The sequence below is a fragment of the Puma concolor genome, chromosome B1 (assembly GCF_028749965.1).
Source record: "Puma concolor isolate L17-30 chromosome B1, mPumCon1.1.hap2, whole genome shotgun sequence".
Lineage (NCBI taxonomy): Eukaryota > Metazoa > Chordata > Mammalia > Carnivora > Felidae > Puma > Puma concolor.
The window spans coordinates 21,744,247-22,032,604 of NC_141670.1; the positions used below are offsets into that span (position 1 = coordinate 21,744,247).

The following is a 288,358-nucleotide window of genomic DNA, read 5'->3' on the forward strand; positions in this document are numbered from 1 at the left end:
ACATTTAAAAAAGAGGAGATAATGTGACATAATGTCAAGCATTGTTTTGTGTATGACTAATCCCACTCTATTATGCCGACTTCTTTAGTTCTGATCCCCAATGTTTCAACGATATCTTCTAGTGTTTGTTTTAAGCTTTGAAATTCCATGGATGTCCTTATGAAGTTATTATGAATACTTTATAGATAGTATCCATATAGTCATTTACTTATTTAACAAATAAATAAGCACATGCAGGATTCTAGGTGCTGAGTATACAATTAATGAACAAGACTTCATTCCCATTCTCAAGTAGCATACAATCTTGTGAGGCAAGTATATATGTAAACAATGTAGTACAGTTTATGAGGCATGGTATATGCATCTACACAGGGTGTCCTGGGGGCAGAGTAGCCGGGCATCCAACTCTTCAGTGGGCAAGGGAGAAAGTGTTGTCATTGGAAGTTTTTCAGACAGGTTGACAGTTGACCTGAAAACAGAAGCAGGGCACCTGGGTGACTCAGTCAGTTAAGCATCTGACTTCAGCTCAAGTCATGATCCTATAGTTCATGAGTTCAAGTTCCATATCGGGTGAGTACGAGCCCCACTTCTCTCTCTGCCCCTTGTGGGATTCTTTCTCTCTCTCTCTCTCTTTGCTCTTTGCTCACTTGTGCCCTTTTTCTCTCTCTCCTCTCCAAAAAAAAAAAAAAAAAAAAAAAAAAAAAAGAAAGAAAAAAGAGAGAGAGGAAAGGAAATATTTTTTTTAAATAAGAGAAGCATGAAAATGGCAACTTAGTATTTGGAAAAAATATGTGCAGAAGAATAGAGACCCAAGGGAGCCTGGTATAACTGGTAAGTGGAAGGTAATTTGCTTATGACTGGTATACAGTTAGTTTTGACTTTATCATTGATGATGTAGAAGTTGTGGTATGGAAGCAAAATGACCAGATTTGAGCGTTAGGCACATCACTTCGGTGGCAATCACTGTGGAAGATGATTGAGAGAAAGTGGCACTTATGTATATGTAGGTGCATAGATGTGTGTGCGTGTGTATATGTGTGTATAAATGGAAATGTCTAGGAAAAAGCTATACCCAGAAGGGAATGTGAGTAAGACTGGCTAGCTGAGAAGAGGGAGTAAATCTGTAAATGGACAGCTATACGTGAGTACTAATTTTGAATTAGGTAAAAGGCTCTTGTGCTTATACAAATTCACATGGCATATGCATTTCCTCACTTAGGGCTCGGTTTGCAAGCTTAAAGCCTCTAGCATTTCTAATATGTGTACACAGATGCCACCTGCATAGAATGTTTGTTGGTTCACACACAAAAATACAGTGCTGATCTCAGAGCCATCTGTCATATGCTTGGCTAGATGGTGTTACAAAATTTGCAGATCTTTGAGGCAGCTCACAAGTGAGATGCTGAAATAATATAGAATCATATTTCAAGATTGGGGAGGACTTAGAACTATTTGATTCTTCCAGTTAATGGAATTATTTATTTTTAAACCTTACTTGTTGTTGAGTCCATGATCAAAGACACAGTATAAGAAAAGTAGGGAACTAGTCCTTCTGGCTTCCTTTCCTGCTTCCCTCTATCTTTTTGTTGTATGTTTCTATCTACCAGGCTCTGTGCTACATGATGATCCCATCAGGAAGCCCATCAGGAAGCCCATCAGGAAGGCTAAGACCTGGATCCCAACCTCATGGAACTCAATTTCTCTGAGAGAAAGTAGATAGGACAAGAAGTAAATATAATGCAATTTAATAATATGATAACAGCATGACAAAAAGTAAGTAGAATGGAATATAATAAGTACTATGATAATAGTATGAGCCAAGATTTGGGAGAACAGAGAAATGAACATTTAATTATTGTTGCCCAGCAGGATTGTGGGAGTCTTTATAGAGGATATGACACCTGACCAGGTTGTTGAAGGAGGAACAAGATTTTGCTTTGTTAGATCAGCAGGGAATTGCAAACCTGAGACAGACCACATTCCCTTGCCTTTCAATAAGAGCCTACTGCGTCTGTGTTCAATGTCTCAAGAACTTGAGGACATAGGTTAATGCTGAAATAGCAGACTAATTAAATTCTAAAATTGGATTAAAAACTTGTACTCAAGTCTGGGTATGATGATGATATGGGGAAGGAAAAGAGAAATAGTATTTGTTGATTGCTACTATTCTAAGTGCTTAATATTGCTGATCTCAATCTAACAATCAGTGAAGTAGGTATTAATACTTATTCATTTTTAAAGATAAGAAAAATTATCAAGGCTACTCAGCAGTAATAGCCAATATTTGGACTTGGATCGTTCTGACTGAAAAAGCCAACATAATTCTGTCTGCACCCTGTTCCCTCTATGCACCTTCCTTGAATATGTGCATACATATATACACAAATACGTAACATTATAAACAAACAAAAATACATACATACGTAAGTCCACATCCATGTATATATTCTTTATGTTCTTTACCATAGTATGAATCTATGTTGCTGGAATACTTTTTTCCACTAACTCAAATGATTCGGAAATAAAATATAAATACTTTATTAGGGAATAGCTTAGGGGTTGTATGTGAATGGACATTACCAAGCCTAATTCTGGTTTGAACCATGCTCTTTTGTCTGATTTTGGTACAAAATATTAGTAGGACAGTCTGTACTTGTGGCAAGACTCAGCCTATCACCAACTCCTTTTATTGAGAGGCTTTCAACACATAGCTGCCTTACTGTTTACTAACACTTACAAGTGTTAAAATCTTTCATGTCAACAGTTTGGGGATCTGGCTGTTGAGTCAATGGGGGCATTTTGTTGACTTCATAGGGTTTTTACAAAGGAGATCAAAGGGATGCATTATGTTTCAATACATAACTTTATAGGACAGATGGAATCCACCTTGAAAGACCTATGACACTTAAAGCCAGATTACCGAAAGTTTCAGACACTAAAACCTATTAGCTTCCTCGAAACTTATCCTCACAGTCGGCACATTTCAGCTTCATTTATAGGTAGTGGACAATCCAGCTTGAGTTTTAAGTACCGCCAAAGTTCAAGCACGGGTTAGGAGGATGGCCACGGAGGGGTGGTTTGTTCTGGAGACGTTCTGGTCTCGTATGTGCACTTGCTCTCTTGAATGGTAATTATACGTAAATGACTAAGTCACTTCATTTGAATAGAAACATTACCCAGTCACAACTTTTGGGAAGAATTCCAGAGCTTGATATTTGGCTAGGTGGTAGCTTCACAAATCTGTTCTCTCTCTCTTAAGAAAAGAGCATGAAAGAAAGTTGTTTTTCATCTTCCAGAAACTCCAAAGAGATTCTGCTCCTGTCCGCATCTGTCATCAGAAATGCACACAAACTTTTAGCTTCCCCCCTCTAGCCTTGAAACAAATTGCAGTGTTAGAAATGACGGTGGTGTACCTGAATATCCCTATTTTTTTAATCGATGAAAAAAAAAAGAATTCTGTGCATCCAAATCATTATTAAAGCTCCTCAAAAATCTTGTTTTGTGAAATCCTTTTAGATACATAGGGTAATTTGAAATAATTATTTTATAAATTAAAATGCTTTAAAGACGTCTTATTGTTTGGTGACATAGACATTTAACCCAGTGTTTGAAAAACATTTTTAGATGTAATTAAGTCCCAATTGCTTTAACATATACAAAGTCCTAATACTTTATTATCTTTTACACATACTGCTATTTTAAGTGGTATTGCAAGTGAAATCTTTCAGATTTTCTATAATGTGATACTTTGAGTTACACAATTATTAGAATTTTTATTTTTCTCTTACTGTAAGCAGCTTGGTTAAACATTTCCCAAACAGGTTCTGTACCTGTTCATTTCTTAGTGACTCATCCATTTATCACCTCAAGGTTTCAAAAGAGTAGATTAAAGCAATTGTATACTATTTTTAAAATGATACGAATACATACGACATTAAATTAAGTATGCAAATAAGTGTTTAAAGACTATAAACTACATACGTGTCTGGTATTCATAAGATAACTGTTTTTCAAAATTCTTTTTCCAGAAATATACAGAGGCTGTATTTATGCTTGATACATTTTCTAGTAATAACATAAAAATTAGCTACCATACCTGCTACCGAATGTCATACATTTAGAATCCTTTAAATAATAATTTATCTTCCTTTGGTGTTTTTAGAAATTTGCCTTCCCCTCCCCCCATTTTTGTTTAGGAGCAAACTAAACTTTTTTTTTTTTTTTTCTATTAGTGTATAGTTTCCTTCCAAGCATGTTGCCAGATAAACCCTATGACTCAGCACATAAACCTCCGAATATGCAGAAGTTTTGTTCGCCTGTTCTTCTGCGCATCACCCTTTGAAGAGTGTGTTTTTCCACTGCTGTCCTGCGGGGACCCATCAGGAGCAGAAGAGGTGAAAGGCATCCGCCCATCCGACAGGTGTGTAGGCCAAAGTCTCCGTCTCCCTTTGTTGGCGGCTCTGAAATGCAGGTGTTGAACACCAGTATCATCATTCCGTTTGATAGTTCGGCTTTTGTGTGTGTCAGGTGGGGACATTTACACTAAATCTGAAGGGGAAAACCTCTCATGACTTTGTTGTCTAGTCTGAGAAGCATAAAACAGATTTTTTTTTTGACTGGTTTTAAAGCTGAAAAGATTGGTGTGGCTTTACCTGTCAAGCTTCTAGGTAGAAGTCTTGTTTTAACTTGACCATAAAACAGATCCAATTTATTCCTTATAAAAAAAAAATAAACATTAAACGGTTCTAAGTGGAACACTAGATATTTCCAGGATTTAACCAAGAGATCTCGGGTGAAGTGAATGCTTTGCCTGATTGGAAAATACACCACCTTTTAAGACACTTGTATTTGTCTAGATCCTTTGGGTTTAAATTATAATTGTACTTTGTTTTTTATCACACTATCTGTCACCTTAAATTAAGATGTATGTAGCACCAGGTCAGAGGCACTCAAGAAAGTCTCCCTTTAAAATGCCAAAATTATCTCTAGTATCTCTTGGGCTCCCTGGATCCTATCCAGCTGTCACTTCTGCTCCATGATTCATTCTTATAACGTTAACCAGCTGTTGATTTAAAAATCTATTGTTGCTGGAGTTCACGGCAGGAGTGTTGGTTCTTTCTGAAATAGGCTGAACAATATAATAATGATTTTACACTCTTTCTACAAAAATATGTTTTTGTCATTCTGATTCTTCAATCCTGGTGGAAAAGGACGTCTATTATGCTTTGAATTATTTTCATGTCTGAGCATGTCTAAGATGGAAAAATGATTCCTGTGTTTGCATCTCATGGAAGAGTACCAGGGCTCCAGAGTATCAACATGTGACAACATGCATTTCCCTAAATATCTTAGTATCACATGTTCCTTTTTTATCTGTTAACATTTCTCTTTCACCCAAGAGGCCACATCACTCAACAAACGTCAATAATTTGGTAAACTAGACAGCTTTTGTTCTTCCAATTAACTAAATTCATTTATCTTTTAAATCACGGAAATTGGTAGTAAAGTGAAGCCATTTTATTCAAGGACTTAAAAATATCCTTTAAATATTATTAATGTTAAGCCTCACTTATGATACAAATTAAATATTGAGTACTGTAATAAAAAATTTAATGTAAAGATTGAATAACTACGTAGATTATAATATTGATAAGAGCTACGATTTATTTTGGGTCCTACTCTGTGTCAAGTGACCCCTTTAATCTTTCTACCAAGAATTATTCCAAGTAAGAAAGAGCTGAGAATAGGAAAATTTAAGTAACTTTCAGTCACTCAGCTAATTCAAACCCAGCCCCATCTGATTCTCAGCTTCTCTTATCAGGTGGTAGGCACTTGCTTCTCGGTGAAGTAGGAAAATAACACTGTGAAAAAGAAGGAATTAGGGACACCTGGGTGGCTCAGTCGGTTCAGCGTCCAATTCTTGATTTCATCTCAGGTCATGATCTCACGGTTCATGAAACGTGACAGAATGGAGTCTGCTTGGGATTCTCTCTCTCCCTCTGCCCCTCCCCCACTCATTCTGTCTCTCTCTTACTCTCTCGGCTCCCTTCCCACTCACTTCTGTCTGTCTCTCAAAATAAATAAACATTAAAAAATAAATAAAAAGAGAGAATTATGTAATAGGGTGTTAGAACGAATTGCATTTGCAGGTTAGAGTACATTCATTAACAAAATCTGCATTAGATTGCCTTACCAAAAGATTTCTAATACACACACGTGCACACACACACACACACACACTTGCTTTAAGAGTTTATATAGGAAAACTGAATTGGTGATAGTGTAGTGCCCACTTCCAATGTGCTTGACATGGATGGTTTCTTCCGAATGTGATAACAACCCTAGGAGGTAAATTATGATTCCCATTTTATACAGATGAATACAATGAAGGCTCCTAATTTAACAAGCAAGTGGGAAAGCCGGGATTTGAACTTAAGCCTCTTTTAACTCTACGAGCTAGAGCTAGGCTGCACTGCAAGCTAGTCTCACTCTGTAGATCAGCGTTTACTACACAAATGTGAATGTGAAAGATTCACAGCGTTCGAGGTTAAATTAGAAAAAAAAAATAATATTTATTTATTTTTGAGAGAGAGAGTGCGAGTGGGGAAAGGGCAGAGAGAGAGGGAGACAGAATCTGAAGCAGGCTTCAGACTCCAGGCTGTCAGCACAGGGCCTGACATGGGGCTCAAACCCAAGAACTGCGAGATCACGACCTGAGCCGAAGTTGGACGCTTAACCGACTGAGCCACCCAGGCACCCCTGAGGTTAAATTTATACTGAGTCCAAGGTATATTTACAAACGTTTTATGCATTTGTTTAATTAAATCTAGTATGAATGTGTGTGCATATGGATGTGTGATTTGACACTGTCCCCCCAAATTAGTAGGGGAAAAAAATCCCAGCAGTTAATGAGGGATTCTAGTCCAGTTTTTGAAGTTTTACTGTATCTTGAACTTACCACTGAAAGAAGAGAATACTGGGAAAAGAAGAGCCAGGAAGCTGGGCCCTTCCTTCTTAGACGCCCCTGCTGCCTGATCGTGCCCCTCAGCTTTGGTGAGAGCGCTTGCACAGATCTGCTCACAATTTGGACGACAAACTGTTGTTCTTCATGTTCTCTGTGGTAATGTTGCTGCGTGCGGTGCTTACGAATTTTGTGGTTATTTTGTTTTTACTGTTCTTCTAAGCATTTTTCCTCGGCCTTTGTAGTGTATCAGAAGAATGCAGAGAAATGAAACCTATTTTGTGTGTTCAAATGAGTGAACAATCACAAACTGATGAGCCCCTCTGTGCTTACACACCGGAGGCTCAGCAGGTGTGTGGTTGCTGCTTTTAATTCAATATTGCACTTCCTCCTCATCAGAACTTACTTTATATCCTGAATGATTTTTCCATTTGGTTTTTGTATTCTTCCCAGTATGATTAGCAGCTCTGTAATTAACATAAACGATACAAGGACTAGATTCACTCCAGGCAAGACGAAGTGTAACTTCTAAATCCAGGTCTGTTAAGCACTTGTTTCTAACCTTAAAAATTTTCTTTTGCAGACCCAGCTTATTATATGTAGCTAGGTTTCAATCTTCCTTATTATAGAGTTCATATTCAACCTCATATTAATGAATTTAATATGATTAAAATATAGTAGTAAGGCTCCAGTACATGCTGCTAGAATAATGGCTTAATTAAGCCTAATGTGCTTGCGTTTATAAACCCATAAACATGTTGCCCCACCTGAATCTGTAATATTTTTATATAATTAAAAACATATAATTTGTAGGCACCTGGGAGGCTTAGTTAGTTAAGTGGTTGGCTTTTTTTTAATGCTCATTTATTTTTGAGAGAGAGAGAGAGAGAGATAGGCAGAGAGAGAGAGAGACATAAAATCCAAAGCCGGCTCCGGGCTCTGTGCTGACAGAGCCCAATGTGGGGCTCGAACTCACAGACCGCAAGATCGTGACCTGAGCCAAAATTGGATGCTCCACCGACTGAACTACCCAGGCAAAGTGGTTGACTTCTGGGTTTGGCTCAGGTCATGATTTCCTGGCTGGTGAGTTCGAGCCCTGCATCCAGCTCTGCACTCACAGCATGGAGCCTGCTTGGGATTCTGTCTCTTCTTCTCTCTCTGTCCCTCCCGTACTGGTGCTGTCTCTCTTTTTCTCAAAATAAGTAAAAATAAACTTAAAAAAATATGATTTGTTTTTTTCACATGCGAGTAAACCTTAAGAAAATTATATACTGATAAGTTTCTGGAAATTAGTTCAATTTTTAAGATAATTTTCTTTTCTCTTGGAAATACCATCGTTGGTTGTTTTCTCAGTTGTTCCAGGATACTTTGAAGTAAAGGCAACCTGTCAAACCAAAGTATGGTGTTTTATATTAAATAAGTTATTGTATAAGATTATATATAAAACAGAAATGCCTTTGGGTACTGTGTAACTGTTGTGAAAGAGTCGGGTAGATGTACCCAACAGATCATATTTTTAATATTTATAATTGCTTTATGTGACTCAAGATCCAGAAAGTTTATAATTTTTTTAATGTTTATTTATTTTTGAGAGAGTCAGAGAGAACGAGCAGGGGAGGGGCAGAGAGAGAGAGAGAGAGAGAGAGAGAGAGAATATCCCAAGCAGGCCCCATGCTGTTCACACAGAACCTGACGTGGGGCTCAAACTCATTAACTGTGAGATCATGACCTGAGCCAAAATCCAGAGTTGGATGTGTAACTGACTGAGCCACTCACAAGCCCCAAGATCCAAGTAAGTTTAATACATTGTGATTAATAAAAGCTCTTGAGGATCTCCTAATCTCAGATTCCTCTTCCATTCTTTGCAATTTATTTTCTCTAGTTTTATTGAGATATTATTGACATAATACATTCCGTAAGATGCACAGTATGTTGATTTGATACACTTACATGTTGCAGAATGATTGCTCTCGTAGCTTTGGCTGACGCTTCCATCACCACACATTATTATCATGTCTCTTTTGTGGTGAGAACATTTGAGAGCTCTCGTAGCAACGACTAACTATTATCACCATGGTGTGTACATTACACCCCCAGAATTCACTGATCCTGTAACTGGAAGTTAGTGCTTTTTGGCCAATGTCTCCCCATTTCCAGGTCATATCAACTATCATATTTTACTAGGTAGCCATCTTCTTTACTTCCACTGAGAAGTGAGGTCTAATTTTTCTTGAAATAAGCTGTTTTCATCCATCTGTTATCTTTTCACTTTTGAAAGGGAAATTTGGATATGAGATATTTTATGTTTTGTTCTCCTTAATCTGTGACATAAAGCAAATAGCACAAGTCCCATGACGAAAGTCAGCTGACTTAATTTCATGGTAAGGAACGCCGAGGAACATGTGACTTCCTACTAGAGTATGACCTTGGCCATGCAGCTTCAGCTGATGGTTGCTATCCAGGCATATCCCCAACTCTTTTAATAAAAGCCAGAAATTCACATTTTTAATGTGAAAACCTCTAATTTTAGAAGATTGACAGTGAGTGAAAAAACACCATGTTTGCTAGAATGACTCAAACAAAGCTCACTGCCAACAGGCCTCCAGTTTGTGGGAACTAGTTTTCTCTGCATACAGTTCGCTCAGAGAAATGGTAGATTGCCAATCAACCCAAGATACGGTATTTCTTCCTCTCCAAATGTTCCCCTTTCTTAGCTTTACTAATGACATTTTTGTTGTTCTTTTAATATAAATATTAGTACCCAAGCATTCAGGGTAGCTATCGTGGAGGTCTGTGGTGGGCCAAAAACTTTAGAACTGATGTAGCCCACTTCCCTCATTTCACAAGTGAGAAAATGGGACAGGAGGGTTTTGTCTTTTTATCTCCTTTATTTTATGATTTGGCCAGTAACATTCTTTGCGGGGGATTTTCCCCACAAAGTCAATTTCGGTTTAGTTCACTGGACTTACACTGTGGTATTCTCAGAATATAGTTTCTGAAAAAAAATTAAATCTAGTTTACTTTCTAAGAGTTCCTGTTGCATTGTCCACTTTGTCCTTTAGTATCCCATGTGTGAGAAACCTCAGTAGAGAAACTTCGACTGAATCTCAGTGTAAGGATAAACATTGCTTCTTGGAGGCAATCAAGATGTCCAGTCTTATGATCGGTTTGGATACTGGAGTCTGTGTTTCCTCTGTATTTTGACCTCTGTTGACCCTTAGGGAAGTCAGGGCCGAATTAGCAACTGACGTTTAGCAACTGATTTTAGGACTTTAAGGCCTGCTTTTATGTGCTTACAATTTTTCACGGTCTTTTTACTGGGAGAGTCTCTTTCTCTCTGATTATATATATTTTATTATTTTGTATTATATATATTTTTATAAGTCATATAAAATATTTTGTAGAAATACTTGGAATATAAATAAATATGTAAACTTACATTTATATATGCAGGTGTATGCATATACACATTTGTACGAAGTCACATATTCGGAGCAGGTGGTATGCTATTATGTTCTTTATGGACAGTCATCCACTAGCTTTAGTAATTATCGCTTTTCAAAATTAATAACCCACAATAAACACCCAATCTATTTTTTAATGAATTGATTTCTCTAACATGTGTATCATGCAAAGGGTGAATGATCAACCAAACAATTTCTCATTATTAAGGGCAGGATGCTATTTTTCAGGATGCCATATGAAAGTGCCTCTAGAATGGCTATCCTCTTTGTACTTAGGTTTTTTAAATTCATCAGCTATGCCAACCTTGGATTACAGGGTTTCTAGGGTAGGGACAATGTTGCTTTAGTATACATGATACATTGTGTAACACTGTTTCTTACAGATGCTTTCTAAAAGCCTTCAGTGATGGGAGCAGCTGGATAATTTCCTTTTTTATTCACATTTATTTATTTTTGAAAGACAGCGAGACAGAGTGCAAGTGGGGGAGGGGCAGAGAGGAGGGACACAGAATCCGAAGCAGGCTCCAGGCTCTGAGATGTCGGCACACAGCCCGACGCGGGGCTCAAACTCATGGACCGTGAGGTCATGACCTGAGCTGAAGTCTGACGCTTAACCGACTGAGCCACCCAGGCACCCCACGATAATTTTCATTTTTATGGGAGAGTGTTGTAGCTCTTATTTTCAAAAGGAATGGAAATAACTCAAAACGTGATTCAAAATCTGCCTTGTTCCAGGTACTTGGTGTATTTTCTCACTGCATTTATCAATATTCTCACAAAATAGGTTATTACCCTCCTTCTGATTGGCTAGAAAACTAAATCTCTGACCTGCCTTAGGTCACGTAATAAGCAGCGACTCCCCAGCTGGCCATCAAATTCCATCCATCCACCTTTGTATGGCACTGGTTTTTGGGAAGAGTAATTTAGGGGATTTCTCTGACTCAGTTTTATGCTCAGCTCTCACCTGCCCACCTGTGCAATGTGTCTTTAATGTTCAGATAAAGAAAAGATTTGGTAGGGATGGAAGTCAATGTTCACATAGGTCCAACGACAGTGTGATTAGAGGTACTTACACATCTGTCTCAGCCGAACCCGTGTAACAAAAATATTTAATTTAGAATAAGCATGATTCAGAATAATTCTATCTTCCTTATAAGTGTTTAATTCAACTCCCAAGTGCCCCCGGTTTGATTAATAATCTTGAGTATGAAACATTTAAATTTCTAATTAGTTAAATATAAAAGTTAGAGGAGTTATCTTTGCCTTAATCATGCCGCAAGCTAGGCTCCCACCCTTTCTCCTAGGACTTGTGACTTACTAATAGTAAAAAGTCTTTGCTATCTATTCTATATTTTGATCTCTTTATATTACTTATGGCAGATAATTCTATTGGAATGATTAGGACTTAGCTTGGAGCTAAACAGTCATTCTTATCTAATTAGTTTAATATCTTAAATAATGTTAATGTAATTTTAGGCCAATTGGATTGATTTTCTACTAGATTCCTGAGTGACAAATGGCTGACCCAGAGACATGGGCACATAGTTTTGCATTATAAATTCCTGAAAGATGGGGACTTTGCTGGCTATCCATTTTTTTTCTATTGTGATTAATGCCATGATAAATAATTTCAGTTTCAACTAAATAATTTCATTAGCTAAAACAATATCAGAGGAAAAAATAATTTCGGTTCCCTTTTATTTCTTCTTCCTTTTTTCTTTTTTCTTTTTTCTTTTTTCAGATTGTGAAAATTTTCAATAGGCATGTGTTACTTAATCTATCAAGAAAAAACCGTGGAACTGTTATCATTTTAAATAAGTAAAAAGGAAGCAGTGATACTGTAGGCTATGTGTTTGTGGATCAAGCAGCAGATTGAACTAATGCCTCAGGGAAAAAAAGCATTTTGTTGTTGTTGTTGTTGTTGTTGTTGTTGTTGTTTTTGTATAGATTAGAATGCATTTACAAAAAAGCAGCCTGAATAAACAACATTTGGCACACTAAGAGTTGAGCTTGTACTAAGATTCGAGTTTTCATATTTTGCCTTTAGAGGAGAACTATAGACTCAAATTCTAGTGACACTATTATTTATATTGTGTGGGGTGAAAAGATTTTGTGAGTTTTGGTTATCACCATTCGAAATTCTCTAAGTTAGTTGAGACAGAAAGTGCAACAATAACTTCGGCTGTGGAATAAAAGCTGAACTCAATCCTAACAGGGGTGTTTTTGGTGTTTTCAACCTCAGGACTCAATACAAAGTGATTATATGATACGAATTTGAAATGAAGAAAATTTGGGCTTGTAACCTTTGGGCTTTATCTAAAAGACAAGCTAATAAAAAGCCCAACCCTGTCCCTTACCATCAGTAGTTTTCAAAAACATATTTTGATATTTATTAGTTCACCTTCAAAATAGATACAGATGAATCTGGAGAAGAGAAACCCCATTCAAACAAGTAAGGACACACAGGGATTTAAGGTGATATCTCTAATGAAATACAGAGCTTCAGTACTGTGAGAAAATTAAGACTTGGGCCAAGAATCAAAGAGGAGCTGAAGAGTGTTCAGAAGGCGTTTTTATAGTCTGGGATCAAGGGGGTTTCATCTGCTGAAGTGTCGACGACCAGTAATGGTCTGTTAATCCATGAGGAGCTTTTATATTGTTTTCTTTGCAGTTGCTGAGACTGTTAAAGCTTAAGAGTAAGAGGTTGCAGGCTGGAAGTCAGATGAGCTCCAGAGGGAAGATGTCCCACCTTAATTCAGTGCCATTCGATGCAGGAGGGCACGGAATGCTTTTAGGGTTCCCTTCGAGGTTAAAGAGGTCAACTACTCTCAGTTGCTTCATTGACATTTGAGGGACAAAAAAAATTAGAGAAAGAAAGAAAGAAAAAGATACAGAAGCATAGTGAGCTATTCAGGTTTCTGAATCAAGAGTAATGGTTGCACTTAATTTTTTTTTTTTTTTTTTGGATACATGGCATTTGATTCTTCCATGCTGAAGTGACCTAGTGGCCAGTATAAATTTGGTATACATTTGCATATCATTTAATTTGAATGTTTATGAAGAAACCTTAGGGTCTTCATAGTAAATATTGACGTTTTAATACTGGAATTTAGTCTTAATTAAAAAAAGAAGGTGATTAAAAGCTGCTTGTTTTTATTTTGAATACAGCAGTACCACATCTTACCAGGGGGCTAACTTCTCAAGTTAGAGCATGCAAAAATCACATGGAATCAAAATTATGCTTGAAAAATTCTTACCTCTTCCACAAAGTACAGCATATCTGGTTTTCTGTAAACAGCCTGTACAATAATTATGTACATACTAAAATATAACATATAACAAAGAGCATATAAAGTATAATTTCACATTATATAACATTTCTCCATTGCATCTTTATTGTTGTTATTATTTTTGCCAAACGCATTGTTTCTGCAAGCTAAGTATGCATCTGAAGAAACACCAATTACATATCTGGTTAAGTGAAAGGAAGAAGCTCTTTGGTTTTCAAATGTCAGTGTAGTAAGAATAACCAAAAGATAAATGTTGCCTTGGCATATTTAATCAATAGCGAGATTCTGTTTATCTATTAAATCATCACCATTGGTCTCAGTATGGGAGAAGGGAAATGCTGAGTTCTCTAAAACCCCATCCCAAATGGCTTTGAAAGATGATTTCAGCAATTAGATCTATGAAGTAATTTAATGAAACATCCTCAATTTTATCCTCTCCTTTTTGTTAAAAATTTAGAAAACACCAAGTAAATCTCCCAATAAATGAACTACTGAGAATATTTAAAATTCTAGTTAAAGGCAAAGATACAAAATCTCTCTACTTTTCCTACTTTTTTCCATCATTGACTTATCTACAAACCTCTCCTACTTTAAAATGATCACCACTACCATAGGGGACATGATTTTTACTAGCTTAAAAAAAAAGTTCCCCCCGCTTGTTATCTTTAGAATACCTCATGGTAGGAAGACAGGCTAAATTAAACAGAAGTACTTAATAATTTAAGAAAAATATTTTCATATTTTAGCTATTCCATAGTGAGTGTTATATGCTACCATGGCAACATCTTCCCCTCCATGGCTATTGTTTAGAAATCTAAATGATCGTGGCTGTTAGTTAAGAAAGTGGTGCTCAGATTTGACCAAGGTGAAAGGTGAAATTAGGCCAAGGTGAAGGCAGTGGTGGCCTTGGGTCTGAGTCTGGCCTCCACACACAACGTACAATGTGCATCTCTGGAACGTGGTTATAAGGGTTAAAAGAAAGTAATCTTTGGAAGTTCTTTATACACCTTAAAGCACTTGAAATTCTATGATTTGAAGGCAGTATTGTATAGTGTAGAATAAGAGTGTTATTGCTGCAAAGCAGACCTTAAAACCCCAGCTCTTTAACAAATGGTGTTAGCTCTCCTGGCTTAGCTAATTTCATTAAACCCTAGATTGATAATCAGTAACAAGAACATAGTAACAGTATCTACCGGGTAAAGATGTGAAGATTAAATAAAATAATGCATGTAAAACTTATGGCTCAGTGCTTACCACATGTTAGGTATGTAGTCAATGCCTGTTTTTAAAATTATAATTTGTTACAATTCTCAGGTTCTAAGGAAGTTTCATAGCACATATAAACAAAAAACATATTTTCTTAGTCTACAGAGTATCATAGTCTTTGAATAGTTTTACAAATAAAATGTAACATAATTTGAAAAACAATAACCGGGGCACCTGGGTGGCTCAGTTGGTTAAGCATCCAATTTTGGTTCAGGTCACGATTTCACGGTTTGTGAGGTCAAGCCGCACATTGGGCTCTATTCTGACAGTGTGGAGCTGGCTTAGGATTCTCTCTCTCCCTGTTTCTCTGCCCCTACCAGGCTCATGTGTGCACGCTCTCTCTCTCAAAATAAATAAATAAGATAAACTTAAAAAAAAAAAACAATAATCAAATGACATATTCTTCATTAATTGTACTCTGTCCTCTTGAATTTTCTACCACCATCAGGTTCATCAGTTTCCAAAGACTCAGCAGCTGGCTGAAGGGATCTTTTAGAATTATCTGCTTTCTTCAGCCTAAATCCTTTTCTACGAGGGGATCCTTTCTGAGAGGAATGGGGCAGGGGTTGACTTCTTTACTTTGTTAACGTGTGTGTGTGTGTGTGTGTGTGTGTGTGTGTGTGTAGTAGACAGACATTGAAGATAACCCACCTTAATGTGAGATGAGTTGTAATAGCTCATATCTTAGTGAAGCCATCTGCCAGAAAGTAATGGTAGCAGACTTTGGTACATGAAGCAGTCTCCTACAATTAATCAGCAAATTCACTAATTGCCTCTCATTTGCATATCTTGAAAAATAATAATTTCAAAATCTGAGTTCCTAGTAAGATATGAAATCAGTATGAAATCTAAACATATTAATGCAATTTAAATATAGTGTCATTTGTTAATTAGCCCAATCGTTGAACATGGATTAAGCAGTGCAGATCAAATAAACCAATACTTAGATCTCTCTCTTCACACCTTTATTTTCCATCTCTCTAATCTCCTCATGAATTTTACCAGTTAATCTTTGCTTAATATGTACATACTATACATTTCAGAATTCAAGGAAGTTTTGTTAGATACTGTAATAAATTTACCTATAAACATATATGACTTCCAAGGCTTCTCCATGCTACTCAGTTTTTATCTGGGTTTGTCCTCGGGTTTCTAGAATATATGTACTTGGCATTACCTAAGATTATGTAAGATTACAGACCTGTTTATTGCATCATAGGACCTAAAGGGAAACTTTCTCATGAAAAAGACTGAAGTGGATTATATTGACTTCTCAAGTATGTGGTCAGTTTTACTGTGATTATTATTGTTTCTTAAATGGTAGCTGGAAGAAAATAGGGGTGAGCCTATTGAGTTTCAACCCTTTGAGTTCTTTATTTTGTGTTTTTTTTCACTTTTACAATTGGATCAAGGAGTGAAATTGATATATTTAATAATTAGTATTGATATAAATTAATATGTAGATCACAATTTTAAAATACATGCCCTTTTTCTCCAAATACTAATATAAAATGTAATACTGCTTACCAAGTGATTGAAGGTGAAGTGCAACACATCAAATTATTCAATAATTTTCAAAACACTTGAATCCAATTACTTGAAATGGCTGACTCATCTTGGAAACTGTTGATGAAATCTCTTCGTGTTATTTGACTGTTCCTAGCTAAATGATGCCCCTGAATCATGATCTGTCATGGAAACTGTCATGCAACAAGACAAAATGGCTACGTGGCCACACACTACCTCGCCTCAAGACTGGACTGTCTCCCAACAAGCTAGTTCCTTTCCTGGGAGGAGGGTCTACAAGTTAACTATTATTTGTCAGTAATCACATCCATCTTCCAATTCTTCCCAGTTAAATTGGTATTCAGTTGACTTCCAGCTTCTGTAAGCAGAGAATTTCTTTAACATCAGTGATATGTTAATGATGCCAATTTTTTTCTCAGCTTCTGCTGAATTTAGGGGAATTGTTAAAATTATTTTTTTTGTTTTGTTTGTTTCAAGGTTTTAAAAGTTTATTCATTTATTTTTGGGAGAGAGAGAGAGCGAACGCACACACAAGTGGGAGAGGGACAGAGTGAGAGGGAGAGAGAATCCTAAGCAGGCTCTGTCAGCGTGGAGCCTAACTCGGGGCACGAACCCATGAGCTGTGAGATCATTAACTGAACCGAATCCAAGAGTCAGAGGCTTAACTGAATGAGCCATCTGGGTGCCCCTTGTTTTAAGCTTTTATTTAAATTCTAGTTAGTTAATTTACAGTATAATAATTTCAGGAGTAGAACAAGTGATTCATCACTTACATATAACACCCAGTGCTCATCACAAGTGCCCTCCTTAGTACCCATCACCTGTTTAACCCATCCTCCCCTCCAGCAACCCTCAGTTTGTTCTCTATAGTTAAGAGTCTATTTCTTGGTTTGTCTCTTTCTCTTTTTTTCCTTTTGCTCATTTTTTTTGTTTCTTAAATTCCACATATGAGTGATATCATGTGGTGTTTGTTTCTCTCCGACTTATTTTGCTTAGCATAATGCACTCTAGCTCTATCCACATCGTTTCAAATGGCAAGATTTCATTTTTTATGGCTGAATAATATTCCATTGTGTATATGTGTGATTATATATATGTATATATATATATAATCACATATATATGTATATATATATATATATATATAAAATCACATATATATATATATATTTATATCTCACAGCTTCTTTATTCATTCACCAGTCAATAGACAGTTGAGAATTTGGGCTCTTTCCATTAAAATGATTTCCAATCATTTTAATTCTTTCTACAACAGACAAATATTAACTATCTCTATCATATACTAACTAACATAAATTATATATTAGAAGTCATATTTGCTTAAGTCAAACAATCCTTCAGCTTAGAAGAGAGGTATTGTAAATGGTATCATTGAACATGGTCATTTGCAGGCTTCCTGAGATTTTTTACCACAAAACCTCTGCCTCTATTTCCTCACCTGTAAAATACAAATGATGATATTAATCACAATCATCAAATGGGTTAATATATATTTAGAATGGTATTTTATAAAGATAATTTTATTTTTACTAATCAAATCAAAGCTGTTATGCACACAAGGGATGGGCATTTAGTGAGTTTTTTTTGTTTTGTTTGTGTGTGTGTGGGTGGGTGGGTTTTTTTTTTTTTTTTGCTGGTGAAATGTTTAACTTTTATTCTGGTTGCAGTGGGAAGTAATCGGAGGTTTTTTTTTTTTTTTTTAACTGATTGTACTTTTCAGAGCAGTTTTAGTTTAATAGCAAAATTGAGCAGAAGGTGCAGAAATTTCTTCTATACCCCCTGTCCCATAAATATATAGCCTCCCTGTTATCAACATCCTCCACCAGAATCACATATTTGTTACAATTAATCAACTGAGAGTGGTACATCGTTATCACCCAGAGTGAGTTTATGTTAGGGTTCACTTTGGGTGTTCATTCTGTGGATTTGGAGAAATATGTAATGACGTATACTCACTATTATACTATTGTACCGAGTAATTTCACTAAAAATCCTCTTCCTTGTCCCACCTATTCAACCCCCTTTTCCACCAGTCTTGGCAGCCAGTGATCTTTTAGTGTTTCCATAGTTCTGCCTTTCCCGGAATGTCATATAGTTGGAATCACACAGCATGAAGCCATCTCAGATTACCTTCTTGCAACTTTGTAACATGCATGCACTTTGTAATATGCATTTAAGATTCCTCTGTGTCTTTGTATGGGTTGGTAGCTCATTTCTTTGTATCACTGTATAATATTCCATCGTATGGATGCATCACAATTTATTGTCATCCAAGAACATCTTGGTTGCCTCCAGATTTTGGCAATTATGACTAAAACTGCTACAAACATCTATGTGCAGGTTTTTGTGTGGACATGTCTTCACTTCCTTTCAGTAAATATGAAGGAGTGTGATTGCTGGATCATATGGTAAGAGTATGTTTAGTTTGATACGAAATGTCCACTTGTCTTCCAAAGTAGCACTATCATCGTGTACCTGCCAGCAACGAGTGAGGTTTCCTGTTGTTGCACCCTTATCAGTATATGATGTCATTAGTATTGTGGATTTTGGCCATTCTACTAGGTGTGCAGTCGTATCTCGTTTTAATTTCCATTTTCCTGACGATATATGATATTGAACATTTTTTAAAATGTTTATTTGCCACCCCTAACTCTTTGGTGAGGTGTCTGTTAAGGTGTCTTTTGTCCATTTTAAAATCAGGTTGTTTGTTTTCTTGTCTTTGGGTTTTAAGAATTCTTTGTATAATTTGGATAACAGTGCTTAGCTGTCTCTTTTGCAAATATTTTCTCCCGGTCTGTGACTTGCCTTTCCATTCTCGTAACTGTGTCTTTCACAGAGCAGAATTTTTGAATTTTAATGAAGTCCAGTTTACCAACTATTTCTTGCATGGATTGTGCCTTTGGTGTTGTATCTAAAAGTAATCGACATACCCAAGGTCATCTGGGTTTTCATCTATGTGGTCTTCAGTGTGTTTTATAGTTTCGTGTTCTACATTTAAGTCTGTGATAAACTTTGAGTTAATTTTTGCGAAGAGTGTGGGGTCTTTGTTTAGATTTACTATTTTTGTACATGGATGTCCTGCTGTTCCTGCATCGTTTATTAAAGTGACTATCTTTGCTCTATTGCATTGCATATGCTCCTTTGTCAAAGATCAGTTGATTAATATTCATGTACTTCCCTCTTTCTGAGTTTTACTCTGTTTCTCAACGTTCTAATATATGAACACAAGTAGCAACCTCACTTCTACTGCCTCGGTTTGTGTTATCTGGTACCTGGCCTACTGCAATAACCTTTTCTTTTCCCAGATGATAGTAGAGTTTCCTTGTAGTTCTTCTACACCAGTGGCTTGCAAACTTTAAAAAAATGCAGCCAAATCTTCTAAAATCAAGCTAACTCTCAGGTGCATCCAAAAAAACCCCATTATACCACGCAGATAGAAGGAGAAGCCTCTGATGTCTTTGCAATCAGAGGATTGGGCCTGGCCTCTCTTGTCTCCCTTGTCCATTTTCCTTACCTGCAACTGAGGGCCACTTGACACTTGGTAGAACTCCGTGAAAAGTAGCACTATTTGGTAGGGCTTCTTAGAGACCTGAAAACTACTTTGGTTTAAGTTCCATTTCTGAAGCCCAAATGTGATCATCCCATTTCTCTGCTTAAAAGTCTTTGTATATCCCAATAATTTCATATCTAAATATCTTAAACTATGTTCAACACCCTCTAAGATCTGCCCCCCACCGTCTCACTCTAGACTGTACCCAGGTCTTGATGGTTTCATTTCTACCTTTCCATGCCAACTTCATAACTGCTGAAACTAAACCTTATAACTTCCCTGTCTCAGAAAGTACCAGTGATACTTTGCTACCTGAGCGTTTGCATATGGTGATATCTTTGGAATCCTCTTTCCCCTCTTGCCTATAACGAAATCCCAGTAATACCTCTTTCAAAGCTTAGGTCAAGCACTATCTCTCCATAGAGACTTCTATGCTGCTGAACAGAGAGAGGGTCTCTTCTCCCTTAGTTAAGTACCTGTTTTCCCTAGTGGTCTGTGAACTCCTCAAGGACTAGGAACATGTCTGCACACCGTATCTTCCCTTCTTTTCTATCAACCACAAACGTTATGCTGTCTGACACAAAGAAGGAGTCCGTTACATATTTGCTGGATGAAGAAATGAATCAAATATTCTCATATAACAGAAAAGACATGAAATAGATAAATAGACTTGCTTGGCTAAAAAGAGTTTGGAGCCAGATCTCCAGGTTCCTTAAAATGGTAAAAAAAGAAAAAAATAAAAGAATTTTAAGAAAAATCCTTGAGTACCTGTGAGCCTATTCTTCCTGACAAGATTAGACCCTTTAGAATAATACTCCTTAAAGTTAAAATTTTTGTATAATGTTACTTACCATCAGAAATTTTCCTTTTTACCAAAGTAATGCACTTTTCTATTCCTGAGCATACACCTAAGGTAGGAGAATGATCTTAGCCCAGCAAAGGATGAGCTTATTGAAAGATGTTGCTGCACATTCGCGTCAAAAAGAAATAGTACTTCTTTAAGAGCGCTCCAATTCTGAATTTCTTTCCAGTCCTTAAAACTCAAGGAAAATTCTCCCTTGATCTTAGATTTTAGTACTATTTTTGAGTTTTAAATTCCGCTGCAATCTCTTGTCTGGAGTAATAATGTCTACCACTTGAAGGCACACTTAGCGTTATTATTATTTGACTCAAGAGGTTAATCCCTAACTGTAGGTTTGTGGTTGAGGGCCATCTTAGAAAAGCTGAATTTTGGCAGGAACTTTAACCACAAATATTTAGGGGGTTTCTTTTCAGTTCAATTTTTATGTTACTAAAAGCTGGTGCCGCCTAAAATGCCTTTCATTTCCTCTTTGAGCCTGTACGTATAAAGAACATGCTGACCAACTATTAATACTACACTTATTCTTTAAACACAATAAACAACTATGGACTACAGGAGCTTAATAAGTCTTTGGTGATTGAGGGACTCGCTCTAATGGTGGTGAACAGTTGTTGCCACTTGTGTGATATGTGAATAAATATCATCTCTTTTTTTTTTTTTTATTTTTTTTTTTCAACGTTTATTTATTTTTGGGACAGAGAGAGACAGAGCATGAACGGGGGAGGGGCAGAGAGAGAGGGAGACACAGAATCGGAAACAGGCTCCAGGCTCTGAGCCATCAGCCCAGAGCCCGACGCGGGGCTCGAACTCACGGACCGGGAGATCGTGACCTGGCTGAAGTCGGACGCTTAACCGACTGCGCCACCCAGGCGCCCCTATCATCTCTTAATTTACATCTTCCTCTTCTGGTATTTCTCTTGACTTTAGACACATGTACATTTTCATAGGTCATAGAAAAACACAATGGCAGAAAAGAAAGAAGATAGGATTAGATCTTGCATTATAGCTCTGGAAGGGATTCTATAAAATGAGTCTAACATGTGAAATTTATAGATGAAAATAGTGATAGTCTAAGACACCACGGGATATGCTCCAGGTCACAGTTAGCTAATTGCAAAAATATTACTGGAAAACCTAGTCCATTTACCAGGCTTCCAGGTTCTCTTTTTATTGTTCTAACCTTTTGAATATTTTTAAGTTGGGTCAAGTCATGACCCATTGACATTCTCATTTCAGCATTGGCTATAGCAAAGTTTTACAGGATCTAGCTTAGCTTCTTCAGGGTGGCTGCCTTAAGTTATGTAGGCAATCCTTGCATGAAGTGTTAGATGACCTGAATCACTTTCAGTCTCAGTGTCTTTGACATAATCTTAATTTAGGCCAGCTCACAGCCTATGGGACCTCTGTGTAGGGCATTTATCTCAGACCCTCTTAGTTTTTTTTTTTTTTTTTTTTTTTTTTTTTACAACTTTAGTGAGATATCATAGAAATACAAATATTTAAAGTGTGCATTTTTGATAAATCTTAACACACCTTTACGCCTACAAAACTGCCACCATAATCAAGATAATGAGCATATCCATCACAGCCAAAAGTTTCTGCATGCCTCTTTGTAATCTCTCCCTCCCCTTAGCCTCTCTCCCACCCCTTTCCCAGGCAACCACTATTCTTACCTTTTTTTCCATTGATTAGTTTTATTTTATAGAACTTTAAATAAATAGAATCATACAATATGTACTCATTTTTATGTGGCTTATTTTACTTAGCAAAATTATTTTGAAGTTTGCCCATGTTGTATTGAGTGTTGATGGTTTATTCCCTTTTATTTGTAAGTACTATTCCATTGTCAAATACACTATACTTTATTTATTCATCTGTTGATGGTCATTGGGTTATTTCCAGTTTTGGACTATTACTAATAAAGCCGCTGTGAACACTCATGTACAAATGTTTTTATAGACATAAGCTTTCATTTCCTTTGGGTAGATACCTAGGAGTGAAATGAATGGATCACAGGGTAGGTGTAAGTTTACCTTTTTATGATTTGCCAAACTATTTTTTTCATAGTTCTTATCTCCTATTCCCACCAGCGGCACATGGGTATTCCACTTGTTCCGCATCCTTGTCTACACTTGCTATGCTCAGCCTTTTACATTTTAACCATTCTAATAGGTGTGTATCACATTGAGGGCTTAATTTGCATTTACCTAATGACTAATGATGTTGAACACGCTTAAGTTTATTTGCCACCAGTTGAACAGATGAAGTTATCTTTTCAAAACGTTTTGTCCTTTGAAACATTGTATTATTCATTTTCTCACTATTGTGCTTTGAGGGTGGTTTTTGTATTTTGGATACAAGTCCTTTATCAGATACATGACTCCAAAATAGTTTCTTTTAGTGTAGCTTGTGTTTTAATTTTTTTAACGGTGTCTTTTGAAGAACAACGGCTTTTATTCTGAAGAAGCTCAGTTTGTAATTTTTTAAAAAATTGATTTAGTTAAAGGGGTCTAAGTAATCTTTGCCCAACTAGGGTCACAAAGATTTTTTTCTTACATATTCTTTTGAAAAGTTTTACAGTTTTAGGTTTTACATTGACATCCATAATCTATTTGGAGTGGATTTTTTATACTTTTGTGTTTTTTTTCATATGGTTATCCAGTTGTTGAACATTATTTATTTTAAAGATTATTATTTTACCACTGATTTGCTTTTGCAGCTTTATTGATGATCAGTTCTTCATATATGCGTGGGTCTATTTCTGGACTTTCTATTTTGTTTCCCTGATGTATTTGTCTATCTTTATGTCAATACCACACTCTCTTGATTGTTGTAGCTTTATAATAAGCCTTGGGACCAGGTAATGTTAGCACTCTAATTTTGTCCTTCTTTTTGAATGAGGTTTTTGGGTTTTGTTTGTTTGTTTGTTTGTTTTGGCTATACTAGGTCCTGTGCATTTCCATACAAATGTTAGAATTGGTTTGATAATTTTTACATAAAAATCTGCTGGGGCTTTATTGGAATTATGTTTAATCTTGAGTTTTAGTTTGAGGAAAAGTAACACCATAACAATATTGAGCTTTTCAGCCATAAATGTGGCATATCTTTCCATTTATTTACTTTAAAAAACGTCTCAGAAATGTTTTATAATGCCCAACATGAAGGTTTTCGGTATCTTTTGTCATATTTTCCCCTATTTTATATTTTGATGCTGTTGTAATTTAAAAAATCAGCTTCTGATTATTTAAAGTTTTAAAATTTCAGTTAGTTAACTACAGTGTAGTATTAGTTTCAGATGTACAATATAGTGATTCAGCACTTCCACACAATACCCGGCTACTCATCACAACAGATGCCCTCCTTCATCCCTATCACTGATTTAACCTTCGTCCCCACCTACCTCCCCTTTGGTAACCATCAGATTGTTCTTTATAGTTAAGAGTCTGTTTCTGGGTTTGCCAATCTCTTTTTTTCCCCCTTTGCTCACTTGTTTTCTTTATTAAATTCTCCATATGAGTGAAATCATATCGTACTTGTCTTTCTCTGACTGACTTGTTTACTGCTAGTACATAGAAGCATCTTTAACTTTTGTTTGTTGGTTTTGTATACTGTGATTTGTTACATTCATTTATTCTAGAAGAATTTTTTGTAGATTTTATTGGGTTTTCTACATAAGCAATGTCTGTGAAAAAATTGTACTTCTTTCTCAAACTGGATGTATTTCATTTATTATTATTATTAGCCTTATTGCACTGGGTAGAACCTCCAATACAACGTTAAACAGAGGTAGTAAGACTGAACTTGCTTGCCTAATTCCTGATCTTAGGGGAAAACATTTATCTTCCACTCTTAGGTATGTTTGGTTAACAATTTTTTCTGTAACTATTGAGATGATAATATTATTTTCTTTTAACTTGGTGATCATGGTGAATTATATAGATTTTCAATGTTAAACTTTGTATTCCTTGGATAACCCCTTCCTTTGTCATGATGTGTTATTCTTTTTATGTAATTCTGGATTCTATCTGCTAAAATTTGTTAGGAGTTTTTCCTTTGTGAGGCACACGGGTGGCTCTCTTGGTTAAGCATCTGAATCTTCATTTTGGCTCAGGTCACGATCCCATGGTGGTGGGATTGAGCCCTGTGTTGGGGTCCATGCTGAGTGTGGAGCCTGCTTAAGATTCTCTCTCTCCCTCTTCCTCTACCCCTTCCCTGCTTGCACACGGGATCTCTCTCTATTAAAAAAAAAAGGCGTTTTGCCTTCTAAGTTCGTGAGGAAGATTGATCTATAGTTTTCTTGTAATGCCTTGTCTGATTTTGGCCTAAAGGTAATATCGTCTTTATCAAATAAGTTGAAAAGTGTTTCCTCCACTACAGTTTTTGGGAAGATTTTGTGTAGTATGTATATATTTGTAGCATATTACCATTATTACTATATTTATAGGTATATATGTTATAAATATATGTAAATCCATAAATATGTATGTTTTATTATTATATATATTTTATGTAACCATATTACAGTTATTTCTTCCTTAAGTGCTTTGTAGGATTCACCATTGAATCTATCTGGGAATGAAAATTGTCTGTGTGAAAAAATTTTAATTTGTTGTAATAGCCATAGATTTATTCTGGTTGTCTATATCTTTTGGAGTGACCTTTGATGGTTTGTCGTTCAGAAATTTTTTCCCCATTTTATCTAAGTTGTTTAATGTATTGGAATAGAGTTGTCTATAGTACTGTTTCATCATCCTGTCCTTTAAATATCTACAAATTCTATTCACTTTCACAGGTACTTTACCACACGCCCCATAAGTAATGCATTTTTTCTAGTTTGGCTTGAGAACAGGCAGCATGGTCAACCCTATGGGATTGCCTCATGGTCTTTCCTCTAATCCTTTCTGGGTATTGATTCCTCGCCTTGGTAGTTTCCGTGAATGCATATTTTTATAACTACCTAGGACACATATCCAATGTTCTCTCCCTGTGCTGCGCTTTTCTTTCCAGAGCAATGTCTTTAAACACCAGCTGCTTTGGTTACCTGGAACTCTCTGTTGGATCTTCTCAGCTCAGGTGGTCCCTTGGGTTCTGCCTGGCTCCCCTTCCTTTCATGTGGCCTGGAAACTCTTCGATGCAGTAAGTTGGGGTAGATGCAGGGCTCAGTCCCTTTTCCTGTCTCTCAGCAACCATCATTATTTGTTGTCTCATGTTCAGTCCCTTGAAGATCGTTATTTTATATATTTTCTCTGGTTTTTGGTTAAGTTGGGCAGGTAAATCTAAATCTCTGTTACTGCATTTTGACTGAATGGAAGTCCCTTTTTCAATTTTAAGTTACTGGAAGGAAGTTTTTGATTGATCTGAACTCCAGAACTTATTGAATGAAGGTGGGAAGACTTTTAGCAATTCAGATAAATTCAAAATTACTTTGAGGTATAGATTAGATGAGATATCACAGTAACAGGTGAGGAAACTATAACCGATGATCTACAGGACAGCAAGAGAGCACATAGAAAGGTGTGAACGAGGGGGTCCAAGGACACTTTTCCATAAGAAGTGCCATAAATCTGGGACCTGCTTGGTATTAACTAAGTTAAAGTAGAAGAGGGAGAGTGTTCTGTATATAGAGAGTGGCTTTCATTCATTTATTCATACCCTGAGAATACATTTGAAAGCCATTTTTAGGCATCTCTATGTGTCAGGCTGCATTGTAATGAACAAGATAGGCATAGATCCTACCCACATGGAACTTACACTGAAGGAAGGAGACAGAGTAAAAATAAGGAAGAAAGATCTACAAAATAATTATGCATTGTTATAATGATTAGGAGGTAATCTATCGACAGGATAACTGGGATCATGTAGAATCTTCTAAGGATGGGTCATAAGGACATGCTTCTTTGAGAAGATGACACTTTAAGATAAATCTTAAAGACTGAAAAGGGCCTCGCCCTGTAACTTTAGGAGGAAAAGAGTGTATCAGGAGGATGGAACCACGTATTGGTGAATGCAAGTTTCGTACAGTAGAGAAGAGAAAGGTGTGCAGAACGCCTAGAGCAGAGAGTGTACAATGGATAGTGGCTCAATGAATCGTTGAATAGGGGGCATCAGAACTATACTGTAGAGGGCCTTATAAGGAAATCTGAAAACCCAGGCTGCTTTAGGATCTGAGAAGTTGCCATGGACATGTAGAGATCCTGTGAAAAGAAGGTAATATCAAGGTGAGTTAAAGCTGACGACGTCAGCTGGCCATCCTTAAGAGAGAAATGTCCTTTGAGGCATTCGATCAACTTTTTGAGGAAATTGTTCTAAATTCTTTGTAGGAGGGAAATGTACCTCTTAGAGTATAAGCTCTCTGAATGTGTCTGTGTTGCTTACAGCCTTATCCCTAGTGCTTAGCATAGTGTCTGGCAAACTGGAGATATATGAACAAATACTTGCTGATAGATGGGGGCCAAAAGAGATGAAATTTCAAAAGATCTTTCACCAACTTAGCAAGGGCTTCTAAGAATGACAGCAGAGAGGTAACAAGGTAGTGTTTGATGGAGGATAGTTCCAACAGGGACAAAAACACGAACTTGAGCCATGAGAAGGGAGATAGACTTGGAAGAAGTGTTGGAATTATGATTTTTTAAAGATTTTACTTTTAAGTGATCTCTATATCCAACGTTGGCCTTGAACTTACAAACTTGAGATCGAGAGTCTCATGCTCTACTGACTGAGCCAGCCAGGTACCCCGAAAGTATTGCCATTTAAATAACTCTCCCACCAATGGCAACAAAGGTAAAATTGTTGCCTGCGAAGAAAACACATTGCCAGGAAATGTGGGAATTGGCAGTCACTTGAAGAGGGTTGAGATCTTAGCAGGCACTTTGTGGAGTTCGGAGTCTTGCCCAGACAATTACAACAGGGTCCTGTCTGATTTCCTGCTTCCACCCTTGTTCCCCACCAACAGACTTTCCTTATAGCAACAAAGTAATCTTAATATGTCAATTGGACACATTCCTCTCATGCTTTAAAGTTCTTCCAAAGCTTCCTCTGTCCTTAGAATAAAATCCAAGCTCCCTTTTGGTCTGTAACGCTCTGCAAGAGGAGCCCCATTTCTCCAGCATTCCCCACTGCTTCCTACTTTCCAGGTGTGCTCGGCTTTGCCTTCCTTGCCTCAAGGACCTTACTCCTGGGGTTTCCTTGTCCTGGATTACCTTCACTCTTAACCTGCTAGCGCCTTCTTATGTTTTAGGTCATAGCTGAAATGGCCATAGGGAAGTCTTCCTTAGCGACCCTAATAAATTGGTTTTTAATTTTTTAATTTTAGCCCATTGTTATTTTGTAATACTATTTATCATAGTTTGCTATTATCTTTTTGTCTTTATCTTTGTCTGCCTTCCCATAAAAATGTAAGCATCATGTATACAGGATCCATGTTTTTATTCATCAATATTGATCCCTAGGACCTCGCACAGGACCTGGCACATGGTACTGCCTCATAAATTGTGGTTGAATGAATGAAGAAATAAGGAAGGAAAGGAAGAAAGAGAGAGGGAGAGGGAGAAAGAGAGAGAGGAAGGAAGGAAGGAAGGAAGGAAGGAAGGAAGGAAGGAAGGAAGGAAGGATGGAAGGATGGAAAGATGGAAGGAGAGATGGAAGAAAGGAAGAAAGAAAGAAAGAAAAAGAAATTCTTCTGTTTTCCCTGATATGACCTAAGGGAGGTGATCACAAATTATATTTTTTCTTCATTATGGAAAATTTGGAAAACAAAAAAAAATGAGAAGAAAAAGTATGGTTATAGTCCTACCTAAAGATACCCATTAATATTTCTGCCTAGATCCTTATAGTCTTTTTCTTTTGCATTTTAAAATACGATTGCCATCATATAGCATATATACAATTTTAGTTATGGATTTTTAAAATTAGCTAATTTTTATGGTATAATCATAGTGTAGAAAAAATTAACTATATAAAAAGGATTAATAAAATGGCACAGTGTCTTGACATATAGAAAGTTACTGTTATTAATATTTGGATGTATTCTAGTATTTCTCAACCTTATTTTCATTCTCTCTCCCTTAAGAATCCTTCTTAGACATTTTCCAGTTGCCTTCCCCATCATTCCATAAAATTGTAATACCACAGATATACTGTATATCTATTTATCTGTTTATGTTTACCTGTGCTTTGTACATATAAACTCCAAGGTTTTTTTTTTACCCTCTGTAATAACCAATTGTGTACTTTTGGGAGTGGTATTGCCTCAGTTGGGAATCACAGTCTATTGTATTTTTTTAAAAAATTTTTACGTGACCTTTTAAAAAATGCTTATTTATTTTTGAGAGCGAGCGAGCATGCATGGGAGCTCGCGTGTGTACACACACACACACACACACACACACACACATGCACACACACGTGGGGGAAGGGCAGAGAGCGAGGGAGACGCAGAATCCAAAGTCAGGCTCCAGGCTCTGACCTGTCAGCACAGAGCCCCATGTGCGGCTTGGACCACAAACTGTGAGATCATGACCTGAGCCCAAGTTGGATACTTAGACAACTGACCCACCCAGGCACCTGCATGGTAAATTGTATTAAGCACTTTTTTTCCCCTCCTATGAACCTGTATTTTATGTTGTTGACCAATAAGTGCATGTATAGATTTTATAGCACTCTTAGTGCAGAGCCATCCCTAAATCCGAAGTAGAATATGATATGAAGAAGAACGTTGTCACAGATGGTAATAAGCCACTGTATAGTTTATTAGTCTTCTTTTAAATTAATAAAAACTGGCTCACTATGGATATGCATTTTCCAAAATTAAGCAAAATGTTTCATAGTGCTGAAACACACATAACATAAAATTTCCCATTTTAACCTTTTTTAAGTGCATAGTTCAGTAGGGGTAAGTATACTCACGTTACTGAGCATATAATCTCCAGAGCTTTTTCACCTTGCAAAACTGAGATTGCATTCTTATTAAACAATAATTTCCCATTCCCCACCCTCCCCAGGCCCTGGCAACTTCCATTGTGTTTCTGTGAGGTTGATTACTCTTGATAGCCCCCTGTTTGTCTTTTTGTGGGCTGGCTGTTTTCATTCAGCATAGCTGCTCACTTCCATCCATACTGTAGCATGTGTTCGTGTTTTTTGTTTGTTTGTACTTAAGGCTGAATACCATTCCATTGTATGTATAGATCACATTTGGTTTCTCCATCCATCAGTGTTGCTGTACCCTTTGGCTATGGTGAATAATGGTGCTGTGAACATGGATATACAGATGTCTCTTTGAGATCTTGCTTTCAAATTTTTGGATGTATAAGGATATGAATTGTAAAGATGCAATAACCACACACATTTCCCAAGACAAGAGTAATAGGAGAAAAATAATTACCAACTAAGTCAAACATTTAAAGTCAAATTTCTTTCCTACTCTGTGGAATTCTCCTGATACAACATAATCTATCTCGGAGTTTGAGGTTCAAGCCGGTTAAGAACACGTTATAGTCTTTATGACATTTCTTCCAATTTTGTAGTTACCATTTGGTATTTGCCTGTGCTTAGTTGGAATGTATGTTCAAATAACTTAAATTTTTTTTTCAACGTTTATTTGTTTTTGGGATAGAGAGAGACAGAGCATGAACGGGGAGGGGCAGAGAGAGAGGAAGACACAGAATCGGAAACAGGCTCCAGGCTCTGAGCCATCAGCCCAGAGCCCGACGCGGGGCTCGAACTCACGGACTGCGAGATCGTGACCTCGCTGAAGTCGGACGCTTAACCGACTGCGCCACCCAGGCGCCCCTCTTAAATTTTTTTTTTAACATTTATTCATTTTTGAGAGACAGAGAGAGATGGAGTGTGAGTGGGGGAGGGGTAGAGAGAGAGGGAGACACAGAATCTAAAGCAGGCTCCAGGCTCTGAGCTGCCAGCATAGAGCCCCACACGGGGCTCAAAATCACCAACTGTGATATCATGACCTGAGCTTTAGTTGGACACTTAACCGACTCAGCCCCCCCAGGTGCCCCTCAAAATAACTTTAAAAGTATAAAAGGACTAATACATTTTCTGAGCTTCTGTGGAATAAGCACAGCTTTCTATTTCCTTCACACATGTAGATTATGTTACAGGATAGAAAATTCTTTTATTTTATTTTATTTTATTTTATTTTATTTTATTTTATTTTATTTTACATTCAAATTAGTTAGCATGTAGTACAACAATGATTTCAGGAGTAGATTCCTTAGTGCCCCTTACCCATTTAGTCCCTCCCCCCTCTCACAACCCCTCCAGTAACCCTCTGTTTGTTCTCCATATTTACGAGTCTCTTATGTTTTGTCCCCCTCCCTGTTTTTATATTATTTTTGTTTCCCTTCTCTTATGATTATCTGTTTTGTCTCATAAAGTCCTCATATGAGTGAAGTCACATGATATTTTTCTTTCTCTGACTAATTTCGCTTAGCATAATACCTTCCAGTTCCATGCATGTAGTTGCAAATGGCAAGATTGCATTCTTTTTGACTGCCAAGTAATACTCCATTGTATATATATATACCACTTCTTCTTTCTCCATTCATCCATTGATGGACATTTGGGCTCTTTCCATACTTTGGCTATTGTTGATAGTGCTGCTATAAACATTGGGGTGCATATGTCCCTTTGAAATAGCACACCTGTATCCCTTGGATAAATACCTAGGAGTGCAATTGCTGGGTCATAGGCTAGTTCTATTATTAATTTTTTGAGGAACCCCCATGCTGTTTTCCAGAGTGGCTGCACCAGCTTGCATTCCCACCAGCAATGCAAAAGAGATTCTCTTTTTCCACATCCTCACCAACATCTGTTGTTTCCTGAGTTGTTAATATTAAGCATTCTGACAGGTGTAAGGTGGTATCTCATTGTGGTTTTGATGTGTATTTCCCTGATGATGAGTGATGTGGAGCATTTTTTCATGTATCGGTTGGCCATCTGGATGTCTTCCTTGGAGAAGTGTCTATTCATGTTTTTTGCCCATTTCTTCCATGGATTATTTGTTTTTTGGGTGTTGAGTTTGACAAATTCTTTATAGACTTTGGATACTAACCCTTTATCTGATATGTTGTTTGCAAATATCTTCTCCCATTCCGTCGATTGCCTTTTAGTTTCACTGAGTGTTTGCTTCACTGTGCAGAAGCTTTTTGTTTTGATGAGGTCCCAGTAGTTCATTTTTGCTTTTGTTTCCCTTGCCTCTGGAGACGTGTTGAGTAAGAAGCTGCTGTGGGCAAGATCAAAGAGGTTTTTGTCTTGTTTTTCCTCTAGGATTTTGATGGCTTCCTGTCTTACATTTAGGTCTTTCATCTATTTTGAGTTTCTTTTTGTGTATGGTGTAAGAAAGTGGTCCAGGTCGATTCTTCTGCATATTGCTGTCCAGTTTTCCTGGCACCACTTGCTGAAGAGACTGTCTTTACCCTATTGGATATTCTTTCCTGCTTTGTCAAAGATTAGTTGGCCATACGTTTGTGGGTCCATTTCTGGGTTCTCTATTATGTTCCATTGATCTGAGTATCTGTTTTTGTGCCAGTACCATACTGTCTTGATGATTGTAGCTTTGTAGTATAGCTTGAAGTCCAGAACTGTGATGCCTCCTGCTTTGGTTTTCTTTTTCAAGGTTGCCTTGGCTACTTGGGGTCTTTTCTGGTTCCATACAAATTTTAGGATTATTTGTTCCAGCTCTGTGAAGAATGCTGGTGTTATTTTGATAGGGATTGCATTGACTATGTAGATTGCTTTGGGTAGTATTGACATTTTAACAATATTTGTTCTTCCTACCCAGGAGCATGGAATCTTTTTCCACTTTTTTGTGTGTCTTCTTCAGTTTCTTTCATAAGCTTTCTATCGTTTTAAGTGTATAGATTTTTCACCTATTTGGTTGGATTTATTCCTAGGTATTTTATGGTTTTTGGTGCAATTGTAAATGGGATCGATTCCTTAATTTCTCTTTCTGTTGCTTCATTGTTGGTAAATAGGAATGCAACTGATTTCTGTGCATTGATTTTATATCCTGCCACTTTGCTGAATTCATGAATCAGTTCTAGCAGTTTTTTGGTGGAATCTTTAAGGTTTTCCATATAGAGTATTGTGTCATCTGCGAAGAGTGAAAGTTTGACCTCCTCCTGGCCGATTTGGATGCCTTTTATTTCTTTGTGTTGTCTGATTGCAAAGGCTAAGACTTCCAAAACCCTGTTGAATAACAGTGGCAAGGGTGGACGTCCCTGTCTTGTTCCTGACCTTAGGGGGAAAGCTCTCAGTTTTTCCCCATTAAGGATGACATTAGCGTTGGGTCGTTCATTTATGGCTTTTATGATCTCAAGGTATGATCCTCTATCCCTACTTTCTTAAGGGTTTTTACCAAGAAAGGATGCTGTATTTTGTCAAATGTTTTCTCTGCATCTATTGAGAGGATCGTATGGTTCTTGTCCTTTCTTTTATTGATGTGATGAATCACGTTAATTGTTTTGTGAATATTGAACCAGCCCTGAATCCCAGGTATAAATCCAACTTGGTCGTGGTGAATAATTTTTTTTTTTATGTATTATTGGATCCGGTTGGCTAGTATCTTGTTGAGGATGTTTGTATTCATGTTCATCAGGGAAATTTGTCTATAGTTCTCCTTTTTAGTGGGGTCTCTGTCTGGTTTTGGAATCAAGGTAACGCTGGCCTCATAGAAACAGTTTGGAAGTTTTCTTTCCGTTTCTATTTTTTGGAACAGCTTCAAGAGAATAAGTGTTAACTCTGCCTTAAATGTTTGGTAGAATTCCCCTGGAAAGCCAACTGGCCCTGGAGATGGTTTGGGAAATTTTTGATTACTAATTCGATTTCTTTACTGGTTATGGGTCTGTTCAAATTTTCTATTTATTCCTGTTTCAGTTTTGATAGTGTATATGTTTCTAGGTATTTGTCCATTTCTTCCAGATTGCCCATTTTATTGGCATATAATTGCTCATAATATTCTCTTATTGTTGTTTTTATTTCTGCTGTGTTGGTTGTGATCGCTCTTTCATTCTTGATTTGATTTATTTGGGTCCTTTTTCCTTTTGATCAAACTGGCTAGTGGTTTGTTGAATTTGTTAATTCTTCGAAAGAACCAGCTTCTAGTTTCATTGATCTTTTCTACTGTTTTTTGGATTTTCATAGCATTAACTTCTGCTCTAATCTTTATTATTTCCTGTCTTCTGCTGGTTTGGTGTTTTATTTGCTGCTCTTTTTCCAGCTCTTTAAAGTGTAAGGTTAGGTTGTGTATCTGAGATCTTTCTTCCTTCTTTAGGAAGGCCTGGATTGCTATATACTTTACTCTTATGACTGCCTTTGCTGCATCCCAGAGGTTTTGGGTTGTGGTGTTATCATTTTCATTGGCTTCCATATACGTTTACATTTCCTCTTTAACTTCTTGATTGGCCCATTCATTCATTAGTAGGATGTTCTTTAGTCTCCAAGTATTTTTTACCTTTCCAAATTTATTCTTGTGGTTGATTTCAAGTTTCATAGCATTGTGGTTTGAAAATATGCACAATATGATTTCGATGTTTTTGTATTTGCTGAGGGCAGATTTGTGTCCCAGTATGTGGTCTATTCTGGAGAAAGTTCCATGTGCACTGGAGAAGAATGTATCTTCCACTGCTTTAGGATGAAATGTTCTGAATATATCTGTTAAGTCCATATGGTCCAGTGTGTCATTCAAAGCCATTGTTTCCTTGTTGATTTTTTGATTAGATGATCTGTTCATTGCTGTGAGTGGGGTATTGAAGTCTCCTACTATTATGGTATTACTCTTGATGAGTTTCTTTATCTTTGTGATTCATTGATTTATATATTTGGGTGCTACCACATTTGGCACATAAATGTTTACAATTGTTAGGTCTTATTGGTAGATATACCCCTTGATTATGATATAATGCCCTTCTTCATCTCTTGATACAGTCTTTATTTTAAAGTCTGGATTGTCTGATATAGGTATGGCTACTCTGGCTTTCTTTTGTTGACCACTAGCATGATAGATGGTTCTCCATCCCCTTATTTTCAATCTGAAGGTGTCTTTAGGTCTAAAGTGGGTCACTTGTAAACAGCATATAGATGGATTTTGTTTTCTTATCCATTCTGTTACCCTATGTCTTTTGATTGGAGCATTGAGTCCGTTGATGTTTAGAGTGAGTACTGAAAGATATGAATTTATTGCCATTATGTTGCTTGTAGAGTTGGAGTTTCTGGTGGTATTCTCTGGTCCTTTCTTTTTTTTTTCAATATATGAAATTTATTGTCAAATTGGTTTCCATACAACACCCAGTGCTCATCCCAAAAGGTGCCCTCCTCAATACCCATCACCCACCCTCCCCTGCCTCCCACCCCCCATCAACCCTCAGTTTGTTCTCAGTTTTTAAGAGTCTCTTATGATTTGGCTCTCTCCCACTCTAACCTCCTTTTTTTTCCTTCCCCTCCCCCATGGGTTTCTGTTAAGTTTCTCAGGATCCACATAAGAGTGAAAACATATGGTATCTGTCTTTCTCTGTATGGCTTATTTCACTTAGCATCACACTCTCCAGTTCTGTCCATGTTGCTACAAAGGGCCATATTTCATTCTTTCTCATTGCCACGTAGTACTCCATTGTGTATATAAACCACAATTTCTTTATCCATTCATCAGTTGATGGACATGTAGACCCTTTCCATAATTTGGCTATTGTCGAGAGTGCTGCTATAAACATTGGGGTACAAGTGCCCCTATGCATCAGTAGTCCTGTATCCCTTGGATAAATTCCTAGCAGTGCTATTGCTGGGTCATAGGGTAGGTCTATTTTTAATTTTCTGAGGAACCTCCACACTGTTTTCCAGAGTGGCTGCACAAATTTGCATTCCCACCAACAGTGCAGGAGGGTTCCCATTTCTCCACATCCTCTCCCGCATCTATAGTCTCCTGATTTGTTCATTTTGGCCACTCTGACTGGCGTGAGGTGATATCTGAGTGTGGTTTTCATTTGTATTTCTTCTCTGGTCCTTTCTAATCTTTGTTGCTTTTGGTCTTTATCTATCTATCATCTATCTATCTATCTATCTATCTATCTATCTATCTATCTATCCAAACATCCATCCATCCATCCATCCATCCATCTATCTTTTCTCTCCTCAGAGAGTCCCCCTTAAATTTCTTGCATGGATGGTTTAGTGGTCAAAAACTCCTTTAATTTTTGTTTGTCTGGGAAACTTTTTATCTCTCCTTTTATTTTGAATGACAGCCTTGCTGGATAAAGAATTCTTGGCTGCATATTTTTCCGATTCAGCACACTGAATATATCCTCCCACTCCTTTCTGGCCTGTCAAGTTTCTGTGGATAGGTCTGCTGCAAACCTTATCTGTTTTCCCTTGTAGGTTAAGGACTTTTTTCCCTTGCTGCTTTCACGATTCTCTCCTTGCCTGAGTATTTTGTGAATTTGACTATGATATGCCTTGTTGATGATCAGTTTTTGTTGAATCAAATGGGAGTTCTCTGTGCTTCCTGGATTTTGGTGTCTGTGTCTTTCCCCAGGTTAGGAAATTTTTCCTCTATCATTTGCTCACTGAACCCTTCTACCCATATTTCTCTCTCTTCCTCTTCTGGGACCCCTATGATTCTGATGTTGTTCCTTTTTAATGAGTCACTGGTTTCTCTAATTCTTAAATCATACTCTTTGCCTCTTTTTTTCTGCTTCATTATTCTCCCTCTTTTTTTCTGCTTCATTATTCTCCATAAGTTTGTCCTCCATATCGCTGATTCCCTGTTCTGCCTCATCCATCCTTATCGCTATGGCATCCATTTAGGATTGCAGCTCAGTTATAGCATTTTTTATTTCATCCTGACTAGCTTTTACCTCTTTTATCTCTGCAAAGGGATTCTAATCTATATTCGACTCCAGCTAGTATTATTATTATCGTGATTGTATTCTGGTTCAGACATCTTGCTTGTATCTGTGTTTGTTAAGTCTCTGGCTGTTGTTTCTTCTTGCCCTTTTTTTGGGGGTGAATTCTTTCCTTTGGCATTGTGAAGGGAGAAAAGGAATTAATGAGGTAGAAAAAATTAAAATTAAAAAAATAAAATTAAAAACATATTAAAATTAAAAATTAAAAACAAACACACACACACAAAATCAAATAAATGATGCTAGATCCTAGGTATGTTTTTGTCTGCGGGTTGAAAGTGGCTTGATAGATTATAGAAAAAAAGGGGAAAAAAAGAAAAAAAAAAGGATATCATTTGAAAATTTGAAAAAATGAATGCACTGAAGTAGACTAAAATGAAATGTTGGAAGAAAATAGAAGTTGAAAAAAATTACACAAAAGTAAAAAAAAATAGTAGAAAAAAATGAAAGAAAACTATTTTTAGTAAAAATTGACAATAAAAATGAATATTTTCTCTTTCTGTTTCAAGAAAAAGAAAAGAAATGAAAAAGGGAAAATAATGAAAGAAAGAAAGACAGAAAGATAGAAAGAAAGAAAAAGAAAGAAAGAAGGAAAGAAAGATAGATAGATAGATAGATAGATAGATAGATTTTGAATAGTTGGACTGGCTAACATAAATAAAATACGACTGAAATTACTTCATTTTCCGCTAGAAGTAAAACTATGAAGCGCTTTATAGTCCATAAACTAAGCAGGCGGTGAGACTTGTATTCTTGAAGAGCGAGGTTGGCCCAGTTGGGCGGGGCTTAGTGTTAACAGCTCGGTTCTCCATTAGATGGCGCTGCTAGCCTACTGGGGTGGTTTGTTGTGGCGTTTGTAGATGTGTATGCGTGTGTGCGGGAGTGGTGAAAATGGTGTCATCCAGCTACCCCTCTTTAGTATTGGAACTCTATTCTCCCTGATCAGCAATCACACACCTGTCCTTCATCTTTAGTTTCTGTCCACTCACCACTTCCACACTGTCTGTGACCAAGCCCCAGGTAAAACCTCCCTCCCAAGTTTTGTCTCAGATGTGGCTGCCTGCACTAGCCCCCTTCTTCTGAGGGACTGCAGCTTTGACCCACTCTGCCCCTCTGCAGATTGTCTCACCATGCAATGGCTGGGTGCCAGCTGCACCCAGGAACATTTGCGGGACTTTGCTGCTGCTGGTGCCCCAAAACTGCGACCAGGTGCCAGCCCGCCCCAGAAAAAGTTTACGAGACAGTGTAGCAGTGGTGTCATAGGGATTATGGAAAATCACAACACACACTTCACCCCCAATGACCTTGGTCCAGCACCAGCGAATGTGGCCATTTTCTGGGGTCTGCTGAGACCAGGTGGCCTCAAGAGTCTCTACCAAATGTCCTTTCAGCAGTGGAACCGCTTTTCCCTGTGTGGCCTGAGAACCTCCCAGACCCCACTGTGTCCTGGGGATTCGCCCTTCCCACCAGAGCACTGCCAGGTATCGAGCTGCAGAGTTGCAGACTCTGTGCTCCCCCTGTTCACAGTTTTAATGGAATTTAAACCCTCTCCTTTCTCCCTTTTTAGTTAAGTCTCTGTGGCTGTTTCCAATTTTCCACTTTCTCTCCAGTTGCTTTTGGAGAGGGGTGCTTTTCCCATATTCCCCCCCACCTTGCCCTGTCTCCATCCTCTCTCTGCACGCAAAAGTGGCTCCCTGCCCTCCGCGACTTCTCTTTCCCCAAGTTCACCTCTCCATGCCACATACCTGCTGAATTCTGTGGTTCAGGTTGTGCAGATTGTTGTGTTAATCATCAGATCAATTTTCTAGGTGTGCAGGATGGTTTAGTGTTGCTGTATTTCTTGGGCACGAGACACAAAAAACTTCCATGCTGTTCTGCCATCTTGGCTGCTCTTCCCAGGATAGAAAATTCTTGAATAATAATCTTCTCTCCTGCAGTGACTGTAAACCTTGTACATTGTTTTCAAATATTTAAGGTAGAAAAATAGAAATTTGTGGCTGACCTGGTTTTTATTTTTGTATGTCCAGCTGAATACTTGTGGAGTTCTTATTTTATTCTGGTAATTGAAATATTTTTCTAGGGTACACCTGTATGTAGAGCACACTTCTTAAAGGCAGTCACTTTTGACTAACTAGAAACATTACTGTTTTTACTTTTAAGCAGGAAAAATTTCAGTTGTGAGTCTGGTTATTGTTTTCATCTTAATTTGTTTGGTTTTCTCACTTGTATTCTGATTGGGTCTCCATTCCTTATTCTTCACTTCTGTTACTATTTTCCTCGTTATTTCCAGTTAGTCAGTCTGCCCCTCTTCCTTTCTATCTTTCTATTTCCATTCCTCCTTTCCTTCCCCCTTCCTCCCTGCTTCCTCCCTCCCTCTCTCCCTCCCTCCCTCCCTCCTTCCTTCCTTCCTTCTTTTCTCCCTCCCTCCCTCCTTCCCTCTCTCTCTCCTTCCCTCCCTCCCCTCCCTTCCCATTCCCCTTCCCTCCCACCTTCCTCCCTCCTTTTTCTTCCTTCCTTCCTTCCCTCTTTCTTTACATTGTTATTATTATTTTTTTGCATTCTAAGAGTTTTTCAAGATTGTCTTATACTTCATTGGTTTGGTTTCTCATGTCACCAAGTTCTTCCATTCACTGCTTCCTCTGTACATGTTAATTCTCCTACTGTATTTTATACTTTCTAAAAATCCTCCCTTATTTCACCTTTGTCTTTTAAAATTTCATCACGATTTATTTTCACCCTGTTCTTACTTGGCTTCAAAAAGTTATGTTTTCCAAAATCCTCCTAAGAAAAATCTGTTTTTTCTTTTTTCCGTTTTAAGCTATTTTTAGAGACTGTTTCTCTGAATCTTGAGTATGACACTTTTTCTTAGGAATATTTGTCCTCACAGTCTCAATGCTAATGTTTCTGCATCAATTTATTTTAAAACTTTTGCCGAAAGATAGGGTAAGTGAATTTCCCTTCAAGTCTCCTTATGCCTTCTTTACAACTACAGCTTTATGATATGTTCCCATGAATGATTCCCAACCTAATCCTCCAGTGTTGACTGGTTTCTATTTTGTTCAGTTTTGTTGGATTGAGAAGGAATCTTCTCTTTCTCACACCTTCAACATTGTGTTTGAAAAACTGCTGTTGTAAGTATGCACTTGACCATGACCAAGCTTTTTCTAGCCTTTTCCTCCTCCTGGAGATTTAATTGTGGATCTATTCCTGTGAGGATGCGTGGTGCCTTCCCCACCCAACACCCTTGCTCTGACTTAGCTACCCAGCAGCCTTGTTGATACAGAGATTTGGTATTGTTTGATTTTCTGGGTATTTGGTTGTGGTGGGAGACTATTGGCTCTTTCCCAATTCCTGAGTTTCTGTCTTTCTCATGGTATAATGTGTACAGCTTTTGGTTGGAACTTTTGTCCAGTTTCATCAGTCTGAAATTAGTGGAAATCTTCTAGCTTCTTGTAATAACTTGACTTTCATTTCTTGTTTTCATTGCTGTTCCCAAGTTGTGTTTTCTCTGTTTCTTCAGGGGTGCTTTATTAAGAAGTAGGAAAGGCTGTATGACAGGCTGCTACTCTAAAACTATTTTCAAAAAGAAGCGTTTATAATTTATGATTTTATAATCAGAAAACTTTATTTAAATTACTTGTTATTTAATAGTATATTTATGTCAAACATAATCTATAAGCATTGTCTATGAAGCATGGACACAGAAAGTATGCGTGAACAGAAAAGTCTCATAAAGTACTCACTATGTTGGTTTAAAAACAGTGTAACCTATGGGGAGACTGGGTTGCTCAGTTGGTGAAGTGTCCAACTTTGGCTCAGGTCATGATCTCACCATTCATGAGTTCAAGCCCTGCATCAGGCTCTGTGCTGACAGCTCAGAGTTGGAGCCTGCTTCGGATTCTGTGTCTCCCTCTTTCTCTGCCCCTCCCCTGCTCGTGCTCATGCTCTGTCTCTCAAAAATAAAAATAAACATTGAATAAAAACAATGTAAACTAATATATGATGAACTGTATAGAATGATAAAATGAATAAAATGAGAAATATACCAGAGCTGGCAGAATTTCAGACACAAATGCTCCAAATAGGAATTAAAATATGTGAGATACTCGTATTCCTTTTTTTTATGATTAAGAGTTGGAAATAGATTACCGCAAAATGTGAAAAATCAGACAGCACACTGTGCCTGATGCATAGGAGTAATCTGTAAATGTTTTCTTGTCCTGGTTTTCCCTCTTCCCATTGTCTTCTCTCCCTTTCTTCATCCCTGCTTTCTATTTCATTTTGGGCTGAGATTGAAGACACAGGCATAGAACCGAGCAGTGTATAACATATAATGGTGTCTTTATTAATGGGAGACAGCCATGGTATCAGTCCACTTAAATGTTGAGTATCACAGATGAATTGTGTTTAATTTGTGTATATACATATATATGTACACATACACACAAACCTACATATATATACACACATATATACACATACCTACATATATACATACAGATATAGACAAGTACATATATCATATATATATGTTGGACACAATGTCAGTGATTACAAAAGAGGAGAAGAATATAAATTGTATACCATGCTTCATTATTAATACAAGAGTGATAGACTAGAGAAGTATTTTGCTGCTCCTTTTCCATGTTTGTAATTTTTCTCTGTACCTTAACTTTAAAATAAATTCATTAAATCTAGTTTCGATATTTGAAAAAAATACTTAGAAAGTAGATACTTAAAGCTCTATAGTTTGACTGCTGCTCTTTATACACCCTGGGTGGCAAACTTTAAACACCTCAGGTGACTTGAAGAATGATCAGTGGACCATTAAGCAGCTATATCATGCCATAAAGGTATATTCCTGGCAGCAGGCGACCCATGTCATCAAGTTCTTCCTTGCCCGTCTTCTAAAATAACAGTCCGACAGCTTTATGTCCCCATGTGTAGACTGGTAATGCGATCCCAGGCAGGGTGCAGGGTGCAGGGATCATGTTCAGCTCAGATATGTTGACCTGTAGTCAAACAATGGATAATATGTCAGTCGCAAGACTCTCTTCCAATACAAGAACTTTGTTCTAAACTGTAACACACTCTGGAATATGTCACTTTTGTATAAGTGCTCAGCTGAAATCAGAATTTTGAGGAAAAGATATGGGTAGATGTATTTTTGAGCACTTTCTGTTTTTCTTTTCTTAATGTGTGTACCCCAATCAACTGCCAGTCAAATTCATGGAATTCACCTCATGCGTATCTTTGTGAATGCTTTATGATCATGAGAGTCCATTGAAAAAGGTGGCAAACAAAGCAAAGGAGATGACAACCAATGACAGTGTGGTAGGTGAATGCAGGGGTACACAATTCGTTGCTTTGAAAGATGGGTAGGATACAAAGAGGTCAAATGGAAATGTTAGGTTATGCTGGGCAGAAGAGCTTAGGCTTGGTGTGGAAGGCAAGATTCTTGAGAAGAGTAGAAGCCTGACAAAAAGCAGTACCTTAGGTTAATAGCAGTGGGCCACTGGAGAGTCGAAAGCAGGAGATGTTTAGAGACGAGAGAACATAACAGTATTTTTTTAATACTTCTTAAAATATTTATTTATTTATTTTTGAGAGAGACAGCGTGAACAGGGAGGGGACAGAGAGAGGGAGACACAGAATCCGAAGCAGGCTCCAGGCTCTGAGCTGTCAGCACAGAGCCTGATGTGGGCCTCGAACCCACAAACCATGAGATCACAACCTGAGCCGAAGTAGGCCCCTTAACCGACTGAGTCACCGAAGTAACCCCGTGACAGTATTTATGTACAGGTAATAACATGAGAGCCATAGAGGGCAAAAGGAAGGTGTTGCCTAGAAAGACAGAAAGAGGCAAATTTGAGAAGAATTGTGTCAAGAATCATTAGAATATGGATTTGGCATGTAATTGCTCAGTGCATAGATGGTAGGAGAAATCAACAGATTAGATGTACCAGAATGCACATCCCTAAATATTTCTCCTTAAATCATACTTTGATATAATAGGAAATATTCTCAACTCAGATATTTTCAAATCTAAGGCACTCACATCTAGAAAGTTACTGAAAATAGGTTAACAATTGAGTGAAAGAAGAGGCCAATGAGATTGGACATGTTGAAAAGAGACACTGACTGAAGAGCGGAGGTAGATCTCCCCTCCGTCAAATAGCCTTGAGATATGTAAATAAAGTGCCAAGGACACCGAGGCTTTGACAACCTATGCTTGCATCCGTGGGTGTGAGGAGAACACCACCTGCAGTTTCCACTCGGTTCTTACCTGGCTTTGAGTTTTCATGGCTCCAGAAACGCCACATTGAGGCTTTACTATCATTGCACAGACTTCTTGTTTCCTGTCCCCGGCACCTTTCTAAGACTTTTGTATGTTTTCATTTGGTCACCACAATACTTCTGTCAGCACAGTATTCTTTTTTCCCCCCATTTTGCAGGTGAGGAAACTTGAGACCCAGTGAAGTTCAGTAATATGATTTGTGTCATGAGATGAATCTTACTAACCTGATGAATGTTAGACTAGAATTAAAATTGTGGCAACCTGACTTCCAGGTCTCTAGACTGTTAACCACTGTGTTAAACTGCCTGTCTAAAGTGCATGGAGATGTCTTTAATTATTAAAGTTGAACAAGAAGAGCTTTGTCTACAACTTGTATCAAAGAAATACCGAATTGTTGTCTCCCCTCCATTAAAATCAGAATATGAGAGTGAAATACAATTGTTTGAATTGACACTTGTGTTGGATAATATTGGCATTTGCCCTTATGTTTGTTCCTCCAGTCTGTTTAACTTACTTCCTCTGGCTCACCTGCTTCTATCTGCAGGCCGTGGGCTCTCCATACCCTGGGACTGACTGCTGTGTTGGAAAGAAGCAGATGTACAAATCATCCTGGTTGAGGCAGAAGGCATCGTTAGCATGTTGTGACTAGAGTTCTTGCAGCCTCTAGACCCCCTTCCTGACTTTCTCATATTCCTGCTTCTGTGTAGACTAAATTCCTGATACTCTAAGTGTGGTATATGGACTATCCACATTGGCATTCTCTGGGAACTTGCTAGAAATGCAGAATTTCAGATTCTGCCCCCAGTATTATTGAATCGGAATCTGTGTTTTAATAAGATTCCCAGATAATATGTATGCACATTCAAATTTGAGAAGCACTGATCGAAATGGTTTTTACCTCTCATTGCTGACGTCTCTGTGTGGTACCTAATTTCAAACATAATTTCTGATCTATTGTGTAAATTTTGTTTCTGGCACTTGGAATCCATTGGTTAATAATTATCTACCTAGTCTCTCAAATACATCCCTGTCCAGACTTCTACAGTCTATGTGTTTCTCAAATTTTCTATTCCTGGTTTCTTATTGCCTCTTCCATAATCTATCCCTATTCGTACCCTTAGAACTAAAGTAATAATAATAGTTATACTACCTGGGGTGCCTGGGTGACTCAATCAGTTAAGCGTCCTGCTCTTGACTTCGGCTTAGGTCATGATCTCATGATTCATGAGTTCAAGCCCCACATGAAGCCTGGACAGATGACATCATGGAGCCTGCCTGATTCTGTCTCCTGCTCTTTCTCTGCCTCTCCCCTGCTCATGCTCTCTCTCAAAATAAATAAATAAACTTAAAAAAATGATATTACTTAGCTATTTCCCTATCAAAAAAAGAGCAAAATGAAAATACGTATATAACTAAAGGAGTAATTAACCCATGTACAATTTAATATCAATGATTTGGATCTGATACTTAGCTGTTTTATATTTATTATGGTGACAGAGGAGGTCAACAGAACCCTCCGCTCCTGTTCTTGCCCAATCTGCAGTGTGTGGTGTTATACATGAAAAGGAACTTGATAGCAGTTCTTATTTTCCCATTATGTTAAGGAAAAGACAAATTACCATTCATCACTGTTCTGTGAGTAATGATTAATGAATGTCTTTGTTGCCTTTCTACACAGAGGTGTAGAAGAGGTCAATTGGCTGTTTGCCTCTGTTGTTACTTCTAGGATTCCTATGTTGTGTGAGCTATTTACTCAATTTAAGTATTAGTCATCCATGGGGATTTCCTGTGTAATAACTTTTGAAAGTATAATGTCAAAGAAGAGCATAGAAGAATATTTACAGATAGCCACCCACACCCTTTTCCCTGCAGAGTGTGCTTTGCAAACACTGCCGTGAGCTCTCTTTGAAGATCCAGCAACAGGTAGGGACCAAAAAGAAAACTTTTTTTCTGGGTAGAGTTACAACAACGTTTTACCCACTCTTACCTGCGGCAAACTGAGCAAGGTCAGGTATAGAGAAACGTGCATGGTAATTTTAAAATCATACATTAACAATTGGAAAGCTAAATGATAGAATCGTGACGGATAAGGAATCTTTCATTTATGCCTTCATTATGACCTTTGTGTAGTTGTTGCTGTGTTCCCTTCGTTATTTTTCCCAGGCATACGCTGGCCAAAGGACATCCTCTTGTGTCATTATTCTTACCCATGCTGCAAAGCTGAGGCATTTGGAGAGACTCTGCTCTCCCAGTGAGAGTCGGCAGCTGGGGAACAGTTGCACACAAAATAAAACTTCCAGGAATCTTTCAGGACACTTTGAAACATTTTGGAGGTGGCCTTTGTCCAAAGGCAAGTAATTACACCAGAGACACAGGCTCACTTTTCTAAGTGATTAAATTCAAGCTCTCTCTCTCTCTCTCTCTTTTTAAGTGATATTCTTGAACTGTAAGACTGTGTCATCATAAAGGAACAAAGAGCTCTAGGATGTATATTCACGATTTCCTGACAGTTGTCTTCACATCTCTCATGATTCATAGAGCAAAGTTACTGTGTGGCAATAACATATGGAATTTTGCAAACTGATTGGCTCTTCACTGAGACAGACACATAGCTAGATTGTGCTCTGTGGATCTGCCGCGGAGGCAAAAATCAATTTTAAGCCTTTTCTGGGGGATCACGTGAGGCTAGAGTAATTTTAAAAAGTGTAGTTAAAGAGATTTCATACTTTACAACCTCAGAATATTGATATAGTCCGGGGAAAGGGTTGTTTCGAACAGTGAATAATTTTAAAAATCTCATAAAAAGCATGTTTAGAAAGAAAGCACTGTCAAGGTGTTTCATTGGGTAGTAACATGTATGGAGCAGGTATGGCATGATATGCTGCTTTCCTTGGCATAATTCCTTTCTCTTCCGGTTCAGGTCTTGCTTGATATATGCTGAGATCATTTAAACACATAATGTTTGTATTGTTCTATACCGACCTATGTAAATTCAACTCCTTTTTCGAGGAATAACCCTGTGTATTGTATTTCTCTGTGCTTATGCCCTTTTATAAGGGCAATCCTGTCTGAGTCGGTCCCTGAGTAAGCCTGAGATCGTCCATTTTTTGAGCTGGAAGTCACCACAAGGCCAACCTAATTCGAAGCACTCATTTTAGAGTTGGAAGAGCAGAAGCCCCAACATAATACATAATCCATGGCGCAGCTGGCACCAAGGTTTTTGTCTGCATCACTGTTAATGCTCTTTATACCTTTTAATGCTATGTTACTTAGTCTTCGGATAAATACTACTTTGCATTTGTTAATTTTAAGATCTGCTTTTATCTTCTTTTCCGAACTAGAAGTTTCTTAAAGGTGTGAGTATGATCTCCCTTGATTGTATGCACAAATATTGGGACACTGGTTACCATATAGTACAGTTAATAATATCTTCAATAAGAGAAGTCTGGTATATTAGTTAACAATTGCTACAGTAATGCTGTGTAACAAACTCTTCCCAAACTCAGTGGCTTATAACGACAGTCATACGTGGGCTACCTATATTTGGGTTGGATGCAAATGGGCTGGTTTAGATTTTGCTCGGCTGATTCTGCTGCAAGCTGTGGGTCAAGTTGGGCGTGGTGTCTCCCTGTGGGTATGGTTCAGGTCTACTCCAGGTGTATTAATTGTATGGTCCAAGCTGAATAGGAACTACCCAAGCTCATCTTGTGTGATGGCTGAGATGCAAGGGGGCAAGTTCAATGGCCCTTATACCTTTCCAACCTCATTTTGCATCCCTTTTGCTAAGGTCCCACTGGACAAAGCAAGCCATATCTCTGTGGCCAAAGTAAAAAGGGTGAGAAGTTCTTTTGATCCACCATGAGGCTAAAATGAGCCCCATGAATCAAGGGAAAAAAGGAATAACTGAATAATAGTCTACCACGATAATGATCCTGTATTCTGAAGCCATTTTTGCCCTTGCTAAGACTCTCTACACTCTTCATAGATTCTTAAGAAAGAAAAGCAAGGGTTGACACATGACAGTATTGCTGGTTGTTAACATTTTTCCTTGGGTGAGTATAAAGCACACCTTTTGCCTAGACTTTGCTGCCCCCAATATCTGGACCATTCTTCTTTCCTTGTTCACATCGGCTTTCTGAAGCCTTAAAGTCAAAAGTCTTTTGGTCACAAGTAATGAAAATCAAACCAGAACTAACATAGCAACAAAAAGGGATGTATTAGTAGAGCGGCTGTATTAGTTTGCTAAGGCTGCCGTTAGAAAGTATCAACGACATAAATTTGTTGTCTACAAGTCCAAGGTGTTGTCAAGGTTAGTTCCTTTTGAGGGATATGAGGAAGAAATTGTTCTACGTCTCTCTTCTTGTTTTATAGATGGGATCTTACTGTTGACATGGTGCTCTCCCTGTATGCCTGGCTGTCTCCAAATTTCACCTATTTATAAGAACACTGGTCATATTGGTTTAGGGGCTAATGACCTCCCCTTAACTTTATGATCCCTGTGAAGACCGTATCTCCAAATAAGGTCACATTCTGAGATACTGGGTTGGGATTTTAACATATGAGTTTCTTGGGGGGTGGGGTGAGGCAGGACACGGTTCAACCTATTACAGTGTTTGTATGTAGAATTGCTTGGGACGGTCCCATTTGATGCTGGTTTCACTGAAGTAATTACTAATTACAAATCCCTCTTTCAGTGTCAATAATGTACCAGTTTGAGTAATAAATTTTATGACTCTTTAGTTAAGAGAATACAGGGGTAACTCATTAATTGTAGAGGGAGATTTTGACTGAAATTTGGAAACAATCTGGTAATATAATATTTATTCTCTGCTCTATAGTCATATTAATTATTATTATAACATTGCTGTTTTTAACCAGACTGCACACTTTTGTGAGAATCTGTGATTTTTATCCAAAGCAATAGGTTCTTAAATTTAAAAAAATGTGTATGTCATATCTATATAATACACATGCATAATATGTAGGGTGCATGTTACATGTTATATATAATGTGTATGCTATATATATATATATATATATATATATAATATATATTATATATAAACACATTCACACGCATATATCTATGAGTTTACATATGTTTCCCTTTCGGGACTTAAGCTATTTTGTGTTCATCAATTCCTGTAACATTTCTCTAAGCAGTCACAGAAGGGAAACTCGAAAGCACTATTATACTTTTATAGAAGATGGAGAACGAGACAACATGGCAGCATTCTTCCCATGATAGAGGCAGAACATGCAAATGCCTTCTGTTTTAACCAAATGTTCTTAGTTTTACAGCTTTCTGGGCACAGCTAAGTCAGCTCTTTGAGCAAACCGAGATCTTCTTTGTCTTCCTCTTGTCCAAAGGAAATTATGGGAGTTTCAACAAACAAAGAAATAAAAGCAGATAAGGGGATTTTGGTTAATTTAAAAAACAAATGAAGAAGAGATAAGAGGCTTTTAGGACTGTCCCTGTCAGGTGAGGGGAGTGAAAGGGAGGAAACCTGGTCTTAATGCACAGAGGAAATGCCTCCCTGAAAACAAGTTGTGGTGAAGTGAAAATGTAGACGATCTCAGGAAGGAGTTGGCCAAGAAAGGCTTTAAGGTCAGGCTCTTTGCCGGCTCCTGTTCTGAGAGGCCAGAAATAAGGAGTTTGCATGAGCAGGAGAGTGAGGGGATCCGAGGCAGAATCCAAGACTCCCTGCTCCTGTCTCAGCCCTGGGCATCATATCAGGACTCCATCATAAAGACACATTTTTCACATTTCAACGTAATGACTTCTTTTCTAACAAATTGGTAAGTACTTTTGAAAGCCTAGGATTTGCATTGAAGTGTGTGACTGTAACACCTCAAGTTAAATCCAGTTGTAATGAAGACCACTACCATAAAAATATATTGGTCTGAAAGAATTCTCCAGAACTCGGCCAGATCCTATTCCCCCTCCCCCAGCTCTCCCAGTGTCTACCCACATCTCTTTAGCTATGAAATATCTGTATTTATCGTCTATCTATCTGTCTATCTAATCTATCTCTGTGTCTGTATCTGTAGACCTACAGGTGCCAAACCTACCTCTTAAACACGGATCCTTGTTTCGAGTCTCATGTTTTCGTTTCCAAATGTCTCTGGGTCAGTTTCATACGTTGCTCTCACTTCACATGCAGTTTGGTTAGGAATGATCATCATTCTTTTCCTCATACCGGCCTCTTGTTTGAAATTCCAAATTCTCTCAATATTACTACCGTTTTCCTGTATCTCAGCAGCATCCTTCCTACTTATCTTTTAATCGTCCCACTTGTGCTTGCTGATCAAATCTGTTGCTTTGTTTTGCTTTGTGACCCTGCTCAAGATCCTATCTCCCTTTCCTTCACTCTACTTCCAGCTTTGTTCAAACATGCGGTCACTGCTCCCCTGCACTAGGGTGAGCACCGCCTTACTGGGCTCCCTGTCTACGGATATTTTCCCTGGTCCAGTCTATTTCACGTCAGATTAATCTTTTAAAAACCTTTTTAAAATAAAAATCTTTCAAAAATATAAAATCTTTGCCACGTTTCCTCTGTGCAAACACCTTCAATATCTCTCTATTGCTAACAGAATAAAATCTAAGTTCTTGAACCGGCAACCAGAAACTTCCGTGGTTTTGGTTTCTTCTTTATCTCCTGTTCTTCTCCTTCACATTTTTCAGATACAAGATATGAGTTGGTAATTATCTTTCCTTTAGCCCTTTACAAAAATGAGATATTTAATAATGATTTGCTGAATAATGATTTGCATCTTATGAAAGCATTTTGCTGAAATAAAATTTCATGAACATAATTTGTATTTCTTGATTTTTAATTTTAAAATAATAAATCTATGCCAGAGATTAAATTTTCAGCAATATTTTCCACTTATTAAATGTGAAAATTTACAGACTTCACTGGCTTACCATTCTTGTATAATTTTAAGTAGAAGAAATGATATTATGTGTTCTTTACTGCCTGGTCAAACACTGGCCTGCAAGATGACCCAGACCACATCCTCAGATGTCCCCTCTGAAGATGTGATAATGTAAGCCCTTCTCTAATAATTCTTTTTTAATTTTTTTTTTTTTTCAACGTTTATTTATTTTTGGGACAGAGAGAGACAGAGCATGAACGGGGGAGGGGCAGAGAGAGAGGGAGACACAGAATCGGAAACAGGCTCCAGGCTCCGAGCCATCAGCCCAGAGCCCGACGCGGGGCTCGAACTCACGGACCGCGAGATCGTGACCTGGCTGAAGTCGGACGCCTAACCGACTGCGCCACCCAGGCGCCCCTCTCTAATAATTCTTAATTGAAATGAAAGCTTTCTGGAATAGATGTGTCCTGAGCCACACCTCTGTCAGAGTTTTATTTCATTTCATTTCATTTCATTTCATTTCATTTCATTTCATTTCATTTCATTTCATTTCATGTTATTTTATTTTTAAATGTTTATTTTTGAGAGGGAGCAGGTGGGGTAGAGGCAGAGAGAAAGGGAGACAGAGGATCTGAAGCAGGCTCTGCGCTGACAGCAGAGAGAGCCGGATGCGGGGCTCGAACCCAGGAACCGTGAGATCATGACCTGAGCCGAAGTCTGACACTTAACCGACAGAGCCACCAAGGTGCCCCAGAGGTGTACCTTCATTTACAAGGTACATCTACTGTACTCCACAGATTGTGTAATTTTATCTCTATTATTCTGTAACCCACATTCTCTCTGTTGCAGGAGAGAATCACCATCCTCACTTGCGCAAGGAAGTAAGGAAAGTAAGGCCTTGCTGAGATTGATGAGCATGGAAATAAAAAAGGCGAGTCAGATATGAGAATTAATTTATAAGAAAAATTGACAAAATTTATTACAGACTGACTATAGAGGATGAAATACCATGTTGTTTATGAGAATTATAGTACCGCTGACCCGGAAATAGGAAGTTAGGTGTTAGAGCTTGACTTCAAAAGAAAGATGATGAACTTAGATTTATTTAGATTTACATTTAGTTGAAATGTGTGATCACAGAATGCCCAAGCAGGGGGAGAGAATTGAAGGTTTGAGTGGTGAGGACTGTAACTGTCAATTAAAGGCGATAAGATTAGAGGCAATAGTTAAAATCATGAGAGTATATAAGATCATTTAAGAAGAGACCATAAAGTAAAGAAAACAGAGGGCTGAGAACCAGTCAAAACAATTCTTTGTCCTCAATCTAGGTTCAGTATCTGTTCAAATATATTCCCTTATTATATCTTCATCTCTTTCTCGTTGCTATTTTAACTACCTGTCTTGCCCTCCTTCTTCAGTTCTTGCTAAAAATCCCAAGTGAAGAGAATCATGGCTCTTATTCTGACTGCCAGATTCTGCATCTCCTTGATTTCCAGTAGCTTTCCTGGATTCTGACCACGCCATTGACTTGACCCTTGGCATTTCATTTCCTCCCCTGGTCTTAGTTTCTCATCTGCTGTTCGTGTTTGGTACGGTGACAGTCCTGAGGCAGGGGTAAGAAGAGAAGAAGAAACCACTGAAAGATGGGGAGGAGTGGTTCTAAAAATATGAGTACCAGAATTATGAGGCATAATGGAAGTCAAGAGGGAAAGACAACAATTCAAAACCTTTTGAGGGCTTGTATTATCAAATACAATATCTTTGCCGTAAGAATGCCAGCAAATAATAGGACTACCATAGAGACTGCTGTGGACTGAACTGTGTCCCTCCAAAATTCATATGTTGAAGCTTTAACCTTAATGTGATGGTATTTGGAGACGGGGCCTCTGGGAGATAATTAAATTTAGGTAAGGGCATGAAGATGAGGTCCTCGTGATAGAATTACTGCCCTCATAAGGAAAGACGCCAGACAGCTTGATTCCTTTCTCTCTCCCTGTCACACACACAGCAACACGGCAAGAAGACAGCCATCTGTAGGCTGGGGAGAGCCCCACCAGTGAACCCAATTGGCCAGATCCTCGATCTAGGACTTCCCAGCCTCTAGAATCATGAGACATGTTATTTTAGTCACCCATTCTGTGGTAGTTGGATATGGCAGCACAGGCTGACTCATATAGGGACTTTAATTATTTCACTTAGACTTCCCAAACCCATATCAAAAATCACACTCCAGCGTTGACATTTTCAATGATCAGTAAAAACTCACCCTTAAAGAAAGTAAAGCTCTCACGGCATTGTCATTTATCAAGCTGAGAACATTTTAATTTGATGAAATGTAAGATTATATTTTATGGGATTACAATTCTGATGGCATCTTTAGGGTCGCTTTTGGCTTCTAAGGTCAGAACTAGCGAAAGTCAATATTAGCTAGAAGAGCTCTCATTAATTTCTGTTATAGATGCTTTTCAACAACTTGCTGTGTCACATCCACGGTTTCATGGTCAACAAAAAAGATCTATTACATATGACTTGGAAAAATTACGAACGATGTTTTAAAAGAAGCCTGGCTCATGGAAAATGAAAAAATCTAGTGTGCCTCCATGGTCAATATTCTATCGATTAAGGATTTAGTTATTTCTGGATAGTTCAAGGCAATGTGACTATAGATTTTGTGTCTGTTTTGTTTCTTTTTAAAACTATTGTGGACTGCTGATGGGGTGTGTTTCAGCACTATTATTTTAAGCTCATCCTCAGATGCCTTTTTCTTTTGCTACTCTGTTTTGTGTGCTTCAAAACATAGTAAACTGCATTCCCTTTTGAGCTGTTCAAGTAATACCTATAATTTCAATTTGGCAGAGGTGACTTAATACCAGTAAAATCAGACCATCCTGTAATCCTGTGGCTTAATACTCACCTGTGACCTAGCTGGAACTGTCACCTGCTGATTGCGGTACTGACAGCTACCTTCTGTCTGATTGCACAGATCTTGTATATTACTAACACATTTCTCATACTCGTGAGTTGTGGGTCATTCATTTCTGATAAGAACGTATTTTGTAATGCACAATTTTGCTTGAGCCTTGTGCTCCCTTTTTGGATTTGGTTTTGATAATATGATTGTTAAAGAAATTTCCACACCGTACAGGAACCCCGGGGCTTAATGAGGAAATGAGTTGTATTATTACTTCATCCTATCTGTGGTTTCCTGATCATTTTCTTTTGTACCGTCATGACTGGTGGAGCAGTGGAGACCTATGGATTTCAGGCATGAAGGAATTTTTACCTAGGAGATCAACACTAACCTTTAGCTCACTTTCATTATGTATGGCATAGGGATTAAAAGTGTCTTCTGACCCAAGGCCTATGGTCTCCTTTTAATCCCCAGTGGTTTTTTACATTTGTAAAAAGAGCTTCTGAATTTTATCAAGTAGTATAGAAACAACTATAGAGTGATTCATAATTTTGTGTATGAATGAAAGCTTTTAATTTTTTTTTTCTTCAACGTTTTTATTTATTTTTGGGACAGAGAGAGACAGAGCATGAACGGGGGAGGGGCAGAGAGAGAGGGAGACACAGAATCGGAAACAGGCTCCAGGCTCCGAGCCATCAGCCCAGAGCCTGACGCGGGGCTCGAACTCATGGACCGTGAGATCGTGACCTGGCTGAAGTCGATCGCTTAACCGACTGCGCCACCCAGGCGCCCCGAACGAAAGCTTTTAAACATACACACCAAGGTGAAATCAATGCCCCTCTCCTCAATAATAAGCAAAACAACACAAAAAAACACCATCTGAATCACTGCAAAAATGACTTAGAAAAATAAATCGGTACTGGTACCAAGCCTTGTTTTAACATGCAGTGAGATGAGATGACTATAATTTTTCAAAGACAAAGGTAAGGCAACCTAATAACTTTGGGAGGACCTTGTCACAACTATTAGAAATGGCTGTCCCCAGGAGTGCCTGGGTGGCTCAGTCAGTTAAGCATCTGACTCTTGGTTTCGGTTCAGGTCATGATCTCATGGTTGGTGAGATCGAGCCCTGCGTGCAGGCTCTGCGCTGGCAGCATTAAGCATGCTTGGGTTCTCCTCCTCTCTCTCTACCCCGACCCGAGTCACATTGTCTCTGTCTCTGTCAAAAATAAACTTAAAAAGAAAGAAAGAAAGAAAGAAAGAAAGAAAGAAAGAAAGAAAGAAATAGAAATGGCTGTCCTCATTTGGAGAGTGAAGTTAATTCACTGAGGATCACAGGTGAACTGCACAAAGTAAATCTCAGCAATTATGCTGTTGAGATTAATAGCCAAATCTACCAACTTTTCTTTTTTTTATCTTTTTTTTTTATTGTCATATTGGTTTCCATACAACACCCAGTGCTCATCCCAAAAGGTGCCCTCCTCAATACCCATCACCCACCCTCCCCTCCCTCCCACCCCCCATCAACCCTCAGTTTGTTCTCAGTTTTTAACAGTCTCTTATGCTTTGGTTCTCTCCCACTCTAGCCTCTTTTTTTTTTTTTTTCCCTTCCCCTCCCCCATGGGTTTCTGTTAAGTTTCTCAGGATCCACATAAGAGTGAAAACATATGGTAACGTGGATGGAACTGGAGAGTGTGATGCTAAGTGAAATAAGCCATACAGAGAAAGACACATGCCAACTTTTCTTAAAGGCCTCTTCTTACTTTCTGTCCTGCTTTCCTTCCTTTAAGATTCCCACCCTCCCCCTTATAGGTCATTAGGTCTCTGTTCCCATGTTTCTTCTTTCTTTCTAGCCCTCTTGAAATAAGTGTTTTATGGTTGTTGGGCTTAGAGTCTTATACTCTTTTACAGTTTAAAAAGTGAATGAAGCCTTAAATATTTCTTTAAAAAAAAAAAAGCCTTGACATTGAATTTAATTTTTTTTTTCAGTAGAAGGAACAAACAGAAGGAAAAACAATGTACAAAATATAAAGAGACAGGACAAAGTAGTAAAAAATAAAAACAGCACAGAGGAAAATGAAGGAGGATGGGTGGAAGGAGAGAAACGAAATGAGTGTGAAATGGAACAGGCAGAAGATGGAAGAGAAAGTTTAGTTGGTGTTGGGATGATACGCAAAATCGATTAAGAAGATTGGAGGAGGCTCAGGTTCAACTTTGGCATATTTGGTTTAACAACATAGATCCAACTCTTAATTCTTTCTCATTTACCACTTTTTACATTGTCTCTAATTACTTAAAATGCAGTGTTGGATAGAAAGAAGCACCTTTAGGTGAGGCTGTAAATTATTCACACTGTCGATTGTTTAAACTGTTAATTCTGCAAAGTGTTAGGACAGAAAGTAAAATCTTTCTCCTGGTATAATTCATGCATGCTTAAGTCAGTGTGCAGATGATAGAACTCTTGAAGTCTGATAACCAAACAAAGCCTCTATGATACAAGTCTCATTTTTATTGTCTTTTGATAACCTCTACTTTTGATAAGAAGTAGCAACATTTTCTTTTCAACAGTATGCCTACTTTTTGCAAAATCTCTATTTTCAAACAACTTTAGTGAAGTGTAATTGACATGTAAAAACACACATATTTGAGGCGCACCATATAACATATTTGGATATGAAAATGCCCATACGTTTCTCACTCATATTCATTAATTAACATATCTGTCATTGCCAAAAGTTTCCTTCAGGTGTTTGGTAATTCCCCACAATTTTCCTTCTCTTCCATGCCTCTACTATCTCGGAGCAACGCTGGTCACTGTACATTAATTTGCCTTTCTTAGAATTTTGCATATACAGACAATATGTACTCCTTTTGGTCAAATTTCTTTCCCCATTGTTCCGGGAGACATCCATGTTGTACTGTGTGTCAATAGTTCATCCTTTTTATGGCTGAGCACTATTTCATTGTCTGAACATATTATACTTTGCTGATTTGCCTGTTGATGGACATTTGGGTGGTTTCTACTTTGGGCTATCGGAAATAGAACTTCTATGGACATTTGTGTCCAAGTTTTTGTGAGAACATAGGTGTTTATTTTTCTTGGGTAAATATCTAGGAATAGAATGACTAGATCACGTGGAAGATTTCTTTTTAAAGAAAGTCCCAACAGTTTTGCAAAGTAGTCAATCATCTAAATTTTCCCCAGCAGTGAATTAGAAGTTTGTCATTTGCTTTGATATTTTGATCTTCTGTTTCAAGGCATAACTAATTCTAGGACCTTTTTAAAATTTTTTTTGATGTGTATTCTTATTTTTGAGAGAGAGAGAGAGAGAGAGAGAGAGAGAACGCACAGCAGGACAGGGAAAGAGAGAGGGGGAGACACAGAATCCGAAGCAGGCTCCAGGCTCTGAGCTGTCAGCACAGAGCCTGACGTGGTGCTCAAACTCAGGAACCGTGGGTTCTTGACCTGGGCTGAAGTTGGACACTTAACCGACTGAGCCACCCAGGTGCCCATATTCTAGGACCTTTTAATCCAGCAAAGCTTGAACCACTTTGCAACATTCAGTCAGGTTTGTTGACCTTTTCTCGTTTTCTCAAGTCTTTATAATTTGAGAACCCTGGAAAAACTGATGCCAAATTTGAATGCTATAACAATTTCGGGAAGTAAATTATACACTTACACTAAAAATTTAAGGAATATTTGTTGAAAGAAAGACCAGAGAAATACTCATCAATATCTGATGAATAGGAAAGATGATGACTATTTAAGTTTGACACATACATTTTATCAGGTACTTCTAGGAAAGCACGGACTGTGCTGTTTTGGGAACCAAGATTAGCATCCTCCTAATCACTTAAATTTTGTGTCATTTGGTCTAAATTTATCAAGTTTTGTTTGGTCAGATAGCAATAATTAGGACTGGCTACTTTCAAAGGAATCTTTCTTTTCCTTTGATTCTCACCATGTAAAATTATCCTAATTAAAGATACCATATTTCCCTAGTTCACCCAGGAGGTGCATATGAATCTGATAGGCTTGGTGATAACCTCAAATATATTTGGGAGAAGGCATTTATGATTCTGATTTAGATAAGATTAGGTTAGAAGTGGGTGTATAAAGGATATACCCGACATTATTAGCAGTAGGATCAGCAGTGGTTAATCACAAAACACCATTCATATTTGAGGATTTCCACATCAGATTTTAAGTATTTTGGTTTCCCTCTCTTTTCTCCTCTCCCATTCAGTTATCTGTATTAAGTCAAGGACCGCATCAATTTCATCCCAAACCTATATTAATACTGTTTTACTGATGATTTTTAGACATTTCTTGAGTTTTTTTCTTCCTCAATAGTTGGGTTTTGAGGGACAATTCAGTTGGTTGAGCGTCCCACTCTTGATCTCTGCTCAGGTCATGATCTCGGGGTTACTGGGGTTGAGCCCCATGTTGGGCTCTGCACTGACAGTGCCAGGCCTGCTTGGGATTCTCTCTCTCTCTCTCCCTGTCTCTGACCCTGCCCTGCTTGCACATGTGAGCTCTCTATCTAAATAATTAAGTAAAAACTTAAAAAAGTTAGATATTTAGGCAGAAAGTGCTTTTGAAGAAAAAAGACTTTCTAAGGGAAAGTCTCCTGGACCTTCTTATGTGAGACATTGAAGTGACTGACATGATAAAACAGTGTGTGTTTACAGCAATTGTCAAAGAACAGTCTTATTTAGATAATGAACCATTTCGTAGATACAGTTATTCTTAAGAAAAGAAGTTTCCTGGGATGCCTGGGTGGCTCAGTTGGTTAAACATCTGACTTTGGCCCAGGTCATGATCTCACGGTCTGTGGGTTCGAGCCCCGCGTCGGGCTCTGTGGTGACAGCTCAGAGCGTGGGGCCTGCTTTGGATTCTGTGTCTCCCTCTCTCTCTGCTCCTCCCCTGCTCATGCCCTGTCTCTGTCTCTCTCTCAAAAATAAATTTAAAAAAGAAAGTTTAAAGAAAAGGAGTTTCCTAATTCCACCTCGGTAGTTTTTCCTGGAGTATAGAAATACCTAAACTAAATAGGATAGAGCTTATGGAAGTATGAAGACTTGGTATTTATTAAATTAAAGATTAAAATTGTTCCTTAGTTTAATTTATTGCTTTTGAATCAGAGAAGGGAACAGGCCCTCAGGCAAGCTTTAGGGCTTGTAAATAGTACTTGTAGTAGACGTTCCCTTATCCATTTAAAACTTTGGCACCTGTATCACAGGCTTTTTTTTTTTTTTTTTTTTTTAATATCAGTCTCTGCCATCATCCTGTCTGGCTTTAGTATACTCATGGAAGGAACGGCTAAGAGCGTGGCCTCTCACTGTGGGGCATTTCTCATCATCAGTTACCATCTCTTCTTCTGTACCTGAGCCACAAGCTCCCATGAACATACCACTGACCCCGGGAGCATAAACAGCCTCACCTACAAGCTCATTACCTCAAATATGTATACTACGCTAGCATCGTAATCTCTTTTCTCCCCAGGGAACTTAGCACTCTGATCGCTCTTTGACTTCATCTGCATCTTCGGCCCGTGGATTGTCTATTTTCTTCCAATTCACCAGACCTTGCCTTTCCTCTCTGTCTGCCACATTACATACATTAAATTCTCCTCCACATCTAACATTTGGTTTCACCTATCTGGAAGAACCCAATTGAAGGTGAACCTGGTACCCATGTTTTCTGCATTTACCTCTGAACAGTAGAGCACTCGGAGAATGTCACACGATTGGAATTTTGGTTTTGCAGTCCATTTTTGACAATGACTTCAAATGCACTCTCAACACTGCGTGCCATTTTCTCAGGTCAACATGCTCTTAACCTGAGAAGGGGGGAAGGATTCATCTTAAGTAGAAAGAGTAATAGTTTCTTTGTTATAACAGGAGGCAGTGTGCTAGGATGGGTGAGCCTATAGATATGTTTGTAAGATAATGAAGATAAAATCAATATGGCTATTTATTTTTTTAGAAGGACACCCATCCCATAAATAAAGGATAAACATTATCTAAACTCTAGATTAGTTTAAAATATTTTTAAAAATTTTTCTTTATTTATTTTGAGAGAGAGAGAGAGAGGGAGAGGGAAAGTGGGGGACAGGCAGAGAAAGAGGGAGAGAGAGAATCCCAAGCAGGATCCACACTGTCAGCACAGAGTCTAACATGGGACTTGAACTCACAAACCATGAGATTATGACCTGAGCCGAAATCAAGAGTTGGACACTTAACTGACTGGGCTGTCCAGTGCCCCTATCATGGATTATTTTATATATCAGATTAGTCTTTCCTGCAAAGAAAGATTGTGACATTGTTTTCTGTCTGTTATAAATTGTTCTCCTTAATGGGGTGAGTTGACAAATTTTTGCTCAAGTTTCTAGCATAAATATTTGTTGAAGCACATAGCTTCCAGTCTTCAAGCAGGATTTTGACAAATGAGGAACAGCAACTGCAGATAGTCTTCTGGAAAGTTGAAGTTTTGAGCTTTGGGCATTTTCCTTCCAATTCATCTTCCAACTGATAGTCTTAAAACATTTTGATCATATCACTTCCCTTCTATAAACATACCATGGGCCCACTGCCTGCTATATATCATGTTTCAAAACAACGAAACATGGTTCTTGAAGCCATCCATACTTGATTGCATTCAATGTATTCAACATTACAGTTTTTCATATGTAACCATATTCTGAATGCTTTGTTCCAGTCCATTACCCTTCTCCTAATTCTCTGCCACTGTGTCTCTCTCTATGAATCTATACTGGCCAGCTTGACCTGGGGGATGAGCAGACAACCAACTGGTAGTAATAGGTAGAGAGGGAGTTTTCCCATTCAAAACCAGTTAATCCACAATGATGAGGTAGAATGAGCCCATGACCTTAAACATAACATCTGGGAAGATGAATGTGGATGAGGTAAAGAAGAGACCATGGTTATACTAAGGAGCTTCCAGAGCTGAATTCCACGGAGGTCATCAAGATCGGACGCATCAATAATTTAAACTATTAATCACCACATATTTTGCTCTGTGATCATTCCGTTTGGGCTGGAGGGAATGATTCTCAGGTCAGGCTGACTGAAAAAGAAACCAAATTCTCAACCTCTAAATTGAAAATGCCACGATCTGTTTCTCAGTTATAATGGAGAAACAGTGAGCTGCTAGTACTTCCACAGCTCCTTACCCATTCTTCCGTCCCTTCACTGCTGCCCACAGACTTAGAAAACAAAAGACAACCAAACGAGACAACCAAAGCAAAAACAAACAAACACAAACAAACAAACGGAAACAACTTTCAAGCTAAAGTGGAAAATAGGTTGGCAATGAGACAAGAAGGGTTAGAAGTGAACCTGGGGGTCATCACCCTTTATTCCACTCCCCTGGGAGGGCTCTTTGTAAGGAGTGACATGATGAAATTTTGGTGTGCAGATCCCATTCTTGTCTGCCACTAGCAGTCTGACAGAATTGATGGGAAGAGGTCCCCTGACCACACCAGCTCTCCCAAGGACACCAGAAAGGTGTGGCAGAACCATTGAATTTCTCTATTGCCTTCAAGAAGAACATGGAAGGACTGATATCCTTGTTTGCAGATGTTGGTTTGCAAGAAGATATTGCAGATATTGGTTCTTCAAGAAGAACATGGAAGGACTGATATCCGGGCTGATGAACCCCAAGAGGTCCAGAATTGAGGGAGAGAAGACTGTGAAAGACCTGATTTTACTTGATGACTAGACACTGTGGTTAAAGTGTAGACATCTCTAAAGAGGCATGTCAGGGATGGGGACTGAGACGGTAGAGATTGGCTGATGACAAGGCAAATTATATTTAGAGTGGGGTGTCAGCATGGGACTGGGACTGAGCAACCATGAGAAGGATAAGGACGCTTCCCACGGCACTACGGCAGTTGTACAAATCCCTAGAGGACTAGCATGAACTCTAGCAAAGTGAGGGTAAGAAGAATATCAGTTATATCTTTGAAACCAACAAGTATCACCCTTCACTGACTGAAAAATCCTGAATGTGGACTGAATGTACCTGAAATTAACCACATTTAGTTTCTGACTTTGCAGTGGAAAGTGAGGATAAGGATACTTTTCAGTCACAAGATAGTTGAGACATTTTGCATTTTGGTACCTATCAGTTTTATAGGCTGTCATGTGTATGAAATGCATTCCAGGCTTCTGAACCAGAAGCCTCAACTTTCTTGCGACGTTAGGGAAAAATGGTGTGGGCTTAGCTGTAAAAATCCATAGCATCACAAATTTTGTTGAAATGCCTCTTCTTCAACTGGCTCTGGTTTTCTGACGCAGATCATACGTGCCATCGCTTTCACCCAAAAGGCAACACTGGGCCCTGTTTTGAAGCTCCCTCTCCTTAATTTTAATAAATCTGACTCTTAGTATGTCTTTCCTTTGTCTTGTCCTTATGCCATACGTCTTCCTTTGTCTTTTTCTCAACATGTCCTTAATGAGTTCGCTTTCTCTACACCTACTTCATTTTTAGTCTTCATGCACCTTCTCTAAATGTATTAATAAATAGCAGTACGGAGTAGGAGCAGGGGAATGCAAAGATGATACAGCACGTTTAGATCCAGCCTCTCAAGGAAGGTCAATGAGTGGATATGAGCACCTTTAATGAAATGTAAGAAGTGATCTGTTAGCATTATTGTCCACATGTGTAGACATACAGATCACATATATAACTTCTGTATGGTTAAGTCATAGAAGGCTTTCGCAGGAGGTTGTAGATGAAGGAGTAGCATTTCCTGGTGAATGAGAATGGAGAGGACATTTCAAACACTAATGAAAGTTGCAAAAGTTATTTGAAAAAGTATAAAAGTCAGTAAGGCTATTACTAAATTTTAATGGTGCGGAAGGAATATGAGCTATGATTTTGAAACCTAAACCGACAAAACCACAAAATCACAAATAAAATAACCGACTACGGAAAAATATTTAGGGGCACAGTTGGAGTATTAGAGGTAGGATGACTGAATGGATGTCGACTAGAGTTACTTAGATAGAAAGAAGTGTCGGCTCACCTGTGGCAGCAGCAACAGGAATGGCAGAGATACTTGTAATTTCATTTCAGCAATTGACAAAAATTAAATTCAGCGTACTTTAAAATAAATCCAGGATATACAGCATCTTTTCTTAATTGTGTCCTATGTGGAAGTCCTATTCCCCCCACAATGGTAGGCACCTAGAAACAGGGACAACATGTTATTTCTCTTATAGTGTTACATTGGTCAGCGGAGTATCTCTTGAGCAGGCGCTTATTTATAATTTTTACTTGTCCGGCAACCAGAAATGTGTGAACTCATTTTGAACAATGGCTTCCAACCCCTGCTGAGATGAAAATGACAAAATCACAGTGATTGGACTGACCACTCATACATAAAGATTGCAGGTGTCACTTCTGTCATCACTATGAACATCAAAACTGCTCACCGGCGATTTAATGGACTTCTCCGAGACACTATCCTGAACGTGCATATATCAAAGAATTCCGAGCATTTTATATTCCAAGGTAAATATACCTTGCTTTTATTTTTAAAATTAGATTTTAAAAATTCAAGGTTTTATTTTTTTAATTTTTTAAGTTTATTTATTTATTTTGAGAGAGAGAGAGAGAGAGAGAGAGAGGAGGGAAGGGGCAGAGGGAGAGGGAGAGCGAGAACTCCAAGCAGGCTTTGCGCAGTCAGAGCACAAAGCCTGACGTGGGGCCTGATCTCACAAACTGTGAGATTACGACCTGAGCCGAAATCAACAGTCACTTAGTCAACCGAGTCACCCAGGTGCCCCCAAAATTCAAGCTTTTAAAAACTGTGCTTCGGGGCGCCTGGGTGGCGCAGTCGGTTAAGCGTCCGACTTCAGCCAGGTCACGATCTCGCGGTCCGTGAGTTCGAGCCCCGCGTCGGGCTCTGGGCTGGTGGCTCGGAGCCTGGAGCCTGTTTCCGATTCTGTGTCTCCCTCTCTCTCTGCCCCTCCCCCGTTCATGCTCTGTCTCTCTCTGTCCCAAAAATAAATAAAAACGTTGAGAAGAAAAAAAGAAAAAAAAAATTAAAAAAAAAAAAAAACAACTGTGCTTCATGGTTGATAACATTATTTGAACTTAATCATAATATATAATAGCAACATTATTATTCTATTCTTTTCTATTACAGAGATGAAAGATATATTCTTAGTTTGTAAAACTGGTGTACCTATTTTTCGTCTCTGTTAGTCTGACATATACAAAACTTATTTACATCTTCGTCATCCTGTTTTAAATGAAATCCCAAAGCGTAACACTTATTAAACTCCTGCTTTGCCTCTCATTTTCAAAGTTATCAATTTTTCTTTCTATTGCTATACTTTTATTTTTTTCCTACTTTGCTAACAGCCATTTCCCATTGGTTAAATTGGTGTCACTAACTCAGAGTAGCAGTAAAACACACACACATTGACAACCATAACAATCATAACTGGATTACATTATTAAGATCAAGATGTGGGTCTCCTTATCTGGAAAAAAAATTAAGAATTGTGTCTCAGTTAGAACTTGAAATAATAAGAAACTGATCTTATAAAATCTTTCTCAACTTCTTTTGGTTCCTTGGCAGGTGAGATAAGATTAAAAAGAAATAGCCAAAAGAAAAAAAAAGGAAAGAAATAAGAGAAAAGCAAAGAAATAGCCAATTTGTTGCATTACCACTGCAATACCATTGTTTACTCTGGTGACTTTTTTTCCTTCTTAGACTGTATCTATTATTTTACCTACTACAAGGAAGGGAAGCCACAGAAGAAATGTAGAAAGAAACAGAATTTGAGCTTCTAAGGGCAAGGTCCTGACAATGATGATAAGACTAAAAGAATATTGTAATAGTCTGGATGTCAAACCCTGAGCTAAGCAGGATGAGGCAAAGAAGTCATAGAGGGAAAAGAGCTGAACCCTTGGTGTGTGGGGGGAGTGATATTACCCAGCTAGGCTGGGGAGTTCTAGGGTAAAGGAGACCTGGGTCTTGCTTCCCAAGCAGAAACCATGAAGTTGATAAGGTCCCAGTTATTTCCTACCCTGTTGCAGTGCAGTGACAATACAGTAGAAATGATAGACAGACTCGTTTGGATAGGTGGGGCTGACTAGGCAGCAAATTTCCTGTAGTCCCAGAGTAACATGGTGACTTTTCCCATGCTTTTGCAAAAGATGTGGGCATTAGATGGTAGAGAGAGTTGAGGAATTGAAAGGGGCTTATTATTTAAGATTATGGTAACAGAGGACTATGGCTTGAGGTAGAAGGGCTGAAGGACTGATACCACATGGGGAATGGGGGGGGCATCTCCATGGAGGTCAGTAGGGAAGAGTGAAAACTATCAGCAAGATACCAGCTGACTGATGGCCAAAAATCTCCCCTAAGTTGGTGTTGAGTCCTTAACTAGTGACCATAAAGATATATCCCATACTAAGGGGAAGGATTAGGTGGGAGAAATCCTGAACTAACTCTGTTCCCCTAGAGACAACTGACTTTAGCCAGAACTGGTTAAGTCTTGGTTTTCTACTGTGTGGAAAAAATGAGAACTTGAAAGAAAAATTGTTAGAATAAAAAACAAACAAAAAAACCCCCCAAATAACCCTACTTTTGTATAGACGAACATGTGGCTTCAAAAGGTGAATGCAATATATATTGCCAAAAACGGGTAAAGATCAATGTAAAAATCACTGACCTTTGGGAATAGATCTAGGAGCATAATATTCATTGAACTCAGTCAAACCTAGGGTTTGATTCATGAAAACCACAGAGTTATTCAGAAGAGATCAAGGCATATCTACTGTGAAAGGCTGGTTAAGTGATAAAAATTCTTATAAAGCTTGAATAGCCCATTAGACCTTGAACAGATAGAGGAGACTTCTGTTGAATTTCAGTCTTCCTCCCACTGGTTGTAGGGCAGGAGTTGGACATGAGATGGTTATGACAGAACCAAAAGAAACCTCAGCTAGGGCTACCTGGCTGGCTCAGTCAGGAAAGCATACAACTCTTGGGCTTGGGCTCATGAGTTTGAGCCCTACACTGAGTGTAGAGATTACTTAGATGAAAGAAAAAAAGAAAGAAGGAAAGAAAGAAAGAAAGAAAGAAAGAAAGAAAGAAAGAAAGAAGAAAGAAAGAAAGAAAGAAAGAAAGAAAGAAAGAAAGAAAGAAAGAAAAGAAAAGGAAGGGAGAAGAGGAAGGAAGGAAGGAACGAAGGAAGAAACGAAGGAAGGAAGGAAGCAAGAAATTTTAACTGCAGGTAAAAGGAAATCAGGGGGTTTGGGGTCAACTTCAGGTGCAGGATTCAAGTACCAGTCCCAGTTTCACCAGTAGCTCATAGATGCAGGAAAGTCTCTGTTTTCTCACCTATAAAAGTAAAAGAGTGTTTAGGAATTATAGGTAGGAGGCAATGTATATAGCAGCAGACATAGAAGTATAAGCTTTACTTTTTAATAATTAACAATTGTGAAAGGGACTGCTTTATTTTAATTCTCCCTTTGGGGCTCTAAATAAACAAAAATAGAAAAATTCAGACATTTGGCATGCCTATATCCATGACCTCTGGTCCAAGGAACACCTAAAATATAGAATAATTAGAAAAAACCCTCAAATTGGAAACAACCCTTACTTTATTTCAGTGCCTACTCAATGTGATTTCTCCGAGATGATCAAACAGTTGGAGCATAGCGGTGATTTTTGGTTTTCTAGTTTTAGGCAATCTGGAAGAAAGGAGGGTAGCACACAGTGTTCATTAAATGTGTAATTCCTTCCTTATGCTGAACAACTTTCCTCTCTTATCTGGATCCTCACTACTGTCTGCAGCTTTCTAGCTTCCTCACTTAAGTGACACACTAATGGGCTTAGCTCTACACGGAATTTCTTTGACAATGTAGATGGTAAACTATACAGAGAGTAAACTCAGGGCCTATTGACTTTGATAACAAAGTTCGAAAAAGGAGACCCTTCTTGGTACTTTGCAGGCAACTATCTGTGTAAATACACACATTCAGGTGAATAGCACACCCATCAGACGCCAGATGGACTAAATACCCTCTTAATGGTGGAAAACAGGAACAGATGAACTCAGAGGTGAACACAATCTTGGAAATGAAAGAATGAGAGCAACCGGGGTGATGTTATATAAAACAGTACTGCGGGGAGAATGTCACTTCTGTAGGTATAATGTTTTCTACTAACGTGTTTTGATTACCAGTGCAACCAGCGGGGGTTGAAGAACATACTGGAATTCATCCTCCTATTGTCATTTACAACATCGTTCATTGTTGTGATATATTATTAAAAAAAGAGATTATGTAGTGCCAAATATTGCAAGAGAATCTACTCTCTAAGAATACTGAATATGCTTTTCCTTCCCCTCCCAATTTCTCCCCGCCACCCCCCCAGTTTAGGTGATCATACGTATTTATAATAAGCAAATGCCACTGCTTAAAACTTCTGCAAATAACTCAACTGAGATTTAAACTGAATTATTTTAAAGGTCAATAGATAAAAATGGTTTACAGAACGATAAATCCTTGAGATAGGACATTTGGGGCCATTTTCTTCTAAGAAATAGGAATAGTTTAAAATCAAGTGGAAACATAAGGTATCTGTCTTTCTCTGTGTGACTTATTTCACTTAGCATCACACTCTCAAGTTCCTTCCACGTTGCTACAAAAGGCCATATTTCATTCTTTCTCATTGCCACGTAGTATTCCATTGTGTATATAAACCACAATTTCTTTATCCATTCATCAGTTGATGGACATTTAGGCTCTTTCCATAATTTGGCTATTGTTGAGAGTGCTGCTATAAACATTGGGGTACAAGTGCCCCTACGCATCAGTACTCCTGTATCCCTTGGGTAAATTCCTAGCAGTGCTATTGCTGGGTCATAGGGTAGATCTCTTTTTAATTTTGGGGGGAACCTCCACACTGTTTTCCAGAGCGGCTGCAGCAATTTGCATTCCCACCAGCAGTGCAAGAGGGTTCCCATTTCTCCACATCCTCTCCAGTATCTATAGTCTCCTGATTTTTTTCATTTTAGCCACTCTGACTGACGTGAGGTGGTATCTCAGTGTGGTTTTGATTTGTATTTCCCTGATGAGGAGTGACTGTTATGTGGATCCTGAGAAGCTTAACGGAAGACCATGGGGGAGGGGAAGGAAAAAAAAAAAAAGAGAGGGAGAGAGCCAAACCATAAGAGACTCTTAAAAACTGAGAATAAAGTGAGGGTTGATGGGGGGTGGGAGGGAGGGGAAAGTGGGTGATGCACATTGAGGAGGGCACCTGTTGGGATGAGCACTGGGTGTTGTATGGAAACCAATTTGACGATAAATTTCATATTTTAAAAAAAGATAAAAAAAGAAAATCAAGTGGAAGTAAGGAAAATCACAGGCTCTTGGCAAAGGTCAAAGGATGAGGTTCTCAAACCCTGTTCTCATGCATCAAGAAGCAGTGCACTGGAACTTTACATTGGTGCTGAGAAAGTCTCAGCTGGTTTGGAGAAGATTCACCGATGCAGACCTTTCAACTCTTCCCACACGAGGTCCCTCTGCTCACTCACAAGGGATTTGCTTTGCAGGATTTGTTTAGAGAGAATCTTCCCTTTGGAATTCTTGCCAAGTGCTTAGAAGCTCTTTACTTGAATGGCATGGTCTATCCCGGGAGAGGCTGTGTATCCAGGTTGCTCTCGTTCACCTCCACTCTGATCCAGATACCGTCTCGTTTGCTTTTCACGGTGCTTCCCAGGGAACATTCACACCAGTTCCCCTACAGTGGCTCACGGTGATCTTGTTAGTTGCTCAGAAAAGCTGCTAGCGGTTTTGTGGCTTTTCTTGATGTGTCCTTGTTGAACAGCCTGGCTCACCTTTTTCTGAGGTTAGAAGCATGATGAAATGCCATGCTTGCGTCATTGTTTCATGGTTCCATCTCCTACGTGCCGGTGTCAGTAAAAAAAAAAAAGAGAATAGGCTCTTTCCATCTGGCATTGGAATGGAGATCAGCTACATCAATTTTTAGGCTTCATTTCCCTCCCCAAGTGTGAAAATTTCATATTGCAGCTCCGATGTAGGGTATGTTAGACATATTTTATGCGCTGACTGACAAGACAGTGGCCCACATTTTTGCTGTTGCTGCGGCAACCGGCACTATGCAGTGGTCACCCGAGGCCACCTTGTTTTAGCTGCTCTGCTTCTCTTTTGCTTTCTGCTTTCTGTTTGCTGCCTCATTCCAGCCCCGCAAACTTTGACCAATGGGGATGGAAGGTATAGGCAGCAAATTCTCTTTTGTCTCACATCTTTGGGCAGATAATCGGAGGCACGGCATACACAGTTCCTCAGAGAGTTCCCAGTTCCGGGAACTCCTGATAAAACACGGGATTCCAGTTAAATTTGCATGTCAAAGAAACAACAGATACTGTTTTTAAGAGTAGACATATATCCCAAATATTGCATGAGACACACGGCTGCTAAAGAAAAAAAAAAAATTGTTGTTTATCTGACATTCAATTTCATCTGAGTGCTTTTAATTTTACAAGCAACCTTATTTCCAGTGGAATGGAGACCTCCTGGGCTGCAGTAGTACTCAGTACAGCACCACACCCTTGGGTTGGATTGGATTTCCTTTTTCCCTGACTTCCTTCTTCCCCAATGCCCCCCCACCCCCCCATCCTCAAAGAAATTACCCACAGGCAAGCTTTTGTCTCAGGCTCTGTTGTTTCCAGAAGGCAAGCTAAAATATAAGGCTAAATATGAAAACCGTAGATTATAGCTCATTGGGTTGTAAATATGTAGACGACAGTCCATTGAGAATTACTGGGTTTATAATTACTTGGTATTTTCTGAGTAATCCACACGTCATTTAGAGTTCTTATCTTTTGAAATATAGATAAGCTTGATTAGAACTGTCAGTGCTCTGTAAAAGTACAAAGCTGCCCACAGATATATGTACTCTCTGAGATGCTTATATCCTGTTGTAAACTCCTGATTCTGTAAATTAGTTTGGTTTGTGGATCACCTCGCCAACCTGGACATCCTGAGTTTGGTCTCCCCAGTGCCCCTCTCTACCCTCCCTCCCCAGGTCTTCTGGAAATGAATCCCCAGCCCTTAGCACGATGCCAGGCAAATGGTGAATGCTTGGCAGGTATTTGTTGACTCAACAAATGAATACAGTGCTTTTTTTTATGCATCCCATTTCAAACCATAAACTTGTGTGGTGTTTCTTCTTTCCAAAACACAATCCTGTTTTTTTTTTTTTAAGTTTTCATTTTTGCTAACTGCCCTGCCCTCCTCAAATACATAATTAAGAATCACTGTAGGGTGAGAAGTTGGTAAAAAACAGAAGAAATCCACCACGGATCAACTGAATGTTTCTGACAGCGTGTGACATTCACTCAGTTCATTATCGCATTCAAAGACACTCATTAGAATAAGTTCTGTGGGTTGAGGTTAAGTGAGGTTTAGTAGAAAGCTAGTTATCGAAGAAAACAGCAATGATTAGGTCTAAGTGCTGATAACTGGAAAAGCAAGAATCAAGAGATACATTTTACACTGGTTGATTATTCAGGAAACTATTTATGAGATTCTATCATTTGAGAACCGTTTGTAAGGCACAACTACGTGGTCCATAGGAGTATTTCTTTAAGGAGAGAATTCTCTAAAAGTATATTATGTCATCCCTTCTAGTTTTTCTCTGCACCTGATATTTTTAAACTTGATTTCATTTAACTTATTCTTTTTTCTTGGCCTTAATTCCTTTGTGCCTGACTCTAAATTGACAGGCACATAATTTTTTCCAGCTTTATTGAGGCATAATTAACAAATAGAAATTCTATATATTTAAGGCATACGAACATGATAGTTTGATATATGTGTACATTTTGAGATGATTACCGTAATTACGTTAATCAGCATATCCATCAACTCACATGGTTACCATTTGGGGGGTTGTGGTGAGCAGTTCTCAGCAAATTCTGAGAATACATACAGTATTCTTATTAAGTATAGGCCCTGTGGTGTCCATTAGACCCCAGAATTTACCATGAGGCTTGCATAAAACATCTTACTGAATACTTCTTAATGGTAAACCTATGTCAGTGATTTGGTTAGGCACACTGGAGGCAAAAGTATTGGAAACCACAGGCAATCTGATACAAGGGTAAATTATCTCTAAAATCATGCCAACAGAAACTTATTTATTGCATCAAGGTAAACAACAAAGTCAATAATAATATCGTGGAACAATATTAAATGTTGCCATGTATGTCAGGCATCCCGCTAAATGATTTTTACCTGCCTCCTGTCTCAACATTCTTGTGCAGAAGGTCCGGCCATTGCTTAAGTTTCATACATAAGGGAAGTATTTGATCTATGACTGTACGAGCAGTAAACAGAAGTCAGATCTAGGCATTGTTGAGTTCAGCGTCCTAATGCCACATCATTTTGGGAAATTGAGACATGACGGAATTAAATGGGAAGGGAGGGGAATGGGAATGGTCAGGATTAGATCTCCTGGTAATAGAACAAGGAATTGTAATTAGTTAGAAGTCATTATAAAATTTATTTCAGTTGCTCTTTTTTTCTCTTGCCTACATATTGGTGAAATTCTTGTTTATAAATTTGGAGAATGTGGTCATAAATCTTGCTTTGTCATCAATCATGTTCTGTCACTGCCACACACACATAAAGGAAAACTTGAATCTTCTAACACAATTGATGTCCTGACTCCAGTTTGAAGCTTAATTTCCTATTTCTCTTCACCCCTTGGGAATATCTGTGGTTCGTTTGGTGACTAAGCTGATGAACCACAGTTGCTGCTTTGATAACGATTCAATCTCAGTTTAGTAACATCAAAAAAAAAAAAAAAAAAAGAAGAAAAAAAAATCCCCCTCCAAAACAAACCCTGCAGAACAAAGGCGAGTTAGGAGAAACGTTATACGTTAGAAAAAGTCTTTGCATGTTATTGCTGAGATAAAGATAAAATAGCTCTTTGGCATTGTTCTAATATAGGAGTCATTTTCTTTAGGGTCTTTGAACTCCAACTTCTTAAATATCTTTAATGTTTGTAGGCAGGAGATAATGCTCGTAGGTAAGAGACACATGGCAACGTTCTATGTCTGACTTCCAGTATTGGTTTCTTTAAGCCCAAGAGAAAAACGTGCAGCCCTGTTCTAGAAGGACTCTGATACCGGTTCATGCCCTGTGGGGGTGACCAACTGGGTAGCCAACATATAACTAAATATTTTTCATTCTGCCACCATCTCTTGGGGGTGATTATTGTCTCATGCAAAGGACACCTCCTAGGCCCTTATTTCATTAGCATTAAACTTTTCGTTTGCGTGAATTCAGTTTTTCGTAGTTTTGAAGAGACACGTCACCGTGGACGGTGCGTCCATTTATTCTGAACCGTACCGTCTCAGCTTCCAATTACAAGTGTGTTTTGAGCAGAGCATCTGGCACAGTTCCTGTCGTTCCGTCTGGCCCTGGACGCAGGGATGCGTGGCTTGTTCTTTGTTCAGAGCACTTTCCAAGAGATTGGGCCGAACAGTTGCAACCAAGAATCACTTATACCACCAGGAGCTGAGAAGCTTTGCGGCTGTCATGAATGAAGTTTGGAGTGACACAAATCTTGTTTGGAGAGCTCACTGTGTGGTGCTGGAGAATTAATCTTTGACTGTAAACCTTCTTCTCTTTCCTTAATCAGATAAACTGTCTGGCCTGAAACACAGGTCTTTTCTTTTCACAGACAGCTCTGTTTTCGCCCCCAAAGAGATTTTGTCCAACATAAGGACACAGTGCAGTCTAAGTGGAAAGCGTCTCAGATTTATATAATTTTATTCCTTTTCTAACAGTTGTGTGAAGCAGGGAGAATTGCTATAAAACGGGTTGTTTTTAAAATTCATTTTAGGAAAATTTGAGGTGAGAAAATAATTTGCATCTTCCTACTTTGGTTAAGAATAACTAGCCTTATTTATTTATTTATTTATTTATTTATTTATTTATTTATTTATTTTTAAACTTTTAAAACATGTTTATTTTTGCGAGAGGGAGAACAGGAGTGTGAGTAGGGGTGGGGCAGAGAGAGAGGGGGACGGAGGATCCGAAGTAGGATCTGGGCTAACAGCAGAGAGCTTGATGCAGTCCTTGAACTCACAAACTATGAAATCATGACCTGAGCCGAAGTCGGATGCTAAACCGACTGAGCCATTCAGGTGCCCCTAATTTATTTTTTAAAAATGTATTTGTTTCACTAGTTTTTCAACAGGGAATACAAGCATAACCTAAAATAAAACAAAATATCCCTTCACCATATCTCTGATATATGAGTAAAGTTTAATTGTAATGGTACAGCATAGCTCTTATAACATGATAGTATATTTGTATTTAATGTTTTTTACTTGGCATTTAAAAATTTTTGGACATTTTCATATCTATGTAGCTGTATATTTTCATTTAAAAACATATTTTAAATGTTTTTATTTAAAAAGTTATTTTTGATGTTTATTCATTTTTGAGAGGCAGAGACAGAGTATGAATGGGGGAGGGACAGAGAGAGAGGGAGACAAAGAATCCAAAGCAGGCTCCAGGCTCCAAGCTGTCAGCGCAGAGCCGGACAGGGGGCTTGAACCCATGAACTGTGAGATCTGACCTGAGCTGAGGTCAGATCCTTAACCGACTGAGACAATCAGGTGCCCCTTAGAGAGATATTTTAATGTAATGACATAATTTTTACTTTTTTTCAGCACATTTTTCGCCAAGTGTTCAACAATTAAATCACTTTTTTTTCTCCCCCCTTCCCTGTCTCCCTCCTTTTCTTTCCTCTTTCGTGTTTTCTCTCTCTCTCTTTTTTTTTTTTTTTATTTTTGGAGAGAGAAAGCATGAGTGGGGGAGGGGCAGAGAGAGAGGGAGAGAGAGAATCCCAAGCAGGCTCCACACTGTCAGCGCAGTGCCCGATGTAGGGGTCGATCTCACAAACAGAGAGATTGTGACCTGAACTGAAATCAAGAGCCCCATCACCCACCCGACGAGCCACCCAGGTGCCTCCTCTTTAGTGCTTTTAAACCACGTTGGATACTAACCATATGTAAATATTTTTGTTACCACATCATAGGACACAGTTTTATGACTTTCCTTATATCTTTCCTAATTGCTTTCTTAAAAGATTAGTCAATTTATTACACTTAGTTTTAAATAATTTTTTGTATGCGAAATAGTTGTTTGTAATAATATTTATAAAAATGGAGATATATAAAGAAAGAACATTAGGTATCCACTGATGTGGTAGATGGCTTCTGACATGAACTTCAATGATTCCTAGCTCTTGGTGGTCCTAGTTTTGTAAACTCCCTCCCCCTGAGTAACTTGCTTCTAACTGATAGAATGTAGTAGCCTTGAAAGGATGTAACTTTTGTGTTTAAGTAACAAAAGATTGGGACCTCTGTCTTGCTTAGCAGACACTCTCTGTTGCTGGTTTTAACGAAGTGAGCAGCCACAATGGAGAGGCCCACATAGCAAGGAACTGAGGGTGGCCTCTGACAGCAGCCAGCAAGGGACCCTCAGTCCGACACCCCTCAGAGAAATGAGTCCTGACAACAACAAACATGTAAGTGAGCTTGAATCTTCCCCAGCCAAAGCTCCAGAGGGGCCTCAAGGCTTGATTGATAATGAAGTTATTATCACCTTGTGACAGATTGAAGCAGAGATCCCAGCTAAGCTGTGCCTGGATTCCTGATTCATGGAAATGGAAAGATAATGCATGTATGTTTTTTCAGCTGCTATGTGTTGGGGTGATTTGTGACTCAGCGATAGATAACGGATGGAATTGATAACATTTCACTGTTTTCTTTTTTTCAAGAAGGAAATATATATGCATATTAAAATTAGGATAATGTAAACTGAGTTTTGCTCCCTAGTTTTTCCCATACATTTCCATGATACTAAATAAACCAACAGAACCACATTTTTAATGGTGCTATATACAATATGAGTGTATAAATGCAACGTAATTAATGAAATACTCCATGGTTAGACTTTTAGCTTATTATTGATTTTATGATGCTAAATAATTCTTTGAAAAAAATTCTTGTACATAAATATATTGCTTCTCTATTATTTTTATTTAGCATGTGAATCTAAAAGTGAATAACTTGGATAAAAAACATTTTAAATGCTCATGAGCAATATTACTAAATTCCATTATTCCAGGAAGATTGACTCAGTTTTTTATCCCCACCAGAAACGTGTGACAGAGTCATCCCCTCGTTACATATCAGCCAACACTGGGATTATAGTCATTTTGCTTGCTTATATTACTTATTTGATAAATTTTACTTATTTTAATTTGCATTTGTATTTCTAAAAAATTTGGTCAAATTTTCACAGTTTAGCCATTCAGGTATTTTGTTTTTACTAAAATTGTGGCTCATATTTTGGTGATTTTTATATTGTGGTATTTATCTCTTTGTTTACTGATTTTAAGAGTTGTTCCATATTAATGATGTTAGTGTATTAGGTAGTATGCAAATAGCTTTTTCTCATTAATGCATTGTACTTTTAAAATCATTGTGTTTTAAAATAACATTTATTTTGGGGGGCTCTGGTGGCTCATTCGGTTGAGCATCCGACTTCGGCTCAGGTCACGATCTCATGGTTCATGGGTTCGAGCCCTGCATCGGGCTCTGTGCTGACAGCTCGGAGCCCGGAGCCTGCTTTGGATTCTGTGTGTCCCTCCCTCTCTGCCCCTAACCCACTCGCATTCTGTCTCTGTCTCTCTCAAAAATAAATAAGCATTAAAAAAAAATTAAAATAACATTTATTTTGACCTTGATTCTAGAGCACAAGGGTCCAAATATATTCACTTTTCTAGCGGCATTTGTCCCTCTCTCACCCACACGCATTCCACCTAATAAAAATACTGTCAACCAGTCTGTATCAAACCTGTGTCATATTTATTTATTTAAGCACTGGTTTTTCACAGCAATCCTGTCTAGGTGGGCATAGAAGGTCTTATTATCTTAATTTTCATATGGTTTAAAATTTTTTTAAATGTTTACTTATTTTTGACAGAGAGAAACAGAGCATGAGTAGGGGAGGGGCAGAGAGAGAGGGAGACCCAGAATCCGAAGCAGGCTCCAGGCTCCGAGCCGTCAGCACAGAGCCCGACCCGGGGCTCGAACTCACTGACCGTGAGATCATGACCTGAGCCGAAGTCGGACCCTCAACCGACCGAGCCACCCAGGCGCACTTATAATAGTTTAAACGTAGCTCAGAAAAGTGTCTTAACTGACCCGAAGTTGCAGAGTTTAGTAACTGGTAGAGTTGGACACGAACTGCTTTCTGACTTACATCCAGTACTCTTCCCTCTTCCCATGATTGTTCTTCATGCCCAGGGGTATTCTAGGCTGTATCCTGTATTCTAGGCTGTATCCTGTATTCTAGGCTATATCCATGGCTGAAGGCAGAAGGGTAGGGAATTAATGTTTACAATGTGCTTGATATTTTTATGTACATTAGCTCATTAAATACTTACCATAATACCATAAGTAATAATTTTCATATTTTTTATAAAGGAGGAATAGAAGTCTCAAAGATTTGCTTGCCCAACATTAGAAAAGTAGTGGAGGATATTATCCAGCCCTTAGGCGGATATTTAAGGCCTTTGCTCTGCCTTCCATAATTTGGAAATAATTAGTGTATGGACCAACTGGGATTTATTATGGAGCTTTATTCTTTTAGTATTTCTCTTTTCCCACAGTCTTTGTGAGTTCCTTCTTAGAACTCTTATGTATGAATGAGGTTTCACTGGGACTGAGTTTTTACCTGGTCAACATCTAGTCTTTGGCTAAGGCTTATATCAGGTGTTGCCACCTCCAGGAAGCCTGTTGAGCCTGAATTTCTTTTGTCCTTACTCAGACCCTGTGTGTATCTCCGTCATGGTACTCATCTCATTGTAATCTATGTGTCTATTTGGGCATCTGCCTCACCATTTAAAAATGGGAATTTCTAAAGTTCTTGGAGGACTGCTTAGGATTCGTTTAGAATTCTCCTTGCCTAGCACAGTGCCTGGCTCATAGCGGGTGCTGAAATGTGAAATGAATGAGGAAAAGGATGGAATGGCTGGGATGCTCAGGACGGCAGGGGTGCAGCTGGCTCATTGATACTTCCGTAAAGACAGGAATCGTAGGTGCTTACAATATACACAGTTTCAACATCTGCTTGTGTGGGAGTTCCATCAGGAAAGGCCAGAAAAACGTTTTGTTTTAGCCTCTCTTCCCTTCCATGGCAGGTATCTATTTGAAGCTTTTAAAATAAAGTCAAGGGGCACCTGGTGGTTCAGTTGGTTAAGCATCTGGCTCTTGATTTTAGCTCAGTTCATGATCTCATGGTTCATGAATTCAAGCCCAGCAAGGGTCTCTGCACTGACAGGGCGGAGCCTGTTTGGGATTCTCTCTCCCTCTGTGCCCCTCCCCTGTTCGCATGGTATGTGTGCTTGCTCTCCCCCACCCCCCAAAAAAAGTCTCGAAGATTAAGATAAAACAGCAACTTAAATGTGACATACTAGCTTAAGTGCCACTTCTTGGAATTCCAGAGTTCCAAACAAATTGGTGGAGGGGTGCCTGCATGGCTCGGTGGGTTAAGCATCCCACTCTTGACTTTGGCTCAGGTCATGATTTCATGGTTTTCTGAGTTCAAACCCCACATCGGGCTCTGTGCTGACCACAGAAGTCTGTCTCCCTCTCTCTCTGACTTTCCCTAACTTGCTCTCTCTCAAAATACATGAAAATAAACTTAAAAAAAAAAGATGGAAAATCTGCCCTACAAATGATACACATCTCAATTTTACTGTTTTTCTTAAAGTTGAAGTAGTCATGTACACTGTGCATGAGCACGAATATGTAGATACGTACGCATGATATTTACCATACAGCTTAATTATGGGGTATAGTTGTTCAGATACTGAATAAAAAAAGCAATTCTATCATTTTTGTCCAGTTTCTGAAAGTAGAAATTGGAGCATTAGTACGGATGAGATGAAATGAGAATAGAACAGAGTAATCTTCTCTTTAGTGGGCTTGCTGATGAAAGTGGCTTATCTTGGCACTTCAAAATACCTGAAAAGACGTAAACAATTAAATTAGTAACTAAAGCTGAATAGTGACACATTGCAAAAGTTAGCTATGAAGTTGTTAGGACCTGGCTACCTGTGTGAAATGTAAAGGAGCTGAACTATGTATTTGCATTTGCCCCACTTGAAATCGAATAATTTGGAAAAAGGGAAACATTTCTTGACAAGTCAGCTGGACCCCTGCCAGTTTTGATCAAAGAGAAGCTTCTGGCAGAATGGTGTAAATCCTAATGATACTTGGGATTTTTTTAAAGCAGTTGTCTCTGCTAAAGAATTTTGCAAATACACAGAACACGCTGATACTCTTGGTTAATGAGCAAGGTTTAAAAAAGAAAGAAAAGATTTCAGAATGATGACACCGCTGAATATGAATATCGATGGTCCCACATTAAAGGTCAAAGAATGTATGTAATGAATATTCATGGACACCTTTTTTTCCAGGAGGCAAAATATCACTCTCGGAAGAGTCAGATTTTAAATAATTCTAATTATGATGTTCTGTTGAATTCCCAGCAGAGTCCTGTACCCTAAAAAATATGAAACATCTGTTTGACAAGTGATTTCCATGCAGTTACTATGCTTTGACAAATAGCCACATGCATGCTATAGCACCCTCTAGCTAGATTCCAAGGTAATTGATTACAACTCAGTTCTGCTTCCAGTCCATAATTATTCCAACTTCCCTTTTCCTCTTTGAATTACACTGTATTACTTAGATGTTTTTGTTTCCTCTTCTCTTTAAAACATAGCCCCCAGGGATTTTTTTTTTTTTTTTAAATTTTGTTTTCAAGGTTTATTTATTTTTTGGGACAGAGAGAGACAGAGCATGAATGGGGGAGGGGCAGAGAGAGAGGGAGACACAGAATCAGAAACAGGCTCCAGGCTCTGAGCCATCAGCCCAGAGCCTGACGCGGGGCTCGAACTCACGGACCGCGAGATCGTGACCTGGCTGAAGTCGGACGCTTAACCGACTGCGCCACCCAGGCGCCCCACCCAGGGATTTTTTTTAATCCCAATTTAAACAGTCTGACATGATAAATGGAGTCCCATTCCCAGGAGGGGGTACTCATTGGTGATAAATTCCTGACACCTTACAAAAGCATTTGTTTCTGTCATAAACATGAGGCTCTGATTAGGTTTGTGTCTCGGGAAGGTTGTTTCATGAAGTTACTGAAATTCCAAGGTTAGCTGCCTCTACTCACCCTTGAATGATTGTTTTGATAGTCAAGACGAGGTGAAGTAAGACTCTGGCTTCAGGTAGTCCACCTTTCTCCAACAGGTCAACCTTGGCAGGCCTTGAATGCCAGGGTGAGGAGGTAGGGAGAGAATGGGGGGGGGGAAGTGTGGGGTACTGGTGACAAAGGCAGGACTGGAGAAGCAGAGGGTGGCTTTAAAGAGGAGAGTCGTAAACAAAACCAAGAAACTTGAAAAGGAGAGAGTAGAAAGGGGAGATAGGAGACATGAAATAGAGAAATCAAACCGAGGGACAGACAGGGGTCAGCCTGGGGTAAAGAAAGTGTAAGAATAAAGGAAGTCCAACAAAGAATAAAAAAAATAAAAGAAGAATAAAAGAAGAAAGTCGAGAATAGGGATTTGTTTTCACCGTCACAGTTAACATTCTTCTGATACTACCTATCTGGAAACTGGGGTCTGCAAACTGGAACCAAATCGACGTTGTTGATAGTTAACTAATCCTCTAACATTCACTTTCTTGATCTTGCGTTGATAGGTAGAAATTTACACGAGTTGACAATACATTTGGAAATGAGAAGCTATTGTTTCCTCCCATCTTCAGAGCCAGTTTACATTGACAAAAGAAAAAATTAAAGAAAATTGAGATTTCCTTTAATAAATACATATTACCAACTCTTTCTCATAGTCAGAGATGCTGAGATGTTCATGGGTGCCCGAAAGATGTTGAGGAACATTCAGAGCCTCCTCCATGAGAATAGATTGCTATTACCCTATAAAATCATATTTCAAATGACTTTTCTTACAGTTGCCAATGACTCAACTCATGATGATAGATGCATATGCAAGGATTTTTGACAAATCCTCAATGTAAAAGAATATGAGCAGGGCAGGATCTTTACAGGTATACTTAAAAAGGAAATGTTATATTAGAAACGGTAAGCAAAGTTCTTAGTGTTTTTAGATTTGCATGATCATGTTTTTAAAAATTGAAGTATAATTAGCCTACAGTGTTCTGTTAGTTTCAGGTGTGCAATACAATGAGTCAACAATTCCATACATTTCTCAGTGCTCAGCAAGATAAATGTACTCTTCATCCTTTTACCTCTTTCACTGATCGGCTCCCACCTCCCCTCTAGCAAATACCAGTTCTCTGTATTTAAGACTCTGTCTTTTGTTTGTACTAATAATGGTTTTGCGAAGATTTCTTTACCAATTTTCATTTAATGACTGTGTCACATGATTCTGCAGGACTTTTGCTTTAATTCTTAGCAGCCTCTCTTTTGCAGATTGACAGCACTTTAATCACCCTCTGCAGAATGTAGAGAAGACAGTTTGTCAGTGATACTTTGCTATTTCTCAGTACTGCTTTGTGCCTTTACAATTCCCAATTTCCCATTCGGCTTACCAACTCTTCAGCTTCTGTTCAGGAAAGACTCTATCACGAATGTCATTTGTACTTCCAGGTGGCTTGTTACTAATCTCTGCTTGGTTATGAATTGATAATTAAGACACGAGCAAGTATTGGGTTAAGACTTAACCTCCTCGTAAACATTTTTCAGAAAGAGATTACCTATCTGTCTGTCTGTAATCTATCTATCATCTATCTATCTACCTATCTATCTATCTGTCTATGCAACGAATCATCTATGTTAAACAATAATATGTTTGTTTGTTTTTCCATTCTACAAGAGACCCAGCAGTGGGTCAGGCTCTAGAGTAGGTAATACAGTGGCTCAAAGATGTCATCAAGGGCTCAAGCTCTTTATTTTTCTTTGATGTCTTCAAAGTCATTTTCACCCTTCAGTTGATTTTTGTCACGGTCAGCAGCCATCCAAGAAACTTCTTCTAATGCCTTGATAAAGATCAGGTCTCATGTTTATTGCTAATCATGGAAAGAGGGGATTACAATGATAAGCTTACAGTGTTTCTCAATCTTGGCTGAAATTGAAAATGAAACTGAAATTGAAATTTGGAAAAACTACTGATACCTAGATCCCACCCCGCAGAGATCCTGAGATGCAGCCTGGAGAATTGAACGTTTATTTTTTTTTCTTTTATTTTTTAAATTTACATCCAAGTTAGCATATAGTGCAACAGTGATTTCAGGGGTAGATTCCTTAATGCCCCTTAACCATTTGGCCCATCCCCCTCTCATGACCCCTCCAGTAACCCTCTGTTTGTTCTCTATATTTAAGAGTCTCTTATGTTTTGTCCCCCTCCCTGTTTTTATATTATTTTTGTTTCCCTTCCCTTATATTCAGTTGTTCTGTGTCTTAAAGTCCTCATATGAGTGAAGTCATATGATATTTGTCTTTCTTGGACTAATTTCACTTAGCATAATACCCTCCAGTTCCATCCACATAGTTGCAAATGGCAAGATTTCATTCTTTTTGATTGCCAACTAATACTCCTATATATAGGTGTGTGTGTGTGTGTGTGTGTGTGTGTGTGTACCAAATCTTCTTTATCCATTCATCCCTTGATGGACATTTGGGCTCTTTCCATACTTTGGCTATTGTTGATATTGTCGCTCTAAACATTGGGGTGCATGTGCCCCTTCAAAACAGCACACCTGTATCCCTTGGATAAATACATAGTAGTGCAATTGCTGGGACATAGGGTAGTTTTATCTTTAGTTTTTAAAGCAATTCTGGAGCGTTGAAAGTTTTAATGGAAAGATATTTTGAAAGGGATCCTTTAAAACAAAATTTTAAGTTTATTTATTTTAAGAGAGACCGAGAGAGAGAGAGACAGCAGGCGAGGGGCAGAGAGAGAGGAGAGAGAATCCCAAGCAGGCTCCCCACTGTGAGCACCGAGCCAGATGTGGGCTCAAACTCAAGAACCGTGAGATCATGCCCTGAGCCAAAACTAAGCGTCAGACACTCACTCAATAGCCTGAGCCACCCAAGCGCCCCTGAAAGGGATTCTTAAAGGAAAGAAACCTTCAAGAATTAGGAATAAAAAATGTACAATTGGTGGTAGAATACATATTTTTAGATGAAACTCCCCTAGTCACCACAGGGGTCTACTGTTAAGACAGTCCCTACTCAAATCGTTTGCAGAGTCTCAAGAAATTTTAGCTTCACCGCCTTCCAGCCTTTACAGAGATTTGTCATTAAGGCTTGTGTCATGTGGCTGGAGAATTGCACGAACATAAAATTATGGCCCCTTCAGTGCTCTGGCCTGGTATTCACTCCTAGGTACCATCTGACTGCATCTGTGAAGCCACACAACGTCCTGAGAGTTTTTGTGCGGGCTGGACCGGTGAGTGCAGTCTGAGATCCAGCTTCTCTCTGCTGCTGGGTTCTATACTCGGCCACCAGGCTGCATCCACCTGCCTGCCAGGTGACTCGTGGGACGGTGAGGCCCTCCTGGAGGGTGACAAATACAAACCTTTGAATCGCTTCTACCCTCTACCTACAATGATGAATTTGTGATTATTTATAACAACTGAAAGACAAAATCAAGGTCAAATTTAAAGTACGTTACAATCTGTATAGTCCTGTTTTATTTAGATTCTCTTCTTAGGATAGCAGTATATGTGATGTTTGATGTGCTGTCCAAAACGTGGAAAATTCTCTAATTTTTTTTTTTTTTATTCCAAAGACTCACAGTAATGTAATAGAGAATATTTCAGTGTTTTCACATTATAAAAATACTAGCTCGGGGAGCGGTTCGACGGGACTCTTTCCAAAATCCTCAGCTGTCTAGTTGCGTGTTTTCACGATTCATTTACTGAAGCCTTAGTAATGAGCCCTTGCTTTTAAAAACTGTGAGGTTCTGACTTGCTTTAACTGGACTTCTAAGGACAGATAGCCTCCTTAGACAAGCAGATATATAAGACCAGATGGCAGTTTGTTATAACTAATCCAGAGCTTCCTCACAGCCAATTATTTTTTAAACTTCAGGAAGGACAACCACTATAATTTTTTCTACTTCATTGGAACAATTAGCACTATAAAGGGTGATGGAAAGATAAATGTGTAAACTCCTGGCCTGCTATAATATTGGTTCACTGAATATTTGATTTGTTTTTTGTTGAATATTGTTAAAGACTCAACTTTAACAATACATCTTGGGTCTCTGAAGGGATATAACTGTTGCCAGCTAATAATAATAGCAACAACAATAATGACAGTGAGTAGAGTTAATTGTGCGCTTATTATGAGCAAGGTGTTCTGCTAAGCACCTTACATAAAAACAGTGATAACAATAAAGAGAAAGATAGTACTAGCATTATGACTGCTAAGTAAAAGCAAATAGTAATTAAAATGCTATGTCCCAGCTACTTTTCCAAGTACTTGACGTGGATTATCTCAAGCCTTCTGACAGCCATATGAAGTAGGTTCCATTGTTTCCTCTATTTTTTTAGATGAGGAAATGGAGGTGCATAGAGGTCAAGTATGACTCCTCTCAGGATCATCCAGTTGGGAGGTAGCATAGCTGAAATTGGAACCCGGGCCATTTGATTCTAAAGTCATGTATTTTACGACCAGATGTGATGCAATCATTTAAATAAAATAATGTTTCTTTAAAATCAGCTATGATCTGGGGGCTCCTGGGCGTCTCAGTCGGTTGAATGTCTGACTTTGGCTTAGGTCATGATCTCACAGATTCATGAGTTTGAGCCCCGCATCAGGCTCTCTGTTGTCAGCATAGAGCCTGCTTCAGATCCTCTGTCCCCACCCCCTCCGCCCCTAACCTGCACGCACATAGTCTTTCTCTTTTGCTCTCAAAAATAAATAAACATTAAAAACATAATAAAGCCAGCTATGATCTCTTCCCCTCAACTGCATTTAAGAGTAGGCGTTCTTGTGGTAATTAGACTCTAGGTCAATATTATATAACATACGTGTATCAGGTTCAAGAGCCAAACTGCCTAAATTAGATTCTCTTAAAAGTCTCTTCTAAATGGAATATATTATTTTCAATATTCTATGTCCTATGGACAGGTTTACATCAAGTAATTTGATAGATTCTGCCTTTTGGCTTTCAGCAAATCCATTTACAGTTTTAATGAAATTTTGGAGTTTTGACAATAAACTTTTTAGAACAGACCAGAGAACCAGTCTTTCTTCAGAATAAATTAAAATCTGGGACAATACATTTTATTATAATGTGAGACTGTAATCATAAAATTTTAAAATTTGAGTATTTCATTCAGGGGGTTTTAGCCTTTATGGACTTAGTGATTTGCAGTGTTTCTAGAGTGTGTGTTCCATGTTTTTCTCACAATTTGCTACCGCTGATGAAAATGTCTAAGACTGCAGTAGGTTTTATACCTACTAGTCTCCCACAGATGCACAGGATGGGCCCAAAGGCAGCCTCTCTGGTTTTAGGAAAAGGCGACTCAGGTGGTTCTATTTGTTGGCAATGATAGAAGCTAACTGTTCAACGTGGAACTGCTGTGTTCATTGTGTTAGGCTCTATTGGTGATGGAAAGGTGGGGCTTAGCTCCTACTCCTGAGTGGTTCAATCAATCTAGTGGCCCAGTGAAACCTTTGTAAGCCACTCCAACATCAGGCAGGTAGTTATGTATGCTGTCAACGGTCAAGCAAACCCAAGTGCTATGAGAATATATGGCCGAGAGATCTCACTTCCAATTGAGAGGGATTCTGGGAGATGTTTTAAGAGATGGAACTGGATCTGGATTTAATGGATAGGCGAGACCTTAAGATCGGTGTATGGGAAGGAAGATCGTTAGCAGGAGTACAAGCTTTAGGGCCATACAGGCCAGGCTGAGAATGGCTGGCCAAACTCTTTTCTCTGTTATTATTGGGTGTTTCACCTCACCTTTCCCTACCTCAGTTTTCTCACTTGCAAAAAGAGGATGATGACATTACCTCATAGAATTTTTGTGAGGATTATATGAGAACCTAAAACAAATGCCTAGCATATTACCTGGAATGTTATAGGTACTTGATACACTGTGCATGAACACACAAAACACACACACACACACACACACACACACACACACTCAAGAAATAATGTTCCTGTGTGACATTTTCAGTATTTTATTGGAGAATTGCTAATTGATGGTCAAAATTAAGTGAGTTTTGTTCAGTTATTAGCTACTTCTCCTTGCCAACGGTAGCTCATTATGTGGTTTGCTAATCTTCCTTTGCTATTCCTAAGAGAAATCTTAGATGTTCCTGGGAATTAAAGTATCCCAGGAAATGAGGCAGTTCTGAGGTGAATATGACAGAAAGTTTAACATTACGCACAGTGCATTTTACAAATGTGGCGGCCTATTTACTACGTAATAAAAAGCAGGAAGCAGGGGCGCCTGGGTGGCTCAGTTGGTTAAGCGTCCTACTCTTGATTTTGGCTCAGGTCATGATCTTACGGTTGGTGAGTTTGAGGCCTGCATCAGGATCTACACTGACAGTGTGGAGCCTGCTTCGATTCTCTCACTCCTTCTCTCTCTGCCCCTCCCCTGCTCGCCCCCTCTCTCCCAAATAAATACATAATTTAAAAAAAAGCAGAAAGCAAAATCTATTTCTTTTAAGAATGACTGACTCTTTTATGTGGGAGACAAATGTTGTTCTTCCTAAGAGAACGTAACAACCATTGACCTACGAATGATGGTGGTTACCTAATAGCACTCAGAGTGGGAGACGAGTCTACTGGATGGCGGCCCAGGGTAGAATGCATGATGAAATGGAATGAGAATGCTTTCTTCTCGGAGTCCTCATCCGCAGATGGAAGAAGCCTTGCCTTTTACATTAAATGAGGACATCACAGATGATGTCTGCCGGGAGATGAAGAGGTTTTGTTCTCTGAGTGGATCTAGTCGGAAGATGGCCAGAGAGCACTACCTCATCTATTTGAATGACTAGAAATGTGGCATGGTGCCCAGAAATTAGGTCAGAACCTTTTGGATGCGGAGGAGAGGTTTTTCAAGACTTTTTTTTCTGGTGTGGTAGCCTGACTCATGGAAAACAAATTGATCCCATAGGAATGTGCCCCGGAACCTAGGTTTTTTAGTTGAGGAAGCAATTCAGAGAAAAAAGTTACATGTTTATTTTATCTTAATGAACAATTTACTGTGACTAATAGTGGATGACATGGAGATTACTCGTATTTCATTTAATTATCTCTGTTTAAAAACACTACTAACTTGTTAGTCTGCGTGAATCTTTAAAAAGCATGTAACTTGAGGACCTCTTCCAAAGGATTCTTTTGGACAAAATGGAAATTGGGAATAATTATATTAAACATAATATATCTTTTTTTTTTTTTTCAACGTTTATTTATTTTTGGGACAGAGAGAGAGACAGAACATGAACGGGGGAGGGGCAGAGAGAGAGGGAGACACAGAATCGGAAACAGGCTCCAGGCTCTGAGCCATCAGCCCAGAGCCCGACGCGGGGCTCGAACTCACGGACCGCGAGATCGTGACCTGGCTGAAGTCGGACGCTTAACCGACTGCGCCACCCAGGCGCCCCTAAACATAATATATCTTGAAAATGTTCCATTAAAATTCCTCGATAAACATAATTATATTAATTATTAGTACTCAAATAAACATTATAAACGAATAGTAGTAATAGTTAATATTATTAATTAACTCTGATTTAATCATAATTATATTAATGATCCCTCTCATGGGAGAGTGATTATTTTCAGTGGCATATACTTACAGTATTTCACTTGTTGGAAATGTTCAGATACCAACTATAATGTTTAATGGAGAAGATTTCAAATATGCCATTTGTAAATCAGGAAGGATCTATTGTTTTAAAAGTAGTTAACTGAATGTGGAGTTTTCTTCAATAGTTGACATTGTGGGATTTTAAGTTTGTTATCACTGAGGACTTTACCTGAATGAAAAAAAGGATTTTTAAAATGTTAACCTGGAAAAAGAGGGACTAGTGGAAATTCTTACCAACAGTTTGCTTTTAGTTATGAATCTTGATTTTAGGACATTATTGTGCCTCATTTTATCTAAAAAAAAAATAAAAGATAATATGGAATCTAAAAAGTGTTCTCCAAAAAGATTTTAAAATTTATTTAAAATGAAAAATAAGGCATCTGTCATAAAATACTGTGATTCCACAGTCAGTGAAGACATTTTTAGTGGTTACAGAATGACAGTTTAGTTTTTTTTTTTTTTTTTTTTTTTAAATTTTTTTTTTTTTCAACGTTTATTTTTATTTTTGCGACAGAGAGAGACAGAGCATGAACGGGGGAGGGTCAGAGAGAGAGGGAGACACAGAATCGGAAACAGGCTCCGGGCTCTGAGCCATCAGCCCAGAGCCTGACGCGGGGCTCGAACTCGCGGACCGCGAGATCGTGACCTGGCTGAAGTCGGACGCTTAACCGACTGCGCCACCCAGGCGCCCCGACAGTTTAGTTTTTTAAATGATACTCTGAATGTTTATATATTGTCTTTTAGATGGATCTGTTGTTAAAATGGTTGCCAATCTCTCCAAGAAGTAAAGGCTATTGTTTATTTTCTCCTAATTCAAACACGGAAATTTTAGTGAGCTCTGATAGACAAGTATTTAAAATATAAAATTGAACAATTCCTGGGACATGAATGAACATGCCAAATATACATGTCTTTTTAGAACGACAAAAAAATGCTGCCTCCACATAGATATAGCTGGGAAAAAAATGAACTGTTTTGCCAATGTTATACAGAAGGTGTGTTGAATGATTCCACAAACATTCCATAATTTCATGTGAACATTTAAAAAAAAATTTTATTGGGGTGCCTGGGTGACTCAGTCGGTTGAGTGTCTGACTTTGGCTCAGGTCATGATCGTGTAGTCTGGGAGTTCAAGCCCCGCGTTGGGCTCTGTGCTGTTGGCTTGGAGCCTGGAGCCTGCTTCGGATTCTGTGTCTCCCTCTCTCTCTGCCCCTCCCCCGCTCATGCTCTGTCTCTCTCTCTCTCTCTGTCAAAAATAAATAAACATTAAAAAAATTAAAAATTTTTAATTTTATCTTTTATTCCATTTTGAGAGACAGAGAGAGACAGTGTGAGAGCTGGGTTGGAGCAGAGAAGAGGGGGAGACCCAGGATCCGAACCAGGCTCCAGGCTCCGAGCTGTCAGCACAGAGCTCAACACGGGGCTGGAACTCACCAACAGTGAGATCACAACCTGAGCTGAAGTTGGATGCCTAACCAACGGAGCCACCCAGGCGCCCGTCATGTGAACATTTTTTTTTTTTTTTTTTTTTAGCTGTGGGGTATATATTCTATAACTACATTCTGGAATATAGTCTATAGAACATAATAACTTAGTTGATTTGTACTTTTAAAAAATGTTCGTTTATTTATTTTGAGAGAGAGAATCCCAAGGCCTCACACTATCAGAGTGGAGCCTGATGTGGGGCTCGATGTCAGGAACAGTCAGATCATGATCTGAGTCGAAATCAAGAGTCAGGCACTTAACTGACTGAGCCACCCAGGTACCCCAGTAACTTTAGCTTATTTTTTAATGACCTTAAGAAAAAAAATTTTTATAGAGACAATCAGAGGGAAAACTAAATTTCAAAATGGTATTTGATCCAATTTATAGATCCCTTATAGGGGCGCCTGGGTGGCGCAGTCGGTTGAGCGTCCGACTTCAGCCAGGTCACGATCTCGCGGTCCGGGAGTTCGAGCCCCGCATCAGGCTCTGGGCTGATGGCTCAGAGCCTGGAGCCTGTTTCCGATTCTGTGTCTCCCTCTCTCTCTGCCCCTCCCCCGTTCATGCTCTGTCTCTCTCTGTCCCAAAAATAAATAAACGTTGAAAAAAAAAATTTATAGATCCCTTATAATATTGAGAGGGCTATACTTAAGTATTTCTATTTAAACATTTCTATTTCTATTTATGTCTTTTATAAATATACCAGGAAATTTTTAAAAATTTCGTCAATTCAAAACATATTGGAGGCCTTTGGAATCTATACTGTGAAGACAAGAGATTTTAAACATAATTGCTGCTCTTGTGGAACTTACATTTAAGTTAGGGGAAATGGATAATAAACAACATAGCAGACATTTAAAATATGCAGTTGGGGGATAGGTGCTAAGATATGTCATAGCAGGGAAAACGAGGCGGAGTACAGTGATTGGGGGTAAGACATTCCAGGAAAACAATTAAAACCTTTTTTTTTTTTTTTTCCTTCAGTTGATTGCTTGTTTGATAAAATCAGTAAGATACAACGACTCAAAATCTAGCAGTGGAAATGATGCTGGTGTGTACAGCAAAACGTGATCTATGATGCAAAAGAGAATCTTAATGTTCTTTTTATGATTCTGTTATTTCAATCTATTTATGAACATTAAAGCATTCCTTTGCTGGATACTCTCCATATTCTAGGCCCTATAAATGAACACGGTACATGGTTGTAGCCTCCTTCCAAAACTGGATATCATATATCATATTATTCCTTATGCCTGCTGTGCACATTTTAGAGGTAGATATGTGATAAATTTTATATACACATAAAGACTTAGATCTAGCTATTCATTGCATCAGTGTTTGCAAAAGTGGAAACTGGAAACAGACCAAACATCCATCAATGGAAGAATGGGTAGGCAATTTACGGCCATATTGGAAATTATGGAGTGGTTAAAATATTGAGCTAAGATTATATACATTATCATGGAAAACTCTTTAAGATACACTGTTAAGTTTTTTTTAATTTTTTTTTTTTTTTGAGAGAGAGTGGGAGGTGGGCAGAGAGAGAGAGGGAGACACAGACAGACCCTGAGGCGAGGCTCAAACCCACAAACCCTGAGATCATGACCCGAGCTGAAGTTGGACACTTAACGGAATGAGCCACTCAGGTGCCCCAAAATACACTGTTAAGTTTTGAAGAAAACACATTTCAAGACCATATATTTAGTAAGATGATGATTACAAACAAATTCAAACAAATCGAAACTATGTATCTTGGTATGTAAGGTAGATCACTTTACTTTCCCCAACTCTTTCCTTCACCTCTGTAATAGAATTATACATTAACATCCTTTTTTTTTTTTTACATTTATTTTTCATAGACAGAGAGAGACAGAACACAAGTGGGGGAGGGTCAGAGAGAGAGGGAGATGCAGAATCCGAAGCAGGCTCTAGGCTCCGAGCTGTCAGCACAGAGCCCAACGTGGGGCTCGAACTCACAAACTGGGAGATCATGACCTGAGCCGAAGTCGGACGCTTAACTGACTGAGCCACCCAGGTGCCCCAACATCCTTTTTATATGAAATGCTGATAGTGTCACATACTAAATTGCTATAGTTATTTGTGTTTGTATACCCCTGCCCATTGCCTTCCTGGCCATATAATGTGGCTTGGTTAATGGAATGCTAGAGGGCAGGATGCGAACAGAAGCTTTAAATGTACTTGTCTGTTTTTGCCTGTTCTCTTACATGTCTGCTATCTGCCATGAGGACCTGAACGTATCTATAGCCTGAACCAGAGTGGTGCTAGCTGCCCATAATCCCTTGGCCAATAAAAATAAATGTTCTAAACCACTGATTTTTGAAGTTGGTTGTTATGCCGCGTTATTGCAGCAATAGCTGACTGACACAGTGTTTGTGTGAGTGCTTAGAAAAAATCAGGAACAATAGCCACTAAACTATATCTCTAAGAATTAATATCGGATGTAAAGAGGGAATTACAATTATTATTTTATACTGTTGAATTTATTTTAATTTAATTTTTAAGTAGGTGATATAATTTTTCGGTTTCTCACATCAAAATCAAAATCAAATACGCTAAGAAGATCAGCTCTCACTCTTTTCTCCATCCAATCCATTTCTGCAACCTATAGATAATACATTAGCATCTTATTAATCTTAATGACAATGAAACAAAAAACAAATGTGTTCTTATTTTCCCCCTTTATTAACTATGTTTTGTTCTTGACATTGCTTTTTTCCCTTGCATTTGTATATAATAGAGATCTTGTCATTTTGGTACATATATACTTTACCCCTTCTCTTTCCTCCTCCTCCTCCTCCTCCTCCTCCTCCTCCTTTTTACAACTGAATAATGTTCCACAGTATGGAATTAACTTAGTTTATTCAACTTGTCCAGTATTTGCTAAGCTCTTGGATTATTTCTAGACCTTTTCTACTACAAACAATGCCCACAATGGATAATCTTATACGTACCATTCTATGTGTAGAATCATCTGCAAACATAATTTTACCTTTTCCTTTCCAGCTTTTATGCATCAAATGTTTTATCCTGTATAAATATGTAGCTGAATACATTTAAGACAAGGTTAAATAGCTGTGTTAATAAAGGCCACCCTTTTCTTGTTCTTCCAATATTTGCTCATTAGAAAATCTGCTGGTGTTTGGTCTGGGATGACCTATAGTCATGCATTAGCTGGGATCTTTGCAATAAACAATGAAAGGAAGATTGTTTCTCTACTCATAACATTTCTGCCACCAAATGTATGGGGGTTTTCACTGTAAGCAATTCCCCAATTCTCTGCAGACACCAGCTGAGTGTCCTACAATTTCATTCAATTCTGGCACTAACTACCTGGAGTTAAGGCGGACCCCTCAGGTTAAGGTCTCAGTCCCATACGACTGCCTCTAACTGCAAGTAATGAGTTCCTAGGTTACCTACACTTCTGCCCAACTTGACTGCAAATTAAGGGTTCCCATGATTTCCTCTTCAGTTTAATAATTTGCTATAACAGCTTACAGAACTCAGAGAAATACTTATTTTTACTGATTTATTATAAAGGACACAAATGAACAAATGGAGAGGTACACAAGGTGAGCCCTGAAAAATTAAAATGTATGAGCTTTTGTCCCTGTGGAATTTGGGGTGGGTCACCTTCTTGGCATGTAGAAGTGTTCACCAACTTGGGACCTCTAGGAACGCTCTTATTCAGGATTTTTATGAAACCCTATTGGATTTCATAAAGTGGATTGCTTGAATCCATTGGCCATTGGTGATTAATTCAATCCTCAGCACCCCCTCTCCTCCCTGGATGTTGGGGAATGGGGCTGAAACTTTCGACCTTCTAATCCCATGATCGGTTCCTCTGGTAATCAGCCCCCGTCTTCGAAGCATCATCTCATTTGCTTTAATTGAAGTATGACTTTGAAAGGGGCTTATTCTTTCAGATAACAGAATAGCAAATACCAGAATAACAGAAGATGTTCCTTTAGCCCCTACCACTTAGGAAATCACAAGGGCTTTAGAAGCTCTTGTGCCAGGAACTGGGGATAAAGAATAAACAGATATGTCTTATTATATCTCAATCACAACAGTGCAAGAAACCTAAGTAATTAATGAGAGTTTAATGAAGAGAAGCCTTTTATAAGATGGTGGGCCATATTAAGCATACCAAAAGGGGTTGGTGAAATTTATGGAACTAACAATAGGGAGACAGCATTTCTCTCCTTAGGACTGAAAAAGACGTAGGAAATAGAGGTTCTAGGAACAGAGAGATTTGCAGGCAAGAGCCTCCTGATAAAAACTGCAGCCCTCAGGAAAAAATCACTTTAACCCTGCAGTCTTCTCGAATTGGCTTAACTCAAACAGAAACCACATTGTATGGTTACTGCAGACCACACAAGAGCCGGATGGAGAAGAGGCAAAGTGGATCTAAAGGGGCCAAGCAGGGATGACCCAGCATACATATTAAGGAAGTGTCTCCTCCTTTTTTATTGAATGCTTTTATTTTATTTTATTTTATTTTATTTTTTTTAATTTTTTTTAACGTTTATTTATTTTTGAGACAGAGAGAGACAGAGCATGAATGGGAGAGGGACAGAGAGCGAGGGAGACACAGAATCGGAAGCAGGCTCCAGGCTCTGAGCCATCAGCCCAGAGCCTGACGCGGGGCTCGAACTCACAGATTGCGAGATCGTGACCTGAGCTGAAGTCGGACGCTTAACCGACTGAGCCACCCAGGCACCCCTATTGAATGCTTTTAAATATAAGAGTGGAATTGAATTTATTAAGTTATTGTCACTATCCGTGGAGATGATCATAGGATTTCCTGTATAGATCATCAATGTTCTATTAAGATATATTAAGAACCCTTAATAGTGTATTAAGATATACACTTCTTAATATTGAGCCATCCTTTCATACCTAAATTCAACTTTATGCCTAATATTTTATCTCTTTTTAAACTTCATAAACGTGGAATAATAAAATGTGTACACTAATGTGTCAGCTTCTCATTCTTAACATGTTGAGATTCATCCAGGGGTGCCTGGGTGGCTCAGTCAGTTGAACATCTGACTTCATGGGTTCCAGTCCCGTGTCGGGCTCGGTGCTGACAGCTCAGAGCCTGGAGCCTGTTTCAGATTCTGTGTCTCCCTCTCTCTGTCCTTCCCCTGCTCGTACTCTGTCTCTCTCTCAAAAGTAAATAAACATAAAAAAATATGTTGAGATTCATCCTTTTGTGTATAGATATGTTTAGATACATATTTCATTTTGTGAATATTCTATCCACTCTGCTGTTGAATATTTGGGTTAGTCTAGTTTGGGCTATTAAAAATACTGCTGCTGCACATGCTTATAAATGTACCTGTATAAACATTTCTATTTACCTAGGAATAAAATTGCTGGGTCGTTAGGAATGCTTATTTTGAGCTTTGCTAGATACTGCTAAGCGGTTTTCCAAAATAATTGTACCACCTTTACACTCCCATCAGTAATGTAGGAGATTCCCCGTTGCTCCCTATTCCTGCTAACTCCTTAAATTTGGCCATTCTAGTGCATGTCGAATGATATCTCGGTGTGGTTTTGTTTTAATTTCCCTTCTGTCTAATGAGGACAGATATCTTCTCATATTTTTATTGGACATTTGGATATCCTCTTTTGTGAAGTGACTATTCAAGTTCGCTAATTTTTCTATTGGATTTTTCTTCTAATTTATTTTGATAAGTTCTTTATATATTCTGGGTGTGAGTCCTTTGTCATGTTTTTTTTTTGATTATGTTCTCTTGTAACAGAGCTCGTCTCTTTGCATTATTAAGGATTTCTTTTGGCAAATAAGAAGTCTTAGTTTTTATGTGGGCTGGTTAGTCAATGTTTTTACACATGGCTACTGCCTTTTCTCCTATTTATAGATTTTGCTCAACCAAAGTTGCTGAAGATAAGAATTAATCCATGTTTTCTTTTGAAACTTCCCTGTCCAATACTACAGTGACTATATACATATAGCTATTTAAATTTAAACATGTTACTTAAAGTTAGATTACATTAAATAAAAAATTAGTCTCTCCACTGCTTTAATCACATTTCAAGCGCTCAGTGGCCACAGGTGGCCTGTTGGATACAGCAAATATAGAATATTTCCATTATCACAGGCATTTCTACTGGACTGTGCCATGTAGAAAAGTGGGAAGGTGAAGAATATAGCTGGGCCATGTTCCTAGAGGAACTAGAACTCCTTATTTGTGATTTTTTAACAATGAGAATTAATCATGTCATTTTTATAATTAAAATAAGGAAAGGAGAAAAAAACTGCTTTATTTTACAAGCTTTGTTTTATTTATTTATTTTCTTTTTTTTCTTAAAAAAAATTTTTTTTTAACGCTTAGTTATTTTTGAGACAGAGAGAGACAGAGCATGAACAGGGGAGGGGCAGAGAGAGAGGGAGACACAGAATCCGAAACAGGCTCTAGGCTCTGAGCTGTCAGCACAGAGCCCGACGCGGGGCTCGAACTCACGGACCGTGAGATCATGACCTGAGCTGAAGTTGGACGCTCAACCGACCAAGCCACCCAGGCGCCCCTACAAGCTTTGTTTTAAAAGAAGCAGGCATAGTTATGGGTATATCATGATCTGGCACCTAGCCAAATCTCTAAAAGAGTATTTGTACTGTAAATTGACTGGAACACAGGTTTCGTATTTGACTGACCATAATACAGACTGTCCCCGAAACAGACTCCTTTTACATATAGGGGTGTTTAACAAACTTCCTCCAACCATTCCGATTAGTTTGGAGACCATTCTAAATTGTTCTACTTACTAAATCTCCTTAACTTAAAAATTGCTTTACTTCCCTCTTTAATCTATGTTTTTTTTTTTTTTTTTATCACATTAGAGATTGTTGTTTGTGTGTTTTTCTAAAATGTAACTGATACTTTTTCTTTCCTAGTAAAGTTCATGGTTGTCTGAAGGATTATGATATGGTTTGGAGGCAGACGTTTACAAATATTTCCCTTGGGTTCAATTTTAAGTTGATACAATTTATAAGCTGGGTTTTAAGTAATTTAGGTGATTTTTTAGTGTGGAACCCAGATAGAAATCCAATGATTAATCACTGCCTCCTACTTGATGAACTCCTTCAGAGATCAAAGGATAACTTATTAGCCACTTAGAAAATACAACAGGTTGGTTAAAGCCCATGGAGTCCTGCCTGAACTGTTCCGATTTCCAAAGTTACCTGTCAGACTTTGAACTAGAGAAAAGTGACAAGTTGAAAGGACTAAACAAAAGTTACCTTCCTGAAGGGGCTGCTGACAATGATAAAACAGTCATTCACAGGTAGCCTGTGTGGGGGTGTTTTACCCCAAAGATAACAATGCAGCTTTCGTGATGGTGTTGAAGCGTATTTCTATTTTGGTACTTAATTTTTCTGAACACAAAGCAGTCTGCATGCTGTCAAATAAAAACACGAATGTTGAAATCTGACAAGTTCTTTATGGTACATACTTCCAGAGCATGTTGCATATTCTTCCAGCACTTTTCACAGTTTCAGTGATTTAATTATTTTGGAATTGTCGATTATCTGGCTTCTCAGCTATACCATCAGCTACAGAGGAAAGGGCTGTGTCTGTTTCGTCTAAAACTGTCTCCACCTGTTAGGACGGAATCCAGCCCTCGGTGTATACTTATTGACTAACAAACATCAAGCCGGATCAAAGTGTGGTGAGATCTTTCCAGCACTTGTGGGTTAGGCTCGTAATGGGAACTTTAGAGCTTAAACTGCAAACAAGCACTCCAGTGTTGGTGGCTTTACTTGGACTCCTGTTCTAAGGCTGCTCTTTCAAAAACTCGTTCAATAGGATTTCTACTCATTGGTATAATCAGTGGTACCTATATAAAATTACTTTCCCCCATAGTGCTCTGCTCTCTGTTACCCTTTTCTCTTCCACTCTTTCACTGACGTTACTTTGTCACTTCTAGGCTTTAGGGCCAGGACTGGGTATTTCCAGTAGGGACCCCATTTTTGTCGATTGATTGACTGCTTGGTTGAATATGTAAAAAATTACCAATTCATCATTAACATAAATGTCCTCATTGAGTGAGCTGCTACCAAGAAAATAATTCTTAAGCAAAAGTCACATTTTGGCTTAAATATATTTACCCCAGTCCTCTTGGTGGGGAGAAAGAAATTATGAAATATCTAATATAAAAATGTGAGTTATCTGTAAATAAAACTAGCCAGAACTCAATATTGGAACAGATGCTATCCCCATGGAAGCACTGTCATTAAAAATAAACTGTTCTTAAATATTTACAATTTTTTTACAAGTTTACAAAGCCTACTTTCATGTTGCATCTCATGTAATCCTTAAAACCAGGAGTTTTTTGGCATGTACTTTACAGAAAAGGAAACTGAAATATAGAGACATTCAATAGTTACTTAGGACCTACCAGTTTGTCAGTTTTCAGATTTTACAGTCCAGTGTCTTGAGGAAAGACTCAAGACTTCTCTTGGATCTGCTTTTCATGTTTGCATGGGTTGCCTTTCCCATCTGAACCACGTGGGTTTGGATGGTTTGGTTTCCTACATATTTGGACATAAAAACTAAGCACCATAGAGCAATGTCTCTGTGATTCCAAGATGATGGAAGCAAATGCAGTTAGAACGAAGAAACACAAGGTGATTCAAGCTGGTGACAAAATTCTCAAAGATACTTGAAAACTTAACTTCTTTATTTAGTAGTGTGAAGTTTTTTAGCCTCTGAGTTATGGATTTTTTAAAATGAGGCATATCATTGCAGGAGTGAAAAATAAACAATGCTTTTTGTAAAAGTTGATTGAACTCTCTGTTCTTTCCCTTAGTCTCTCCTCATACACATGCATGTATCTTATTAAAACGTACAAGATCACTATTAAATTCTGCATTTGCTTTCTATTCTACCCTAAGATTTTCTGTTCTATTCCTAAGATTGAATGGAGAGCTAGCTGGGATGTTCGGAATGGAGAATTTTTATTTCAAAAGATGAACTTCAAATAAAATCTTTGATATCGATTTTGGATTTTACTCTTGTTCCAGCAGGATTTAACTTGCATTCGGCTTTCTTTTACCACGTACGTGACTTAAGAAAAAGATGTGAAAGAAATGGTTCGTCCAGGGTCACTTAAGAGCTTCCAAATGACCATAGTGGGCAGCTTTTGGCCTTTGGATTACCCAAAGAAATAAACTTGTCTAAGAAAATCCCAACTTGTTGTTATCTGAATTTAAGACATTGACAAGCATTTGACCTTGATGGTCCTAGTAAAATGAGACAGGAAACATATGAACTACTACTTTTCTTTTTTCCTTTCTTACTCTGTTGCCCAAACTTAAAGCAACACTGAGTAAGTTTGAGACTTTTTTGATTTTGACATTCTCAATGCTGTCAAAAATGAATAAGGTCTGTATTCATTTCATAGGTTGATATACTAATATATTCATTATTTACAATCTTCAGAAGAAATAGAAGTGGTGAACATTTTAGAATTCTAATTTCTTTAATTCTCTGGCTCTCTAGAGGGATGGATTCTAGAAGACAAATATAATACCAGTTGTGATGTGCCTAATTTACTGTAAAACTTGCAATCAAATGCAAAAGAAATGAGCAATATTTAATTTACCTTGGGAAAAATTTAGAATACAGTAATAAATAGAGTCAATACAAAAATATTCAGGATTTCACTAAGCAGAAGGTATGGAAGTTTCTTTGTAACTTCAAGATTTGTATTTACCATCTCATTGCCAATTCATTATTTAATTAATGAAGCAAACTGTGCCCCACGATTACCAGTCCTTGTTCCAGGCTCTTGATATTTGTAGGCTAACAAAATAGACAAACAAAACAGATAACATAATCCTGCCTAACAATTACCTACATATACAGTGTACATTTTATGCACATTTATGCTGTGTTTAAAATGCATGTGCACTCTTAATTAATTTTGTAACACAGTAAACAATGTAAATGGTGCACCTAAAGGCTAAAGAACCATTCGAATGCATCATATTAAGTCACATGTTAGAGACCCATTATTTATTATCCAAAAAATACTTTGCATACAAAGCATGGAAATGCTATGTGAAAAACTTTGTTGATCTTAGTGATTGCATAATCATGGAGTTGTCAATCCAAAAATGCAATAACTTGATATGGAAGGTGGATGAGAAAAGCTCAGATACTGACATCTAAACAGCGTTAACCCATGCGATTGTTTCCATAACCCTCAGTGATGCAGTGCAGTTTTTTTCTTGATGAAGTATACTTGTCAAGCCATAGATGATCAGTGTGGCTTATAGCTGCACATTCCATTTGGGTCACGCAAAATACGCTTGTTGGGACTTTTTCATCTATTTACAGGAGACTGGAAAAGGAGGTGATTCCCTCTCCCACTACTCCCCAATACGTTTCACACTGTGGCTGGAGAATATCTCTGGAAAAATACCAATGTTTTCTTGAAGATATAATTTCATTAAATTATATATCTTTCACTGATTTTTTTAAGTTTATTTACTTATCTGAGAGAGACAGGGAAAGAGTGCATGCGTGCGTGCAAACGGGGGAGGGGCAGAGAAAGAGGGAGAGAGAGAATCCAAAGCAGGCTCTGCCCTGACAGGGCAGAGCCCAATGCGGGGATCACTCTCCCCCACTGTGAGATCATGACCTGAGCTGAAATCAAGAGCTGGACGCTTAACTGACTGAGCCACCCACGTGCCCCGGTCCTACACTGATTTTTAAATTATTTTTGGAGATTTTTATTTATTATAAATTATTTATGTATTTTATCCATATTTATTAAATGACTTATTTACGGGGCGCCTGGGTGGCGCAGTCGGTTAAGCGTCCGACTTCGGCCAGGTCACGATCTCGCGGTCCGTGAGTTCGAGCCCCGCGTCAGGCTCTGGGCTGATGGCTCAGAGCCTGGAGCCTGTTTCCGATTCTGTGTCTCCCTCTCTCTCTGCCCCTTCCCCGTTCATGCTCTGTCTCTCTCTGTCCCAAAAATAAATAAACGTTGAAAAAAAAAAAATTTAAAAAAAAAAATAAAAAAAAATAAAAAAAAAAATGACTTATTTACATTATACTTTTTTATACTTAGAAATACGTTGAGGGGCGCCTGGGTGGCGCAGTCGGTTAAGCGTCCGACTTCAGCCAGGTCACGATCTCGCGCTCCGTGAGTTCGAGCCCCGCGTCCGGCTCTGGGCTGATGGCTCAGAGCCTGGAGCCTGTTTCCGATTCTGTGTCCCCCTCTCTCTCTGCCCCTCCCCCGTTCATGCTCTGTCTCTCTCTGTCCCCAAAATAAATAAACGTTGAAAAAAAAAAATTAAAAAAAAAAAAAAAAGAAATACGTTGAATAAAAGTAAAATGTTTTAGGTAAGTTTAAGAACCTATAGAAGAGATTTAATAATCTTTCTACACCGAGAACTAAATAAAATCAATGATTATTTAAATGGCTGGTTGTTTTTAGACACATTGGGGCAATTTATCTGAGATAGAGTCATTCCAGCAAGCCCCTTCCAAAACCCAGCAATTCACCCAACTTAAGCATTTTAATAAAAAAGACCTTCTGTTCCCGTTGCTTTTGTCCCAGAAGCGGGGGGGAGTGGGGGGCTGTGGGGGAGGAGCAAACTATAGAGTAAGCTTTTAAAAACAGACAAAATGATATTTTCCTTTAGAATGGGCAAGGCAAGTTTCACTGAAAGAAACACATCTCAGGTAAAGCTAGTTTTACTTTTATTCTTCATCTTCTTAAAACTGACTGGAGAGAGGCCCATTGTGTGCCCTACACTTTTTGTTCTGGGCACCTGAGCAGCGCACAATGTATCACTTATCAGTGGAACAAAAGACTCCTTCATCAGGCAAGGGCTGGGGAGCATGACAGCTGCAGACTCAGAGCCTCTCTAGGCTGCTCCTTTGCTGAGACGGAACAGGAAATAGACTATTCATGTGGACTTTCATGTCTGACCCTATTTAATTTGACTCAAGTAAGATTAGCCTCTTTCAAAACATATCCATCCATGTTGAATGGTAATCCTAGATCTTTGCTTCTTATGAGAGACTTGGTTCAGAAAATGTAGAAAATAATTTGTATTAGGTGGATTTTACAGTAAAAACAATAACGATTTTTATGTAACCAAAGAGTACTGCTGTATATTTTGAACAGCTTACATTTTGGAATATTTTTTTATTAAAAAATGCAATATAAAAATAATAGGTTTTTTTTTTTCCCTGACTGCAAGACCAAAGAAAACCAGGAAGGTTTTGTGCTGTTGAGGATGTAAATAAATACTAAAACAATTCTCATTTCATTACATTGTAGTTTAATTCTAAATATTGATCTTGTTACTGAGCGTATTCCTTTCCCTTTATGTAAACATATTTTTCTTGTAGCCTTCTAAGATTATGCTTCTATTCCCATTGAACTAAGAAAAAAATTCTGTTTGGAAGGTTACTTAAATGTAGAACTCTAAATTCTTGAGCAATTATTGAAAGAAAAAACTTTTTTTAATAGCTCAAAGAGTTCTTGGCTGCTATGTAGGTCACCCCATGTTAGAATAATTTAATGCAGAATATTTCACGCATAAGAAGTCCACACTGATCACATTTTTTTCATTCCATTTTTTGTGTCTCTGACATAAATGTTTGAATAATCATAAATTCGAATAGAAATAATGATATTTATGGTACCGTATACTCTATGTCAAGACTGAAAACAGGATAATGTTGTATGTTTGCAAAATGATTAATTGTAAAACCTTACTGAGAACTCTGGAGGAAGGAAAGTCTATATAAAAAACTTAATAAAGTAAAAACATTTTACAAAACACCTAAATTTATAGCTTGAATCTTAGTGACTTAGTAAAGACATGTCATAGAGAGGTTCTTGTTTCAATAAATAGTTAAGAATTGCATCTATCAGTTTTTGCCAGTAGATGCTTCTATAAACTTGAAGATAATTTTCTTCTTTCCCACAATTACCTCTGATCTCCTATAATATTTATGTCACTGGTTTAGATACTGAGAATAGCTATAAAACAAAATGACTTATTTTAAATAGTTTGATCATAAACACTGTTAGTCACTTAAATCACTGAGTGATTACAATTATTTTTATCACAGTATAATTACAAACAACGTTTTGCACAGATCTAAGCTTTTATTCAGTATTTTCTCATCTGTGTCAGGTCAGAACATTGGTCCAACATTCAATAACTAGTATCTGAAATGTGTATCTGTATGTTGCTTTTGTTATAATTTGGCACCTGAATATATGTGCATCTCTCTCTCTCTCTCTCTCTCTCTCTCTCTCTGTCTCTATCTTTCTAATCTATTGATCTAGGTACATAGAGTATATATATCTATATAACTACATAAAGATATATACATACCTATATCTTTAGATATAGGTATATATATATGTATACCTGGGTCCATATAAAATGGGCTTGATAAAAATGATCTTGTAGAACATCAGGAAGAAGAAAAACATACTTGTCTCTTTAAAAATATTCCCTTTTTCTTTACTTTTCATAAGATTTTTGTTAAATTGAAATAAAAATGTTGAAATAATCAAAAAGGAATTTGAATTGAAAATTGATTTCTGAAGATCTTTTTGAAAAAAAATTTTTTTTTAGTTGAGAACTTAATTATTTACTGCTGTTTTTGATAATGTTATTTGGGCATTGTTACATTATATTTCCTCCAACCTTGTTGTGTTTTCCAAAACCTGGCTTTTGTCTTCATCACCTTCTGTTTTAAAATCAGCCAACTCATCTGTGTTCCAGAGCTATTGTTTCCCTCAACTTACACAGTGGGCTGTAGAATTTACCAGGCATAATTTTTCAGAATAGCCCAAATTTTCTTATTCTCCTCCATTCTCAGAATGTCCAACCATATGTGCCCTGATCATGGTACAGTTAGAACCAATGTGTCTTTTTTCAGTTTACTTTTAAAAATTCATTGACCAACATCTGAGAAATTTTGGGCTTCAGTAGCGTTTCTTATTCTCTTCGCAAACCTCTTCATTTCATTGCCACTGCTGTAGCTGTTAGCAAAGCAGTTCATTCTTTATGATGAAATACAAATGACTCATCTTAACAGTAAGAGCATGTATTTGTCCCTGGTATGTTTGAATCATTCCGTATGTCCGTACAGATGTAAATGTTTGCTGAAATAGTCCTCAGAGGATGCCCCTGATCACTAGACAAATATTCCTTCCTTCCTTCCTTCCTTCTTTCCTTCCTTCCTTCCTTCCTTCCTTCCTTCCTTCCTTCCTTCCTTCCTTCCTTCCTTCCTTTCTCTCTTTCTTTTCTTTTCTTTTCTTTTCTTTTCTTTTCTTTTCTTTTCTTCTTTTCTTTTCTTTTCCTTCTCCTCCTCCTCCTCCTCCTCCTCCTCCTCCTCCTCCTCCTCCTCCTCCTTCTTCTTCTTCTTCTTCTTCTTCTTCTTCTTCTTCTTCTTCTTTTAGTTACCAGAGGCTCACTTCTTTTCAATATTGTTCTTCCAGGGAAAACAATTTTTGTAGATTGTATAGCTGCTGGAAAAATGGAAACTATTAGTGTCCTAATAAAACTAAGCTAAAGAGAAAATTCGCCTCCTTTATCGCTTTCTTTTCCTCTGCTGGAGTCGTTGTTCTTCTATACGATTCTGCCTTGATATTCCTTGTTTTCTTATTTTTATTGCAGGAATTTACCTCTTTTAACCTGTGCACTCTGCAATGCGGCGACATGATGTCTGTACATCTCCTCAGCCCAGACCTTGGGAAACTTGCCTGTTTTGGTGTGCATCAGGTATGTGAGTATGCTTGGACAAATATATTACTGATGAAAATCATGGCCTCTCTCCCCTCCCTACTATTCAGGCTGGTTGAAAGTCATGGTTTACATACTGTAAACTGTACAGTTTTATGTGCTCCCATGACTTCACTCTCTTTATACCAAAGGACCCCCAATCTATTACTTATACAGAGGTATTTATCTTTCATCTCTGATTTACATCGTATGTGCATATGCCTGTGTACATCCACATGACCAGGCTTCTGAGACGAACCTTAGTGTCTTCTGTGTTCTCTTCTTCATGCCCCTTACCCATTCAGTGCTTTGATTCCACTAAGCATAGTTCTACCATCATCATGCTCTCCTTGGTTCCTCTCTACTTTCTTGTCTGGATGATTCTATTTGCTCCCCAACTCTTCCAATGGGCATTTCTATCACTTCTCAGTTACCCTACTTCCTCATGATGCTATTAGAATTATTTTTTGATGATTGAACTTCTGTTTTTAAAAAGTTGGTAAGTTGTCAGCATCTCAACAGACCAACCAACAAACCTTAACATGGCAGATAGAATCTCATACAAAGTGGCCCAGATCCTCCCCTCTCTTTGCCGTACCTTGTTACCACAGAAAAAGTTCTGCACAGAGCCTGGCACGTAGTAGGCACTCCGTGAATGATTGTTGGTGAACAAGAAGGCACTGTGTAGGCACCAATAGCAATATAAAAATAAACTAAAAACAGACAAATAGAAATGTGTGAATTCTGTAGCGATGCAAGCAATGGTCTCATTCACTGGCTCTTAGACTCTAGCATCAGAATTACCCACTGGGCTTGTTAAAACCAAGATTGCTGGGGTTACACTCAAGTTTCAGATTCAGTAGGTCTGCGATGGGGCCCAAGACAAGGTCCCGTGATGGTGCCACACTTTAAGATCTACTGGTCTAGTTAATACCATGTAAATTGTTAACAGGGATGAAAGTCATTAGTTTTTTTGTTGTTCACTGGTGCATCTAACCAAAGGGCCTACTCTTCTTCATGGCACTTATGTGCCATCTACATAATTTCTGTTGTATCTTGAAGTCTTCCAAATCTCCTGTGATGGTTAATTTTATATACCAACTTAGCTAGGCAATGGTACCCAGCTATTTGGTCAAACACCAGCCTGGATGTCCCTGTGAAGCTCTTTTAAAGATGATATTAACATTTAAGTCAGTAAACTTTGAGTAAAGAAGGACTACCCTCCCTAATGTGGGTGGGCCTCATCCAATCAGTTGAAGACCCTAAAAGAAAAGACCCTGGTCCCTTGAGGAAGAGGAAATTTTGCCAGCAGTTGGCCTTTGGACTCCAGATGCAATGTCACCTCTTCCCAGAGTCTTCAGCTTGACCAACTATCCTGCAAATTTCAGACTTGCCAGTTCCCATAATAGAATGACTCGATTCCTTAAAATAAATCTCTTTCTACCTCCCATTCCTCCCTCCCATCTCTCTTTCTTTTCTCTCTCTCCATATATATTTCCTAATGCTTCTGTTTCTCTGGAGAGCCCTGACTAACACACCCAGTGTGTCCAGGATTAAGAATCACTTGTCATCTGTACTCAGTCTTTTCCCTGGACTGTATAAAGTGGATTGATGCCTTAAAAACTATAATTCTTTTAGCATTTTGGATAGATATGATATAATCACTAAGATAAAAAAAAGTACTATTCAAGTGTAATGTGAATTATATTATACATGTGGGCCTTAAAATTTCTAATCTTTGCTTATACTAACAAAGTCCTTCTGATTTTTTTAATGACTTAGCTACTTAGAGAAATATTAAACTAAGAAATAGAATATAGAAGAAACAGTATGCCTTTTCTTTTTATTTCCATTCAAGAGCTAACAGTTTTTATTGGCAGGCCAGTTCAAATAGGAAAAGAGAAAAAATTAATGGTCATTACAATGGTTTATAAAATAGAGACAGCAATGCTGAATTTAGGATTATCACTCTAGTTTCTAATTTCTTTAAAGGAATGCAGTGGTGCCTTTGTTTAGTTGTGTAAATGTACACTATTTTAAGGAGAAATAAAGTGCTAGAGAAATAAAGTGGAAAAGTAATGAAAAAATGTCCCTATTTCAAGCTTCTTGGTTCATTGTAAGAAAAGTATTTTTCATTTTCTCTTAGTTGTAGGTCCTTCAGTGGCTTGATTACATTTCAGCAGAAAGAAGCATTGGGGACAGCATTTTGTCCACTTTCACACTAAGGAACATGATCATCATATATACATTTTTCTCTTCTCTAACTTATACCAATAGGAATGTAAGGATTACACTAAATAATTGCATAAACGGTTACTTCCTGCCAATATAAAATGTCTTTGAGCACAATGGTAGGGTCTTTCTCCAAATCACTACTGACTTTTTGGTCTGACCTACGAAGGGTAAATCACATAAGCTACTTAAAGTTGGAATAATAGTCTTTGCAGATTAAAATGATGAAAGCTCTAAGGCTGGCGTGATGCCAAATTTTGATTTCCTGTTGTACCTTTGGGGCATCGTGTGGCGAATTTTGCAAAGTTGTTCTTCTGTTTGGTGTTCAGGTACTTTTCTGCAATTCACTCCAATTAAGCTACTGTTCTACTTTAATAGCTGGCAAATTTTTGCTCAGGTAATAAGTTCTAAGAAACATGACACTCTGATATCATTTTCACATTTATTAGTAATAAGGCTGTGTGGACTAGAGGGGAGGGCACAGATTTGGGGCAGAAAGAAGAATGGGTCCAAATTCCAGATTTGCCTTCTATTAGTTCAGTGATCTCGGGCAAGTTAATTAACATCTGGGTAAAAATTATGAATAAAAGTGTTGTGAGAATCATCTCAAATAGAATGATGCATATAAGATGCCTAGTATGATACTGGTCACTGTTTTATCATTTGGGAGAGAAATGCATTTCCATTTCAGTGTCTTCTAGGAATCTCCAATTTAACAGCCCAATATTGGACTCCCGATCTGCAGTCCCTGCAAATGTACTCATCTCAGTTGATGGCAAATCCATTGTCCAATTACTCAGCCTCACCTTTTCTCATTCCCCACATAAATCTTTGAGGAAAGCTTTTAGATTTCATTTTTTACTTACCGCCATTTTGTGGCAAGCTATCATCATCTTCCCATTGGGTGACTGCAGTGGCCTCCTAACTTATCTCCCTGCGTTCAGCCTTGACCCATTAGAGTTGATTTTCAATAAAGCCAACATAGTGGTCTTTCAAAAATGTATGACAGAACAGGTCACACCTACTCATGAACCTCCAGTGGTTCTGCATTTCCCCCAGAGTAAATGGCTCACATGGCTCTGTGTTTGGTCCGAAGCTGTATCTATTGCATCAGCACTCTGTGACCTTATATCTGCCTTCTCTCCCCTAACACATTTCTCCAGGGGCCTTCCCTATTTCCCTTAACCTGTGCTCACGAGTCACCTTCTCAGGAAGGCCTGCCTTGACCATGGCACTCCAAAATCCTTTGACCTTGCTATACTTCTCCATACGATTTACTACCTTCTACTGCATCTGATAATGTATGATTTACCATGTTTGCTATTTATTTTGCTTCTCATGTTACTGTCTCTCTCTCTCTCTCTCTCTCTCTCTCTCTCTGCTAAAATATAAAGCCCACAATGGAAGGGATTTTTGTTTTTTTCATGGACATATATACCCAGTACCTAGAACAACGTCTGACACATAGTAAGCTGATGCGTTATTTTTATATACATATATAATCAATATCATGTTGGTTCACCACTAATTTAAAGATACACAGAACATTTTCATTTATATTATTTTCTTTGAATTATCACTTGTCTTCTCCCAAAGTACAGTGAGTATATTATGTAGTCAGGATTCAAATTCATGTTTTCTCATGCTGTTCCTATTTTTCTTCCTCTGTTTATTACACTTCCCTTGGAAAGGTAATAGGAAAGCATATCTAAATGTGGATCAAAGAGTAATATGATTTAATCTGTGCCTTAGGATCAATCATCCAGGGGAAGTATGTAATGATATTGAAAGGAAAAGAGGCTTTACAAATATCAAGGAGGACTGCATTAAGCTTCTGACATTGTTGATGGAAACAGATCGTGTGAAGGTATTTTTAGGGTAGAGTCATAAAACTTTCAAACTGGGCTTGAAGGGCTAGAAACAGAATTTAAAGATGACTAAAATTTGACCTTGAATAATTAGACAATAGGGCTATCAAAAAAGTTATTTATTTTCAAGAGGCTCAAGGAAGACAGTTTAGTCAATAGGACTAAATTATTTCATTGCAGTTATTAGTTACTGAGATACAAGAACCTCTCTGTTCAGTCTACACTATATTAACCCATTTTCAAGTTTCCTAACATCGTAGCAGAATTCATGATTGAAACGCTCCTGTTGATTGAGATATACTGCAAAGTACTTGGGAAAAAGGAGATGATAATCCTTTTGGATAAGAAAATACTGTATTTGATATAGAAATGAAAATTGTGGTAGCTAAATACACTTTTTATTTTCTGATAAGTGATGTCATGTTGGATATCACTTTATCCAAATTTTTTCCATGTTGATTTACACTGAACCTTTTTTGTTTGGTTTTTATTTTGCCTTATACCTGATAGCTCAAGCTATGAAATTTGGTTAATTAATATGGTATAATTTGCCTTTAACAATTTCTTATTATGGAAACTGAAGAAATAGTACAATGAACCCCACATACTCACAACTCGGCTTCAACAGTGATCAACTCTTGACCAGTCTTATTTTATGTATTCTTCCTCTGCATCTTGTCTCTCCTCAACTGGGCAATTTTGAATTATATTCCCTCTATCATATATTTTGTCTATAAATATTCAACATATATTTATTAAAGATAAAATCTTGACTTTTTAAAGAATCCCAATGCCTTTCAATGTACTAATAGTGAATAATTTCCTTTATAATTTATTCTTAAAAATTTTTTTTAATGTTTATTTTTGAGAGAGAGAGACAGAATGTGAGTGGGGGTGGGGAACAGAGAGAGAGAGGGAGACATAGAACTGAGGCAGGCTCCAGGCTCTAGGCAGTCAGCGCAAAGCCTGACATGGGACTCAAACTCACAAACGTGAGATCATGACATGAGCCAAGGTCAGACGCTTAATTGACTGAGCCACCCAGGTGCCCTGTGAATAATTTCTTAATATCAGTTAATATCCAGTTATGTCATTATCCTAATATTATATATTCAAATATAATTGAGTGTCTCATTTAAGGATAACTTTTGTCCTCTTATCCCATGTTTTACTTTGGCAATATCTATAAGGTGATTTTCAAAATGAGTTGTTTTGCAACTAACCAATATGCTCCTCAAGTAATAAACGGTAAATGAAACGCAATAAAAGAAGGGATTCTTGTATAATTTGTTCACCAGTAATCACCAGCTTTTGGGACATTACTGGTATATAACAATTATTGACTGACTGAATGAATATTCTACCCATTATTTGTATATTTTGTCTTTTAAGCTCATAGTAATTTTTGTATATACTAGGTTTTTCTACTGGGCCATACTGTTCTTCCATTGCTCTGATTTTTTTGACTTTATTGTTTTAGTTACAATTAGTTAAATATGTTTTTAATGCTCTAACTTTGATTAACTTCCCTTTCTCTTCTCATAAAACACTTCAAAATTTTTCCAATATCTAAATTTACCGATATCTATAAATTACATGTATATAAATCTGTCTTAAAAAATTTTTTTTAATGTTTATTCATTTTTGAGAGACAGAAAGAGAGCATGAGTCGGGGAGGGGCAGAGAGTGAGGGAGATACAGAATCCAAACAGGCTCCAGGCTCTGAGCTGTCAGCACAGAGCCCGACGTGGGGCTTGAATCCATGAACTGTGAGGTCATGACCTGAGCCGAAGTTGGACGCTTAGCCGACTGAGTCACCCAGGTGCCGCATAAATTTCCTTCCTTAAGGAAGAAAAGACAACTTTCTTTTTGGCAGGTGTTTGCTGGGTAACCAATAATATGTGTATATGTATATATTTTATTTATTTACTTATCAATGTATTTGTTGTAATCTTTTCACTTATTCGTTAAAATCATTTTCCTTCTCAATTATACTTTTCCTTTATTTAGTATAATTATATTCTTCTTTAGATAAGATTAACCTTACAGGAAAATTTGCATCATACACAACCTGTTTTAGCAAAAGAGATCCTCTGAATTAATTGTCCATAGATATTTTATTAATTATGTGTCAGAATGCATTCAGGTCCGGGTGCCTGGGTGGCTCGGTTGGTTAAGCGGCTGACTCTTGATTTTGGCTCAGATCATCATCTCGTGGTCCGTGAATTCTAGTCGTGCATCGGGCCCTGCACTGACAGTGTGAAGCCTGCTTGGGATTCTCTCCCTCTCTCTGCCCATCTCCCACTCTCTCTTTGTCTAAAAATAAATAAATAACCATTAAAAAAAGAATGCATTCGGTTGCTTGTAATGTAATACTCAAATCAGGTGAGTTAACGCAATGATGGAATTAATTGGCTCACAAAATAGGAAGTTCAGAATTAGGACAGCCTTTGCAGTTGGTTGATGCTTAAGTCATCAAAGACTCAGGTTTTTCCTGGTTACTTGAATTTCCTTCAGTGGTTTCTACTTCATACTAATGCTGGTCCCCCTTTAAACTGCAGGATTACCAAAAGTAGCCAAGTAGGAGAGAGTGCATATCTTTCTGTGGCTTTCTTAAAAGAAAGGGGAGTTTTCATAATTCCCCAGCAAAACTCTCTTTACATCATTCGTCTTCATTGGGTCATTTACTCATTCCTGAACCTGTCTCTGCTTTCAGAGAGATGTGCTGACGATTTAAGGTCAATATTCCTAAACCAACCTACAAGACAAATAAATCCAATGATTGGTTTCAGTGACTACAAGCCTTGCTCTGAAACTGCAATGTTGATACGTAAAATGTCCTGGGGAAAAGGTGTAAGAGAGGTGTAGGGAGATTGAATTACAATAGGCAATACAACACCTTTAACACGTTTTAAAAATATTAATATGCATATATTTATCGTACACATATTTATTATATTTTTATAATATACAAATATGCATTATACATAAAAGCATATATATTCATATTCTGGCAGGCAATATGAAGACTCTGGATGAGAAAACAGATCATTTATTAGTTTATTTATTATCTTAGCACTGGTTTCCAGAGCACCCACCTCTGTGGGGCATCATGGTGAACGCCTGACGTTACCCTGTACTAAAGTAGGATTATATCCCAGGAGAGGAACTCTGAAATTCTGAGACTCCGAGCTCATGCAGAGAGACTGTCATCCCAACCCATCCTGGCCTCTGCAAGAAGGGAGAAGGAAATCTTTACTCTGCAGTGTATACAACTCTTCTCCAGGGAGGTGGAGGAAAAGGTCTCCAGACTCCCTGCAATATAAGCAAATGGCTCCAGGGGAGATAGCTCTAAATCTCTCTGCAGCAATATATTATCTCTAGTTTCTGGCATTTTTGTTCTCAATCACCCTTTAACCAACGCCCTTTGCTCAGAAAGCTCAGATTGTCCAGAAATGTGAAAATACTCATGAAAAATTGTTTGCCAACATTTAATAGCTGACCCAGACTCTTAAATGGAGATTGGAGAATTTCATGAAAATTTTGGTCTGGTATGTTAAAAATGCTACTTCTTCGATTTTAATTTATAGTCAAAATTGAGACTTTGTGGTTCGGAGAGTATTTTCGGATCAGCAGTTGATTGAAAACAGAGAGCAGCAACCACCCAACATCTGAATTCTATCCCTCCATCGCCCACTCTATGCAATGTACCCATCCCAATCTGCCGCCACAGGATGGCCTCCATCTTGTACACCTTCCTTGAATTGCCAGGAGTAAGTTTGTGCCATCCTGCTACTCTCCATTAATAAACTTGCGACTGTAGTCCATTGCCATGCATATTTGTTTCATTTACCAGAATCTACTCTACATCTCTAGTTTGGGTTCTCACATGCATTTTGGGAAAGGTTGTAAGACGAATTTGTGGCTCTCTTGTTCCTTGTCACCAGTGACCCCTCTGCACGATCCTGTAACTGTGATGTTTGTATGTTGACATCCTTGTCTCCGTTGTGATCTTGAAGGGGTGGTGTGGTATTTTACTCACTTTTGTATCCCTGATGCTAAATCCCAAGTCTAGGGATTGATCCCTCGGCGAGTATTCTTAACAGTTATTTTAAATTAAGATATTCATTACCTACAATAATGATCACTCATTGTACATGTACGGTTTAATGAATGTTAGTAATTATATATAGTCGTGTAAGCAGACCACAACCTAGACCTAATCCAGTTCCCTTTCCCCCAAATCTTTCCTTCTGCCCCTTTGCTCTTGTCCACCTCTGAAACCTGGCTAATATAGCCATTAATCTACTCTAGAAAAGAGCGGTTTTGTCTATTGTAAAATTTTGTGTAAAAAGAAAAAAAAACCCACCTGGGATTCAGGCTTTTGTCTTATGTTGGACTGTCTGATATTATCTATCAGGTTCCTGGAGTACATTTTCTCTCTTTTTTAATTTTTTCACTCTATTCCTCATCTTGGGTGATTATCTGGTAGTGTTGTGGTCCTTCACACTTGGAACTTGAAGTCCTCTACAAGCATTAATAAATAAAATCTGAATTGAATTAGAAGTTAGAAGAAGGACATCCTTTGGGTAGGAAGAAACCAAGTTTTGTATTAGAATTTAAGGACATACAGTCAGAAGGACGTGACCGATGGAATGTGAGAGTTAGATAAGAGCAGAGAGGTTAAATGGAATTCTGAACTGTTTGACTTCAGCAGTGGTATAAAAGTCATGGAATTAAGTGAGCTATTACGCAAGAGCAAATCGAAGCAGGCTTTTAAAATGATGCAGTTTTAACCTATTTAACGAGCCTTTCTGAATTCTTGATCAAAAGTACTGTGATAAGAATTTCATGTTAAGAATATCTTACAGTCATAAGATAGTTCTGGAAGAGGCTTGGATTATTTCCAATTCCATTTCTGTATTTCATCAATACAGTAGTTAATATCAGAATAAGATCTTCTGAATCTAGCATTGATCACGTGTTGTCATTGCCGTTTCACCAGATGAACTTCCTCTTCATGGTTTCATTCTGTACTTGCTGGATTAACCACTTCCCCTTCTTCCTTGAAAAGGTTTTCCTCCCTCTGCTCCCCTTAGAAATTTTGTCCATTTTTCTCCATCAGACCATGTCTACTTCTCGAAGCCTTCCCAGACAGCTGGCATGGTGTGTTCATTCTACAGGCCTATCATTTCCATTATATGAATACCCCATTCCAGAGCGCCACGTAAGTGTCTCTGTGTGGTCTTGTGCTTCTGCTGTTCATGCCTTATTAGAAAAAATTTAACAAGCTAAAATTTATCAAGTACCAGGGACAAAGCTTTTCACTTTTCTGGGGGGAGGCTAATTCTTTCTTTTACTTCTCACAATGGCATTAGAGGGCAGCACTCTAATTTTGCAATTGAAAACAGAGGCAGGAGGAGATTAGATTCTTGAACACTGATCACCCAATTGACACCCGGCAGCATTTGCGTTTATCTAATAAGAAAATGCACCTGGAATTCTCGCTACGAGCTGTACATTTCCGTGCCTGCTGCTAGGGTTAGAAATATTTGTTCTTCCGTCTCGTCTGTTAGATATGAAATTACTTTAGGGTGGGGCTAATATCTTTTTTCGCCTTGCAATCTCCCGGTGTTCCCAGGGTTATCCCTACTTAGTTTTGAGTGACCAGATGGTTATCTCTGCCTGTAAAAGCAATTGTTCCACGGGTCCACGCAGAGCAGTAGCGACCTGACATTTGCTAGCAAAGGCCAGCAGCGGTGCAAGCCAAACCATATTGCTTATGGAGGTCCAGCAGAGCCCTGGTCACTGAGGCAGCGGCTGTTCTTTCAGCCAATCCCTTGCCACTCGCTGCCTCCGCCGGTAACTGTGGCCAGCTAGTCCCTGCTGTTCTGCAGACTGCTCCTTAATATAGATCGTTTACCAGAAGCAAACCTATCTTACAACGGTCATCTTTCCAATGACTTTGAGAAAGACTCAGGGCAGCAATTATTCAACTTTATTGCCTCACCGACTAAAGAATTTTGCGCTTTGATGGGCTGCCAAGCTATATAGAGAGAAAGCGCTTGTGGCTTGCCCAGAAAGAGGAGTTAGAAAAGCTAACTCCTCTCCCTGGGGCTTGAGCTAAATAGCTGGCTTTTAGATTTCTGTGTTTCAAGGAACTCTTCTAATATTGGCAGCTGTGATTAGGTATTTGACCCCCTTTGTCACCTGTTCATGTTAACACAGAGAAGTTCACAGTGTTGTTTCTTGTCAAAAGAACTAGGCTAAGATAGGCGAGCCTAATTGCGTATTTTGTCATGTCGATATTAACGACCCGGAGGGAGGCAGACCACCAAAACATCTTGAGTAGAGAGAATATTTTACAAAGGTGCGAACCCATGGCACACAGTGCCCTGGAAAGATGCGATTTGGGCACACCCAGCCAGATCTCAAATTGGTCTGTTACCTCATGCTTATGCTGTCTGTGGGGAACAGGTGCCTGAGGTATCATTTGAATGGGGACAATCACTATTTTTTATTTTTTTTTTTATAATCCGGGGTTGCTCTTATCAACAGATACAAGTGTATTAAGTGCATCTTAAAAGGACACACCAAGTAGGTAAGATAATAGAAATTTGATCCTTAATGAAGACTTTTATCTTACTTTCTATTACTTTGACAGTGTATTATATTCCATTAGGCCGATTTGACTTACAATATTGTGGAATACAACAGCATTTAAAATCGTTCCAGGAAATTTGGTCTGCCTTACGTGACTTCGTACTTAGCCATGGAGGGTATAGTGTGAGATTTAAGGCAGTTGAAAACAAAGTACCCAGCAGGTGATTTCAAGGCTATGGGTTCTATTTCGGTTGAGGATGAAATGAAAGAAATATGTTCCTGTGAGATACCTGTGGGAGGTTTGGTGATAAGCATAACCTCAACACAAGAGGTGAGGAACTAGAATTAAGGAAGAGTTTTCTTTCACAACTGTTAGCAAGGGTGTGAAATGGCTTGCCAAAGTAGTGATGCTCCAAAGGCTGATGTGGCTGAACCAACTTACCACCACCAGCAAAAGAGTATTATTTACTGTATAAAAATTTTACTGTATAAAGATGTTGAAAGCAGTGAGATTTCATACCAGGAAATCTTTTTTAAAAGTCTGTATATTCTTTCCTTTCCTTGGATAATCTTAAAATGAAGTAATTATATGCATATATACATGCGTAGTATAATGTAACATAATAATGATAATTACCCTCCCCCCCAGAATTATTGTAGGGAGTTAACCTATGAATGTTATAATTTATTTCCTTATATCTTTTAAAACAACACACTTTTTTAAGGTTTATAACATCATGTTTGACTAAGAAGTGAACTACTATTTGACTAAAAATAAACCAATACTTTAGAATATGATTTTTGTAGAAGACATCCCTTGTATGATGGCTTCTGCAGTCCAATTTAAAGGTGTGGGCAAGAAATTCCCCCCTTCCCTCCTGCTGAGGGGAGGTCTAAAAGGAGTAAAAATAACGAGAAATGATAAGTAGAAATGTTTGTAAACATTCTCCATTGAAAAACTTGTGAAGCTGTGCGTAGGTTGGTTGGGGGAAGAGTCCAGTGATCAATTAGGGTTGCCTTTCATGGGCCATGGAATAAGGGAGGGGGGATATTTGTCTTTTTTTCGCTGAGGTTGTAGGTGAAATAGTGTTTTGATTCTAATCCAAAATGTAGAGAAGGCAATTCGTCAGGCTGCCCTGGGTTGATGGAAATATTCTATAAGTGGCTGCACCATTTTGTATTCTTAGTGGTATAGAATGGCTAATGATGTTGAGCATCTCTTCATGTGCATATTGGCTATTCCTATATCTTCTTGGATGAAATACCTATTCAAATATTTTGGCTACTTTATTGGGTTGTGTATCTTCTCAATTATGAAGTTGTAAGAGTTCTTTCTGTATTCTAGATAGAATTCTCTATGGGATATGTGATGCCAAACGTGTTTTTAGTGTGTGGCTTGTCTTTGTACTTTCTTGCTGGTGTATTGTGAAGCACAAAAGTTGTGAATTTTGATGAAGTCCAAATTGTTAATGCTTCTTTTCCTCATGTATTTAATGTATTCAAAAACATCATTACAGAGTCCTATGTGACCGACATTGAGTTCTACATTTTCTTCTAAGGTTTTAAAGTTTTAGTACTTACATTTATGTTTATGATAGTTACTTTTTGTGTGTGGAGTGAGGTAAGGGTTCAGATCCATCCTTCTGCATGAGGATATCCAAGTGTCTTAGCACCATTTGTTGAAAAGACTTTCTTCCTCCATTAAATTGTCTTCGCGCCTTTGCTCAGTCATAAATTTTTGTTGCGTGCAATTCTCGTTGAAAGTTAATGTGCATATATTTGGTTTCTGTATACTGTAGTCAATATCCTCACCATGCTTACAAAGCAACTTACAGGTAAATGCTAAACTTATAAATTAATAATATACAAGGCTTTGTATGTTTAGCCTTTGCTACTCTAGAGGCATATCTAAATGCAAGAAAGTGGCTATAGCAAGACATTAGTCACATAATGACATAATGTACATATAGTTATGAACTGTGGAAGTACTAACACGATTTTTTATTATTAAAAACAATAGTTCAGTAATAAAGCTACCATCAATTGCACTTTTCTTCTAGAAATGAAAATTTAATTTTTATATGGATTTTATCATTTTACATCTGGAAAATATTATCTTGCTCATATTACCAACTTTTGTTGTGTGGATTGTAAAAAGAAGCTATGTAACAAAAGTCATTTGCTGTCGTCTGAATATTTATGGCTTCCCCAAATTCATACGTTGAAGCACATGCCATGTGAGGGCACAAAAGAAATCTGAGACCCAGAAGAGGTCCTTACCCCACTGTACTGGCACCCTAATCTCAGATTTCCAGCCTCCGGTACTGTGAGAAATAGATTTCTATTGTTTATAAGCTACTCAGCCTGTGGTATTTTGTCATAGCAGCTCACATGAACTAAGACATCCCCTAATAGTCGGGGAAGATGAATTTTTTCACCAGATTTTATCACGCACTGAACTAAGCATTGAGCACCTCTTATATTCCTTTGTAAACGTTTGCATTTCATTTTCCTTTGAAAGTTAAAGCCAACACTTCATTCTTAGGACTCTGGGCGAGTCCCTTAACTTTGTTTTGTCCTGGGTTTCTTTTCTCTTAAGAGGGGAGACTAATTATATCAATCTCAGCAGGATGTTGGTTGTTGTAAGGATTAAATGAGTTTATATATATATATATATATATATATATATATATATATATATATAATACTAAAAATAGCACTTCACTCACAGTAAGCGTGAACTATTACTCACTTAAATGTAAGCTTTTTTGAGGACAAAGATTTTTGTTACTTTAATTCACTGATACATTCTAATTTCCTGGACACATATTTGGGGTTTAAAAATTCGTAAGATGGAGATTGAAAGGCTGGCTTTCGGTAGGGAGAATTGTAAGAATTTGTCAGACTGATGGCTTGTGCCATTGAAAGCCTTTCCCATGACCTTCACCTGTTACAATTTCCAAGAGCCTATGATATGTCAAGAGGATACATCGTCATAGAATTACCTTCGTAAACCGCAGATTTGGAATAATGTCACGTATTGGACATTATGGAAGTTTTACAGGGATGTGTGGACTAAACTGAGGTAAGTGTAGAGCAAGCCACACACAAATTGGAAAAACAAAAACAAAAACAAAAACAAAAAAACCAAAACTATTCTCCCAGACTACCCGCTTAAAGAATTTAAAAGATTTTAGGGGAAAACCTTGTCAGAACTACTAGAGGGTACCAGCTGTTGTGAAGAGAGCGTAGGAGAGTCAGAACGGTAGGTCTCCTCAGTTTCTGCAAGGCTCCCCATAAAATTACTGAGTTTCCAGTAACATTTAGGATGGTTTGAGAGAAGAGTCAGTTTCTAGAAATAAATTTAAATGTGAATACCACAGCCAAGGACCCCTTGGAAACTCTCATTGCTTGCCACTCTGAGCTAAATATCCAGTCAAGTATAGATTCTATCAAATGAAGATTCTTACTTTAAAAGGAAAGAGAAATTTGATCACTGCTGGGAGTAGGTAAAGTCAATTGCTGAGGTGAATAGGAAAAGGACACAGTTTCAAAAAGAAAGTGAGAATATCGAAGTTGGCTCTTTCGATATGCTTCTTGGTGTGCCATCTCTGAGCCTCTGTTCTCCAGGTAGTTAAGGAAGTGAGTCTCTGACAAAGAGGGCTCTCATGTGCCTCCCTGTGTAGAAGGCGGCTTCTCTAATTGCATTCGGTTCCTTTGAAAAGCCGTAGTTCTTATGGTTTGAGCTTTTGTGGTTTTCAGGAAAAAAGTTTGAGGAAGGCTAACAGATTTATTTCCAGAATCCAGAGAGACAGATGTCATTGAAATATGTCCAGTGTATCTTGTATTAAAACTGAAATATAATGCTAACTGTCTCTGGAGCAAGTAGTTTACTAACCAGAGGTGTTTCATTGCAATCTAGGTGAGTATTAGTTTATCGTAATCTTCCCCATTATCTCAGTGGGCTTGTTTCAATTTACATTTGTATATGTTGATTTAAGCCTTGGTTTGTTTTGGAAGAAGAGCTATTCTCTTTTGGATCAGTTCTGCTATATGTCTGATATTGCTGAGATTTTCCTTAGGAGTCCACTATTTGCCATGGTGGGTTCTGAATGAGAGGAGATGAGAACGCCCGATCTAGTTATCATAGAGCAAAACAAAACACAACAAAAAACAAAGAAGTAAGAGAAAACCGAAAAGTTGCCAAGCAAACGGAAGTTGGAATCGCTCTTTCAGCTGGAGGAAAAACAGTTTGTAGATTCCACATAGTAACGATAGAGATACTGTTATAGGTGCAAGAGTACTTTAAATTGTGTATTTTCACACATACACTGGATCTATACATTGGATTCTTGCGGCACTGTTGTGACAGATCACAGGCCAGGGTGGGCTTTTGTAAATGGTGAAGCTGGGTGTATTCGTTGCCTAAGGCTGCCATCACAAATGGCCATAAACTCAGTGGGTTTACGATGACAAATGTATTCTCTCACAGTTCTGGAAACTTGAAGGCTGAAATCAAGTAGTCAGCAGGGCTGTGTCCTTTCTGGAGGCTCGAGGGGAGAATCCATTTCTTGTCTCTTCCAGCTTCTGTTGGCTGTCAGCATTCATTGGCTTGTGGCCACAGCCCTCCCACCTCTGCCTCTGTGGCCAGCTTGCCCTCTCCTCTTTTTTTCTGTGTCTCAAACCTCCCTCTATCTTTCTCCTGTAAATGTGGACTTGCGGCCCACCGAGATAATCCAGGATATCTCTTTATCTCAAGATTCTTAACTAACTTTGATCTGCAAAGACCTACTATACCCCAGTGCTTCCAAAGTAAGCTCCTTTGAAACTGTTTGGTTTCTGTGTGTGGTAAAGAAGAATGAAATGGTGTCATCAGAGATGGAACCAAAGGCTCAAGTGGTCTTGGAAATTTGAGACTCATAAAGTTAACCCGAAACTTCTTAATTGCAGACCTTTCAAAGCTTTTAGCATTTCAGTTTCAGTGCCTTTTGAGTTTTCAAGGCAAATGCCGCGGTTTCCGGGATGATTCGATGAAGGGAATTCTTTTTTTCTGAGCTTTAGGGAATAGTGGGCCTCAGAACATAGTCTGGGAAACAGTGCCTTTGCCACGTGGCTAAGAGAAATTTAGCTCAATTCCTATAAATAACCTGGGGGAATAGTAATAGGAATGCATATTATCTGTTGAGGGTTTACTATGAGTTAGGTACCATGTTAAGCGCTTTAGATGAGTTAACTCATGTGAGCTTTCCAATGCACGTGTAAGAATGTTCTGTTCAGGGTCACTCAGGCCGGCTTTCTGAGCAAGGCAGTCTACCTGATCAAGCCTGCTGTGTGAATCCTCATGCCATTGTAATATTAAAATGTTCTAACATCGGTTCCAGTGCACCCAGGTAATTAAATATATATATGCAAATCAGGTCTCAAGAGTCTGGAAAGCAGCAGCTGGGTGACTGTGGTCTGTATCTGCATCAGGGGAGTGAGGCTTGCTGTCCAATCAGTCCGTCATCGTTTCCGTCATTTGGGGCTCTGAGATGAAACGAAGCTAGTGTTCTCAAGGAGGGCAAGAAATATGTTGCTCTGTTCTTAAGACTTATGTCAAAAATGTTTCAGTCCTCAGGTAATTTGCTAGGGCTGCTTCTATTCCTATTTACTTCAAAGCTTCAGTAAAAATGAAAGGGATGCAACATGGTATTTGGTTTTGCAGAGAGACATCTGGATTCTTCTCCTGGATCTGGCCTTGCTGACAGGAAATGTCCTCTGACGATCACATGGCCCTGCCGAGGTGGAAGGTATTTATTTTCTTTTCTCTTAAATAAAATTCCACATGGTTTTTTTTTTGAATATTCTCCAGCAAATTTTCTATGGTGCATTTAAAGCTTTCCCCCACAGTTAACCACTACTGCCCTTGCTCCCCCATTTAGTTTAGGAGTGAACGTTGAAATATTTTACAGTGAAGAAAAGGTTTTAGGTAGAATAAGACCATAGGCCATATTTCAAGGGGTGGCATCGAGCTTATAGGATCAAGTCAGGAATGGTTTGGAAAGTGCTTTGAACAAATGCCTGCCACAAATAACTGCTTGTCAACTAGCGAAATGAAAATACAACTCAGGGAGAGCTTGTCTTCTGTGGGGTTTCTGAGAAAATATGAGAGGAGTCAGCGACCGAAGTTAAAGCAAGTGTTTGTAGGTGAGCTGAGAGCTCAATGCGTAATATGTAATGATTTCCAACTTTCTAAGCCTTGCCAGTTTGGCACACTGACATGCTCCCCCAACGGTGACTGGCTTCTATTTAGATGGAAAAGGGGCTCTAAGGAGCCTCAGGAAATATATAGAGAGAGATCATTGTTTTTCACACAAGGAAGTTGAGCCTCAAAGAGACCAGGTCAGGCTGAGTGTGGAGTTAAAACCACCGCTCTTGGGCCCATATCATCCATCCTGTATCGAGGAGCTTCCATAGCGCTAGTCAAGGCAAATAGGCATGGTCCTAAATATTCTCAGTAGAGCAAATATTTGTTTATCTTAGTGTTTTGATCTCATCAAATTTGGCTCCAAGAAAGAGAGCGAGAGAGAGATCGCTGTGGCAAAATTTAAATGGACAGGTTTCCTTTGCTCAAACAAATGCTTTCCAGGATAGGCTCAGAGAGGTGGCAACATGCTGATTATGTTGATTACAGGGGAAGTTACGTGCTTTGGGAGCATGGGAATTTATATCTTCTTAAAAATAACTGATGGGGGCAGGGGAAGTGATTTAAAAGTTTAGTTGTACGTGATCTGGAGTCATTCATTTAGCAAACATTTTTTGAAAAGAAACTTTTCTACAAGTGGCTGTCCTGAGCTTGCAGAATAGAAAGATGAGGAAGACATAAGTGCGTCTTGTAATGAGCTTACGACCCAACATACATGCCGTCTTGTCAAGCGAGTTGCAGTTTTCGGACATACTAAATATTGCAAAAGAAAGCAGAAACCATTTATTTTTCAACCACTAAGCTAATGTGTTCAAGCAACAATTAATCTTCTGCGGCCAAAAGTTGTATGTATCCATATAAATAGATATAAATAAATGTTTGCATATGTATCTGTATTTTCAATCACTCTGTCTCTTACATTATGTCAAAGTCTGGCCATGAGGAGGAAGAAGAGATAAGGATAATTTATATTACGTGTGAAATAAAAACGCTAATAAAAAGATTGCCAAAATGAATCCCATCAAACCAAATTGTACTTATACTATGATAATGATAACTAGAGACCATTTCTTTAATAATTCTCTGGATCAGATGCTATGCTTTTTCACACAACGTTTCATTTGCTTACTTATTGTAGGTATTTTCCACTTAGTACCAACCCAATTATATCTTTTACTTTAAAACGATGGGGGCGCCTGGGTGGCTTTGTCAGTTAAGGGTCCAACTTCGGCACAGGTCACGATCTCACAGTTTGTGGGTTCGAGCCCCGCGTTGAGTTCTGTGCTGACAGCTCGGAGCCTGGATCCTGCTTCAGATTCTGTGTCTCCTTCTCTTTCTCTCTCTGCCCCTCTCTCACTTGTGCTCTGTCTCTCTCTCTGTCTCTCAAAAATAAGTAACACTAAAAAAATTTCAAAATAAATAAAACTATGACTAGCTAATACAATAATAGAAGTACCAGCTTCCATTAACTATTAGTTTTCACTAAACAGTATTCATGAAATACTCCGCCCACAGGAGTATGTCCCTCTATGCTCTCTCTCCATCCCTTGGCAATACATATTGGACATTTGCCATGAACTACGGCATGTGTCTCCTAAAATTTTCTCAAGACTTAAATTTCAGGGGGCCAGAAATAAAACATTGTGAAAGGCCCACATCCTGCCTCTTGTCTAAACACCTCCAAATCTGCACAGCATGGTATACACCTTCCAATTTCACAGTTGATATGACTAAGTGTTATGGAATTAATTTTTAAATTGTACATATTATGAGAGGAATATTCCTAGAGACCTTAAACCTAAGTGTGACTTAGAATAACCTAGTAAATAACAAAATTATGGTAATGGGGTTCACAGAATTATTACCTCATTTTTATCTTTCTGTGAGTGTTCTTTATTTTCCCCACAATTTTCTACAACAGATTCCCCCCCCTCCACAGTTCAGTTCTTTGAATCTGTTTTTGCTTTAGCATAATGGATAACTTTTAGTTTTAGCAACCAGCAGAGACTACATCTTATTCTTCCAGGTAAGTGGGTAAGCGATGAGTGCCTTCAGGCTGCTTTTCTAGAAAAAAACCTTCAGTATGAATTTGTACAACATACTGCGTCTTTCGTGTCTGTTATTTTTCACTGAGGGCAAATGGATCGACTTCACCCTCAGACCCCCATCAGGCAAGTTTGCCTTCCCTTTTCCCATCCCCAAGACAAATTAAGAATGCTGAAACCTTTCACTCATAACAAAACAGTGATAAAGCAGGTAACAAGACCTCACATTAATCAGGTCTTTCAAAGAAAAGGCCCCAACCTGTACCCTTTGTCTAGCCTGCTGGTAGGTGGGTTTTTTTCAAGCTCTTTTTAGGGTCCTAGCATTCTTTAGTGCCGCAGCACATTCTCCTTGGAAATGTTTCTCTTTTCAGACAGCCTCTGTGTTGATCAAAAAACCCAGAGAGCACTACAGAAATCTGAACTTCTAATGATCTTCTTTTATATTTTCTTACAATGGACAATGGCTCTCTCAATACTACTGGCATCAGCACACAAGGAGGCAACAATGCAAAGAGATGGAAGGCGGAGAAAGAGTAGCCACTATCACAAGATGTTCTGTATCATCTTGGTGGAAAAAAATATCCTGTTTTCCGTCGCCAAATTGTTGCTATCTCTTCTTGAAAATATTCAAGGTCCCTGCAAACCAACGCCGAGATGAGACAAGATAAGAGTAGATGAACAATTTTCTTCTCAGGAAGAAACATTACCGTCGGTTAAGTGTAATACGGAATCTTCTAGTGCTTTTCTATTCCCTTTCACCACCAACACAACAATAGAAAACCAACTCACTAATTCTGTTAAATTTCCTCCACGCAGTGCTTGACCTTTTCTGGGCGAAATGAAGCACGCAGCCATTGTGTGCATATAATTATGTTGAATCAAGCGCTCCCTCTACTGGTCAATCGAAATATTACCAAATTGGTACAGGATATACCAGGTTACTGAAAGGAGAAAGGAAAGATGTTTGGGGGCAGTTTTATTTCTAAGTATGTTTTTTGAAACATCATTATATTAGAAAACTGTGAAAATTTTTGTATCAGATTTAATAGAAACAGAATTAAGTATAAATCACTTTTTATGATTTAACTCATTCATAATTTACAAATTGACAAGAGTTTTTTGGAAAAATTAACATAACTTTATCTTTGCTCTCAAGAATTAACATTTTTAATAGCACATGGAAATGGGTTATTGTTATAAAGCAGGGGTTAGCAGGCTTTTTTTGGATGAGTCAGGTGATAATATTTTAGGTTTTGCTGGGCAAAATGTCTCTTTTTCAACTACTCAGCTCTGCCAGGCAAAAGTATTCAGTCAATAGCGAATGAATGGGAATCGCTGAGTTCCAATGAAACTTTGTTTACAAAAACAAGCCTCAGGCCAGATTTGATCTATAAAGCAGTAAACCTGCAGGTCTATTGAGCCATGAAGGAATGCAAACACCTCCAAAGTGTGGCATTATTTGAAAAAAAAAAAAAAAAAGTTACAGCAAGGCAGTGCCTGTAATTTTTGCTTGACGATTCTATCACTTTCAAACATTTGGGCACTTTCCTTTTTGATTCGTTTCCAGACTGAACTGACAAGTAAAATAATGAAAAATTATTAATGAAAAAAAGACCAATTATGCACTAAAAATAATGAAAAATTAGAACTGGCAGGATCTTCAGAGGTCATTTAATACAAGTCTGTCATTTACAGAGGAGACTACAACCCAGAGGAATTCTTGAATGCTACTTACTCTAACTGACTGTTGTTCACTGAGTCAGCTTTAGATACTTTGGGGCTATTTTGGTAAGATAATGTGTGGAATATGCTTTGAAATTAGAAAGAATTAAACAAATGTTATTAATAGGTCAAGAAAAGAAAGTAAAAGACGTTTTCATTTTCTCTCCTTTTGAAGACCAAATCTATGTAAATGATGAAACTACCACAATTAGTAACCCCAAGATGGTTCCTTCATTGGAACCACCACCAACTTTAAAGGTATGAACACACATGGGTATTTTATATAAATATCACAGTTTCATAGATCTAAGAATTTTTATTGGCAATCAAGTGTAGAGGTGACCTTGGTATTTGAACAAAATTTTGACTTAGATGTGGTGCTCATGATAACAAAAGAAAGATGTGTTTTCACTACTGGATTATTCTTAGCAAAGGATGTCATTATGTGAAGACACAATTTTTGTGGCAACGCATATAACTAAATTTCCCTGAACTTGATTCATTGCTGCCTTTTCTGACAAAACAGGGAATTTCAGATGTCTTTAAAACTAAAGGTAACAATGAAGTCTTGAAAAAAAAATTCAACACTTATCCATTTATTCAACATTCATTCAAAATAGTGACAGGCACTACGTTAAGTGGTAGTGATACATTTCTGATAAAAAAAAATGTATCTGGTTGTTGCTCTCAGTGCTCTTTCCGACTATAGAGAAATTATTGTTGACATGGCCTTGCGTTCTGACTTTGAGAGCATAAAAATAAACTTGACACCAAGTTCATGCTCAAGGATTTTATAAAGAGATAGGGACAGAATATATGAGGAATATTGAGGTGAGGATACAAATATAACTATAAAGTGGGAATAATAATTAGCTGGCACTAAAATGTCATATAGAGAGGTTATTTCCTTACGGGACAACTTTGTAGTAGAGTGACTATTTGATCCCGGCCTTGAAGCTTGAATAGGATTGAACAAGTAGAGATGAAGCAAGAGAGGAAAGAGTGAACAGGTTTTCCTAACAAAAGAAGCAGTGTCATTAACGGTATAAAATAATGAACAACTGGGGTTCAGCCATGTATGCTTTTGTGAGGAGACAGTTATGACAGAGAGACTGTTTGGACCTACATCATGGGGAATATTTTTTTTTTAATTTTTTTTTTTTTAAACGTTTATTGTTTTTGGGACAGAGAGAGACAGAGCATGAACGGGGGAGGGGCAGAGAGAGAGGGAGACACAGAATCGGAAACAGGCTCCAGGCTCTGAGCCATCAGCCCAGAGCCCGACGCGGGGCTCGAACCCACGGAGTGCGAGATCGTGACCTGGCTGAAGTCGGACGCTTAACCGACTGCGCCACCCAGGCGCCCCCATCATGGGGAATATTAAAGATAATGAAAAGAGGCTGAGTAGGTAGTGGAGGGCCATTGAATGATCAGAACTGTGTTTTTGGACAGTAAACTTAAATGGACCAAGTTCAAGGAAATTTTATTTATAATCATGAGACTGGTTGTTGCGATAATGGGAGGAAAGTGCCAAAGGCCTGAACTTCCCAGTGGTATATGTGAATGGATGGAAACTCAATCTGATTCAAATGGTGGAGAGAAGTCTACAGAACCAGATGACTGAATAACTGAGGAGCTTGTTGATAAAGGAAGAAAGGGAGATGGCTTTCAGAATTGGTCCCATTGGTCTAATAGGTTGGTAATGGCATTAACAGATGAGGAAGCAGGGAAACGTACCTATTCAATGGGGGAGAATGTGAAGTTTTCTTTTGGCCCTATGAGTTTGAAGTAAGAATAGAATAACTACATAAATTGTAGGAATTCGCCAAAGTTTCTGATTCCTAAAAGAGATTTAAATTTAGAAGTCATCTGTACAAAGTGGTAATTGAAGCACTGGAAAGTGATGTTTTCTCCTTATGGCTTTAAAGTTTTAATTTTAATAGGACAAAACTTCACTTTCAAATTGCAGCTATAAAATCTTTGGAAACCGTGATATAAATTTGTATGCACTGCATATTTGATAAGAATCTCTCTAGTGCTTAAATTGGAAGAAATTCATTTAGAATGGTAGCACTTTGGACTCAGCAGCTTATTTTTTCTCCTAAATGGGTAAGAAGAAAGAAAAATTATTAATTTGGAAGGAATGCTTAAGATCTTGGTATACTGAATATGTTGCCTACTTGTCAGTGGGATGGAATAGAAAGAAAGAAAGAAAAAAGAGCTCCTTGAAGTTTCTCTGCAGTCATTATTATTAAGGAATGGCAGCATTAAAATCATTTTTAGGAAGTTGAGTTCAACTTATGAGCATATAGAGTTGAGAAGGGGAATATAGCCATCTCCGGTTTTCCAGCTTGTATTTCATTCTGAGATCATTTCTAACCAGATTTACTAATTTAATCCCTCATAATGTTTTATTATGGCATTTGCAGAGCAGGAACAGATTAAAGGATAGGTTGAAAGCCTCTCATTTGCACTTAGGAACTTAGCATTCCGCTAAAAAGGGAGAAAAAAACCTACCCAGAGTGGATAATACTTTGTGAAATGAAGGCGCAGAAGCTCACTCTAAATGAAGGGAATAGGTCAACCTGTGACTGGACAAAAGAAAATACAGACCAGGATTTTATGAAATGGATAAGAACATGGAGAAGGGACCGACATCACCAATCCATACTGCCCATGGCTGCCTTTCCTTCCTCTCATCACCTCCTGTTTACAGGTAAATGAAGAGCAGGGTGAATCCAGCCCAGTCTTTACAATGGTGCCATGAAAGACTCAGATAAGATAGGAAGGGATTTGAGGAGAGTTCACACATGGGAAAAAAAGAAGACCTACCCAAACTAATATGGTGGAAATGAGAAAAGATAGGATAACAACTATGAGAAATTCTTATGGGTATTTTAAAAATAAGATAAATAAACTTCCCATGCAGAGCACTCTAAATGATTACATACCCTAGTATTAAAGGAGAAATATTCACAACTAATGATTTGCATTTTCAAAGAAATTAAAGAGAATATAGTATACATGAAACCATAAGCCAGAGATGAAAAGAATATTAAAGAAGATAATTTGAGAGAGTTAGATAAATAAATTGAATATAAAAAGACATAATTTTGGAACTAATTGAAAATAATGTCATAGTGTTGAATAGTGTTGAAAATTGAACCAGTGGTAAAGAGGCTAGGAAAATAATTCAGATAATATGAAGAAGAAAAATGAGACTAAAAGAAATTAGAGAAATATAATATATATGAAAGTTAATGAATACCATTGTAGAGTTAAAAAAAACTGAAAATATTCCAAAATATAATTTTAAAAAGTTCTTGAAATGAAATTAATGTTATAACATCTGAAAATTGAAATGTACATGGGGCGCCTGGGTGGCTCAGTCGGTTGAGCGTCGACTTCAGCTCAGGTCACGATCTCGCGGTCCGTGAGTTCGACCCCGTGTCGGGCTCTGGGCTGATGGCTCAGAGCCTGGAGCCTGCTTCCATTCTGTGTCTCCCGCTCTCTCTGCCCCTACCCCGTTCACGCTCTGTCTCTCTCTGTCTCAAAAATAAATACAACGTTAAAAAAAATTAAAAAAAAAAAGAAATGTACAGCATGTTCCAGAACAGTCAATGCTAATCTATATCAAGGTGAAGTTACTGATCCTCAAGGAAAATTAAATGATTACTCAGGATTCCAGGAAAAAACTCACCTCAAATATCAGGACAATTTTTTCACAATAGCCAGAAGACAGTGGAAGAATATTTGAAATGTTGTGGGAGGCAGAGGGTAAATTTTTGAAGAAAAATATACCTGAGACATTTCAGTTAAGGTGTAAATGTTACAGATGAATCGACTCAAAACTGCAAGGGCTCAGGGAGTATAGCATCCATGAGTTCTTGGATGAAGTATATAATAAAGAAATCCAACCAACCAAGAGATTAATCAGCATATAGAACTCAGGGTTGGATTTGGAATTGAATTTAAGCACGATTGATGTTTTGTTAGCTGAATAGAATGAAGGCAAAGAAGATCTAGGACTGGAAGGTGTAGGAGTTAGTGATTATTATGATTGCTCATAGAATGTAAGCTGGCTAAGTAAGGAAGTGAGGGCATGAGATGTGTGATACGGCATAAAAAAGTGGTCCGGTCAGCGGATTGGAAGTTGCAGTGAGTTCTTGGAACGAGGATTGTTGGAGTGATGGTTCTAGAGGGTGCGCTCTAAAGATAGGATGTAATGATCAAGGAATGGGTTGACTGCAACAGATACTGGAGATGATGTAGTTATTAGTAGAAGAGGTAAAATGAAAGACAAAATTATTGAAAGCAGAGAGGTCAAGAAAATGGGGTGGTCAAAGTGTCGAATCTATATAGGCATAGTGTCAGTCTAATTGTTGATGGGGCTAGTGGTTGAAAGGAAAACACTATCTAGGTGGTAAAGTTCTCTGCGAATGAACGGTATCATGTTTCCATGGCGCGTACTTGAAACTTTCAAGTTTTAGGAAGTAAGGATAAGTTGTCTGGGTGCAGCAGGGAGGAGCAAGTCTTACACCTAATCGACCTCTAGTTTTCGTGGTACGTATGGAGTGGGAGAAAAATCTCCTGAGAGAGCTGCAGGAAATTGGAGTCCTCAGGAAACAGCCTGTAATCATGAGCAAAAAGGGGAGATACACGTTTAAAAAAAGAGGCTGAAGATAGAATAGAATATGTTGATGAGTGAACGTGACTTTTGGAGGAGGAATATAGAAAGTTGGGGAGAATTGAAGTATTGGGTTTACATGTAGATGTACAAAGCCATATGAGATGGAAAGTCTGGATAGGGAGGGATGCCCAAGAAGACTGGACTTCTTGAGGTGAAACGGAATGAGGGCATAATGTTGATCTCTCAGGAAAAGGAGGTGGGGGGTGGGTGGAAAACGTATTCCAATAACATACTGCTTCTTGGCACTGGCCTGTTAGTTACTTTATTGTAGCGAATGGTAATTCTGTAAAGGTAAGATTGGGTAGGAAAGAGCGTCACCAGGAGAATACAGGTTTTTCCCTGGGCCTCCTTTAACTTTTATCTAGGGTAATAACATCAGAAGAAGCATAGTTGTACTTGGGCCGTGAAGGAAAATTTTTTGGACAAAGCCAATATAACACCACTATCAAAACCCTGACAAAGTTCACACACATACGTGAGCACACGCACACACACATACACATGCACACACACGCATACGTGCCTACATTAAGACAAATCATATTTATGGATATTAATTCAGGTCTTAAATGAGACACTAGCCAGTAGATATGGCATTGGAAGTTTTGACGGAGGCCCAAATCTGATTCATGTTTGGGTGCACGTTTGTGCGTTCTTTGGATGTCCCATTTTGCAGTTTTATGAGTGGATGATGCACTCTCTAGCTAACCTTCTCTGACTCACCTTCCGAGCCTTTTCTTGCTGGTGTGAGCCGTAGCCTCTCACTGCTGTGGTATGCTCACCCTGGCTGGGTCTCCTTTTTGGATACATCTGTTGAGAGGATTCAGCCTGCTTCACTCTCATGCATCAAGGGAAGAAAAGTTGCTTCCTTACCTTCTCTCTTTCTTTGTCCTGACGTTGCAGGCAGCTCACAGCATTGACTTTTGCATTTGCTCTCCTCAGGTGAGCGTCAAATGCCTCTTACACAATTGGGAGCAAACTTCTGGCTCTACCTATGGTCTTCTCAAACCTCCTCCTCTCAACTTACAACGAGGGCTGGTGGGTGAAAAAATGACACAGTTCTCCGACTTTCCTTGTTCCAGGCTCTTCAATTGCCAACTGTTTCTTGCTGTTGGCTGATTGTAAGCTAAGTCTGCAAAAGAGTTTATGACCATCCCTTCTGCAAATTTTGTACCTTTTATTTTGTTTCTGGGCCTTTTATAACCTCAGCAAAATTTGGGGCCAAAAAAAATTCCCATTTTAACAACCCATCACACAGTTATTCCTCCAAAGACTAGATATTTCCTAAGTAAAAGACTTCCACTGTCTCTACCATGTTCTCAGTCTTCATGTATGGGACTTAAAAGGAATTAGAAAATATGTGCTATTTACATTTGAAATGAAATTATTTCATTTTACTTGGCTGTAACAGAAATCAGTATAGTGAAGTAGCTATGAGTTGGGCTTTGGTATCAGACAGCCAAGGTTCTAGTTCTGGCTCCATGACTGTGACTCTTATAAATTGTGACCCTTGAGCAAATAGATTAACCATCCTATAAAATGGTAATAATAATGTCCTACCTCATGTTGTTTTCAAAGAGGTTAAGATTTAAAATGTTAATGTATGTTAATCATATTCAGGAAATAATACCCATTTTATAAACCTCATCCAGAAAATTCTTCCCAATTTATCTAAATACGATGCTGATGCCAAAACTGGACAAAAATATTACAAGGAAACTACGGACCAATGGCCTTCATGAAGATAAATGCAAACATTCTCTAAAATCTTCAGTAACTCAAATCCAAAAATATTTATAAATAATACTATGTCATGATCAAATGATGTTTATGCAGGAGTCCACCTCGGTTTAACACTTGAAATTCAGCCTACGAAGGTTTGCCACCGGAACACAGGTGTCGTAGAAAACACTGCTAAACTTAAACCAAAATGGAAAAGGCAAAGCCTCATATCAGCATCGTCGTCATTGGACACGCAGGTTCGGGCAAGTCTACCACTGCTGGTCATCTGATCTACAAATGTGGTGGCATCAACAAGAGAACTATTGAAAAATTTGGGAAGAAGGCTGCTGAGGTGAGAAAGGGCTCTCTCAAGTATCCCTGGGTCTTTGATAAACTGAAAGCTGAACATAAACATGGTGGCACCATTGACATCTCCCTGTGGAAATTTGCGACCAGCAATTATTATGTGACCATCATCGATACCCCAGGACACAGAGATTTTATCAAAAATACGATTATAGGGGCGCCTGGGTGGCGCAGTCGGTTAAGCGTCCGACTTCAGCCAGGTCACGATCTCGCGGTCTGTGAGTTCGAGCCCCGCGTCAGGCTCTGGGCTGATGGCTCAGAGCCTGGAGCCTGTTTCCGATTCTGTGTCTCCCTCTCTCTCTGCCCCTCCCCCGTTCATGCTCTGTCTCTCTCTGTCCCAAAAATAAATAAACGTTGAAAAAAAAATTTTTTTAAAAAAATACGATTATAGACACATCTCAGGCTGACTGTGCTGTCCTGATTGTCGCTGCTGGTGTTGGTGAATTTGAAGCAAGTCTCTCCAAGAATGGGCAGACCCCTGAGGCATGCCTTCTGGCTTACACACTGGGTGTAAGACCACTCATTGTTAGTGTTAACAAAATGGATTCTGCTGAGCCGCCCTACAGCCTGAAGAGATATGAGGAAATCGTTAAGGCAGTCAGCGCCTACATTAAGAAAATTGGCTACAACCCCGACACAGTAGCATTTGTGCCAATTTCTGGTTGGAATGGTGACAACATGCTGGAGCAAAGCGCTAACATGCCTTCGTTCAAGGGATGGAAAGTCACCCGTAAAGATGGCAATGCCAGTGGAACCACGATGCTTGAAGCTCTAGATTGCATTCTGCCAACAACTCATCCAACTGACAAGTCTACCCCTCCAGGATGTCTACACAATTGGTGGTATCGGTACTGTTCCTGTGGGCCGCATGGAGATTGGTGTTCTTAAACCAGGCGTGGTAGTCACTTTTGCTCCAGTCAGTGTTATAACTGAAGTGAAGTCTATTGAAATGCACCACGGGGGTGCCTGGGTGGCTCAGTCGGTTAAGCGCTGGACTTCAGCTCAGGTCGTGATCTTGAGGTTTGTGGGTTCGAGCCCTGCATCAGGCTCTGTGCTGACGGCTCAGAGCCCATAGCCTGCTTCGGATTCTGTGTCTCCTTTTGTCTCTGCCCCTCCCCACTCTCGCACACTGTATCTCTCAAAAATAAATAAACATTAAAAAAAAATCCACCATGAAGTGTTGAGTGAAGCTCTTCCTGGGGACAATGTGGGCTTCAATGTCAAGAATGTATCTGTCAAAGATGTTTGTCATGGCATTGTGGCTGGTGATAGCAAAAGTGACCCATCAATGGAAGCAGCTGGCTTCCTAGTTCAGGTGCTTATCCTGAACCATCCAGGCCATGTCAGTGCTGGCTATGCACTTGTGCTGCATCGTCACACAGCTCACAGTGCTTGCAAGTTCGCTGAGCTGAAGGAGAAGATTGATCGTCGTTCAGGACAAAAAGCTATAAGATGGTCCTGAGTTCTTGCAATCTGTTGATGCTGCCATCATTGATATGGTTCCTGACAAGCCCATGTGTGTTGAAAGCTTCTCCATCCTCCTCTGGACTGTTTTGCTGTTTTGACGTGAGACAGATGGTGGCTGTGCGTGTCATCAAAGCAGTGGACAAGAAGGCAGCTGGAGCTGGCACGGTCACCAAGTCTGCCCAGAAGACTCTGAAGGCTAAACGAATATTATCCCCAATACCTGTCACCCCGTCTTCATCAGTGGTGGAAGGAAGGTCTCAGAACTGTTTGTGTCAATTGGCCATTTAAGTTGAATGGTAAAAGACTGGTTAATGATAGCAATGCCTCGTAAAACCTTCAGAAGGAAAGGAGAATGTTTTGTGGACCATTTGTTATTTGTGTGTATGTATGTATGTATGTATGTATGTGGCAGTTTTAAGTTATTAGTTTTTAAAATCAGTACTTCTTAATAGAAACAACGATCTAAAATCTGTCACAGAATTTTGAGACCTATTAAAACAAAAGTTTAGTGAGAAAAAAAATGTGATCTGCCTAATCCACCACGTTAACAGATTACAAAAGAAAAACCATATGATTATCTCTTTAGATGTGAAAAAAAGCTTTGACAAAACCCAGCATCCATTTCCAATAAAAATTCTCAGTAGAGAAGGGAGTTTTCCTAACCTAATAAGGGCATCTATGAAAAAACTGTTGTTAACATGTAACTTAATGATGAAAGACTGAATGCTTTCTCTCAAAAAAATAGAAACAAATCAAGATGTTTGCTTTCACCATTTCTACTCAATCTTGTACTATAGGGTACTAGTCCATGCAATAGGAAATAACGACAAATAAATGGCATATAAATAAGAAAGGAAGTAGTAAAACTAGTTTTATTTACAGATGACATTAAACAAAATTCAATTGTATTTCTACATTTGGGCAATAAGCAATCAGAAATAAAAATTTAGTAAGTACTTTAAAAATAACATTGAAATAATTAGGAATGCATTTAACAAAAGATGTATAAATCCTATACCTGGAACACTATCAGGTGCTAAGATGATTTAAAGAAGGCTCAAATAATTGGAGAAATATATTGTGTTTAGATTAGAAGATACAATATTATCATTTCTTTTTAAATTGCTTGATATGTTCAACACAATCATACTTAAAAATCACAGAAAGTTTGTTTCTGGAAACTTAAAACATTGTTCTAAAGTTTACATAGAGATGTAGAAGATCTAGATATTACCAAAAAAAAAAAAAAAAAAAAAAAAAAAGAAAGAAAAACAAATTTAAAAAGAAGAAATTTTGAGGTCTTCACTACCTGCTTTTAAGACTTACCTATAAACCTGCAGTAATCAAGAAAGTGTGATATTGTAACAAATCTGAAAGGAATAATAGACATTACAATAATAGTAGTGAACTTCAATACCCAGATTTTCAACAATGGGTAGGTTATCTAGCCAGAAAATCATAAAGGAAACATTGGGTTTGAACGATACTTTAGACCCAAATGACCTAAAGACATATACAGAACATTCTATGCGACAGTAGTAGAATTCACAGTCTTCTCAAACACATATAGAAAATTCTGCAGGATAGATCATTTGTTAGATCACAAAACAAGTATCATCAATTTTTAAAAGCTTGTATTCATACCGAGTATCTTTTTTGGACCATAGTAGAATGAAACTGAAATCAGTAACAGGAGGAAAACAGGGACACTTGCAACATATGAAAATTAAACAACACACTCCTGAATAACCAATGGCTCAAAGATGAAATCAAAGGGGAAATAAAAACCTATCTTGAAATAAATGAAACTGGAAACACAACACACCAAACTTAATTGGCTGCAGCAAAGTGGTACTAAGAGGGAATTTTATAGTGATAAATGCCTATATTAATTAAAAAAAAAGTCTTGGGGCGCCTGGGTGGTTCAGTCGGTTAAGCGGCCGACTTCGGCTCAGGTCATGATCTCACGGTCCGTGAGTTCAAGCCCCGCGTCAGGCTCTGTGCTGACAGCTCAGAGCCTGGAGCCTCTTTCGGATTCTGTGTCTCCCTCTCTCTGACCCTCTCCTGTTCATGCTCTGTCTCTCCCTGTCTCAAAAATAAATAAAACGTTAACAAAAAATTTAAAAAAAAAGTCTTACATAGACAAACTAACTATACACATGAAGGAACTAGAAAAACAAGAATAAACTGAGTCCAAAGTTAGGATAAGAAAGGAAATAACAAGATCAGAGTAGAAATAAATGAAATAGGGACTAAAAAGACAGTAGAAAAGATCAAAGAAACTAAGGGTTGATTTTTTGAAAAGATAAACAAATTTGACAAACCTTTAGCTAGACTTGCCAAGAAAAGAAAAGGTATTCAAATAATAAAGTTATAAATGAAAGAGAAGAATTACAAATAATACCATAGAAATACAAAGAATCATGAGAGACTATTACGAACAATTTTATGTCAACAAATTGAACAACCTAGAAAAAATGGAGAATTTCCTAGAAACATAAAACCTACCATTTGAATCAAGAAGAAATACAAAATCTGAAAAGGCGAATAATAAGCAAGAAGAAAAATCAGTAAATAATCCAATTAAAAAACAGGCAGAGGTCTTGAATAGATGTTTTTGCAAAGAAGACATAAAGGTGGCCAAGTACATGAAAAGGAGCTAATATCACTTATCATCAGGGACATGCAAATCGAAACCATAATTATTAATGAGTAAGTTCCAGGAGTCTAATATATAGCACACAGCCTCTAGTAACCAATACTGTATTGCATACTTGGAAGTTGCTATGAGAGTAGAGCTTTAATTATGTAATATAATGACAATAACAACAAAATGATAATTATGTGAGGTGAAAGATGTGCTAACTAACTTTACTGGGGTATACATTTCATAATGTGTATATGTATCAAATCATCACATGGTCCACCTTAAACTTCATATTATATGCTAATTATATCTCAGTAAAACTGGGGGCAAAGGTGTGGTATTGGTGTAAAGATAGACAAACAGATAAATGGAATTTAGTGACGATATAAATTCAGTGGTGAAAGGACAATCCTTTCAACAAATGGTACAGAACAATTGCACAGCCACAGGCAAAAAACTGAAGCTCAACTCTTACCTTACAATGTAAGCAAAAATTCCCTTGAAATTGTTCAAAACCTTAAATATTAAGAGCTTACACCCTAGCACTTGTAGAGGATCACAGAGGAGACAGCTTAAGTGATGTTGGCCTTGGGAAAGACTTCTCAAATACAGCACCAAAACACAATTCATAAGAGAAAAATAATCAATATGGTAGATGTTATCAAAACTAAAATCTTGTGCTCGGTTAAGTAAATAAAACTGGGAGAAGATATTGCAAGAGGTGCATCTGTTAAAGGACCTGTATTTTGAGTATAAAAAGTGTCTTACAACTTAATAAAACGAAAACAGTTTAGTAGAAAATAGAAATAGACATTTGAACAGATATTTTTTTCAGAGAAATTATACAGATGGTAAATAAACACATAAAAAGAATCTCAAGGTCATTAGCCATCATGGAAAATATAAATTAAACTAATCGCCCACTTGAATGACTAAAGTTTATAATGTCTGGCTACATTTTAGTGTTGGTAAAGATGTGAACTTTCATATGCTCCCGGTGGGAATGATAAAACCACTTTGGACAAAAGGTTAGCATTTTCTTAAAAGGTGTATGTACATCCACCATATGATCCAACCATTCCATTCCTAGGTATTTACCCAGGAGAAACAGAGTACATGTACCTAAAAAGGCTTGTACGTGAATATTCAGAGTGGCTCTATTTGTGATAGCTAAAAACTGGAAATGACCAAAATTTTCGTTAATGGTTGAATGGATATAAAATAGAATATCTATACAATGAGAGGGAATGAATTATTGACATGTGCAACATTATGGATGAATCTCAAAATGATTAGATGAAGTGGATGAAGCTAAACCAAAAGAGTACATAGTATATAATTCCATTTATATAAAATTACAAAACTGTAGACTAATCTATCATGATAGAAAGCAGTTCAGTTGCCTGGGGATGGGAAGACGGGAGAGGAGGAGAGAGGGATTCTACCACAAGTGCTCAACAAATTTTGCTATTATGATAATAGTAATTACGGTTATTATTATGAGTCTGTCAACACTCCCCATGTCCCTAAATGGAGAAGGGATAAAAGAGGGGGAAATACTGAGCTTAAATAAAAAATGGTTGAGAAAACCCTGGTATTTGATTTTAATGATTAGATCAAATTTCTTTTATTATGTGGAGTAGGGTATTGAAATTAAGGTTAAGTTATAGAAAAATAGGAAAGGCATCCATCTACTTTTTGGCCAGCCCAGACTATCTTTGAACTATCCTACCTTTTACATGTACAAGCATTTTTGCCACCCCCTTCCCCAACCCACGCACACCATGCCTGTAAATCTTGTTTTGCATTTTCCTGTGTCTGATGAATTACCACTGCATGTTAAGGACCAAAAATCATAGTTCCATATTTCAAAAGCTAACTTCTAAATCTGTAAAAAGCCAGGAGTGAGACTAAAAAGATCACAACAGGAACCACTCACAATTTGTGTGCTGCACTCTGCTTTGGATCCTGTCTTCCATACTAGGGAAAGTGAACCCTCCCCCCGCCCCCCCCCCCCCACCTCCGCCTGACCGGCCCCCCTGGGCAATCATATATGTCTGTTGACTGGTTGATTCAAAGCACATATGGTTTGTGGTTTCTCCTCTCTGGTGATATCTCTTTATATTTTGTAAACTTAGAGGAAACTGAGGGGCGAAGATTCCAGGGCCTGAAGCAATTTTATCATGCTTTTTACCAAGAGGCTGTGCTGTTTCAGGTAGAGGTGAGCTTGGGAATGTGCAGAGCTGTATTGGCATTTTAAAGGTGGGGGCCAAAGCTGTTAACTCTCTTGCACTCATGAGATAATCCTGCGAAACCAAGGTTTGTTGCCCTAAAGGCATTACCATGGGGGAACACTGATTTCTAGTCAATGTTGTTGAGGAAAGAAAATGGAGACTCCAAGGATGTTGTACCAAATGATCCTAATGCTCTCTCAAGTGTATTCCTCTAACAAATGGAAGTTTGGGCTCCTGTTTTATATTGTTATGATTGCCTTGCAGTGGGAATGGGAACCTATTTATCCATGTTAGAGATGACCCTACTGTGTCCCATTGGCTTCAATACAACACCAGATGGCTTCTATACTAGGAACACTAGAAAAAGAGGCAAGTCATTTCATCACAAAGCTTAAAGCAATTGTCTAAGGTTAAAAGGGGAGTGAAGTCAAAGACAAAGTTAGAGCCCGGGACTTCAGAGGATTACTTCAGTTCTTGTTCTAACATTGAATTGGGATGTTAATGATGTCTTGAAAATTATCAAATAAATGTTATAAGAAAAAGATGTACATATATCCTTGACCACATTGAGAAATATGCATTTACTTTATATTTTACTAACTTTATTCCTCTTTTCATTCAGAGATTGGGAGCGTGGCTGGGGTTTGACTTGCTGGCTCAAATTCCAGTCTGCCACTTGATGCTGTGTGTTTTGAAGTTCCTTCACCTATATAAAGGGAGAGCTTCAGATTGTTTTGGGGATTATATAAATAATTTATATCAAGTCTTTACCAGTGCCTAGAACAAGGTGAATCCTCAAAAATTAGCATAATTTTTGTTTAATCTCTACACTAGTGCGGAGGTTTTAAAAAATACATTATATAGCAGAGTTATAAACCTGAAATCTGTTATTGTCTAGAATTTTAATACGCTCAATAAAAGTCATACAATTTGGAAACTATTGTATAGGGTTAGGGAATCCTATAATTGCCTCTGATAATGACATAATTTAGAAGCACAGTTACTTTTTGTCTCCTGACCCCACAAAATCTTGGCCTGTGCACAGGACTGGTGAGGGAAATAACCCAGACACTGGTGGCCTGTGTTCTGTGACAATTCATGTGGTGTTGAGGATTTACAAGGGAAAGTCACTGTTGCTTTCAGTCATGCACATTTTTAATCATTTAGCTAAATGTTCTCCATCCTTCTGAAGCTTGCCTTCTTTCTCTACCTTCTATCGCCTACATTTACTTTTAAACATGTTATTGGTGACTGTGCCCTTTCCCTGTTTCCCTGAAAGATTGTGGGATTCTTTCCAGGTTTTTCTAGGCTTCAAATGTAAATAGGAATTAATTATTGACATTTCTGTTTTGTCTCTCTATAGATCTATTATGCCATTTTACTGTGTAAACCCCAATGTAAACTGTAAAAAACCAAATTCTTGAATTATCCACTAGGTGGGGGCCTTGTTCTTCCATTAAATATAGATTTTTCTTTTTTTCTTTCTTTTTTTTCTAAGTGAAATTTCTATTTTTCCCCTTGTGAAAAGTTGAATGCATCAGTCCTGGTATTACGAACTCTGCTTAAGAAGTCATGGTTATATCTCAGCTCCTTTGAGGGTGACAATGGAGAATTCACTTAAGGAGGGGAGGTGTGTTGATCTGTGAACAGTGTTTAGTTTCCTTTTTTCCCTTTATCCTTCATGGGCTACTTACAATCTCGCATGAAACATTGTTTTCCACAGAAATGTCACACTCCTCTAAAGACTCAATCTGAGGACTCCCTTTTGTCTCTTGACATAGATGATTTACCGAAGGATCGCCCCAATGCCCATACTTCTCATTAGTCTTCATTGCTTTACCATTTTGATGTAACTCACAGCAAACCTAATAGTGATATGAATGTTTCTGACATTTTTCAAGCAGATTTATGAAAAAAGGATGGTAGCTTTTAATGGTCCATTTGTATTTGAATTTTCTAATGGCTCCGAGGAAACAGAATTTAATTTTATCAAATCCTCATTGTGGCAATATATAGGGTCATTGAAAATTATGGAATGATGGAGGTGCGGTAATTAGTAAGCACTGGCAGAAGTTTAGAGTCCACTCGGGTTGGGAACTCTGGACTTGTTCAAAGCACAGTGACATTTATCTGGTACTCAGGAAACTTCAAGTTAGGTGGCATGATGGTGCAGCCACTTTGTAAAAACAGTTTGACACTTTCTTGAAATAAGAAACATGAATATACCATCCGACCCAGCAATATCACTCATACTTATCTAGCCAAAGAAATGACGTTCTATATCTACCCAAAGACTTGTACGTAAATGTTCATTAGCGGCATTATTTATATTAGCCAGAGAAAGGAAAACAGTGCAAAAGTCCATCAGCTAGTGAATAGACAAAAAATCGTGCATCCCTGTAATGCTGTGGTACAGAACAATCAAAGGGCGTGAAACAGTGATATGAACTATAGCATGGATGAACTTCAAATACACGTTAAGTGGAAGAAGCCAGACACAGAAGATTACCCGTTGTATAACTTCATTTCAAAGAAAAGGTAAATTTATGGTGACAGAAAGTAAATTACTGGTTGCCTGGGAATTGCAGTGGGAATGAGAAATACCCGCACACAGGCACGAAGTTCCTTTCTGTGGTGATGGAAGTGTTTTATAATTGGATTGTGGTGATGGTTGCAGTACTCTGTACATTGACTAGAAATTATTGAATCTGTACGCTTAAATCTTATCGTATGTGGAAATCTTGTAAAAATTAGTAGAATAAATCTGAAGGTGAAAGGTTCTTATAAAATCCAGAGAGAGAAACTCAAACTCATTAGGTATTCCAGCCTCTAGGTCATGCCAGCCTCTTGTCTCAAAGTTTCAGAAAAGATTAAGAATGTGTGACTTTCATTTCTAGTACTCTGAAAAAAAAAAAAAAAAAAAAAAAAAAACAAAAAAAAAAAAAAACAGTCAAATGCTCCTGAATCAAAGCATCAGAATTCAAGTTATGGGGCTTGTGTTTGCCAGTGACCTATGATACTTTCCTCTCTAGCACACACAATCTATCACACACCGAATGCAACCAGACTCCATCAGGTCTGGTCCTTTTCTCTCAAGGACACTATGTTGTTTGCATATCTTGTACAATTTAATGTTATTATTTGGAAGTGAGGTGGATACTAAGAAAAAAATTTTTCTTGGGTTTTTAAAATTATTATTGAAATTTTAGTTAGTTAATATACGGTGCCGTATTGATTTCACAAGTAGAATTCAGTGATTCATCACTTTTGTACAATACCCAGTGCTCATCACAAGTGCCCTCCTTAGTACCCATCACCCATCCAGTTCGTATCCCACCCATGTCCCTCCATTAATCCTCAGTTTGTGTCTATGGTTAAGAGTCTCTTGTGGTTTGTTTCCCTTTCTTCTTTTCTCCCCTCCTCCTATATGTTCATCTGTTTTGTTTCTTAAATTCCACCTTTGAGTGAAATCATGTATTTTTACTTCACTGATTGACTTATTTTGCTTAGCATAGTACATTCTAGCTCTATCCATGTTGTCGCAAATGGCAAGATTTCATTCTTTTTTTATGGCTAAGTAATATTCCATCATAGTTAGATGATATAGATAGATATAGATACAGATATAGATATATCACATCTTCTTTATCCTGGCTAATTTTGGGCAGCCTATAAACCTTGTTTATCTTTCTCAGTATGCCTTTGAGGCCTTCCTTTCCCATTGTCTGACCTGAACAATGTTTTTTTTTTTTTTTTTTTTTCTGACATCAGTGATGATGAATTAATGGCATGAAATGGGTTTAAAAACCCACTCACTTAAGACATAAATCTTAAGGAGAATATATAAAATGGATATTATTCACAAATATATTGGTTAATCTCACTTATAGAAATGAATTTCTTCTTACTGTCCCTCCCAATAGCATTAATAATTGTGACTATTTGGGAATTAGATATCACCCTATAGTAAACTCAATTCCCTGGTCCAAACTTTCTTTCACGCAATAACTGAGGACTTATTTTGTGCCAGGCTCTGTACTAGGCCTGGCTCTGGTGTTACAGCAACTAACTCATTACAGTTTGTCTTCAAAAGCCATCCTTGAAAATGATCTTTGGGGCGCCTGGGTGGCTCAGTCGGTTGAGCGTCTGACTTCGGCTCAGGTCATGATCTCGTGGTCTGTGAGTTCGAGCCCCGCATGGGGCTCTGTGTTGCTAGCTCAGAGCCTGGACCTGCTTCAGAATCTGTGTCTCCCTCTCTCTCTGCCCCTCCCCCACTCATGCTCTGTCTCTCTCTGTCTCAGAAATACACATTAAAAAAAATTAAAAAAAAGAAAATGATCTTCAAAACAGAATAAACAGATAATGATCAACTGAGGTACAGGAAAACTTAGAACCTCTATTTACCTTTTCAGAAAAAAATTCTTTATTTCTGTTTCTTAGAACATACATCATACATTAGCACAATAGAACATATGTATAGTTTATAAATCATAAAATCCACCAATATGAAAAGTGCATGAGGTTTCAATCAAAAATATTTTGAGACCTCTGGTTTAGCACATTAGTGGTACTAACCTCTGGCTTATGAGAAATCTTAGACCCTCTGTCTCCTTGTAGTATTTATTAATCCCCCCACATGCAGTAAACAGTAAATGGTAAATATAAGTGAAAATGGTACGCTTACTATTTAAATTCAGCTTCAAGAGAAGTCGCCCTCCCTCTACCCCCTCAATTACTTTTTTTTTGCTCTTAAGTGCCTTATAGATAGGAAACTTACGGCACTAACATGGTCTCGTGGTCAATAAAACAAGAAACTAAGCAATTACAGCACCACATGGGTAGGGATAAGTATTAGGTGTGTTGGCAGCCCCCTGGGGGCATGTGAGCCAGTTCTCAGGGTTAGGAGACATGTATATAGAAACATGGTAGCAGAGAGTAGGCAAAGCTTCTGGGAAGACTCATGAGCACCCAAGCATCCCAGGATCAAGAGAGAGTAGGTGAATTGGGGGGAATTAAACCTGTGGTAGAAGTGTGGTGCATACAGGTAATAAGGGTGAGATACAAAGCATGAGAGCCAAGCAGGACTAGACCATGAAGAGCCTTGTTAAGAAGTTTGGCTTCCTTCCTGACGGCCCTGGGGAGCCAATGACACCTTGTAGGCAGAGACATGACATGGTGAAGGACGTGTTTTACAAAGACATCTCTCTAACTGCAGTCTGATAGTATGACCACATATGCTAGCTTTCCAGGATGGATCTAATTTCCGTTTATTGTTCTGTAAATATCATTAGTGCCTGTTTTCAAGCATAAAATTTTGTTTTGATGATGTATGGTTTTCCCAAGAATGGACTGAAGGAGGCCGCGTAGCAAGAGGATCTTGGCTGCACGGGGGTGTGGTCTTCTGGAGGAGAGATGATATCTTTTATTGAGTTAGTGATAGGATGCGCAGGGTAGAGGACAGATATGAGTCGTAGTGGTATTTAAGAAGTACATACAGAGCAGGTGATGGTTGATTTGATATGAAGGATGAGAGAGAAAGACAAAGGTTGTAATACCCAGCTTTCTCCTCTGGTAGCTGGGTACATGGTGGGCTGTTTACTGAGATACAGAATACCAGAGGAAGGTTAAGTTTTGGGGATGGGGAATTGATAACTGAATTTTGGGAACTGTGGAATAAAATGTCCGATGAATATCTAAGAGATCTGGTAGACATTTTGCTGTATGGATCTGAACTTCTGAATAGAATTCTGAGCTTAAGATAGAGATTTCAGGGTTGTCTGCATAAATATGGAACCCAAAACAACATGAATGGATGAGATGGCCCAGACTGGGTCCACAGAGAAGAGGCCTGAGGAAATCCAACATTTGGTGGATGAGCCAAAGAGCAGTAGCCCCCAGGAGAAATGGTGTGAACGAGGCAGAGAAATAGGAAACAAGGAGCTGTGATGTCCTGGTGCCAAAGAAAGGGGCTATTCCAAATGGAGGAAGATGTCAACAGTGTTGAAGGCTGTAGAGAGTGAGGACTGAAAATACCCAGTGGATCTGACAATAGGGTGACCTTGCAAGAGAGTCTCAGTAAAAACATGGGACACATATAGGACTTGAAAAAGTCGAGTGGGAAAACACCTCTTTCTAGAAATCCTAATACTTAAGATTAAATTGTAAGTATCTCTGTTAATCACAAAGAGAGAGTAGTGGATGAATTAATTCCTTCATTTTATTAGCTAATGCGTTCCATTTCCTACAAAACAGAACAATCGACCCAGGTAAGATATGTGTGTCCTTATAAAAAAGCCCACTAGGATGTTTAGAATGTTTGGCTCTAAAGAAAACTAGCAAGAAAGGTCTTTACTATCGGTGTGAAAGAAGTTTTAAGGTCTCTGTAAATGTCATTACATAGTCTTTTACAAGGCCTGCTTTTCCTATAGAGAAGGCTGGAACTTTCTGTAATTTTCCTTTTTCTTAGAGCCTGAATGCAATCAATTACCTGCTGGCATTTGCCCTGCACTATTTTTAGAACTGCTTTTTAGAATTATCAGTAATTGTCAAATGCCTGGACAGTTAAATGCTGATGGAAGAAACGCATACTATGGGGGTGCAAACTCAGACAGGCATGGGAGTTCAGGCCCCGGTAGCAGATAGACCTGATTCTGCACCAAACCTCAGTTTCCCCATCTGTATGTGGAAGTTAATAGTTGTTCTCATCATAGTGTTCTAAGGATTAAGCACTTATTTGCCTGGTCCACAGTGGCCACCCGAATAAAAGTTCATCACTAGATCAATTATTGTTTCTTTTTCTCTTTTTTCTTTTTCCGTAAAATGCCATTTCAAAAAGGCTTTGTGTGTATAGGAGAAGCCATTTCAAGGTCAGGATTAAAGTCACTATCAGAGCTGTAAGAAGAAGGTTGATAGTGCATTTATCAGCAATATTCATTTGCCTGCTGTATTGAAACTCAGGGATAATCTTCTTAGTGTCAGTCAACCCTCTTCTGCTTCTACCGTGCATGAGCAAAAACTCGACTGCCCTTTCCTGCCATATGTTGCTAATTGATGATTGTTGTCATCCCCATTTCCTGTAGAGGGATTTTGGCTTTTTGGGGTATCATTGAAATGCTATAAAGTTTACCTGAATCTGCCAAAAAAAAAAATCCCAAGTCACTGGGCACAGGATTTCTTTCTTTCTATCTTTTAAGTTTATTTTATTTATTTTGAGAGAGAGAGGGAGCGAGCACGGGTGGGGCAGAGAGAGAGGGAGAGAGAATCCCAAGCAGGCTCTGCACTGCCTGCATTGAGCCCGACGTGGGGCTCAAACCCACAAACCATGAGGTCATGACCTGAGCTGAAATCAAGAATCAGATGCTTAACTAATGGAGCCACCCAGGCACCCCAAGGGCACAGGATTTATTAATTGTGTGATGATGTTTGCAGCATCTTCAGCCAGAGCTGTCGGAGGCTGGGCATATATCCCCTATATTGAACCATGTTGAAAGGTCAGCTCATGGTGTCTTAAGGATTCTTAGGTGTATTTGTTTTAAGATTATTAGCATTATGAATTCATTAGCCGCCAATATCAAATGAACAATGTCATCAGGGCTCAGGAAGTGAAGAAAATATCCTTTTCTCAGCAGCCAACCAGAGATAACAGTGATAAAAGGTAAAAATGCATGTAGTATAGCCTCACTGTGCAGAAAAATTGCAAATTCTGGGATTGGCTAAAATGTACTCTACACAGGGACTATGGAAGGATTTGATACAAATGGAACTTTCATGTGTTAAGCAGCTACTAGCCTGATTTGAGCGTCTCTCATTAATTTGTAATGACTACAACTTGGGTAAGGAAGAACAATGACACAAGGGATTTGGGACTTTTGACAACGTGCGAAAAACGTGACAGATGGCAGAATATATACAATTAGTATAGAAGGTGAAGACAGGGTGGGTTTGAAAAGATTCCAAGAAAGGGGAAGGAAGGGGCACTGGATCTCGGAAGTAGAAGATGTGGTAGGGTGGGAATTCAATGCCTCTAAGTCAGACCAGTTCTAGATATCACCTCACAAGTTACGAGCCCCTGGTCTTGTCCAACTGTTCCGTTCTGCTCATCCGCAGCAGCTACCATGACTGCAGCTTTTGGAGACACTGGGGACTGGAAGTAAGTTAACTTTATAGCATTTGAAAAATGTAGCAGGATGCTAGCTTACCCTGGGGGGAAATGAGTCACTTTCCCTTTTATAGTGAGGAGATACCAATCTGTCTTCCTACATAAATTTCCACACTCATTTAACTGTTTTATGATGTGCTTTGGGATCATTTGAATTCAGAGAATACTGTACGTGAGTCAGTATTTTGTGATCACATTTCCTAATTTAGATTTTTTTTTACCTTTTTTAAGTGTGGTTTCCAGAATTACCTTAAGAAGAGTGGCTCTAAAAAACCATGTATTAAAAAAATTCATTGCACAGTCAGCTGCATAGTAATTCTTAGAATTTTTCATGACAGGAGTTTGTGAGCTACAGCCCAAAAAATGATCAAAGAACTATTAGAGCTAACGTCACCTATATTAATAGTGATCATAATGGCCCCCAGCCCCATTGGTTCCTCTTGTTCAACGTCAGTCACCCTGAACCCATCACCGAGCTTTCAACGGATGGGCTTAGTCTCTTACTTAAAGTTTCACTGATGAATGTTTTTCCCTATTTGGTACCTGCCTTTGGAAAGATAGCTGCAAGCAAAGAACACTCATTAACTCAGTTATCTGTGGGGGAAGCGTTGAAGAAAGGCAAACTTTTCTTACTGCTGTAAAGCCATTTTTGGAACTATTAAACCTCTAGAGGAGAAAATGATTTTTCAGTGCATAGTCCATGTCTTGGAGAGTGTGCCCCAAACAGAGCCACTGATTTGTAAAGATACGATTAAAAAAAAACAACAAACCCCACAGCTGTAGGCAAAATATTTAAATATTGCCCCAACATGATGCCCAGCAGCTGTTGCTGAATAGCATGTGAGCACATCGTGGAGTGAACACAGTCTTGGGGGGAAGGGGGGTATTCGGAGAGCATGAACTGAGACCTGTTCACTGGCTTTTTTCTCCCTGATGGGAGGCAATAGCAGCAGGAAGGAGAGGGCAGGACAGAAGAGACAAAAGGTAGATGCTTCTGTGTAGGTGAGTGGATGAGATAATGAAGTAAGTTAATTGGGGCTCCACTGACTAATCTATCTGTTCCTGGCACTTTTGTCTGTACAAACACAGGAAGCCGCCTCCTTCATGAGGTTCCTAATGAAACAATTTACTTGAAATGATAAAAAAAAAAAAAAAGAAAAAGAAAAAGAGCTTCACATGCTGTTTGCATTTAAATGAGAGTCCCTTGGGTCTCTGTTATTGATTGGTAACAGTGGGATGAGAATATCCTGACTGTCTCTGGGAAAACTGGATTAATTCGCTTGTGGCCCACCAAATGATGTGGATTGTTTTACTCCTTCACTTAAAATGTGACCATGACAGTCCTTCAGAAGGTTAATATATGTATTGTACTTACAAAAGAGAAAAGCAATTTAAAAAAAAAGACCAAACAGAAAAATGCTTTTAGTCTTATAAAGCTGTGATCAGTGTTCCTTTCAAAAGTTTTATAATTCTAATTTTAAAAGTGATTTATAGGGGCACTGGGATGGCTCAGTCAGTTGAGCATCTGACTCTTGGTTTTGGCTAAGGTCATGATCTCACGGTTCATGAGTGTGAGTCCAGTGTTGGGCTCTGGGATGACAGTGTGGAGCCTGCTTGGGATTCTCTCTCTCTCCCTCTCTCTCTGGTCCTCCTCTGCTCTCTCGCTCTCTCTCTCTCTCTCTCAAAATAAATAAGTAAACTTGAAAAAATAAAAGTGATTTATAACTCACACTTTAAAATGAATATAGATCGACCTCGTGAAATATTTGGATTGTGCCGTTCTGTACAGAATGTGGACCCAGAAAGGGCAAGCGCTTCATTTTGGCAACGTTTGCTTAGTGTCAGGTATTTTGTGAGTACAGAGTGTTTGTTGGTGGTGTTGACTCCAGAAGGACTTGGGCAGGGCTGTATTTTGGAAAACTGAGTGTGTTTTAAAACCATTTGGGATTGAAGCATACATCTGTTTTTGTATTTAAACCTCCAGGAGGATAGTCTTCATTTGTCCCATGACTGGTGCCACCGCCTAAAAATCTCGTGTTAGGAAACTAGTATATTTAAGTATGATTACAGAATCCCAGAACTCCTCTTTAGGAGGTTCTTTGTGTCTGGGTAGCCCCTAGAGAGCCCACTTCAACATTTAAAAACCTAAAATCCTATGGATTCAACATTGCCATTTTCCTTTAGCTTATAATCCAGTCAAGTGATGTCTACAGTTGAGAACTTTTTCACACCGAAACTAAATTCCTCCCTTTCACTTTTAAGTCTGTATATCAGCACCCAGAACTAGGCACTGTCTACCCACTTTGCACAACGCTATCATTCTCCTTTTCTCCCAGAATGCTGGGATTGAAGAAAAAGCTGTTTGGGTTTGTGTCAGGAGCCAATCTTTCCCTTGACCAACTCATGAGTTTACTGTATTTACTGCATAATTCCACGACTGATCTTTGAGTCTTCTGTTTGGAGATTTTGCCACTTTTGACTGTAAGGGGAAGAGAAAGTTATGTGGATCTACTGCTCCAAGAGCATTGAGTACTTGGAGAATAAAAACTGTGGGATAATAATTTCACCCAGCAGGCTCTAGGATACTAGCAGCAGCTTTGTAGGTGATTAAAATTTCAAAGAACCCAGATAACCATTTAAATGTAATGGGATTGACGATGAAAGTGCTCAGGGTGTTTGGTTATTTCCTTAAGATCTAGCCTAGACTTGTTACAACTAATGTCCAATAATGGGACAATGTCCATTATTAGTCTAAGGCTTTTTCTCAATTTCCATTTTCAATGCAAATCTAATTATCACATTATCACAAGCATATTAAACTATTGGGGATGAATAGAACAAACAGGAAGACATAATTGTAGTATATTAACCCTTGCTTTCATTTATATAGTCCGTGCCCTGTTGGAGATCAAAAGCTATATAATAGAGTGTTCTTGCTTTTAAAGAACTAAGGCCCTAGAGGGGACAAGAGGTAAGTACAAAACATGTTTTTCACAATATGAGAAGAGAAGAAACACACAGATGGAAGAAAAGTCATAATTATTGGGGGTGAGACCAGTAAATCCCATCATGAGTATTGACCACAGTGCTGACTGGGATGGGGAAGAAATGTGTAGAACTGAAGAAGGAAAGATATTACCTCTACTAGAGATCCAGCCATTTCAAAAAGCAGCAGGAGTTATTCACAAATAACTCTTTAAGTGACATGAATGAGAAGACATAGCCAGATTTTTATAAAAAATATTCCAAGTCTTTACTTAAATTTATAATGACTATTTTTATTGCTTCGAGATTTAAGACTACTGCCATATTGAAAAAAAAATGAGAACAAAAACTTTTCAGTATTTCCAGAAAATCGCCTGGAAGGAGAAAAGGAAGCAATAAATGAAGATGACAAAAGAGTCGAGGTGATGATAGGATTTTCCCATTATTTTAAAGCTTTACATCTTTTGTATTGCCTGGTTGTCTTAAGAACAAATCATGTAATTTACTTCTCGACTAAAGAAGAAATGATCGTAAGAAATGTATATTTTCAGGGCACCTTGGTGGCTTAGTCAGTTAAACATCTGACTCTTGGTTTTGGCTCAGGTCATGATATCACAATTTGGGAGTTTGAGCCCCATGTTGGGCTCTGTGCTGGAAGTGCAGAACTTACTTGGATTCTCTCTCTTCCTCTCTCTCTCTCTGCCCCTCGCCTGCTTGCTCTCTCTCTCTCTCAAAATAAATAAACTAAAAATAAAAAAAATAAAAAACTGTATATTTTCATAGTAAGCTTCTTTAAAACTTTTCTTTTTCATATTCTCAATGAGACAAGTGATTAAAGCATGGCATAGGAGGGAAGACAATGCCTTCTAGTTGGGAGACCTGTTCGATGTTCGGTCTCATTACCATTCTGAGCCTCAGGATCTCATCTATAGCATTTCAAGCTATTAGAGAAGAGCTAGCTTGAGCCATCCAAATCATGGTTCTTTTTCTTGGATTCTACCATAATCTTGCTAGGTTTTCTGAGGGCTTCTCACCTCCTCATGAAGGACGTAGTTCAAATTACAGTGGAAGAAAGAGAAGGAAAGCAAAGCAGCACACATAGAACACATACAAACTAAAACAGACAAAACAGTTGCCCTACCCAAGTAACGCAGAGAGAGAGAGCAATTGAAAAAAGAGTAATCTAGTCAGTCATTTCAGGTAGATGATTGACTGGTTGATTCATTTGTTCATCCAACTCTTATAGAGTACCTACTATGGGCCAGACACTTCTTGAGGGACTAAGGCAGACAAGGAGCCTTCATTCATGGAATTTACATTTTAGAGGGATGAGAGAAACAATAAACAAGTAAATGCATAGCTGAATGATTTAATTATTTATTATACAAAGAAGTATGAAGAAAGCAAAATCAGACACTCTGATAGTAAATGGAAGGGGGCTAAGTTAAGTCAGCCTGTGTCTTTACAGAGAGCTTCACCATTCAGTCAACATTGATTTGGTATCTGTGAGGCACTGGTATTGACACCCATTGATGACTGTGTCTTTTACCAAAAGTTCTTCCCCTGGTTTCCCGATGGAGTTCCATTTCTATGATAACACCTGAGGTGCTGTCCTTCATTAGTCTCCATCTACAGGCTAAGGCATGTGACTGGTATCTACTCCTCAAGACTGCTGGGTCAGGTGAGATCACATGAGGTCATATACAGGAAATTGTTTTATAAAGTCTATTGGGCAAATATTTATTATACACCTTCTATATGTCAGCCATGCATCAGTGAATCACACACACACACACACACACAGCCCTTATAGGGTTTACATTCTGTTCAAAGATATATTATGATTCTTCAGTTTCTTTTTTTAACAAGAGGCAAACTTAACGCCAGATTTTCTATAATGAAACCTTTTTTGGGGGCTCTATTAATTTGAGATTTCAAAAATTTCCAAAGAAAATACTCATTGTATTTATTCAGAGGTATTTCTACTCAACATTCTGGCACCTTTCACGTTTGCTTTATTCTTAATCAGGTTCAGTCACCAAGGGAAGCGAGGTATCTCTATTTCAACTTGATCAGTTAGCTTTTTATATTCCTTGCCTTCTGGCTTATTTCAAGATTTTATTTACCCAGAATCTGTCTATTTCTGAAGTTATTTATTAGACTATAAGCGGGCATGAAGCTATCTCTTCCACATGCCTTACAGTTCAATCCACTACCTCAAACAGCTAGGTGGGTCTATTTATCTTTCCTATCTTTAATGCATTTCAGCAGACTAAGGCATATTGGTTGAAGATGTAGAAACATACATCTTATGAGAAAATGGGTCGGCTTAACATCTTCCACTTTAAGATGGGCATTCTGCCCAAAACATTCACAGCAATAAAATTATTCCTTAGCTTACAATGGTTAATGAGAAAAAAGTGCCTCTTTACCTCAGCTAAATCCCACAGATGACAGAGCAAATAGAAGAGAAGAAATAAAAGTTGTTCATGGATTTTTCATGACTCAATAGAGGTTAGAAAAACCAGAAACCAATGGGATGTAGAATCTCCTCTTTCTAGTAGGTGAAAGAACTTCATGCCACTACTGACACGGAAACTTCCCGTACATAAATGAACAACACTCACGTTTTCCTAGGTACATGGTATTCAGGGAGGAAACGGAATCCAGTTTTTAAACACTTACTCCGCGATCTGTGCTCATGATTTTCTGCAGTGGAAATGACTTCAGGGAAATAAAATTAACACTATATTGTAGGATTCCCTTGAAAAGTGTTTTTGCTCACTTAATCATAAGAGAACACATAGTTTCAAATGAGAAAAGGGAAACAGATAAGAGCTAAAAAAATATCGGATGCAATAGTTAAAAAAAATTTTTTTAAATGAGAAGACAATTAGTTTATCTTCCATTGATTCAAATCCCCTATATTTTTTCTCCAATTGTAATGAAGGAGGCTATGAAAAATGATGAAATTCTCCCTAATTTATATATATTTTAATGGGTGATACATTCATAGTAATTTGTTACTGGTAAGAGATCCCTTTTGGAGATTACAGTGTGATCAGTCACTTTCAGATTCTGGCTGGGAGGTTGTATAGCCTCTAGGAAAGGCCAAACAGGTGCCTGACAAGAAGAAACAGTGGATAAGGACTGGGGTGGTAGGCACATAGGAAAAGGGTGAAGTGAAAAAAATAATTCAGACAAGGATCTTTTATTTCAGACGACGGTACGTTTTTGTAGTGTATTTTTTTTTTGAAATGTCACTTTCTAATTTTATGTGTCAAGCTAGGCTGCTCTGAGCTTATCTAGAGCTTGTCTAGGTGCACACAAGAAGTTTTTCCCTTTATTTATTTATTTATTTAGCCATCTCACCTATTTTCTATCCAAAGATTGTTTGACTAGACAATGAACCCATGACCAGCAGATACGTGATTACAAAACATTACCTTTTAGCTATCACAGCACTGGTTTTGCTGTTATTTTTACTTCTGTGATAACCACTGTATTGAAAGGCTGCAGATTATGCCCAAGGACAGAGTTGTTGCTGAATGAGTTAGAGATTAATCCATCTGAGGCTCTGTAAAATTCAGTTCAGAAACTTCTGGCTTTAAGTTAGAATATTTTTTCTCTTTCAGAGGGCTTTGAGCAAATTTTTCATACTCAAGTACAATAATGAGACCTTACCTGTCAAAGACAGAAAATTCTGCTTCATTTAGTAGGCTCAAGAGAGGAGGCTCTCTGAACTTGCTTTAGCATCCAGCTGGAGAGAGTCAGGATTCAGTAGAGCAGCATCTGGGCTACTAAGGGGGTTGGGGAGCATTTTGGGGCGGTTCCTCCTAAGGACTAAAATACTGCTTGCTCAAAGAGTTCTATGATAGCAGGGTCAGGGGGAAAGCAGACTGAGAGTAAGGAATCAATTCTCTGCAGCCAGAAACTTCTATCTCCTGCTGACAAATGCCAGGCTTGGGAATTACTGTTAAGCATGGCTTGATCAATGTTTTCTCCATTTCCTCCCATTATAATTAAATATGAAAGGAGTTGTAATACCTGCTTAAGGATATTGGGTTCCAGATTAAGATGCTTATGACATCTGACTATTCAAAAGATGCTTCTGGGCCAAAATGATTTCTGTGAGAATGTAGTAAGAGGCTAAAGCAAAGGGCGATTTCCAATTTTTTCTCTTTGCTTCATTTTGTGGTGTGCTGGTGTAATGAGGCCAGAATATCTTCGTCACGTCAATGCCATTAAATGGAACTTTCTGTGGTAATGGCAATGTTCTGTATCTGCACCGTACGATATGGTAGCCAGTAACCATATGCGTCTATTAAGCCCTTCAAGGTGGAAAATGTGATTGGGAAATCAATTTTATATATATTTTTTAATTTTAGCTAATTTAAATTTAAATAGCTACATGTTGCTAGTGGCTACCCCCTTGACAGGGAGATCTGAGAGACGGAACGAAGCCATGGGTGCCGCATTTATCTTCATTGACTAGAATTCTTAGACGCCAGAATCAGAATTAAAATGTCACATAGTGTTGCCACTGCACAAAAATGACGCTACTTTGCCTTTTACCTTTAAACCAAGGGAGGAGTGTACATTTTCAGATAGGGTAGGCAATTTAGGGACTATGCTTTCACGGATGATTTTCCTTCTCCTATTCTCTGTAGGCAATGGATCTCCGAATCATGTGAAGGGAAGCACTTGCCCTGCAGAAGACATATCGTGACACTCAGTAGTGATTGAACGCAAATTGTCAGAAAATTGCCATGTCTCAGCCTTGTTCTGGATTCAACTTGCTCTCTCCAACAGGCCAGGAGGACTGTCTAGGTGTTAGATGAGAAGAATGCAGGGAAGGCTTCAGGTGTGCTGGGTTCCTTGCGTTGCAGTTGCATTTGTAATTGAATGCCAAATAGCAGATCTTCTCATGTCTTTCCCCCCCCCCCGATCATTTTATTATTCCAGTGGGTTCTGTTACATGACTTTTTGTGTCCGTGTTTTAACTATATTATGGCAAACCAAAGTGTCACTTCAGATCAAGAGCCGACCATGTCGCTCTTTCAGGATGAAAGGGAGAACGTAGCCTCTCTTACTCTCATGAAGATACCAACACTTTTTCATAGCACATCATTTATACTACGGCAAGAAAAAAATGCAAAAATGTGCAAATATAAATATGAGCTATTGAAATGAGTTTCTATTTCTATGAACAGTTTTAGTTATGTACTTTCATAGCTATTCACAGCATTCTGGCATTATCCAGTGACTGAGGCGTGCGTTCCATAAGAGATAAATGTGGCTTTTACAAAAGAATTATGGCGATTTAGAATGGCAAGCACCATGGGAGCTGACGGTTTGGCTTTTTCACCCCTGTCCTTGCTGCCATCCTCAATGTCCCTGTTGCCATGCAGAGACGATCCTGTTACATTGTATCGAAGCGCTGGCGGTAGTTCCCCAGGGCTGACTGTGCATCATTTCCCGACTCCGTGTTCAATGTCATCACGTTGGGAGCTTGAAATTGGCCACATGGCAGGTATTTGTACCAAACAATTGTAAAGCTCTACACATCAAGGTTGTTTTATTTTGAGACAGCGGATTGTTAGACACTGACGAGCATACCCCTAGACATGGAGGTGACCGGCTTGATTTTTCCACCATTAATTATAATACGGAAAGAGAAGTCATGGGAATAAGAGATAACTGTGTCCCCTTTCCAATCCTGTCTCCTCATTTCCACTGACAATTTTCTATATGGCAATGAAGGGGAAATAATGTGCCGGTCAAAATGTGCCACACTCTGTACAGCCTTTATGGTAAGCGTTGGAGAATTATTTCAGAGGCTCTTACGTAAGTAGAGCCCCCAGTGTGAGGTGTTGAAAGAAATTCATAGCTGAAATGAAAGCATCACAAAGCTGCAGATAAGCCTCGTCACTGACCCATCTCATTTAGGATCCTCCAATCATTACTGAAGTTGCAAATCCTACCACGTTCCTGAAGAACATTGAGATGACTAACAAAAATGGGTTTGTACCAGAGCATACAAATTAAACCCTGCAGGATTTTATGGTGGAGTTCAACAACACCGAAAAGCAAATATACCCCCTTCCCAGTAATAAAGTTAGGGTGAAGTTCATTGTATTGTACGCAAGGCTAAGTGTTCCTTCCTGACTGTTACGTATGGCTCACTACTGCCTATAATTTTTGTCTCAATTCTAGTTGCATGTTTTTCTGCCGTTGGATTTTTCTGTGTTGACACAAACTACAATCTTCCTCTGGACTCAGGAAATAAAGCGAAGAGGAAAGTGGGAAAATAAGAGACTTTAGCAAAATTAATAGAATCACAGACCTGTGAAACGTTCACCCCTTCTGTTCCGTGTCCTTCTGGTTGCCTTCCTTCTACAAATGTTTTCCTAAGTAGAAAGTCCGGTCAATTTAGATATACAAAATATGTAAAATATTGTCAGCCTAAAAAATTGCCCTCTAACCCCTTCCTTTTTAGACAGATGGTAGCTACCTGTGAGCTACTATAGTGCCTAGAGCTGTTGAATTACTATGTCGTACACCTGAAGCTAATGTAACATTGGGTGTCGACTATACTTTGAGGAAAACAACAGCATTACTCTGGAGATGTTTTTTTACAAGAAGGAGGTGAAATTACACTCAAGATGTCCGAGTGAGTTATTGCCACACTTCGTACTAAAGAGGACTTGATCATTTCCCCCTCTCCTGTCTTCATTTTGAGCTTTACGTAATTCAGCACACGCTCCCCTCTTGTGTCCCCTAGTTCTCCTTTCAATTAACCAGATCCTAAAACTCATGTTTTCCAGAAAATTTGGAGAGAAAGCATCAGGCCAAGTTACCTACCTTTCCTAAATGTATTTCAGAAAAGCACCTTTCTTCCGCTACTGACCACAGAGAATCTTTCTAATGTTCCTCAGCACTTCCCCGCATGAACTTCTACAACGGAGGACAAGCATATTGGCCAAAAGATTTTTGGGATGAGAGTGTGTTCAGGAAGACGCAGTGCCAAATTGTGAAAGCTGTCTGGGTGGATAGATTAGGAATGCAGGCAGCCCTGAAAGAAAGTCTCTTCGGAAGATTTTTTTCTCTGCAACGAGAATTCTGCTGCAGGTGAGCATCGGCATACGGCAAAATGATAATCCTGTAATGCTGGTTCTCCCGTGTGGGTAAGCAGGGTCACAGATAAACGCGACTCCAAGTTCCCCTTGTCACGCAGACGTCCACACGTTTCAGAAAGCAATCTACTTTCTGGAGAGCCTGGCAATGCAAACAGTCTCACTTCAAGTCAAATCCAAATGGTAATGAGTTATCCTTTAGTGCCTCGTTTCAGAGCACATCTTAAGAGACTAAAGGAAAGGCAGAAGGAAAGAAAAGAGCACAAAACCTCCCTCCAACTCTGACAACTTACACAACCTAAAACAAAACTGGAGTTCTCCATCTAGCAAACACACAGCAGACGCATCCTTACAAAATATTGTAAAGTGTTCAGTTGGATTCTGAACAGGCTGGCTTAGGAAGTGTTAAAGTGAATGCTATTTTTTTTTCCCCCACAAACGACACATCTTCATCTAACATCTAAACTGGCAGAGTCAGAAATTCCTGCGCTTGAACCCCAGCTTCTCTTTGGCCATGTTTTAAATTCTACACGCCTTAGTTGCTTTATCTACCAAATTAGGATAACTGTCAGAGCCATTCCACAGGTTTATTATTGCTATTTGGTTTTCTTTTTACCCCCAGTCATCTTGTGATTGGACATGTCTGCACATCTGTCGTCACTGTCCTGACCTAATTGCCTGGCATCTCTCTCTTGGACACTGCTTTGAGTCCCTCTTGGTCCTTCTTATTCCTGTCTTGATTTTCTCTGTTTGCCATCCTGTCACACAGCAGCCAAAGTGATTGAGAAAACCAAAACAACCGGGTCAGATTGTGTTACCCTCTCACCTAAAAATCATTCTACGTTTTCCTTGTGCTCGTAGAATAAAACCTAAACGCCTTTCCATGACCAGCAGGGACGTCAGAGATTTGTTTCCTCGTCTACTTCATCTGCTTTGGGCTGTTGCACCCATTGCCTCTTCTGCCTGGAAGGTTTTTTTCACACACCCCCCTCCCCCCCCCCCTGCCGGTTCCGGGTACAGGAGGCTCACTGTCATTTCTCCGGTCCACCTTAAATGATCCCTCTACCTATGGGCCTTCCTTACTCCTTTATCTCAGTTGATCTCCCCTAGCTCTTGCCAATTCAATCACCACGTTCATTTTCTTCATCACAATACAAAGTTATCTTTTGCAAAATTACTCTTTTCTAGTTTGTGTGTTTTTTCCCCCATTGGAATGTAAGTTTCTTGAGGTAAAAAAACCTTGGGTATCTTGTTCATCACACTATCTCCAGGGCCAGTAATCATGTGGAGTAGAGTTGTCATGCACAGTAACAGCTACATTTATTGCGAGCTGGGGTAGGCAGGCCCCCTTCAAGTCCTTTACGTGCACATGTTCTTTGTGTGTGTATGCATTCTAAAATGATGTTTATTTATTTTTGAGAGAGAGCCTGAGCGGGTGAAAAGCAGAGAGAGAGAGAGGCACAGAGGATCTGAAGTGGGCTCTGAGCTGACAGCGGAGAGCTTAATGTGGGGCTGGAACTCACGAACCGTGAGATCATGACCCAAGCTGAAGTCCGACCCTCAACCGACTGAGCCACCCGGGCACGCTCATTTCTTAAAATTGAAATATAATTGATGTCCGATGTCTTATTTCAGGTGTACATAATAGTGAGTTGATATTTCTATACATTACGAAATGATCTCCACAGTAACTCTAGGTTACCATCTGTCAACATACAGTTGTTACAATATTATTGACTGTTTTTCCTATGCTGTACATTACATCCCCATGACATATTTATTTTATAACTGCAAGTTTGTACCTCTTAATCCCACTTCATCTATTTTGCCCTTCCTTCTCATCTTGTCCCCCTCTGGTAGCCTACAGTGTTTTTGTATCTAGGAGTGGGTTTCTTTTTTGTTTTGTTGGTTCATTTGTTTTATTTTTCAGATTCCACATATAAGTGAAACCACACAGTATTTGTCTTTCTTTGTCTGACTTATTTCACTTAGTGCAATACCCTCTATCCATGTCGTCACAATTGGCAAGATTTCATTTTTTAAAAATTTTTTTTTTCAACGTTTATTTATTTTTGGGACAGAGAGAGACACAGCATGAACGGGGGAGGGGCAGAGAGAGAGGGAGACACAGATACAGAAACAGGCTCCAGGCTCTGAGCCATCAGCCCAGAGCCTGACGCGGGGCTCGAACTCACGGACCGCGAGATCGTGACCTGGCTGAAGTCGGACGCTTAACCGACTGCGCCACCCAGGCGCCCCAAGATTTCATTTTTTAATGACTGGATAATATTCTATTATTATTGCTGATAATATTCTATTATATGTTATATACATTCTATTATACATTACATATAATTCTATATAATATATATTATATCCTAGATATTCTATTATATACTATATATATATATCTATATATCTATTATACATAAAGAAGATGTGGGATATATACCTATGTGTGCATATACACATTTATATGTGTATCATTCATCTATCACTTGATATGGAGGTTGCTTCCATACCTTAGCTAATATAAATAATGCTGCAATGAATAGAGGGTGCATATATTTCTTCGAATTGGTGTTTCCACTTTCTTCAGATAAATATTCACTAGTAAACTTGCTGAATCATATGGTAGTTCTATTTTTAATTTTTTTGAGGAACCTCTATATAGTTTTCCATAGTGGCTGCACCAGTTTGCATTCCCATCAACAGTGTATGAAGGTTTTCTTTTCTCCAATCCTGGCCAGGATGTTATTTTTGTCTTTTTGGTAATAGCCATATATACACTGTGTATGGTATGAGGTGATACTCCATTGCAGTTTTGATATACATTTCCCTGATTAGTGATGTTTAACACACTTTCATGTACCTTTTGGCCATCTGTATGTCTTCTTTGGAAAAACGTTTGTAAGTTTTCAGCCCATTTTTAAAATCAGGTCGGTTTTTTGAAATTAAATTATGTAAGTTCTTTACATATTTTGGGTAGTAACCAAAATTGAATGTTTGATTTGCAGTGAACTTTTCCCACTCAGTGGGTTGCATTTTCATTTTGGTTATGGCTTACTTCACTTTACAAAAGCTTTTTATTTTCATGTAATCTCATTTATTTTAATTTTTTGGTGTCCTTGCCTGAAAATAGTTGGCCCAAAAAATATTTTACAAACAGATCGATGTCAAAAAGAATACTGCTTATATTTTCTTCCATGATTTTTATGGTTTTAGGTCTTACGTAAAGTCAAGTCTTTAATACATTTTGAATTTGTTTTTTGTATGTGGTGTGAGTAAATGGCCCAGTTTGATGTTTTGCATGTAGCTGTCCAGTTTCCTCAACATCATTCATTGAAGAGGCTGTTTTCCCCCATTTTATCTTCTTGCCTTGTTTGTCATAGACTAGTTGACCATGTATGTGTTGGTTAATTTCTAAGCTCTCTCTTGTGTTCCATTGATCAATATGTTTGTTTTTATGCCAGTACTATAGTTTTGATTACTATAGCTTTGTAATATGGTTTGATATCATGGAGTGTGATACTTCTAGCTTTGTTCTTTCTCAAGATTTCTTTGGCTGTTTGGGGTCTTTTGTGGTCTGTATGAATTTTAGAAATATTTATTCTAGTTTTGTGAAAAATGCCATGGATATTTTGATGGGTATTGAATTGAATCCATAGATTTTTTGGGTAGTATGAACATTTTAACAATATTAAGTCTTAATAGGGTACCTGGGTGGTTCAGTCAGTTGAGCGTCCACGTTTGGCTCAGGTCATGATCTTATAGTTCATGAGTGTGAGCCCCACATCTGGCTTGCTGTTGTCAGTGCCAAAGCTGTCCTCGCAGAGAGCCTGCTTTGGATCTTCTGTCCCCTTCCCTCTTCATCCCTCCCTTGCTTGTGCTCACACTTGCTCTCTCTCTCAAAAATAAATAAACATAAAAAAAAACCCCAATATTAACTCTTCCAATCTATGAACATACTATGTTTGTTCATTTATTTGTGTCATCTTTAATTTCTTTCATAATATATTATAATTTTCAGAGTACTGATATCTCCTTTCCTTGGTAAAATTTATTCCTAGATACTCCATTTTTTGATGCAATTATAAATAGGATTATTTTTTAAATTTCTATTTCTCATAGTTCTTTATTAGTATATGGAAATGTCACAGATTGCTGTATGTTAATTCTGTATCCTGCAACTTTACTAAATTCACCTATTAGTTCTAATAGTTTTTGGTGGCGTTTTTAGGGTTTTCTATATGTAGCATCATGTTGTCTGCAAATGGCAATAGTTTTACTTCATTCTTTCCAATCTGGATGCTTTCATTTCTTTTTCTTGCCCAAATACCAAATACCATTTTGAATAAAAGTGATGAGAGTGGGCTTCCTTGTCTTGTTCCTGATCTCAGAGGAAAAGCTTTCTCAAAAGTTTTTCACCATTGAGTTTGATGTTAGCTGTGGGCCTGTCATATATGGCCTTTATTATTTTGCAGTATATTCTCTCTAAACCCATTGTGTTGACTTTTTATCACAAACGATTGTTAGATTTTGTCAATGCTTTTTCTGCATCTATTGAAATATGATTTTTATTCTTCATTTTGTTAATGTAATGTATCATATTGATTGAGTTATGAATATTGAACCAGTTGCATCCCTGGAATAAATCCCTCTTGATCATTGGTGTATATCCTTCCAACACATTACTGGATTTGGTTTGGTAATGTTTTGTTGAGGGTTTTACATTTATGTTATGTTTAGGGATACTGGCCTGTAATTTTGTTTTTCTCTGGTATCTTTGTGGTTTTGATATCAGGGTAATGCTGGCTTTGTAAAATGAATTTGGAAGCATTTCTTCCTCTTTAATTTCTTGAAATAATTTGTGAAAGATAATTACTATCTTCTTTAAGTTCGGTAGAATTCACCTATGAAGCCATCTGGTCCTAGACTCTGCTTTTTGAAAGTTTTAAAATTACTAATTCAATTTCATCACTTGTAATCAGCTTATTCAGATTTTCTATTTCTTTATGATTTAGCCCTGGGAGGTTATGCTTCATTTTTGGATGGTTGTGTCTTTCCAGGGATTTATTCGTTATGATCCTTTGTATTTCTGTGGTGTCAGTTGTAACTTCTACTCTTTCATTTCTGATTTTATTTATTTGAGTCCTCTCTCACTTTTTCCTGTTAAGTCATGCTAGAGGTTTAGCCATTTTGTTTAGCTATTCCGAGAACCAATTTTTAGTTTCATTGATCTTTTCTGTTGTTAAGTCTCTGTTTCATTTATTTCCACACTGATATTTATTATTTCCTTCCTTCTGCTAACTTTGGGTTTTGTTTGATCTTCTTTTTCTAGTTCCTTTAGGTGTAAATTCAGATTGTTTATTTGTGATTTTTCTTGTTTCTTGAGGTAGGCCTCTATGGCTATGAGCTTCCCTTTTAGAACTGGTTTGATATTCTGTGTTTGTTCCTATGAATTAGGTGGAAAAACTACTTCTGTTCTGGAAAGACTGGCCTTGTGTAGGAGCATCCCCTGTGTAGACTGCATGTGCCTGGCAGTTTGGCAGGTTGAGGCAGGGGTTCCAGGGTGTGCCTGGTCAGGGCATTTTGGTTGGATGGCTAGTGCTGGAGCAAGTGTATGTGGGGGGCATGTTCATGTGGGATCATGGTCTGCATTGGTGGGATGGCTAAGACTGGAGCAAAAGTGGTCTGGGACTGTCCTGGGGTGTGCTGTACCAGGGCTTCCCTGGTGGGACAGCTAGAGATGGAGTGGGCATGGGTGGCGGGTCTGTTCCAGGATGTGCTGCACCAAGGCTGCCTTGGTGGTACAGCTGCATCGGGTACAGGCAAGTTGGTCTCAGAGTGTGCCATGCTGGGGCTACCTTGGCAGGATGGCTGGAGTTGGGGTGGGCACAGCTGGGGAGGCCTGGGGCTCATGGTGCTGGAGCCACCTTGTGGAGATGGCTGGAGCTGGTGTAGGCTAGGCCTGGGATGCACTGAGGCAGCCCTAGCAGGCTGGAAAAGGCATTTGGGCCCTGCTCCCATTTGCACCCAAGATAGAGGAAAATGTAAAAAAATGGCACTCAGCAGTGTCTTGGACTCTAGAAAGAATTCCAACAGTTTCCTCCCAGTTTGGTAGATGCCCTAGGGTTAGTAAATGGTTTTCCTTACTTAGAAGTCTAGTTTCCCTTTAAACAGGTGTCTTTTTTTCCCCACTGTGTCCCAGTGTGGGTGAGTCTGCCCATTGATATCACTGCTCAGTGATATTCCTCTCTACTGCATTCCCCACCGTGGGGGTAGGGTTCCCATCATTACTTGTCCCCAACTCTTCCACCCTGTCTGTGTGGTCCCTCTACCTTTTGTTCTGCAAATGCTGCTCATTCAGCCCTCAGTTCTTCAGAACGACTTGGTCTACATAGGTATAGATTCAGTGTGTCAGTGGGAGGAGGTGAGTTCATTGTCTTTCTACATTGCCGTCTGGGGCCTCCGTCTTGCACACACCCTTGTGTTTCTCACAATCTGTGAGGTAGATACTATCTTTTTTAGCCTGTTTTACACACGAGAATTTAAATGTTGTGGCCAAGATTATTTAGTTAAGAGTGGTAGACCTGAGACCATAGCGAGGGAGATTAGTTGAAGACTCTAACTCTATAATCATTTTTCAATTTCCTGATTAATATTTGTTGAACGTTTTAGTGCATAGTAAATGCCTAGCGTCTAGTAAGTGTTAAAAATAAAAGCCGTTATTAATATTGTTATTATTCAAAGTGAAACAGTTTTATTCTCCAATTGGCTTGCTTCCTTGGAGTATAGTGGCCAGGGTCTGAGGGAAAGCTGTTAGAAAGTTGAATGGACAAGTCTGTGAAACTTCTCCGAAAAAGTCTGTCTTCAATAATTCTGGGGCAGATATGCCTTGAGTCAAATCAGCTGATTTGGCCTAAGGCTATCTCAAACAGCCTTGTAGAATACGAATCCTCATTTTAAATTTGAGGATCTAATGCTGCTGGATGTTTCACAAATCTTACTTACAATCAATGTTACACTTCCATGGAAGCTATAAAATATATTTCAGTGACTGGAAGCCATTCAAAAGATTATCTAGAGATTTACTACTTTTAAATTGGAAGCAGAATAAATGCAGTGGCTGAGCAACAGAGGAGAAACGTCAGGGCTGAATCTTCACCTAATCCTTACCACCATTTTCTGTTGGTCTTTCCTCATTTCCATCAAATTTGACCTTTAATAAAAGATTTATGGTAATAAAAGGGGAATACTCATTTAAATTTAAAATGGTTGTACTGATTTAGAGTAACAGCATGTCCAAAAAGATTAGGTAATATGCCAGGATATATAGAGCATGTTGGACAGAATTCTGTTCACAGAGGAGTGGGTTCCCCACGTTAACTCTAACGGTTAGATAGGGGGTTCTCATGATCCTATCTCACAGGTTAGGCAGATTTGAAAATAATTATACACGTAAAACACTTGTGCAGTGCTGAACACATAGTAGATTGTATTATTTTTCCTACCCCAGTTATTAATATAAAAATACCTCGAGGGCTTTTTTTTTCTTATTGGAGACTTCTAGATACCTAAAGGGATGTGTTGAGGATGACTGAATGAACCTCCTTTTAAAAATGAAAATACTACATAAATTACTGAATTTGTATGTGTTTATAGCACTATATGAAGTTAGGGGGAGAGGGAAGGCATTATTTTCTTGTTAAAAATCTCTGAGGAACTGGGAACGTCCATTAACCTCTCTGGCTAAGGTAAGAGCCTAAGAAAAACAAAACAGAGTGGTTTGGACTGTCTTTTGTTACCATGTAGTCTGGCCTTGACCAAAGAACTGCTTATTACATTAGGTCCTTTATTATTGAAGACACTTGTTTTAATTCTTAGTTTTTAACCTGTCAGTGATATCTGGCTAACTTGATTCCTGCAAATGTGCTCGTTTGTTTTGTTTTTCATTTTATGGACATTGCAAGATGGAAGCGGGTCTTTTCTTGAGACAAAGCTTTTATCTCTCTTCTCAGTGCTCTGACACTTCCTTCTTAAGAATATTAGATACAGTATTGGCACTAGCAATAAATAGAGAGAAGTTTCTGGGGGAAATATTTAAAAAATTTCTTTTCCTTCAGTATCTTTCCACCCCCGTTGAAGTAGTCTACTTGTTATTCATTGACTCACGGTAGAGATGCAGTAGGGAGGGAAACCAGGTAAATAGTCTTTCTGGAATTGGTTTCTGAAGACTGAATTTATTAAGGAGTTTAGACTTGGGTCCATCTGCGGGGAACATCAAAAGCAAGCGTAAGTAAATTCTGAAGACCTAATGTACAACATGCTGAGTATAGTTAATAATAATGTATTGTAGACTTGTAATTTGGTTCCAGGCATCGTTCTCAGCTCTTAAAGGTCACCTACTTTCCTTGGCTAATGGGTCCCTGTGTCTTCAAAGCCAGCAACTATGGCTTGGGTTCTTTTCATGCTTCATTGTTCTGCCTTCCCTTTTGTATTCTCTCTCTCTCTCTTTCTCTGCAGACAGATAAGGTCCTCATCTTTTAAGACTATGTGATTAGCTTGAGTTCACCAGCATAATCTAGGATAATCTCCCTATTTCACTTTAATCACATCTGTCAAGTCCTTTTTGGCCTGTAATGTCATATGCATGTTCTGATGGTTAGGATATAATCACTACTCATGGTGGTGTGGGGAAATCATTCTTCTGCCCACAGAGCTTCTTTATTTTCACACTTGGTTAGCCATTTGGGAATAAGAGATTACAGGGCTTACTTCCATTCTATACTCAACTGCAATGCACAAGTTCTTAAATTCCATCTTTATTTACAGTAATCTATCTAGACCAAGGTTTCTTAACTTCCACATTATTGACATTTTGGACTGGATAGTCTTTGTTGTGTAGATCTGACCTGTGCATGGGAGGATGTTGAACAGCATTCCTGGATTCTACCACTAGATGTCAGTAGTTCCTCTTCCAGTGTAACAACCAGGAAAACCCAGCTCCAGACACTGCTAAATGTCCTTTTGGGGGGACAGTATCACTCCTCCTTGGGAACTACTCATCTAGACTGACCAGGTATATTTGACTAAAAAACTCTTTTGTTTTTTGTTCTAATAAGAGCTCCCCACTTTTCTTCATGTCTGTAAAATTCCACTGGCACATTTACAACAAGATCTGATCAAAATCAACTTTTCCTCTTGTGCGACGCCCCTCCTCCAGGAGGAACAAGTTACTTTCTTTCTCTTTCTTTCTTTTTAAGTAGGCTTCATGTCCAGAGTGTGGAGCCCAATGTAGGGCTTGAATTCACAGCCCTGAGATCAAGACCTGAGAGGGGACTAAAAGTTGGATGTTTAACCAACTGATCCACCCAGGAGCCCCATGTAGTTACTTTCTATGAAGCCATTAACTTCTTCCTTCCTAATTTGATAGTTAACCCCTATACATTATTTCTTTTTTTGAATTTCCTTGTTAGTAACTTAATTAATACTTTGCAAGGCAACCATAATACTTTCAATGTATTACCTATTGATATCTTTTACACATTTTTCTATTCCAATGATTATTTTTTGCTTATTAATTCAATAGTTCTTGCTGTATTTAATATATTAACTTACTCTGCAATATATACTGTGAATGATTTTTTTTTCCAGTTTTAGGAATTATAATGTATTATGATGCCCAAGATATCAGAACAGAAAATGAAGATCCAATCTATAAAGATATTCTGAAAGAAGATACCAAAATAAAAGAATGTAAGGAACAATATAAGATAAAAGGAAACAATTCTAAAATCCCATTAAAGTATTGAGAATTCATTCATTTGGCAGTTACTAATTACAGAGTGCCTTTTCTGTCCCAGGCACTGTTTTAGGCACTTTGGATACACTTTGGATATTTGGAACATGGTAGAGAATGCTTTCTGCCTTTTTGGAGTTTATTACTAGTGGGTGGGGACAGATAAAAGTAAAAATACTGACTAAATTAAATGGCATGGAGGAGGATGAAAAGTACTATGGAAAAATAAGACAGACTAGAGCAAGGTAGGCAATCAGAAATTCTGAGGGCAGAATGGCGAGTTTCAGTTTATAATACCAAATAGCGTCGTCAGGTATCACTGTGAAGGTAAGATCAGACACATGATTTGAGGGCTGCCTGGCTTGTTCAGTTGGTAGAGCATGGGACTCTTGATCTTTGGGTTGTGAGTTCAAGCCCCATATTGGGTGTAGAGATTACTTAAAAATAAAACCTTAAGACAAATAAACAACAACAACAAAAAAGAAACAAGACTTGGAAGAGGTGAAGGAATTAGCCATGTGGGTGTCTTGGGGAAACACATTCCGGGCAGAGGAAACACCAGTGAAAGCCTCTAAGGTGGAAACTTGCCTGGCTTGTTTAAGGGACAGCAGGAGAGAACAGTGTGGAGCAGAGAGGATAATGAGTGATGAGCTCAGCTAGTTATTATGTCCGAGGAAAACTGGAAGCCATTACAGGGTTTTGGGCAGAGAAGCAGCATGATGTAATTTACATTTTTGTCTAATGTTTTATTCTGAATGAACTTCACTCTTACAAAAGTTACAAAAAGTAGTACAGAGAGTCCCTGTATACCCTTTACCCAACTTCCTTCAATGTTAATACATTATGTAGCCACAGTGTAATTATTGAAACAAGGAAATTGATATTGATGCAATACTTACTCTACAGACATTATTTAAATTTTCCCAATATTAGAAATAATGCCCCCTTTCTAGATCCTTTTCTACACTCTCATACTACTGCATTTATTTGTTACCAGTTTTGAAGACTACTAGCTATTTATTTTATAGGATGGGTCTCAAATTTCGTCTGATGTTTTGCCATGATCAAATTGATGTGTAATTTTTGCAAGACTAATGCAGAAGTGATGTGCCCTTCTGGGTGGATCATGCCAGGGTGTACATGATGTTGATAGGCTTCATTACAGTGATGATCACTTGATTAAGGTGGTACCTGCCAGATTTCTGTGATATGAAGTTACAATTGTCAATTTTTAAACCGCCAGTATATTGTGGGGAGATCCTTTGAGAATATGTTTCTTATATTATTTTCACCAACTAGATTGATTTATTTATTTATATAAATACATATATTTATATAACACCCAGTGCTCATCCCAACAAATGCCCCCCCAATGCCCATTACTGATTTTCCCCTCTCCCTCGCCCCCCACCCCCATTAACCTTCAGTTTGTTCTCTGTATTTAAGAGTCTCTTATGGGTTTGCCTCCCTCTCTGTTTGAAACTATTTTTTACCTTTCCCTTCCCCCATGGTCTTCTGTTAAGTCTCTCAAGTTCCTCATATGAGTGAAAACATGATTATGTTTCTCTGACTGACTTATTTCACTCAGCATGATACCCTCCAGTTCCATCTATGTTGTTGCAAATGGCAGGATTTCATTCTTTCTCATTGCCAAGTAGTATTCCATTGTATGTATAAACCACTTCTTTATCCATTCATCAGTTGTTGGACATTTGGGCTCTTTCTATGATTTGGCTATTGTTGAAAGCACTGCTATAAACATTGGGGTACATGTGCCCCTATGAATCAGCACTCCTGTATCCTTTGGATAAATTCCTAGTAGTGCTGTTGCTGGGTCATAGGGTAGCTCTACTTTTCATTTTTTGAGGAACCTCCGCACTGTTTGCCAGAGCGGCTGCACCAATATTTCTCATTTGTCGCAGATTTGTCCCAGCTACTTCAAATTAGTTTTGGTGTCCTTTGACATGCCCCATTATTTTTCAACCATTTTCTTAATGTAATGGCACTGTAAGATAGAATATATGGGTATAGGGATATCGGGTATGAAGATATTTCAGTAAGTTAAGTGAGATGAGGTGGCTTGGTCCATGGAAGTAACAAAAAAAGTAAAGACAAGGGGTTGGATTCTATATATATTTGGATGATGTAACCAAAAGATTTACTGCTGGAAAGGATATGGGGTATGATAAAAAGAGAGGGATTGGAGATGGTTACAATTTGGAAATGACAAAGGAAGACGGTAGAGCAGGTTTTGGGGAAAGTCTTAGGAGTTTAGTTTTGGGTATGCTGTGTTTGAGATGTACTGAAAACATCCAAATGGGGATTGTATTGGTCTGTTCAGGTTGCTGTAACAAAGTGCCACAGACTAGCTGACTTAAGCAAAAGAAATGTATTTCTCATAGTTCTAGAGGCTAAACATCCATGATCGAGATGTTGGCAATTATGGTTTCTGCTGAGGAAAATGGCCTGCAGATGGTTGTCTTGAGCTGTATCCAATTGGCCTTTCCTTCTGTGATTTTGATGAAGAGAGAGCAATCTCTCTGGTGTCTCCTCTTATAAGGACAGTAATCCTGTTGGATCAAGGCCCCACCCTTGTGACTTCATTTAACCTTAATTACTTCTTTAGTGGCCTCATCTCCAACTACAGTCAAGCTGAGGGTTAGGGCTTCAATGCATCAGCTCTGGAGTGGACACAGACATTCAGTCCATTACAGGAATTTTGAGTAGGCAGTGGAAAAATAAGTTTTGGATTTGGAAGAGATGCTTGAATGAAATCTTTTGAAGAACTTCGGTGTGGAAGAAAACAAAGATATGTGGCACTATCCAGAAGAAAGAATGGCATCAATTTTTTTACTTTAAAGATGGAGCATCAGTAGAATATAAGCTGATAGAAATAATCCAGTAGCAAGAGGAAATTGATAATATAGCAAAGGGAGGAAGGAATCACTGGACAGATATCCTTGGATAGGTTAAAGGGAACGGCTTATAGTCTACAGGTCAAATAAGTACTGTTAGAAAAGGGAAAGAATCATTTATCTCAGGGAAAAGTTGGGATGGAAGAGTGAACGAAAATGCTGGTTGGAGGGTCGATATGATTGTGAGAGTCTGAGAGGGTTTTTTTGTGTAGGAAACAAGATCATCTGCTGAGAATGAAGAAAGGGAGCAAGGGCTGGAGGTTTGAGGTGGAGCAGAGAAGGTGGGAGATAGTCATCTAAGTAAGTGGAGTATAAATGGACTGAATAAAGTATAACATGATTCCCAGAAAGCATTATGAGATTGATTGTTTCATGCTCATGAATATAAAACAAGGAAGACGTGCCAATCTGATTGTGGGTTTTTCTTCATCTAAATTTACCCACCTAAGTTCAGGGGGGAGAGTAGGGAGAGAGTTGGATTTACCCTGTATGTGGTTTTGTCATAAGAAAACAGGAAGAAAGAGATCATTGAAGTCATATGCAGAGATGTGATTATAATCATTGATCATGGAATCTCAATGGGGTCAAGAAAGAAGTAGGATGCAGGGGGTGTTTGAAAGTAAAAGTTGGAGGTGATAATGGATTGTCATTTCTGTGAGGACAAAAGATTGTTTGAAATGGGTGCTACAGGAAGTGAGCAAACAAGGTCAAAGGTGGTGGTCAAAGAATGGGAATCTTGAAATGGAGATTATGAAGAAAATGTTATTACTGGTGACAAAGTCTAGTGATGACCATAAGCAGTGATTGCAAATTCATAAGTTTTGTGTCCATATGTGTGTTTTAATATACTCTGTGGAAAGAAAGAATAGTTCTGTATTACCATGTTAGGGAATATTTGAACTATGTAGAACTCCTAGAATTTTCAGAAGGTAAGTAGGAAAAGAAAAAAAACAGTACATGATTTTATCTCATCTCTATTAAAGCCTGGTTTTGATGACTAGTGATGATTTTTTTTTAACGTTTATTTATTTTTGAGACAGAGAGAGACAGAGCATGAATGGGGGAGAGTCAGAGAGAGGGAGACACAGAATCTGAAACAGGCTCCAGGCTCTGAGCTGTCAGCACAGAGCCCGATGCGGGGCTCGAACTCACGAACTGTGAGATCGTGACCTGAGCCGGAGTCGGACGCTTAACCGACTGAGTCACCCAGGCGCCCCAATTTTTAAGAGTTTAATGTCGTAAAGAGATCCATGGCTGATGAAAGCAGTTCTAAATCTATAAAAAGGTAGAGTTTTGAAAATTGTCTTAATTTCAACAAACTTTGACACACACACACACACACACACACAATTTTTTTTTTCTAAGTTCTGAAATGTGTGGTCACTGTGCAGATCACTGACCATCTGGAACCTACTCAATTCATAGACATTTTCAATCTGGTTTCTAGGCAGTTCTCCTAGAAATGAAGCAGTACCTCCATGAATACGAAATGTTTATGAATAAACTGGAACCGTGGCTTTCCTGCTATTCTTCTGACCTTTGCGAGTCAAATGCAAAATCCAATATCACAGACCACAGATTTTTATAGGATCAAGACATGACCTGGAATTATTTTCATTGCACTTAAGTAGCTGCACTCTGATCTAGAAAATCATTGTTTGTTCAGATCAATGGGTTTCCATTATTTCTTGCTTGGTTTAACTGGTTGAAGTTCAAATTTAACTACAACTCATTCATTAGAAAGATGTGGATTTTTAATGTACATTTCAGTAATTTTTTGGTGTCCCTGAAATATGTTTATAGTGATCATAGTCAGACCAGAGAACGAAGCCTAAGATAAAATTTGATTGAATTACTTCCTATCTCGTGTTCATGGCATTTCATTTTTTAAAAACATTATCTACCTACTTACTTACCCACCTATATACTTATTTATTTATATTCCTCTGAATCTATAATAATGCAGAACTTTGAAAACTGTCTTATCTCAACTAACCACACTACAGAAAAGAATTAAGGCAGCCTTTGGCAGTCTGTACTTGTTATACAAACTTATTTGCCCTTTTTTGGACGCAAAATCCACTAACAGTGGTTCTTTTCCACTTAGGTTCCGACAGCCTTCTCTGCGACATAACTGTACTTCTAGATATAATACCTTGCTTCCTGAGGCTTTCACGGGAGGTTCTGGGTCCATGGCTTCAACTCTCTTTCTGGTCCAGATTCAGTACCAGCAGGTTAAGCTTGGCAACAATGCTCCTCAGGTAAAGGTGACATAGCATTTATATTCATTTATGCCTTCAGATGATCTGTGAGACTGAATATAATTATGTACTGGAGTGAGAAATCCAGGTAAGTCAAAGTGATGCAGGAATTTAGTATAAAATTAAGATCTGGCTGGGATGTTTCTTCGCTTTTACTTATTTTGAGCAGGTATTTAATTTTCAGGGTCTTCTCCAATCCTAAGGACCAGAGGATAGAAAGTCTTTCATTATACTTGGAAACTTTGAATGCTTCTCCTTGATCATGGTTGTAATGCCTTTGCCACTTTTGACCAAATTTCTGGTTCTGGTCTCAAAAAGTAGATGGAAATGACAGGGCAGAATATTATATATATATATTATATATAACATTATATATATTATATACATACAATTATTTATATATATTATATATTTATAATATCTATATTTATAATATATAATATATATTATATAACATATGTATATTATATACATATAATACATATTATATACATATGTATGATATACATATAATATATATAGAATATGTATATGAAATAATATATATATTTTTTTAATTTAGTATTTTTTCTTTTGAGAAGGATTAGTGTTTGCTATCTACTTGGTGTGATTTCAGAATTCTCAGATCTCTGAAATACTTTCTCCACTAACTCCTTGTTGTCTGATACGTTTCCATTAACTTTCTTCTTCACTGATTTAAAGCTTTATTCACGGTTAAAAATACAAATGTCTGTATTTCATGTAGGTAATCATCTCAAGCAAGTGTGACAAGCTCTGCGGGTCACTGCCCTCTGCATGGGTTTTAAAGGAGAGCTAACAGAAAAGCTAACAAAATTTATTTTGAGAGAGACTGAGAGAATGTGAGTGGGGGAGGGGCAGAGAAAGAGAGGGAGAGAGAGAATCCCAGCAGGTTCTACACTGTCAGCGCAGAGCCCTATGTGGTGCTCAATCTCACAACCATGAGACCACGACCCAAGTCAGATGCTTAACTGATCAAGCCCCCCAGGCGCCCCTCATGTTCTTCTTATCAAACTTCCTCCTCAACTTACTGGTCATATTCAAGCCTGGTTTCTCCTTCCTTCCTTGTTTCCTCCTGCCTTCCCTCTCTTCTTCCTCCCTTTTTACTTTTGCTTTTCCTGGCTCTTTTCCTGTTGATCTGTTTTTTCATTTATAAATCTCAGAAAAATCTCCAGTATATATCTCAGTTTTGATGATTCTGTTTAATATTTATTTATTTATTTTATTTCTAGACATGGTGGTCTCCTTTAATTAGCAGATCCACTTTTTTCCCCCTCTTACATCTCATGAAAAATTTCTTTAATATAGAAATGTACTGTTTTCCCCTCTTCCATTTATAGGACAGAATACAGGGTTTCCCCAGAATGAAGACCAATTGATTTTTTTTTTTTGCTAGATCATCATTATCTGTCTGAGGTATCTATTAACTCTCTCCTCAGGGATTCACCGTCTATGTGTTTATTCTCTGTGTTCTTTTCGCCTCTGATTGGGTATTTGGACTCACGTGTTCTGTTTTGTGCGATTTCAAATTTATTTATTATTTCTGTAATAGTATTGCTTTGATCCCCAGTTTATCTTTTTAGCTTTGTAATCTCATTTTTCACTTTATTCTGTTGTCTTATCCTTTCATCTTGAATGTCTTGTTTCATTGATTTCATGTTGTTCGTGAGTTCTTCTAAAGTACAAATGACTTATTGTGGAGATTTTTTTCCTCTTGTTCTTTGGGTAGAGTTTAACTCAGTAACTGATTCTTTTTGCTGTTCCTCCTCCGTCTCTCTCTCTCTCTCTCTCCTTTCATTTCACTGAACTTTTCCTCCTTATTTTGTTTGGAATTTTAAATAAGAATTACATGTTTCTTATTATAAGAAAACATTCTAGGGGCGCCTGGGTGGCGCAGTCGGTTAAGCGTCCGACTTCAGCCAGGTCACGATCTCGCGGTCCGTGGGTTCGAGCCCCGTGTCGGGCTCTGGGCTGATGGCTCAGAGCCTGGAGCCTGTTTCCGATTCTGTGTCTCCCTCTCTCTCTGCCCCTCCCCCGTTCATGCTCTGTCTCTCTCTGTCCCAAAAATAAATAAAAAAACGTTGGAAAAAAAAATTAAAAAAAAAAGAAAACATTCCGGAAAGGTATAAAGAAGAATTTTTTCTTTGCTCTGCACTCCCCCACCATGATCTCCTGAGGTTACTGTTGCTAATAGTTATATGTATATATCCATAGTTTTCTTTCTGCTATTAATATAAACATATGAATATGCTTTTTTATTTGTTTCAAAAATCGCATCCTACTCCATACGCTCTTTGAGATTTGCTTTTTAAAAATTTGCTTTTGTTTTAAAGATTTTACTTTTAATAATCTCGACACCCAAGGTAGGGTTTGAACTCAAAACCTTGAGATCAAGAGTCACATGCTCCACTGACTGAGCCAGCCAGTCACTCCAAAAATTTGCTTTTTTTAAGGTTAATAATCTCCAGTAAATCTCTTCCCCAAGCACTGATCTAACTCATTTTTAAACAGAGCTGCCTGATAGTCTGTTATATGGATGTGCTAAATCTTATTCAATTATACCACTATCAGGAGCGTTTTCTTTTTTGTTACTGTAAACAATACTTCAGAAGATACTAAAGTGCTACATTTGTGTATACTAATGCTTTTATATTTGTTGAATTGATTCCAAAAGGGGAATTACTGGGGCAGAAGGTATGTGCATTCAGTTATTGATAGACACTATTGGATTACTTTCCAGAATGCTCCTCAAAGTTCATACTTGCTTTAGCATTGCATGTGAGTGGCTATTATAGATATCAAAAAACCAAAAAAAAAAAAAATCATTCTCATGTGTATGAAGTCTTATTTTCAAATTGCTACATTTATTCTCAAATTACCCTGAGTTAATAATTAAATTACTTTAGTTATTATTTTGCTACCACATAAGTTCTGTGTTTTTTTCTTTTTTTTTTTCTTTTCTGGAATTGATTTTATTTTGGTTGATATTGGGCTTTTTTTCCCTTTCATTTTCAGACATTTTTGAACAATTATTCAAAAAAGTCTTTTGAGCACTTTTTGTGCCCCAGGCACTATTCTAGGCACTCTGTATAGTGTCAGAAACAAAGCTGACAACCGTGCCCCACGGAGCTTTCATCCTGGAGTGTGAAAAATATATGAGTAGACAAAAAATAAATATAATAAGTTGACATAGCACTCAGCTGTGTGATATTCATATGGTAGAGAGTGACTAGGTGGTCAGGGAAAACCCGTCTAAGGAACCTGGGGCTTTATTTTTTTTTTTAATTTTTTTAATTTTTTTTAATTTTTGTTTTCAACGTTTATTTATTTTTGGGACAGAGAGAGACAGAGCATGAACGGGGGAGGGGCAGAGAGAGAGGGAGACACAGAATTGGAAACAAGCTCCAGGCTCTGAGCCATCAGCGCAGAGCCCGACGCGGGGCTCGAACTCCCGGACCGCGAGATCGTGACCTGGCCGAAGTCGGACGCTTAACCGACTGCGCCACCCAGGCGCCCCAGGAACCTGGGGCTTTAGAGAAAAAAACAGTAACTATCCATGGGAAGGTCTGGGAGAAGAGCATTTCAGGGAGAGGGAGAGCAATTATCAGGGTTTTGAGATTGGGGCAGTCTTCAGTAATCTCTAATGAGCCCAGACCTGAGTGTTTACAGCAGAGTGAGAGAAAAGGAGGCATACATGAGATGAAGTAAGGAAAACCGGCAAGGGCAATGGCACCTGTGATCTCCTCGCTGTGGTAAAGGGTTTGAATTTCATTGTGAGTGAATGAAGGAGTCCTTTGGGTGGATTCTGGGAGGGATCTAACTTTTGATTTACGTTCTGAAAAGGTCACTCTGGGTTCTCAGTGGAGAATGCATTGTAGGAAATCACAATACATCTGAATGCTTTGTAGGAAACCCAGGGCAGGGGTGGAGGTAGGATAGCTAAAAGGCTTTTGTGGACATTCCCAGTTAAAAGATGGTATTGGCTAGGACTTCACGGTGTCAGTGAAGCAAGGAAAAGTGGACTAGTTCGAGGTAGGTTTAGGAGTAGAAATTGACAGAACTTGCGTTTGGCCTGAGCAATTCAGTGGCCTGGTGTGCCATCTACCAAGATAAGGAGAGAGCAGCAAAGGAGCTCCTGGGTGGGTCGGTCGGTTAAGCACCCAACTCTTGATTTCGGCTCAGGTCACAATCTCAAGGTTGGTGAGATTGAGCCCACTCTTGTGCTCTATGCTGACAGTGTGGGGCCTGCTTGGGATTCTCTCTCTCCCCTCCCTCCCACATCCTTCCCCCACTCATGCATGTGCATGTGTTCTCTCTCTCTCTCTCTCTCTCTCTCTCTCTCTCTCTGTCAAAAATAAATAAATAATACACTTTAAAATAGTCAAGAATTGTCATTTAAAAATAATAGAGCAGAAAAGAGATTTGAGGGATGGTAGATGAAGAGTTCTTTGCTTTTTGAGATTTAAAAACAGTAAGAAATTGGTATTGTGGTATAGATTTCAGAGGTACCAGCAAGTACCAGAAGTACTTGAAATGATGGAATTAATTTTCGTACATGTCAAAGGATGACTTAATAGAAAACTTGACAAGTGAGATCTGGGTACTTGAATGGGGCTAGTCGGATCTAAGGCTTTTTGTAAGCCTTTTGTAAGTAGAATGGGAGCTGGTTTTAATTATGGAGCCCAGAAGCCCAAATGCTAAGGACCTCACTCTTGAGTATCAGCACTTATATTAGCTGTCCTAGTTCTCTGTGGGTAATTCATTCGAGTATTACTAGCTAGGTTACTAGCAAAGACCTTTTATTTTTCTCTAGAGTCTGCATGTGCAACAGATCTAAGTCGAAGTGGGTTAAAAATCCCATATAGAGGGACACCTGGGTGGCTCAGTTAATTAAACTTTGACTCTTGATATTGGCACATATCATGATCTCACAGTTTGTGAAATCAAGACCCATGGTAGGCTTTGTGCTGACAGCACGAAGCCTGCTTGGGATTCTCTCTCTCCCTCTTTCTCTTCTCTCTGCTCTCTTTCTCTCTCTCTCAAAATAAACTGTAAAAAAAAAATTAAAACTGCAATATAGAGACTTTAAAAAAATTTTTTTTAATGTTTATTTATTATTGAGAGACAGAGAGCCACAAAGTGTGAGCACGGGAGGGGTAGAGAGAGGTGGGAGACAGAGAATCTGAAGTAGGCTCCAGGCTCCGAGCTGTCAGCACAGAGCCTGATGCAGGGTTTGAACTCACAAACTGCGAGATCATGACCTGAGCCAAAGTTGGAAGCCCAACCAACTGAGCCACCCAGGTGCCCCACACAATATAGAGACTTTTAACCCATCTCCTTGTGCTCAGTTTCTTACTGCCATGCTCTTTCAGACCATACAGATTTCCAGATCTTTCTGAGATTCTTGATGAGCAGGCTGATGCTTTCCACTGTAGGATCCTTTGCTTCCTTCTCTCTCACACTGTATGCTTTCATTCTCATAGACCATTTTGGAACTTACCCCATTCATGACTGCCTCCCACCTTTTCTCTTTATTGTTGATGGATTACAGATTTGTGATGCTCTTATTGTTATTTTCTTTTTTTTTTTTAAGCTTATTTCTTTGAGAGAGAAAGAGAGACTGGGGGATTGGGAGAGACAGACAGACAGAGAATCCTAAGCAGGCTCTGCACCATCAGCACAGAGCTTGATGTGGGGCCTGAACCCCCAGAGTGTGAGATCATGACCTGAGCTGAAACTAAGAGCTGGATGCTCAACTGACTGGGACACCCAGGCACCCCATGTATTATTATTCTCTAATTTTTTTAAATTTTCTTTCTTAATTTTTTTGAACATTTATTTATTGACAGAGACAGAGCATGAGCAGGGGAAGGGCAGAGAGAGAGGGGATCATAGAATCTGAAGCAGAGTCAAGGCTCTGAGCTGAGCAGAGTCCGATGTGGGACTTGAACTCACAGGTGGTGAGATCATGACCTGAGCTGAAGTCAGATGCTTAACTGACTGAGCCACCCAGGTGCCCTCTTGTTGTTATTTTCAAGATCACAAAAGGAAGAAACACAGGTATGTAGTCTGCCATCTTGAAATGGGAAACTTTACTTATTTTAAAACATTCATTCATTCATTCATTCATTCATTCATTCATTTTTGAGAAATAGAGATTGAGAGAGAAAGAGAATCCCAAGCAGGCTCCATACTGTCAGGTGGAGCCTGACACAGGGCTTGAACTCATGAACTGTTAGATCATGACCTGAGATGAAATCAAGAGTCAGACATTTAAGTGACTGAACCACCCAAGTGCCCCAAACTTTAATTTTTATGTAGACAGAAATGTTTCTCCTTTACAAAGTTGTTTCTTCATCTTTCTAAAACACATTATATTCATCTTTATTTTTTGTCGTTTTTTTTTATAGTTGTCATCACATTTTGGGCTCCATCGCCCAACATGGGGCTTGAACTCCTGACCCTGAGATCAAGACCTGAGATGAGATCAGGAGTTGGATACTTAACCAACTGACCCAGCCAGTTGCCCTAGTTGTCATCCTATTTTATTTAATTGTATTGGCATTTATTGTGGGCAGTATAGACCTTCCATGTAATATTTATCAATTCTGTTAAACTCTTTCCCCATCTTACCTGAGACATGTTAGTCTTATTCTCTTGAATGATGTACTTGATTTTTGTTCTCCTTTCTGTATAAAGTAAATATTCTTTGATCCTGCAAATTTTGACTTCATTTAGAGACTATGATCACCAAATATAAAGTTCTGAAGGCAGTGTTCCTTTTTTATCCATCTTTGCGTGCCCAAAGGATCTATTCCAAGACTGAAGCATAGGAATTCAAGAAAGACTTGATGACACGAAAGCTGAAAGGGGACATTTTTGTTACTCACTTCTATTAACTATACTTGTTTATTCATTCATTCAACAAACATTTATGACAAATCCCTGTGTTTCAAGCTCTGAGCATTGCTATACACTGGGAATCCAGAGCTGAACAAGGCTGCCATGCCTTCTAGAAATTCATGAATGTTAACACTCATCATCTCTTTTGTTTAGCTACCTTGTTTAGTGAATGTTTTTTTCTCCCCAATAGATGATTGATGGTGAAAGCTATTTTATAGATTTCTTTGGAACTCATTCCCTTCCCACAGCAAAAACTACATGAGTACTATATTAAAGGTCCATGGTTCCTCTTGGTCTGTGTTTTGCTGACATCAGACACCTTAATCTGCTTACCCTGAGACAGAATGTTCTTTCCATGGCTCTTTCTTAAAACCACATTTATGGCATGGTACCTGGGTGGCTCAGCCGATTAAGTGTCCAACTCTTGGTTTCAGCTCAGGTCATGATCTCATGTGGTTCATGGGATTGAGTCCTGTGTTTGGCCCTGTGCTAACAGTATGGAGTCTGCTTGGAATTCTCTCTCTCTCTCTCTCTCTCTTTCTCAAAATAAATAAATAAACTTAAAAAATCACATTTATGGCCCTCTTTATTTATATGCTTCTTCAACATTTTTTAAATAGTGTTCAAAAACATTATCCAATTAAAGATCATAGTAGGGATGGTGCAGGCTGTATTCGGTAGTGTCTAGAATAGGACTGTTCACTTGGACAGTGTTGAGGTGGAACAAGACAAGTTCAAGGTTTAAGGAAGTGGTAGTCAGAGATGGCAGAAATGAAGGTTTGAGTTTGGGAGTAATCTTTCTGCGTTTTTGAGAAGCTCTTTCCATTTCCTTGAGCACAGAAGACCGAGACAAGAAAACATAGGGTGAGTGACCGAAAGTAGGTAGGTTATCTTCTCTTTGTTGGCGCTTTGCTGTGCGCTAGATTTTTGTCTTTCTTCTCTAGTGAGATTCATAGAAGATCTATTTGTTATCTCATTATTTTTGGTCTTTTTCTTCCTGCTGAGAATTTGGGTGTGTCATGTCTTAAGTTTTCATGTATGTATTTTTAATTTTAAAAGTAGGCAGTGGTAAGGTTGGCTACAGGTCTTGAGGTAGTTATATAGATTATTTCACTATGGTGTATATTTCTGATATATATGTATCTATATAAATATATATATAATATATGTAAACACACACATATAAAATATATGTAAATACACATATAAAATATATGTAAAACACAGTATAGCACACAACAATGAACAGAATCCTTCCTATCTATTAATTTAGGTAGAGCTCAATTTTAAGCCTGCCACAAAGTTTTCTTTATCTAGAAGTTGTCTCGTTTATCTATAACTTAGCTGGCAATCCAAGGCAGTTTACAATATAATCTGTTTAAATATTAGGAGTGATATATATATATATATATATATATATATGTATATATACATATATATAAATTTTTAATGTTTATTTTTTGAGAGAAAGAGAGACAGAGTGTGAGTGGGAGAGGCACAGAGATAGAGGGAGACACAGAATCCGAAGCAGGCTCCAGGCTCCGAGCTGTCAGCACAGAGCCTGACATGGGGCTCAAACTCAGAACTGTGAGATCATGACCTGAGCTGAATTTGGACGCTTAACCAACTGAGCCACCCAGTCTCACCTATAAGTAATATGAATAATAATAGGCCTCACGTATTGAGTATTCATATATGCCAGGCACAGTGGCAGGCAAACCCAGATATAAAATCCCAGTAGAGGGGTACCTGGGTGAATTATTTGGTTGAGTGTCCAACTCTCGATTTCAACTTAGGTCATGATCTCTCGGTTCATGGGCTCAAGCCCCACATTGGGCTCTGCACGGACAGCATGGACCCTGCTTGGGATTCTTTCTCCCTCTCTCTCTGCCCCTGCCCAACTTGCACTCTCTGTCTCTCTCTCAAAATAAATATGTAAGCATTTAAAATCCTAGTAGACAAGAACAATGTATTTGAGGCCACTGTATCCCCATTATATAATGGTGTCTACATAATAAGAACATAGAACAAAATGATCAGATTATTGGTTGAATTTGTAGATACTTTCAAGTTTCCCATCTTTAACTTAGATCAAGAATTTTAGAAATATTATATAATTAGCTGTCTGACGTGTTTGAAGATGCATATAATATTTGATTTTACTTATTAGATACACAGAACTTTAGTATGATTAAGATGAAGTGTATTCTTGTCATAGAATATTAGTAATTGATAAGATTTATTGATTATTTATTATATTCCAGATGCTGTTGTAATAATTTTAAAGGAATAGTTTTTTTAATCTTCAAGATAAGTATCCTTATTACCATAGTTACAGAGGAAGAATCCCCCCAGTGCTATGCAGCCTGTCAACAAAAATAACAACATTTTGATTTTGTGCTTGTATAACTCATTTATTTTTTTTCCAATGTATAGTATTTGCTGTTTTGTTTTGATAATGTAATGTATGTCAGACTGTACTTTTACAAAAAACGAAAGGAAACTATGTGGGAAAAAATATATTCTCGATAGTGTATGATACCTTTGTGAGGACAGCCGTTGATTGAAAAGCTGTATCCATTTAACCTCTGATAGGGTGGCTAGTCTGGAATAAAAGGATACTCAAGTTCTACAGATACCTGCAATTGATCGGTGGCCTCATTCGCATTCAGATAAGTAGCGCAAAAACACAGTTCCCAGAAAAATCACAAAATAATCCAAATGCCAGTATGGTAAATTTTATAAAAATGAAATAATCATTACATCCGATCCAAGAATGAAAGAAAGCTTACTCATGGATGAGATTTTATGTTAAGCTCCAGTACAAATCTGTTGATCCAGAATATTAACACCTGCTTCTGCTTATTGAAAAACCCTCTTCCCCTTCTAATCATTTCCTCATTTGTATAGTGGTTAATCAGATATGAGAAAGTCAAGATACCTAGGATTTTGGAGTATATTCAAATATACTGATAACTCCAGGCATATCTATGTCTCTTAGCTTCAAAATAAATTATTAGTTAATGATCACCATATCTTGGAGCTGGGATCAAAATATTATTCTCACTTTGTAGGTTGCTATAGGCACAGACCAGATAAGTGCCTTATCAAAGATTGTTGGCAAGCCAAGGGGCAGATAGGGAATTAGATTGTCAAACTCTGGATGCTTCATCTTGGGTTCAGTGCAGACCCTGTGGGCAACTGAGGAAGCAAAGTTGTAGCTGAGAATCAGTGCTACCTGGTCTGCTTGTGGCTCTCACTGCGAATTTCCATGTGTTTGGGCGGAGTTAAGAACCCAGGAGCCCATAAAGTAACCTTCAGATAATAACACAACAATCTATGTTTTTCAAGTTCATATATTACTTTGAGTTGGCAGCCTGAACTCCCAAGTTCACTGCCGAGGGCCAGTACTGTGCTGAGAATTACCATGAAAATATTCATCATACCAGAAAATAGATAAAGAAAATAAAACGGCCGTTTTCTTTCCCATTAAACTTGTAACTCTGTTTACTATAGAAAAGTGCAATGCTTAGTAAAAAAAAGTCTATGATTCTGCTGTATATTCTTGCAAAACGAAACTGTATTAGGTACACAAAAGGTATTAATCAGCTGAGTGAAATTCTACAAAACTGGCCAGACAGAGTGATTAGAAATGAAAGATTAGAGGCTCACTTACAGTTCCAACATATTTATGGTTTTATACTGAAAACAAAAAGCACTACTGAATAGGTCGGCTTATTGAAAACTCAGCTTCTGGAGTTTCACAGTTTTGGAAGAAAGTTATTAAAACATAAATTTCCTGGTATTTTCTTGACATAGACAAAATGGAAAATTTGATTTATGAAGATTGTCAGTTGCAATAAAGCAGATCAGAACATAGTCATTTTACCTAATAAGTGATGTGATGTTATAATTCTTATCACAATTTCAAACATTACCAAAACATACAGAAAGAAGCTTCAAAACCAGAAAGAAGACACTAGAGCTAACCTAAATAAACTCACCCAAAAGGAAGAAAGTGAGAGGTTATTAAAAACGCAATTTGTTTTTCATTTACTAGAGAAAATTCAGAAAATTTTGAGGAAAATAAAAACTTACATATCTTAAACCAGAGTAAGCATTTGTTGTATTTTCTTCAATATTTTTCTATTTGCACACATTATTAAAACAAAATCATTCAGCACACCCATTTTGTAGTTATTTCATATATTAATATATTGTAATGATTTCCTAATTTTTCACTATTTTTTTAACGTATGGTTTAAAAAACTTAGATCTTAGCCCATCACTTATGCTACCATAATCCATTTAACTAGTTTTGTATATCTGGTCATTTGGATGTTTTCATTTTTTACCTATTATAAATAGTGCCATGATAAACATGTGTATACTGATATTTTGTATATTATTTGATTATTTTCTTAGGAGGCATTTTTTTAAAGTGACTTTGTTATTGATTTCTGAACTTTTGAGTAATCCTTTAAACTTTTGATGAATACTTTGAGAATCTGATATTTAAATTGTTCATATTCAAAACTAAAATTGACATATATTTGAATTGTTGAATATCTGATAATAAGATGTTTATTTAATCTTCAAAGAGAAGAAATATTTTATGTATTTATATATTTGTTTATAATTTTTACCACCTAAAACTCTATAGATGTTGTCCCATTATTTCCTGGTATTTGATATGGAGAAGTCTGAGGTTAGTCTGAATTTTTTTGTTTGGAGGCAAACTTTTCTGTCTAGTCAAGAACTAAGTTTATGTTATTTTCTTCACCCTTGAAATTATAAATTTCAATAGAATCACTTCAGGTTTTCATCCTTGTTAATATTGCCTATAGTCACTGAGACTTTTCATCTGTAGACTTAAGACTTTCTTTTATTTGGGAATACACAGTCCTATTATAACCCAGATTTATTGTTTTAGTTAAAAGGGTTCCTTTCTCATGGACACAAATTATGTTGCACACCATTTTTCCATCAACTGCATCTACTTTTTCTTCTCTCGTGATTTTAATCTCCCTTCATTTCTCATATTTTAGAGGCAGCTGTTCAAATTTGTTCTACACGTTACTATTCACTTTTCAGCGGTGTTGGCTTTGTTCTTTAGTGAATATAATATTGAGTGATTCTAATCTCATGAAGATATTAATTTTGCCATTTTGCTTTTAATTTATTTCCTTTTCATTTCAACTTACCTCCTAGTCAGATTCCCTTTCACGCCAGTATGTTGTCTTCTCCTCTCAAAGGTTTATCCTTTCAATTTCTTTGTGAACAGACAACACTGTTTCTAAAATTGTATGGCTTGTAGTGTCCTTTAAAAGAATCCATTCATGGAGCCATGTTCTTTTATGTTACAGAAAAATGTTCTAATCTCCACCCTTCCTGGGCATTTTAAATTCATTCCCTGAACAGGCAGTTAATCCAGCCTAGTTGTGCCTGGGAAGCAGGGATGTTATGTCAGTTAGAATTGCTTTAGTCTGAAGTAGGAGAAAGAGCCATAGTGGCTTAATCAGATGGAATCTTTTATTGTCACATGACCAGAAGTCTAGAGCTAGGAAGTCCAGAGCCAACCCAGTGGGTCAAGGAAGTGTCTGAGAACCAAGGCCTCTCCTGAACAATGTCATTTATTCTTATGGTTGCAAAGTGGCTGTACCAAATCTAGGCATGTATGTATGTATATATATCATATACACCCATTACCAATATATTAAAATACATAATGGGTATATAATATATATTTCATGGTTTTATATATGCATATACACATACAATATGTATATGTATTTATAATGGGTATCTCAAAGAGGAAAAGATGGGTGTCCAATTTTTTTATTGTTGTTAGAAAAATAGTATGTTTGTGAAAGCTCCACTCAGGACACTTCTGTTTCTGTTTCATTGCTAAGAACTGTGTCTCTGGTCACATGGTCACCAGTAGTTGCAATGGAGTTTGAGGACAGAAGTATGTTTAGCTGGTACAAACCATCACATTTTATTCTTAAAAAAATTTTTTAGGGGCACCTGGGTGGCTCAGTCGGTTAAGCGTCCGACTTCGGCTCAGGTCATGATCTCGAGGTCCATGAGTTCAAGCCCCGCGTCGGGCTCTGTGCTGACAGCTCAGAGCCTGGAGCCTGCTTCAGATTCTGTGTCTCCCTCTCTCTCTCTCTCTCTGACTCTCCCCTGTTCATGCTCTGTCTCTCTCTGTCTCAAAAATAAATAAACATTAAAAAAATTAAAAATAAAAAAAAATTTTAATGTTTATTTATTTTTGAGAGAGAAAGAAAAACAGAAAATCTTTAGTGGGTTCCATGCTGTCAGAGCAAACCCCAACATGGGGCTCCAACCCACAAGCTGTGAGATCATGACCTGAGCCAAAGTTGGATGCTCAACTGACTGGGCCACCCAGACACCCGAAAACCATCATTTTTAAAAAAACAGGGATAAAAACCAGTATTCACAGGTGTAAAAGGTCTTTGCTGTTTTGTATTAGTGGTAAACATGTTAAAAGAGAGCTACAGGGGCACCTGGGTGCCTCGGTCGGTTAAGCCTCCAACTTCAGGTCAGGTCATGATCTCTTAGTTCTTGGGTTCAAGCATGGCATCGGGCTCTGTGCTGGAGCCTGGAGCCCGTTTCAGATTCTGTGTCTCCTGCTCTCTCTGCCCCACCCTGCTCATGCTGTGTCTCTTTCTCAAAAATAAACATTAAAAAAATTAAAGAGAGCTACAAATGAGGGACTGTCCCTGGCCACATGAGAAAACAAGTCCCAATGAAGACGGGCAAACTTAGAACTTCTTCTCTAAAGCAAAGGACATGACCCTGGATGGTGATTCTTGTCGCAGCATCTTAAGACTTACTACTAGAAGAAATTATTTCCAGATTTTGCAAGTAGGATGTTAGTTTTTGGTTAGTGTGTTTTTTCTTCACAAATGTTTGGATTAGTGGTCTCTGAAGTTAAAAAAAAAAAAATCCCTGAGTAGATGTGAAAGTAATATTAGTTGATTAACTTCTGTGTGGGAAGTACTAAGATATATACAAAGGTGAAATCGATTGATAATGCCTTTTTTTAAATTATCAAGTAGAACACGTGATTTAGGAACGTAAATAATTCTAGACTAAAACTCTCCGAGGGCATTGCATATGGCTTGGCCAAAGTTTTTCTCCTGAATTTGTTTATTGCCTCACTGATAGAAGTAAATAGTCGATAAGAGTTTGCTAAATTAGCAATACGGAATCACCTACTATAGATAAATTCAGTTATAAGATATGTATATTGTGCTCTGGATCACAGAATGGAAACAGATCTCAGACCAGGTGGATTTGGTGACCTTGAGCTGGGCCCTCCAAGGCGAGTAGGACTTGTACAGAAGGGAAGATACTAAATGACAAGAAAACAGAGAGAACTGAGGACTAGCATGAACAGGCATGGTGATCAGTGAAGGAAGCAATGCGAACATACAGAAGGCAGATCCCATCCACATCCTAGGTGTTCTTGACCTGGTCTTTATTCTTTGGACAATATGCAGCTTTTGAAGTACTGAGAGAACGTAACAGGGATATGTAGGTCGAAGTGGAGAAGGAAACACTGGGGACAAGAAAATGAATCTGGATTTTTCTACCTGGTCTCAATGACTCCAGGAGTGAGGGTTCACATAGGGTGATAAGATTATATATTAAGAAAATTTAAATGAGGAAATTTAATTTAAAATAAATAAAATAAAATTTAGTTGGGAAAACTGTAATCCTTATGATATAACACTCTCTTCATTTTCTAGGCATAGTTTGCTGTCATTCAGCCATATATTTATTTGTATGTAAAACAATGGAATAAGCACTATGAACAGCAAACCAAACTGTTCTCCCCAACCACCTGGTACTTCTTCTTCCCAAATGGTTTCTGTGGCAACCATTTCCTTATTTCCTTTTTCCATGGTTCTCCTGCATTTATGTGCATGTCTCAAAAAGCCTGTTTTTTTCTGGTTTGTTTTTTAGTAGTTTTTAACTTTCTAGAAAGGTATTATGCATGTATTATTTTGGGACTGATGTCTCTCACTTAATTATTTTACTAAGACCTTTGAAATACATTGAAATGCAATTTCCTTTTGCATTTTTAATTTTTTTTCTTTTAGTTGTGATGAACTTGATAATGACCCATTGGTATTTTAATTCATTCATTCATTTGCCAAGTTTAGTTTGTTGCCACTAGGACAAATTCATGAGAAGGCTGAGTCCACACTTAGTTTCATCTGTCATAGCCATACAAGAGTTAAAACTGTTAAATTCAACCTTAACTTAATTGAAATGGCTTTGCTATCATCCAGTAAATATCAGTTATAAAATATAAACACAGCTTTTTTGGCTATGCACGGTAGGACATTGCTTCAGATGCACCATAGTGAGATAATTTTAGCAAAATATCATACATTTCATGAATTTGTAGTTATCATCCCCCTAATCCGAATATGCATTAAATATGTGCTAAAGTAGTAAATATTAGATGTGCCAGTTACAGATACATATAAAGATGATAACTCTGGGTGATGCTTAATCTCTCAGATCAAGCAAAGCTGAGTAGAGAAATTTTGTCATATTTGACTATTCAAACATTTTTTTGATATTACCCTAGAAAAAAGTTCTGAACCACATGGATTTTTTTTTTTTTTAGTTATTCACCGTCTCTGGGAAAAATTTGGGACTTGATTAAACAGAAAAAAATGTAATTGCCTAATTTCACAAGAATGTACACAATTTGACATGCATTTTTCTGAATCTAAGTCAAATCAGAAGGATATTTTTCCAGATATGTGTGTCTTTTCTGGATTATGACTTTCCCTGCTATCTAATAATATTCCGGAATTAGGGGGACCAGCTTATCCCAGTTTGCCTGGGCTTTCCAGTTTTAACACTGAAAGTCCTGCCTCCCAGTAAGGGCCATGCCCATAAATGCTTTGTCAGGCACCTAGAATCATGAAGAGTTAGGTCACGTCATGTATCACTAACACACACTCTTCCAGTGATGGATTTCAGATATATTAGATTCTCATTTACATTTTAATACAACATTTGTACTATTTCAAGTTAATATTTTGTAGTATGTATGAAAACCCTAAAATATAAATATTTAAAAGCTATCCTTTTAACTAATTTGAATTATAGAATATTTATAAATTCATTTTATTTCTTTTAAGTGTATATAATCATTTGAACTAGAATTTCTCATTATACTTTAATGAAGAAATGAGAACGATCTGTAACTAGTATTTCAGTTGTTTGTATGCATTGCATGAAAATAATTTGTTTTAGCAATACTTAGATTTAAAGAACTTCCTGTTCTAATTTTCTTTCTCTAAAAAGGCTTAGGAAAACTTATTCTGAGAGGAAATAGAGTGTCGTACCTTCAAGCATGTCTTCTGAAATCAAAACCTGGGAGCAAAAAGCCTGACTCTTCCATATACTAAACTATGCGATTTGGGCAAGTTGCTTAAGCTTATGAAGACAGTGTCTTTATCTTCACATGGTCTAATAATTAGTGCCATTTAGGCTCTCCAGCCACTGTTCTTTGGCCACTGCCCTTTCCTTCTCCTCCCCTGGGTCCCTAGCCCTGCTGACTGCTCACAGCCCTCCTGTGGCTGCTGTGTGTTGTCAGCACCCCGCACTGTGACACACGTCCCCGTTGCACTTGCCCTGGGCTCCTGGGTCCCTGGGTCTTCTAGGCGGGCCCTATTAGTTCCCAACATGATGTCAATTACATGGTTATGGGACTACCAGAAAAAAAAGAAAGTAGTGGCACACCTTGAGAAGTTAGATACAGGATGGGCTAATTTGGGCAATCCTTGCCATTTCACCATGATTTTCAATCAAGGCTTTGAGATTGTGTTGAATGACTACAAGTGGTTTGCCTTTTTTAAGTACAAAGAAGAGGGCAGCAAGGTAACCAGTAGTCGTAGACTCTGGGTCTGGAGTTCTTTCTTGTCCAGCAAGATAGTGGATGCAGAATTGACATGTGAGAGAGCGTAATGTCTGGGAGGAGACAAGAGCCCCAAGTAAGGGACCTTGCTCCATTTTTATTAGGATCAGAAGGTTTACAAGAGTGATGAGTGTGAGGAAAAGGGGGTTTTGAAGATATGCAGCGTTAGGGGTTTGGGTCAATACCAAACAAAGTCCTGGTGCCTGGCAGATGGTTGTTTAAGGCAGGCATGAGGCGCCAGGTCTGTTTACCTTATCTTGCCTAGGGGACAAGAAAGACAGAGCATGCTACCTCAGGGTCAACAAGGCACCTTTCTTTTGCTAATTAGCTCTGTTCTGGGCAACTTGGCCCTGCTGTGGTCTATAGCCCTGTTCACCTGTTTACCTATTTTGGTCCTTCCTTCCTTTGAAAGCAGCTTTCTGCTATTGTACTAAGTTGGGGGGCGTTTCCGCCCTGAATACTTAATCTTGTCTACCTAATTTTGGATGCTTTCATCCTGAGGCTTCCTGTTTCTATATGCCTTGTTAACCCATGGGTGCGAGCTCAGGGAATTCCTTAGCTTATCCTCCACAACGAGTTGCCACCGCAGAGACCATGCCTGGATGGGTGCATGATGTGCCAAGCTGGAAGTAGGCTCATTTCCTCGGAACTAAAGTGGGAACTACCTCTGAGAAGGTGAACATGAACACAGCACACCCTGAGAGTCTCCAGGGAAACTACTCTAATTCTAATACCCTCTACAAATATAACCATGGTTTTGTGAAAGTGATCCATGCCGTTCAGAAGTCTTAAAAAAATTTTTTTTAATGTTTATTTATTTTTTTGAGACAGAGAGAGACAGATCCTGAGCGGGGAGGGGCAGAAAGAGAGGGAGACATAGGATCTGGGCTTCAGGCTCTTAGCTGTCAGCACAGAGCCTGACTCATGGGCTCGAACCCACAAACCATGAGATCATGACCTGCGTCAAAGTTGGGCGCTTAACCGACTGAGCCACCCAGGTGCCCCCAGAAGTCTTGGACAGCAACCACATACATGGAACATGAGATGCTTACCCTAGGAGAGAGGATTAGGAGAGGCAGTAGCCACAGCTGGAGAATCCCACCACTGACTGTTGAAATACACGAAATGGTTTTACATTTGCCAGCGTCTTGGGACTGGAGAAATGTTTGTGGTACCAATTTTGTTCCTCCTGTTTGAAGCCAAGCATCTTGTGGAAGCTGCTACTCATTTGCTTCCGTGGGTATGCTGGAAGCAAGGATCCATACACTAACCAACAATACTCAGACCCCAATCTTGAGTCCCCAGAGGTTGTCTCTTGCAGCCAGCACGCTCAAGGCTGTGAAGGTGGGCCGTACCTCATCACAGGAAAATATGCCCACGACTTTGGGCTGATAGAAGAGCCACGCTTCCCTTACACAGGCACTGATTCTCCATGCAAACCGAAGGAGGACTTGCTTCCATTACTCCTCCTCCGAGTACCACTATGTGGCAGGCTTCTATGGGGGCTGCAATGAGCTGGCCTGTCGTGGCCCCGTGGCAGTTGCTTTCGAAATCTATGATCTCTTCCTCCACTGGCACAGGGGGATCTATCTACTACTACACTGGTCTGAGAGACCCTTTTTTTGTTTTGTTTTTTGACAGACCCTTTCAACCCCTTTGAGCTGACTAATCATGCTGTTTTGCCCGTGGGCCACAGCACCGACAGCCTCGGGGGTGGATTGCTGGATTGTTAAAAATAGCTGGGGCACTAGCGGGAGCGAAGATGGTTACTTCGGGATCCGCAGAGGAACCGATGAGGGTGCAATTGAAAGCACAGCGGTGGCAGCCACCCCGGTTCCCAAATTGGAGGGTGCACATCCCGGCATCTCATCCCGACCGCCATCAATCACGAAAGGGCAGACTGGAGACTTTCACAGCAGCAATTTCAGAACATTACAAATAGATTCCTATGAAGATTTCTGCCTTCAGCGTTAAAACTGCCTTCGATTTGGGTACACCTCCCCCTTGACCACCGGCCTGCTTTCCAGCTATGCAGTACCAAAATGCGGGATTTTGTTAGTCATTTGTAATTCGCACGTGCTATAGTTTTAAAAGCCTTTTTGAGAACACAGCCTTATTTTTACGTTGTGAAAAATCACAGGAAAATACGCAAGGTCTGTTAAATGTTTAAAAAGTTAAAAGATTTTTAAAATATTTTATTTCCTTGGAGACCGAGAGAGAGCATGAGTGGGGGAGGGACAGAGAGAGAGAGGCAGAGAGAGAATCCCAAGCAGGCTCTGCACTGTCAGCATGGAGGCTGATGTGAAGCCCAACCTCATGAGCAGCGAGATCATGACCTGAGCTGAAATCAAGAGTCATGTTTAACGGACTGAGCCACCCAGTTTCAAAGGTTTTCTGTAAAAATTATAATAATAATAATGAATACCATTTGGACACTTTTTTATAAAGACTAAATGAAATAATGTAAGGTAGTCATGTATAGTGTCTCATACTTTGAAGTTTTAAGATTTTTGCTAAAGTAGCTACAAGGTAAGTTGAGCCCGGATTTGTGCTCTGGCAACATCTGTTCTATTTATTTATTTTTTTTCTGTAATGGGAATCAAGATTTTAAAATTAATTTTTGGTGTGTGTGTCTGCGTACTTGATGGCCTCATCACTGGGGAACTCCAACACATATTTGATGAAGGAATTCTAACATCTCTGGCCAATTGCCCTTTTAATTGAGTACCCAGGTAGCAATGGGACAGCTAACCTGAGGTAGATTATTTCTCCTATAACTCATTGTCCTCGGTCAGATTTTTCTCAGGGGATGGGGCAAGAGTGAGTAAATTGACTATGTTTGCTCATGTTCATTCTCTTATTGTAGATATGTCTTCCTGAAGTAAATGTTGAGTTTTTAATTGGTTTCAGAATGATTTAATCAGTGTTTATGCTCTGGTCATAAAGAACACTCTGTGATAGGCTTGCCATCTGTTCAAGATAAAAATGAAATCCCTTTTGAAGAAGTGGGCAGTTGATAGAAAGATTTTAATGAATGTTTAATGTTATTGTATCTATGTGAGGGGCTTATGGTGACAGTCACATAAATGTGTAAGCCTAAGGGCTCAATCTTAGTGTTTCAGCTTCTATTAAGTCTCTGTTGGAGAATTCTATTTTGAATCTCTGAAGTTGTATACCGAAGTGATAGAGGGTAGATTTAATGCAGTAAAATGTTTGCTCCAGTCAAGTTCTGGTTTGAATTTGCTCACTCCTGCCTGGTCACTGCCTTCCAGTAGAATGAGTCTGTTCATTCCGACCGAATGGTTTTCTCCTTCAGGAACCCATCTTTCTTTAAAATGTATGGATTTTAGGAAATACTTTCATCTGCTTGGACTCTAAACCATGTTTAGATCTTACTACTCTAATGTACAGTAGGTTTTTGTTGTTGTTGTTGCCGATATGCATCCTAACAATATTTCTTTCATGTTTGAATGACCTTGCTTCTTCTTCCAGGTATTTTGTTTCTAAAACACGGACCCATTATAGTATCGTGCACATCTTCTCAGATCCTTGGTGTCTCTTCAAATTGAAGCACACAGTCCTAGCAAACTCAGTAAGAGGTCTAGCCAGGGAACAATTTTCTCATTTAAGTTTGTCACTGCATATCGTTTAGTTTCCACTTGGATTTGTGATTGAAGTTGCTACAAGGGTATTGTAAAAGAAAAAGGAAGAGGAAAGCTTTTCCCAAAATGTGATATCATGAAGTATATAAACTTGACCTGCAATGTGAAAATTTAGTGTATTTTCTTCCATATAAAATGCTATTTGGCACAGTATATGGTTCCCAGTGTCATATTGCTATAGAATAGTTGCCTCTTTGCCAGAAGCTATCTGTCAGTGTTCTCAATATCTGCAGGTGGTAAGTATGCTTCAGAATTCAGAGAAGGAGAACGGTGTGCTCGCAGGGATTTGTGAAAATGCTTGACAAAAAATATGACCTTATTTTGGACTACTTGTGCATAATCAAGACATTTGCTAGATTTCTTGCTGCCAGGGACAGTTTAATCCATCCTAATTAGTGATGGTGGTTATCATTACAATTTAGACGGCAAAAATTTTCTGGCATACATTTTATGTTGTAATTATTATATTTTCATTAAAGTCAATGTAATTTACGTACAAAAGAAAGTAAAGAATCTGGTACCTACCAGGAGGAATTGTGCTGGTGTAAATGTCAGGATACAGTAGCATGTACATACTTATGACAATGGCCTTGAGAATTGAAGACAAGTCCACTAGGGTATACAAATTATGGTACTTTTGGCTGTGGATGATAACATATCATACTACATGTGGTTTTTGATAATAGAGACTTATATTTTCACATGAAAAGAAGCTCAGACACAGATAGTTCCAGGGTTGATTTAATGCTCAGTAGCATCAGGGCTCTTCATATTCCTTTTTTCCAGGGGAGAAATTCTGTCCCAGACGGGCCTGGCAGGCTTTCCTTCATACCTTACTGCTGAAACCGGGATAAGGTGACTATAGCCAAGCCCTTCGCTGATGGGGGTCCAGAAGGGGCAGGGAGAACTGTGTGATAAGGTGGGACCAATCACAACTAGGTCCCTGGAGCTGTGCCCATTCCCTGAGCATGTTGCCATCTCCACAAAACTAGAGTTCCCTTATCAAGGAAGATCGGGATGGGGTGGACCCGGCTGCTGGGGACAACACATAGTTTTTGCTACACAAGCCACTCAAGAGCATGGGTAGAAACAGTAAATTGTAGGGGCGCCTGGGTCGCTCAGTCGGTTGAGCGTCCAACTTCAGCTCAGGTCATGAACTCGTGGGTTCGTGGGTTTGAGCCCCACCCCAAGCTTTGTGCTGACAGCTCAGAGCCTGGAGCCTGCTTCAGAATCTGTGTCTCCCCCTCTCTCTGCCCCTCCCCCATTCACACTCTATCTCTCTCTCAAAAATAAATCAAACATTAAAAGAATTAAAAAAAAAAAAACAGTAAGTGGCCACCTCTGACTCTTTTACACATCTTCTTCAAATCCAAAGACATGTTAGGTTAACAAACAAGTTTGTCAGTTGGATGGAAGTGGCTTTAACTCATCATTTTCTGTTACATTTGTGATAAAAAGTGTTGCACTTCCCCTGGTTCCCCTAAGGTTCTCTTTGGACATCCGTACTTGGTACCATCAGGGGAAATCTGTCGTCTTGGGTAAAATCGCGTTGCAGATGCTCAGTATATATACCAGTGGTACGGTAGAGATATAAACAGGGCTCAGGAATTTGGGGCAGCGTTTGCTTAACCATGCAGACTGAAATCGGTTCATCTTTGTTGCGGTAATTGTCTCACGTGGAGGGAAATGAAGAGAATTTTTCAACTCTGTAAGAGGGGCCATGCTGCCCTCAAAACACTTTGCATTTGTAGAAAACCCAGTAACATTTTCTATTTGAGTCATAAAACTTTCAAAACCCATTGCGTTGCTTGTCATAAACATGCATTTTGTACTGGTTTTGGAGAGACTGTATTAAGTGTTGGGTGACGTGACCTATTTTATTTTCAAAATAAAATCTCATACAGTATGGCAACATTATAGTCACCAAGAGCACAGGCTTGGAAGCCAGAGTGTTTGGCCGTGAATTCTAACTCAGTAGATTTTGAGGAGGTTGTGCCTCACCGTTTGTATGCATAAAATAGGGACATTACCTACCTCAGGGTTATTACGGGGATTAAGTTATTATTTTAGTATTCTTCAGACATGCCCTGCATTCTAGGTGTAGGCTTTCTTTAATAAATACATTAGAAGAATTTAAAAACTTTAGGAAAATGTCATTCTCTAAATATGGCATTCCTGTGGCATGTGCCTTTTTTTCACTCCTGCATGCATTTATGCAAGCAATTACTCAATAAGATTTCAATGAGTCTCTGTATTATATTATTTTTTCTCCATGTAAGCCTATTGCAGATAACAATAACTTCTTTTTTTTAATTTTATTTTTTTAAATTTACATCCAAATTAGCATATAGTGCAACAATGATTTCAGGAGTAGATTCCTTAATGCCCCTCACCCACTTATCCCATCCCCCCTCCCACACCTCCTCCAGTAACCTTCTGTTTGTTCTCCATATTTAAGAGTCTCTTAGGTTTTGTCCCCCTCCCTGTTTTTATATTATTTTTGTTTACATTCCCTTATGTTCATCTGTTCTGTATCTTAAAGTCCTCATATGAGTGAAGTCATATGATATTTGTCTTTATCTGACTGACTCATTTTGCTTAGCATAATACCCTCCAGTTCCATCCATGTAGTTGCAAATGGTAAGATTTCATTCTTTTTGATTGCTGAGTAATACTCCATTCTGTGTATATGTGTGTGTGTGTATATATATATATATATATATATATATATATATATATGTATGTATATCTATACACATACTGCCTCTTCTTTATCCATTCATCCCTTGTTGGACATTTGGGCTTTTTCCATACTTTGACTATTGTTGATAGTGCTGCTATAAACATTGGGGTGCATGTCCCTTCAAAACAGCACACCTGTATCCCTTGGATAAATACCTAGTCATGCAATTGCTAGGTCATAGCGTAGTTCTATTTTTAATTTTTTGAGGAAGCTCTATACTGTTTTCCAGAGTGGCTGCACCAACTTGCATTCCACCAACAATGCAAAAGAAATCCTGTTTCTCCGCATCCTCGCCAACATCTGTTGCTGCCTGAGTTGTTAACATTAGCCATTCTGACAGGGGTGAGGTGGTGTCTTATTGTGTGGTTTTGATTTGTATTTCCCTGATGATGAGTGATGTGGAGCATTTTTTATGTGTCGGTTGGCCATCCAGATGTCTTCTTTGGAGAAGTGTCTATTCATGTCTTTTGCCCATTTCTTCACTGGATGATTTGTTTTTTGGGTGTTGAGTTTGATCAGTTCTTGATAGATTTTGGATACTAACCCTTTATCTGATATATTGTTTGCAAATATCTTCTTCCATTCTGTGGGTTGCCTTTTAGTTCTGCTGATTGTTTCCTTTGCTGTGCAGAAGCTTTTTATTTTGATGAGGTCCTAGTAGTTCATTTTTGCTTTTGTTTCTCTTGCCTCCGAGATGTGTTGAGTAAGAAGCCACTGCAGCCAAGATCAGAGAGGTTTTTGCCTGCTTTCTCCTCAAGGATTTTGATGGCTTCCTGTCTTACATTTAGGTCTTTCATCCATTTGGAGTTTATTTTTGTGTATGGTGTAAGAAAGTGGTCCGGGTTCATTCTTCTGCATGTTGCTGTCCAGTTTTCCCAGCACCACTTGCTGAAGAGACTGTCTTTATTCCATTGGATATTCTTTCTTGCTTTGTCAAAGATGAGTTGGCCATGTTTGTGGGTCCATTTCTGGGTTCTCTATTCGGTTCCATTGATCTGAGTGTCTATTCTTGTGCCAGTACCATACTGTCTTGATGATTACAGCTTTGTAGTATAGCTTGAAGTCTGGGATTGCAATGCCTCCTGTTTTGGCTTTCTTTTTCAAGATTGCTTTGGCTATTTGGGGTCTTTTCTGGTTCCATACAACAATAACTTTTTATTTATTTTTTTATTTTTTTTAATTTTTTTTTTTTAAGTTTATTTATTTTTGAGACAGAGAGAGACAGAGCATGAATGGGGGAGGGTCAGAGAGAGAGGGAGACACAGAATCGGAAGCAGGCTCCAGGCTCTGAGCCATCAGCCCAGAGCCCGACGCGGGGCTCGAACCCACAGACCACGAGATCGTGACCTGAGCCGAAGTCGGACGCTTAACCGACTGAGCCACCCAGGTGCCCCAATAACTTTTTAATAGCCAGGCAGATAATGCATTATATATATATACCACTCTATAATGCTGATGAGAGGGGATGATATCTAATAATGTGCATGTTGAAGTTCAAATTGGTGAATCCATTATCAACATCATGTGCAGACAAATGAAGTATATAACATATATACATATTATATATATGTGTATATATTATATAACATATATATGTTATATATACATATAATATATAATATTATATATTATACATACATATTATACACACACACACACACACACACACATATACCCTGTGTTGTGAAGAATAATTATGTTACTTAAAATGAAATGTTTTGGGGTCACCTGGGTGGCTCAGTTGGTTAAACAGCCAACTCTTGGTTTTGACTCAGTTCATAATTTCATGGTTCGCCATTTTGAGCCCTGCGCCACGCTCTGCCCTAAAAGTGTGAAGTCTGCTTGGGATTCTCTCTCTCTCTCTTTTTATGCTCCTCCCCTGTTCATGCTCTCTCTCTCTCTCTGTCTCTCTCAAAATAAATTAAAAAAAAACTGAAGTGTTTTGGGACACCTGAGTGGCTCAGTCGGTTAAAGGTTGGAGTCTTGATTTCAGCTCAGGTCGTGGTCTTACAGTTCATGAATTTGAGCCTCCATTCAGGCTCTGTGCTGATGGTGCGGAGCCTGCTTGGGATTCTCTCTCTCTGCCCCTCCTCACTTGCTCACATACCCTCTCTCAAAATAAATAAGTAAACTTATTTACTGTGATTAAGAGAATATATTCCTGTGGGAATTTAAGAAAACATACTTGTGGTACTAGAAAATTCTGCTTCTTGTTGTTTATCATGTCTGTTACCTATATATCACTAACAAAAATAGGAAACCTTAGTTCTACAGAACTTGTTTAATGAAAATACAGTAAGCAAAAGTTTTCTGAGTTTACTTCTAAATCCCTGAGGCCATACAATTTAAAATAGAAACACTGGCTGTTCTTCAATGATCTACCTCACATTTAAGTATAATTCCCAACTTATTCTATTATCTTCTAATGTTTTGATATATACCTCCCTTGTTAGGGTGATTAATAGTGCAGTTCTGACTGGAATAACCTAATTGCTGTTGATGACTACCTTTTAAAACTGGCAAAAACTGTCAGATAAATTCCGTATCTAAATATTCTTCTCTATACTTGTCAACATAAATCTATAGTTTAGTATTAAAAATGTCTTGCCTCGGGGCGCCTGGGTGGCGCAGTCGGTTAAGCGTCCGACTTCAGCCAGGTCACGATCTCGCGGTCCGTGAGTTCGAGCCCCGCGTCGGGCTCTGGGCTGATGGCTCAGAGCCTGGAGCCTGTTTCCGATTCTGTGTCTCCCTCTCTCTCTGCCCCTCCCCCGTTCATGCTCTGTCTCTCTCTGTCCCAAAAATAAATAAACGTTGAAAAAAAAAATTAAAAAAAAAAAAATGTCTTGCCTCATATTATATTCTCTCAAAGTTAGTTCTGAGTCTTTACATCTGAATGTGGGTATCTACACGGACACCTGGGTGGCTCAGTCAGTTAAGAGTCCCATTTCAGCTCAGGTCATGATCTCATGGTTCGTGGGTTCAAGCCCTGAGTCAGACTTTGTGCTGACAGTTCAGAGCCTGGAGCCTGCTTCATATTCTCTGTCTCCCTTTCCCTCTGTCCCTCCCCGCCCTCTCTGAAATATAAACATTTTAAAAATGTGAATATGGGTATGTGTGCTATACAAAATAGCAACTGTGATGTTCAAAGTTACATTATTGATGGCTAAGAATTGATATGAAAATTACAAGCCATAAATTAAGCAAAGCACCTTCTATTGCCAGAAATGTTCTGGAGAAGTACATATCGAACCAGATTTTACCTAAATTGGATCTATTATTGAATTCCGAGACAATCAAAAGAGAACATCAAGCAGTTTAAACAGAATCATTTTTATCTCAATTGTTTAAAGCTGGATTATTTTCTATTCAAGGCCTAATAAAAGGAATCCATTTTTTGCTCCGTGAATGCCAACTAAATGTTACACATGAGGCTAGTAAATATCAGAAGTGACTTTTTCTTGTTACATGAGGGCAGTAAGATGTATTTTAACTAGGAGCATAGCTGGTGAAAACACGGGATAGCAATGCTAAAGTGGATATTAGAAATTTTCAAAAAGAAATCAGAAGCGTAACGCTAAAATAATTTTGAAGAAACCTGTTAACTTAGTAATAAACATAATTCATTCTAAAAAGTGAGCATGAACCTTTAATGTCTGGCAACATCCTTTGCCTTTTTCAGTTTGAAGTGATTGGAATCACTGAAGCAAACCAACATTGCAGTCAGCTATAGTGCTTCACGAGATGGAGAACAGCCAGATAAGAGTGTTGTTACAAGGGAATATTCTGCTGAGAGCCTTGAGCAAGGTTTTGAGGCAGGAAAACAGCCTCGGAAAAAAACCCAACCAACCAAACAGACAAAACAACAAAAAACCAAAAAAACAAAAACGGAGAAGGTGGGTCTTGTCCCAAGACTCTTTGCTTCAGAGAAATGGATGCTTCAGTCTTGTCCCAAGACTCTTTGCTTCAGAAATGGATGCTTAAATTTGAAGGCAGAGGTGAACTTTGTTACTGACGAAATATTAACAAAAAGGTTTACATAGAAATAAGCATATATAAACCATCTATGAATAGGCCAAAATCGTTGCCATGCAAATTTAAAAATAAGCACGCTCTGTGTACTCAAGCTTTGCTTCTTGGTGTATTTTGTCTACTTCTGTGTAGTTGGCAGAGAGGAGGGAGGCCAGGAGTGGGGGAGGGGAGAGAGTTCTGGAAAGCATTCTCTTCAGTTCACACAAAATACTGTCATCTTTGCTCTCATGTCTTGATTTACACTTTCCTCGTTCTCCATTCCTACTTTTACCCCATCCCCCCAGGCAACCGTTTTCAAATATTTTAACTTTTTGTTGTGCTCTTGTAAAAATGTATATTGTTTGTTGGTTTACACATTTATCATCAACGGGGTTGTGTTATATACTTCCATCAGATTCTTTTCTCACTTAGCACTTTATCTTCAAATATTCACGCATATTTCATGTCTCCACCCCTGCTTGCTAACTGCTGTGTGATATTCCAAGCTGGGCACACATTTTCTTATCCATTCTTCCTGTAATGGACACTGAGCATACATCCAACAGTCTGTAGCTGAACAAGAAGCCATGAACATCCTAACTGTCCCCTTATGGAGTTATATGAGCAATTCTTAGGCCTATATATCTGGTTTAAAATTTTTATTTATCATTCGTAAGTTGGATTTATCTGCTTCGACTTTTATTGTAATTATTTCCCTCTCTGATGGAAATAAAAATGTGAAAGCATTTCCCTAAGGATTCTTACTGTGTATCTTTAAGACACACGTTTTTAGCATTACAACTCAGCATACTAGCTTAGCCATTAATGTCACCTCACTGTGAATGGCAGCAAAGACAGGGGATCTCACCCCAAATACACTTTATTTGATGCTTTAGGACAAACTGGAATCCACAGCTTTGAGGAGACCTTCGTGGCCATTCAAACCCAAGAAGATTTTTTACTTTATCTTTTTTCAATTTACTCCTCTAAGGGACACAAACAAAGCCATAAAGGTCAGTTTCTGGAACTTGTCTGAATACGCTTCTTGATCTTAGAGTGTGATTATATGTAATGAAAGAAAAAAAAAACACTGTAATATATGTTCAGTCTCTAAAATCAGTGAGGGGGAAATGTCTTGTTATCACTTGAATTCACAGGTAGTTCACTTTCTGCATGAAATAAAAGCCATAATTTTATTTTTGAGTTGCTACCTGTTTTAAAGCCATGAATAAATATAATTAAAAGAGTCAGACATCCTCAGATTGAAATATGAATCGTGGACCCAAATGAAGAGGCTTTAATTTTCTGTGTTAATCAAGGGGAACAGTAGCATGTAAAACAGTCACTAATACACACACATAGATCCATTCAGATGCATACTGATCAGTGTTAACACATTCTCTTCAGTATCTTTCACATCTATTCCTTCCATTCTATTTTACTGCCACTGTTCCCTGATATTCAGGTCATTCATTCATTCAGGAAATATTTAACAATCACCTACTATGTTCCTAGTTCTGTTGTAGATGCCTGGCACATGTCAGAGCCCCAAACAGATTTTTGTCCTTCTAAATATTCAATTCTAGTGAGGGGGGGAGAGAGAAAAATAATAGAGATAATAATTGAGTGGATAGGGGCGTCTGGGCGGCTCAGTTGGTCAAGTGTCTAACTTCAGCTCAGGTCACGATCTCATGGTTTGTGAGTTCCAGCCCCGCATCGGGCTCTGTGCTGACAGCCCAATGCCTGGAGCCTGCTTCAGATTCTCTGTCTCCCTCTCTCTCCGCCCCTCCCCCTCTCGCACTCTGCCTCTCTCTCTCAAAAATAAATAATAAACATTAAAAAATTAAAAAAATAATTGAGTGGATAATATTGTATGCTAGAATGTGATAAGTGCTATGAAAAAGAAAAGAGCAAAACAACAGAGATTAGGAGAGCTGGACGTTGTTGGGGTGGAGGTTTGTTAAAGTATTAAATTGGTATTAAAAACCAATGGCAGGGGCACCTGGGTGGCTCAGCTGGTTAAGCATCTGACTTGGACTCAGGTCATGATTTTGTGGTTTGTGAGTTTGAGCCCCACATGGGGCTCTATGCTGACAGCTCAGAGCCTGGAGCCTGCTTTGGATTCTGTGTCTCCCTCTGTCTCTGCCTCTCCCCTGCTTGTGCTCTGTCTCTGTCTCTCAAAAATGAATCAACATAAAAAAAAATACAAGGAATACTGCATTTGCAATGCCTGTCACATATCCAAGTGGAGATTTTGAGCAGTCGGTTGGATACGTGAGTCTTGAATTTGGAACAGTGGTCTAGGCCAGAAAGACAAATTGGGGACTTGCCAACATAACAATGGTAGTGATAGCCATAAGACTAGATGGGAGTCTAAGGAAGTAAGCATAAATAGAGAAGAAAAGAGATCAAAGGCTGAGCCCTCCAAAATCGTGGGCTCCGGAACAAGACAGGACCAGACATGCATAATTAGTATGGCCGAAGGAAATTCAAACAAGCGTGGTATCCTAAATGCAAGGATGCATTCAATGGTTCATTAAAGATTGAGACAAGAACTTGTTACATGGAACTAGCTCACCACCGTCTATAAAATTGTCTTGGTAGATATTTTCCTTTGTATTGTTTAATGAACTTTGCTTGTAAAACCACCAGGCATTCTACTGAGAATAGGGCCAAGGAAAAACTTGCCTCTTTTGAAGGATTACAGTGGTTCCCTTTTAAAAATGACAAGACTCCCTTTAACTGTGTGTTTATTTATATTGTACTTTATTCCATAAATGTTTTTAAAAAGTGAAAATTTGAGTTCACTTCCAAATGTACCTGAGCTAGGAGAGAAGAAGAAGGTGATAACGTGAAGCCAAATAGAGACGAGGGGATGAAAGAATAGGAGTCACTTTCCTTTGTAAGAGGAGGTCAAAACTTTAGCTTGGACCTTCCCGTAGCTAGAATAAACAGAGAAACATAAGCGGTTGAAAGAATGATTGTGTCTGTAAGATAAAAGTAAGAATAAGTTCTGGTACTGAAATCATAGAGAAGGTTTTCTCATGGGTACTCCTAAAGGGTTCTGTATATCTTAATGGATGGTGCAATCAATAACACCCTAATGATACCCAGCATATTATATTCACTGCCCCTTTCTCATTATTCCAGTTCTTTTGAGATCAATTATATCACGGAGAAATTTCTTCAAATCACTCTGTGAGGAACCAAATCAGTTTTATTATTGTCTGGATTGAGCCAAACATCGCATTATGTCTAAATTACAGTTTCAATACCTCTTGTCTATTCCCTTTTGATTCAATTTGTATGTGGGCATAAAAATTGTATATGTCTAGCTGTGTGTTTATGGTAATGGAGATGATGTGAATGGTTAATAAAGACAGCTCTTTGGACTTTTGTTTATCTTTCCTTTGGGGGAAAGGAAAGACGGCAATGTTAAGACGAGAGACGTTTCTGGGAAGGAAAATGGTGGCTTCCTGTACATTTCGTGTACATTCAAGTCACATGCTCCCTTCCAGACTTGATGGCACCTGTTATACTCCTCAAGCTAGATTTTCCCACCATTGGTACTAGACCTTTATGCTGAGAGTAGTGGCAGTTATTGTGCCGTGTTGAAGGAAGGAGATTAAATTCTTCCAGCCACTCAGCCATTAAATTATATTCTAATGTTCAGTGGTGTTTTCAAAGTGAGCCTTACTCTAATATTAATGCAGTCGAATTTGATGTTGTACCACATCTCTGAACTGGTCCTGCTACTAGAGTAGAGGCAGCAGGAATCCTGAAAGGAATTTTCTTTAGCTTGCTTTTAAAAGGGAAACAGTGTCACTGAGGGTGAGAAAGCAGTTTGCCAAATTGCCCATTTTCTTCGTGTCTTCTTAATTAGAGAGGGGCTTGAGCGGAGATGACTTGAAGAAGTGGCAGGAATATAAGGAAGAGCATTATGTTTAATTGCCTCGATGTCGTGTAGTTTATTACATTTAGAGAAAACATAAAATGCTAAATAGGTGATCACAGGAAACCCAGGATTCATTTGGTAGTTGTGTAGTTCTTAGTGTAGTCATGAAATAGTTATTGCAAATATACAGTTAAGTAATTTTAATAATAATAGTATTTCAAATCAGTACACAAACAGCTAAGATGTACAAGTAATGTGCTTTTCTCTTATCTCTCAAATACACACCAAATACTGAATATACCTGATGTATTCTGCAGAGGCAGAATATATAGAGTAGAGGCAGCAGGAATCCTGAAAGGGTGGGGGAGCGGGGAGGGAAATAGCATATGACTCTTGAAATGGAGACAGTATTATATAGAATTTTTAAAATGTCATTAATAGCACATTTACGGATACACCTAATTAAGTCAAACTTTCTGGAAAGAAATAATGGATTAGATACCATTTTTGCTAACAATCATGATATAACGTGGAAATATGTCATCAGGATCCACTAGGATGCTGTCACTTATTTCCTGTAATGGAGGCAGTTATGCAAACAGTAATGATTTATCGTTACAGTTGGCCCTTGAACAACATGGGTTTGAACCGCAAGGATCCGTTTACAAGTGGATTCTTTTAGATAAATACGGTACAGTATTTCTCTTCCCTGTTTTCTCTTCCCTATGATTTTATTAATATTTATTTCCTCTATCTTATTTTACTGTAAGAATCCAGTATATGAATCATAGGACATATGAAATACATGTTAATTGACTTATCAGAAGGCGATAGTAGGCGATAGTAGTTGAGTGTGGGGGAATCCTGAGTTATAGCCAGATTTTCGACTGTGCAGGGGGCTGGTCCCCAACCCCTGCATTGTTCATGGGTCAAGTTTACTTGCCATGATAAGTCTCATCCAGGCCGTGAGAGAGAAGATAAATGCAAATACCTATTTAGTTATTTGTGAATTTGGGATGCGTGCATTAGTTCATTGACTTGATCTTGTTATTCAGGTTCTGCCATAGGATGTACCCCTGGATAAAGGAGAACGTTTCATTAGTATTTGATGGAAAAGCATTTTACGACCTTTTGTTAAGGTCTTCTTTTCCACCTCATTGAATCCACGTTTTCTACTTGCTCTCTCTGGAGCTCTTCAGTCAAGTTCACTCCACTCCAGTTCATCTCACTCCTAAGTAGCCCCAGTTGTCCCAGTATATAGTTCAGTGAATCAAGCTGATCAAGCATTAAGACTGTAAAACACTGTGGCTGATCAAAAAAAGTGGTATTTAGATGAGAAATATTCCTGAATGGACATTGAGAAACACCAGATTACACTGGACCCGTAGTTTGATGTGACTTCTACCAACACCGCAAAGACAGGATCCGGTATTTACGCTGCCCCATTTCAATATTGATCTGAGTTGGGAGTTAAGTCTCCTAGATATGTTTTTCAAGTAAATGTTGGCTGTGTTTCACATCTTTCCCTTCTGCACTTGTGCAATCACTTTTTTAACATAAATACAGAGGATTTTTTTTAAATGTGTTATTTATTTTTGAGAGAGAGAGAGAGAGAGAGAGAAGGGCAGAGAGTGAGGGAGACACAGAATCCTAAGCGGGCTCCAAGCTCTGAGCTGACAGCACAGAGCCCGACACGGGGCCGGTACTCATGAACCGTGAGACCATGACCTGAGCCGAAGTCGATGCTTAACCGACTGAGCCACGCAGGCACCCCAATACAGAGTTTTTAATTTATCTTTGGAAGATGAGATCCAACTTCCATAGTGATATATGATCTTAGTTTTATTATATTACTCTGCTTCCCAGTTCTGCGAAATCTGCAGATGTGGTGAGAAAAAATTTTACATTTTAATTACAGCTAAAATAATTATGCTAACTGTTAAGCCTAAGTGTGCTATGTATTTGTAAAGTATTTCACTTAATTTTCATAGTGTGGGTAATGGGCAAAGTCAAAACAGCTACTGCAAGAAAAAAGACGCTTTTGAAACTTAAATGTTGGCTCATGTATAGACTATTGAAATATCTCCAAAGTATGAAAGGTCAGAGTAAAACAAGTTGGAGTGAAGGAGAATTTGAGCAATACATTGCAAAGTGTTCAAACGCAAACTGTAGGAGACCCTTAACTAGTCAAGAAAGGAAGCTAGCTAGAGAATCAATAGGACCACTTGTTGAGAGTGAATTTTGGGTTCAGCAATTAAAAGTAGGGGCACCTGGGTGGTTCAGTCAGTTAAACGTCCGACTTTGGCTCAGGTCATGATCTCACGGTTCATGGGTTTGAGCGCATATGGGGCTGGGCTCTCTGCTCTCAGTGTGGAGCCTGCTTGGGATTCTCTGCCCCACCCCCCCCACTCTCTGTCCCTTCCCTGTGCATGTTCTCTGTCTCTCAAAAATAAAAATAAACATTAAAAAAAAGAAAAATAGACTAATGTGCTTTTTATTTAGGTCTGTGATGAAGATGTGAGGAACAGAATATTATTATTGAGATGTGATTTGTACAGCTATAGTGAACATGACCTATGAATCTGGAAAAATCACTCAATAATCATGAATGTGCATCATAAAAACAGAAAGTAATTTCTAAAATGCCTCTGGTTTAAAGTCAATTTCTTTATCATTGGGAAAGTTATGGTCTAAGATTACATAAAATACTTCCTCAGAGCCAGTGGGGAGGAATAAGGAGCATAAAATGCTGCCTTTCACTATTTGGGTCTATATATTTATTTACTCTTTCATTCCAGAAACATTTATGTAGTATCTTCTATGCTGGGAATGCCTTCCTCAAGCATTTCACCATCTGGTCATGTTCCCAATCTCTTCTGGGGCTAAGGCTGCATGTGCCTCCTTGTTGTCACCTGGCCGTCATCCCCCCTGTGTGTCCACTCCTTGGATGGTCTGACTGGAGACACAGTCTTAGCATATATTGTGAGAAAATGCCGTACTGATGCCACAATGTTGATAAGGCACTATCAGTCTGCAGATAATTGTGCAATGCAATTACTGTGTAAACCCAACATCTACTTAGAAAGAAAAGCTCCTTCAACCTACCACTATTGAGGAATTATATCTTAGCAATTACAGCATTTAGGTTGATCTCTATTTTGTTAAAATATTTCAATGACTACCAAGTTCCCTGGCCTAGAAACTAAGGCGGAGAGAGGGAATAATAGTGTGTTTAACATGTTATCTTATAGTTGAGAGGCAAAGTTGAATATGTTATTTTTGGAAATTGCTCCTTTACTAGAATGTATAATTTATATTTATTTTCTGTTTCTCATCTTTGGTGTTCCAGAATTAGAATGTAAGGATCATAAAAATAAGGATTTTGTGTGTTCTGTTTATTGCTCTATCCTCAGGGCCTGCTGCATAGCAGGTGCTCTAAAAATTTCTTTTCCCAGTGATTGAAGTGGAAAATCAAATTCTCTTTAGCAGGAATTAAAGCAAATCAAAACAACTTCTCCCACATATGCTAAATGATTTAGGAGTCACAGAAAGGTGAGGAAGGAAGGGCAAGGTACCACAGCTTACACTTGGGCATCGAAAGGCGTTCTGCATTTTTATTTTGTGCAGGAGAGAGTTACGTGAAGGGCAGAGAGGCTCTCCTTTTGTCCCCCACTACTAATTTCAGAGTTGTTGGGTGCAAAAATGAGGTGCAAGTATGTAAGCTGAATCTTGCTGTCATTACATTATCCCCAATCTTAAGGTCATGCTTCTCAATACACAAGCATTGCCACATAGACCCGAGAAGTCAACATCCATTTATTGAACAGATACTGTCTCTTTAAAGTTTATTTTTTTAGAGTGAGAGAGAGAGACGGAGGGAGGAAAGGCGAACAAACACATGCAGGGGAAGGGGCGTGGGGGGGAGGAGAGAGAAAATCCCAAGCAGTGTCAGCACTATCATTGCAGAGCCAGACGTGGGGCTCAAACCCAAGAACCACGAGATCGTGACTTGAGCCGAAATCAGGACTCAGACGCTCAACCGACTGGGCCCCCCAGGTGTCCCGATACTGTCTCTTAAAGGCAAGCAGAGCCTGAAACAGGAATTTGGGTGCCTGTGATTTGTTGAGGCAATAAATACTCTTCAGGGAAAATCCTTAAGAAAGAATGGGACACAGGGAAAGGGAAAGAAGGAGGAAGGAGCCCAGCAAGGGTACGGTGTTAGATGAAGTCTGACCTTGATCTGATGCATGGAGGCTGGATATATATGTGTGGGGGCGTGGGCACTGGGAACTCTGGAGGATTAACTTCACAAAAGGTAAGGTGGTTGACCTTTTGAACCCCTGACTGACTGTCATTAACTGGGGTCTGTAGTTGGGATGGAGGTAGGGAGGATAAGACAGCATCTACCAGCTGAGAGCAATTTCTGGAAAAGCAGCTGTGAGCTTTTAACAGCCCGTGAAATTCTACCCTCGGACCAGGTAGGATTAAGGTGAAGTACTTGAATTAGTAATGGTCTTTACAAATATCTGGAACAAAAGCCTTACTTGGCTGAAGGATTGTTCAAAAAAAAAAAAAAAAAAAAAAAGGAAAAGAAAAATTATAGGAATTACAACAGCAGATCCTGACTTTGCTTTTCTTTTGACACAGGTTGTATTTCCTAGAAGACAATAAAGTTATAAATGATTTAACTGGATAGAGATAGAATTTCTCTGTTGATTTATAGAAATACTCATGGCATCTCATACTTTATCACTAGTTGCTTTACCTCGGATTACAGCTTCTGTCAGGCCACAGCTCATCGTGTGCCTGAGGTTGGAATGCCTGAAAGTGACAGTTCTGTGATAAGAACTTACTCTAAATCAAAGGCAGGATCGAGTTCAATTTCTCTGACAGTGGGTTCTTGAAAGGCTCTGAAGAACAGTAGTTAGTTGTAGGAGTTAAGGTGCTCTGGCCCTTGTGGATTTCCTCCTCACAAGGAACTGATTTTTCTTTTTTTTTTTAATTTTTTTTTTCAACGTATTTATTTATTTTTGGGACAGAGAGAGACAGAGCATGAGTGGGGGAGGGGCAGAGAGAGAGGGAGACACAGAATCGGAAACAGGCTCCAGGCTCCGAGCCATCAGCCCAGAGCCTGACGCGGGGCTCGAACTCACGGACCGCGAGATCGTGACCTGGCTGAAGTCGGACGCTTAACCGACTGCGCCACCCAGGCGCCCCAGGAACTGATTTTTCATAGAAGTCTTTATGAGTTTTACCAGGTCCAAAATAACCTGTATTTGCTTGGTTGCCTTAGTTGCAATACAACCGGTTTCTAAGCGACTGTCACCCATGATTAGTTGTGAAATTTGCTTCATTTGAATTAATCTTTATTACAGGTAAAATTCTGATGATGCCAATAGTCCATCAGTGATTACTACTACCCTCTGTAAAAAGGACGGGTCCAGAAAAAAATGTTCGTTTAGAAATTACCTCCATTTAAAGTCTCCAAGTTTATTTCATTACTATTTCAATGCAATATACTTTTAAATACACTTATAATATGCATTATAGGATATAGGATAATAGGATAAGTCATCCTATACTCTGTTTAAAGACTCAAAAGTGTTTTACCACTATGACACGTAAATCACAAATGTCACTAGTTTATATTGCACAACAATTGGACACATCTTATGTTTAAAATATTTTTAAATGATTTAAAATATAACCATATTACGGAATGTTTAGATACTAGGAAAAACAATCATTTGTCATTTTACTGTCCATATCATTTTGGGTTTTTTTCCCCCTCTGCAAACGCTTTTGTTCCTCAGAGTTGTAAATAGAACTCATTTTTATAACCTCCTTTAGCATGTACATCATGAACATGGCCCATGTTATTGATTACCTACACCCACCATTTTAAAAAAATTAAACTTTTTCTTCTTCCTGAATGAAAACGTCACATGAGGTCATTGGAGAAAATGAAAAAGAATAAAAAGTTAATCCAAATCCCACTCATAACCCATTCCGCCCCCCATCCCGCTCCTGAGCCCCCGGTTGACAGTCTGGACCTTCTTGAGTGTGGCTGGCAGAGGAAATTATCCTTTTGACCTCTCTTGGGCCCTGGTGAAGCTGGGGTCAGGTCTCAGGTATTTATGGGGAAATCATCAGGTTGACTTTCCTAACAGTTCCCCAAGCTTTATACTTAAGCAGCTCTACCTCCGGCCTCCTTAGGTTGTTGACTTTGCCTTAGCCCCTGTCAGAAAAGGCTGATTCTTTTTTGACTGGTCTGTTTCTACCATATGTGTTACATCTGACATTGGAACTCCTCATTGGTTCATTTCCCTAGAATTTCCAGGTGGTTACGTAAATATTCTCTGGCCAAGTCTTTCTGATAAGTGCACAATGGTAATTAATTCATTATGTATTTTAAAATAAAGTATATTCAATACAGAACCTAACTGTGCCCATTTTGACTACCTCTCTTTCTCTAAGAGGAGAAAAAATTATAAGTCATCTGTTGGAAATTCCTGACATGCAGATAGACAGTTGGTTCTCCTTTTCTTATACTCCAGGCTGAGATGATGAAATTAGGATTTTAAAAATCTCTTTAAATATGGTCATGCGGCTTTTTGTTAGGGAGATTTGCCTGTTTGTTTATTTTCGTTTTTAACTGCAGTGTTCATTATTGAGATATAATAGACATATAATATTGTGTATGTTTATGGTACACAACTTGATGCTTTGATACATATATATATTGTGAAATGGTTACTATAAGGTTAGTTAATACCTGCCTTACCTTACATAATTACTGTTTGTGTGTGTGTGTGTGTGTATGTGTGGTAAGAATATTTAAGGTCTACTCTTTTAATAACTTTCAAGTATATCATATGGTATTGTTGGTCACCATAGTCACCATTCCATTGATCTGCTGTGCATTAGACCACCAGAATTTGTACCCTTTGACAAACAAACCTCATTACCCTCAACTCCAAGCTCCTGTCAGCTGCCGTTCTTATCTGTTTCTGTGAGTTTGTCTTTTTTAGCCTCTGACTTCTTTCGCTTAGCATGATGCCTCCAAAGTTCACCCATGTTGTCACAAATGGCAGGATCTCCTTTTCACGGCTGAATCATATTCCATCGTGTGTGTGTATATACACATACATATATCTCTTTGAGACAGTGGTTTCATTTCCTTTGATAATAGAGCCCGAAGTGGATTGCTGGATTATAAGTATAGTTCTATTTTTAATTGTTTGAGGAACTTCCGCACTGTTTTCTATAGCAGCTGCACCAATTTACATTCTCACCACGAGTACGTGATGTTCCTTATCTGTCACATCCTCACTAACACTTGTTTTGGTAACAGCCATTCAACAGGTCTGAGGTGCTATCTCATTGTGGTTTTGATTTGCGTTGCCCTGATGATGAGTGATGTTGAGCATCTTTCATGTATCCGTGGACCTTAATTGTGGTGTTTATACTTAACAATTTATTAGAGGAATTTACCCATAAAGTATCTTCATCCTGCACACTGCAAATATTTGCAGCTTATTAAATATTATTTTTACGGTACCATTTTACTTCTCCATAATTATTTATAAAATTTCCATTCTTTGTTTATTTGTTTTTGTAATGACTTGTACAACAACAAGTTGTTGTTAATTGTATACAAGTTAATGGTGTGATTTCACTACCAGGCAACTTTGCTCCGCCTCAGTTTGTCTATTCTGCGTTCTTCATTTAAGTCCTTCTAATGGTTACTCAGAGTATGTCTGTAAGTAGATCTTTTTTAAATATATGTTTACTTTAAGGGAGTATCTGGGAATGTTCTATTGCCTTCCTATGTGGAACATTCACTTTTGTTTTGTTAAAGAAGGTCTACTTTATAACATTTTCACGCCTCACAAATGTATGTACTTAGTTCATAACGTTTTTTTCAAATAATTAGGCAGAATATATTTTTCTTTTGTTCTACCTTGATGTTTGTATGATTCTTTTTTCAGATTTGATGCTCAAATTTTTTTCACAAGAGTACATTAGGTATTTAACTCTATTCATTAATTTTATTTCTGGAAAGTTTAAGTCCCTTTAGATATGCAGATTGTAGCCTTCAAATAAGGGATATGTATGTATATACATGCATATATATAATATATTTGGTTATTGCTTCTATTCCATTTTATATAGTCTCTCCTTCTGTGATGTGATATAACCATTTTGTCCTCTATATTGTATTTTCTCTGGTAGTTTTCTTCTTTGTCCTATTTCAGTGGATTCTGATTGTTCTGGTAAATTGATTAATTTGATATATTGGATTAAACAGATCTAGGAAATTAATTTTTTATCTTGGATTAAATCTGATCTATTTTTACGTTTAAATCCTGCTTTTATCTATGGAATTTCCAATTTTTTACTTCTTTGCCTTATTCAACTCCATTTTACTTACCTACTTGTCACCTAATGTTTTTTTTCTCTTATTTTAAATACTTTATGTTTGATAAAGTTATATTGAGAACTTCATTACAGTCCATCATTTACTTCTGTTTTCTCAGTAAATATCATTAACGGCCTATATTTTACTTCTTTAACTTTGCACGATAAATATCCAGGCCCAATGTTAATATATCCAGGATTTCGTTAACATATAATCAATCCAGCCCGATATTTATCACAAGCACAGTCAGACGCAGTTCATTTGCATCCTCTCAGTGTCCACAAGAACGTTATTAGAATTCTATTCTGGTGGCTTTTGCAGAAGAATTGATGAAAGGTGACATTATCAGCTCTGGGATCCAGCAGCTGGGATAAGGACATTCCAAATAAATGGACTTTATTTCAGTGCAGTGTGTCCTCTGTATTTGGTGATGCTTTTTTGGGAGGGGTAGGCTTTCCATGTCTCATTCTTTCCTCAGACTTCATCGTAGATGTGTGTGCATTGGGAACTGGCATAATGTCTGCTTCCTTCCTGGTGCTACGGGCCACCTGTCAGGTCCTCTCGTATTCCATAGGGTTCTGTGCCTCTGAGTATGGTCGCTGTCAGAAAGCCCTGTGAAATGTTTTCTCTCTGTTCTCTATTCATCCCGGGCACCCAGCATTCATACTTTAAATTCAAGGTGTTCAAAAAACGTACTGGATCTTTTGGACTTCAGGTGACACTGTCTCAAAGACTGTGGCCTGAGAATGTCATCTTGTCTTTGTGTTAGTGTTACTGCCATTTCCTCTTGACTTTATTCTTCTTTGATTGCTTCAACAGGGATCGGAGGGAAACAGCAATTCAATCCCGGTGGGAATGTCACAGTCAGCCTAGGCACACTCTAACTGCCATGTCAGTACCTACTTCATGCCATCATGTGAAGTCCTCGGGATTTTAAAATTTTTTGTACATTTATTTTTATAATTTAATTTTTTTTTAAAGAGAGAGAGCAGGAGCAAGCTGGGGAGAGAAGCAGAGGGAGGGAGGGAGAGGGAGAGGGGGAGGGAGAGGGAGAGGGGGAGGGAGAGGGAGAGGGGGAGGGAGAGAGAGAATCTTAAGCAGGCTCCACGCTCAGCACAGAGTCTGACATGGGGCTCGATTCCATGACTTTGGGATCGTGACCTGAGCTGAAATCAAGAGTTGGAAGCTCAACCAACTGAATCACCCAGGTGCCCCCAAATATTTGTGCGTTTAGATTATACTATGTGTACAAATAACTGTTTTTCTAATGCATGAAATTTTGATATAGAATATTGGTATAAAATTCAAATCTTTTTTCTTTGTTGAGCTTTGTTTTTGCTGTGGGGACCCAACAGTTGCTTGTTTCCTGTTATTTCCTTAGGTGGTACACTTTCTGAGGAATGAGATTTCATGGTTTCTTAGTACAATCTCATATACTCCAATGTACTAATAGTGTGTATTAAGACAATGGATTGGTTGTCCGGAGTCATTGGTAGGATGCATATCAGGCCACTAGATCTCTGAAAAGAGTTATTCTTTGTCACGGGGTCAGACTATTAAGTGTAGTCTGCCCTGGCCTCCCAACTGGGACCCCCTTCTCTTTCTCACATTATTATCTTTGCAGAAGAAAGGCATATGCCATTATTTCTAAAAGCCTGGGTTTATAGGGTACTCATCAGAACATTGATCACTGACCTTTTATCTGCAATGCTTGTTATCCAAAATGCAACACAGAAATTTCTACTCTCCCTCTGGCATTCAACTATGTGCAATTTCAATAGTTCCACACAAAACAAAATGCTGTAAAGAAAATACCCTGACCTCCTATGTTAACCAACGTTATAGAAGAAGCATATAAAATGTACATTTCCTAAATCCCTTAGTGTTGTAAGCTGTAAAAAGCAATATATTGCCTTTATAGATACCCTTAATTCCCCAAGGATTTGCAGAGACTCAGAATGCCCCTATTTTTAAACTTTTCAGGGGCTTGTGCTATTGTTTCATGCATCTCCAAAGGCTTGTGGCGTCGTGTGATATACGGAGCTCTTTGCTTTGATGGGTCACCTTCTGTATATTGCAGCATAGGTTTTTCTGTGCCTGTTTTATCAAAATGAAAAGATCACAGAATATGAAGAAGATTTTCCCTAATGGTTTGTTTGTGTTCACATATTGTCTGTTGTTTATATCGAGCACTAGCTATACCCATTTTTTTTTTCCTGGAGTTATTTGACTATTTTCTATGGGCTTAGTTACTGAATTCTTTGTGTCAAAATGTGTTAGAAATGTCCAGAATTAGAATTGTGGAACCAAAAAATATTTGAGACAAAACCATGATACTAGACTGTTGACCACATTCACATCAGTGATTGGGAATGGGATACGCAGTGTAAACTCTTTAACTGACATCTAAATCCTCTTTCTTAGCTGGGATAATTTGGGGTTGGTGGAGATACTGGGAGAAGGACGATATTCTGCCTTGTAGATTCTAAGAATGTACTTTTGTCTTCAAAATACAGAAAGTATTTTGTGTGTGGCACATGTAAACCCAGCTTGTAGTGCTATGTTTTTATAGGAGATCATATAGCCTTAACCTCTCTCTTTATTATAAATGTATATCTGTCACCCCTGCCCCTGATGGATTTGCTCCCTTGCACCACTATAAGAAGTGTTTGTCATAATGCATAACACACATTGAGACCATTATCCTAGGGGGATTTTTGATGTTTGTTCCCCATCTTTTTTAGGGATAGCTCCCCTTTTGCATCATCTTTCTTCCTGAATTCTTTCTTTCAGATGCTGCCGATACAGCAAAATGGGACTGGAGCTGTTTCTCCTTTGGGGCAAGTCTCCTTGAACTTTAGAAGTCAAACATGGCCACCATAGGGCACAGAAGAAGTGAGAGAATGAAAAGTCGTGGTGAGCAAACATTCATTGACTTATTTTTGTATGCCTGATGTCACCACTAGAATATTAACAGCTACAGGGACAGGATCAGGAAGTGAACCTAGGGAATAACACAAATGATAGCTAACATTTATTGTGTGCTCATTTCCAGTTAGTAATTTTCCCTGTTAGTAAAATATTCAGTCCTCTCAGGAGCTTGACCTACTCTCATTATATGCTCAAAGGGCAAAAGGAGTTTTTGATCTATCACATCTGGACTTTTCTCAGTGGTAGGAGAGAAGATGAGAATTTGGAGCCCAGTAACAGTAAGAGAAATGGCCCTCTGCCAGCTACTGTCTGTGCACTTTTTCTTTGGCACCTACTAGGGAGATAATCTGTAGGCTGAGGATTCGAGGATTAAAAATCTTACTCAATGATTTCTGTATCTGAGAGATGTTCATACTATGGAGATCAAGAAAATGTGCAACTCTCAGGACATATTAATTAAGACTCCCCCCACCCCCTCCGCATGTTATTGTAAAAGAAAGCTCATAGCAGTTTTTAGGCTCTGTGTGTATACAGGTGAAAGACCTTGTTTGCAATCAATTTTACTACAACTCACAAGATGGGGCCTTGATTACTTTCATTTCCTTTAGTCAACACTAGAGAAAGTTATCAAAAATGACTTTTTTTTCTTTTTTCTTCTCAGAGCTTTCTGAATCGATTTGGCAGTTGAAGTCACTTAATGGCCAGTCCAAAAATCTGTAATGCATCTTTCTTTAAATTAAAATATTACTATGATTAATAGATGCTGCATGTGAGTACACATAGTCAAACATTTTTCAGATTCTCTCCCAGAGTTCAATGAACAAACTTGACAATGTGAATTTCAAATGACATTCACTGAATAATTTGATCTCAGACAAATCTGGGATTTATAAGGATATTTTCCTGTGCCTTTGTACCAAATGGATTATGTACATTTCTACAAGGCTCTGTTACAGCTGTTAGGATTTGAACACACACACACACACACACACACACACACACACACACACACACACCACTACAGTTGTGACCTATAGTTCTTAGTGCCTGGGATGATGTGGAAATCTTGCCTTTCCTCTTGAAAATGATCTTTGTGGCCGGGGAAATGGATCTAGTTATTAATTTAGAGATACATTGTATCAGTAGCTTGGTAAAATGTCAAAGAACAAAAATTTATTGTTGCTTAGGGCTATTTTTTTGTTTTCTGGGATTATGCTTTAATGTTAAATACTTGTTGCACTAATTAGCACAGTACGGGTGTCAGCTCATGTGAAGCCTTCCCTGCTGCCTGAAGTCTAGTCTACTGCTATTTTCAATACCATCATCCTTCTCAGTTTGCTTACATTTAACGAAAAAGTTTCATCACTTACTGGAGAGACCAAGAAAAAATGGCCTTAGTTTTCCTTTTGGGTTTTTGTTTTTGAATGATATTATTGAAGTTCTGTGGAAAAATTTTTTAATGTTTATTTATTTTTGAAGGAGAGAAAGACAGAGTGTGAGCAGGGGAGGGGCAGAGAGAGAGGGAGACACAGAATCCGAAGCAGGCTCCAGGCTCTGAGGTGTCAGCACAGAGCCCATTGTGGGGCTTGAACTCATACATCGCAAGATCATGACCTGAACCCAAGTCGGATGCTCAACCAACTGTGCCACCCAGGCGCCCCTAAAGTTCTGCAGAAATTTTTAAATGATTTAACAAAAACAAAACGGTTTTCTGAGTTTAGGAAATAATTAGTTGGCCTCTGTTCGAGGCCATGGATGTACAATAAAGTCAAGAACTGGGCATTAAGCATTTATGAGCGTCTGCCTAGCAATGCTGATTGTAACAGTCCCAAACTGGAAACAGTCAACATGTCCTATAGAATGAATAAGTAAATAAATAGTTACATATTCATACAATAGAATGCAGTTTAACAGCAGTATTAAAAATGCAGTAACGTGGACAAAGTTGACAAAACATAATGTTAGATAAAAGGACTCCTAAACAGAATGATGGAGACACACACACACACACACACACACACACACACACACACACACACTGTATGATTCCATTTATATATAGTTCAAAAAACAGCCCAAATGGATTGATTTCGTTAGAACTTGAGATAGTGGTTACCACAGGGCCTTCTGTCTGGAAGGTGATGCTGAGGCTTTTGATGTTCTGGAGATGCTCTGTTTCTAGGTGTTTCTTTTACGGATGGAATCACTTTACCAAAATCACTTTACCAGAATCAAATTTAGCTCAATGAACTTTTTTATTTGTGCATTTTCTTTTGTTTGTTATATTTCAACAAAAAGTTTTACATTAAAAGAAATGGTGACGAGGAACCAAGAGAAATGAACCAAGTCTCAATACCATCTTTGCTGACATGTGAAGTGTTCTTATTTTTTTTTTTTTTTAACGTTTATTTATTTTTGGGACAGAGAGAGACAGAGCATGAACGGGGGAGGGGCAGAGAGAGGGAGACACAGAATCGGAAACAGGCTCCAGGCTCTGAGCCATCAGCCCAGAGCCCGACGCGGGGCTCGAACTCACGGACCGCGAGATCGTGACCTGGCTGAAGTCGGACGCTTAACCGACTGCGCCACCCAGGCGCCCCGAAGTGTTCTTATTTTAACAAGTGTCCTTTTACTTATTTGAAGTCTATATCCATTTCAATTTAGGTGCCATATGACTGACTTACTTTCTGCTTTTGACATCCTCTTAAGAGAGAAGTTGAGGGGCGCCTGGGTGGCTCAGTCGGTTAAGCGTCCGACTTCGGCTCAGGTCATGATCTCGCGGTCGGTGAGTTTGAGCCCCACGTGGGGCTCTGTGCTGACAGCTCGGAGCCTGGAGCCTGTTTCCGATTCTGTGTCTCCCTCTCTCTCTGACCCTCCCCCGTTCATGCTCCGTCTCTCCCTGTCTCAAAAATAAACATTAAAAAAAAAAAAAGAGAAGTTGAGTTAGGCTCAAATGGCATAAAGAGTAGAAAAAGAACTACTGTTTTAGAAGGCCATCCATGATTAGAAATAGAGTAGTAGCAGGAGATGATTAATCTAAATTAATAATGATATGAGCCTATCAGTCTATATTTCCTGGATAGTTTCTGATTTTTTATTTATTTCTCCTAAATAAATTGCTTTTTTTCTGTATATAATTGCGTATTTTCATTGTTAGTTTGTTAGAAGAAAGAAGAAAGAATCTGCATGGAGAAAGAATATCAATATCTTCTCTTTGCAAATGAGCAAGGAAAAAGGCATTTATTTATAGCTAATGTCTTATTGAACATATGTGAGTGGGTTTTATGTCCACACTTGCTTTTTTTCCAAGTGGGGTAATATGGGGAATTTTTACAATGATCTTTTATTTTTTTAGTGCAGTATTGGATTTACAGAAAAGTTGAGAAGCTAATACAGAGAGTTCTCTTACTTCCAAGCCCAAATTTTCTTATTAATGTTTTACAGTAGTATGGTACATTTGTTACAATTAATGAACTGATATTTGTACATTATTTTTTAAATTTTTTAAATGTTTTATTTAGTTTTGAGAGAGAGAAAGAGAGAGAGACAGAGACAGAGCATGAGTCGGGGGAGAGGCAGAGAGAGAGGGAGACACAGAATCCGAAGCAGACTCCAGGCTCTGAGCTATTAGCACAGAGCTCGACATGGGGCTCCAACTCCTAGGCAGCAAGATCACGACCTGAGCCAAAGTCGTATACATAACTGACTGAGCCACCCAGGAGTTCCTGTACATTATGATTAAGTAGTGATCAAAGTTTACTTAGATTTGTGTAGCTTTCCTGTTCCAGGATACCATTTAGGATGTCACATTACATTTCATTATTGTGTCTCTTGAAGGCTGCTCTTAACTGTGAAAATTACTCAGACATTTGTTTATTTAAAAAAAATTAATCTTTATTTATTTTTGAGAGAAATATAGACAGAGCATGAGCAGGGGAGGAACAGAGACAGAAGGAGACACAGAATCCAAAGCAGGCTCCAGGCTCTGAGCTCTCAGCACAGAGCCCCATGCGGGGCTTGAACCCACAAACTGTGAGATCATGATCTGAGCTGAAGTCAGACACTTAACCGACTGAGCCACCCAGACGCCCTAGACATTGCTTATTTTTGATGATCTTGACTGTTTTTGAAGAGTACTGGTCAGATGTTCTGTAGGATGCCTATTATTAGAATTTGTCTGATGTCTTTCTCATGATAAAACTGGGGTTGTGGGTTATAGGAAAGTAAGGCTACAGAGGTACCATTTTTATCACATCACATCAGAGGTATATACTATCAACATGACTCAGGACTATTGATGTTGACCTTGACCAACTGGCAAAATAGTGTTTGCCAAGTTTCATCACTATAAAGTTACTCTTTTTTCTCCCTCCCCTTGTTTTAATAGGAATAAACCACAAAATGAATTACTTTCTCTTGTATAACCATGAACTCATACCATCTGAAGCACAAAACTTTCTTACTTTTAAGAAGATGAAAATGATAGTCACACAAATGACATGACAATCAAAATTTCTAACATAATATTCATGTTTCTTGTGTCATTTCTCCATGGTGGTGCTGCTTTTCTTATTACCGTGGAAAATGGTTAGAGGAGATACTAGCTATCAGACTACCTGATATTTTGCGAATGTTTGCATAATTGACTTTTCACTCACTCTATCTATTTGGATACAGTTTTAAATTACCCACAAAGCTGACTAATGTAAAGATCTTTTAAAATAGTTGGTGGTACTATTACCTTTATATCAGATGGTTGCATTTTATATTAGAATATGAAAAATGTATTATCTTTACAGAAATGTTTATCACTTTTCTACAGTATTAGGTGAGTTATTTTTTTCGGATGATTTAAGAGAGGAGAGTCCTGCTATAAGACCGAGAAAACTTACTCTGTGTTATGTGGGAGGAGAAATTCTCTTAGTGTTACCTTTACTTGGTAAAATTAGAATACTTCGGGAGAAATTTCAAGTGGCACAAACTGCTGACATGAGAAATAAAAGTGATTATAGGTTTACTCAGAAAAAAAAAAAACTGATTATAAGGTTTCTAGAGGTGAGCTACAGGATTTGGAGTGAGGGTTTGTGAATCATAGCACTTGACAACAAAGTTTATCACTTTTTCATTACTCGTTCTCGATTTCTGATTTTATTTTTAATTTATGACATGACGGAATACTTTGTGATGAATCTTTCAATTCCTTTAGAATAAATAATTCCCATTGCCTTTAAAAATAGATGAAATACACCTATATAATAAAGTGATTCTTTTCAAAATGATGTGTATTCAAAAGTCTATAAACATGAAGTTTATTTAGGCAAGATTAATTGATAGATTGATGCAATCGTTCAGAATAAAACTATTGAAAGACTAAAATAAGAACTGCTGAGTCAATTGGTAAATAATGTAGTTAAAATACAAAATTATTTTGTATTAATAATGCATAATGAAATCATGTTGTTTCTGATGGCCTTGATTCTAGCTAAGCTGACCCTATCAGAGTTCAATGTCATTCGTTTAAATCATTAAACCAGTTGCCTGGCTCACTTACACTCTAATTTTCACTAATGGAGTTAAGGACCCTTGACTCAACGCTGGTAGGCTTACTTGCATAAATAAAGCTGGCAGTTTTGCATGTCCCACTTGCAGTTACCAAATTTAAACGACTTCCAGGTGATGGATTGCTGGTTAAAGAAACCCCTGTCACATTTTTGATTCTGGCTGCCTCCCTCGAACTTGACTGAGCTTGTGGCCAGTGATGCCCCGGGCTTCCTTATAATTGAGGAAAACATAGTATTGGAAAAAAATCTTCAGAAATAAGGATACTACAGTGTGAGTAAAAGAGTATAAAATTGGGGCGCCTGGGTGGCGCAGTCGGTTAATCGTCCGACTTCAGCCAGGTCACGATCTCGCGGTCTGTGAGTTCGAGCCCCGCGTCAGGCTCTGGGCTGATGGCTCAGAGCCTGGAACCTGTTTCCGATTCTGTGTCTCCCTCTCTCTCTGACCCTCCCCCGTTCATGCTCTGTCTCTCTCTGTCCCAAAAATAAATAAAGGTTGAAAAAAAAAAGTATAAAATTTAAAGGAAAGATAGAAGCTATATATATATATATATATATATATATATATATATATATATATATATATATATATACACATACACACACATATATAGTATATTATATATGCATATGTATTATATATACATATACACACAGCAGAGTGGAGGACTGAGAATTGAAATAAGGACACACGTAGAATAACTATTTGCTTGTTGCTTTCCAAAGCAAATTTAAACTAAGTCATTCACGTGGCTGAGGTTCATTAACATTTATAACATTTATAACTCAAAGGAAAAAATCCATTTTTTTTACAGCTCTGAAAGCACAAAATCATATAATGAAAAGTATTCCAGATTTAGGAAATCTGCTTATTTTAGATTTTTTACCCCTAGATCTTGTGCTGTTAGTAAATCATTCAAATCTGTAGGGTGTCAATTTGTTCGTTAAAAAAATAAAACTAGTTTTGGACCAGATAATAAGTCCTTTATAAGTGCTTGCCATTATTATGTACCTATCGTACATAAAAAAAATTGTAAACATGGTCATATTTACTCATACATTAAAAAATTGTGTATATTTTCCTGGTTAATCCCTGTGAGGATTCTGTGAGGTGGTCTTCTACAAATGCGTAAATGGAGGCTAGACAAGCCACTTTGCTCGGGGTCACCTGGCTCATGTGTGGCCAAATGCAGATTAGGATACAGGTCTGTCTTCCTCCAGGTCTTTGCTCTTTATAATAACAATAGTCTTCATATACCAGGCACTGGATTTGGCCTGAGGACACAGCAGCAAGCAACAGAGATCAAGATGCTATTTTCACAGGAGAGACATTTGCTAGTACAGGTGTCCCCACGCTGCTGAGGTGGGCACTACAGGGAAACAAATTCATAGTGGCCCACAGGATAATGTAACTTTGAGGGAACCACAGTGAGCTCTGTGAGACTCCATACAAACTATTTGGATGTGATTGCTGAGTAAATTGAACTCCTTGGTATTTATTTTGGTGTGAGGGTGCATGGGCACAAGAGTTTGAGAACTTACGTTCTAGTGGTTTTTGGTAAGGAGTGGGGTAGAGGAAGACCCTAGAACATTACAGACTGTATACCAACCAAAGATGCTTTCTAGCTGTGGTGTCTGACAGTAAATGAGCCTGGGGAAGTGCTTTTAGAGCAAGGGATAATTTAGTGGGGGGGGGGGGGGTGTAGGTGAAGTCTTCTTGGGGACATGGCTTTGGAACTTGAGGGCTGAGTCTTTAAAGAGACTGTAGTGCAAAAGCCAGAGATGATTGTTCCAGGCCCAGAGGCTGACAGGGCTACTTGGCCTGGGCGAGAAAGAGCCTGGCTCTGTGTATGGAGCAGAAGGAGCCTAGAGAGAGCGAGAGAGAGAGAGAGAGAGAGAGAGAGAGCAAGAGGGAGCCAGGTCATGCTGGCTCTGAAGAACATGATAGAGTGTTTTATCCCTAAGCACAAGGTAAACAGCTTCCTTTCAGCTACACAATCCAGTAAGTCATTTATTTGTCATATTCTGGCTAATTAATAAACAAAATATGAACCCACCATTATCTAGACTTATTTGTGCTTTTACAAATATTTTATTATTGTCAGTCAATGTCCACAGCCACATATAATAGAAAATAATAGATTGATACTCTGGGAGATGTCTACGAATACTCAAATTCACCTGGTTGGGATATGGCTGATTCCAGGGAAGTCTGGGGGATGTGATTTATTCACATGCAAAGTTAGCCAGTTTCTCTCTCTCTCTCTTTCTCTTTTTGAAACTGTAATTAATGAATAAATGTATTGTGAATTGCATTGTGCTTTCAAAAATATGGGTTGAAATTGTAACATCCAAACCTGTGGATATAACGTTGTTGGGAAATAAGATATAATCAAGTGACTATGTGGTCATTCTGGATTTAGGAGGCCCCTAAATGCAGTGACTGTGTTTAATCAAGAAAAAAATGTGAAGGCAGAGACACGCATGGGGAAAATGCCATGTGAAGAGAGAGACACGTGACAATCTCTTCCTCAAAGCCTCCAGGAGAAGCCAACCTTGCTGACACTTTGATTTGGATTTCTGGCTTCCAGAAATGTGAGAGATTAAATTTCTATTGTTTTTTTTTTAACTGTTTAATTTATCATTTTAAAAGGGTCAGGTTATTAGTGGAAGGACAGAATGCTCTCAGGTTTCCATCTTCCTTTCTTTAAATACAACATTATTTTGATGCTAGAACTTGGGCAAAGCTTATTTTGGTATGTTGGCAAGCATTCTTAAAGAATAGGAGACAGAATACAGATGATCTTACAGAATACAGAATAATATTAACAGGTAATATTTTTATTCTGTTATCTCAAAGATTTCCCATGAAATGTGCCATTGTTTTAGAAATTAAATGAGTCAGTTTTTGGTTTGTTTGGTTTTGATAATACAGTAAGAAGATGATGTATTTGTCTCTCCTATCCTGAAACATCAGGAAAGATAAATGGTCTCTCTCTAGGTGCCTTGGCAGCATTAAAGAAGTAAATAGTGGCTTTTCATTCTGTTGGGTGGTCGTATAGTCTCCACAGAAAATTGATATTTCTCAAGCACTCACAGAAAATATTGTTTTCATTTGAAGGTACGGGAAAAATAGTCTGTTTAAAACAAGGCAGCAACATAACCAGAATTGGCACTTCAAAATGTGACCAAGTTTGACACATCGTATGGTTAACAACACTGTCAGCCACATCGAAATTCTGTTTGATAAGGCACCAGAGAAATGTGATGATTTTAACTTTTTAGAATATTTATTTTCCATAGTGGTAGCATATCAGAATTATCTGTGATCTTTTTTTTTAAAATATATGTAATATAAATAAATGCCTGGGTCTACCTCTGAGATTCTGATTCAAAGGTGTTGAGTAAGTATTGGGTATGTGTAGTTTATTTATTTATTTTTTAAAAAATGAGTGGGGTGATTTTATTTTTGGATGATATACAAAACTGTTAAATGAAATTAGAAATTGCAGTTTAAACAGTGGCATCAATTAAGAAGATTTTCAAGCACTTCTTTCCTTGACCTGGATTTTTTTTATATGTAACCTTTCTTTTATTTTTATATAATTAGTTTTTCTGGCATTCTTTTTTTTTCATGTGGTGTTAACTAGTTTTCAGCCTGAAGAATTTCTCTTTACTATTTCTTTTTTATATATAATTTATTGTCAAATTGGTTTCCAACAAACACCCAGTGCTCATCCCAACAAGTGCCCTCCTCAATGCCCATCACCCATTTTCCCCTCTCCCCCACCCCCCATCAACCCTCAATTTGTTCTCAGTATCCATGAGTCTCTTATGGTTTGCCTCCTTCCCTCTCTGTAACTTTTATCCCCCCTCCCATCCCCCACGGTCTTGTGTTAAGTTTCTCAAGATCCACATATGAAGGAAAACATATGGTATCTGTCTTTCTCTGACTGATTTATTTCACTTAGCATAATACCCTCCAGTTCTATCCATGTTGCTGAAAATGGCCAGATTTCGTTCTTTCTCATTGCCAAGTAGTATTCCATTGTATATATAAACCACATCTTCTTTATCCATTTGTCAGTTGATGGACATTTAGAATCTTTCCATAATTTGGCTATTGTTGAAAGTGCTGCTATAAACATTGGGGTACATGTGCCCCTATGAATCAGCACTCCTGTATCAGTTGGGTAAATTCCTAGCAGTCCTATTGCTGGATCATAGGGTATTTCTATTTTTAATTTTTTGAGGAACCTCCACACTGTTTTCCAGAGTGGCTGCACCAGTTTGCATTCCCACCAACAGTGCAAGAGGGTTCCCGTTTCTTCACATCCTCGCCAGCATCTATAGTCTCTAATTTGTTCATTTTAGCCACTCTGACTGGCGTGAGGCAGTATCTGAGTGTGGTTTTGATTTGTAATTCACTGATGATGAGTAACGTTAAGCATCTTTTCATGCGTCTGTTGGCCATCTGGATGTCTTCTTTAGAGAAGTGTCTATTCATGTCTTCTGCCCGTTTCTTCACTGGATTATTTGTTTTTCGGGTGTGGAGTTTGGTGAGGTCTTTATAGGTTTTGGATACTAGCCCTTTATCTGATATGTCATTTGCAAATATCTTTTCCCACTCCATCGGCTGCCTTTTAGTTTTGTTGATTTATTCCTTTTGGGTATGCGTAGTTTAAAAATCTTATGTGTGGTTCTGATGTACAGCCAAGATCAAAACCATGGATCCAACGGAAGTGAGTATTGCTAATAAAAAAGAAGTATTGGTCGGGGGTGGGGTATTCATGCTGTGTGCATGAATATAGCATAAGGTTCAGCATCTTAACAAATGTTTTAGTTTTGTAGTAGAGCTTCCATAACTATTTCATTCTGGTTGTCCTCATTTAACTGGAGGTAGGGGCCAGGTTTAGAAGTTAATTAAATCCAAACTAGTCACCTTTTCTACAGGCCTGGATGATTCATGTACGTTAGATGATTAACTCCCAAACTTTAATGTCTGAAGAATACTTAGGCAACCAGACTCCTTCAATTTTTGAAGACAACTACACTTATAATTGAATTGCAGCATAGAATGACATAATGCTGTTTGCAGAAATGATATAATTTAAAATTTTTAGTTTTAGTTACTTTCATATTTCAGAATAATTTTTTCCAGATCTTAATTTTTAAAATTTTTGTTTATTTACTTTTTTTTAGCCACTGTGAAACTAGTAGTTGCTACATAAAAACCAATAGGGCATATTGGTAAAATCATCCTGGACATATTAAAACTATCTCTGGAACATGGTCTAAGATATTTGCTGATACTTTCCAAACCACTTTAGCGTTCCTCCTTCAGCCTCATGTAAAATATAATTAGACTTCAGTCAAGCTCTGAATTGAATATAAAAGGCATGTAAAGCATTTGAGAGCCTGATGCTACGGCACTTGAAGAAATGGCCTGAAGACACCAAAAGCTTGAGAAATAGCTTTATTTTCAGCTTCTTGCAATTAAAGAGAATTCATCAGGCATATGCACTTGATTACTAGGCAATATTATCAGACATGTATATATGCATTAATTAGGCCAGAGCATCACAACACACAATAGCTGTGTTTTAATTATTAGATCAACTAGTTGCAGGTGCACGCACACCTGCACACACACACACACACACACACACATACACACACACACACATCTTCACTCTGAACTGCTACTTTAGATATGTTGCTTTGTGAGTGTGAAGGAACATTTATCTCACCTCAACAAATGTCAGTTATACAAGTGCAATTGTTTTATTGCCCCAGTGATTCTGACGTTATTTTTTGAGAATCATAAAAGCTGCTTGTGACACAGCTCGATGATTTTACGGACATTTAACTGAAGATTGTATCTTTTTTGTACTATGCTCTTAATTCTAAAATACTGGGCTGTGCACGGAAAATGTGCTGTTACTACAGAAACCAACAGATCAATTGATAGGACACCCTTTGTCTAGAGCCTTTTTGCAGGTCTGCATGTCAAGTTGGATGATGAATTGGGGAAGATACTCTGAAGGACAGATACACAGCATCAGGTACACACACACACACACACACACACACACACACACACAAACAGACACACTCTAATGAATGCATATCTTGATATTATATGGTACTTACCACTCAAGGGGATACAATGTTTTGTTATTGTTCTTGACACTGACCAACTATGTCACTTCTGAATCTGATATTCCCTCTGTCATTCCCATTATTGGATCCTGGCAAAGTTACCTAATGTACCACAGCAGATCCACTAAAAGTAAAAACTAGAGACTCTCTCTAGATGGTATCAACATACAAGCAATTCGTTTCCTTTAGCCAATAAAGGAGGATGCAACTTTCTTTCACCAAAGGCTGAGTTGTTGAAAACTTACACGTTATTCTGTTGGTGTTCTCGATGCGATGAGACAGCATTACATCGTGGGAACTGTGCAGTTAGGGGGCACAGTTGCCTAGGATTGGGTCCCATGCTATCCCTTACTGCTGGGCAAACCCGGTCAAGTATGTAAACTCTCTGTGCTTCAGATTCCTTACCTAGACAATGAAGTTAATGATAGTACCTGTATCAGTGGGTTCAGGGAGGACTCAGTCAGGAGCTAATGACTACTAAGCACATAGAACAGCAGACGGCACAGTCAGGAATGTTAACCTTTGTTATCCTGTGATTACTTTCGATATGCTTTTCATATCCATGAAACGACCTTTTCACCTTTAACTGTCTTCCTCATGATTTCACTTGGTAAAAACAAAAGTTGAAGCCAGCGACTGATTTGTTATGAAAAATAATCATGAAGGTAAAGAATTAATTTCTGGCTACTTGAGCTCAAAGAGAAGATAATGAATAAATCACTTTGCAAATGGGTAAGGTTTTGCCCTGAAAAACATTGTATCAACCAAAGAAAGCTTAGGATGAATAAGGGCATTTCCTTTAATATGAATCTTATATTTTTAAGTATTTATCAAGATTTTAAATGAAAAAGTTAAGTAAAAAGAGAAGTGAGACAAGATATTAACAATTAGCTACTAGAGATCAATTATGAACTGAGGAAATGAAGACTAATTATTTCCTGACCATCTGCTGAGTTTGGAGGAAAGTGGTAATCTTTAATTCATAGTTTTGAATATATCATTGATTTTCTGATTTAAGTAAGCCATGTACACTGTAGAAAACATAGAAATGTAAAAAACATTATAATGAAAAATACAATTTCTTCATTGTTTTATCAATCTAGGCTAAGTACTGGTAACATTTTAAAATTTTTTATGTGAAAAAATATTTTTATGTGAGATTTAATATGCACTCACAGTTTGGATCCCACTGTTAGGGATGACTGTGATAGCCTAGTTTTATTTTTATTTAAATAGTGTCTCTAGAGAAGTTTGTCACATTTTCTACATAAATATGACTTTTTATTAAAATGCTACCTTTATGATATGTCAATTATAAATATAATTAACTCAATATGGTTAGAATTAATTGACCATATGCTCAAAAGGTATAGTACTAGATATTAAAATCTATCCTGGAAATAGCATACCTCCAGGAAATAGCATCTTCTTTTTAAGAGTTAAGTTTCCAAGTAACTGGTGTCTAACCCTAATTTCTGGGTAGAAATTATTTTTGATGAAGAATTTTCAAATAAATGTATTATTATTATTTATTGATATAAAATTGGTGCATACGACTACATGTTTCAAGTATACAACATTATAATTTAACATCTGTGTGCACTACAAAGTGATCACCACTGAAAGTTTAATTGCCATTAATCACCATAGAATAAACCCTCTTCACCCATTTTACTCACCCCCACCCCCTATTCCTTTCCCTTCTGGTAACCACCAATCTAGTCTTTGTATCTATGGGTTTGTTTTGTTCTGTTTTGTTGGCTCATTTTTTTGTTGTTGTTTTTTAGATTCCAGATTTGAATGAGGGCATATGGCATTGTCTTTCTCCATCTGATTTATTTCACTTAGCATGATACCTACAAGTTCCATTTGCGTTGGCACAAACAGCAAGCTTTTATTTTTTTTTTTTTATGGCTGAGTAGTATTTCATTGTATATATATAACATATATACACGTCTATTCATTCATCTTGTAAGGGACATTTAGGTTGTTACCATATCTTGGCTATTGTAAATAATGGTGCAATGAACACAGCAAATGTTTTCTCGTAACAGGATTTTGTCTTCTTTGGACAAATACCTTCTTTGGATCATACAGTAGTTCTATTCGTAATTTTTGAGAAATATCCATACTGTTTTCCATAAAGGCTGCACCAGATTACATTCCCACCAATAGGGTTAAGGGTTTCCTTTTCTCTACATCCTCTTTATTTCTTATCTTTTTGATAATAGCCATTCTAACTGGTATGAGGTGATATCTCATTGTGGTTTTGATTTGCATTTCCTTGATGATTAGTGGTGTTTAGCATATTTTCATGTGCCTGTTGGCCATCTGTATGTCTTCTTTAGATGAATGTCTGTTCATATCCTCTGCCCATTTTTAAATCGGGTTATTTGTTTTTCTTATTTTATAGTTGTAAGAGTTCTTAATATAGTTTGGACATTCATTTTTTTTTTTCAGATATATGAGTTGCAAAAATCTCCCATTCAGTAGTTTGCCTTTTTGTTTTGATGATGGTTTCTTTGATGTGCAGAAGCTTTTTATTTTGCCCCAAGTCTATTTATTTTTGCTTTTGTTCCTTTACCTTTGGAGTTAGCTCCACAAAAGTATCACTATAACCAATATCCAATGTTTACCACTTATGTTTCTTACCAATTATGTTAGCAATTTATGCTTTCAGGTCTTACATTCACATCTTGAATCCACTTTGACTTAATTTTTGTTTGCAGTATAAAGTGGTGGTCTAGTTTCATTCTTTGGTATGTGGCTCTCCATTTTTATAATGCGATTTATTGAGGAGACTGTCCTTTCTTTATTGTATATTCTTGGCTCTTTTGTCATCAATTTATTGTCCATATGTGTGTGAATTTAATTTTGGTCTCTCAGTTCAGTTCCATTGCTCTCTGTCTGTTTTTGTGCCAATACTGTACTATTTTGGTTATTATAATTTTGTAGTATAAGTTGAAATCAGGGAGCATGATACCTTCAGCTTTATTCTTTTTCAAGATCACTTTAGTTATTCAGTCTTTTGTTGTTACACACAAATTTTAGGTTTCTTTGTCCTAGTTCTCTGAAAAATGCCGTTGGTATTTTGGTGGAGGTTGTATTAAATCTGTAGATTGCTTTTGGTGGTATGAACATTTTAACAATATTAATTTTTTCATGCCATGAGCATTGAATATCCTTTCATTTCTTTCTTTCTTTAGTTTCTTCTAAATGTCAGTGTATAGTTCTTTCATCTCCTTGGTTAAAGTTATTACCAGATATATGTTTTGATGCAGTTGTAAGTGGGATTGCTTTATTAATTTCTCTTTCTGTTGTTACTAACATATCAGAACATAATAGATTTTTGTATGATGATTTTGTACCCTATTACTTTATTGAATCCATTTATTAGTTCTAAAACTTTTTAAATTAGTTTTAAAAAAACTTTTAATGAATTTATTTTATTTATTAGTTCTAAAAGTTTTCAAAAGTCCTTAGAGTTTTCTGGGGCACCTGGGGGGCTCAGTCGGTTGAGCAGCTGTCTTCGACTCAGGTCATGAGCTTGTGGTTTGTGAGTTCCAGCTCCACATTGGGCTCTGTGCTGACAGCTTGGAGCCTGGAATCTGCTTCGGATTCTGTGTCTCCCCTCTCTTTGCCCCTCCCCCCACTTATGCTCTATCTCTCTCTCTGTCTCTCTCAAAAATAAACATCGAGAAAATGGCAGCGTAGGAGGACGCTGGGCTCACTGCGTCCTGCTGATCACTTAGATTCCACCCACATCTGCCTAAATAACCCAGAAAACAGCCAGAAGACTAGCAGAACGGACTCTCCAGAGCCAAGCATAGACAAGAGGCCCATGGAAGAGGGTAGGAAGGGCAGAGAGGCGGTATGCGCTACACGGACTGGCGGGGAGGGAGCCGGGGCAGTGAAGGAGCAACCCTCCTGGCAAGGCAGAGCCCCCAAGTCTGACTTGCAAAAGCGGAGGGGCCGGGCTGCATGAGTTCTGACAGCCAGCGGGACTTAACATCTGGAATGTTAAAAGTCAACAGCTCTGCTTAGAGAGTGGGAGGGCGAGAGGACACCGGGAGGGAGAGTTGTTGAGCCCCAGAAAACAGAGCTCAGCTTGGCGGGGAACAAAGGCGCCGGCCAGTGCCATTTCCCTCTCCCATCCCCAGGCGAAATCCCAAAGGGAACCAGTTCCCATCACTGAACTTGCTTGCATTGCACAAACGCCCAACGCTGTGCTTCTGTGGATCCATCAGTCCAATGGGTCCGCCTCCCTCCTGGTGCTGCAGGGCCCCTCCCACAGGGAACCACCTGTGGCAAAGTGAGCTAAGCCTGCCCCTCCCACCCCCTGTGCACCTTGCAGATCCCCTTGGCTAATACGCCACATCCCATCAAAGCAGCACCACAAGCCTGGCAGTGTCCAAGTAGCCCAGACAGGGGCCGCACCACTCCACAGTGAGTCCTGCCCCTGGGAGAGGGGAAGATAAGGTACACACCAGTCTGACTGTAGCCCCAGTGGTGGGCTGGGGACAGACATCGGGTCTGACTGTGGCCCTGCCCACCGACACAAGTTACTCCAGACAGCACAGGGGAAGTGCCCCACAGTTCTGCACCACTCCAGGGACTCTCCAAAATGAAGAAACGGAAGAATTCTCCTCAAAAGAAACTCCAGGAAGTAGCTACAGCTAAGGAATTGATCAAAAACAATTTAAGCTATATAATGGACCATGAATTTAGAATAATAGTCATAAAATTAATCACTGGGCTTGATAAAAGTATAGAGGACAGCAGAGAATCTATTGCTACAGAGATCAAGGGACTAAGAAATGGTCATGAGGAGCTAAAAACTGCTATAAATGAGGTGCAAAATAAAATGGAGGCGGCCATAGCAAGGATTGAAGAAGTAGAGCACAGAATAGGTGAATTAGAAGATAAAATTATGAAAAAAGGAGAAGCTGAGAAAAAAGACAGATAAAAAAAAATCCAGGAGTATGAGGGGAGAATTAGAGAACTAAGTGATGCAATCAAACAGAACAATATCTGTATAATAGGGATTCCAGAAGAGGAAGAGAGAGAGAAAGGGGCTGAAGGTGTACTTGAACAAATCATAGCTGAGAACTTCCCTCATCTGGGGAAGGAAACAGGCATTGAAATCCAAGAGGCGCAGAGAACTCCCTTCAAACATAACTTCAATCGATCTTCTGCACAACATATCATAGTGAAACTGGCAAAATACAAGGATAAAGAGAAAATTATGAAAGCAGCTAGGGATAAATACACTCTAATATATAAAGGGAGACCGATAAGACTAGTGACGGATCTATCTACTGAAACATGGCAGGCCAGAAAGGAATGGCAGGAAATCTTCAATGTGATGAATGGAAAAAATATGTAGCCGAGAATCCTTTATCCAGCAAGTCTGTCATTCAGAATAGAAGGAGAGATAAAGGTCTTCCCAAACAAACAAAAACTGGAGGAATTCGTCACCACTAAACCAGCCCTACAAGAGATCCTAAGGGGGATTCTGTGAGTGAAATGTTGCAAGGACCACAAAATACCAGAGACATCACTACAAGCATGAAACCTACTGACATCACAATGACTCTAAACCCATATCTTTCAATAATAACACTGAATGTAAATGGACTAAGTGCTCCAACCAAAAGACATAGGGTATCAGAATGGATAAAAAAACAAGACCCATTTATTTTCTGTCTACAAGAGGCTCATTTCAGACTTTAGGACACCTTCAGGTTGAAAGTGAGGGGATGGAGAACTATCTATCATGCTACTGGAAGTCAAAAGAAAGCTGGAATAGCCATACTTATATCAGACAAACTAGACTTTACATTAAAGGCTATAACAAGAGATGAAGAAGGGCATTATGTAATAGTTACAGGGTCTATCCATCAGGAAGAGCTAACAATTATAAATGTCTATGCGCCGAATACGGGAGCCCCCAAATATATAAAACAATGAATCACAAACATAAGCAACCTTATTGGTAAGAATGTGATAATTGCAGGGGACTTTAATACTCCACTTACTGCAATGGATAGATCATCTAGACACAGGGTCAATAAAGAAGCAAGGGCCCTGAATGATACATCGGACGAGATGGACTTGACAGATATATTTAGAACTCTGCATCCCAAAGCAACAGAATATACATTCTTCTCGAGTGCACATGGAACATTCTCCAAGATAGATCACATACTGGGTCACAAAACAGCCCTTCATAAGTATACAAGAATTGAGATCATACCATGCCTACTTTTAGACCACAATGCTATGAAGCTTGAAATCAACCACAGGAAAAAGTCTGGAAAACCTCCAAAATCATGGAGGTCAAAGAACACCCTACTAAAGAATGAATGGGTCAACCAGGCAATTAAAGAAGAAATTAAAAAATACATGGAAACAAATGAAAATGAAAATACAACAATCCAAATGCTTTGGGACGCAGCAAAGGCAGTCCTGAGAGGAAAATACATTGCAATCCAGGCCTATCTCAAGAAATAAGAAAAATCCCAAATACGAAATCTAACAGCACACCTAAAGGAAATAGAAACAGAACAGCAAAGACACCCCAAACCCAGCAGAATAAGAGAAATAATAAAGATCAGAACAGATAAACAATATAGAATCTAAAAAAAACTGTAGAGCAGATCAATGAAACCAAGAATTGTTTTTTTGAAAAAATAAACAAAATTGATAAACCTCTAGCCAGGCTTCTCAAAAAGAGGGAGATGACACAAATAGATAAAATCATGAATGAAAATGGAATTATTACAACCAATCCCTCAGAAACACAAGCAATTATCAGGGAATACTATGAAAAATTATATGCCAACAAATTGGACAACCTGGAAGAAATGGACAAATTTTAAACACTCACACTCATCCAAAACTCAGTCAGGAGGAAATAGAAAGCTTGAACAGACCCATAACCAGCGAAGAAATTCAATCAGTTATCAAAAATCTCCCAACAAATAAGAGTCCAGGACCAGATGGTTCCCAGGGGAGTTCTACCAGATGTTTAAAGCAGAGATAATATCTATCTTTCTCAAGCTATTCCAAGAAATAGAAAGGGAAGGAAAACTTCCAGACTCATTCTATGAAGCCAGTAGTACTTTGATTCCTAAACCAGACAGAGACCCAGTAAAAAAAGAGAACTACAGGCCAATATCCCTGATGAATATGGATGCAAAAATTCTCAATAAGATAATAGCAAATCTAATTCAACAGCTTATAAAAAGAATTATTCACCATGATCACGTGGGATTCATTCCTGGGATACAGGGCTGGTTCAACATTTGCAAATCAATCAACGTGATACATCACATTAATAAAAGAAAAGATAAGAACCATAGGATCCTGTCAATGGATGCAGAAAAGGCATTTGACAAAATTCAGCACCCTTTCTTAATAAAAACCCTTGAGAAAGTCGGGATAGAAGGAACATACTTAAACATCATCAAAGCCATTTATGAAAAGCCCACAGCTAACATCATCCTCAATGGGGAAAAACTGAGAGCTTTTTCCCTGAGATCAGGAACACGACAGGGATGCCCACTCTCACCGCTGTTGTTTAACATAGTGTTGGAAGTGCTAGCATCAGCAATCAGACAACAAAAGGAAATCAAAGGCATCCAAATTGGCAAAGATGAAGTCAAGCTTTCACTTTTTGCAGATGACATGATACTATACATGGAAAATCCGATAGACTCCACCAAAAGTCTGCTAGAACTGATACATGAATTCAGCAAAGTTGCAGGATAGAAAATCAATGTACGGAAATCAGTTGCATTCTTATACACTAACAATGAAGCAACAGAAAGACAAATAAAGAAACTGATCCCATTCACAATTGCACCAAGAAGCATAAAATACCTAGGAATAAATCTAACCAAAGATGTACAAGATCTGTATGCTGAAAACTATAGAAAACTTATGAAGGTAATTGAAGAAGATATAAAGAAATGGAAAGACATTCCCTGCTCATGGATTGGAAGAATAAATATTGTCAAAATGTCAATACTACCCAAAGCAATCTACACATTCAATGCAATCCCAATCAAAATTGCACCAGCATTGTTCTCGAAGCTAGAGCAAGTAATCCTAAAATTTGTATGGAACCACAAAAGCCCCGAATAGCCAAAGTAATTTTGAAGAAGAAGACCAAAGCAGGAGGCATCACAATCCCAGATTTTAGCCTCTACTACAAAGCTGTCATCATCAAGACAGCGTGGTATTGGCACAAAAACAGACACATAGACCAATGGAATAGAATAGAAACTCCAGAACTAGACCCACAAACGTATGGCCACCTAATCTTTGACAAAGCAGGAAAGAATATCCAATGGCAAAAGACAGTCTCTAACAAATGATGCTGGGAGAACTGGACAACAACATGCAGAAGGATGAAACTAGACCACTTTCTTACATCATTCACAAAAATAAACACAAAATGGATAAAGGACCTGAATGTGAGACAGGAAAGCATAAAAATCCTAGAGGAGAAAGCAGGAAAAAAACCTCTCTGACCTCAGCCGCTCACTGGGTGTTGTATGGAAACCAATTTGACAATAAATTTCATATTTAAAAAATTTTTTTAAATAATAAATAAGCATCAAAAAAATTTTAAAAAGTCCTTAGAATTTTCTATGCATAGCATCATGTCATCTGCAAAATAGGGACAGTTTTACTTTTTTTTTCTGATTTGGGTATTTAAAAATTTTTTTCTTACCTAATTCCTCTATCTAGGACTTCAATACTATATTGAACAAAAGTGAGAGTGAGCATCTCTATCTTGTTCCTGATCTTGGAAGAAAAATTTTCACTTTTCACCATTGAGTGTGATGTTAGCTATAGGTTTTATAATATGGCCTTAAATATATTTAGGTACACTCCCTCTTTACCTACTTTGTTGAGGATTTTTATCATAACTGGACGTTGAATTTTGTCACATACTCTTTCTGCATCTATTAAGTTGATCATATGACTTTTATCCTTTATCTGTTAATGTGGTTAATTTGCAGATGTTGAAGTACTCTTACATTTCTGGACTAAATCCCACTTGATCATGGTACATGATCCTTTGAATGTAATGTTGAATATGGTTTGCTAATATTTAGCAAATGGCCCATGTTTTGTATTTTTGATATCACATATTAAATCTTTTTTTAAATTTTATGTATCCTTTAACTAGTTAATGTCGTTAATTTTATTATTTTTGTCTTTTAACCTTCATACTTGCTTTATAAGTAATTGGTCTACTGCTTTTACTATATATTTACCTTTTCCAGGGAAACTTTTACTTCCTTATGTTTTCTTATTATTTTTTTTTCAACGTTTATTTATTTTTGGGACAGAGAGAGACAGAGCATGAGCGGGGGAGGGGCAGAGAGAGAGGGAGACACAGAATCGGAAACAGGCTCCAGGCTCTGAGCCATCAGCCCAGAGCCCGACGCGGGGCTCGAACCCACGGACCGCGAGATCGTGACCTGGCTGAAGTCGGACGCTTAACCGACTGCGCCACCCAGGCGCCCCTGTTTTCTTATTATTAATTAGTGTCATTTCTTTTCAGTTTGAAGAAGTCCCTTTGAGATTTCTTGTATGGCCAGTTTAGTTGGGACACACTCCATTAGCCTTTGCTTGTCTGGCATACCCTTCATCTTTCTTTTTTCTTTTTTCTTTTGTTTTAAATTCTGAATGAGAACCTTGCTGGGTGCGGAATTCTTGGATGGAAGTCTTTTTCAGCACTTCAAAAATGTCATGTCACTGTCTTCTGGCCTACAAAGTTTCTACTGAAAAATCTGCTGGTAGCTTTATGGGGTTTCCCTTGTATATAATAAGTTGTTTTTCTCTTGCTGCTCTTAAGAGTCTCTCTTCAACTTTTACCATTGTAATTATGTGTCATGGTATGCATCTATTTAGGTTCATCTTATTTGAAATTCTCTGGGGTTCCTGGACCTGTATATCCATTTTCTTCTTCAGACGAGGTAAGTTTTCACCCATTACTTCTTCACCTAAGTTTTCTGGCCCTTTCTCTATTTCTTCTCTTTCTGGGACCCATATCATATGAATGTTATTCTGCTTGATGTTGTGACACAGGTCCTTTAATTTATCTTCATTTTTTTCTCGTTTATTTTTTTCTTTCTGTTCTGTCTGGGTGAGTTCTATTGCGTTGTCCTCCAGCTCACTTATCCAGTCTTTGGCTTCATCCAGTCTGCTTTGAACCCCTCTAGTGTATTTTTACAGTTCAGTTATATTTTTCAGCTCTATAACTTATGTTTCCAACTTAGATATTCTTTCTCTTTGTTGAGGATCTCAGTGTGTTTATCTAGTCTTCTCCCAAGTTTAGTGAGCATCTTTATGACTATCCCTTTGAACACTGTTTCAGGTAGATTGCTTATCTCTATTTCATGAATGTCTTTTTCTGATGTTTTGTCTTATTCTTTTGTTTGGAACATATGCCCCTGTCTCCTCATTTTGTTTGACTCTCTGTGTTTATTTCTATTTATAAAGAAAACACCTATCTCTCTCAGTCTTGAAGGAACGGTCTTATGTAGGAGATGTCATGTAGAGCCTAAAAGTGCAGTCCCCTCTGACCACCAAGGTTAGGAGCTCAAGGGGCATACCCTATGTGAGGTGTGTGTACCTATCTGCTGTAGCAGGGCCATATATATAGCATGAGGATTGTCAGAGCCAGCACCTGACATAGCTGTGACACATGGTTTCACTGTAGTAGTGGCTGGGGTTCTCAGCTGAGCATGCCCACCAGCTCTAGCATGTTACAGGGATAGTTCCAAAGTGGTGCCAAGGCTAACATTAGCAAGGTATGATAAGGTCACAAACATGGCACCCCCCCTCCATGTCTCCATCTCTGAAGAAAGTCCCAACAGTTTTCTGTTGCTCTGGTGGTCATTTTAAGGTTAGCAAATTGATTTCCTTCACATATGCCCTAGGCAGTTTTCAAATTGTTTTTTTTTTTTTTTTCTGGGTCCCAAGTTGAGTGAGTCTGCTTGCAAGCCCTATAAGAGTGAATTCTTTGTTCCCTATGGTTCCTGCATATAATCCCCACTGGGTCTGAAAACCCAGTATTTAAGTGGCTTATCTATCTCATGAAGGATCTAACTGTTGGAGTACCTGATGTGATACAAACCTCTTACTCCTCAAAAGAGAAGTTTAATATTTTTGACACACAGTTCCTGGGGTTGGTTTATTTTTATTTTTATTTTTATTTGTTTGGGTTTTTTTGTTTTGTTGTTGTTGTTGTTGTTTTGGTAAGACGTTTCTCTCTCTCTCTTACCTGCCTCAATGCTGTCCTTTTTGACTTTTTTGTAAAGACTCAGTTCGTCGAGTTTTTGGGGTTTTATAGAAGAAATTATTTCATATCCAGTTATATATTTGTTGTATCCATGGAAAGGAATGAACTCAGGATCTTCCTATGCCACCATCTTAAATCGAACTTCTCCATAAAAGAATTATAGTGAGTTAACTGATTACCATTCCAATATTTGTCCCTATCTTAATTATTTTTATCATTTCTCCTGTTGGACATTCAGATTTTAAAGTTTTTGCTATTGTAAATAAGGTTACAATGAGTGTTCTCTTATGAAAATCTTTTACCTCATTTATTATTGTTACCTTAAGGTCAATTTCTAGAAATGAAAGTGCTTCAACAAAAAGATTGCATATGCTAATACTCTAGAGACACAGGACCAACTTCTTTTTCTCTAGGTGGTTCCTGTTTGCATCCATCCCAACAGTTTATGGGAATGCACATCTCACTGAAGTCATGATGACAGAAGGTATGCTAGTTTATATTTTTAATTTGATAGAAATATGTATATTGTTATATACTGAATGTTTTGTCCCCTGAAGTTCATATGTTGAATTCTAATCCTCATGTGATGACATTTGCAGGTAGGGCCTTTGAGGAGTTATTTATTGGGTCATGAGGGCTTCGTGGCATTAGTGCCCTTATGAAAGGAGTCCAGAGAGCTAGTTTGTTTTCTTTCTCCCATGTGAGGATGAGAAGTTGGTCACAATCCTGATGAGGGCCCTTACCAGAACCTACCCATGCTGGCACCCTGATCTCAGATTTCCAGCCTCCTTAACTGTGAGAAATCAATTTCTGTTGTTGATAAGCCACCCAGTCTAAGGTACATTGTTACAGTAGTCTGAACTAAGATGTATATGGTTATTTCCAATTTGTAGTTCTTGCATTACTAGGTAGATTTAATTTTAAAGTGATTTTAATCTTTCTTTCTTCTTTCTAGAATTTCTTGCTAATGCCTGCGAATTTTTCTTTTGTGGCATTTATTATTTCTGTTACTTGTATGTATATCTTACATAGGTTATATAAACTGCAAGTTTTTTTTCTCAGTATCTACTCACTCCTATTCCCAGTAATAGACTTTTGGACTCAGGGCAGCTAAGGAGTATATTTCCCAGCCCCTACGTAGCTATATATGGTCATGTGACTAAACTATAGCCAATGTGATCTGAATGAAGTTGGGTTATGAAGTTTTGGGCTATGCTTTAAAGGGGGGTAGTATAGCCTTTTCTTCCTTTCCTAGAGTGGAAACTCTTATTCATTGCCATTTTCAGTTTATTCTCTTGCTTTATGGTTGAAAAATACATTTATAGATAAGAAGAATGTTCTCTCTTGCTTCTGAAATTAATAGACTTTAAAACAATGGCTTCTGGATTGCCTAAGTGGGCATGGTGGCAATTCTAGGCCTCAATTACCTGCTTTAAGAAAAGAACCATCATGTTAAATCACTAACTGGATTTTCAAATAAAGTGGTTGACATACACAAACAAGAAGTAATCGTTTGTGTCAATCTATCTTGTCTCATTGAATAATATGGAAAATCTGAGCAATGTTAAATAAAGATTTTGATAATAGACACTTTTTCTTATCCTTGAAAATATGCCTCTTCAGTATAGATTTCCTTATGGTTTGTTAAAACAAAATTTTAAGTTTATTTATTTTGAGAGAGAGAGAGTATGCATGCATGTCCATGTGAGTGGAAGAGGGCAGAGAAAGAGGAAGGGAGACAATCCCAAGCAGGCTACACACTGACAGCACAGCCTGATGCAGGGCTTGAACTCATAAAACCGTGAGATCATGACCTGAACTGAAATCAAGAGGCTGTTGCTTAACCAAGTGCGCCACCCAGGTACCTCTAAATATTTTGTATCTTGTTATAGATGTGTCTTTGTATTGTATTTCAATTCTGGTATACATCACTTAAATAATTAGGAGTATTTGTTGAGTTCATCTAAATGTCTCTTCAGCATCTATTAAGATGATTCTACGCTTTTCCTTTCAACCATTGGTATGATCAATATATTAATATTTTTATTGTTGAGTAAAGGTCATTGCAATGCTAGAATTTATCTAGGAATGAGAATGTATTGTAAGATTTGATTTGGTGATATTTTGTTCACCTTTTTGCATATTTTTTCTTAAGTGAAATTGACAAGAAGTTTTCCCATTTTGTGCCTATTTTGTTGTTTTTTTTTTTATTTTTAGAGTATGTTTGATGCAAAAATTGAGTTTTTTTTTTTATATTTCTAAATTCTGGTAAAACTATTTGCACCTAAAACTATCTACACCTGGTGCATGTCCTGGAATTAATATTTTTGGTCAACATAAATTCTTACTGGTTTATTGTCGAACCATTTTGTTCATAAAGTTCAATTATTTTATGTATATTTCTTAATTTTTTAGTTTAGAATTTTATTAACTATTCTTTTCAATGTTATAACCTCTCCATATCCAGTTTATCACTTTTCTTACTCATTTGTTTTTCCCCCTCGCTTTACCTAATGAGAGATTCTATGTCTGATATACTTTGCTGCAACTCTCCAGGGAAGGAGGAAGCCCTCAATAACACCAAGGTTATTTTTGCTTTGCTTATGCCAAATTCCTTTCCCAACTTTCTGAAAAAGAAGGTCCTGGAATCTTCATTAGGATTTCCTATTATGCGGGATTGGGTTGGAGTCTTTGCTGGTTGTGTTGGACTCATTGCCTCTTTCATTATGATTCTGTATGTACTCTCTGAAACAGTAGTGCTTCAAATTTGTGAGAGTGCATAAGAACCCTGCTAATTTTCAGTGCTGAACAAAGGTTACTTATTTTTTTATTTACTTGTTGCTTTTATCAAACATTTTACATTTTACTTGTGGTGGTGGGAGTTAGTGTTATAGCAGAAGTTCAGTGGAGAGTATTAGATGCTTTGACACTCTAGCCATTTTATCAGGATTTCCATATTTAATTTTTGAAAGAACTCAGATACATTTTGGAGTATAGAGCCAAATTCAATTTTTATCTAGGTATCCAATTTTTCCAGGGCAATTTCCTCCATGATCTTATCCATTTTGGATTGGGTGGTGATGCTTCTTGTGTCATGTACGAATTTAGGTTCCATTCAGAATTTTCTTCTCTCTGAATTATTTTTGTACTAGGCACATGGTAGCTTTCTAATATGCGTTGCATTTCAATCTAGTTTTAAAAGACAGACTCCTCTGCATTTTTAGAACACATTTGATTCTGTCCTGTTCTAAGCATGATTCTCTCCATTAGATCTTTCAAGTCATGAGTCCTATCATGGTCAGCTTTGTATGTCTTTTTGGCCAGGATATAGTGCCCAACTATTCAAGTAAATGCTTGTTGCTGTGAAGGCACTTGATGGACGTGGTTAACATCTACCATCAGTTGATTTTTAGTGAATATTATCCTTAACAGTCTGGGTGGGCTACATGTAATCAGTCGAAAGGCCTTAAGAGCAAAACTGCTATTTCCCTGAGATACAGGAACCCCCCAGTGGTGTGGACTCAGTGTCACCTCCTGAAGAGTGTCCACTCAGCCCTACCGACTTCAGACTTGCCCGTCCCATAATCGAGTAAGCCTACTCCTTGATCTCTCCCCCTCTCTCTCAGTCTCTCCCTCTTTCCTTCCCTTCTTTCTTTCCACGCTTCTGCCCCACCCCCTCTCATTATCTTTCTCTCTCATTTCTTTATTTCTTTCTCTCTGGTGGAACCCTGACTGACACAGAGGCCTATAAATGTTTCTTCAGTGACAAAGAATATTTCCTCTTTAAATCTTTTAAACTTCACTGATGTAATCTACTGCATAAAAGGCCAGATACTATCCCATCATCTTACATATTGTGAAAACTGATAGTACTAGCTTCAGGATTTAAACAGGGGGAAAAAGATATTTTTTCCACTCACTATGACACTAAGTTAACATATGCCAACACCGTCTGTCTGTACCAGCCAAGCAAGACGAAAAGTGTATTATGTCTTTCCAAGGTGAGATGGTAATCGTTCGTAAGTAAATGAAAGAAAAAGTTTACTTTACATAGCCTCTATTGAAATGTATTTATTGTGGGGTGTCTGGGTGGCTCAGTTGGTTAAGTGGCCAACTTTGGCTCAGGTCATGGTATCACGGTTTGTGGGGTTGAGCCCCACATCGGTCTCTGTGCTGATAGCTCAGAGCCTAGATCCTGCTTCAGATTCTATGTCTCCCCCTCTCTCTGCCCCTCCACGGCTTGCACTCTGTCTCTCCCCCTCTCTCTCAAAAAGGAAATAAACATTAAAAAATTAAAAAAAAAAAGAAGTGTATTTATTGTGCTACTAGGCACAAACTCTGTGTTAATGGTGCTAGATTGCCGAATAAGAGAATGGGGATATTCACCTGGACATAAATCACCCTCCACTGATGTCTTCTCTCACTGTGCTGGAAACTCATAGAAAAGTGTTGTTTACATCTTTTATGATAAGAGGATAAAGCATGTGCTTTACTGATTCTCAGGAAGATTCCCAAAAATGACTTTCACTATTTTCTCGGGAATACAATTTTATGTGAGAAACAATCCTGAGAATTGAGATAGCATTTGCTTCTCTTTTTAGATTAAACACCAGACTCCTGTGGATGTGCTATGTTTTCTCTTCCAGTGTCGATTCACATTAACGCATCTCCATTCTGAAACTCATTGGTATGGCTTCTTGTAACTAAAAAACTCTTCTGGCAATGCTGAAAACTCAAATGACTGCTCTATAAATGTAGCCACATTATCAGAAATTGTTAGCACTAGCGCTACACAAATGGGTATACAGAGCATTAACCTTGTTCTTGCTCTCTTTTTCTGTAGCTGTAATGACATTCTGAAATACTGCTTAAGGGAGGATTATCGGAGGATAAAATCAATATCTCTGCACTTTTACCAATCTTCATAAGAAATCAACTAATGAATAGCAAAAGAGTGATTGGCTTGATTCTGCATTTTTCTCCAAGCTTGACAATAAACTATTCTTGCTTCAGAAAAAAGACATTAACATCAGCCCAGTTGCTAAGTACCGAGTGACACATTTCTTTAACTACATTCATGTAGTTTATCATTTGTTTTGGTAGTGAATCTGCTTTACCTTATGCTTAGGTTTGTGTGTGTGTGTGTGTGTGTGTGTGTGTGTGTGTGTGTGTGTGTGAAACTGTATGCTAAATGTCCTGTTAATTGAGTGTAGTGTATGAAAATTATGCATTACTCCTTAATTTGAAAAGAGAGGTTTTTTTAAAAATTTCTCTCTAATTTTTTTATGCTATAAAACTATTCTCTCTACAAGTCCTACATAGAGCAATTAGAGGTGATAAAGATAAAAGAACTTAATGGTGTGTGTGTGTGTGTGTGTGTGTGTGTGTGTGTGTGTGTGTGTTGGGGAAGAATTTGTAAAACACACCAAGTATTAACTGTATTGAAAGTATTATTTGTGGATATTTTGTCATATGCCTCACAAATTTTTATGTCATTTTGGAAATGCTGCAAGGATATGAGGGTTCTTTTAATTATTCATAATTTTAAATAGGAGTCAAAGATGAGACAATTTTCTGATTAGGAGAAAAGAGGAGTAGGCAGCCCAAATACCAAATTTACATTTGGTCTGAAATGCTCACATTCCGGAAATATGTTTATGTATGTAAACACACATATTCCATGCTATTCAGTCTAGATTAGAATATTTGATTGCATTAATTAATTTTTTTAAAAATATTTTTATTTAAAAATTTTTTTTAACGTTTATTTGTTTTTGAGACAGAGAGAGACAGAGCATGAACGGGGGAGGGTCAAAGAGAGAGGGAGACACAGAATCCGAAACAGGCTGCAGGCTCTGAGCTGTCAGCACAGAGCCCGACGTGGGGCTTGAACTCACGGACCGTGAGATCATGACCTGAGCCGAAGTCGGCCGCCTAACTGACTGAGCCACCCAGGCACCCCAGATTGCATTAATTAATTAACTTTGGTAACCCTTCTCAATTTTATTTCCTGTTAGTTTCACTTCTATGCTTTGTGCACAAAGTTTTTCTTGAATCATACTATAATTCTCGAATTTCTTCTTTACTAAATCCAATAATCAACATTCAGGTTTCATAGTATTGCATTTGTCAGTAGCATTTGACACCACCCGTTATTCTTTTAGCTTTAATCATATAGCTTCCAGAGTAATTCTTGCTCATAATTTTTCCTTCTTCACTGATTACTCCCTATATTATTTTCCCATTGCTATAGAACAAATTATCAGAGAATTAGTGGCTTAAAATAACACCCATTCATTATCTTACAGTTTCTGCAGATCAGAAATCTAGCTCAGAGTCTATTAAGGCTGAAACCAAAATGTTGGCTAGACTGCACTGTCATCAAGAGGTCTGATTGGGGAATAACCCACTTCTATACTCATTCATGTCAGAACTCATTTCTGATGTTTGTGCGACTGACGTCCCTATTCTCTTGCTGGCTATTATGTTGGGGTTGTTCCCACTCCTCAGGTTGTTCTCTGGTCCTTGGTATGTGGCCCTCTCACAACCTGTCTCAAGACATGGCTGTGGGGTGCATCTGCGGGGCTCAGTTAAGTGTCTGATTTCAGCACGGTTTGTGAGTTCAAGCCCCACATCGCCCCGCATCGGGCTCTCTGCTGTCAGCACAGACCCTGCTTCAGATCCTCTGTCCTCCTCTCTCTCTGCCCCTCCCCTGCTCATTCTCTCCCTCCCTCTCTCTCGCTCACTCTCAAAATAAATAAATAAATAAATAAATAAATAAATAAATAAATAGACTTAAAAAAATATGGCTGCGAGATTCTTGAAGATTGACAGGAGACTTTCTCCTACTTTGAGTCTCTTCCTGAATAGCTACCTTTAGAGATGACATGGACTTCCTTCAAGTGCTTGCCTGATCAGGCTCGGCCCACTCGGGGTACCTCCCTTTGATTAACTTTTAATCTACTGATTAGGGACCTTAATTATATCTGCAAACTCCCTTACCTTCGCCACCTGATGTAACCTAATCATGGGAGTAAAATTGCATCACAGTCCAGGGGAATGGTTATGCAGGCTGGGTACACCAGGGAGCAGGAATTTTGGAGTCTTTCTGAGAATTTCTTCTATCACATTCCTTCTAAGTCCCCTTCTCTGACCTTTTCTCATCTCTCCAACCCCTTGGTGCTCCAAGGCCCCGTGGTTCAGCCTTTGGTTCTCTGTCTTGTTTGACTTGGCTGACACCCTAGATGATCATATCATTCTGATCTACTGGACACTATTTAATGCTGCGGAGTCCAAATTTATACCCCAGTCTTCATTCCTTCCCTCAAGTCGGATTCATGTATCCCCCTAGATACTGGACTTGGATGTGTAATAGACATCTCAATATATTAACAAATCCCAAACTGACCTTTACCTTCCCCTTCAGATCAGCTTGTTGTATGGTTTTTCCTTCAACTCTTCATTTTTGACAAATTGCATCAAATTATACTACTATATATATTATGCAAGCAGGATCCTTTAGTTCTCCCTCAAATCCCTCTTCTACATCTGTTTTATAGACCTTCAACCCAAGATTAATCATTTTGTCTCTTTGTACTAGCTTTGATCTAAGGGACTAAACAGTGAGAGAGAACATACATAGGTATGCATTTCTGTGCCATTTTATGCTTTTACAACTAAATCATCTCCAAATTCACAGGGGATCTCAGTGCTTTTGAGGCATATATTACGTGTCTATTCTAAGTCCTTCTCTCCTTCTGACAGAAATTCTTTTAAATCTTTGTCATTCTTTTTTTTTTTTTTTAAATTTTTTTTTTTCAACGTTTATTTATTTTTGGGACAGAGAGAGACAGAGCATGAACGGGGGAGGGGCAGAGAGAGAGGGAGACACAGAATCGGAAACAGGCTCCAGGCTCTGAGCCATCAGCCCAGAGCCCGACGCGGGGCTCGAACTCACGGACCGCGAGATCGTGACCTGGCTGAAGTCGGACGCTTAACCGACTGCGCCACCCAGGCGCCCCCTTTGTCATTCTTTTAAAATTCTGCGCACTAATGAAAGTCCCCCACAAACAGGAGATGCCTTTGCCTCTTACCCAATGCCCCCTACATGTTTGTATACATTCATGAATATTCATTCAACTCTTTTCTCAGGGCTCAGATAAGTAATCTTTCAATTATCCTGTATTTCCTCTATATTTTCAATGTTTTCCTTGCCAGTGGCTCTTAGCTGATAGACCTGCATAAATCTATTGCATCTAAAAACAAACAAAGAAAAGAACGCAACTTTTTGTCCTTGAGTACCTTTCTGCTTGATTTTCTTATTCATTGCACAATCAATCATCTTGAAAGAGTGGTTTTATTTACCCTCTTTATTTCCTGACCTTCCCTTTACTGCACAACTCTCTAAAATCAGGCCTCTACTCCCACAATGCCATTAAACTACCTACTCTCTAAAGTCACTAACAGCTGCTAAATTGTAAAATCCAATGGTCCTTTTTCAGATCTCTCCGACTCCTACCTGACTACATCAGTTACTAATTTCTTTTTGAAACAATGGGATGCTTTGTCTTTTGTTCTCCTTTTACTTCTCTGATGACTTTTCATTTCCTTAGAAATGTAATTCTTCATTTTGTGTCTCCTAGTTTTTTGTTTCTTTGTTATTATATCCTGTTATTTCCTCGTGCCCTCCCATGTCAAATAAGCTGATGAGCCCGATGTCTGAATTTACTTTTTAGATCTGTCTCATAAATTCTAGATTCTTATTCTGAAACTAGACATTAGACATACCCCCAAACTTAATTATATCCCTGATATCTCCTTGTCTTTTTTCCCCACACCATATTTGTCTTCTGTAATGCTGACCTTGGCTCTTTACTGAGCCACAAAACCAAAAACTTGCTGGTAATCTTCATTTTGTAATTTATTAATTCATCAAACATGTATTTTTTAGTATCTTAGGTGCTGTGTATGGACTGTGCTGACTGCTGGCCATACCTCAGTAAGCCAAAGAGATGTAGTTTTGTTGACATCTTGGAACTTATATTCTGCTGGGAGAGATAACAACAAGTAAATATAAAAACCAGAGATTGCAGCTTTGATTATAATTCTAAAGAAATCACACTCATCTGTAAGAGAATAACAGTGTACAACTACTTGGCCTATTTCAGGGCCTGACAAGTCTCAAGAAGTAGACTATCATTAGTCTAGTGAAGAGAATACCTAGATTAACTCCTGCCTGACTTTCGTGCTTGTATAAATTAAATCTTAAGGGAAGGTCAGGACTCCTTCTGCTCCCCATCTTCCATCCACCAGAAGTCTGTGCCTCTGTGGCTCTGATACAATCTCCCTATGCCCGAAGCTCGCTAATTCTTCCCTGTGCTTTCTGGAACTCATGATTAATAATTAACCAAATGCCATGTAGCTTAAACCTCTTCTCCAAATGTTCCTCATATCTTCTTGCTCTAATTGCAACCAGATTGTATTCTCATTCTACCATTCACTCTGAAGTCCTGAAAGTGATGGCTCTTTCCTCCTGTCTAGAGGATGGAGGTAGTATAGGTGGTAAGCTTGCTCCTCATTATTACTTCTGTCCTGTGTTCCTCTCTTCTTTCCTTATCACCCCATCTCTCTAGCCCCTTTGAAACTCATGTCATGAGCTTGTAGAGCTCTTTTTTATCTTTTTATTAATTTTTATAAATTTATTTCTTTAAGTTCAAGTTAGTTAACATACAGTGTACTATTGGTTTCAGGAGCAGAACCCAGTGATTCATCACTTACATACAACACCCAGTGCTCATCCCCAGAAGTGCCCTCCTTAATACTCATCACCCATTTCGCCCATCAGCACCCCTCCAGCAACCCTCAGTTTGTTCTCTGTATTTAAGAGTCTCTTATGGTTTGTCTCCCTCTCTGTTTTTATCTTATTTTTCCTTCCCTTCCCCTATGTTCAGCTGTTGTGTTTCTTAAATTCCACATATGAGTGAAATCATATATTTGTCTTTCTATGACTGACTTATTTTGCATAGCGTAATACACTACCTCCATCCCTGTAGTTGCACATGGCTAGATTTCATTCTTTTCCATCACTGAGTAGTATTCCATTGTGTGTGTGTGTGTGTGTGTGTGTGTATGTGACTTTCTTTTTCTTTCTCTTTTTCTTTCTTTCTTTCTTTCTTTCTTTCTTTCTTTCTTTCTTTCTTTCCTTCTCTCCTTTCTTTCTTTCTTTCTTTTCTTTTCTTTCTTTTCTTCCTTTCTTTATTTATTTTTGAGGAGAGATAGCAAGTGTGCATGAACAGGGAGGGGCGGAGAGAGAGGGAGACACAGAATCTGAAGCAGGCTCCAGGCACCAAGCTGTCAGCACAGAGCCCAGTGTGGGGCTCAATCTCAACTGTGAGAGTATGACCTGAGCTGAGGTGGGATGCTTAACTAACTGAGCCACCTGGGCACCCCTACCACTTATTCTTTATATATTCATCAGTCAGTGGACATTTGGATTTTTTCCATAATTTGGCTATTGTCGATAGTGCTGCTATGAACATTGGAGTGCATGTGCCCCTTTGAAATAGCAATTTTGTATCCTTTGGATAAATATCTAGTTGTGCAATTGATGGTCGTAGTGTAGTCCTATTTTTAATTTTTTGAGGAACCTCCATATTATTTTCTGGGGTGGCTGCACCAGTTTGCATTCCTACCAACAGTGCAAAAGTGTTCCCCTTTCTCTGCATCATTGCCAGCATCTGTTGTTTCCAGAGTTGTTCATTTTAGCCATTCTGACAGGTGGGGGTGTTATCTCATTTGTATTTCCCTGATGATGAGTGATGTTGGGCATCTTTTCATGTGTCTCTTAGCCATCTGGATGTCTTCTTTGGAAAAAATGTCTATTCATGTCTTCTGCCCATTTCTTCACTGGATTGTTTGTTTTGTGGGTGTTGAGTTTGTTGTTTTTTATAGATTTTGGATACTAACCCTTTATCTGATATGTCATTTGCAAATATCTTCTCCCATTCTGTCAGTTTCCTTTTAGTTTTGTTGATGATTTCCTTCACTGTGCAAGTCCCAATAGTTCATTTTTTAAAAAAAAATTTTTTTTCAACGTTTTTATTTATATTTGGGACAGAGAGAGACAGAGCATGAACGGGGGAGGGGCAGAGAGAGAGGGAGACACAGAATCAGAAACAGGCTCCAGGCTCCGAGCCATCAGCCCAGAGCCTGACGCGGGGCTCGAACTCACGGACCGCGAGATCGTGACCTGGCTGAAGTCGGACGCTTAACCGACTGTGCCACCCAGGCGCCCCTCAATAGTTCATTTTTTATTAGTTCTTAATTCTTTGTTTTAGTCAGTTCCAAACTGTTGGGGCATAGTTTCTCAAATTACTAGTTTCTTGACCATTTCACCTTCAATTAGCATCCACTCCAAGTCATATTTTAGTCACGTTGGTGGTGTAGATGAGGGAGCAAAAGCCAAGCTGAGGGAAAAGCACAAGCTAACACCCCACAATCCATCCCTGGGTGCTTAGGCGCTCCTGGCTGCCCAAAGGGAAAAGTAAGGGGAAAAACAAATGGTAAACTGATAGAAATCACAGTCATGCAGGACATGAGTCTCCATCAGTTTTAATTGTCTTAATGATATACAGGAAAAAACAATCTTCAGAAACCTGTAGCCCTAACACCACCATCCCCTCCATAGGAGAGAAAATCTTATAACATCAGTCACTCCTCACAACTCTTTTTGCCCATGGGCCCTGTCCCTGTGCTTTAATAAAACCACCTTTTTGCACCTAACACATGTCAAAAATTCTTTCTTGACCTTTGGCTTCCGAACTCCACTTCAAACCATATTGGTATGGTAGAGGTAGGTTGAACCAGCCTGCAAGAGTTGGTTGTTACATTTTTAGGAATTTTTCAAGCTGATCACTAAAAGGGCCATTATTAGAATTTTAATTGTATAAACTTTTGTTTAAATAAAAAAATTGTATAAATTAGGTTACATTAAAAACGAGTGAAATAGACATTAAAGTAATAAAAACTCACTGTTATCATTTTACTATTAATTGTGACTTTGAGGTTATTTATGTTACTGTGCCTACATATTGGAAATACTACATAATTGTAGGCATTTCTCTTTAAAAGAATTTTTTTAACGTTTTATTTATTTTTGAGACAGGGAGAGACAGAGCATGAACAGGGGAGGGTCAGAGAGAGGGAGGCACAGAATCTGAAACAGGCTCCAGGCTCTGAGCTGTCAGCACAGAGCCCGACGCGGGGCTTGAACTCACGGACCACGAGATCATGACCTGAGCCGAAGTCCGCAGCTTAACTGACTGAGCCACCCAGGCACCCTGGCATTTTTCTTTAACATCTCTTCCTAGCACTGCATTCGGTGAGGATAGACATGCTTGCAGCTTGACACTGGCCACAGAGAAAACATTCACATGACAGCAATTGGAAAACTCTACACATCAAGCCTTGGAATGTTGTTTTGCTGATTGCTTCGATATAAAAAGGGAATAGAGCAAATGTTCATAATGCAGCTTAAACTTACAAGTGTGTTGTGTCTGCAGGTGTTGCATTGTGAATAGTACTAAAAATGAGGAAATACTTTCAGTATTCAAAAACCCTTATCTGATTCAGCTGTGAAGTTGCTTACATCTTTGATTAACGGGTGAAGTTCCAATATACACTTCTGGGTTTCTTTGCTCCCATTTGCACAGCAACATAAAGAAAAATGACAACTTAAATTCATGTAGAAAATATACTTATTTGTCACTTGTCATCATAGTTGGGCTTTGGATAGAGAGACAATTACATGGACTCATTTTCAAATTCCTGGGTGAGATGAACGCTTCCTGTCTGTTGTGCATTAAACTTTTCCTCTATTTCTAGATTAAATTTTCTAATATTTTCTAACTATTTTACATTGAGGCTTTAAAAATTTTTTTAAAAATTATTTATTTGAGAGAGAGAGAGAGAGAGAGCATGAGCAGGGAAGGGGCAGAGAAAGACAGAGACACAGAATTTGAAGCAAGCTTCAGGCTCTGAGTTGTCAGCGTAGAGCCTGACACGGGGCTTGAATTCATAGACCATGAGATCATGACCTGAGCTGAAGTTGGAGGCTTAAGTAACTGAGCCACCCAGGCGCTCCTACATGTAAGCTAATGAATGATACACCTTGTAATTTTCTTTCCTTATAACGTTGTCAAGTTTTCATGTCAGACTGATTTGGACCTCACGAGAGGAGTTGGGAAGTGGTCCTACTTCTTACTTTTCTTGAAAGAATTTGTGTAGGATTAATTTTTATTTTTTATTTTACTTAATTTAAATTTTAATTTGAGAGAGAGAGAGAGAGAGAGAGAGAGAGAGAGAGAGAGACAGCATGGTAGCAGGGGAGAGGGCCAGAGGGAGAGAGAGAGAATCTTAAGCAGGCCTCATGCTCAGTGTGGAACGCAACACGGGGCTTGATCTCACGACCCCTGAGATCATGACCTGAGCTGAAACCAAGAGTTGGATGCTCAACCCACTGAGTCCCTATGTAGGATTCGGTTTTTAAAAATACTTGATAAATGCACTAGTGGAGAAAATCATTGCTTCTGAATTTTCTTTTTTGGATGTTTTGAAATTACAAATTCTATTTCTTTAATACATACAGGACTATTCATACTACCTATTTCTCTTTTTTTCAGTTTTTACAATTTTTTAATTCATTGAGGTTGGTGAATTTATTGGCCTGAAATTTTTCATTATATTCTCTTATTATAGTTTTAACATTTACTGTATCTACAGTGATAATCCTTTTTTTTCATCTGATATTAGAGGTTTGTATCACCTTTCTCTCTCTCTTTTATTTTCCTTTATCAGTCTGGCCAGAGGTTTATAATTTTATTTCAAAATACCAGATTTTGGTTTTGTGAATTTTCCTCTGTTCTTTGTATATTTTCTATTTCATTGATTTCTGCTCTCATCTTTACGATTTCTTTCTTAAATTATTCTTATTTTTGTCTTCTTAGGGTAGAAGCTTAGATCATTGCTGTTAGACATTTGTTCTTTTCTAATATGAGCACACAAAACAAACAAAATCCCTCTAGGAACTACTCTAACTGTATTCCTCACTTTTTAATATGTTTTCATTTTCAAAATATTTTCAAAATTTCCTTGTGGTTTCTTCCTTGACTCACACGTTTTTTAGAAGCATATTATAAAATTTCTAATTTGGGGGGATTTTACAGATTTTTGTTGTTCCTTTATGATTTAATTTCATTTTTGCTCAGGAATCTTATTCTATATGATTTTAATCGTTCTGAATTTATTGAGACCTGACAACTCAGTATATGGATCATTCCATGGCTTGGTTGTTGTTTATTCTACAAATGGCCGTTAGGTCTACTTATTTAGCAGTGTTTGCAGAAAACATGGAAAAGCATAGCTTAGATCACTTTTTAAGAAAAGATTCTTCCAGGTAACAAAGAATGTGGTTAGCTGTTAGCTTCTAGCTATTTAGTACCTTGGAGGTCCATCTCAGTTTTTGAATAGAGGTGATTTTCTTCTTGCCAGTAACTGAGTGAGATGGTTAAACAAGGAGCTAGGCATGTGTGTCTGACACAGAATTCCTCTGATAGTCTTTGACTCAGGGCTTCCTGCTGGGATGGCCAACACTTGATCGGTCCTTGGTCATGGCCTGATGTGTTCCTTCTCTGTCAGCCTTTGTCCTTGACTTTGTCAGGGGTTACTCCTCACCTTCCTCCCTGCCAAAAAGTTTTGTAAATTTGACCTCACCTTAGTATCTGCTTGCTGGAGAATCCAACAGTCAGAACTTTTGTAAGGAAGTGGCTTGATAATGAAAAGCTGAGCTTAGTGAAGAAGTAATTAAAAACTAAACGTGAGAACCAGACTCACTTTGGGTGGCTTACAAACAAGCCCTCATGTCATGCAACAGTTGAGCATAAAAAGATGAAGACCAAACCTTTTCCTGATAGAATACTTCAACTTTAAAGACAGTTCAATGCCCAAACTATGTAGCTCTGTGATGTGAAAGTCAGGGCCTAATTGGAAAACCTGGGCCCCTGATGCAAGGAATGTCATCTGGATATATTCCCTCCTCCTGCAACTTTATTCCTTAGGCTTCTTTGAACCTTCCAAGCTTTCAGAATTACCTTCCCTCCAATTGCAGCAAAAGCTAGCACTAACCCTATGCAGGAAGAAAACACAGAGTTGTTTCTCCCATGAGGATCAGAGAGGAGGGAAAGTGTGAGTACCAGTTGTTTTGACTATGGGAGATTGCTAGTGTGGCATCAGTGACACCATCATGGCTAAAACTAAAACTCTTAATCCTTTAAGTGTTTTTTATAGACTATTTTTTACAGCAATTTTATATTCACAGCAAAATGCAGTGGGAAGCATAGATTTCCCATATATGCCCTGCCCCCATACATGCATAATTTCCCCAACTGTCAAATTTCATACCAGAGTGATACATTTGTTACAACTGATGAACCTACACCGACGCACCGTTGTCACCCAAAGCCCATAATTCACATTAAGGTTCATCTTGGTGATGCAGTCTTTGGGTCTGACTATAGTATAATGGCATATACCCACCATTAAACTATCCTAGAGGATATTTTTCACTGCCCTAAAATATCTTCCATGCTTCACCTATTCATCCCTTCCTTCCCTTCAACTCCTGGCAACACGTGATCCCTTTACTGTCTTCATAGTTTTGCTGCTTCTAGAATGTCATAGAGTTGGAATCCTATAATTGGCTTCTTTCTTTTAGTAATAGGCATTTAACTTTCCTCCATGTCATTTCATGGCTTGCTATTTCATTTCTTTTTAGTGCTAAATAATATTCCATTGTCTAGATGTACCAGTTTATTCACCTGCTGAAAGATATCTTTGTCGCTTCCAAATTTTGGCAGTTATGAATAAAGCTGCAATAGATATCTCTGTGCAGGATTTTGTGTGGACATAAGTTTCCAACTCATCTGGGCAAATATCAAGGAAGGTGACTGTTGGATCATTTGGTGAGAATATGTTTGATTTTGTAAGAAACTGCCAAACTGTCTTCCAAAGCGGCTGTGTGCCATTTTGCATTCCCACCAGCAGTGAATGAGAGTTCCTGTTGTCCCATGTCTGCTCAACATTTGGTAATCTTAGTGTTTTGGATTTTGGACATTCTAATAGGTATGTGCTGCTATCTCATTGTTTTAATTTGCATTTCCCTGATGGCAGCTGATATGAAGCATCTTTTCATATGCTTATTTGTCATCTCTATATCTTCTTTGGTGAGGTTTCTGTTCAGGCCTTTTATCCATTTTTTAATCAGGTTGTTTGTTTTCATATTGTTGAGTTTTAAGTTCTCCTTGTTTATTTTGGATAACGACTTTTATCAGTTATATCTTTTGATAATATTTTCTTTCGGTCTATGGTTTGTCCTTTGACTTCAAAGAGCATACAGTTTACATTTTAATGAATTCTAGCTTTTCAATTCTTTATTTCGTGGATCATCCCTTTGATGTTATATCTAAAAAGTTATCGCCATACCCCAGGTCATCTTGGTTTTCTCCCATGTTATCTTCTAGAAATTTATAGTTTTTCTTTTTCCCACTTAGTCTTAGATACTTTTTGACTTTATTTTTTGTAGAAGATACAGTACCTGTGTGCAGATTTTTCTTTTTCATGTAGATATACAGCTGTTCCAGCTCCATGTATTGGAAAGATTATCTTTTCTCCATTGTATTGCCTTGTCTCCTTTGTCAAAAATCAGTGGGCTATATTTATATAGGCCTATTTCTGGGATCTCTCTTCTTTTCTATTGATCTTTTTGTCTGTCGTTCTACCAATACCACACTGTCTGGATTGCTGTAGCTTTACATGGGTCTTGAAGTGGGCTGGTGTCATGTCCTCTGACTTTATTCTTTTCCTTCACTGTTGTGTGGGTTATTCTCAGTCTTCTGTCTCTCCATGTAGACTTTGGAAGTAGCTTGTCAGTATCCACAAAATACTTGCTGAAATTTTGATTGAGATTACATTTAATCTATAATTCAAGTTGAAAAGTACTGACATCTTGACAATGTTGTGTCTTCCTATCAATGAACATGGAATGTCTAGAGTTCTTTGATTTCATTTATTAGAGTTTTATAGGTTTTTCTCATATAGAACTTGTACATAGATGATCATGTTGTCTGTGGACAGAAGCAGTTTTACTTTTTCCTTCCCAATTTGTATACATTTTATTTCATTTTCTTATTGCATTAGCTAGGACCACCAGTAAAATGTTCAAAAAACAGTGGTGAGAGGGGACATAATTGTCTTGTTCTTGATCTTAGTAAAAAAAACTTCAAGCTTGTCACCATTTAAATATGATGTTATCTGGGGCGCCTGGATGGCTCAGTCAGTTAAGTGTCTGACTCTTGATTTCAGCTCATGGTTTGTGAGCTTGAACCCTGCGTCGGGCTCTGCAATGACAGCTTGGAGCCTGCTTGGGATTCTCCCTTTCTCCCTCTCTCTCTGCCCCTCTGCCACTCATTCTCTCTCTCCCTCCCTCTCTCTCTCTCTCTCAAAATAAATAAATAAACTTAAAAAATTGAGGTATTACATATGTACACTTAAAAAGAACTTTTTTTTAAAAAAAGTAAATATGTTATCTCTAGGTTATATTTAGATATTCTTTATCAAGTTGAGGTAGTTCCTCTCTATTCCTAGTTTACTGAGAGTTTTTATCATAAATGGGTAGTTGACTTTGTTAAATGCTTTTCTGAATCTGTTAATTGCTCATGTGATTTTTCTTCTTCAGCCAGTTGATGGATATAAGTGATGACTTTAACTGATTTTCAAATGCCCAACCAGCACTGAGTGTCTGGGATAAATCCCACTTAGTTATGGTGTATAATTTTTTTATACATTGTTGAATTTGATTTACTAACATTTTGTTAAAGACTTTGAATCTATGCTCATGACAGATATTTGTAGTTTTCTTGTGAAGTCTTTCCAGCTTTTGGTATTAGGGTAATGCTGGCTTCATAGAATAAGTTAAAAATTATGCTTTCTGTATCTATCTTATGAAAGAGATTGTAGAAAATTGGTATAGTTTGTTCCTTAAATGTTTGGTAGATTTCACCAGTGAATTCATTTAGGCCTCATGCTTTCCTTTTGGAAGGTTAATAATTATTGATTCAATTTCTTTAATAAATATAGGGTTACACAGATTATTTCTTCTTCAGTGAGTTTTGGCAAATTGTGTTTTTTTAAGAGATTGGTCCATTTGGTTTAGGTTTTCAAATTTGTAGGCATAAGGTTCGTTGTAGTCAATTTGGACTGCCATAACCAAATACCATAAACTGGGCAGCTTACAAACAACAGATGCCATCACCTTAGTAAGTAGGGTTTCAACAAATATATTTGGGGAGGGATACAAATATTCAGTCCATAAGATTTCACCCCTGGCCCCACAAAATTCATGTCCATCTTGCGTGCAAAATTCATTCATTCTAACCCAACAGCCACAAGAGTCTTGACTTGTACCATCATCCTCTCTAAAGTCTAAAGTCCAGTCTCATCTGAATACTAGGTAAATCAGGTGTAGGTGGCACTCAAGATAAGATTCATCCTGAGGCAAAATTCCTCTCCAGCTATAAATCTGTGCAGCCAAATAAGTCATGTGCTTCCAAGACACAATGTTGGGACAGGTATAAGGTGTACATTTCCATTTCAAAAGGAAGGGGGTGGGGGAAAGAAGGATGATGGGTCTCAAGCAAGTCCAAAATCTAGTAGGGCAAACCACCTTAGATTCTTAAAATTAAAAAATCTTCTTCCAGAAAAATCTTGATGTTCTGCCTTCTGGACCCATTGCAGTGGTAGTCCTGTTTTCCAGACCCACTGAGGCAGCAGTCCAGCCCTCTGACTTTGAGTGGAAACTTTCTAGCCTGTTAAATGCAAGACAGTGGTCCTGTCTTTTGAAATTGAGGAGGCGATCTTGGTAATCTTTAAATAACTTTGTTATCCTTCTTCCCTGGTCTTGAAAAATAGTACTCATATGCGGCTGAATAGCTCTGGTTTTGTTCTATAAAATCCAGGAAGTCCAAGAGCCTTGCATACCTTCCTGTCTCCTTTCGCTTCAGTTTAAACTAGCAGTTTTCCTGCGGGGGTGGCTAATTAAATCTATGGTTCACATCCATTCCAGTCTTTTTATCCAACTAGTTGCTTGGCCGCATTTTTAGTGTTTTCATTTTCTGCAACATGCATAGGCTGAGAGTTTCCCAAATTCCTATTCCTTTTTGGTTAACAATTCTGTTTTTATGTCATTTTTGTCCTTCCTGTTACATCTTACTTGAGGAGTCAGGAGGAACCAAGCCACACCTTCAACACTTTGGAAATAGCTTCAGCTACATATTCAGTTTGATCACGTATAAGCTCTACCTTCCACATAACGCTAAAACAACACACACTTCAGCCAGGCTCTTTACCATTTTACAACAAGGATCACCTTTCTTCCAGTTTCCAGTATGTTCCTTATTTTAGTCTGGAACCTTCTCAGAAAGTTGTTTACCATCTATATTTCTACTGAAACTCTCTAAGAAGATTCAGGCTCTTTCTACAGCTCCCCTCTCTTTCTGAACACTCAGCAGAATTGTCATTAAAGATCTGGTTGAGCAATGGAGGTTTTTTCTAGCATGCATCTCACAACTCTTCTAGATCCTACCCCTTATCTAGTTCCAAAGCTGCTTCCACATGTTTAGGTATTTGTTACAGCACAACCCCAATTCTTGTTACTAATTTCTATTTTAGTTAGATCAGGCTGCTGTAACAAAAAGGACATATACTACGTACTGACTTGCAAACAACAGAAATGTATTTCTCACAGTTCTGGAGGCTGGAGATCCAGGATCAGAATGGCAGCATGGTTGGGTTCTAGTGAAAGTCCTCTTCTGGGTTGTTGACTGCTGACTTCTTGTTCTATCCTCACCTGGCAGAACAGAACAGGTGGTGCAAGCTCTTCCATGACCCTTATGATAAGGGCACTAATTCCATCCATGAAGACTTCCCCCTCATGACCTTATCAATTCCTAAGTTTTTCCCGAAGGCCCCACTTGCGAATACCATCATCTTGGGGAATAGGGTTTCAACTTACGAATTTGGGGAAATACAGACATTCAGTCCATAGCAGAGTTATTCACATTATTTCTTTATTACTGGCATGGTGTCCATGATCTATGATGATAATCTCTCTCTCTTTTTTTTTTTCTTTTCTTTCCATTATTGGTAATTTGTGTCTTCTTTCATTCTTCATTAGCCTGGCTGGAGGTTTAATGGTTTTATTGACCCAAAGAATCACCTTTTGGTATTGTTGTTTTTCTCTATTTGTTTCCTATGTTCAATTTCATTGATTTCTGCATGAACTTGTGTTATTTCTTTCTCCTGCTTTCTTTGGAATTTGCTCTTCTTTTTCTAGTTTACTATAGTGGAAAATGAGGGTATTGATTTTACATCTTTCTTCATATCTCAACTATGCATCCAGAGCTATACGTTTCCATTTAAACACTGCTTTGGCTGCATCCTACCAATTTTGATAAGTTGCATTTTCATTAATTAAACAATAATAATTAAATAGATTTATTTGTTTAATTAAAAATAAATAAATAAATAAATAAATAAATAAATAAATAAATTTAATTCTAAATATTGAAAAACTTCTCTTGAGATTTCTTCTTTGACCCATGTATTATTTACAAGTGTGTTGTTCAGGGGTGCCTGGGTGGCTCAGTCAGTTAAGCGTTCGACTTCGGCCCAGGTCATGATCTCTCGCTTCGTGGGTTGGAGCCCGGCATCAGACTCTGTGCTAAAGGCTAGGAGCCTGGAGTCTGCTTCAGATTCTGTATCTCTCTCTCTCTCTCTCTCTCTCTCTGCACCGCACCCCCCCCCCGATTGCACTCTATTTCCCAAAAATAAATAAATTTGAAAATAATAATAATACTAATAATAAAAAATAATAAGTGTGTTATTTAAACTGAAAGTATTAGGGGATTTTGCAGTTTTATTTATATTACTGATTTCTAGTTTAATTCTCCGGTACTCTGAAACCAGTCATTGTGTGATTTCTCTTATTAAAATATTGTGGAGATGTGGTTTATGGTCCAGACTATGGTCCCTCTTGGTGAATGTTCAATGTAAGGTTGAGAAGAATGCGTATTCTACTGTTGTTGGATAAAATAGTAGACACATGCTAATTATATCCAGTTGATTGGTGATGCTATTGAGTTCAAATATGTCATTACCGACTTCTGCCTACTGAATCTATTTTCTTTTCTTTTCTTTTCTTTTCTTTTCTTTTCTTTTCTTTTCTTTTCTATTCTTTTCTTTTCTATTCTTTTCTTTGTTTTTAAGAGAGAGAGAACAGGGGAGGGGCAGAGAGAAAGAATCTTAAGCAGGTTCCATCAAGTGCAGAGCCCTGCGTGGGGCTCAATCCCACAACCCTGGAATCATGACCTAAGCCGGAATCAAGAAATAGATGCTTAACCAACTGGACCACCCAGGCGACCCTGAACCTGACTATTTCTGACAAATGGGTGTTGGAGTCTCCAACTGTTAACAGTGGACGTATCTACTTCTTAGAATTCTAATTCTTAGAATTAGCATCTCTGATCACGTTGCTCTTCTACTCATGTGCTCTCTACCTTATCCATTGTAACTTTTAGTGTATTAAACATACTTTAAATTCTCGTCCGATATTTTCAACACTCGTGCCATGTCTGAGTCTGGTTCTTATGTTTGATCTGTCTCATCAAACTATGTTTTTTGCCTTTTTAGTATGCCTTTTAATTTATTCTTGATAGCAAACATCATGTACAGGGCAAAAAGTACTGCAGTAATGAGGTCTTTAGCAATGTGGTGGTAACTTTGTTGGAGGAAAAAAGTACTCTATAGCCCAGTGATTAGGTTTCAGTTTTTTAATGCACCTATTATCTATAGACAGTGAATTTTACAAGTGCTTTTGAGTTCTCCCCTCCTAAGGTGGGACAGGATGGATAAAGCTGGCTAGAGTTGGTATTTCCCTTCCTCCAAATCACTTAAGCTCTGATACAACTGTCGTAAGCTGTGCTCTGTTTAGTTAGTTTCTTCTGAGGACAGACCTTGTTAACAGTAGAATATTCTAACATATTTCAAAATGTTTACTTTCCCTCTCTCCCTCTCAGAAGGATTTTTCTTCAGTTTTCACTGTGGGAACCCAGTTGTGCTTCTGGAGGTAATACTCACAGAAGTAAGTGGGCTCCCTATGACTGGGTCCCCCTGGAATTTTTACCTCTCAGACTTGTCTACATTGAACCACAAGCAATCTTTTGATTATATTTTAGGTTTTGTTACCTTGCCACTGGTTCACGCAGAGGCTTCTACTAATGGGTTTCTCTCGTATTAAGTTGTGATTCTCTGTATTTACTTGTCAGTGTCCCCTATTTTGGAAGCATTGTTTTGTGCAGTGATCTCATTTCTCTGACTGATCTAAAAAGAGTTGATGATCAGGGAGCCTGGGTGGTTCAGTTGGTTAAGCGTCCGACTTCGGCTCAGGTCATGATCTCATGGTTGGTGAGTTTGAGCCCATGATCTCATGGTTGGTGAGTTTGAGCCCCTCGGATTCTGTGTCTCCTTCCCTCTCTGCCCCTCCCCCACTCACTCTCTGTCTCTCTCTCAAAAATAAATAAACATTAATATTTTTTAATCTTTAAAAAAATAAATAAATAAAAAGAGTTGATGATTTTTCAGTTTGTTCAACTTTTTACTTGTTGTTACAGTGGAGTAATGATTTTCAACCTCCTTGCATGCCAGAATAGATACCAGAAATCTCCCCTTTAAATTGTGATTCAAGTTTTTAAAATTATTGCTACTCTAAATCAGTTTTAAAATTTGTCTTCCAGTTCATTAAACTATATATGATTTATTATTTAATCTATATTGTAAGTATTAAACTTCAAATCTTTTTTATTTATAGAAACTTAGTTACTCTTCTACAAATTTAGTTTTCTATAGTTTCCTGCTCCCAATTTCTTTCCTTTTCTTTTAGCCATGCAAAATAGTCTGATAATTCTGATAATTACATTCTCTGTGCAAATTTTGTCACATTTTTTTTCCTGGTTCTCACTTGTGATGCTTTGTTCCTTTTACGATTTTATGATTTTTTTTTTTAAAAATTTTTTTTCAACATTTATTTATTTTTGGGACAGAGAGAGACAGAGCATGAACGGGGGAGGGGCAGAGAGAGAGGGAGACACAGAATCGGAAACAGGCTCCAGGCTCTGAGCCATCAGCCCAGAGCCCGACGCAGGGCTCGAACTCAGGGACCGCGAGATCGTGACCTGGCTGAAGTCAGACGCTTAACCGACTGCGCCACCCAGGCGCCCCTGACTTTTTAAGTGTAAACTGTTCATTTCCCTTGGAACTTTATATGTAGGAAGTTTTTGATGCCTGGGCTGATGTCACACTTCTCTTGAGATGGTTCTATTTTCTTCTACCAGTCATCAGGGAGCACTACAAACCCAAGCAATTTTAAATGAAATTTTCTACTTGAAGTTTTATTTCTGAACACATGAGCAGCATGAATTCAAGCAAAATCTATGCAATATCATTTACAATTAAAAATTCTCATAGGAGGCTTTCTTTTCTTCCTAATCAGTTCCAAGTTTAAAATGGATATTTTTACCATCCCATCTGTATAATGGATTTATCTTTAATTCATTCTTTCACTAAAAGTACAGACTTTTGGAATGCCAAATTCAGCAGGCGTGTCACGTGTTGTCAGGTCACATCAGAATCTTTTGATTTTTCTAGCTCAGACAGACGAAAGAGAAGAGGGAACTTCAAAGTCTTTCAAAATTTGACAGAAGTCTTAGAAAATAAAAGCTGAGCTGACACACTTACTTGGCTTCTTAGTTCCTATTTTCATTTTATTTTAGTCCTCTGCAGTTTCCTCGCTTTCTCTCTAGCTTGGTAATGCATTGAAATATATTTAAGATTTTCCCAGCATATGTGTGTGTGTGTGTGTGTGTGTGTGTGTGTGTGTGCGCGTGTGTGTGTGTATGTGCGTGTACACACACACACACACATACACATGGACATATATATACATATACATATATATAATATAAAATTATATAAAATATGTATGTGTTTCGCATTAGGAGGGTTAGTCTATAAAAGGGTTTTTTGCCATTTGTTTCCACTGACAAAATTGTGTTGGGTATTTATTTTTCCTACTTATCTTTATTTATAGATGATTAAATTACATTTGAATTTCATTCTTTTAAATCAGTGCATTTAGTCATGTAAATCAGAATGTTATAGGACTTAATAAAATTGTTCTGCAAGTAAATTTAGTTAATGACTTAATTTATCACCTGTTATTTTCATTGCATTGTTTATGACATGTTTATTCTGTAAATGTGTTTCAGTTAAAAATGTTTACAGCGATGTTAGGACAGAATTATATTGTTTCTCAAAAAGCAACTTTCCTGAAAACTGCAACAGATTTTCACGACAGCAAGGTGGTTTTATGCTCATGGAGGAAACTTTGGCTATAAGTCCCTACCAGGATTCTCCAAAGTCATTTTTATACATTGCTGTAAAAATGTCATCTAATGTGCTGTGTTGTGATGGTGTTTATTTAGTTTGCCCTGTTATTCTCTTCTTTCCTACCACTAAATAGGGTTTATTGCTCAAGTTATTTCTTTATGGTAAATTATAGTACATTTCCAGTGTTTTGTTCTGTCAGGACACTGGAGTGCAATTCAGTAAGTAATATAACTATGAGTACTCTCAAGGCCTCATCATATAGCAATGCTATATCTGAAGGGATCTGATTTACAACTAAAGAGTCAGCCAGGCAGAGTTTTGCTGGATGAAAAATTTGAAACTCTAACTAGTATAAAAAGAAAAATAAAAGATAATATATCTCATTGCATCTAGTTATTAGTGGGACTTTTTGAAGAAATTAAATTTGCAAGAGTAAGGATACTTGAATTCTTTAGAGAAAAAGTGCTAAATAAATCTAAGCAGTTGTGAGCACTTTGAAAGATATGATATTTTTCTCAGAAAAAAATGAAACAAATGTACTTACTTAGATACATAAAAAACGTTTCATGGGAATTTGAGATCAATATCTATAGAAATATTTTCAAGATCTCTTATTCTAATAGTGTTTTCTCCATTAAATATAGTTTAAAATTGGAAATGATCCTACAATTAAGGGATAATCTTGAATAAAATAATATTTAGGCTTCCTGTAGATATGAAAGAAACTGTAAATTCTCATATCCGTGGAAAATGAGTTCCCCGTACCTTTCTTTAGTCTACATTTTAGAAACCAAACTTTTCTACTAGCATATTTGAAGGGCATTTACTTTTTTTTTTTTAATTAATGTTTATTTTTGAGAGAGAGAGACAGATTGCAAGTGGGGGAGGGAGAGAGAGAGGGAGATACAGAATCTGAAGCAGGTTTCAGGCATTGAGCTTTCAGCACAAAGCCTGATGTAGGGCTCAAACTCACCGACTGTGAGATCATGACGTGAGCTGAAGTCAGACGCTTAACCGACTGAGCCACCCAGATGCCCCGAAGGGCATTTTCTTTTTTTTTTTTTTTTATTTTTTATTATTTATTTTTTTTTATTATTTTTTTTTTTAATTTTTTTTTTTCAACATTTATTTATTTTTGGGACAGAGAGAGACAGAGCATGAATGGGGGAGGGGCAGAGAGAGAGGGAGACACAGAATCAGAAACAGGCTCCAGGCTCTGAGCCATCAGGCCAGAGCCCGACGCGGGGCTCGAACTCACGGACCGCGAGATCGTGACCTGGCTGAAGTCGGACGCTTAACCGACTGCGCCACCCAGGCGCCCCAGGGCATTTTCTTTTAATGTGGTAGTGATAAGTCTTAAAGGTATCAAAATATTCTAGATTATACTGCATGTTTTGTTTTAAAATAAGTGTTCCTCCCTCTTGCACTGTTGGTGGGAATGCAAATTGGTGCAGCCACTCTGGAAAACAGTGTGGAGGTTCCTCAGAAAATTAAAAATAGGCCTACCCTATGACCCAGCAATGGCACTGCTAGGAATTTACCCAAGGGATACAGGAGTGCTGATGCATAGGGGCACTTGTACCCCAATGTTTATAGCAGCACTCTCAACAATAGCCAGATTATGGAAAGAGCCTAAATGTCCATCAACTGATGAATGGATAAAGAAATTGTGGTTTATATACACAATGGAGTACTACGTAGCAATGAGAAAGAATGAAATATGGCCCTTTGTAGCAATGTGGATGGAACTGGAGAGTGTTATGCTAAGTGAAATAAGCCATACAGAGAAAGACAGATACCATATTATTTCACTCTTATGTGGATCCTGAGAAACTTAACAGAAACCTATGGGGGAGGGGAAGGAAAAAAAAAAAAAGAGGTTAGAAGGGGAGAGAGCCAAAGCATAAAAGACTCTTAAAAACTGAAAACAAACTGAGGGTTGATGGGGGGTGGGAGGGAGGGGAGGGTGGGTGATGGGTACTGAGGAGGGCACCTTTTGGGATGAGCACTGGGTGTTGTATGGAAACCAATTTGACAATAAATTTCATATATTGAAAAAAAAATAAAGGTTCCTATAGTTATCAAACTTCTGTTAAATAGAAAATTAGAATAACAAATTTATTTATTTATTTATTTATTTATTTATTTATTTATTTAATGTTTATCTTGAGAGAGAGAAAGCGCCTGTGCATGTGTGAGTGGGGGGAGGGGCAGAGAGAGAGAAAGAGAGAGAGAATCCCAAACAGTCTCCATGTTCAGTGTGGAGCCCAATGTGGGGCTCGATTCCACAACCATGAGCTCATGACCTGAGCCCAAATCAAGAGTCAGTCTCTTAACCGCCTGAGCCACCCAGGCACCCGTAGAAAAATAAATTTGAAAGAATTAGTTTCAGGGCAATATTTCTGTGTAGTCAGAATTGGTTATTGTTCTATGGGCAATATTTTATTTTATACACTGATAATCTTAGAGTAGTAAGAGTAATATACTTTTGTCATTAAAATCAGTTTTAATTTTTATTTACGACATGATGATGGATTAGTGTGTGATAATATTTCCCTTCCCCGAACCTGAAGTCAACCTTGTATGTGTCCCAAAGTGAGAGAGGGGAAGGTGGCTGACTTTCTTAAAGTAACATTAAAATAACACAGCATAACACACACACAAACATAGATCATGAACCTAGATCAACAAAAAGTATAATAGTCAATATTCTTGGCAGTAAATAGCAGTCAGAGAGGAAGAGGGATGAGAAACATGAGGTGGAGTAGGGAGAGATTTTGAAAAATTTCATAAAATGGTGGACACCTGGGTGGCTCAGTCAGTTAAGCATCCAACTTTGGCTCAGGGCATGATCTTGCAGTTCACGAGTTCAAGCCCCACATTGGGCTCTGTGTTGGCAGCCCAAAGCCTGGAGCCTGCTTCAGATTCTTTTACCCCCTCTCTCTCTTCCCCTCCCCCACTCATGCTCTGTCTCTCAAAAAATAAATAAATGTTAAAAATGATTTTAAAAAATTTACATCAAATGAATGGCTCAATGGTACTCCATGGTCACCATAAGGTAGGAGAAAACAAATCCAAGTCCCTAATTAAAGAGGGAGCTTCTTGCAGAGCGAATCTCTGATCCACTTTAAGTGGTCACCTGAATATTATCTGTACATGCATGAGAACATGGACCCAAAGCCTAGGCAAAAGAACTGTCAATTAGAAGGGTCCACGTCTGGCACGTTCACTGAGCCAAGAATGGTGCCTGTTCATACCAGTTAGTTTGGAAAGTTATCTTGTAGGGCATTGGGTTGAGTACTCCAGAGGGTCTTGTCTCAGTGAGTGGTGAGGAATAATTAGCCCTTGGCTAAGCACAGGTCCAGAGTCACTAAGATATCATAAAAACAATGCCTGAAGAGATCAAATGATTCCTATGTAACTTAAAATACACTTCAAAAATAACTCCATAAATTGTATAGGAATTTAAAAATCCAGTAACCAGCAAGATATAGTTCATGGCATTCATTCAAAGATTAGCAGTCATAGAAAAATAACACACAAACAGAAAAAGAAGACCCATAGTAAGAGATCAGTCAAGTAAGTCATAACTACTAAAGTTGCTCAAATGATCAGAGAAATACATTAATTGTTATGTATATTTCACATGTTCTAAAGTTAAATTGAGACAATGAGATGCCACTTCAAACTACCTAGAATACCTAAAACTAAAAAGACTGATAACGCAACTATAGCCGATAACATAGAGTAGACATGATTCTGAGAGTTTCTTACTAGAAATACAAACATCACAAATCTTAAGTATTTTAGTGATTTTTAAAAATTGGCGTATAATTGGCATACAATATTATATTATTTTTTGGTTTATAATATAGTTATTAAACATTTGTGTATATTGTAAAGTGGTTACCACAATTAAGTCTAGTTAGCATCTATTACCTTATGAATTTAATAAAATATTACTACATTCCCTATGCTGAACATTATATCACCATGGGTTATTTATTTTATAACTGGAAGTTTGTACCTATTAATACTCTTAATCCATTTTGTACTGCTTCCCCCAAACTCCTTCCCTTCTGGCAATTACCAATATGTTCTCTGTGTCTATGAGTCTAGATTGTCTTTTGTTTTGTTTGTTTTTTGGGTTCTATGTGTAGGTGAAATCATGTGATATTTGTCTTTCTCTGTCTGATTTATTTCACTTAGCATTATATTCTCAAGGTCCATCCATGTTGTGACAAATGGCAAGATGTCATTCTTTTTTATGGTTGAGTAGTATTCCATTGTATATATACCACATCTTCTTTATCCATTTATCCGTTGATAGACACTTAAATTGTTTTCATATCTAAGCTATTGTAAATAATGCTGCAATAAACATATGAGCACATATATATTTTGAATTGGTGACTTAGTTTTCTTTGAATAGATGCTCAGAAGTAGACTTGTTAGATAATATAAAGCTCTATTTTAAATTTTTTGAGGAACCTCCATCCTGCTTTCCGTAGTGGCTGTACCAATTTACATTACCACCAACAGTATACAATGGTTTTCTTTTTGCCACATCATCACTAACACTTGTTGTTTCTTGTCTCTTTGATTTTAGCCATTTGAACAGGTGTTAAAGTGATATTTCATTATGGTTTTGATTTGCATTTCCCTGATGATTAGTGATGTCAAGTATATTTTCATGTGCCTATTGGCCATCTGTATGTTTTATTTGGAAAAAATGTCTATTTAGATTTTCTGCCCATTTTTATATTATTATTTTTGTTCTGTTTTGTTTTTATAGAGTTGTATGATTCTTTATATATTTTGTGTATTAACTCCTTATTGGATATATGACCTGTAAATATCTTCTTCCACTCACTAGGTTGCTGTGTGTGTGTGTGTGTGTGTGTGTGTGTGTGTGTGTGTGTATGGTTTCTTTGCTGTGCTGAGATTTCTTAGTTTGATGTATTCCCATTTACTTATTTTCACTTTTGTTTCTCTTCCCTTTGGAGTCAGATCCAAGAAAACATTGTTAGGACTGATGTCAAGGAGCTTACCATTTGTTTTCTTCTAGGAGTTTTGTGGTTTCAGGTCTTACGTTTATGTTAATCAATTTTGAGTTAATTTTTGCATATGGAGTGTCATTCTTCTGCATGTAGCTGTCCAGTTTCTCAGCACCATTTATTGCAGGGATTATCCTTCCCCATTGTATATTCTTTTCTTTTTTGTTGTAAGTTAATCAAGGACATTTCTATGGGTTTATTTCTGTGCTCTCTCATCTGTTCCATTGATATATGTGTGTGTCTGTTTTTGTACTAGTACCATACTATTTGTATTACTACAGCTTTGTAGTATAGTTTGAAATCTGAAATTATTATACCTCTATTTGTGTTCTTCTTTCTCAATTTGGTTTTGGTCTTTTTTCATTCCATACAAATTTTAGAATTATATATTCTAGTTCTATAAAAATGCCATGGGAATTTTGGTAGGGATTGCATGGAATCTGTAGATTGCTTTGGGTAGTATGGACACTCAAAAAATGTTAATTTCTCCAGTCCAGGAGCACGGAATATGTTTCCATTCATTTGTGTCTTCTTTAGTTTCTTTCATCAATGTCTTATAGCTTTTAGTGTACAGTTCTTTCACCTCCTTGGTTAAATTTATTCCTATGTATTTTGTTCCTCTTTATGCAATTGAAAATGGGATTTTTTTCTTGATTACTCTTTCTGATAGTTTATTATTAATGTATGGATATGCAACAGATTTTTGTATATTAATTTTGTATCCTGAAACTTTACTGAATCCATTTATTCTAAAAGTTTATTATTATTGTTTTTGCCAGAATAGGGTTTGTTTATACACAGTATCCTATCATCTGAAAATACTGGCAATTTTACTTCTTCTTTTCCATTTTGCATAACTTTATTTCTTTTTCCTACCTAATTGCTCTGGCTAGAATTTCCAAAACTACGTTGAATAAATGTGGCAAGAGTGGGTATTCTTGTCTTGTTCCTGATCTCAAGTTATCAGTTTTTCACTATTGAGTATGCTATTAGCTGGAGTTTTAAATTTATGGCCTACGTTGTGTTGAGGTACATACTCTCTATACCCACTTTGTTGAAAGTTTTTGTCATAAATGAATGTTCAATTTTGTTGAATGCTTTTTTCGTCATCTATTAAGATGATATAATTTTTATCCTTCATTTAGTTAATGTGGTACATCACATTGACTGATCTATGGATGTTGAACACTTTGCATCCCTGGAATAAATCCCACTCGATCACAGTGTATGATCATTTTAGTGTATTTCTGAATTTGGTTTGCTAATATTTTGCTGAGGAGTTTTCATCTATATTCATCTAGGACATAGTTGTTATTATTTGTGTCTGGTGTTCTTATCTGGTGTTGATATCAGAGTAATTTTGGCTTTGTAGACTGAGTTTGGAAGTGTTCCTTGCTCTTCAACCTTAGGAAGAATTTGAGAAGGATAAGTGTTAAGTCTTCTTTGAATGCTTGGTAGAATTCACCAGTGAAGCTGTCTGCTCCTGAACTTTTGTTTCCTGGGAGGTTTTGGATGACTGATTGTTTCATTGCTGGTAATTGGTCCTCTCAGAATTTCTATTTCTCATGATTCAGTCTAGGAAATTTGTATGTTTCCCGGAATTTGTCCATTTCTTCTAGATTGTCCAATTTGTTGGTATATAATTGTTCATAGTCTCATGATCCTTTGTAATTCTGTGATATCAGTTCTACACTTCTCTTTCATTACTGATTTTGTTTATTTGAGCCCTCTCACTGTTGTTTTGTTTTGTTTTGTTTGGTGTGTATAGCTAAGGATTTGTCAATTTTATTTATCTTTTTGAAGAATCAGCTCCAGAGAATCTCAAACAGACTCCATACTGTCAGTTCAGAGTCTGACATGGTGCTCGATGTGATGAACCCATGAGATCATGACCTGAGCTCAAGTCAGGAGTCAGATGCTTAACTGACTGAACCACCAAGGCCCTCCTATTTTCACTCTAATATTTATTATTTACTTTTTTCTGTAACTTTAGGCTTGTTTGTTCCTTTTTTCCCCCTAGTTCCTTTGAGGCTAAAAGTTAAATTGTTTATTTGATATTTCTCTTGGTTCTTGAGTTAGACTTGTTATTGTTATAAACTTTTCTCTAAGAACTGCATTTGCTGTGTCCCACAAATTTTGATATGTTGTATTTTGTTTTCATTTTTTCTCTAGCTATTTTTTAAATTTATCCTTTGATTTCTTTTATGACCTGGTAGTTGCTCAATCTTTTATGACCTGGTATGTTGTTTAATCTCCACATATTTTTGGTTTTTATACTTTTTTTCTTATAATTGACTATTGTGGTCACAAAAGAAGCCTGGGATGTTTTTGATCTTGAACTCTGAAACTTGTTTTGTGTCCTAACATGTGGTCTATCCTGGAGAATGTTCCATATGCCCTTGAGAAGAATGTCTATTCTGCTGCTTTTGGATGGAATGCTCTGTGTACGTCTCTTAAACCTAACTAGTCTTGTAGGTTGTGTAAGACTCATTGTTTTCTTACTGATTTTCTGTTTAGATGATGTTTGCATTGATGTAAGTATGGTATGAAAATTCCCTACTATTGTTATCTTGCTGTCATTATCTCCCTTTAGATCTGTTAATATTTGCTTTATATATTTATATGTTTCCTTTGTATACAACAATTGGTTTTTCTCTTGCTGCTTTTAAGATTCTCTAACTTTTGATAGTTTAATTATAATGTGTCTTGGCATGGATCTTTGGATTCATTCTTTTTGTAACTCTCTGGGTTTCCTGGATCTGAATATCTATGTCCTTCCTGAGATTAAGGAAGTTTTAGCTGTTATTTCTTCAAATAATTTTGCCCCTTTCTCTTTCTCCCTGCCTTGGGACCCCTATAATGCAAATATTATTTTTACTGATGTTGCCTCAGCGGTCCCTGAAGTTATCCTTATTTTTTACACTTCTTTCGTTGTTGTCGTCTTGGTGCTGTGTCAGCGTAAATTCCTTTGCTTTATCTTCCAGCTCAATGATTTGTTCATCTGCTTCATCCAGTTCGCGACTGGACAAATCTAGTATATTTTTCATGTCACTTATTTAATTCCCCAGCTCTCTGACTTTTTTTTAATACTTTTTAATTCTATTTGTTTATTGAAGTTCTTTCTGTGTTCATTCCTATGTTTCCTAGGTTCAGTGAGTATCTTTATGATTATTACTCTGAATTTTTTATCAGTTAGATTACTCATCTCTATATCATTAAGGTATTTTTCTGAGTTTTTTTCTTGTTCTTTCATTCGGGACATATTTCTCTATTTTCCTCCTTTTGCATGACTGTGTTTATTTCTGTGTATTAGATGAAACATTTATCTTTCTCAGTCTTGAAGGAGTGGACTTGTGTCGGTGATGATCCTTCTCATTCAACCTTGCCCTAGCTCTTGGTTGTCTCTTAAACCTTTGTGATTGTCTAAACCTCCTGACTTATTCTTGATATGCCCTCATTACTCAGCATGTGTCAAGAGCTATCCATGATCAAATGGGAAGAATTTCATTTAGCACCTCATTTCAGGCTGATTGGAAGTCAGACCCTCAGACACCAACTTTTGAAGTATGCAAATATATACAGTTCTGTGGGGTTGCAGTTGTAATCTCTGCTGACCTCCAGACCACGAGATCTGGCGATGTCCTCCTGTGGGTGACACTGGTAGAAAATGGGGCTCCAGGTGAGTGTATAAATAAGCTCCTTTTTGGAATGTCTCATTGAGCTGTAGTGAGGCTGAAGAGATGAACAAGGATGGTGACCCTCTGCTTATGTACGTTGGGTACACCTCTTTATCCCCTCCATGTGTGGGAAACCTGAAGCCTATGCCTCAGGCTGAAGTTGCAGGCTAAGTAAATAGGCTTTATTAATAGAAAGACTGGGACTGTGTTTCAGCCTGTTGTCTGTGCATTGCTCTGGGGTTGGTGGCTTGCCAAGAACTGTCTTTCCAATTGTTACCGTCCCTTGAAGCTCTGGAATACCAGTCCTCTTGGCTGTTAGAGCTAGGCAAGCAGGGGTGTCCCTGGGTATTTCACAAGCCCACTGGCTATAGCAAGGCAGCTGGAGAGTGTTGGGGACAGGACACACTCACTAGCTTCAGAAATGTGGGAAAATGTCTTAGCTGCACACAGCTGTAGGCTTCATCAATGCAGGGGGTAGTGACGTGTGTGTGTGTGTGTGTGTGTGTGTGTGTGTGTGTGTGCATGCTAGCTTTAGACTGGGGTTGAGAGAATGCCATGATTACTCACGCTTGCCAGCCCCATCCACCTGTGCTCAAAGACTTTAGCTAAGGAGTGGGACAGCCTTGAGACCATTTATTTGCACCTGTACAACCCATGGAGCTGGAGAGTTCTACAACCACCTGCACTCTCAGATCTCAGCAGGTGCCACATCCACTCGCCCCCACTCATCCCATGAAGGTGGTTGGAGCGTGCTACACCCGAGCTCACTGGCCTGTTCCTGTGAATGATCTGGAGAGTGCACCAATGGCATCCTCCAGCATCTCTGTATGGGGAGAGTCTCGACTGTCTTCTGCCCCTGCAGCTGACAACCCCACATCAGCAAATGAATTTCCCCCACATATAGTCTAGATACTTTTTAAATTGTTGTTTTTTCACTGGGTCTCAGGGACAGTGAGACCACACTTGACACCTGTACAAAGGATATGTCAGTTTTCTATAGCACTTTGGAACCTCCAGATAGATGTCAGCCCCATCAGTTTTATAAGCAGGTATTCTGGGGGCTCATTTCTATGGTGGAGATCCTGAGGTTGGGATGCCCAGTGTGGAGCATTAAGCCCTGAGTACTCCAGGAGAAGGGTCTGTTTGGTGAGATCCCTCCTTATAGTGTCACCACCCTAGTGTGTACCTTTACCAAAATTCCAATAACATGTTTTTACAGAAACAGAAAAAACAGCAATTCAACAGTTCCTATGAAACCACAAAAGGCCATGAAGAGCAAGATAAATTTTGAGAAAAAACAAACTAGAGGCATTACACTTCATGATTTCAAAATATATTCAAAGCTATAGTAAATAAAACAAATATACATATACATAAAACATACTATCTATAGTGTAAAGATAGACATATAGATCACTGGAACTGAATAGAGAATAGAGAGCCCAGAAATGAATCCAAGTATATATGTTCAACTGATCAACAGGGTGTGGAGAATACACAAAGGGGAAATTATAATCTCTTCAACAAATGTTGAAATGGGGAAAACTGGATAACCACATGCAAGAGAATGAAGTTTGATTCTTATCTTAACACTATATGCAAAAATCAACTCAAAATGGATTAAATACTTCACAGACATGAAACTGTAAAACTTCTAGAAGAAACATAGGGAAAAGCTTTATGACACTGGTTTTGGCAATAATTTTATTAATAAGACACCAAAACACAAACAACAAGAACAAAAACATGAAACTACATCAAATTAAAAAGCTTCTGCACAATAAAGGAAACAATCAACAGAGTAAAAAGGCATTCGATGGAAAGGGAGAACATAATTGCAGACCTTATATCAGACAAGCAATTAATCTCCAAAATGTATAAAGATTGCTATAATTGAGCAGCAAAACAAAACAGAACAAAACCCAACCCAATGAAAAATACTTGAATAGATATTTCTTTTTTTTTTTTTAATTTTTTTTTTCAACGTTTATTTATTTTTGGGACAGAGAGAGACAGAGCATGAACGGGGGAGGGGCAGAGAGAGAGGGAGACACAGAATCGGAAACAGGCTCCAGGCTCTGAGCCATCAGCCCAGAGCCTGACGCGGGGCTCGAACTCACGGACCGCGAGATCGTGACCTGGCTGAAGTCGGACGCTTAACCGACTGCGCCACTCAGGCGCCCCTAGATATTTCTTATAAAACACATAAAATAGGGGTGCCTATTCAGCTCAAGTCATGATCTCCGACTTCAGCTCAGGTTATAATCTCACAGTTCGTGGGTTGGAGCCCTGCATTGGGCTCTGTGCTGACAACTCAGGACACAGAGCCTGCTCGGATTCTGTGTAGCCCTCTTGCTGCCCCTCCCCCACTTACAATCTCCCTCTCTCTCTCTCTCTCTCTATCTCTTTATCTCTCTCTCTCTGAAAAATAAACGTTAAAAAATTAAAGCTAAAATAAAATATGTAAAATAACCAGCAGGTATATGAAAAAATGCTTTAGGCCACTAATGTCAGGGAATTAAAATCAAAACTACAATGAGCTATCACCTCAGACTTCCTAAGATGGCTGTTACCAAAAAACAAAACCAAAATAAAACAAAATCCCCAAAGACAAAAGTGTTGGTGAGGTTGTGGAAAATTGAAAATCTTCACATTGCCAGTAAAAATGCAACATGTTGTAGCTGCTATTTATTGAAAACAATATGGAGGTTCTTCATCCTTTTTCACTGCTCGTGGGAATGCAAACTGGTGCAGCCACTCTGGAAAACAGTATGGAGGTTCCTCATAAAATTAGAAATAGAACCACCCTACAACCCAGCAGTTGTACTACTAGGTATTTATCCAAAGGATTCAAGAGTGGTGATTCAAAGGGCACATGCACCTCAATGGTTATAGTAACACTATTGACAATAGCCAAAGTATAGAAAAATTCCAAATGTCCATCAACTGTTGCATGGATAAAAAAGATGTGGTTTTATACACACACACACACACACACATATACGTATACACACATACATACACACACAATGGGTTATTACTTGGCAATCAAAAAGAATGAAATCTTGCCATTTGCAACAATGTGGATGGAAATAGAGTGTGTTACGCTAAGTAAAATCAGTCAGGGAAAGACAAATATCCTATGATTTCACTCATATGTGGAATTTAAGAAACACAACAGATGAACATAGGGTAAGAGAAGAAAAAATAAGATAAAAAAGAATGAGAGAGGCAAACCATAAGAGACTTTTAAATACAGAGAACAAACTGAGGGTTGCTGGTGAAGTGCTGGGTGGGGAGATGGACTAAATGAGTGATGGGCATTAAGGAGGGAACTTGTTGGGATGCAGTAGGTGTTATATGTAAGTGATGAATCACTAAATTCTATTCCTGACATGACATGTTAACTAACTTGGATAAAAAAAAGAAAACAGTATGGAGTTTTCTCAATAAAATGATAGTAGGTTAAAAATATGATCCAGCAATCTCAAATCCAATACAATTTAAATTTGGATCTTGAAGAGATATGAGTACCCCCATGTTCATTGACAAAGTAGAGAAGATGTGGAAAAAACCTACATGTCCACTGACAGATGAATGAATAAAGAAAATGTATATATGTACCATGGAATACTATCCATTCTTTAAAAAGAAGAAATATTCTGTAATATTGACAACATGGATGAACCTTGAGGACATTGTGCTTAGTGAAATAAGCTAGTCTCGGAATGATAAATACTACATGATTCCCCTAATATAAGTTATCTCAAATTGTCAGATTTATAGACTGAAAGAGTAAAATGGTGTTGCCAGGGGCTCGGTAGGGAGGGCGGAGGGGAGATGGGGAATTACTAATCAACTGTCATAAAGGCTCAGTTAAAAAAGATGAATTCGTTCTAGAGAGATAGGTAAAATGCTGTACCTATAGCCAACTATAGTGCTATGTGCTTAAAATTTTGTTAAGAAGGCAGATCTCATGTCGTGTTCTCACCACAATACAATTTAAAAAGAGGAGCTACTGATACATATACTCACAACATAGATGGCTACCACAGACATTATACTGACTGACAGAAAGTCGAAGCAAAAAAGATTCCATTTATATATAATTCTAAAACAGATGAATGATGGAGATCAGAACAGTAGTTTATTTGGGGGGCTAGTGTCATATTGCCTTAAAACGGGCATGATTTAACTTTCTACCATGATAGAAATAGTCTATATCTTGGGGCGCCTGGGTGGTGCAGTCGGTTGAGCGTCCAACTTCAGCCAGGTCACGATCTAGCGGTCCGTGAGTTCGAGCCCCGCGTCGGGCTCTGGGCTGATGGCTCGGAGCCTGGAGCCTGTTTCTGATTCTGTGTCTCCCTCTCTCTCTGCCCCTCCCCTGTTCATGCTCTGTCTCTCTCTGTCCCAAAAATAAAATAAACGTTGAAAAAAAAATTAAAAAAAAAAAAAAAGAAATAGTCTATATCTTGATAAGGGCATGTCCACAAAACAACCATATGCATTTTGGAAGAATATATATAAACAAAACTTTATCTGAATACTTTAAAATGGATGTTATGTGGAAATAGGATTGGAGTATGGGAATAAAACAGAATAAATAATTATGTAAATAATTATGTAAAGATGGTAGCCTTCCCCAGAGCAGTGATCATAATGTGACTTGAAATGATGGCTCTGAGCAATTTAACTCTTTGTATAAATCAATAAAGGAAACAAAGTAGTTTGGAGTTAGAGGACATTATAATTTCCCCAAAGACCTTTGCTTTTGCCCTATGCACATTTCTCCACATTGATTAGGTACATGAACAGAGTGGCTTACGAGTAATGCCTGTCTTACTTCAGACAAGCAGAACACAGTCACTGATGTGTTTATGTGCACACACACACACACACACACAGACACACATATATTTTTTGTTCATATTGGCCCACAAGTTAATACATTATTTTATTTACAATATAGTGGATGATCATTTCAATACTTTTAAAATGGTAGCAATAATTTTTTAAAAGACAAATTTTTAGAGCAGTTTTACGTTCACAGAAAAATTAAGAGGAAAGTATGGATGGTTCCCACATACCCACTGACATGACACATGCATAGCTTTCCCCATTATCAATATCCCCCAACAGAGTATAAATTTGTTCCAATTGATGAACCTGCGTTGACACATTATAAACACCCATTGCCCAGAGTTTACATTTTAGAGTCGTTGTTGGTATTGTACATTCTATGGGTTTGAATAAATGTATAATGACATGCACACATCATAGTATAATGATTCAGAATACATAATAATTTCATAGCTCTAAACATTCTCTGTCCTCCACCTATTCATCTCTACCACCTCCCCCCAATCCCTGGCAACCAGTGATTTATTTATTGTCTCCATAGTTTTGTCTTTTCCAAAATGTATGTAATTGCATCATACAGTATTTAGACTTTTCAGGTTGGAATCTTTCATTAGTAATATTCATTTAAGTTTTCTCCATGTCTTTTCATGGCTTGATGGTTCATTTCTTTTACTTAAAATGCAAATTATTTTATTTTAAAAAAAGTTTAATGTTTATATTTGAGAGAGAGAGAGAGAGGGCAGAGAGAGAGAGAGAGGGCAGAGAGAGAGAGGGAGACACAGAATCCGAAGCAGGCTCCAGGCTCTGAGCTGTCAGCACAGAGCCCGATGCAGGGCTTGAACCCACAAACCGCGAGATCATGACTTGAGCCGAAGTTGGATGCTTAACCGACTGAGCCACCCAGGAGCCCCCAATTATATTATTTTTAACCTAATTTTTTTTACTTGAGTATAGTTGGCACATAATGTTACATTAGCTTCAGGTGTACAACATAGTGATTTGACAAGTTTATACATTATGCTATGCTCACCACGAGTATAGCTACCATGTTTCCCAATACATTACTATTATAATATCATTGGCGTATTCCTTATGCTGTGTCTCTTAATCCTGTGACTTATTCATTCCATAACTAGAAGCCTGTGTCACCTCTCTCCATCCATTTTGCCCAACCCCTTAAACCCCTCCCCTCTGGCAACTATCAGTTCATTCTCTGTTTTTAAAGGTCTAATTGTGTTTTTCATTTATTCATTATTGTTTTTTTAATTTGAGAGAGAGAGAGAGAAAGCATCTGAGCAAGGGAGAAGGGCAGAGGGAGAGACAGAATCTCAAGCAAGCTCCATGCTCAGCTCAGAGCCTGACCTGGGGCTTGATCCCATGACTGTGAGATCATGACCTGAGCCAAAACTAAGAGTCAGGTGCTCAACCGACTAAGCTACCCAGGCGCCCCCATTTTTTTTTAGATTCTACTTATGACTGTAATGATAGGGTATTTGCCTTTCTCAACCTAATTTCATTGAGCATAATACCCTCTAGGTCCATCCATATTATCTGTGTTGTTTTTCCCCTAGATGTATGCCTACCTCTTTCCAAGCCCATATCAATAGAAACAAGCAGTGATAAAAGGTGTTAAAAGAAATAAGAATCCTATAGGTCATTCAGATATTCTGTCATTAGCATAACTATTCAGCTTTTCTCAACAGTGGCTTGCTTGTCTATGCCAACCTGTTGGCCTTTTCCCAGTGATTTAATAGCTTCATTCGATCTTCTAGCCTGTTCCCAGAGACTTGCTCTGAGACTAACTACTCTACATGGCTCTTAATTGATCTTTGCTTAAACCATTTATCTTACTGATAGAATTTCTAAGCCTCTACTTACTTTCATTTCTCTCCTAATTGTATCAGGTAGATCTGGATTCTCTTTTAAAAGGGATAAATGTAATATCATTGCATTTCCTGACAGCTATTCCCATTGCACTCATTCTGCTTCACGATTTCTGGATGAATGAGCTCTATTTTAAAGTGCGGATTTTAAAGGGGCCACTCTTTTCCCTCTTGTAATGAACCAAACAGCAAGATAGACACGAACAGACTTAAAACTTAAGAAAGTAATACAATGAAATTTTTATTTTTTAAAGTTCCTGCATTAGACACTGAATGCAGATTGCAATGTGGAGGACCCAGCTCTTGGTGCATCATTTTTTCCCCCTGTAATATTTCCTCTAAGTCTGATACTAAATTGGGAACAGACTCCATTCATTTGGGGTAGCCTCAGAATATATTTGGTAGTTACATTTCACTTTCCTTTTTTTTCTTAAGAATATCACTGTAAAAATACCCTTTCAGCACATGGTCTAGAAGCACTGAAGGTTTATATTGACCTATACTGCCCTCTTTGTCCACATAGCAATGACTGAAGAATATGAAAATTTTATAAAGACATAAAGGCTAAAAACTATAATAAACATCTAAGTGTACCAAGGTGAATGGAAATGCACAGCAGCAAATAATGTGCTGAAGGTCAAAAACAACTGGGTTCTACATGACCAAAGACAAGCAAAGATGGCCTGGAATTCAGGTCCTACCCAGAAAATTGGACCTGAGTGCATAACCCTTGCCAGAAAATGGAGACAGTCGTATCTATGAAAATGGTCCTGGTCACAGCTCCCACCAAAAAAGAAAGAAAGAAAAAAGGAAACTTAAAAAAAAAAAGCTGGGATCTATTTCTCAGGGATAAGGAAAACTTTGCATTGAGCTGCTTAAGATAATGGGAGAAAAGCGAGAGAGCTGTGTAACCATGACAAGTGTCTGAGGACCTATTCCTCGTTAGGAATAGAGATTTGGGTTGTTCTACTTAGTCATAAACTTTGGCTATCAGTGGCAAGCAAAGAAAACCCAAAGAAAGTTGGGTTTCCTACTCCTCATTAAGAATAGATTTGGGTTGTTCTACTTAGTCATAAACTTAGGCTATCAGTGGCCAGCAAAGAAAACCCAAAGAAAGTAGAAGGAAGGACCTAACAAGTATTAGAGGTAAAAGTCAATAAGTTAAACAAAAGTAGAATATAAATATCCTACAGATCCAGGAGTTCTTCAAGACTGGTTAAATTGATAAACCCTTGCAAGGCTGATAAAATAAAACCAACCACGAAAAAGGAATAAATTGTCTATAGTAGAAATAAAATTTGGGGACATAATCATAAAACCTTTAGACATTAAAAAAGTCAATATATGTGTTTTAAATTTTTCTGGAAGGGCAAATGACCTAGAATATCTAAGACAATATTGAAAAGAATATAATGAATGGGAGCAAATATCCTATTGGACTTTATGATTATTATAAAGCTCTAATAGTCAAAAAGGCAGTGGGATGGACACAGATTAATGGAACAACATAAAGAACACAAGTGTCCCACACAAATTTGCCCAATTGATGTTTTACAAAGGTGCAAAAATAATTGAATGGAGAAATATTAGTCTTTTCAACAAACGGTGATAGGTCACTTGAACAACCATAACGTTAAGAAAAAGAACCTTGACTTAGACTACATACCTTACATGAACATGAACTCACAATGGATCATGGACTTAAGTGTAAAATGTTAAACTTTAACACTTTGGAAGAACACATAGGATAAAATTGTTAAGACTTAGGGCTATGCAACTTTTAGACTTGATACCAAAAGCACAATCCATGAAAGGAAAAATGGATAAATTGGAAATCATCAAGGTTAAAAAGATTTGCTATGCAAAAGACCCTTCTAAGAGTATGAAAATATAAGCAATAGACTTGGAGAAAATATCTGCAAACCATATATATGACAAAAGACTTGCCTCTAGAATATGTAGAGAATGCTCAAAATTTAAGAGTATAAACACTTTGATTAGAAAATGTGCAAAAGACATGAACATACTGTTCACCAAAGAAGATATAAAGATGGCAAATAAGTACATGATGAGATACTCAACTCATTAGCCATTAGGGAAATGCAAACTAAAACAATAAGATATCATTTTGTATCTATCAGAATGACCAAAATAACAAAAATTAAAAGAATGATTACACTATTTTATCATACATTAGATTCCTTATTACATGCTGATCATATTACAAAATGGTACAATGGTCTGTGGAATATTTTGGCAGTATAAAACTAAACATATATGCATCATAATGGCCCAGCAATTATACTCTTGGGCATTTATCTCAGAGAAATGAAAATTTATATTTACATAGACACCAGTATATGGATGGATCTCTGAGTGAAAAATCCAAAAGAATACACACTGTGTAATTACATTTCCATATTTTTTTTGGCATTACAAAATTATGGAGGTGGAAAGCAGATTAGTAGTTAGCATGGCTAGGGTTGTGGGAAGAGAGGTAGGTGTGGCTATACAGAGATAGCATCAAGAAACCTTGTCTTATGAAATAGTTCTGTGTCTTGATTGTGATGGTGGTTAGACAGATCTACACATGGCATAAAATTGCATAGAAACACACAGAGGGGTGTCTGGTGGGTCAGTCACATAAGCCTCTGATTCTTGGTTTTGACTCTGGTTATGGTCTCACGTTTCTTGGGGGTTGTGGGATCAAGCCCCGTGTTGGGCTCTGCACTGGCAGGACGGAGCCCGCTTGGGATTCTCTTTCTTGCTGTCTCTCTGCCTGCCCCCCGGGCTCCCTCTCTCTTTCTGTCCCTCTCTCTCAAAATAAATAAATAAGCTTAAACACACACACAAATGAGTGCATATAAAACTGGTAAAAGCTGAAAAAGCTCTGTGGATTATGCCAATGTTAGTTTTCTGGTTTTGTGTTGTGCTATAGTTATGCAAGATATTACCATTGGAGGAAACTGAACATAGGGTCTGCAGGACTTCCATGTACATTTTTTGTAACTTTCTTTGAATCTATAACTATTTCAAAACAAAAACTTAACTCCCATCTACCCCTAACCCTGCCAAAGGACAATAAGTCAATTTCAAACAACATCATCAATACACTGGACAATTGAGATGAAATGAGCATAGGCTGGAAAAATAAAACTTTAAAAAGTGTGCAAAAAAAAAATAGAAAGTTAGTAAATCCTATATTTTTTCTAAAAATATATTTAAGCTGTTATTTGTAAGCCTTCTCAAAGGAGCGCCAGATAGCTTCACAGGTGAATTCTTTCAAGTATTTAAGCAACGCCACTTAATATTTAATTGAATATTTAAGCAATACCACTTCCAGAGAATGAAGAAGGGGAAGGACTTCCCAGTTGAATTTTTGAGGCTATAATACTTGATGAAGACATTATAAGAAAGGAAATTTGCAGAACAGTATCTCATTACATATGTAAAAATCTAAAGAGTCTTAGAAAAATGAATCCAGCAATATATACAAAGATCAGTACATCAAGACCAAAATAGGTTTTATTTTAGAAATTCAAGGTTGATTTGAAGTGGGAAATAAATCAATGTATTTTCTAATTTCATTGTAAAATGGTGGAAAAATATGATTATATCAACATATACAGAAAATGTGGTGAGTTGGGCATTCATTCATAATAAAACTTCTTAGATAAGAAACAAAAAGTCTTTCTTAGTCTAATAAAGAGTAATTAAAAGGAAACCTGCAGCAAACACCATATTTAATGTTCAAATATTGATAGATTTCCCTCCAAATTCAAGAACGGATTTAGGAAGTTTGCTATCTTGCTTATAGTCAGTGATGTGCAAGATTACCTAACCAGTACAATAAAGAGATCGATCAATCAATCGATCAGATATAAGGATTACAAAGCAAGAAATAAAACTCATTTATAAAGCAAAAAGAATCTCCAAACTATTAAAATTATGAAGTAATTTTTAAAAGTTTGCTGAATACATTTGTTGAAACAAATACACAACATATTTTATATACCGTCAATAAGAAAATAGAAAACAAATCTTGAAAATAATGTCATCAGAAAATCACAAAAAAATATTAAATATCTTGATATTTGAAGCCAGAAAAATATTTGAGAGATCAATATCGAAAACTACAAATCATTGTTGAAATATTGAAGACCTAATTAAATTGAGTGATATACAATGTTCATATGGTAAAAGCCTCAATATGATAAAATTGTTAATTCCCTGCAAGGTGATTTATAATTCAATTGCAATTGTAGTCAAAACACTATCAGTTATCTCTTGTGGAAATTGACAAGTAGGTTTAAAAATTTATATGGAAATGTAAGAGGCCAAAAATGGACAGTTTTGAGCTAGATGACTCATAAGAACAGACATGAAAACCTAGCAAAAGCTATAGTTAAGAGGCATGCTATTTGCAAAAGATGGAAATAAACAATTAGAACAAGGAGGCCAGAAGCCAATTAAAGCAAATACAGTCACTTGCTTTATAACAAAGTTGTGATGGTGAAATGGTGAATGGTGTGATGGTCTTTGTTGAATGCAATTGAGCCAGTTGGATATCTATGCAGACAACGAATAAACTCGCTCTGCATCTTTTATATAAGAATCAGTTCTAGGGGTATTTCATATCTAAATGTGAAAGTTCAAACAATAAAGCTTTTGTCTTAAAGTTTATTTATTTTTGAGAGAGAGGAGTGTGAGCGCCAGCAGGGAATGGGCAGAGAGAAAGGGAAAGAGAGAAAATCCCAAGCAGGTTCTGCATCATCAGCGCAGAGCCTGATACAGGGTTCGATCTCATGAACTGTGAGATCATGACCTGAGCCAAGAATAAGAGTTGGAGGCATAATGGCCTGAGCCACGCAGGTGTGCCTAAACAATAAAGCTGTTACAATTAAACATAGGTTAAATTTCTTTATGTCCTTGAATTATGTAACTGTTAGTTAAATGGGACCCAGAATATATTGTTCATAAAGGAGAAGTGATAAATTTTATCATATTTAAATTATGTTCATCAAAAGATACCATTAGGTGAGGGAAAGGCAAGCCAAAATTTGGTGGATGTAGATACAGTACATATTGCCTGAGAAAGAACTTACAAACAATATATAAAAAGAATTTCTACAAATCAGGAAGAAAACAATAGTCAACCTAAAAAAAAATTGAGTAACATTTTGAACTGGGGCTTTACAAAAAATCACATCCTAGTATGCAATAAATATACAAGAAGGGATTTAACATCATTAATCACTGTAGAAATACAAATTAAAATCAATATGAAATACCACTATATAATCACGAGAATGACTAAAATGTAATACGCAGACAAGAAGGCGTAGCAACTGGAACTCTCACACATTGCTGGTGAGATACAGAGTCACAGAAAAGCAAAACTGCTAGAAACCAAAGTTAAAATCTTAAAAGGAATCAGGTGAGAAAATAGTTACAACACAGAGAAACAAAGATCGGAATTACAACAATTTTCTTGTTAGAAGACAATGAAATGATCCTTAAGAAACAGAAGTAAGGAAAGGAGGGAAGGGAAGTATGTCAGCTCAGCATTCGTCATCCAGCAAAGTAATCTTTAAAAGATGAAGGTAAAATAAAGAATTTTCTGGATGAATAACAAGCTGAGATAACTTATTGAAAGCTTTGTATTATCACCTAAATTTATTCAAAGGGAAGATATGTAGTCACCATCATATAATTCAAGACCTGATATAATTCAAGTGATTTGGGTAATAATATCTCCAATATATGGAATTGCATAAAGAAGATAACGATTTCACATTGATCCAGCTGGATTTCTGAGCCTATTTATTTCTAAAATGGTAGACATTAAGACTATGGTCTACAAAATATCATGGATCTAGATTCGCTGTAGTTAATAAAAGAAGGATGCATGCTCTCACTGACAGGCTCACACATGCCTGATGGTTCACATATTCCTTGCGTTTTACCAAGTCTCATCTGAAAAGAAGCTAATAAGATATTCCAGACTGAAAGCTGGGATACATTATCATGTTCTGGTAACCTTTGAGGTAATTCAAAGGTTTTACAGTAATATTAGAAAAATAGTTTGATTATGTGTGATGCAAAGTTTATAAAATATTGAATCATTAGTGTCTTTAAGAAAATGTGTCAAGAGGTATCTCAAGAAGAATGCAGTAAATTTAATACACACCGCATGTTTGGAAACAGGCTAGAAGAAGAAGCCTCAGAGACAGAAAGGAGATAATTTTATGCAGATCTAGCTTAAGGTACCATGATGCCAAAAAGAGACCAAAGAAAAGACTATAGAACTGTAGAGGCAAAAAGTTATACAATCAGAAGCCTACATTTTCTCGATGTAGAAATAAATATAATCCCTACACACACACACACACACACACACACACACACACCACACACACATTCTTTTTCCAATGATGGTTAATAAAATCTTTCTTAGACCCAGAGGCTGGTGGGCTTTTAATTAGCAGACCTAGTGAGAAAGCTTTCCAAGATAAGATTTGGTTAATTAGGTATTATAAAAAGTAGGATTCTAAGTCATGTAGTAATTTGGGAACTTTTATGAGAGAACCAGAGGCTGAAAATCTTTTCTGAAGTCTTTGGGGAAACAAAGAATATAAATCCTAATCCATGTTGAAATATAAAAATTCTGTTGTCAGATTTATATCTTTGCAATAAGGTTTGATGCTTTATTTGTAGGTAAAAATTTCCTCTAGATATCCAGACTTCACAAGTTGTGTGTTATTCCCTGGGAAATGCCACCATCAATCACCTTACTAATTGATAGCCAACAGAAAACAGTATCCCTTGTAGGGTTTACAGGAAATAGCTACATGAGTTTCTGAGTTTTATTAATTAGGAAGTAGAGGTTCAGTTCGATGTATCTATTTCCTTCAGCCTTCAGGATCATTAATATATAACCTTAAGCACATTATTTGCATTGTCAAATGCAATAGAGATGCATTATATTCCAAACAACTAAATAAAATGACAAAACAAATATAAAGTGGAAGTAGGAAAATAAGAAGAATACCAAACAAACAAAAAGTAGAATGCCACCAGTATGGCTAAAATTAAGAAGCTGGATCAAAAAGAATTGTTCACTATAACAAACAAGTGACATTTTTAGCCAAAATATGTCATAAATCATAGTGAATCAAGAAAAAATCAGAGTATTGAAGGTTATAAACTATTGAAAAGATATTAGAATATAAGAATGGGAATATAAGAAAGAGGGATTTAGAATTACATTTAGAATATAAGGAGTTAGAAACAGGAATGAAATTAGATAAACCACAATGTAATACTTATGATTTTTAGAGGATCAAGAAAGAAAACAGATTGAGAATTATTAAACTATGTATTTGAATTACAAGTCTCAGTTCTTGACAAGGATTTGTCTCTTTTAAATTGCCCACAAAATGTTTTCAAAAAGTGATCACATATCATATTTAAAAAGTCAATAAATCTAAAAAAGGTAAACTTTTTAATGATAGCTATATGATATATATTATGTTCTCTGATAAAATAAAACTGAATATTAGCAGTAGACTAAAATATTGTAAAAATATTTTCATGCTCAAAAAGGAAATCCAATTATAATTACAGTATTTAGTATTAACACCTATACACTGTGACAAACTAATGACTAGAGGCAAATGTTATATCATTACATTACTTTCATTATTGAACAGAATTAAGAATGAATGAAAATAATGTAAACTAACACATTTCAATCTGGAAATTAGAATAAGAACAACAAAGATTTTGAAACTTTGAAAGAAAACCGTAATGGAATAAGGAGCTTGTAATTTCATAAAGATTTAAGAAGATATTAAAACTATATAACAGAAAGTTAAGGATTGGTAAATGTTATTTTCCATACTTTTTCACACAGCATTATGGTTTTAAGATCCAGTTTGGGGGTTTTACATTATACCTTTCCATCTAGGCTCTGAGCAGTTCTTCAAAGTAATGACCACCATATCTTGTTAGCATAGGGGCCAAGGGGAGACTGCCCCAAAATGGTCCACTTTGGCATAAAGATTATCTTGAGTTGAGAGTAATCAAACCCCAGAAGTTACAGAAAAAGCTCTGCCTCTTCCTCAACTCCCTAAATATTGGGAAGGAGAGCTTGTACCAGGAAGAGAGCTATTAAGAAAGACTCCCCTTTTCTTAAGAAACTTACCTGTATAATCAGGCAACCTTGGTTTTTCAGAACATCTCCTTTCACCTTCTGGTTAATTGTCTTCTCCCCTTTGTATCCTCAAACGCTTCCCCTCTCCTTAGCTCATGTAAGTTTCATGTTGCCTTACTGTCTTTGGAATCTCATGTCTATGTGCATTTCCCCATAGGTATGCCTATTAAATTTGATTTTCTCCTATTAATCTGGGTCATGTCACTTTGATTCCAAGTCCAGCTAGGAGAAGCATAGGGCAGAGGAAGTTCTCCTTCCCTGATATTAGTAATTCTCTCAGTGATAGACGTCTATCCACAGTCTTCTTAATAAACAAACTTTTATAAACATCTTTATGCATGTTCTGGTCCGGTCCTGTTGGAATTTTCTGTGGCTTATACCTGGGACCTCGATTTCTACTTTATTCTTTATACTGGTAAAGACAAAACAATTCTGACACTCGTTAAAAATTCAGACTTTATTTTGGGGTCTATAACAATGGACTTTTGTGATCAGGGGAGAGACTGGGCTCAGTTCTGAATATAACAAAGAAAAGTGGAGGTTTCTAGACAAGAAACAGACTGGGGGCTTGGTAGATGTAAAATTGAGGGTAGGGTAATTGTTTGCCTAACACACCTAACAAAACTCTTGCTGAAGCTAGGCCAGGGTGATCAGGCATCACCTATGGGGGCCAATGGAGGACGAGGAATTTGATCAGATGTCCTGGCTGATCAGATATTACCGGTGAGGGGCATCTGGCTGGCTCAGTCAGAAGAGCATACGTCTCTTGATCTTGGAGTCGTGAGTTCAAGTCCCATGGTGCATGTAGAGATTATTAAAATAAAATTTCTTCACATACCATGGGTGGAGAATGAATTCTGCCTAAACTGACTCAGTGAGATTCTCATTAAAAGCGGACTGTCCAAGATGGAGACCCAAGCCCAAGGTTCAGCCTAGAGGAGCAGAAGGCTCCTGCAAGCCTAGTATAGTTTGGTCAGGAAGAGAACTTTGTCACTATTGGGCCCAGCCAGTTGGTCTCTCCTCCCAGAGGTAATGATGCGGGCTTCTCCCTCCCACATCCCTGTCAATGTTTGTCATTTTTCACTTTTGTGATATTTGCTAATCTTGCAGGGATAAGGAGCTATCATTCTTTAGAGAGGGAAAAACGTTTTCTTCTACCCTCTAAAGTTGAGTAGCTCAAATGTGGGAGTAAACCTGTCAAAAGACAGATTAACAGTAGCAAAAGATCTATTCACATGTACACAGAAGCCAACAAAAGAAGCGGTTGGATCTCTAAATGGTTATAGGTAAAGGAGTCTATATCTAACTTGTAAGGAAAGAGATGGAGGGAGAAATGGTTTTTTTTTTTTTTTTTTTTAAATTTTTTTTTTTTCAATGTTTACTTATTTTTGGGACAGAGAGAGACAGAGCATGAACAGGGGAGGGGCAGAGAGAGAGGGAGACACAGAATCGGAAACAGGCTCCAGGCTCTGAGCCGTCAGCCCAGAGCCTGACGCGGGGCTCGAACTCCCGGACCGCGAGATCGTGACCTGGCTGAAGTCGGACGCTTAACCGACTGCGCCACCCAGGCGCCCCGAGAAATGGTTTTTATAGGAAGAACAAATGGCTGTCTTTAGGAAAGAAAAATGGCTTTCTAGAACAAATGAGAGAAGGGAACGTTTGTGATAATGTGTGTCCATGCCGCTGTGAATGATCTTTCTATCTGCTTCAGGGCCATAGAAAATCTCCTGGAGAGGACACTTCTGAAAGGTTTACCTTGGTCTCTCCCCTGGTTTCTCTTGTGGAGTAGAAACTGCCCCCCAAAAGGGAATTAATTTGTGGCAGTCCTCATTTCTCAGAAATGTCCACTTTTAGTCAGGTAAAGGATAGCTCTGAGATGGCTTCTTTTTGCCTCTCTTCAATCTCAAATGCCTTCATCTTAAAATAATTTTTATACCAGCCCTGAGTGTCCAAGGAGGTTCTTCACAACACATTATGTTGTTGTGTTAAATGCGACGCTGATTTCCATTGAGGTTGAGTGCAATTTCTTCAGATTGGCGGGCTTTGGGGTTTCCTGAGGGACCTCCTCATATTGCCTTGCAGAGGCTTGTCTGTCTTTGGAATTCAGGTTATTTAATTAACTTGTGAACTCAGGTCCTTGATGGGTTTGAGACAATTGCGATTTTGTGATTTGTCCAGAAGGAGAGCAAGTAGCTTCCCAGGGGGAGGTCAGTGGTGGTGGTTAAAAGTGCTACGGCAGAGATTTCCCTCTACATTTTGGTTGATATGATGTGAGATGTCAGTGTTAGGAAGATCAAGTGAATGAAGGCCAGGATGCAAGGAGAGGATTACAATCACAGAGCCTGAATGCCTGCAGTTCAAAGGATAGAGCAAAAGTCACAGTTAAGAGACATGTGCTTGGTTTCTTGTTCTTTCCCATAGTAAGAGACCTCCCGAATACATAGGCTGTAGAACCTTTAGTGGGTAAGAGCCTGAGTGTGAAACCTGACATTTTTGGATAATGACTCTCCTTCCTCTCAGCCACATTATCTCAGGCAAGTTTCTTCTGTACGCATCGTCTTAAAATAGACAAGTGAATACCACTTGTCTCACAAGATTGCTGTGAATATTAAATGAGCTCACCCAGAAGATAACTTGCTGCATTTAAATACTTACAGTGTGTCCACCACTCATGTTACCTCCATAAGTAAAATGGATCACATCTCCATTAGTTTGCACTGTAGAAACTTAAAAGGAGTGGCTTTCCCAGGGCAACCCAACATTACATGGTAGAGCCTGGACTGGAAACTTCATGCTCTTCATTTCCAGAAAATTAGTTCCTCTCTATGCAGTTTTGCTCTGGTCCCTTTGTGGTACTTTTCCCTATCTTTAAAATTAAGGAATTCATGAATTATGTTCTGTATTCACTTCTAGCAAGAAAGCTGTGTGATCTAAATACAACATGAATTTACAAAATGCACGGGTTCATACTAGATTTAATTTTCTGTGGCAATTCACTATTATTATGAAACTATCATATGTTTAACCATATGCTTATATAAGGAAAATCTTTTTTTTTTGTTCAAAATCAGAGGATATATAGGTAGTTCAATGCTTTAATCATGACTCTTATTTGAACCTAATATCATCTTTCTACATCTTGCTTATATCCTACCTTCCCTTAGAGAAAATTCACTTAATGTACCTTGTCACACAAAGAAAATAAACTCTACAGACTTTAGCCAGCATTCAACAGTTAATGTCCCTAAAATAAATAGCACAGAAGACTTCTTTTCATGTTTATGCTTATGGTAGGTTTATTGGCCGCTTTTCTGTAGGACATATTTTCTTTTACTCTATACTAAAAAATGTGAAAGTCATCTACTTATAAAATTAGCTGTCAATAGACCTAGTTTATATTCTGCATCACATAACCGTAAAACAGGTATATTTTGATTAAAGAAAAAAGATTAAAACTCAGCACAAAGCTAAGTTAATTACTATAAGGCAGTGAATATAAAAGATTTATAATAGATATTCAAAGAATTTCAAGTTGATCAGAATTCACAGTTTTCATTCCATCTTTATAATATTCAGCTCTAGAACTCTCCTATGGCGATAAGGCAGTGGTAGCATATGTGTGAATGTATCTCAAAACAAAGAGTCAGTGTTTGTCATGGAAATACTGTGTCATCAACAATCATTAAATCTCTTCTTGATATAATGACTCCCATTACTTCTCTTTTTAAATACTCAAATTTAGCGTTTGACCTTTTACACCTATAGGCTGAAAACCTACAGTTAAATAATTAAATGTAGAATGAGTTCAATCTGTTAAATCAATTCTAAAAGAGAAACAATAAATGCAAGGCTGATGAGGACTTTTAACCTACTGGGTGCTACTATTTGAATAGTCATTCACCAAAGAAAGAAGAAGAAATGATGAAAAATATAAATCAAAACACAGAAGCACAGTTTCCTAGGGTAGTCTTTTTAAACTTTACTACATAATTCACACTTTTTTTTTTTTTTTTTTGCAATATATAGCCAGCTGAATTAGAATCCATAGTGATGCCAAGAGCATTTATTATCATGGGATATTAACAGACAATGCTTATCATAGTGAGGAGCAGTGGAATATGCCACCCCAAAACATGCCACTTTGGCATAAGGATTCTTTTGAGCTGAAAGCCCTTGAGAAGAAGCAGATATAAGAAAAGCTCTCTGTCCTCCCCTATTTGGCTAAAAGCAGGATGTAAATTTGTAAAGGTGTCCCCTTTTCTAACACATGTTCCCTCCCCTCTCTATCAGAGAAAAACTCTAGACCCAGGGTAGCTCAGAAATAGCCCCAGAGGAAACTATATAACAAACCTTGCTGAAATTAGCCCTTGATTACCATTAGTTGCTCCCATATATTTGCCTTCTTACAATTTGCTGACCCTAGAAGATCAAAGTCCTTTTTCTCTGTTATTTCTTTAAAAAGGTATTTTTTTGTTAAGATGCTTGTATACACCCAACTTCTTTTTTTAATTTTACTTAAAGCCAACTTAATTAACATATAGTGAAATAATATTTCAGGAATAGAACTCAGTGATTCATCACTTACATATAACATCCAGTGCTCATCCCAACAAGTGCCCCACCTAATGCCCACCACCTATTTAGCCCATCCCCCCACCCAACACTCCACCAGCAACCCTCAGTTTGTTCTCTGTATTTAAGAGTCTCTTATGGTTTCTCTCCCTCTCTATTTTTTCTTATTTTTCTTCCCTTTTCCTACATTCATCTGTTTTGTTTCTTAAATTATATGTGTGAGTGAAATCCTATATTTGTCTTTCTCTGATTTATTTCGCTTAGCATAATATACATGGTTCCATCCACATTACTGCAAATGACAAGATTTTATTCTTTCTGATCACCGAGTAATATTACATTATATATATATATATATATATATATATATATATATATATATAGTATACATATGCACACACACACTACACATTCTTTATCTATTCATCAGTTAGTGGACATTTGGGGTCTTTCCATACTTTGCCTGTTATTGATAGTTGTATAAGCCCAACTTCTAACCACCAATTTGAGTTAATCATTGAGAATTCCCAGTTATTATTTATTTATTATTTATTATTATTATTTCTTAATACACATGGACATGGGTTAATAAACTTCTGTTTGTTTTTCTCTTGTTAATCTGCCTGTTCTCAGTCTACTTTACAGGACCCCAACAAGAGAACCTATGATGATAGAAGGAAAAGGTTTTTTTTCT

General features: G+C 38.0%; 1 protein-coding gene and 2 pseudogenes across 14 annotated transcripts; all 3 read left to right on the forward strand.

Moving 5' to 3' along the window:
• The first annotated feature begins 688 nt into the window (after window positions 1-688).
• Window positions 689-238,445, forward strand: LOC147581506 (uncharacterized). 14 transcript variants are annotated; one of them, XR_015249977.1, is made up of 12 exons: window positions 1,656-1,773; window positions 4,233-4,420; window positions 50,876-50,957; window positions 62,254-62,475; window positions 102,112-102,216; window positions 118,624-118,708; window positions 163,184-163,357; window positions 169,100-169,253; window positions 211,668-211,790; window positions 233,456-233,520; window positions 235,262-235,332; window positions 238,349-238,445. XR_015249977.1 is itself a non-coding variant. In XM_086703294.1 (12 exons), the coding sequence occupies exons 3-6, from the start codon at window positions 73,529-73,531 to the stop codon at window positions 118,678-118,680; spliced, it is 288 nt and encodes a 95-aa protein (XP_086559420.1). In that variant the 5' UTR covers window positions 1,656-1,773; window positions 4,233-4,420; window positions 73,401-73,528; the 3' UTR covers window positions 118,681-118,708; window positions 163,184-163,357; window positions 169,100-169,253; window positions 211,668-211,790; window positions 233,456-233,520; window positions 235,262-235,332; window positions 238,349-238,445. The 14 variants fall into 14 exon arrangements, 12 of the variants coding, with proteins under 12 accessions (XP_086559413.1, XP_086559420.1, XP_086559411.1 ...); XM_086703294.1 differs by lacking the exons at window positions 50,876-50,957; window positions 62,254-62,475 and adding exons at window positions 73,401-73,552; window positions 111,442-111,543; XM_086703287.1 differs by lacking the exons at window positions 1,656-1,773; window positions 163,184-163,357 and adding an exon at window positions 689-831.
• Window positions 129,120-131,960, forward strand: LOC112869912 (elongation factor 1-alpha 1-like; annotated as a pseudogene).
• Window positions 183,470-188,518, forward strand: LOC112869911 (dipeptidyl peptidase 1-like; annotated as a pseudogene).
• Window positions 238,446-288,358: the final 49,913 nt, after the last annotated feature.

Excerpts from the sequence above, each read along its gene's own strand:
- LOC147581506 (XM_086703287.1), top strand. The coding sequence starts at position 102,144 with ATGCGGCGACATGATGTCTGTACATCTCCTCAGCCCAGACCTTGGGAA. Across the intron at positions 102,217-118,623 it reads CCTGTTTTGGTGTGCATCAG|AGAGACATCTGGATTCTTCT; the intron begins GTATGTGAGTAT and ends TTGGTTTTGCAG. Across the intron at positions 169,254-211,667 it reads TTGGCAACAATGCTCCTCAG|ATGCTGCCGATACAGCAAAA; the intron begins GTAAAGGTGACA and ends TCTTTCTTTCAG.